Here is a 288,358-nt window from a genome sequence, read left to right as displayed (position 1 = left end):
GAGCATGTGGAGAGACTTTCGTCCATCTAGCACAAAGGGAACTGTCTGCAGGAGAAACATTTACCCTGGATTCTCACTCTCTTTCCTAGTGCCGGTCTGAAGTTCTTGCAGTTATCACTGTAAACCCGTGTAGGAGCTAGTACCTCCCCATAGATATGTATGTATTGGGGCTAGCAACAGAAAAGAAACTTTGTGTTGCCAACTAGCTAGGTGATGGACGGATTTCACACACACTAATCTCTCAGAACTAAGGAAGTGGGGAGACTTTCGTTCATCTAGCACAAAGGAACGGGTTGCAGGAGAAACTTTTACTCTGTTTCTCAGTCTTTTTCCAGTGCCGGTTTAAAGTTCCTGCAGTTTTCACTGTAAAACAGAGTTGGAGATAGTACCTCCCCATATATATGTATGGAGTGGAGTTTGCAACTGAACAGAAACTTTGTGTTCCCAACAAGCTAGGTGAAGGACAGCTTTCACACATAATTATATCTCAGAAATGAGGATGTGGAGAGACGTTCGTTCATCTAGCACAAAGGGAACGGGCTGCAGGAGAAAGTTTTAATCTGGTTTATCAATCTGTTTTCTAGCGCCGGTTTGAAGTTCCTGCAGTTTTCACTGTAAAACCGAGTTGTTGCTAGTACCTCCCCATACATAATAATGAATTGGAGTTTGCAACGTAACAGAAATTTTGTGTTTCCTACAAGCTAAGTGAAGGACGGCTTTCACACACACTAATCTCTCAGAACTGAGAATGTGGAGAGACTTTCGTTCATCTAGCACAAAGGGAACGGTTTGCAGGAGAAACTTTTACTCTGGTTTCCCAGTCTGTTTCCTAGTGCCGGTTTGAAGTTCCTGCAGTTTTCACTGTAAAACCGAGTTGGAGCTAGTATCTCCCCATACTTATGTATGGATTGGAGTTTGCAACTGAAAAGAAACTTTCTGTTCCCAACAAGCTAGTTGAAGGACTGCTTTCACACACACAAATCTCTCACAACTGAGCTTGTGGAGAGACTTTCGTTCATCTAGCACAAAGGGAACGGGTTGCAGGGGAAAATTTTTCTCTGATTTCCCAGTCTGTTTCCTAGTATCGGTTTGAAGTTCCTGCAGTTTTCACTGTAAAACTGAGTTGGAGCTTGTACCTCAAAATACATATGTATGGAGTGGGGTTTGCAAATGAAAACAAACTTTGTGTTCCCATCAATCTAGGTGAAGAACGGTTTTCACAAACTCTTATCACTGAGAAATGAGCATGTGAAGAGACGTTCCTTCATCTAGCCCAAAGGGAACTGGCTGCAAGAAAAACTTTTACTCTGGATTCTCAGTCTGTTTCCTAGTATCGGTTTGAAGTTCCTGCAGTTTTCACTCTAAAACCGAGTTGGAGCTTGTACCTCAACATACATATGTATGGAGTGGGGTTTGCAACTGAAAAGAATCTTTGTGTTCCCAACAAGCTAGGTGAAGAACGGCTTTCACAGACTCATCACTCAGAACTGAGCATGTGGAGAGACGTTCGTTCATCTAGCCCAAAGGGAACTGGCTGCAGGAGAAACTTTTACTCTGGATTCCCAGTCTGTTTCCTAGTGCCTGTTTGAAGTTCCTGCAGTTTTCACTGTAAAACCGAGTTGGAGCTTGTACCACCCCATAGATATGCATGGAGAGGTGTTTGCAAATGAAAAGAAACTTGTGTTCCGAACAAGCTAGGTGAAGGACGCCTTTCACACATACTTATCTCTCAGAACTGAGCATGTGGAGAGACTTTCTTTCATCTAGCACAAATGGAACCGAATGCAGTAGAAACATTTACTCTGGATTCTTAGTTTGTTTCCCAGTGCCGGTTTGAGGTTCCTGCAGTTTTCACTGTAAAACCGAGTTGGAGCTTTTACCTCCCATTAGATATGTATGAAGAGGAGTTTGCAAATGAAAAGAAACTTTGTGTTCCCAACAAGCTAGGTGAAGAACGGCTTTCACACAGTCTTATTACTCAGAACTGAGCATGTGGAGAGACGTTCGTTCATCCAGCAAAAAAGGAACGGTTTGCAGGAGAAATTTTACTCTTGTTTCTCAGTCTATTCCCTATGGCGTTTTGAAGTTCCTGCTGTTTTCACGGTAGAACAGAGTTGGAAATAGTACCTCCCCATACATATGTATGGATTGGAGTTTGCATCAAAAAGAAACATTGTATTCCCAACAAGCTAGGTGGAGGACGGCTTTCACACCCAATTATCTCTCAGAACTGAGCATGTGGAGAGAAGTTCGTTCATCTATCACAAAGGGAACGGGTTGAATGGGAAACTTTTACTCGGATTTCTCAGTCTATCTCCTAGTGTCTGTTGGAAATTCCTGCAGATTTCACTGTAAAATGGAGTTGGAGCTTGTACATGCCCATAGATAGGTATGGAGTGGAGTTTGCAACTGAAAAGAACTTTTGTGTTCCCAACAAGCTAATTGAAGGACGGCTTTCACACACACTTATCTCTCAGAACTGAGCATGTGGAGTGAAGTTCTTTCATCTAGCACAAATGGAAACGATTGCAGTAGAAACTTTTACTCTGGATTCTCACTCTGTTTCCAAGTGCCGGTTTGAAGATCCTGCAGATTTCACTGTAAAATCGAGTTGGGGCTAGTACTACCCCATAGATATGTATGGAGTGTAATTTGCAACTGAAAAGAAACTTTGTGTTCCCAACAAGCTAGGAGAAGGACGGCTTTCACACACACTTATCTCTCAGAACTGAGCATGCGGTGAGACGTTCGTTCATCTAGCACAAACGGAAAGGGTTGCAGGGAAAGTTTTACTCTGGTTGCTCAGTCTGTTTCTTAGTGCCGGTTTTAAGTTCATGCAGTTTTCACTGTAAATCCGAGTTGCAGCTAGTACATCCCCATATATATGTATGCAGTGGAGTTGGCAACTGAAAAGAAACTTTGTGTTCCCAACAAGCTAGCTGAAGGACGGTTTTCACACACACTTATCTCTCAGAACTGAGCATGTGGAGAGGCGTTCGTTCATCTAGCAGAAAAAGAACGGTTTGCAGGAGAAACTTTTACTCTTGTTTCTCAGTCTCTTCCTTATGCCGTTTTGAAGTTCCTGCAGTTTTCACTGTAGAACAGAGTTGGAGCTTGTATCTCCCCTTACATATGTATTGATTGGAGTTTGCATCAAAAAGAAACTTTGTATTCCCAACAAGCTAGCTGAAGGACGGCTTTCACACACAATTATCTCTAGAACTGAGCATGTGGAGAGACGTTCGTTCATCTAGCACAAAGGGAACGGGTTGAATGGGAATCTTTTACTCTGGTTTCTCAGCCTGTTTCCTAGTGCTGTTTGAAGTTCCTGCAGTTTTCACTGTAAAACCGAGTTGGAGCTAGTACTTCCCCATATATATGAATGGAGTGGAGTTTGCATCAGAAAAGAAACTTTGTGTTCCCAACAAGCTAGATGAAGAACGGCTTTCACACACACTTATCTCTCAGAACTGAGCATGTGGAGAGACATTCGTTCATGAAGCACAAAGGAACGGCTTGCAGGAGAAATAGTTACTCTGGTTTCTCAGTCTGTTTCCTAGTGCCAGTTTGAAGTTCCTGCAGTTATCACTGTAAACACGAGTAGGAGATATTAACTCCCCTAATATATGTATGGATTGCAGTTTGCATATGAACAGAAACTTTGTGTTCCCAACAAGCTATGTAAAGGACAGTTTACAAACATAAATTTGTCTCAGATATGAGGATGTGGAGAGACGTTCGTTCATCTAGCACAAATGGAACAGATTGCAGGAGAAACTATTACTCTGGTTTCTCAGTCTGTTTCCTAGTGCCGGTATGAACTTCCTGCAGTTTTCACTGTAAAACCGAGTTGGAGCTAGTACCTCCCCATATATTTGTATGGAGTGAAGTTTCCAACTAAAAAGAAACTTTGTGTTCCGAACAAGGTATGTGAAGGACGGCTTTCACAGAAATTATTCTCTCAAAACTGAGCATGTTGAGAGACGTTCGTTCATATAGCACAAATGTTACTGGTTGCAGGAAAAACCTTTACTCTGGTTTCTAAGTCTGTTTCCTAGTGCCGGTTTGAATTTCCTGCAGTTTTCAATGTAAAACTGAGTTGGAGCTGGAACTTCCCCATAGATATGTATGGAGTGGAGTTTGCAACTGAAAAGAAACTTTGTGTTCCCAACAAGCTAGGAGAAAGACGGCTTTCACACACACTTATCTCTCAGAACTGAGCATGTGGAGAGACGTTCGTTCATCCAGCACAAATGGAACGTGTTGCATGGGAAACTTTTACTCTGGTTACTCAGTCTGTTTCCTAGTGCCGGTTTTTAAGATCCTGCAGATTTCACTGTAAAACCGAGTTGGAGCTAGTACTTCCCCATAGATATGTATGGACTGTAGTTTGCAACTGAGAAGAAACTTTTTGTTCCCAACAATCTAGGATTAGGACGGCTTTCACACACACTTATCTCTAGAACTGAGCATGTGGATAGACGTTCGTTCATCTAGCACAAATGTAAGTGTTTGCAGAAGAAACTTTCACACTGTATTCGGAATCTCTTTCCTAGGGCCCGTTTAAAGTTAGTGCAATTTTCTCTGTAAAGCCGAGTTGCAGCTACTACATCCCCTTATGTATGTATGGATTGTAATTTGCAACTTAAAAGTAACTTTGTGTTCCCAATAAGATATTTGAAGGTCGACTTTCACACACACTTATCTCTCAGAACTGAGCATGTGGAGAGACGATCGTTCATCTAGCACACAGGGAAAGGGTTGCAGGGAAACTTTTACTCTGGTTGCTCAGTCTGTTTCTTAGTGCCGGTTTTAAGTTCCTGCAGTTTTCACTGTAAACACGAGTTGCAGCTAGTACATCCCCATATATATGTATGCAGTGGAGTTGGCAACTGAAAAGAAACTTTGTGTTCCCAACAAGCTAGCTGAAGGACGGTTTTCACACACACTTATCTCTCAGAACTGAGCATGTGGAGAGGCGTTCGTTCATCTAGCACAAAAGGAACGGTTTGCAGGAGAAACTTTTACTCTTGTTTCTCAGTCTCTTCCCTATGCCGTTTTGAAGTGCCTCCAGTTTTCACTGTAGAACAGAGTTGGAGCTTGTACCTCCCCATACATATGTATTGATTGGAGTTTGCATCAAAAAGAAACTTTGTATTCCCAACAAGCTAGCTGAAGGACGGCTTTCACACACAATTATCTCTCAGAACTGAGCATGTGGAGAGACGTTCGTTCATCTAGCACAAAGGGAACGGGTTGAATGGGAATCATTTACTCTGGTTTCTCAGCCTGTTTCCTAGTGCTGTTTGAAGTTCCTGCAGTTTTCACTGTAAAACCGAGTTGGAGCTAGTACTTCCCCATATATATGAATGGAGTGGAGTTTGCATCAGAAAAGAAACTTTGTGTTCCCAACAAGCTAGATGAAGGACGGCTTTCACACACACTTATCTCTCAGAACTGAGCATGTGGATAGACATTCGTTCATGAAGCACAAAGGAACGGCTTGCAGGAGAAACTGTTACTCTGGTTTCTCAGTCTGTTTCCTAGTGCCAGTTTGAAGTTCCTGCACTTATCACTGTAAACACGAGTAGGAGCTATTAACTCCCCTAATATATGTGTGGATTGGAGTTTGCATCTGAACAGAAACTTTGTGTTCCCAACAAGCTAGGTAAAGAACAGTTTTCAAACATAAATTTGTCTCAGATCTGAGGATGTGGAGAGACGTTCGTTCATCTAGCACAAATGGAACCGATTGCAGGAGAAACTATTACTCTGGTTTCTCAGTCTGTTTCCTAGTGCCGGTATGAACTTCCTGCAGTTTTCACTGTAAAACCGAGTTGGAGCTAGTACCTCCCCATATATTTGTATGGAGTGAAGTTTCCAACTAAAAAGAAACTTTGTGTTCCGAACAAGATATGTGAAGGACGGCTTTCACAGAAATTATTCTCTCAAAACTGAGCATGTTGAGAGACGTTCGTTCATATAGCACAAATGTTACTGGTTGCAGGAAAAACCTTTACTCTGGTTTCTAAGTCTGTTTCCTAGTGCCGGTTTGAATTTCCTGCAGTTTTCAATGTAAAACTGAGTTGGAGCTGGAACTTCCCCATAGATATGTATGGAGTGGAGTTTGCAACTGAAAAGAAACTTTGTGTTCCCAACAATCTAGTATTAGGACGGCTTTCACACACACTTATCTCTAGAACTGAGCATGTGGATAGACGTTCGTTCATCTAGCACAAAGGAACGGGTTGTAGTGAAACTTTTACTCTGGTTTCTCAGTCTGTTTCCTAGTGCCGGTTTGAATTTCCTGCAGTTTTCACGATAAACGTGAGTTGGAGCTATTACCTCCCATATATATGTATGGATTGGAGTTTGCAACTGAAAAGAAACTTTGTGTTCCCAACAAGATAGGTGAATGACGGCTTTCACACACTCTTATCTTTCACAGCTGAGCATGTGGAGAGACATTCGTTCATCTAGCAAAAGGGAACGGGTTGCAGGGTAAACATTTACTCTGGTTTCTCAGTCTGTTTCCTTGTGCCGGTTTGAAGTCCCTACAATTTTCACTGTAAAACCGAGTTGGAGCTAGTACTTCCATATAGATATGTATGGAGTGAAGTTTGAAACTAAAAAGAAACTTTGTGTTCCCAGCAAGCTAGGAGAAGGACGGCTTTCACACACTTATCTCTCAGAACTGAGCATGTGGAGAGCCGTTCGTTCATTTAGCAGAAAGGGAACGATTTGCAGGGGAAACTTTTACTCTGGTTTCCCAGTCTGATTCCTAGTGCCGGTTTGAAGTTCCTGCAGTTTTCACTGTAAAACAGAGTTGGAGCTTGTACCTCCCCATACATATGTATGAAGTGGTGTTTGCAACTTAAAGGAAACTATGTGTTCCCACGATCTAAGTTAAGGACGGATTTCACACACACTTATCTCTCAGAACTGATCCTGTGGAGAGAAGTTCGTTCATCTAGCACAAATGGAACCGATTGCAGGAGAATCTATTACTCTGGTTTCTCAGTCAGTTTCCTAGTGGCGTTTTGAATTTCCTGCAGTTTTCACTGAAAATCGGATTTATAGCTAGTACTTCCCCACAGATATGTATGGATTGGAGTTTGCAACTGAAAAGAAACTTTGTGTTCCCTACAAGCTGGTGAAGTACGGATTTCACACACTCTTATCACTCAGAACTGAGTATGTGGAGAGACGTTTGTTCATCTAGCACAAAGGGAACTAGCTGCAGGAGAAACTTTTACTCTGGATTCTCAGTCTCTTTCCTAGTGCTGGTCTGAAGATCCGGCAGTTATCAATGTAAACCCGTGTAGGAGCTAGTACCTCCCCATAGATATGTATGTATTGGGGTTAGCAACAGAAAAGAAACTTTGTGTTCCCAACTAGTGAGGTGATGGACGGATTTCACACACACTAATCTCTCAGAACTAAGGAAGTGGGGAGACGTTCGTTCATCTAGCACAAAGGAACGGGTTGCAGGAAAAACTTTTACTCTGTTTCTCAGTCTTTTTCCAGTGCCGGTTTAAAGTTCCTGCAGTTTTCACTGTAAACCGAGTTGGAGCTAGTTCCTCCCCATATATATGTATGGAGTGGAGTTTACAACTGAACAGAAACTTTGTGTTCCCAACAAGCTAGGTGAAGGACAGTTTTCACACATAATTATATCTCAGAAATGAGGATGTGGAGAGACGTTCGTTCATCTAGCACAAAGGGATAGGGTTACAGTGAAAGATTTACTCTGGTTTCTCAGTCTGTTTCTTAGTGCCGGTTTTAAGTTCCTGAAGTTTTCACTGTAAACGCGAGTTGCAGATAGTATATCCCCATATATATGTATGGAGTGGAGTTGGCAACTGAAAAAAAACTTTGTGTTCCCAACAAGCTAGCTGAAGTACGGATTTCACACACACTTACCTCTCAGACCTGAGCATGTGGAGAGGCGTTCGTTCATCTAGCACAAATGGAATGGTTTGCAGGAGAAACTTTTACCCTTGTTTCTCAGTCTCTTCCCTATGCCGATTTGAAGTTCCTGCAGTTTTCACAGTAAACCAGAGTTGGTGCTAGTACCTCCCCATATATATGTATGGATTGGAGTTTGCATCTGAACAGATACTATGTGTTCCCAACAAGCTAGGTGAAGGAAAGCTTTCACACACCCTAATATCTCAGACCTGAGCATGTGGAGAGACGTTCTTTCATCTAGCACAAATGAACTGGTTGCAGGAGTAACTTTTTCTCTGGTTTCTCAGTCTGTTTCCTAGTATCGGTTTCAATTTCCTGCAATTTACACTGTTAACCCGAGTTTCAGCTAGTACCTCCCCATATATATATTTATGGATTGGAGTTTGCAACTTAACAGAAGCTTTTTGTTCCCAACAAGCTAGGTGAAACACGGCTTTCAGACACACTAATCTCTCAGAACTGCGCATGTGGAGAGACGTTCGTTCATCCAGCACAAAGGGAATGTGTTGCATGAGAAACTTTTACTCTGGTTTCTCAGTCTGTTTCCTAGTGTCGGTTAAATTTCCTGCAGTTTTCACTATAAAACCGAGCTGGAGCTTGTAGCACCCCATAGATATGTATGGAGAGGAGTTTGCATCTGTAAAGAAACTTTGTGTTCCCAAAAAGCTGGGTGAAGAACGGCTTTCACACACAATTATCTCTGAGAACTGGGTATGTGTATTGACGTTCGTTCATCTAGCACAAAGGGAACGGGTTGCAGGTGAAAATTTTACCCTTGATCCCAGTCTGTTTCCTTGTGCCGTTTTGATGTTCCTGCAGTTTTCACTGTAAAACCGAGTTGGAGCTAGTACATCCCCATAGAAATTTATGGAGTGTATTATGCAACTGAAAAGAAACTTTGTGTTCCCATCAAGCTAGGAGAAGGACGGCTTTCACACACACTTATCTCTCAGAGCTGAGCATGTGGAGAGACGTTCGTTCATCTACCACAAAGGGAAATTGTTGCAGGGAAAGTTTTACTCTGGTTTCTCAGTCTGTTTCTTAGTGCCGGTATTAAGTTCCTGAAGTTTTCACTGTAAAACGGAGTTGCAGCTTGTACATCCCCATATATATATATGGACTGGAGTTGGTAACTGAAAAGAAACTTTGTGTTCCCAACAAGCTAACTGAAAGACGGCTTTCACACACACTTATCTCTCAGAACTGAGCATGTGGAGAGACGTTCGTTCATCTAGCACAAAGGGGACGGTTTGAAGGAGAAACTTTTAATCTGATTTCTCAGTATTTTTTATTGTGCAGGTTTGAAGTTCCTGCAGTTTTCAGTGTGAAACCGAGTTGTAGCTAGTACCTCCCCATAGATATTTATGGGGTGTAGTTTGCAACTGAAATGAAACTTTTTGTTCCCATCAAGCTTGTGATGGACGGCTTTCACACACACTAATCTCTCAGAACTGAGGATGTGGAGAGACGTTCGTTAATCTAGCACAAAGGAACGGGTTGCAAGAGAAACTTTTACTCTGGATTCCCAGTCTGTTTCCTAGTGTCGGTTTCAATTTCCTGCAATTTACACTGTAAACACGAGTTAAAGCTAGTACCTCCCCATATATATGTATGGATTGGAGTTTGCAACTGAACAGAAACTTTGTGTTCCCATCAAGCTAGGGGAAGGACGGCTTTCACACACATATATCTCTCAGAATTGAGCATGTGGAGGGAAGTTCGTTCATCTAGCACAAACGTTACTGGTTACAGGAGAAACTTTTACTCTGGTTTCTAAGTCTGTTTCCTAGGGCCGGTTTGAAGTTCCTGAAGTTTTCTCTATAAAACCGAGTTGGAGTTAGTACCAACCCATTCATATGTATGGAGTTGAGTTTGCATCAGAACAGAAACTTTGTGCTCCCAACAAGCTAGGTGAAGGACGGCTTTCAGAAACAATAATCTCTCAGAATAGAGCATGTGGAGAGACGTTCGTTCATTAAGCACAAATGGAAAGGATTGAAGGAGAAACTTTTACTCTGGATTCTAAGTTTGTTTCCTAGTGTCGGTTAATTTTCCTGCTGTTTTGACTGTAAAACCGAGTTGGAGCTAGTAGCTCTCCATAAATATGTATGGAGTGGAGTTTGCAACTGAACAGAAACTTTGTGTTCCCAAAAACCTGGGTGAAGAACGGATTTCACACACAATTATCTCTGAGAACTGAGTGTGTGTATTGACGTTCGTTCATCTAGCACAAAGGGAACAGGTTGCAGGAGAAACTTTTACTCTGGTTTTACCGTCTGTTTCCTATGCCGGTTTGAAGATCCTCCAGTTTTCACTGTAAAACCGAGTTGGAGCTGGAACTTCCCCATAGATATATATGGAGTGGAGTTTGCAACTGACAAGTAACTTTGTGTTCCTAAAAAGATAGTTGAAGGACGGCTTTCACACATACTTATCTCTCAGAACTAAGCATGTGGAGAGACGTTCGTTCATCTAGCACAAACGGAAAGAGTTGCAGGGAAAGTTTTACTCTGGTTTCTTAGTCTGTTTCCTTGTGCCGGTATGAATTTCCGGCAGAATTCACTGCAAAAAGGAGTTGGAGCTAGTACATTCCCATAGATAGGTATGGAGTAGAGTTTGCAACTGAAAAGAAACTTTGTGTTCCCAACAAGCTAGTTGAAGGACGGCTTTAAAACACACTTATCTCTCAGAACTGAGCATCTGGAGAGACGTTCGTTCATCTAGCACAAAGGGAATGGGTTGCAGGAGAAACTTTTACTCTTGTTTCCCAGTCTGTTTCCTAGAGCCGGTTTGAAGTTCCTGTAGGTTTCACTGTAAAACCGTGTTGGAGCTAGAACCTCCCCATATATATATATGGTGTGATGTTTGCACCTGAAAGGAAACTTTGTGTTCCCAGTAAGCTTGGTGATGGACGGCATTCACACACACTAATCTCTCACTACTGAGGATGTGGAGAGACGTTCGTTCATCTAGCACTAAGGAATGTTTTGCAGGGGAAACTTTACTCTGGTTTTTCAGTCTGATTCCTTGTGACGGTTTGAAGTTCCTGCAGATTTCACTGTAAAAAAGAGTTGGAGCTAGTACCACACCATAAATATGTATGGAGTGGAATTTGCAACTGAAAACAAACTTTGTGTTCCCAACAAGCTTGTTGAAGGACGGTTTTCACACACAATTATCTCACAGAACTCAGCATGTGGAGAAACGTTCGTTCACCTAGTACAAAGGAACGGGTTGCAGGAGAAACTTTTACTCTGGTTTCTCAGTCTGTTTCCTAGTGCCGGTTTGAAGTTCCTGCAGTTTTCACTGTAAAACCGAGTTGGAGCTAGTACCTCCACATACATAATAATGGATTGGAGTTTGCATCCTAACAGAAACATTGTGTTTCCTACAAGCTAGGTGAAGGACGGCTTTCACACACACTAATCTCTCAGAACTGAGCATGTGGAGAGACTTTCGTTCATCTACAACAAAGGGAACTTGTTGCAGGAGAAACTTTTACTCTACTTTCACAGTCTGTTTCCTAGTGCCGGTTTGAAGTTCCTGCAGTTTTCACTGTAAAACCGAGTTGGAGCTAGTACCTACCCATACTTGTGTATGGATTGGAGTTTGCATCTGAAAAGAAACTTTGTGTTCCCAACAAGTTAGGAGAAGGATGGCTTAGACACAGAATTACCTCCCAGAACAGAGCATGTGGAGAGACGTTCGTTCATCAAGCACAAAGGGATAGGGTTACAGAGAAAGATTTACTCTGGTTTCTCAGTCTGTTTCTTAGTGCCGGTTATAAGTTCCTGAAGTTTTCACTGTAAAGCCGAGTTGCAGATAGTACATCCCCATATATATGTATGGAGTGGAGTTGGCAACTGAAAAAAATCTTTGTGTTCCCAACAAGCTAGCTGAAGTACGGCTTTCACACACACTTACCTCTCAGACCTGAGCATGTGGAGAGGCGTTCTTTCATCTAGCACAAATGGAACGGTTTGCAGGAGAAACTTTTACCCTTGTTTCTCAGTCTCTTCCCTATGCCGTTTTGAAGTTCCTGCAGTTTTCACAGTAAACCCGAGTTGGTGCTAGTACCTCCCCATATATATGTATGGATTGGAATTTGCATCTGAACAGATATTATGTGTTCCCAACAAGCAAGGTGAAGGAAAGCTTTCACACACCCTAATATCTCAGACCTGAGCATGTGGAGAGACGTTCTTTCATCTAGCAAAAATGGAACCGATTGCAGGAGAAATTTTTACTCTGGATTCTCAGTTTGTTTCCCAGAGCCGGTTTGAAGTTCCTGCAGTTTTCACTGTAAAACCGAGTTGGAGCTAGTACCTACCCATAGATATATATGGAGTGGAGTTTGCAACTGGAAAGAAACTTTGTGTTCCCAACAAGCTAGGTGAAGAACGGATTTCACACACACTTATCTCTCTGAACTGAGCATGTGGGGAGACGTTCGTTCACTTAGCACAAAAGGAACGGGTTGCAGGAGAGACTTTTACTTTGGTATCCCAGATTGTTTCCTAGTGCCGGTATGAATATCCTGCACTTTTCACTGTAAAACCGAGTTGGAGCTATTACCTCCCCATACATATGTATGGAGTGGAATTTGTAACTTAAAAGAAACTTGTGTTCCCAACATGCTAGGTGAAGTACGGATTTCACACACAATTATCTCTGAACTGAGAATGTGGAGAGACGTTCGTTCATCTAGCACAAAGGGAACGGGTTGCAGGAGAAATTTTACTCTGGTTTCTCAGTCTGTTTCCTAGTGCCGGTTTGAAGATCCTGCAGTTTTCACTTTAAAATCGAGTTGGAGCTAGTACCTCCCCATATATGTGCATGGAGTGGAATTTCCAACTGAAAGAAACTTTCTGTTCCTAACAAGCTAGTTGAAGGACGGCTTTCACCCAAACTAAATTCTCAGAACTGAGCATGTGCAGAGACGTTCGTTCATCTAGCACAAAGGGAACAGATTGCAAGAGAAACTTTTATTCTGGTTTCCCAGTCTGTTTCCTAGGGCCGGTTTGAAGTTCCTGTAGTTTTCTCTATAAAACCGAGTTGGAGCTAGTACCTCCCCATACATATATATGGGGTGGAATTTGCATCTGAACAGAAACTTTTTGCTCCCAACAAGCTAGGTGAAGGACGGCTTTCACACACACTAATCTCTCAGAACTGAGCATGTGGAGAGATGTTCGTTCATCAAGCACAAATGGAAAGGATTGCAGGAGAATCTATTACTCTGGATTCTAAGTCTGTTTCCTAGTATCGGTTAAATTTCCTGCAGTTTTCACTGTAAAACCGAGTTGGATCTAGTAGCTCCCCATAGATATGTATGGATTGCGGTTTGCAACTGAAAAGAATCTTTGTTTTACCAACAAGCTAGGTGAATGACGGCTTTCACACACACTTATCTCTGAGAACTGAGTATGTGTATTGACATTCGTTCATCTAGCACAAAGGGAACGGGTTGCAGGTTAAAATTTTACTCTTGTTTCTCAGTCTGTTTCCTAGTGCCGGTTTTAAGTTCCTGCAGTTTTCACTGTAAAACCGAGTTGGAGCTAGTTCCTACCCATATATATGTATGGAGTGGAGTTTGCAACTGAAAAGTAAGTTTGTGTTAACAACATGCTATTGGATGGACGGCTTTCACACACACTAATTTCTCAAAACTGAGCATGTGGAGGGACGTTCGTTCATCTAGCACAAAGGAACGGGTTGCAGGAGGAACTTTTACTCTGGATTCCCAGTCTGTGTCCTAGGGCCGGGTTGAAGTTCCTGAAGTTTACTCTATAAAACCGAGTTGGAGATAGTAGCTCCCCATACATATGTATGGAGTGGAGTTTGCATCTGTAAAGAAACTTTGTGTTCCCAAAAAGCTGGGTGAAGAACGGCTTTCACACACATTAATCTCTCAGAACTGAGCATGTGGAGAGACTTTTGTTCATCAAGAACAAATGGAAAGGATTGCAGGAGAAGCTTTTACTCTGGATTCTAAGTCTGTTTCCTAGTGTCGGTTAAATTTCCTGCAGTTTTCACTATAAAACCGAGCTGGAGCTTGTAGCACCCCATAGATATGTATGGAGAGGAGTTTGCATCTGTAAAGAAACTTTGTGTTCCCAAAAAGCTGGGTGAAGAACGGCTTTCACACACAATTATCTCTGAGAACTGGGTATGTGTATTGACGTTCGTTCATCTAGCACAAAGGGAACGGGTTGCAGGTGAAAATTTTACCCTTGATCCCAGTCTGTTTCCTTGTGCCGTTTTGATGTTCCTGCAGTTTTCACTGTAAAACCGTGTTGGAGCTAGTAACTCCCCATACATATACATGGAGTGGAGTTTGCAACTTAAAACAAATTTGTGTTCCCAACAAGCTATGTGAACGACGAATTCCACACAGACATCTCTCATAACTTAGCATGTGGGGAGACGTTCGTTCATCTAGCACAAAAGGAACGGTTTGCAGAAGAAACTTTTACTCTGGTTTCTCAGCCTGTTTCCTAGAGTCGGTTTCAATTACCTGCAATTTACACGGTAAACCTGAGTTGCAGCTAATACCCCCCATATATATGTATGGATTGGAGTTTGCAACTGAACAGAAACTTTGTGTTCCGAACAAGCTATGTGAAGGATGGCGTTCACACAAACTAATCTCTCAGAAATGAGCATGTGGAGAGACGTTCGTTTATCTAGCACAAAGTGAACGGGTTGCAGGTGAAACTTTCACTCTGGTTTCTCAGTCTTTTACTAGTGCCGGTTTGAAGTTCCTGCAGTTTTCACTGTAAAGCCGTGTTGGAGCTAGTACCTCCCCATAGATATGTATAGAGTGGAGTTTGCAACTGAAAAGAAACTTTGTGTTCCCAAAAAGCTAGGTGAAGGACGGCTTTCAGACACACTAATCTCTCGGAACTGAGCATGTGGAGAAAGTTTCGTTCAACTAGCATAAATGAAACGGATTGAAGGAGAAAGTTTTACTCTGGATTCTCAGTCTGTTTCCTAGTTTCGGTTTCAATTTCCTGCAATTTACACTGTAACAACGAGTTGAAGCTAGTACCTCCCCATATATATGTATGGATTGGAGTTTGCAACGGGACAGAAACTTTGTGCTCCCAACAAGCTAGGTGAAGGACGGCTTTCACACACACTTATCAATCAGAACTGAACATGTGGAGAGACGTTCTTTCATCTAGGCCAAATGTTACTGGTTTCAGGAGAAACTTTTACTCTGGTTTCTCAGTCTGTTTCCTAGTGCCGGTTTGAAGTTCCTGCAGTTTTCCCTGTAAACCCGATTGGCAGCTAGTATATCCCCATAGATATGTATGGAGTGGAGGTGCAACTGAAAAGAAACTTTGGTTTCCCTACAAGCTAGTTGAAGGACGGCTTTCACACACACTTAACTATAATAACTGTGCATTTGGAGAGACTTTCGTTTATCTAGCACAAAGGGAATGGTTTGCAGGAGAATCTTTTACTCTGGTTTCACAGTCTGTTTCCTATGCCGGGTTGAAGTTCCTGCAGTTTTCACTGTAAACCCGAGATGGAGCTAGTAACACCCCTATATATATGTATGCATTGGAGTTTGCATCTGAAGCGAAACTTTGTGTTACCAACAATCTATGTGAAGGACGGCTTTCACACAAATTTATTCCTCAGAACTGAGCATGAAGAGAGACGTTTGTTCATCTAGCACAAAGGGGACGGGTTGAAGGAGAAAAGTTTACTCTGATTTTTCAGTCTGTTTTCTACTGCCGGTATGAAGTTCTTGCAGTTTTCACAGTAAAACCGAGTTGGAGCTAGTACCTCCCCATATATTTTATGGAGTGCAGTTTGCAACTGAAAAGAAACTTTGTGTTCCAAAGAAGCTAGGTGAAGGTAGGCTTTCACACAGATTTATCTCTCAGAAATGAGCATGTGGAGAATGGTTCGTTCATCTAGCACAAAGGGAACGGGTTGAGGGAGAAACTTTTACTCTGGTTTCTCAGTCTGTTTCCTACTGGCGATTGGAATTTCCTGCAGTTTTCTCTGAAAAAACGATTTATAGCTAGTCCTTCCCCACAGAAATGTATGGAGTGGAGTTTGCAACTAAAAAGAAACTTTGTGTTCCCAGCAAGCTAGGTGAAGAACGGCTTTCACACACTCTTATCACTCAGAACTGAGCATGTGGAGAGACGATCGTTCATCTAGCTCAAATGGAACTGGCTTCAGGAGAATCTATTACTCTGGATTCTGAGTCTGTTTCCTAGTGCCGGTTTGAAGTTCCTGCAGTTTTCACTGTAAAACCGAGTTGGAGCTTGTACCACCCCATAGATATGTACGGAGAGGAGTTTGCAAATAAAAGAAACTTTGTGTTCCCAACAAGCTAGGAGAAGGACGGCTTAGACACAGAATTATCTCTCAGAACTGAGCATGTGGAGAGTCTTTCGTTCATCAAGCACAAAGGAAAAGTGTTGCATGTGAAACTTTTACTCTGGTTTCTCAGTCTGTTTCCTAGTGCTGTTTGAAGTTCCAGCAGTTTTCACTGTAAAATCGACTTGGAGCTAGTACCTCCCCATACATATGTATGGATTGGAGTTTGCAACCTAATAGAAACTTTGTGATTCGTACAAGCTAGGTGAAGGACGGCTTTCACACACACTTGTCTCTCAGAACTGAGCATGTGGATAGACGTTCGTTCATCTAGCACAAAGGAAGGGTTGCAGTAGAAACTGTTTCTCTGGTTTTTCAGTCTGTATCCTAGTGCCAGTTTGAAGATCCTGCATTTATCACTGTAAACCTGAGTAGGATCTAGTAATACCCCTAATATATGAATGGATAGGAGTTTGCATCTGAACAGAAATTTTGTGTTCCCAACAAGATAGGTGAAGGACAGATTTCACACATAAATTTGTCTCAGAACTGAGGATGTGGAGAGACGTTCGTTCATCTGGCACAAAATGAAGGGGTTGCAGGAGAAACTTTTACTCTGGTTTCTCAGTCTTTTTCCTAGTGTCGGTTTCAATTTCCTGCAATTTACACTGTAAACCCGAGTTGCAACTAGTACCACCCCATATATATGTATGTATTGGTGTTTGCAACTGCATAGACACTTTGTGTTCCCAACAAGCTAGGTGAAGGACGGCTTTAACACACAATTAACTCTCAGAACTTAGCATGTGGAGACACGTTCGTTAATCTAGCACAAAGGGAACCAATTGAAGTGGAAACTTTTACTCTGGTTTCTCAGTCTATCTCCTAGTGCCGGGTTGAATTTCCTGCAGTTTCCACTGTAAAACCGAGTTGGAGCTACTACCACCCATAGATATATATGGATTGGATTTTGCAACAGAAAAGAAACTTTGTGTTCCCAACAAGCTAGTTGAAGGACGGCTTTCAGACACACTTATCTTAAGAACTCGGCATGTGGATAGACGTTCGTTAAATTAGCACAAATTTACGGGTTGCAGGAGAAACTTTTACTCTTGTTTCTCATTCTGTTTCCTAGCGGCGTTTTGAATTTCCTGCAGTTTTCACTGAAAGACGGATTTACAGCTAGTACTTCCCCACAGATATGTATGGAGTGGAGTTTGCAACTGAAAAGAAACTTTGTGTTACCAACAAGCTAGGTGAAGTACGGCTTTCACACACTTTTATCACTCAGAAATGAGCATGTGGAGAGACGTTCGTTCATCTACCACAAAGGGAACTGCCTGCAGGAGAAACTTTTACTCTGGATTCTCAGTCTGTTTCCTAGTGCCGGATTGAAGTTCCTGCAGTTTTCACTGTAAAAAAGAGTTGGACCTTGTACCTACCCCATAGATATGTATGGAGAGGGGTTTGCAAATGAACAGAAACTTTATGTTCCCAACAAGCTAGGTGAAGGACGGCTTTCACACACACTTATCTCTCAGAACTGAGCATGTGGATAGACGTTCATTCTACTAGCAAAAAGGGAAGGGGTGGCAAGGGAAACTTTTACTCAGGTTTCTCAGTCTGTTTCCTATTGCCGGTTTGAAGCTCCTGCAGTTTTCACTGTAAAACCGAGTTGGAGCTAGTACCTCCCCATATATATGTATGGATTGGAGTTTGCATCTGAACAGAAACTATGTGTTCCTAACAAGCTAGGTGAAGGACGGCTTTCACACACAATTATCTCTCAGAACTGAGCATGTGGAGAGACGTTCATTCATCTAGCACAAAGGAACATGTTGCAGGAGAAACTTTTACTCTACTTTCTCAGACTGTTTCCTAGTGCCGGTTTGAAAATCATGCATTTTTCACTGTAAACCGAGATGGAGCTCGTTCATCCCCAAAGATATGTTGGAGTGGATTTTCAACTGAATAGAAACTTGGTGTTCCCAACCAGCTAGGTAAAGGGGAGCTTTCACACATAAATATGTCTCAGAATTGAGGAAGTGGAGAGACGTTCGTTCATCTAGCACAAATGTAACGGGTTGCAGGAGAAACATTTACTCTGGTTTCTCAGTCTGTTTCCTAGCTCCGGATTGAAATTCCTGCAATTTTCACTGTAAAACCGAGTTGGAGCTAGTACCTCCCCATACATATGTATGGATTGGAGCTTGCAACATAACAGAAACTTTGTGTTTCGTACAAGCTAGGTGAAGGACGGCTTTCACACACACTTATCTCTCAGAACTGAGCATGTGGAGAGACTTTCGTACATCTAGCACAAAGGGAACGGGTTGCATGAGAAACTTTTACTCTGGTTTCTCAGTCTGTTTCCCAGTACCGGATTGAAGTTCTTGCAGTTTTCACTGTACACCCGAGTTGGAGCTCGTACATCCCCATATATATGTACGATTGGAGTTTCCACTGAACAGAAACTTTGTGTTCTCAACAAGCTAGGTGAAGGACGGCTTTCACACACACTTATCTCTCAGAACTGAGCATGTGGGGAGACGTTCGTTCATCTAGCACAAAGGGAACGGATTGCAGGAGAAACTATTACTCTGGATTCTCAGTCTGTTTACTAGTGCCGGATTGAAGTTCCTGCTGTTTTCACTGTATTCACGACATGGAGCTAGTAACTCCCCTATATATACGTATGGATTGGAGTTCGCAACTGAACAGAAACTTTGTGTTCCTAACAAGCTAGGTGAAGGACGGCTTTCACACAGAATTATCTCTCAGACATGAGCATGTGGAAAGACGTTCGTTCATCTAGCAGAAAGGAACTTGTTGCAGGAGAAACTTTTACTCTACTTTCTCAGTCTGTTTCCTAATGCCGGTATGAAGTTCCTGCATTTTTCACTGTAAACACGAGGTGGAGCTCGTACATCCCCAAAGATATGTTGGAGTGGAATTTCAACTGAACAGAAACTTTGTGTTCCCAACAAGCTAGGTGAAGGACGGCTTTCACACACTCTTATCTCTCAGAACTTAGCATGTGGAGAGACGTTTGTTCATCTAGCACAAAAGGAACGGGTTGCAGGAGAAACATTTACTCTGGTTTCTCAGTCTGTTTCCTAGTGCCGGTTTGAAGTTCCTGCAATTTTCATGGTAAACGTGAGTTCGAGCTAGTACCTCCCAATAGATATGTATGGAGTGGTGTTTGTAACTGAAAATAAACTTTGTGTTCCCAGCAAGCTAGTTGAAGGACGGCTTTCACACACAATTATCAGTCAGAACTGAGAATGTGGAGAGACTTTCGTTCATCTAGCACAAAGGGAACTGTCTGCAGGAGAAACATTTACCCTGGATTCTCACTCTCTTTCCTAGTGCCGGTCTGAATTTCCTGCAGTTATCACTGTAAACCCGTGTAGGAGTTAGTACCTCCCCATAGATATGTATGTATTGGGGCTAGCAACAGAAAAGAAACTTTGTGTTGCCAACTAGCTAGGTGATGGACGGATTTCACACACACTAATCTCTCAGAACTAAGGAAGTGGGGAGACTTTCGTTCATCTAGCACAAAGGAACGGGTTGCAGGAGAAACTTTTACTCTGTTTCTCAGTCTTTTTCCAGTGCCGGTTTAAAGTTCCTGCAGTTTTCACTGTAAAACCGAGTTGGAGCTAGTTCCTCCCCATATATATGTATGGAGTGGAGTTTGCAACTGAACAGAAACTTTGTGTTCCCAACAAGCTAGGTGAAGGACAGCTTTCACACATAATTATATCTCAGAAATGAGGATGTGGAGAGACGTTCGTTCATCTAGCACAAAGGGAACGGGTTGCAGGAGAAAGTTTTAATCTGGTTTTTCAGTCTGTTTCCTAGCGCCGGTTTGAAGTTCCTGCAGTTTTCACTGTAAAACCGAGTTGGAGCTAGTACCTCCCCATACATAATAATGGATTGGATTTTGCAACGTAACAGAAATTTTGTGTTTCCTACAAGCTAAGTGAAGGACGGCTTTCACACACACTAATCTCTCAGAACTGAGAATGTGGAGAGACATTCGTTCATCTAGCAAAAAGGGAACGGTTGCAGGAGAAACTTTTACTCTGGTTTCCCAGTCTGTTTCCTAGTGCCGGTTTGAAGTTCCTGCAGTTTTTACTGTAAAACCGAGTTGGAGCTAGTATCTCCCCATACTTATGTATGGATTGGAGTTTCCAACTGAAAAGAAACTTTCTGTTCCCAACAAGCTAGTAGAAGGACGGCTTTCACACACACAAATCTCTCACAACTGAGCATGTGGAGAGACTTTCGTTCATCTAGCACAAAGGGAACGGGTTGCAGGGGAAAATTTTTCTCTGGTTTCCCAGTCTGTTTCCTAGTGCCGGTTTGAATTTCCTGCAGTTTTCACTGTAAAACTGAGTTGGAGCTTGTACCTCAACATACATATGTATGGAGTGGGTTTTGCAAATGAAAACAAACTTTGTGTTCCCATCAATCTAGGTGAAGAACGGCTTTCACACACTCTTATCACTCAGAACTGAGCATGTGAAGAGACGTTCCTTCATCTAGCCCAAAGGGAACTGGCTGCAAGAAAAATTTTACTCTGGATTCTCAGTCTGTTTCCTAGTGCCGGTTTGAAGTTCCTGCAGTTTTCACTCTAAAACCGAGTTGGAGCTTGTACCTCAACATACATATGTATGGAGTGGGGTTTGCAACTGAAAAGAATCTTTGTGTTCCCAACAAGCTAGGTGAAGAACGGCTTTCACAGACTCATCACTCAGAACTGAGCATGTGGAGAGACGTTCGTTCATCTAGCCCAAATGGAACTGGCTGCAGGAGAAACTTTTACTCTGGATTCTCAGTCTGTTTCCTAGTGCCGGTTTGAAGTTCCTGCAGTTTTCATGGTAAACGTGAGTTGGAGCTAGTACCTCCCAATAGATATGTATGGAGTGGTGTTTGTAACTGAAAATAAACTTTGTGTTCCCAGCAAGCTAGTTGAAGGACGGCTTTCACACACAATTATCAGTCAGAACTGAGAATGTGGAGAGACTTTCGTTCATCTAGCACAAAGGGAACTGTCTGCAGGAGAAACATTTACCCTGGATTCTCAGTCTCTTTCCTAGTGCCGGTCTGAATTTCCTGCAGTTATCACTGTAAACCCGTGTAGGAGTTAGTACCTCCCCATAGATATGTATGTATTGGGGCTAGCAACAGAAAAGAAACTTTGTGTTGCCAACTAGCTAGGTGATGGACGGATTTCACACACACTAATCTCTCAGAACTAAGGAAGTGGGGAGACTTTCGTTCATCTAGCACAAAGGAACGGGTTGCAGGAGAAACTTTTACTCTGTTTCTCAGTCTTTTTCCAGTGCCGGTTTAAAGTTCCTGCAGTTTTCACTGTAAAACCGAGTTGGAGCTAGTTCCTCCCCATATATATGTATGGAGTGGAGTTTGCAACTGAACAGAAACTTTGTGTTCCCAACAAGCTAGGTGAAGGACAGCTTTCACACATAATTATATCTCAGAAATGAGGATGTGGAGAGACGTTCGTTCATCTAGCACAAAGGGAACGGGTTGCAGGAGAAAGTTTAATCTGGTTTTTCAGTCTGTTTCCTAGCGCCGGTTTGAAGTTCCTGCAGTTTTCACTGTAAAACCGAGTTGGAGCTAGTACCTCCCCATACATAATAATGGATTGGAGTTTGCAACGTAACAGAAATTTTGTGTTTCCTACAAGCTAAGTGAAGGACGGCTTTCACACACACTAATCTCTCAGAACTGAGAATGTGGAGAGACATTCGTTCATCTAGCAAAAAGGGAACGGTTGCAGGAGAAACTTTTACTCTGGTTTCCCAGTCTGTTTCCTAGTGCCGGTTTGAAGTTCCTGCAGTTTTTACTGTAAAACCGAGTTGGAGCTAGTATCTCCCCATACTTATGTATGGATTGGAGTTTCCAACTGAAAAGAAACTTTCTGTTCCCAACAAGCTAGTAGAAGGACGGCTTTCACACACACAAATCTCTCACAACTGAGCATGTGGAGAGACTTTCGTTCATCTAGCACAAAGGGAACGGGTTGCAGGGGAAAATTTTTCTCTGGTTTCCCAGTCTGTTTCCTAGTGCCGGTTTGAATTTCCTGCAGTTTTCACTGTAAAACTGAGTTGGAGCTTGTACCTCAACATACATATGTATGGAGTGGGTTTTGCAAATGAAAACAAACTTTGTGTTCCCATCAATCTAGGTGAAGAACGGCTTTCACACACTCTTATCACTCAGAACTGAGCATGTGAAGAGACGTTCCTTCATCTAGCCCAAAGGGAACTGGCTGCAAGAAAAATTTTACTCTGGATTCTCAGTCTGTTTCCTAGTGCCGGTTTGAAGTTCCTGCAGTTTTCACTCTAAAACCGAGTTGGAGCTTGTACCTCAACATACATATGTATGGAGTGGGGTTTGCAACTGAAAAGAATCTTTGTGTTCCCAACAAGCTAGGTGAAGAACGGCTTTCACAGACTCATCACTCAGAACTGAGCATGTGGAGAGACGTTCGTTCATCTAGCCCAAATGGAACTGGCTGCAGGAGAAACTTTTACTCTGGATTCTCAGTCTGTTTCCTAGTGCCGGTTTGAAGTTCCTGCAGTTTTCATGGTAAACGTGAGTTGGAGCTAGTACCTCCCAATAGATATGTATGGAGTGGTGTTTGTAACTGAAAATAAACTTTGTGTTCCCAGCAAGCTAGTTGAAGGACGGCTTTCACACACAATTATCAGTCAGAACTGAGAATGTGGAGAGACTTTCGTTCATCTAGCACAAAGGGAACTGTCTGCAGGAGAAACATTTACCCTGGATTCTCACTCTCTTTCCTAGTGCCGGTCTGAATTTCCTGCAGTTATCACTGTAAACCCGTGTAGGAGTTAGTACCTCCCCATAGATATGTATGTATTGGGGCTAGCAACAGAAAAGAAACTTTGTGTTGCCAACTAGCTAGGTGATGGACGGATTTCACACACACTAATCTCTCAGAACTAAGGAAGTGGGGAGACTTTCTTTCATTTAGCACAAAGGAACGGGTTGCAGGAAAAACTTTTACTCTGTTTCTCAGTCTTTTTCCAGTGCCGGTTTAAAGTTCCTGCAGTTTTCACTGTAAAACCGAGTTGGAGATAGTACCACCCCATACATAATAATGGATTGGAGTTTGCAACGAACAGAAACTTTGTGTTCCCAATAAGCTAGGTGAAGGACAGCTTTCACACATAATTATATCTCAGAAATGAGGATGTGGAGAGACGTTCGTTCATCTAGCACAAAGGGAACGGGTTGCAGGAGAAAGTTTTAATCTGGTTTTTCAGTCTGTTTCCTAGCGCCGGTTTGAAGTTCCTGCAGTTTTCACTGTAAAACCGAGTTGGAGCTAGTACCTCCCCATACATAATAATGGATTGGAGTTTGCAACGTAACAGAAATTTTGTGTTTCCTACAAGCTAAGTGAAGGACGGCTTTCACACACACTAATCTCTCAGAACTGAGAATGTGGAGAGACATTCGTTCATCTAGCACAAAGGGAACGGTTGCAGGAGAAACTTTTACTCTGGTTTCCCAGTCTGTTTCCTAGTGCCGGTTTGAAGTTCCTGCAGTTTTTACTGTAAAACCGAGTTGGAGCTACTATCTACCCATACTTATGTATGGATTGGAGTTTCCAACTGAAAAGAAACTTTCTGTTCCCAACAAGCTAGTTGAAGGACGGCTTTCACACACACAAATCTCTCACAACTGAGCATGTGGAGAGACTTTCGTTCATCTAGCACAAAGGGAACGGGTTGCAGGGGAAAATTTTTCTCTGGTTTCCCAGTCTGTTTCCTAGTGCCGGTTTGAATTTCCTGCAGATTTCACTGTAAAACTGAGTTGGAGCTTGTACCTCAACATACATATGTATGGAATGGGTTTTGCAAATGAAAACAAACTTTGTGTTCCCATCAATCTAGGTGAAGAACGGCTTTCACACACTCTTATCACTCAGAACTGAGCATGTGAAGAGACGTTCCTTCATCTAGCCCAAAGGGAACTGGCTGCAAGAAAAATTTTTACTCTGGATTCTCAGTCTGTTTCCTAGTGCCGGTTTGAAGTTCTTGCAGTTTTCACTCTAAAACCGAGTTGGAGCTTGTACCTCAACATACATATGTATGGAGTGGGGTTTGCAACTGAAAAGAATCTTTGTGTTCCCAACAAGCTAGGTGAAGAACGGCTTTCACAGACTCATCACTCAGAACTGAGCATGTGGAGAGACGTTCGTTCATCTAGCCCAAATGGAACTGGCTGCAGGAGAAACTTTTACTCTGGATTCTCAGTCTGTTTCCTAGTGCCGGTTTGAAGTTCCGGCAGTTTTCACTGTAAAACCGAGTTGGAGCTTGTACCACCCCATAGATATGCATGGAGAGGTGTTTGCAAATGAAAAGAAACTTGTGTTCCGAACAGGCTAGGTGAAGGACGCCTTTCACACATACTTATCTCTCAGTACTGAGCATGTGGAGAGACTTTCTTTCATCTAGCACAAATGGAACTGAATGCAGTAGAAACATTTACTCTGGATTCTTAGTTTGTTTCCCAGTGCCGGTTTGAAGTTCCTGCAGTTTTCACTGTAAAACCGAGTTGGAGCTTTTACCTCCCAGTAGATATGTATGAAGAGGAGTTTGCAAATGAAAAGAAACTTTGTGTTCCCAACAAGCTAGGTGAAGAACGGCTTTCACACAGTCTTATCACTCAGAACTGAGCATGTGGAGAGACGTTCGTTCATCCAGCAAAAAAGGAACGGTTTGCAGGAGAAATTTTACTCTTGTTTCTCAGTCTATTCCCTATGGCGTTTTGAAGTTCCTGCTGTTTTCACGGTAGAACAGAGTTGGAAATAGTACCTCCCCATACATATGTATGGATTGGAGTTTGCATCAAAAAGAAACATTGTATTCCCAACAAGCTAGGTGGAGGACGGCTTTCACACCCAATTATCTCTCAGATCTGAGCATGTGGAGAGAAGTTCGTTCATCTATCACAAAGGGAACGGGTTGAATGGGAAACTTTTACTCGGATTTCTCAGTCTATCTCCTAGTGTCTTTTGGAAATGAATGCAGATTTCACTGTAAAATGGAGTTGGAGCTTGTACATGCCTATAGATAGGTATGGAGTGGAGTTTGCAACTGAAAAGAACTTTTGTGTTCCCAACAAGCTAGTTGAAGGACGGCTTTCACACACACTTATCTCTCAGAACTGAGCATGTGGAGTGACGTTCTTTCATCTAGCACAAATGGAACCGATTGCAGTAGAAACTTTTACTCTGGATTCTCACTCTGTTTCCAAGTGCCGGTTTGAAGATCCTGCAGATTTCACTGTAAAATCGAGTTGGAGCTAGTACTTACCCATAGATATGTATGGAGTGTAATTTGCAACTGAAAAGAAACTTTGTGTTCCCAACAAGCTAGGAGAAGGACGGCTTTCACACACACTTATCTCTCAGAACTGAGCATGTGGTGAGACGTTCGTTCATCTAGCACAAACGGAAAGGGTTGCAGGGAAAGTTTTACTCTGGTTGCTCAGTCTGTTTCTTAGTGCCGGTTTTAAGTTCATGCAGTTTTCACTGTAAACCCGAGTTGCAGCTAGTACATCCCCATATATATGTATGCAGTGGAGTTGGCAACTGAAAAGAAACTTTGTATTCCCAACAAGCTAGCTGAAGGACGGCTTTCACACACAATTATCTCTCAGAACTGAGCATGTGGAGAGACTTTCGTTCATCTAGCACAAAGGGAACGGGTTGAATGGGAATCTTTTACTCTGGTTTCTCAGCCTGTTTCCTAGTGCTGTTTGAAGTTCCTGCAGTTTTCACTGTAAAACCGAGTTGGAGCTAGTACTTCCCCATATATATGAATGGAGTGGAGTTTGCATCAGAAATGAAACTTTGTGTTCCCAACAAGCTAGATGAAGAACGGCTTTCACACACACTTATCTCTCAGAACTGAGCATGTGGATAGACATTCGTTCATGAAACACAAAGGAACGGCTTGCAGGAGAAATTGTTACTCTGGTTTCTCAGTCTGTTTCCTAGTGCCAGTTTGAAGTTCCTGCAGTTATCACTGTAAACACGAGTAGGAGCTATTAACTCCCCTAATATATGTATGGATTGGAGTTTGCATCTGAACAGAAACTTTGTGTTCCCAACAAACTATGTAAAGGACAGTTTACAAACATAAATTTGTCTCAGATCTGAGGATGTGGAGAGACGTTCGTTCATCTAGCACAAATGTTATTGGTTGCAGGAGAAACATTTACTCTGGATTCTCAGTCTGTTTCCTAGTGCCGGTTTGAAGTTCCTGAAGTTTTCACTGTAAAACCGTGTTGGAGCTAGAACCTCCCCATATATATGTATGGAGAGGTGTTTGCAATTGAAAGGAAACTTTCTGTTCCCAACAAGCTTAGTGATTGACGGCTTTCACACACACTAATCTCTCAGAACTGAGCATGTGGAGAGACGTTCGTTCATCCAGCACAAATGGAACGTGTTGCATGGGAAACTTTTACTCTGGTTACTCAGTCTGTTTCCTAGTGCCGGTTTTGAAGATCCTGCAGATTTCACTGTAAAACCGAGTTGGAGCTAGTACTTCCCCATAGATATGTATGGAGTGTAGTTTGCAACTGAGAAGAAACTTTTTGTTCCCAACAATCTAGGATTAGGACGGCTTTCACACACACTTATCTCTAGAACTGAGCATGTGGATAGACGTTCGTTCATCTAGCACAAAGGAACGGGTTGTAGGAGAAACTTTTACTCTGGTTTCTCAGTCTGTTTCCTAGTGCCGGTTTGAAGTTCCTGCAGTTTTCACGGTAAACGTGAGTTGGAGCTATTACCTCCCATATATATGTATGGATTGGAGTTTGCAACTGAAAAGAAACTTTGTGTTCCCAACAAGCTAGGTGAATGACGGCTTTCACACACTCTTATCTTTCACAGCTGAGCATGTGGAGAGACATTCGTTCATCTAGCAAAAGGGAACGGGTTGCAGGGTAAACATTTACTCTGGTTTCTCAGTCTGTTTCCTTGTGCCGGTTTGAAGTCCCTACAATTTTCACTGTAAAACCGAGTTGGAGCTAGTACTTCCCCATAGATATGTATGGAGTGAAGTTTGCAACTGAAAAGAAAATTTGTGTTCCCAACAAGCTATGAGAAGGACGGCTTTCACACACACTTATCTCTCAAAACTGATCCTGTGGAGATAATTTCGTTCATTAGTACAAAAAGAACGAATTTCATTAGAAACATTTACTGTGGTTTCTGGGTCTGTTTCCTAGTGCTGGTTTGTATTTTCTGCAGTATTTTATGAAAAACAGTTTCTGAGCTTGTATACCCCTATACATTTATGTGGTGTTGCCTTCAACTGAAAAGAATCTTTGCGGTCCCAACAGGGTAGCTGAAGGACGGCATTCACACACATTTATCTCTCTGAAATGAGCATATGGAGAGCCGTTCGTTCATCAGGCATAAATGGAAGGGTTTGCATGAGAAACTTTTACTCTGGTTTCTCAGTCTGTTTCCTAGTCCCGGTTTGAAGTTCCTGCAGTTTTCTCTGTAAAACCGAGTTGAAGCTAGTACCGACCCATATATATGTATGGAGTGTAGTTTGCAACGGAAAAGAAACTGTGTGTTCCCAACAAGCTAGGAGAAGTACGGCATTCACACACAATTATCTCTGAGAACTGAGCATTTGGAGAGACGTACGTTCATCTAGCACAAAGGGAAAGGTTTGCAGGAGAAACTTTTACTCTGGTTTCTCAGTCTGTTTCCTAGTGCCGGTTTGAAGTTCCTGCAGTTTGCACTGTAAACAGAGTTGGAGCTAGTACCTCCCTCCCCATATATATGTATGGAGTGGAGTTTGCAAGTGAAAAGAAACTTTGTGTTACCAACAAGCTAGGTGAAGGACGGCATTCACACACACTTATCTCTCACAACTGAGCATGTGGAGAGACGTTCGTTCATCTAGCACAAAGGGAACGGGTTGAAGGAAAAACTTTTACTCTGGTTTCTCAGTCTGTTTCCTACTGCTGGTTTGAAGTTCCTGCAGTTGCACTGTAAAACAGAGTTGGAGCTAATACCTCCCCATATAATGTATGGAGTGGAGTTTGCAAGTGAAAAGAAACTTTGTGTTCCCAACAAGCTAGGTGAAGGACGGCTTTCACACACACTTACCTCTCAGAACTGAGCATGTGGAGAGACGTTCGTTCATGTAGCACAAAGGGAACGGGTGGCAGGAGAAACTTTTACTCTGGTTTCTCAGTCTGTTTCCCAGTGCCGGTTTGAAGTTCCTGCATTTTGCACTGTAATAACCGAGTTGGAGATAGTACCTCCCAATATATAGGTATGGAGTGGAGTTTGCAAGTGAAAAGAAACTTTGTGTTCCCAACAAGCTAGGTGAAGGACGGCTTTCACACACACTTATCTCTCAGAACTGAGCATGTGGAGAGACGTTCGTTCATCTAGCATAAAGGGAACGGGTTGCAGGAGAAACTTTTACTCTGGTTTCTCAGTCTGTTTCCTAGTGCCGGTTTGAAGTTACTGCAGTTTGCACTGTAAAACCGAGTTGGAGCTAGTACCTCCCCATATATATGTATAGAGTGGAGTTTGCAAGTGAAAAGAAACTTTGTGTTCCCAACAAGCTAGGTGAAGGACGGCTTTCACACACACTTCTCTCTCAGAAATGAGCATGTGGAGAGACGTTCGTTCATCTAGCACAAAGGGAACGGGTTGCAGGAGAAACTTTTACTCTGCTTTCTCAGTCTGTTTCCTAGTGCCGGTTTGAAGTTCCTTCAGTTTGCACTGTAAATAGAGTTGGAGCTAGTACCTACCTCCCCATATATATGTATGGAGTGGAGTTTGCAAGTGAAAAGAAACTTTGTGTTCCCAACAAGCTAGGTGAAGGACGGATTTCACACACACTTATCTCTCAGAACAGAGCATGTGGAGAGACGTTCGTTCATCTAGCACAAAGGGAACGGGTTGAAGGATAAACTTTTACTCTGGTTTCTCAGTCTGTTTCCTACTGCTGGTTTGAAGTTCCTGCAGTTTGCACTGTAAAACCGAGTTGGAGCTAGTACCTCCCCATATAAATGTATGGATTGGAGTTTGCAAGTGAAAAGAAACTTTGTGTTCCCAAAAAGCTAGGTGAAGGACGGCTTTCACACACAATTATCTCTCAGAAATGAGCATGTGGAGAGACGTTCGTTCATCTACCACAAAGGGAACGGGTTGCAGGAGAAACTTTTACTCTGGTTTCTCAGTCTGTTTCCTAGTGCCGGTTTGAAGTTCCTGCAGTTTGCACTGTAAAACCGAGTTGGAGCTAGTACCTTCCTTTTTATATGTAGGGAGTGGAGTTTGCAAGTGAAAAGAAACTTTGTGTTCCCAACAAGCTAGGTGAAGGACGTCTTTCACACACACTTACCTCTCAGAACTGAGCATGTGGAGAGAAGTTCGTTCATCTAGCACAAAGGGAACGGGTGGCAGGAGAAACTTTTACTCTTGTTTCTCAGTCTCTTCCTTATGCCGTTTTGAAGTTCCTGCAGTTTTCACTGTAGAACAGATTTGGAGCTTGTATCTCCCCATACATATGTATTGATTGGGGTTTGCATCAGAAAGAAACTTTGTATTCCCAACAAGCTATCTGAAGGACGGCTTTCACACACAATTATCTCTCAGAACTGAGCATGTGGAGGGACGTTCGTTCATCTAGCACAAAGGGAACGGGTTGAATGGGAATCTTTTACTCTGGTTTCTCAGCCTGTTTCCTAGTGCTGTTTGAAGTTCCTGCAGTTTTCACTGTAAAACCGAGTTGGAGCTAGTACTTCCCCATATATATGAATGGAGTGGAGTTTGCATCAGAAATGAAACTTTGTGTTCCCAACAAGCTAGATGAAGAACGGCTTTCACACACACTTATCTCTCAGAACTGAGCATGTGGATAGACATTCGTTCATGAAGCACAAAGGAACGGCTTGCAGGAGAAATTGTTACTCTGGTTTCTCAGTCTGTTCCCTAGTGCCAGTTTGAAGTTCCTGCAGTTATCACTGTAAACACGAGTAGGAGCTATTAACTCCCCTAATATATGTATGGATTGGAGTTTGCATCTGAACAGAAACTTTGTGTTCCCAACAAGCTATGTAAAGGACAGTTTACAAACATAAATTTGTCTCAGATCTGAGGATGTGGAGAGACGTTCGTTCATCTAGCACAAATGGAACCGATTGCAGGAGAAACTATTACTCTGGTTTCTCAGTCTGTTTCCTAGTGCCGGTATGAAATTCCTGCAGTTTTCACTGAAAACCGAGTTGGTGCTATTACCTCCACATATATTTGTATGGAGTGAAGTTTCCAACTAAAAAGTAACTTTGTGTTCCGAACAAGATATGTGAAGGACGGCTTTCACAGAAATTATTCTCTCAAAACTGAGCATGTTGAGAGACGTTCGTTCATCTAGCACAAATGTTATTGGTTGCAGGAGAAACTTTTACTCTGGATTCTCAGTCTGTTTCCTAGTGCCGGTTTGAAGTTCCTGAAGTTTTCACTGTAAAACCGTGTTGGAGCTAGAACCTCCCCATATATATGTATGGAGAGGTGTTTGCAATTGAAAGGAAACTTTCTGTTCCCAACAAGCTTAGTGATTGACGGCTTTCACACACACTAATCTCTCAGAACTGAACATGTGGAGAGACGTTCGTTCATCCAGCACAAATGGAACGTGTTGCATGGGAAACTTTTACTCTGGTTAGTCAGTTGTTTCCTAGTGCCGGTTTTGAAGATCCTGCAGATTTCACTATAAAACCGAGTTGGAGCTAGTACTTCCCCATAGATATGTATGGAGTGTAGTTTGCAACTGAGAAGAAACTTTTTGTTCCCAACAATCTAGGATTAGGACGGCTTTCACACACACTTATCTCTAGAACTGAGCATGTGGATAGACGTTCGTTCATCTAGCACAAAGTAACGGGTTGTAGGAGAAACTTTTACTCTGGTTTCTCAGTCTGTTTCCTAGTGCCGGTTTGAAGTTCCTGCAGTTTTCACGGTAAACGTGAGTTGGAGCTATTACCTCCCATATATATGTATGGATTGGAGTTTGCAACTGAAAAGAAACTTTGTGTTCCCAACAAGCTAGGTGAATGACGGCTTTCACACACTCTTATCTTTCACAGCTGAGCATGTGGAGAGACATTCGTTCATCTAGCAAAAGGGAACGGGTTGCAGGGTAAACATTTACTCTGGTTTCTCAGTCTGTTTCCTTGTGCCGGTTTGAAGTCCCTACAATTTTCACTGTAAAACCGAGTTGGAGCTAGTACTTCCCCATAGATATGTATGGAGTGAAGTTTGAAACTAAAAAGAAACTTTGTGTTCCCAGCAAGCTAGGAGAAGGACGGCTTTCACACACACTTATCTCTCAGAACTCAGCATGTGGAGAGACGTTCGTTCATCTAGCACAAAGGGAAAGGGTTGCAGGGAAAATTTTACTCTGGTTTCTCAGTCTGTTTCTTAGTGCCGTTTTTAAGTTCATGCAGTTTTCGCTGTAAAACCGAGTTGCAGCTAGTACATCCCCATATATATGTATCGAGTGGAGTTTGCAACTGAAAAGAAAATTTGTGTTCCCAACAAGCTATGAGAAGGACGGCTTTCACACACACTTATCTCTCAAAACTGATCCTGTGGAGATACTTTCGTTCATCTAGTACAAAAAGAACGAATTTCATTAGAAACATTTACTGTGGTTTCTGGGTCTGTTTCCTAGTGCTGGTTTGTATTTTCTGCAGTATTTTATGAAAAACAGTTTCTGAGCTTGTATACCCCTATACATTTATGTGGTGTTGCCTTCAACTGAAAAGAAACTTTGCGGTCCCAACAGGGTAGCTGAAGGACGGCTTTCACACACATTTATCTCTCTGAAATGAGCATATGGAGAGCCGTTCGTTCATCAGGCATAAATGGAAGGGCTTGCATGAGAAACTTTTACTCTGGTTTCTCAGTCTGTTTCCTAGTCCCGGTTTGAAGTTCCTGCAGTTTTCTCTGTAAAACCGAGTTGAAGCTAGTACCGACCCATATATATGTATGGAGTGTAGTTTGCAACGGAAAAGAAACTGTGTGTTCCCAACAAGCTAGGAGAAGTACGGCTTTCACACACAATTATCTCTGAGAACTGAGCATTTGGAGAGACGTACGTTCATCTAGCACAAAGGGAAAGGTTTGCAGGAGAAACTTTTACTCTGGTTTCTCAGTCTGTTTCCTAGTGCCGGTTTGAAGTTCCTGCAGTTTGCACTGTAAACAGAGTTGGAGCTAGTACCTCCCTCCCCATATATATGTATGGAGTGGAGTTTGCAAGTGAAAAGAAACTTTGTGTTCCCAACAAGCTAGGTGAAGGACGGCTTTCACACACACTTATCTCTCAGAACAGAGCATGTGGAGAGACGTTCGTTCATCTAGCACAAAGGGAACGGGTTGAAGGAAAAACTTTTACTCTGGTTTCTCAGTCTGTTTCCTACTGCTGGTTTGAAGTTCCTGCAGTTTGCACTGTAAAACAGAGTTGGAGCTAGTACCTCCCCATATAAATGTATGGATTTGAGTTTGCAAGTGAAAAGAAACTTTGTGTTCCCAACAAGCTAGGTGAAGGACGGCTTTCACACACACTTACCTCTCAGAACTGAGCATGTGGAGAGACGTTCGTTCATGTAGCACAAAGGGAACGGGTGACAGGAGAAACTTTTACTCTGGTTTCTCAGTCTGTTTCCCAGTGCCGGTTTGAAGTTCCTGCATTTTGCACTGTAAAAACCGAGTTGGAGATAGTACCTCCCAATATATAGGTATGGAGTGGAGTTTGCAAGTGAAAAGAAACTTTGTGTTCCCAACAAGCTAGGTGAAGGACGGCTTTCACACACAGTTATCTCTCAGAACAGAGCATGTGGAGAGACGTTCGTTCATCTAGCACAAAGGGAACGGGTTGAAGGAAAAACTTTTACTCTGGTTTCTCAGTCTGTTTCCTAGTGCCGGTTTGAAGTTCCTGCAGTTTTTACTGTAAAACCGAGTTGGAGCTAGTACTTCCCCATATATATGTAGGGAGTGGAGTTTGCAAGTGAAAAGAAACTTTGTGTTCCCAACAAGCTAGGTGAAGGACGTCTTTCACACACACTTACCTCTCAGAACTGAGCATGTGGAGAGAAGTTCGTTCATCTAGCACAAAGGGAACGGGTGGCAGGAGAAACTTTTACTCTTTTTTCTCAGTCTCTTCCTTATGCCGTTTTGAAGTTCCTGCAGTTTTCACTGTAGAACAGAGTTGGAGCTTGTATCTCCCCATACATATGTATTGATTGGGGTTTGCATCAGAAAGAAACTTTGTATTCCCAACAAGCTATCTGAAGGACGGCTTTCACACACAATTATCTCTCAGAACTGAGCATGTGGAGGGACGTTCGTTCATCTAGCACAAAGGGAACGGGTTGAATGGGAATCTTTTACTCTGGTTTCTCAGCCTGTTTCCTAGTGCTGTTTGAAGTTCCTGCAGTTTTCACTGTAAAACCGAGTTGGAGCTAGTACTTCCCCATATATATGAATGGAGTGGAGTTTGCATCAGAAATGAAACTTTGTGTTCCCAACAAGCTAGATGAAGAACGGCTTTCACACACACTTATCTCTCAGAACTGAGCATGTGGATAGACATTCGTTTTTGAAGCACAAAGGAACGGCTTGCAGGAGAAATTGTTACTCTGGTTTCTCAGTCTGTTCCCTAGTGCCAGTTTGAAGTTCCTGCAGTTATCACTGTAAACACGAGTAGGAGCTATTAACTCCCCTAATATATGTATGGATTGGAGTTTGCATCTGAACAGAATCTTTGTGTTCCCAACAAGCTATGTAAAGGACAGTTTACAAACATAAATTTGTCTCAGATCTGAGGATGTGGAGAGACGTTCGTTCATCTAGCACAAATGGAACCGATTGCAGGAGAAACTATTACTCTGGTTTCTCAGTCTGTTTCCTAGTGCCGGTATGAAATTCCTGCAGTTTTCACTGAAAACCTAGTTGGTGCTATTACCTCCACATATATTTGTATGGAGTGAAGTTTCCAACTAAAAAGTAACTTTGTGTTCCGAACAAGATATGTGAAGGACGGCTTTCACAGAAATTATTCTCTCAAAACTGAGCATGTTGAGAGACGTTCGTTCATCTAGCACAAATGTTATTGGTTGCAGGAGAAACATTTACTCTGGATTCTCAGTCTGTTTCCTAGTGCCGGTTTGAAGTTCCTGAAGTTTTCACTGTAAAACCGTGTTGGAGCTAGAACCTCCCAATATATATGTATGGAGAGGTGTTTGCAATTGAAAGGAAACTTTCTGTTCCCAACAAGCTTAGTGATTGACGGCTTTCACACACACTAACCTCTCAGAACTGAACATGTGGAGAGACGTTCGTTCATCCAGCACAAATGGAACGTGTTGCATGGGAAACTTTTACTCTGGTTAGTCAGTCTGTTTCCTAGTGCCGGTTTTGAAGATCCTGCAGATTTCACTATAAAACCGAGTTGGAGCTAGTACTTCCCCATAGATATGTATGGAGTGTAGTTTGCAACTGAAAAGAAACTTTTTGTTCCCAACAATCTAGGATTAGGACGGCTTTCACACACACATATCTCTAGAACTGAGCATGTGGATAGACGTTCGTTCATCTAGCACAAAGTAACGGGTTGTAGGAGAAACTTTTACTCTGGTTTCTCAGTCTGTTTCCTAGTGCCGGTTTGAAGTTCCTGCAGTTTTCACGGTAAACGTGAGTTGGAGCTATTACCTCCCATATATATGTATGGATTGGAGTTTGCAACTGAAAAGAAACTTTGTGTTCCCAACAAGCTAGGTGAATGACGGCTTTCACACACTCTTATCTTTCACAGCTGAGCATGTGGAGAGACATTCGTTCATCTAGCAAAAGGGAACGGGTTGCAGGGTAAACATTTACTCTGGTTTCTCAGTCTGTTTCCTTGTGCCGGTTTGAAGTCCCTACAATTTTCACTGTAAAACCGAGTTGGAGCTAGTACTTCCCCATAGATATGTATGGAGTGAAGTTTGAAACTAAAAAGAAACTTTGTGTTCCCAGCAAGCTAGGAGAAGGACGGCTTTCACACACACTTATCTCTCAGAACTCAGCATGTGGAGAGACGTTCGTTCATCTAGCACAAAGGGAAAGGGTTGCAGGGAAAATTTTACTCTGGTTTCTCAGTCTGTTTCTTAGTGCCGTTTTTAAGTTCATGCAGTTTTCGCTGTAAAACCGAGTTGCAGCTAGTACATCCCCATATATATGTATCGAGTGGAGTTTGCAACTGAAAAGAAAATTTGTGTTCCCAACAAGCTATGAGAAGGACGGCTTTCACACACACTTATCTCTCAAAACTGATCCTGTGGAGATACTTTCGTTCATCTAGTACAAAAAGAACGAATTTCATTAGAAACATTTACTGTGGTTTCTGGGTCTGTTTCCTAGTGCTGGTTTGTATTTTCTGCAGTATTTTATGAAAAACAGTTTCTGAGCTTGTATACCCCTATACATTTATGTGGTGTTGCCTTCAACTGAAAAGAATCTTTGCGGTCCCAACAGGGTAGCTGAAGGACGGCTTTCACACACATTTATCTCTCTGAAATGAGCATATGGAGAGCCGTTCGTTCATCAGGCATAAATGGAAGGGCTTGCATGAGAAACTTTTACTCTGGTTTCTCAGTCTGTTTCCTAGTCCCGGTTTGAAGTTCCTGCAGTTTTCTCTGTAAAACCGAGTTGAAGCTAGTACCGACCCATATATATGTATGGAGTGTAGTTTGCAACGGAAAAGAAACTGTGTGTTCCCAACAAGCTAGGAGAAGTACGGCTTTCACACACAATTATCCATGAGAACTGAGCATTTGGAGAGACGTACGTTCATCTAGCACAAAGGGAAAGGTTTGCAGGAGAAACTTTTACTCTGGTTTCTCAGTCTGTTTCCTAGTGCCGGTTTGAAGTTCCTGCAGTTTGCACTGTAAACAGAGTTGGAGCTAGTACCTCCCTCCCCATATATATGTATGGAGTGGAGTTTGCAAGTGAAAAGAAACTTTGTGTTCCCAACAAGCTAGGTGAAGGACGGCTTTCACACACACTTATCTCTCAGAACAGAGCATGTGGAGAGACGTTCGTTCATCTAGCACAAAGGGAACGGGTTGAAGGAAAAACTTTTACTCTGGTTTCTCAGTCTGTTTCCTACTGCTGGTTTGAAGTTCCTGCAGTTTGCACTGTAAAACAGAGTTGGAGCTAGTACCTCCCCATATAAATGTATGGATTGGAGTTTGCAAGTGAAAAGAAACTTTGTGTTCCCAACAAGCTAGGTGAAGGACGGCTTTCACACACACTTACCTCTCAGAACTGAGCATGTGGAGAGACGTTCGTTCATGTAGCACAAAGGGAACGGGTGACAGGAGAAACTTTTACTCTGGTTTCTCAGTCTGTTTCCCAGTGCCGGTTTGAAGTTCCTGCATTTTGCACTGTAAAAACCGAGTTGGAGATAGTACCTCCCAATATATAGGTATGGAGTGGAGTTTGCAAGTGAAAAGAAACTTTGTGTTCCCAACAAGCTAGGTGAAGGACGGCTTTCACACACACTTATCTCTCAGAACTGAGCATGTGGAAAGAAGTTCGTTCATCCAGCACAAATGGAACGTGTTGCATGGGAAACTTTTACTCTGGTTACTCAGTCTGTTTCCTAGTGCCGGTTTTGAAGATCCTGCAGATTTCACTGTAAAACCGAGTTGGAGCTAGTACTTCCCCATAGATATATATGGAGTGTAGTTTGCAACTGAGAAGAAACTTTTTGTTCCCAACAATCTAGGATTAGGACGGCTTTCACACACACTTATCTCTAGAACTGAGCATGTGGATAGACGTTCGTTCATCTAGCACAAAGGAACGTGTTGTAGGAGAAACTTTTACTCTGGTTTCTCAGTCTGTTTCCTAGTGCCGGTTTGAAGTTCCTGCAGTTTTCACGGTAAACGTGAGTTGGAGCTATTACCTCCCATATATATGTATGGATTGGAGTTTGCAACTGAAAAGAAACTTTGTGTTCCCAACAAGCTAGGTGAAGGACGGCTTTCACACACACTTCTGTCTCAGAACTGAGCATGTGGAGAGACGTTCTTTCATCTAGCATAAAGGGAACGGGTTGCAGGAGAAACTTTTACTCTGGTTTCTCAGTCTGTTTCCTAGTGCCGTTTTGAAGTTCCTGCAGTTTGCACTGTAAAACCGAGTTGGAGCTAGTACCTCCCCACATATATGTATGGATTGGAGTTTGCAAGTGAAAAGAAACTTTGTGTTCCCAACAAGCTAGGTGAAGGACGGCTTTCACACACACTTCTGTCTCAGAACTGAGCATGTGGAGAGACGTTCGTTCATCTAGCACAAAGGGAACGTGTTGCAAGAGAAACTTTTACTCTGGTTTCTCAGACTGTTTCCTAGTGCCGGTTTGATGTTCCTGCAGTTTTCACTGTAAAACCGAGTTGGAGCTAGTAACTCCCCATATATACGTAGGGAGTGGAGTTTGCAAGTGAAAAGAAACTTTGTGTTCCCAAAAAACTAAGTGAAGGACGGCTTTCACACACACTTATCTCTCAGAACTGAGCATGTGGAGAGACGTTCGTTCATCTAGCACAAAGGGTACGGGTTGCAGGAGATACTTTTACTCTGGTTTCTCAGTCTGTTTCCTAGTGCCGGTTTGAAGTTCCTGCAGTTTTCACTGTAAAACCGAGTTGGAGCTAGTACCTCCCAATATATATGTATGGAGTGGAGTTGGCAACTGAAAATAAACTTTGTGTTCCCAACAAGCTAGGTGAAGGACGGCTTTCACACACACTTCTCTCTCAGAAATGAGCATGTGGAGAGACGTTCGTTCATCTAGCACAAAGGGAACGGGTTACAGGAGAAACTTTTACTCTGGTTTCTCAGTCTGTTTCCTAGTGCCGGTTTGAAGTTCCTGCAGTTTGCACTGTAAACAGAGTTGGAGCTAGTATCTCCCTCCCAATATATATGTATGGAGTGGAGTTTGCAAGTGAAAAGAAACTTTGTGTTCCCAACAAGCTATGTGAAGGACGGCTTTCACACACACTTATCTCTCAGAACAGAGCATGTGGAGAGACGTTCGTTCATCTAGCACAAAGGGAACGGGTTACAGGAGAAACTTTTACTCTGGTTTCTCAGTCTGTTTCCTACTGCTGGTTTGAAGTTCCTGCAGTTTGCACTGTAAAACCGAGTTGGAGCTAGTACCTCCCCATATAAATGTATGGAGTGGAGTTTGCAAGTGAAAAGAAACTTTGTGTTCCCAACAAGCTAGGTGAAGGATGGCTTTCACACACACTTATCTCTCAGAACAGAGCATGTGGAGAGACGTTCGTTCATCTACCACAAAGGGAACGGGTTGCAGGAGAAACTTTTACTCTGGTTTCTCAGTCTGTTTCCTAGTGCCGGTTTGAAGTTCCTGCAGTTTGCACTGTAAAACCGAGTTGGAGCTAGTACCTTCCCTTTTATATGTATGGAGTGGAGTTTGCAACTGAAAAGAAACTTTGTGTTCCCAAAAAGCTAGGTGAAGGACGGCTTTCACACACACTTATCTCTCCGAACTGAGCATGTGGAGAGACGTTCGTTCATCCAGCACAAATGGAACGTGTTGCATGGGAAACTTTTACTCTGGTTACTCAGTCTGTTTCCTAGTGCCGGTTTTGAAGATCCTGCAGATTTCACTGTAAAACCGAGTTGGAGCTAGTACTTCCCCATAGATATGTATGGAGTGTAGTTTGCAACTGAGAAGAAACTTTTTGTTCCCAACAATCTAGGATTAGGACGGCTTTCACACACACTTATCTCTAGAACTGAGCATGTGGATAGACGTTCGTTCATCTAGCACAAAGGAACGGGTTGTAGGAGAAACTTTTACTCTGGTTTCTCAGTCTGTTTCCTAGTGCCGGTTTGAAGTTCCTGCAGTTTTCACGGTAAACGTGAGTTGGAGCTATTACCTCCCATATATATGTATGGATTGGAGTTTGCAACTGAAAAGAAACTTTGTGTTCCCAACAAGCTAGGTGAAGGACGGCTTTCACACACACTTCTGTCTCAGAACTGAGCATGTGGAGAGACGTTCGTTCATCTAGCATAAAGGGAACGGGTTGCAGGAGAAACTTTTACTCTGGTTTCTCAGTCTGTTTCCTAGTGCTGGTTTGAAGTTCCTGCAGTTTGCACTGTAAAACCGAGTTGGAGCTAGTACCTCCCCACATATATGTATGGAGTGGAGTTTGCAAGTGAAAAGAAACTTTGTGTTCCCAACAAGCTAGGTGAAGGACGGCTTTCACACACACTTCTGTCTCAGAACTGAGCATGTGGAGAGACGTTCGTTCATCTAGCACAAAGGGAACGGGTTGCAAGAGAAACTTTTACTCTGGTTTCTCAGACTGTTTTCTAGTGCCGGTTTGATGTTCCTGCAGTTTTCACTGTAAAACCGAGTTGGAGCTAGTAACTCCCCATATATACGTAGGGAGTGGAGTTTGCAAGTGAAAAGAAACTTTGTGTTCCCAACAAGCTAAGTGAAGGACGGCTTTCACACACACTTATCTCTCAGAACTGAGCATGTGGAGAGACGTTCGTTCATCTAGCACAAAGGGTACGGGTTGCAGGAGATACTTTTACTCTGGTTTCTCAGTCTCTTTCCTAGTGCCGGTTTGAAGTTCCTGCAGTTTTCACTGTAAAACCGAGTTGGAGCTAGTACCTCCCCATATATATGTATGGAGTGGAGTTGGCAACTGAAAATAAACTTTGTGTTCCCAACAAGCTAGGTGAAGGACGGCTTTCACACACACTTCTCTCTCAGAAATGAGCATGTGGAGAGACGTTCGTTCATCTAGCACAAAGGGAACGGGTTGCAGGAGAAACTTTTACTCTGGTTTCTCAGTCTGTTTCCTAGTGCCGGTTTGAAGTTCCTGCAGTTTGCACTGTAAACAGAGTTGGAGCTAGTATCTCCCTCCCAATATATATGTATGGAGTGGAGTTTGCAAGTGAAAAGAAACTTTGTGTTCCCAACAAGCTATGTGAAGGACGGCTTTCACACACACTTATCTCTCAGAACAGAGCATGTGGAGAGACGTTCGTTCATCTAGCACAAAGGGAACGGGTTACAGGAGAAACTTTTACTCTGGTTTCTCAGTCTGTTTCCTACTGCTGGTTTGAAGTTCCTGCAGTTTGCACTGTAAAACCGAGTTGGAGCTAGTACCTCCCCATATAAATGTATGGAGTGGAGTTTGCAAGTGAAAAGAAACTTTGTGTTCCCAACAAGCTAGGTGAAGGATGGCTTTCACACACACTTATCTCTCAGAACAGAGCATGTGGAGAGACGTTCGTTCATCTACCACAAAGGGAACGGGTTGCAGGAGAAACTTTTACTCTGGTTTCTCAGTCTGTTTCCTAGTGCCGGTTTGAAGTTCCTGCAGTTTGCACTGTAAAACCGAGTTGGAGCTAGTACCTTCCATTTTATATGTATGGAGTGGAGTTTGCAACTGAAAAGAAACTTTGTGTTCCCAAAAAGCTAGGTGAAGGACGGCTTTCACACACACTTATCTCTCCGAACTGAGCATGTGGAGAGACGATCGTTCATCCAGCAAAAAAGGGAACGGGTTGCAGGGGAAACATTTACTCTGGTTTCTCAGTCTGTTTCCTAGTGCCGGTTTGAAGTTCCTGCAGTTTTTACTGTAAAATCGAGTTGGAGTTAGTACCTCCCCATATATATGTAGGGAGTGGAGTTTGCAAGTGAAAAGAAACTTTGTGTTCCCAACAAGCTAGGTGAAGGACGTCTTTCACACACACTTACCTCTCAGAACTGAGCATGTGGAGAGAAGTTCGTTCATCTAGCACAAAGGGTACGGGTTGCAGGAGATACTTTTACTCTGGTTTCTCAGTCTGTTTCCTAGTGCCGGTTTGAAGTTCCTGCAATTTTCACTGTAAAACCGAGTTGGAGCTAGTACCTCCCCATATATATGTATGGAGTGGAGTTGGCAACTGAAAATAAACTTTGTGTTCCCAACAAGCTAGGTGAAGGACGGCTTTCACACACACTTCTCTCTCAGAAATGAGCATGTGGAGAGACGTTCGTTCATCTAGCACAAAGGGAACGGGTTGCAGGAGAAACTTTTACTCTGGTTTCTCAGTCTGTTTCCTAGTGCCGGTTTGAAGTTACTGCAGTTTGCACTGTAAACAGAGTTGGAGCTAGTATCTCCCTCCCAATATATATGTATGGAGTGGAGTTTGCAAGTGAAAAGAAACTTTGTGTTCCCAACAAGCTATGTGAAGGACGGCTTTCACACACACTTATCTCTCAGAACAGAGCATGTGGAGAGACGTTCGTTCATCTAGCACAAAGGGAACGGTTTACAGGAGAAACTTTTACTCTGGTTTCTCAGTCTGTTTCCTACTGCTGGTTTGAAGTTCCTGCAGTTTGCCCTGTAAAACCGAGTTGGAGCTAGTACCTCCCCATATAAATGTATGGAGTGGAGTTTGCAAGTGAAAAGAAACTTTGTGTTCCCAACAAGCTAGGTGAAGGATGGCTTTCACACACACTTATCTCTCAGAACAGAGCATGTGGAGAGACGTTCGTTCATCTACCACAAAGGGAACGGGTTGTAGGAGAAACTTTTACTCTGGTTTCTCAGTCTGTTTCCTAGTGCCGGTTTGAAGTTCCTGCAGTTTGCACTGTAAAACCGAGTTGGAGCTAGTACCTTCCCTTTTATATGTATGGAGTGGAGTTTGCAACTGAAAAGAAACTTTGTGTTCCCAAAAAGCTAGGTGAAGGACGGCTTTCACACACACTTATCTCTCCGAACTGAGCATGTGGAGAGACGTTCGTTCATCCAGCACAAATGGAACGTGTTGCATTGGAAACTTTTACTCTGGTTACTCAGTCTGTTTCCTAGTGCCGGTTTTGAAGATCCTGCAGATTTCACTGTAAAACCGAGTTGGAGCTATTACTCCCCCATAGATATGTATGGAGTGTAGTTTGCAACTGAGAAGAAACTTTTTGTTCCCAACAATCTAGGATTAGGACGGCTTTCACACACACTTATCTCTAGAACTGAGCATGTGGATAGACGTTCGTTCATCTAGCACAAAGGAACGGGTTGTAGGAGAAACTTTTACTCTGGTTTCTCAGTCTGTTTCCTAGTGCCGGTTTAAAGTTCCTGCAGTTTTCACGGTAAACGTGAGTTGGAGCTATTACCTCCCATATATATGTATGGATTGGAGTTTGCAACTGAAAAGAAACTTTGTGTTACCAACAAGCTAGGTGAAGGACGGCTTTCACACACACTTCTGTCTCAGAACTGAGCATGTGGAGAGACGTTCGTTCATCTAGCATAAAGGGAACGTGTTGCAGGAGAAACTTTTACTCTGGTTTCTCAGTCTGTTCCCTAGTGCCGGTTTGAAGTTCCTTCAGTTTGCACTGTAAAACCGAGTTGGAGCTAGTACCTCCCCACATATATGTATGGAGTGGAGTTTGCAAGTGAAAAGAAACTTTGTGTTCCCAACAAGCTAGGTGAAGGACGGCTTTCACACACACTTCTGTCTCAGAACTGAGCATGTGGAGAGACGTTCATTCATCTAGCACAAAGGGAACGGGTTGCAAGAGAAACTTTTACTCTGGTTTCTCAGACTGTTTCCTAGTGCCGGTTTGATGTTCCTGCAGTTTTCACTGTAAAACCGAGTTGGAGCTAGTAACTCCCCATATATACGTAGGGAGTGGAGTTTGCAAGTGAAAAGAAACTTTGTGTTCCCAACAAGCTAAGTGAAGGACGGCTTTCACACACACTTATCTCTCAGAACTGAGCATGTGGAGAGACGTTCGTTCATCTAGCACAAAGGGTACGGGTTGCAGGAGATACTTTTACTCTGGTTTCTCAGTCTGTTTCCTAGTGCCGGTTTGAAGTTCCTGCAGTTTTCACTGTAAAACCGAGTTGGAGCTAGTACCTCCCCATATATATGTATGGAGTGGAGTTGGCAACTGAAAATAAACTTTGTGTTCCCAACAAGCTAGGTGAAGGACGGCTTTCACACACACTTCTCTCTCAGAAATGAGCATGTGGAGAGACGTTCGTTCATCTAGCACAAAGGGAACGGGTTGCAGGAGAAACTTTTACTCTGGTTTCTCAGTCTGTTTCCTAGTGCCGGTTTGAAGTTCCTGCAGTTTGCACTGTAAACAGAGTTGGAGCTAGTATCTCCCTCCCAATATATATGTATGGAGTGGAGTTTGCAAGTGAAAAGAAACTTTGTGTTCCCAACAAGCTATGTGAAGGACGGCTTTCACACACACTTATCTCTCAGAACTGAGCATGTGGAGAGACGTTCATTCATCTAGCACAAAGGGAACGGGTTGCAAGAGAAACTTTTACTCTTGTTTCTCAGACTGTTTCCTAGTGCCGGTTTGATGTTCCTGCAGTTTTCACTGTAAAACCGAGTTGGAGCTAGTAACTCCCCATATATACGTAGGGAGTGGAGTTTGCAAGTGAAAAGAAACTTTGTGTTCCCAACAAGCTAAGTGAAGGACGGCTTTCACACACACTTATCTCTCAGAACTGAGCATGTGGAGAGACGTTCGTTCATCTAGCACAAAGGGTACGGGTTGCAGGAGATACTTTTACTCTGGTTTCTCAGTCTGTTTCCTAGTGCCGGTTTGAAGTTCCTGCAGTTTTCACTGTAAAACCGAGTTGGAGCTAGTACCTCCCCATATATATGTATGGAGTGGAGTTGGCAACTGAAAATAAACTTTGTGTTCCCAACAAGCTAGGTGAAGGACGGCTTTCACACACACTTCTCTCTCAGAAATGAGCATGTGGAGAGACGTTCGTTCATCTAGCACAAAGGGAACGGGTTGCAGGAGAAACTTTTACTCTGGTTTCTCAGTCTGTTTCCTAGTGCCGGTTTGAAGTTCCTGCAGTTTGCACTGTAAACAGAGTTGGAGCTAGTATCTCCCTCCCAATATATATGTATGGAGTGGAGTTTGCAAGTGAAAAGAAACTTTGTGTTCCCAACAAGCTATGTGAAGGACGGCTTTCACACACACTTATCTCTCAGAACAGAGCATGTGGAGAGACGTTCGTTCATTTAGCACAAAGGGAACGGGTTACAGGAGAAACTTTTACTCTGGTTTCTCAGTCTGTTTCCTACTGCTGGTTTGAAGTTCCTGCAGTTTGCACTGTAAAACCGAGTTGGAGCTAGTACCTCCCCATATAAATGTATGGAGTGGAGTTTGCAAGTGAAAATAAACTTTGTGTTCCCAACAAGCTAGGTGAAGGATGGCTTTCACACACACTTATCTCTCAGAACAGAGCATGTGGAGAGACGTTCGTTCATCTACCACAAAGGGAACGGGTTGCAGGAGAAACTTTTACTCTGGTTTCTCAGTCTGTTTCCTAGTGCCGGTTTGAAGTTCCTGCAGTTTGCACTGTAAAACCGAGTTGGAGCTAGTACCTTCCCTTTTATATGTATGGAGTGGAGTTTGCAACTGAAAAGAAACTTTGTGTTCCCAAAAAGCTAGGTGAAAGACGGCTTTCACGCACACTTATCTCTCCGAACTGAGCATGTGGAGAGACGTTCGTTCATCCAGCAAAAAAGGGAACGGGTTGCAGGGGAAACATTTACTCTGGTTTCTCAGTCTGTTTCCTAGTGCCGGTTTGAAGTTCCTGCAGTTTTTACTGTAAAACCGAGTTGGAGCTAGTACCTCCCCATATATATGTAGGGAGTGGAGTTTGCAAGTGAAAAGAAACTTTGTGTTCCCAACAAGCTAGGTGAAGGACGTCTTTCACACACACTTACCTCTCAGAACTGAGCATGTGGAGAGAAGTTCGTTCATCTAGCACAAAGGGAACGGGTGGCAGGAGAAACTTTTACTCTGGTTTCTCAGTCTGTTTCCCAGTGCCGGTTTCAAGTTCCTGCATTTTGCACTGTAAAAACCGACTTGGAGATAGTACCTCCCCATATATAGGTATGGAGTGGAGTTTGCAAGTGAAAAGAAACTTTGTGTTCCCAACAAGCTAGGTGAAGGACGGCTTTCACACACACATATCTCTCAGAACTGAGCATGTGGAGAGACGTTCATTCATCTAGCACAAAGGGAACGGGTTGCAAGAGAAACTTTTACTCTGGTTTCTCAGACTGTTTCCTAGTGCCGGTTTGATGTTCCTGCAGTTTTCACTGTAAAACCGAGTTGGAGCTAGTAACTCCCCATATATACGTAGGGAGTGGAGTTTGCAAGTGAAAAGAAACTTTGTGTTCCCAACAAGCTAAGTGAAGGACGGCTTTCACACACACTTATCTCTCAGAACTGAGCATGTGGAGAGACGTTCGTTCATCTAGCACAAATGGTACGGGTTGCAGGAGATACTTTTACTCTGGTTTCTCAGTCTGTTTCCTAGTGCCGGTTTGAAGTTCCTGCAGTTTTCACTGTAAAACCGAGTTGGAGCTAGTACCTCCCCATATATATGTATGGAGTGGAGTTGGCAACTGAAAATAAACTTTGTGTTCCCAACAAGCTAGGTGAAGGACGGCTTTCACACACACTTCTCTCTCAGAAATGAGCATGTGGAGAGACGTTCGTTCATCTAGCACAAAGGGAACGGGTTGCAGGAGAAACTTTTACTCTGGTTTCTCAGTCTGTTTCCTAGTGCCGGTTTGAAGTTCCTGCAGTTTGCACTGTAAACAGAGTTGGAGCTAGTATCTCCCTCCCAATATATATGTATGGAGTGGAGTTTGCAAGTGAAAAGAAACTTTGTGTTCCCAACAAGCTATGTGAAGGACGGCTTTCACACACACTTATCTCTCAGAACAGAGCATGTGGAGTGACGTTCGTTCATCTAGCACAAAGGGAACGGGTTACAGGAGAAACTTTTACTCTGGTTTCTCAGTCTGTTTCCTACTGCTGGTTTGAAGTTCCTGCAGTTTGCACTGTAAAACCGAGTTGGAGCTAGTACCTACCCATATAAATGTATGGAGTGGAGTTTGCAAGTGAAAAGAAACTTTGTGTTCCCAACAAGCTAGGTGAAGGATGGCTTTCACACACACTTATCTCTCAGAACAGAGCATGTGGAGAGACGTTCGTTCATCTACCACAAAGGGAACGGGTTGCAGGAGAAACATTTACTCTGGTTTCTCAGTCTGTTTCCTAGTGCCGGTTTGAAGTTCCTGCAGTTTGCACTGTAAAACCGAGTTGGAGCTAGTACCTCCCCATATATATGTATGGAGTGGAGTTTGCAACTGAAAAGAAACTTTGTGTTCCCAAAAAGCTAGGTGAAGGACGGCTTTCACACACACTTATCTCTCCGAACTGAGCATGTGGAGAGACGTTCGTTCATCCAGCAAAAAAGGGAACGGGTTGCAGGGGAAACATTTACTCTGGTTTCTCAGTCTGTTTCCTAGTGCCGGTTTGAAGTTCCTGCAGTTTTTACTGTAAAACCGAGTTGGAGCTAGTACCTCCCCATATATATGTAGGGAGTGGAGTTTGCAAGTGAAAAGAAACTTTGTGTTCCCAACAAGCTAGGTGAAGGACGTCTTTCACACACACTTACCTCTCAGAACTGAGCATGTGGAGAGAAGTTCGTTCATCTAGCACAAAGGGAACGGGTGGCAGGAGAAACTTTTACTCTGGTTTCTCAGTCTGTTTCCCAGTGCCGGTTTGAAGTCCCTGCATTTTGCACTGTAAAAACCGAGTTGGAGATAGTACCTCCCCATATATAGGTATGGAGTGGAGTTTGCAAGTGAAAAGAAACTTTGTGTTCCCAACAAGCTAGGTGAAGGACGGCTTTCACACACACATATCTCTCAGAACTGAGCATGTGGAGAGACGTTCGGTCATCTAGCACAAAGGGAACGGGTTGAAGGAAAAACTTTTACTCTGGTTTCTCAGTCTGTTTCCTACTGCTGGTTTGAAGTTCCTGCAGTTTGCACTGTAAAACCGAGTTGGAGCTAGTACCTCCCCATATAAATGTATGGAGTGGAGTTTGCAAGTGAAAAGAAACTTTGTTTTCCCAACAAGCTAGGTGAAGGACGGCTTTCACACACACTTATCTCTCAGAAATGAGCATGTGGAGAGACGTTCGTTCATCTAGCACAAATGGAACGGGTGACAGGAGAAACTTTTACTCTGGTTTCTCAGTCTGTTTCCTAGTGCCGGTTTGAAGTTCCTGCAATTTGCACTGTAAAACCGAGTTGGAGCTAGTACCTCCCATATATATGTATCGAGTGGAGTTTGCAAGTGAAAAGAAACTTTGTGTTCCCAACAAGCTAGGTGAATGACGGCTTTCACACACACTTATCTCTCAGAACTGAGCATGTGGAGAGAAGTTCGTTCATCTAGCACAAATGGAACGGGTGACAGGAGAAACTTTTACTCTGGTTTCTCAGTATGTTTCCCAAGCCGGTTTGAATTTCCTGCATTTTGCACTGTAAAAACCGATTTGGAGTTAGTACCTCCACATATGTAGGTATGGAGTGGAGTTTGCAAGTGAAAAGAAACTTTGTGTTCCCAACAAGCTAGGTGAAGGACGGCTTTCACACACACTTATCTCTCAGAACTGAGCATGTGGAGAGACGTTCGTTAATCTAGCACAAAGGGAACGGGTTGCAGGAGAAACTTTTACTCTGGTTTCTCAGTCTGTTTCCTAGTGCCGGTTTGAAGTTCCTGCAGTTTGCACTGTAAACAGAGTTGGAGCTAGTACCTCCCTCCCCATATATATTTATGGAGTGGAGTTTGCAAGTGAAAAGAAACTTTGTGTTCCCAACAAGCTAGGTGAAGTACGGCTTTCACACACAATTATCTCTCAGAACAGAGCATGTGGAGAGACGTTCGTTCATCTAGCACAAAGGGAACGGGTTGAAGGAAAAACTTTTACTATGGTTTCTCAGTCTGTTTCCTACTGCTGGTTTGAAGTTCTTGCAGTTTTCACTGTAAAACCGAGTTGGAGCTAGTACTTCCCCATATATATGAATGGAGTGGAGTTTGCATCAGAAAAGAAACTTTGTGTTCCCAACAAGCTAGATGAAGAACGGCTTTCACACACACTTATCTCTCAGAACTGAGCATGTGGATAGACATTCGTTCATGAAGCACAAAGGAACGGCTTGCAGGAGAAATTGTTACTCTGGTTTCTCAGTCTGTTACCTAGTGCCAGTTTGAAGTTTCTGCAGTTATCACTGTTAACACGAGTAGGAGCTATTAACCCCCCTAATATATGTATGGATTGGAGTTTGCATCTGAACAGAAACTTTGTGTTCCCAACAAGCTAGGAGAAGGACGGCTTTCACACACACTTATCTCTCAGAACTCAGCATGTAGAGACGTTCGTTCATCTAGCACAAAGGGAAAGGGTTGCAAGGAAAATTTTACTCTGGTTTCTCAGTCTGTTTCTTAGTGCCGTTTTTAAGTTCATGCAGTTTTCTCTGTAAAACCGAGTTGCAGCTTGTACATCCCCATATATATGTATGGAGTGGAGTTTGCAACTGAATAGAAAATTTGTGTTCCCAACAAGCTATGAGAAGGACGGCTTTCACACACACTTATCTCTCAAAACTGATCCTGTGGAGATACTTTCGTTCATCTAGTACAAAAAGGACGAATTTCATTAGAAACATTTACTGTGGTTTCTGGGTCTGTTTCCTAGTGCTGGTTTGTATTTTCTGCAGTATTTTATGAAAAACAGTTTCTGAGCTTGTATACCCCTATACATTTATGTGGTGTTGCCTTCAACTGAAAAGAATCTTTGCGGTCCCAACAGGGTAGCTGAAGGACGGCTTTCACACACATTTATCTCTCTGAAATGAGCATATGGAGAGCCGTTCGTTCATCAGGCATAAATGGAAGGGCTTGCATGAGAAACTTTTATTCTGGTTTCTCAGTCTGTTTCCTAGTCCCGGTTTGAAGTTCCTGCAGTTTTCTCTGTAAACCCGAGTTGAAGCTAGTACCGACCCATATATATGTATGGAGTGTAGTTTGCAACGGAAAAGAAACTGTGTGTTCCCAACAAGCTAGGTGAAGTACGGCTTTCACACACAATTATCTCTGAGAACTGAGCATTTGGAGAGACGTTCGTTCATCTAGCACAAAGGGAAAGGTTTGCAGGAGAAACTTTTTCTCTGGTTTCTCAGTCTGTTTCCTAGTGCCGGTTTGAAGTTCCTGTAGTTTTCACTGTGAATACGAGTTGGAGCTAGTACCACCCCATATATATGTATGGAGTGTAGTTTGCAAATGAGAAGAAACTTTCTGTTCCCAACTTGCTAGTTGAAGGACGGCTTACACAAACAATTATAACTCAGAACTGAGCTTCTGGAGAGACGTTCGTTCATCTAGCACAAAGGGAACGTTTTGCAGGAGAAACTTTTACTCTGGTTCTCTGTCTGTCTGCTAGTGCCCGTTTGAAGGTCCTGCAGTTTTCACTATAAAACCGAGTTGGAGCTAATACCACCCCATATATGTATGGATTGTACCTTGCAAATGAAAAGAAATATTGTGTTCCCAACAACCTATGTGAAGGACGGCATTCACACACAATTTTCCCTCAGAAAAGAGCAAGTGGAGAGACGTTCTTTCATCTAGCACAAAGGAAACAGGTTGCAGGATAATCATTTACTTTTGTTTCTCAGTCTGTTTCCTAGGGCCAGTTTGAAGTACCTGCAAATTTCACTATAAATCGAGTTGGATCTACTACATACCCTTATGTATGTAAGGATTTTAGTTGCAACTTAAAAGAAACTTTGTGTTCCCAACATGCTAGGTGAAGGATGGCTTTCACACACACACTTATCTCTTAGAACTGAGCATGTGGAGAGACGTTCGTTCATCTAGCACAAAGGGAACGGGTTGCAAGAGAAACTTTTACTCTGGTTTCTCAGACTGTTTCCTAGTGCCGGTTTGATGTTCCTGCAGTTTTCACTGTAAAACCGAGTTGGAGCTAGTAACTCCCCATATATACGTAGGGAGTGGAGTTTGCAAGTGAAAAGAAACTTTGTGTTCCCAACAAGCTAAGTGAAGGACGGCTTTCACACACACTTATCTCTCAGAACTGAGCATGTGGAGAGACGTTCGTTCATCTAGCACAAAGGGTACGGGTTGCAGGAGATACTTTTACTCTGGTTTCTCAGTCTGTTTCCTAGTGCCGGTTTGAAGTTCCTGCAGTTTTCACTGTAAAACCGAGTTGGAGCTAGTACCTCCCCATATATATGTATGGAGTGGAGTTGGCAACTGAAAATAAACTTTGTGTTCCCAACAAGCTAGGTGAAGGACGGCTTTCACACACACTTCTCTCTCAGAAATGAGCATGTGGAGAGACGTTCGTTCATCTAGCACAAAGGGAACGGGTTGCAGGAGAAACTTTTACTCTGGTTTCTCAGTCTGTTTCCTAGTGCCGGTTTGAAGTTCCTGCAGTTTGCACTGTAAACAGAGTTGGAGCTAGTATCTCCCTCCCAATATATATGTATGGAGTGGAGTTTGCAAGTGAAAAGAAACTTTGTGTTCCCAACAAGCTATGTTAAGGACGGCTTTCACACACACTTATCTCTCAGAACAGAGCATGTGGAGAGACGTTCGTTCATCTAGCACAAAGGGAACGGGTTACAGGAGAAACTTTTACTCTGGTTTCTCAGTCTGTTTCCTACTGCTGGTTTGAAGTTCCTGCAGTTTGCACTGTAAAACCGAGTTGGAGCTAGTACCTCCCCATATAAATGTATGGAGTGGAGTTTGCAAGTGAAAAGAAACTTTGTGTTCCCAACAAGCTAGGTGAAGGATGGCTTTCACACACACTTATCTCTCAGAACAGAGCATGTGGAGAGACGTTCGTTCATCTACCACAAAGGGAACGGGTTGCAGGAGAAACTTTTACTCTGGTTTCTCAGTCTGTTTCCTAGTGCCGGTTTGAAGTTCCTGCAGTTTGCACTGTAAAACCGAGTTGGAGCTAGTACCTTCCCTTTTATATGTATGGAGTGGAGTTTGCAACTGAAAAGAAACTTTGTGTTCCCAAAAAGCTAGGTGAAGGACGGCTTTCACACACACTTATCTCTCCGAACTGAGCATGTGGAGAGACGTTCGTTCATCCAGCACAAATGGAACGTTGACAGGAGAAACTTTTACTCTGGTTTCTCAGTATGTTTCCCAAGCCGGTTTGAATTTCCTGCATTTTGCACTGTAAAAACCGATTTGGAGTTAGTACCTCCACATATATAGGTATGGAGTGGAGTTTGCAAGTGAAAAGAAACTTTGTGTTCCCAACAAGCTAGGTGAAGGACGGCTTTCACACACACTTATCTCTCAGAACTGAGCATGTGGAGAGACGTTCGTTAATCTAGCATAAAGGGAACGGGTTGCAGGTGAAACTTTTACTCTGGTTTCTCAGTCTGTTTCCTAGTGCCGGTTTGAAGTTCCTGCAGTTTGCACTGTAAAACCGAGTTGGAGCTAGTACCTCCCCACATATATGTATGGAGTGGAGTTTGCAAGTGAAAAGAAACTTTGTGTTCCCAACAAGCTAGGTGAAGGACGGCTTTCACACACACTTCTGTCTCAAAACTGAGCATGTGGAGAGACGTTCGTTCATCTAGCACAAAGGGAACGGATTGCAGGAGAAACTTTTACTCTGTTTTCTCAGTCTGTTTCCTAGTGCCGGTTTGAAGTTCCTGCAGTTTTCACTGTAAAACCGTGTTGGAGCTAGTACCTCCCCATATATATGTATGGAGTGGAGTTTGCAAGTGAAAAGAAACTATGTGTTCCCAACAAGCTAAGTGAAGGACGGCTTTCACACACACTTATCTCTCAGAACTGAGCATGTGGAGAGACGTTCGTTCATCTAGCACAAAGGGAACGGGTTGCAGGAGAAACTTTTACTCTGGTTTCTCAGTCTGTTTCCTAGTGCCGGTTTGAAGTTCCTGCAGTTTGCACTGTAAACAGAGTTGGAGCTAGTACCTCCCTCCCCATATATATGTATGGAGTGGAGTTTGCAAGTGAAAAGAAACTTTGTGTTCCCAACAAGCTAGGTGAAGTACGGCTTTCACACACAATTATCTCTCAGAACAGAGCATGTGGAGAGACGTTCGTTCATCTAGCACAAAGGGAACGGGTTGAAGGAAAAACTTTTACTATGGTTTCTCAGTCTGTTTCCTACTGCTGGTTTGAAGTTCTTGCAGTTTTCACTGTAAAACCGAGTTGGAGCTAGTACTTCCCCATATATATGAATGGAGTGGAGTTTGCATCAGAAAAGAAACTTTGTGTTCCCAACAAGCTAGATGAAGAACGGCTTTCACACACACTTATCTCTCAGAACTGAGCATGTGGATAGACATTCGTTCATGAAGCACAAAGGAACGGCTTGCAGGAGAAATTGTTACTCTGGTTTCTCAGTCTGTTACCTAGTGCCAGTTTGAAGTTTCTGCAGTTATCACTGTTAACACGAGTAGGAGCTATTAACCCCCCTAATATATGTATGGATTGGAGTTTGCATCTGAACAGAAACTTTGTGTTCCCAACAAGCTAGGAGAAGGACGGCTTTCACACACACTTATCTCTCAGAACTCAGCATGTAGAGACGTTCGTTCATCTAGCACAAAGGGAAAGGGTTGCAAGGAAAATTTTACTCTGGTTTCTCAGTCTGTTTCTTAGTGCCGTTTTTAAGTTCATGCAGTTTTCGCTGTAAAACCGAGTTGCAGCTTGTACATCCCCATATATATGTATGGAGTGGAGTTTGCAACTGAATGGAAAATTTGTGTTCCCAACAAGCTATGAGAAGGACGGCTTTCACACACACTTATCTCTCAAAACTGATCCTGTGGAGATACTTTCGTTCATCTAGTACAAAAAGAACGAATTTCATTAGAAACATTTACTGTGGTTTCTGGGTCTGTTTCCTAGTGCTGGTTTGTATTTTCTGCAGTATTTTATGAAAAACAGTTTCTGAGCTTGTATACCCCTATACATTTATGTGGTGTTGCCTTCAACTGAAAAGAATCTTTGCGGTCCCAACAGGGTAGCTGAAGGACGGCTTTCACACACATTTATCTCTCTGAAATGAGCATATGGAGAGCCGTTCGTTCATCAGGCATAAATGGAAGGGCTTGCATGAGAAACTTTTATTCTGGTTTCTCAGTCTGTTTCCTAGTCCCGGTTTGAAGTTCCTGCAGTTTTCTCTGTAAAACCGAGTTGAAGCTAGTACCGACCCATATATATGTATGGAGTGTAGTTTGCAACGGAAAAGAAACTGTGTGTTCCCAACAAGCTAGGTGAAGTACGGCTGTCACACACAATTATCTCTGAGAACTGAGCATTTGGAGAGACGTTCGTTCATCTAGCACAAAGGGAAAGGTTTGCAGGAGAAACTTTTTCTCTGGTTTCTCAGTCTGTTTCCTAGTGCCGGTTTGAAGTTCCTGTAGTTTTCACTGTGAATACGAGTTGGAGCTAGTACCACCCCATATATATGTATGGAGTGTAGTTTGCAAATGAGAAGAAACTTTCTGTTCCCAACTTGCTAGTTGAAGGACGGCTTACACAAACACTTATAACTCAGAACTGAGCTTCTGGAGAGACGTTCGTTCATCTAGCACAAAGGGAACGTTTTGCAGGAGAAACTTTTACTCTGGTTCTCTGTCTGTCTGCTAGTGCCCGTTTGAAGGTCCTGCAGTTTTCACTATAAAACCGAGTTGGAGCTAATACCACCCCATATATGTATGGATTGTACCTTGCAAATGAAAAGAAATATTGTGTTCCCAACAACCTATGTGAAGGACGGCATTCACACACAATTTTCCCTCAGAAAAGAGCAAGTGGAGAGACGTTCTTTCATCTAGCACAAAGGAAACAGGTTGCAGGATAATCATTTACTTTTGTTTCTCAGTCTGTTTCCTAGGGCCAGTTTGAAGTACCTGCAATTTTCACTATAAATCGAGTTGGAGCTACTACATACCCTTATGTATGTAAGGATTTTAGTTGCAACTTAAAAGAAACTTTGTGTTCCCAACATGCTAGGTGAAGGATGGCTTTCACACACACTTATCTCTTAGACTTGAGCATGTGGGGAGACGTTCTTTCATCTAGCAAAAATGTAACTGTTTGCAGGAGAAAATTTTGTTCTGGTTTCTCAGTCTGCATCCTAGTGCAAGTTTGAAGTTTCTGTATTTTTCACTTTAAAACCGATTTTCATCTGCAACTACACTTCTGTATTTATGGATTGTAGTTTTCAACAGAAAAGAAATTATGTGTTCTGAACAGCTAGGTGAAGGACGGCTTTCAAACAAAATTAATCTCAGAAATGAGCATGTGGGGAGACGTTCTTTCATCTAGCAATAAGGTAACGGTTTGAAGGAGAAACTTTTACTCTAGATTCACAGTCTGTTTCCTAGTGCCGGTATGATGTTCCAGCATTTTTCACTGTAAAACCGAGTTGGAGGTAGTACATCCCCATACATACGTATGTAGTGTAGTTTGCAACTGGAAAGAAACTTTGTGTTCCCAACAAGCTAGATGAAGGACGGCTTTCACACACACTTATCTCTCAGAACTCAGCATGTGGAGAGACGTTCGTTCATCTAGCACAAATGTAAGTGTTTGCAGAAGAAACTTTCACACTGTATTCGGAATCTCTTTCCTAGGGCCCGTTTAAAGTTAGTGCAATTTTCTCTGTAAAGCCGAGTTGCAGCTACTACATCCCCTTATGTATGTATGGATTGTAATTTGCAACTTAAAAGTAACTTTGTGTTCCCAATAAGATATTTGAAGGTCGACTTTCACACACACTTATCTCTCAGAACTGAGCATGTGGAGAGACGATCGTTCATCTAGCACACAGGGAAAGGGTTGCAGGGAAACTTTTACTCTGGTTGCTCAGTCTGTTTCTTAGTGCCGGTTTGAAGTTCCTGCAGTTTTCACTGTAAACACGAGTTGCAGCTAGTACATCCCCATATATATGTATGCAGTGGAGTTGGCAACTGAAAAGAAACTTTGTGTTCCCAACAAGCTAGCTGAAGGACGGTTTTCACACACACATATCTCTCAGAACTGAGCATGTGGAGAGGCGTTCGTTCATCTAGCACAAAAGGAACGGTTTGCAGGAGAAACTTTTACTCTTGTTTCTCAGTCTCTTCCCTATGCCGTTTTGAAGTTCCTGCAGTTTTCACTGTAGAACAGAGTTGGAGCTTGTACCTCCCCATACATATGTATTGATTGGAGTTTGCATCAAAAAGAAACTTTGTATTCCCAACAAGCTAGCTGAAGGACGGCTTTCACACACAATTATCTCTCAGAACTGAGCATGTGGAGAGACGTTCGTTCATCTAGCACAAAGGGAACGGGTTGAAAGGGAATCATTTATTCTGGTTTCTCAGCCTGTTTCCTAGTGCTGTTTGAAGTTCCTGCAGTTTTCACTGTAAAACCGAGTTGGAGCTAGTACTACCCCATATATATGAATGGAGTGGAGTTTGCATCAGAAAAGAAACTTTGTGTTCCCAACAAGCTAGATGAAGGACGGCTTTCACACACACTTATCTCTCAGAACTGAGCATGTGGATAGACATTCGTTCATGAAGCACAAAGGAACGGCTTGCAGGAGAAACTGTTACTCTGGTTTCTCAGTCTGTTTCCTAGTGCCAGTTTGAAGTTCCTGCACTTATCCCTGTAAACACGAGTAGGAGCTATTAACTCCCCTAATATATGTGTGGATTGGAGTTTGCATCTGAACAGAAACTTTGTGTTCCCAACAAGCTAGGTAAAGAACAGTTTTCAAACATAAATTTGTCTCAGATCTGAGGATGTGGAGAGACGTTCGTTCATCTAGCACAAATGGAACCGATTGCAGGAGAAACTATTACTCTGGTTTCTCAGTCTGTTTCCTAGTGCCGGTATGAACTTCCTGCAGTTTTCACTGTAAAACCGAGTTGGAGCTAGTACCTCCCCATATATTTGTATGGAGTGAAGTTTCCAACTAAAAAGAAACTTTGTGTTCCGAACAAGATATGTGAAGGACGGCTTTCACAGAAATTATTCTCTCAAAACTGAGCATGTTGAGAGACGTTCGTTCATATAGCACAAATGTTACTGGTTGCAGGAAAAACCTTTACTCTGGTTTCTAAGTCTGTTTCCTAGTGCCGGTTTGAATTTCCTGCAGTTTTCAATGTAAAACTGAGTTGGAGCTGGAACTTCCCCATAGATATGTATGGAGTGGAGTTTGCAACTGAAAAGAAACTTTGTGTTCCCAACAAGCTAGGAGAAAGACGGCTTTCACACACACTTATCTCTCAGAACTGAGCATGTGGAGAGCCGTTCGTTCATTTAGCACAAAGGGAACGATTTGCAGGGGAAACTTTTACTCTGGTTTCCCAGTCTGATTCCTAGTGCCGGTTTGAAGTTCCTGCAGTTTTCACTGTAAAACAGAGTTGGAGCTTGTACCTCCCCATACATATGTATGAAGTGGTGTTTGCAACTTAAAGGAAACTATGTGTTCCCACGATCTATGTGAAGGACGGATTTCACACACACTTATCTCTCAGAACTGATCCTGTGGATAGAAGTTCGTTCATCTAGCACAAATGGAACCGATTGCAGGAGAAACTATTACTCTGGTTTCTCAGTCAGTTTCCTAGTGGCGTTTTGAATTTCCTGCAGTTTTCACTGAAAATCGGATTTATAGCTAGTACTTCCCCACAGATATGTATGGAGTGGGGTTTGCAACTGAAAAGAAACTTTGTGTTCCCTACAAGCTAGGTGAAGTATGGATTTCACACACTCTTATCACTCAGAACTGAGTATGTGGAGAGACGTTCGTTCATCTAGCACAAAGGGAACTGGCTGCAGGAGAAACTTTTACTCTGGATTCTCAGTCTCTTTCCTAGTGCCGGTCTGAAGATCCTGCAGTTATCAATGTAAACCCGTGTAGGAGCTAGTACCTCCCCATAGATATGTATGTATTGGGGTTAGCAACAGAAAAGAAACTTTGTGTTCCCAACTAGCGAGGTGATGGACGGATTTCACACACACTAATCTCTCAGAACTAAGGAAGTGGGGAGACGTTCGTTCATCTAGCACAAAGGAACGGGTTGCAGGAAAAACTTTTACTCTGTTTCTCAGTCTTTTTCCAGTGCCGGTTTAAAGTTCCTGCAGTTTTCACTGTAAACCGAGTTGGAACTAGTTCCTCCCCATATATATGTATGGAGTGGAGTTTACAACTGAACAGAAACTTTGTGTTCCCAACAAGCTAGGTGAAGGACAGCTTTCACACATAATTATATCTCAGAAATGAGGATGTGGAGAGACGTTCGTTCATCTAGCACAAAGGGATAGGGTTACAGGGAAAGATTTACTCTGGTTTCTCAGTCTGTTTCTTAGTGCCGGTTTTAAATTCCTGAAGTTTTCACTGTAAACCCGAGTTGCAGATAGTACATCCCCATATATATGTATGGAGTGGAGTTGGCAACTGAAAAAAAACTTTGTGTCCCCAACAAGCTAGCTGAACTACGGCTTTCACACACACTTACCTCTCAGACCTGAGCATGTGGAGAGGCGTTCGTTCATCTAGCACAAATGGAATGGTTTGCAGGAGAAACTTTTACCCTTGTTTCTCAGTCTCTTTCCTATGCCGTTTTGAAGTTCCTGCAGTTTTCACAGTAAAACCGAGTTGGTGCTAGTACCTCCCCATATATATGTATGGATTGGAGTTTGCATCTGAACAGATACTATGTGTTCCCAACAAGCTAGGTGAAGGAAAGCTTTTACACACCCTAATATCTCAGACCTGAGTATGTGGAGAGACGTTCTTTCATCTAGTACAAATGAACTGGTTGCAGGAGTAACTTTTTCTCTGGTTTCTCAGTCTGTTTCCTAGTATCGGTTTCAATTTCCTGCTATTTTCACAGTAAAACCGAGTTGCAGCTAGTACCTCCCCATATATATATTTATGGATTGGAGTTTGCAACTTAACAGAAGATTTTTGTTCCCAACAAGCTAGGTGAAACACGGCTTTCAGACACACTAATCTCTCAGAACTGAGCATGTGGAGAGACGTTCGTTCATCTAGCTCAAAGGGAACGGATTGCAGGAGAAACTATTACTCTGGATTCTCTGTCTGTTTCCTAGTGCCGCTTTGAAGTTCATGCAGTTTTCACTGTAAAACCGAATTGGAGCTAGTACCTCCCCATAGATATGTATGGATTGGAGTTTGCTAGTGAACAGAAACTTTGAGTTCCCAACAAGCTAGGTGAAGGACGGCTTTCACACACACTTATCTCTCAGAACTGAGCATGTGGAGAGACGTTCGTTCATCTAGCACAAAGGGAACGGGTTGCAGGAGAAACTTTTACACTGGTTTCTCAGTCTGTTTCCTATGCCGCTTTTGAAATTCCTGCAGTTTTCACTCTAGAAACGAGTTGGAGTGAGTACCTCCCCATACATATGTAAGGGGTGGAGTCTGCATCAGAAAAGAAACTTTGTGTTCCCAACAAGATAGGTCAAGGAAGGCTTTCACTCACACTTATCTCTCAGTACTGAGCATGTGGATAGACGTTCGTTCATCTAGCACAAAGAAACGTGTTGCAGGAAAAACTGTTACTCTGGTTTCTCAGTCTGTTTCCTAGTGCCGGTTTGAAGTTCACGCAGTTTTCACTGTAAACCCGAGTAGGAGCTAGTAACTCCGCTATATATTTGTATGGAGTTGGGTTTGAAACTGAACAGAATCTTTGTGTTCAAAACAAGCTAGGTGAAGCACGGCTTTCAGACACACTAATCTCTCAGAACTGAGCATGTGGAGAGACGTTCGTTCATCTAGCAAAAAGGGAACGGATTGCAGGAGAAACTTTTACTCTGGATTCTCTGTCTGTTTCCTGGTGCCGATTCGAAGTTCCTACAGTTTACACTGTAAAACCGAGTTGGAGCTAGTACCTTCCCATAGATATGTATGGATTGGAGTTTGTTACTGAACAGAAACTTTCAGTTCCCAAGAAGCTAGTTCAAGGACGGCTTTCATACACAATAATCTCTCAGAAATGTGCATGTGAAGAGACCTTCAATCATTTAGCACAATGGGAAAGGGTTGCAGGAGAAACTTTTACTCTGGATCTCAGTCTCTTTCCTAGAGCCGGTATGAAGATCCTCCAGATTTCACTGTAAAACCGAGTTGGAGATAGTACTACCCCATAGAAATTTATGGAGTGTAGTATGCAACTGAAAAGAAACTTTGTGTTCCCAACAAGCTAGTTGAAGGACGGCTTTCATAAACACTTATCTCTCAGAACTGCGCATGTGGAGAGACGTTCGTTCATCCAGCACAAAGGGAATGTGTTGCATGAGAAACTTTTACTCTGGTTTCTCAGTCTGTTTCCTAGTGCCGGTTTGAATATCCTGCAGATTTCACTGTAAAACCGAGTTGGAGCTAGTACATCCCCATAGAAATTTATGGAGTGTAGTATGCAACTGAAAAGAAACTTTGTGTTCCCATCAAGCTAGGAGAAGGACGGCTTTCACACACACTTATCACTCAGAGCTGAGCATGTGGAGAGACGTTCGTTCATCTACCACAAAGGGAAATTGTTGCAGGGAAAGTTTTACTCTGGTTTCTCAGTCTGTTTCTTAGTGCCGGTATTAAGTTCCTGAAGTTTTCACTGTAAAACGGAGTTGCAGCTTGTACATCCCCATATATATATATGGAGTGGAGTTGGCAACTGAAAAGAAACTTTGTGTTCCCAACAAGCTAACTGAAAGACGGCTTTCACACACACTTATCTCTCAGAACTGAGCATGTGGAGAAACGTTCGTTCATCTAGCACAAAGGGAAAGGGTTTTAGGAGAAACTTTTAATCTGATTTCTCAGTATTTTTCCTTGTGCAGGTTTGAAGTTCCTGCAGTTTTCAGTGTGAAACCGAGTTGTAGCTAGTACCTCCCCATAGATATTTATGGGGTGTAGTTTGCAACTGAAACGAAACTTTTTGTTCCCATCAAGCTTGTGATGGACGGTTTTCACACACACTAATCTCTCAGAACTGAGGATGTGGAGAGACGTTCGTTAATCTAGCACAAAGGAACGGGTTGCAAGAGAAACTTTTACTCTGGATTCCCAGTCTGTTTCCTAGTGTCGGTTTCAATTTCCTGCAATTTACACTGTAAACACGAGTTAAAGTTAGTACCTCCCCATATATATGTATGGATTGGAGTTTGCAACTGAACAGAAACTTTGTGTTCCCATTAAGCTAGGGGAAGGACGGCTTTCACACACATATATCTCTCAGAATTGAGCATGTGGAGGGAAGTTCGTTCATCTAGCACAAACGTTACTGGTTACAGGAGAAACTTTTACTCTGGTTTCTAAGTCTGTTTTCTAGGGCCGGTTTGAAGTTCCTGAAGTTTTCTCTATAAAACCGAGTTGGAGTTAGTACCAACCCATTCATATGTATGGAGTTGAGTTTGCATCAGAACAGAAACTTTGTGCTCCCAACAAGCTAGGTGAAGGACGGCTTTCAGAAACAATAATCTCTCAGAATAGAGCATGTGGAGAGACGTTCGTTCATTAAGCACAAATGGAAAGGATTGAAGGAGAAACTTTTACTCTGGATTCTAAGTTTGTTTCCTAGTGTCGGTTAATTTTCCTGCTGTTTTGACTGTAAAACCGAGTTGGAGCTAGTAGCTCTCCATAGATATGTATGGAGTGGAGTTTGCAACAGAACAGAAACTTTGTGTTCCCAAAAACCTGGGTGAAGAACGGCTTTCACACACAATTATCTCTGAGAACTGAGTGTGTGTATTGACGTTCGTTCATCTAGCACAAAGGGAACAGGTTGCAGGAGAAACTTTTACTCTGGTTTTACCGTCTGTTTCCTATGCCGGTTTGAAGATCCTGCAGTTTTCACTGTAAAACCGAGTTGGAGCTGGAACTTCCCCATAGATATATATGGAGTGGAGTTTGCAACTGACAAGTAACTTTGTGTTCCTAAAAAGATAGTTGAAGGACGGCTTTCACACACACTTATCTCTCAGAACTAAGCATGTGGAGAGACGTTCGTTCATCTAGCACAAAGGGAAAGAGTAGCAGGGAAAGTTTTACTCTGGTTTCTTAGTCTGTTTCCTTGTGCCGGTATGAATTTCCGGCAGAATTCACTGTAAAAAGGAGTTGGAGCTAGTACATTCCCATAGATAGGTATGGAGTAGAGTTTGTAACTGAAAAGAAACTTTGTGTTCCCAACAAGCTAGTTGAAGGACGGCTTTAAAACACACTTATCTCTCAGAACTGAGCATCTGGAGAGACGTTCGTTCATCTAGCACAAAAGGAACTGGTTGCAGGGGAAACTTTTACTCTTGTTTCCCAGTCTGTTTCCTAGAGCCGGTTTGAAGTTCCTGTAGGTTTCACTGTAAAACCGTGTTGGAGCTAGAACCTCCCCATATATATATATGGTGTGATGTTTGCACCTGAAAGGAAACTTTGTGTTCCCAATAAGCTTGGTGATGGACGGCATTCACACACACTAATCTCTCACTACTGAGGATGTGGAGAGACGTTCGTTCATCTAGCACTAAGGAATGTTTTGCAGGGGAAACTTTACTCTGGTTTTTCAGTCTGATTCCTTGTGACGGTTTGAAGTTCCTGCAGATTTCACTGTAAAAACGAGTTGGAGCTAGTACCACACCATAAATATGTATGGAGTGGAATTTGCAACTGAAAACAAACTTTGTGTTCCCAACAAGCTTGTTGAAGGACGGCTTTCACACACAATTATCTCTCAGAACTCAGCATGTGGAGAAACGTTCGTTCACCTAGTACAAAGGAACGGGTTGCAGGAGAAACTTTTACTCTGGTTTCTCAGTCTGTTTCCTAGTGCCGGTTTGAAGTTCCTGCAGTTTTCACTGTAAAACCGAGTTGGAGCTAGTACCTCCACATACATAATAATGGATTGGAGTTTGCAACCTAACAGAAACTTTGTGTTTCCTACAAGCTAGGTGAAGGACGGCTTTCACACACACTAATCTCTCAGAACTGAGCATGTGGAGAGACTTTCGTTCATCTACAACAAAGGGAACTTGTTGCAGGAGAAACTTTTACTCTACTTTCACAGTCTGTTTCCTAGTGCCGGTTTGAAGTTCCTGCAGATTTCACTGTAAAAACGAGTTGGAGCTAGTACCACACCATAAATATGTATGGAGTGGAATTTGCAACTGAAAACAAACTTTGTGTTCCCAACAAGCTTGTTGAAGGACGGCTTTCACACACAATTATCTCTCAGAACTCAGCATGTGGAGAAACGTTCGTTCACCTAGTACAAAGGAACGGGTTGCAGGAGAAACTTTTACTCTGGTTTCTCAGTCTGTTTCCTAGTGCCGGTTTGAAGTTCCTGCAGTTTTCACTGTAAAACCGAGTTGGAGCTAGTACCTCCACATACATAATAATGGATTGGAGTTTGCAACCTAACAGAAACTTTGTGTTTCCTACAAGCTAGGTGAAGGACGGCTTTCACACACACTAATCTCTCAGAACTGAGCATGTGGAGAGACTTTCGTTCATCTACAACAAAGGGAACTTGTTGCAGGAGAAACTTTTACTCTACTTTCACAGTCTGTTTCCTAGTGCCGGTTTGAAGTTCCTGCAGTTTTCACTGTAAAACCGAGTTGGAGCTAGTACCTCCCCATACTTGTGTATGGATTGGAGTTTGCAACTGAAAAGAAACTTTGTGTTCCCAACAAGTTAGGAGAAGGATGGCTTAGACACAGAATTATCTCTCAGAACTGAGCATGTGGAGAGACGTTCGTTCATCAAGCACAAAGGGATAGGGTTACAGGGAAAGATTTACTCTGGTTTCTCAGTCTGTTTCTTAGTGCCGGTTATAAGTTCCTGAAGTTTTCACTGTAAACCCGAGTTGCAGATAGTACATCCCCATATATATGTATGGAGTGGAGTTGGCAACTGAAAAAAAAACTTTGTGTACCCAACAAGCTAGCTGAAGTACGGCTTTCACACACACTTACCTCTCAGACCTGAGCATGTGGAGAGACGTTCGTTCATCTAGCACAAATGGAACGGTTTGCAGGAGAAACTTTTACCCTTGTTTCTCAGTCTCTTCCCTATGCCGTTTTGAAGTTCCTGCAGTTTTCACAGTAAACCCGAGTTGGTGCTAGTACCTCCCCATATATATGTATGGATTGGAATTTGCATCTGAACAGATACTATGTGTTCCCAACAAGCAAGGTGAAGGAAAGCTTTCACACACCCTAATATCTCAGACCTGAGCATGTGGAGAGACGTTCTTTCATCTAGCAAAATTGGAACCGATTGCAGGAGAAATTTTTACTCTGGATTCTCAGTTTGTTTCCCAGAGCCGGTTTGAAGTTCCTGCAGTTTTCACTGTAAAACCGAGTTGGAGCTAGTACCTACCCATAGATATATATGGAGTGGAGTTTGCAACTGGAAAGAAACTTTGTGTTCCCAACAAGCTAGGTGAAGAACGGATTTCACACACACTTATCTCTCTGAACTGAGCATGTTGGGAGACGTTCGTTCACTTAGCACAAAAGGAACGGGTTGCAGGAGAGACTTTTACTTTGGTATCCCAGTTTGTTTCCTAGTGCCGGTATGAATATCCTGCACTTTTCACTGTAAAACCGAGTTGGAGCTTGTTCCTACCCATATATATGTATGGAGTGGAGTTTGCAACTGAAAAGTAAGTTTGTGTTAACAACATGCTATTGGATGGACGGCTTTCACACACACTAATTTCTCAAAACTGAGCATGTAGAGGGACGTTCATTCATCTAGCACAAAGGAACGGGTTGCAGGAGGAACTTTTACTCTGGATTCCCAGTCTGTGTCCTAGGGCCGGTTTGAAGTTCCTGAAGTTTACTCTATAAAACCGAGTTGGAGATAGTAGCTCCCCATACCTATGTATGGAGTGGAGTTTGCATCTGAACAGAAACTTTGTGCTCCCAACAAGCTTGGTGAAGGACGGCTTTCACACACATTAATCTCTCAGAACTGAGCATGTGGAGAGACTTTTGTTCATCAAGAACAAATGGAAAGGATTGCAGGAGAAGCTTTTACTCTGGATTCTAAGTCTGTTTCCTAGTGTCGGTTAAATTTCCTGCAGTTTTCACTATAAAACCGAGCTGGAGCTGGTAGCACCCCATAGATATGTATGGAGTGGAGTTTGCAAGTATAAAGAAACTTTGTGTTCCCAAAAAGCTGGGTGAAGAACGGCTTTCACACACTATTATCTCTGAGAACTGGGTATGTGTATTGACGTTCGTTCATCTAGCACAAAGGGAACGGGTTGCAGGTGAAAATTTTACCCTTGATCCCAGTCTGTTTCCTTGTGCCGTTTTGATGTTCCTGCAGTTTTCACTGTAAAACCGTGTTGGAGCTAGTAACTCCCCATACATATACATGGAGTGGAGTTTGCAACTTAAAAGAAATTTGTGTTCCCAACAAGCTATGTGAAGGACGAATTCCACACAGACATCTCTCATAACTTAGCATGTGGGGAGACGTTCGTTCATCTAGCACAAAAGGAACGGTTTGCAGAAGAAACTTTTACTCTGGTTTCTCAGCCTGTTTCCTAGAGTCGGTTTCAATTACCTGCAATTTACACGGTAAACCTGAGTTGCAGCTAATACCCCCCATATATATGTATGGATTGGAGTTTGCAACTGAACAGAAATTTTGTGTTCCGAACAAGCTATGTGAAGGATGGCGTTCACACAAACTAATCTCTCAGAAATGAGCATGTGGAGAGACGTTCGTTTATCTAGCACAAAGTGAACGGGTTGCAGGTGAAACTTTCACTCTGGTTTCTCAGTCTTTTACTAGTGCCGGTTTGAAGTTCCTGCAGTTTTCACTGTAAAACCGTGTTGGAGCTAGTACCTCCCCATAGATATGTATACAGTGGAGTTTGCAACTGAAAAGAAACTTTGTGTTCCCAAAAAGCTAGGTGAAGGACGGCTTTCAGACACACTAATCTCTCGGAACTGAGCATGTGGAGAAAGTTTCGTTCATCTAGCACAAATGAAACGGATTGAAGGAGAAAGTTTTACTCTGGATTCTCAGTCTGTTTCCTAGTTTCGGTTTCAATTTCCTGCAATTTACACTGTAACCCCGAGTTGAAGCTAGTACCTCCCCATATATATGTATGGATTGGAGTTTGCAACGGGACAGAAACTTTGTGCTCCCAACAAGCTAGGTGAAGGACGGCTTTCACACACACTTTTCAATCAGAACTGAACATGTGGAGAGACGTTCTTTCATCAAGCACAAATGTTACTGGTTTCAGGAGAAACTTTTACTCTGGTTTCTCAGTCTGTTTCCAAGTGCCTGTTTGAAGTTCCTGCAGTTTTCCCTGTAAACCCGATTTGCAGCTAGTATATCCCCATAGATATGTATGGAGTGGAGGTGCAACTGAAAAGAAACTTTGGTTTCCCTACAAGCTAGTTGAAGGACGGCTTTCACACACACTTAACTATAATAACTGTGCATTTGGAGAGACTTTCGTTCATCTAGCACAAAGGGAATGGTTTGCAGGAGAATCTTTTACTCTGGTTTCACAGTCTGTTTCCTATGCCGGGTTGAAGTTCCTGCAGTTTTCACTGTAAACCCGAGATGGAGCTAGTAACACCCCTATATATATGTATGCATTGGAGTTTGCATCTGAAGCGAAACTTTGTGTTCCCAACAATCTATGTGAAGGACGGCTTTCACACAAATTTATTTCTCAGAACTGAGCATGAAGAGAGACGTTTGTTCATCTAGCACAAAGGGGACGGGTTGAAGGAGAAAAGTTTACTCTGATTTTTCAGTCTGTTTTCTACTGCCGGTATGAAGTTCCTGCAGTTTTCACAGTAAAACCGAGTTGGAGCTAGTACCTCCCCATATATTTTATGGAGTGCAGTTTGCAACTGAAAAGAAACTTTGTGTTCCCAAGAAGCTAGGTGAAGGTAGGCTTTCACACAGATTTATCTCTCAGAAATGAGCATGTGGAGAATGGTTCGTTCATCTATCAAAAATTAAACGGATTGCAGGAGAAACTTTTACTCTGGTTTCCCAGTCTGTTTCCTACAGTCGGTTAAAGTTCCTGCACATTTCACTGTAAAACCGAGTTGGAGATAGTACCTACCCAGAGATATGTATGGAGTGGGGTTTGCAACTGAACAGAAAATTTGTGTTCCCAACAAGCTAGGTGAAGGACGGCTTTCACACACACTTATCTCTCAGAACTGAGCATGTGGAGAGACCTTCGTTCATCTAGCACAAAGGGAACGGGTTGCAGGAGAAACTTTTACTCTGGTTTCTCAGTCTGTTTCCTAGTGCCGGTTTGAAGTTCCTGCAGTTTTCACTGTAAAACCGAGTTGGAGCTAGTACTTACCCATATATATGTATGGATTGGAGTTTGCATCTGAACAGAAACTATGTGTTCCCAACAAGCTAGGTGAAGGAAAGCTTTCACACACCCTAATATCTCAGAACTGAGCATGTGGAGAGACGTTTTTTCATCTAGCACAAATGGAACCGATTGCAGGAGAAATATTTACTCTGAATTCTCAGTTTGTTTCCCTGAGCCGGTTTGAAGTTCCTGCAGTTTTCACTGTAAAACCGAGTTGGAGCTAGTACCTCCCCATATATATGTATGGATTGGAGTTTGCATCTGAACAGAAACTATGTGTTCCTAACAAGCTAGGTGAAGGACGGCTTTCACACACAATTATCTCTCAGAACTGAGCATGTGGAGAGACGTTCGTTCATCTAGCACATCGGGAACGGATTGCAGGAGAAACTATTACTCTGGATTCTCAGTCTGTTTCCTAGTGCCGGATTGAAATTCGTGCTGTTTTCACTGTAAACACGAGATGGAGCTAGTAACTCCCCTATATATACGTATGGATTGGAGTTCGCAACTGAACAGAAACTTTGTGTTCCTAACAAGCTAGGTGAAGGACGGCTTTCACACACAATTATCTCTCAAAACTGAGCATGTGGAGAGACGTTCATTCATCTAGCACAAAGGAACTTGTTGCAGGAGAAACTTTTACTCTACTTTCTCAGTCTTTTTCCTAATGCCGGTATGAAGTTCCTGCATTTTTCACTTTAAACCCGAGGTGGAGCTCGTACATCCCCAAAGATATGTTGGAGTGGAGTTTCAACTGAACAGAAACTTTGTGTTCCCAACCAGCTAGGTGAAGGGGAGCTTTCACACATAATTATGTCTCAGAATTGAGGATGTGGAGAGACGTTCGTTCATCTAGCACAAAGGGAACGGATTGCAGGAGAAACTATTTCTCTGGTTTCTCAGTCTGTTTCCTAGTGGCGTTTGAATTTCCTGCAGTTTACACTTTAAAACCGATTTATAGCTAGTACTTCCCCACAGATATGTATGGAGTGGAATTTGCAACTGAAAAGAAACTTTGTGTTCCCAAGAAGCTAGGTGAAGTACGGATTTCACACGCTCTTATCACTCAGAACTGAGTATGTTGAAAGACGTTCGTTCATCTAGCACAAAGGGAACTGGCTGCAGAAGAAACTTTTACTCTGGATTCTCAGTCTGTTTCCTACTGCCGGTCTGAAATTCCTGCAGGTTTCACTGTAAAACCGAGTTGGAGCTTGTACCACCCCATAGATATTTATGGACTGGAGTTTGCAAATGAAAAGAAACTTTGTGTTCCCAACAAGCTAGGTGAAGGACGCCTTTCACACACACTTATCTCTCAGAACTTAGCATGTAGAGAGACGTTCGTTCATTTAGCAAAAAGGGAAGGGGTTGCAAGAGCAAATTTTACTCTGGTTTCTCAGTCTATCTCCTAGGGCCGGTTTGAATTTCCTGCAGATTTCACTGTAAAACGGAGTTGGAGCTAGTACATCCCCATAGATAGGTATGGAGTGGTGTTTGCAACTAAAAAGAAACTTTGTGTTCCCAACAAGCTAGTTGAAGGACGGCTTTCACACACACTTATCTCTCAGAACTGAGCATGTGGGGAGACGTTCGATCACCTAGCCCAAAAGGAACTGGTTGCAGGGGAAACATTTACTCTTGTTTCCCAGTGTGTTTCCTAGTGCCGGTTTGAACTTAGTGAAGTTTTCACTGTAAAACCGTGTTGGAGCTACAACCTCCCCATATATATATATGGAGTAGTGTTTGCAACTGAAAGGAAATTTTGTGTTCCCAACACGTTTGGTGATGGACGGCTTTCACACACACTAATCTCTCAGAACTGAGAATTTTGAGAGATGTTCGTTCATCTAGCACTAAGGAAAGTTTTGCAGGAGGAACTATTAATCTGGTTTCTCACTCTGTTTCCTAGTGCCGGTTTGAAGTTCTTGCAGTTTTCACTAAAAAACCGTGTTAGAGCTACTACCACCCATAGATATATATGGATTGGAGTTTGCAACTGAAAAGAAACTTTGTGTTCCCAACAAGCTAGGTGAAGGACGGCTATCAGACACACTTATCTCTCAGAACTGAGCATGTGGAGAGACGTTCGTTCATCTAGCACAAAGTGAACGGCTTGCAGGAGAAACAATTACTCTCGTTTCTCAGTCTGTTTCCTAGTGCCGTTTTGAAGTTCCTGCAGTTTTCACTGTAAAACCGAGTTGGAGCTAGTACCTCCACATACATAATAATGGATTGAAGTTTGCAACCTAACAGAAACTTTGTGTTTCCTACAAGCTATGTGAAGGACGGCATTCACACACACAAATCTCTCAGAACTGAGCATGTGGAGAGACTTTCGTTCATCTAGCACAAAGGGAAGGGGTGGCAGGGAAACTTTTACTCTGGTTTCCCAGTCTGTTTCCTAGTGCCGGTTTGAATTTCCTACAGTTTTCACTGTAAAACCGAGTTGGAGCTTGTACCTCAACATACATATGTATGGAGTGGGGATTGCAACTGAAAAAAAACTTTGTGTTCCCACGATCTATGTGAAGGACGGCTTTCAAACACACTTATCTCTCAGAACTGATCCTGTGGAGACAAGTTCGTTCATCTAGCACAAATGGAACGGGTTGAAGGAGAAACTTTTACTCTGGTTTCTCAGTCTGTTTCCTACTGGCGATTGGAATTTCCTGCAGTTTTCTCTGAAAAAACGATTTATAGCTAGTCCTTCCCCAAAGAAATGTATGGAGTGGAGTTTGCAACTAAAAAGAAACTTTGTGTTCCCAGCAAGCTAGGTGAAGAACGGCTTTCACACACTCTTATCACTCAGAACTGAGCATGTGGAGAGACTTTCGTTCATCTAGCACAAATGGAACTGGCTTCAGGAGAATCTTTTACTCTGGATTATGAGTCTGTTTCCTAGTGCCGGTTTAAAGTTCCTGCAGTTTTCACTGTAAAACCGAGTTGGAGCTTGTACCACCCCATAGATATGTACGGAGAGGAGTTTGCAAATAAAAGAAACTTTGTGTTCCCAACAAGCTAGGAGAAGGACGGCTTAGACACAGAATTATCTCTCAGAACTGAGCATGTGGAGAGTCTTTTGTTCATCAAGCACAAAGGAAAAGTGTTGCATGTGAAACTTTTACTCTGGTTTCTCAGTCTGTTTCCTAGTCCCGGTTTGAAGTTCCTGCAGTTTTCTCTGTAAAACCGAGTTGAAGCTAGTACCGACCCATATATATGTATGGAGTGTAGTTTGCAACGGAAAAGAAACTGTGTGTTCCCAACATGCTAGGTGAAGGATGGCTTTCACACACACTTATCTCTTAGACTTGAGCATGTGGGGAGACGTTCTTTCATCTAGCACAAGTGTAACTGTTTGCAGGAGAAAATTTTGTTCTGGTTTCTCAGTCTGCATTCTAGTGCAAGTTTGAAGGTTCTGTATTTTTCACTTTAAAACCGATTTTCATCTGCAACTACACTTCTGTATTTATGGATTGTAGTTTTCAACAGAAAAGAAATTATGTGTTCTGAACAGCTAGGTGAAGGACGGCTTTCAAACAAAATTAATCTCAGAAATGAGCATGTGGGGAGACGTTCTTTCATCTAGCAATAAGGTAACGGTTTGAAGGAGAAACTTTTACTCTAGATTCACAGTCTGTTTCCTAGTGCCGGTAGGATGTTCCAGCATTTTTCACTGTAAAACCGAGTTGGAGGTAGTACATCCCCATACATAAGTATGTAGTGTAGTTTGCAACTGGAAAGAAACTTTGTGTTCCCAACAAGCTAGATGAAGGACGGCTTTCACACACACTTATCTCTCAGAACTCAGCATGTGGAGAGACGTTCTTTCATCTAGCACAAATGTAAGTGTTTGCAGAAGAAACTTTCACACTGTATTCGGAATCTCTTTCCTAGTGCCCGTTTAAAGTTAGTGCAATTTTCTCTGTAAAGCCGAGTTGCAGCTACTACATCCCCTTATGTATGTATGGATTGTAATTTGCAACTTAAAAGTAACTTTGTGTTCCCAATAAGATATTTCAAGGACGACTTTCACACACACTTATCTCTCAGAACTGAGCATGTGGAGAGACGATCGTTCATCTAGCACACAGGGAAAGGGTTGCAGGGAAACTTTTACTCTGGTTGCTCAGTCTGTTTCTTAGTGCCGGTTTTAAGTTCCTGCAGTTTTCACTGTAAACACGAGTTGCAGCTAGTACATCCCCATATATATGTATGCAGTGGAGTTGGCAACTGAAAAGAAACTTTGTGTTCCCAACAAGCTAGATGAAGGACGGCTTTCACACACACTTATCTCTCAGAACTGAGCATGTGGATAGACATTCGTTCATGAAGCACAAAGGAATGGGTTGCAGGAGAAACTGATACTCTGGTTTCTCAGTCTGTTTCCTATTGCCAGTTTGAAGTTCCTGCAGTTATCACTGTAAACACGAGTAGGAGCTATTAACTCCCCTAATATATGTATGGATTGGAGTTTGCATCTGAACAGAAACTTTGTGTTCCCAACAAGCTAGGTAAAGGACAGTTTTCAAACATAAATTTGTCTCAGATCTGAGGATGTGGAGAGACGTTCGTTCATCTAGCACAAATGGAACCGATTGCATGAGAAACTATTACTCTGGTTTTTCAGTCTGTTTCCTAGTGCCGGTATGAACTTCCTGCAGTTTTCACTGTAAAACCGAGTTTGAGCTAGTACCTCCCCATATATTTGTATGGAGTGAAGTTTCCAACTAAAAAGAAACTTTGTGTTCCGAACAAGATATGTGAAGGACGGCTTTCACAGAAATTATTCTCTCAAAACTGAGCATGTTGAGAGACGTTTGTTCATCTAGAACAAATGTTACTGGTTGCAGGAGAAACCTTTACTCTGCTTTCCCAGTCTGTTTCCTAGTGCCGGTTTGAATTTCCTGCAGTTTTCACTGTAAAACTGAGTTGTAGCTTGTACATCAACATACATATGTATGGAATGGGGTTTGCAACTGAAAAGAATCTTTGAGTTCCCAACAATCTAGGTGAAGACCGGCTTTCAAACACTCTTATCACTCAGAACTGAGCATGTGGAGAGACGTTCGTTCATCTATCCCAAAGGGAACTGGCTGAAGGAAAAACTTTTACTCTGGATTCTCAGTCTGTTTCCTAGTATCGGTTTGAAGTTCCTGCAGTTTTCACTCTAAAACCGAGTTGGAGTTTGTACCTCAACATACATATGTATGGAGTGGGGTTTGCAACTGAAAAGAAACTTTGTGTTCCCAACAAGCTAGGTGAAGAACGGCTTTCACAGACTCTTATCACTCAGAACTGAGCATGTGGAGAGACGTTCGTTCATCTAGCCCAAAAGGAACTGGCTGCAGGAGAAACTTTTTCTCTGGATTCTCAGTCTTTTTCCTAGTGCCGGTTTGAAGTTCCTGCAGTTTTCACTGTAAAACCGAGTTGGAGCTTGTACCACCCCATAGATATGTATGGAGAGGAGTTTGCAAGTGAAAAGAAACTTTGTGTTCCCAACAAGCTAGGTTAAGGACGCCTTTCACACACACTTATCTCTCAGAACTGAGCATGTGGAGAGACGTTCTTTCATCTAGCACAAATGGAACCGAATGCAGTAGCAACATTTACTCTGGATTCTTAGTTTGTTTCTCAGTGCCGATTTGAAGTTCCTGCAGTTTTCACTGTAAAACCGAGTTGGAGCTTTTACCACCGCATAGATATGTATGGAGAGGAGTTTGCAAATGAAAAGAAACTTTGTGTTCCCAACAAGCTAGGTGAAGAACGGCTTTCACACACTCTTATCACTCAGAACTGAGCATGTGGAGAGACGTTCGTTCATCTATCCCAAAGGGAACTGGCTGCAGGAAAAACTTTTACTCTGGATTCTCAGTCTGTTTCCTAGTATCGGTTTGAAGTTCCTGCAGTTTTCACTCTAAAACCGAGTTGGAGCTTGTACCTCAACATACATATGTATGGAGTGGGGTTTGCAACTGAAAAGAAACTTTGTGTTCCCAACAAGCTAGGTGAAGAACGGCTTTCACAGACTCTTATCACTCAGAACTGAGCATGTGGAGAGACGTTCGTTCATCTAGCCCAAAGGGAACTGGCTGCAGGAGAAACTTTTACTCTGGATTCCCAGTCTGTTTCCTAGTGCCTGTTTGAAGTTTCTGCAGTTTTCACTGTAAAACCGAGTTGGAGCTTGTACCACCCCATAGATATTTATGGAGAGGAGTTTGCAAGTGAAAAGAAACTTTGTGTTCCCAACAAGCTAGGTTAAGGACGCCTTTCACACACACTTATCTCTCAGAACTGAGCATGTGGAGAGACGTTCGTTCATCTAGCACAAAGGGAACGGGTTGCAGGAGAAACTTTTACACTGGTTTCTCAGTCTGTTTCCTATGCCGCTTTTGAAATTCCTGCAGTTTTCACTCTAGAAACGAGTTGGAGTGAGTACCTCCCCATACATATGTAAGGGGTGGAGTCTGCATCAGAAAAGAAACTTTGTGTTCCCAACAAGATAAGTCAAGGAAGGCTTTCACTCACACTTATCTCTCAGTACTGAGCATGTGGATAGACGTTCGTTCATCTAGCACAATGAAACGTGTTGCAGGAAAAACTGTTACTCTGGTTTCTCAGTCTGTTTCCTAGTGCCGGTTTGAAATTCACGCAGTTTTCACTGTAAACCCGAGTTGGAGCTAGTAACTCCGCTATATATTTGTATGGAGTTGGGTTTGAAACTGAACAGAAACTTTGTGTTCCCAACAAGCTAGGTGAAGGACTGCTTTCACACCCATTTATCACTCAGAACTGAGCATGTAGAGAGACGTTCGTTCATCTAGCACAAAGTTAACGGTTTGCAGGGGAAACTTTTACTCTGGTTTCTCAGTCTGTTTCCTAGTGTCGGTTTCAATTTCCTGCAATTTACACTGGTAACCCGAGTTGCAGCTAGTACCCCCCATATATATATATATATGGATTGGAGTTTGCAACTGAACAGAATCTTTGTGTTCAAAACAAGCTAGGTGAAGCACGGCTTTCAGACACACTAATCTCTCAGAACTGAGCATGTGGAGAGACGTTCGTTCATCTAGCAAAAAGGGAACGGATTGCAGGAGAAACTTTTACTCTGGATTCTCTGTCTGTTTCCTGGTGCCGATTCGAAGTTCCTACAGTTTACACTGTAAAACCGAGTTGGAGCTAGTACCTTCCCATAGATATGTATGGATTGGAGTTTGTTACTGAACAGAAACTTTGAGTTCCCAAGAAGCTAGTTGAAGGACGGCTTTCATACACAATAATCTCTCAGAAATGAGCATGTGGAGAGACCTTCAATCATTTAGCACAATGGGAACGGGTTGCAGGAGAAACTTTTACTCTGGATCTCAGTCTCTTTCCTAGAGCCGGTATGAAGATCCTCCAGATTTCACTGTAAAACCGAGTTGGAGATAGTACTACCCCATAGAAATTTATGGAGTGTAGTATGCAACTGAAAAGAAACTTTGTGTTCCCAACAAGCTAGTTGAAGGACGGCTTTCATAAACACTTATCTCTCAGAAATGAGCATGTGGAGACAAGTTCGTTCATCTAGCACAAATGGAACGGGTTGAAGGAGAAACTTTTACTCTGGTTTCTCAGTCTGTTTCCTACTGGCGATTGGAATTTCCTGCAGTTTTCTCTGAAAAAACGATTTATAGCTAGTCCTTCCCCAAAGAAATGTATGGAGTGGAGTTTGCAACTAAAAAGAAACTTTGTGTTCCCAGCAAGCTAGGTGAAGAACGGCTTTCACACACTCTTATCACTCAGAACTGAGCATGTGGAGAGACTTTCGTTCATCTAGCACAAATGGAACTGGCTTCAGGAGAATCTTTTACTCTGGATTATGAGTCTGTTTCCTAGTGCCGGTTTAAAGTTCCTGCAGTTTTCACTGTAAAACCGAGTTGGAGCTTGTACCACCCCATAGATATGTACGGAGAGGAGTTTGCAAATAAAAGAAACTTTGTGTTCCCAACAAGCTAGGAGAAGGACGGCTTAGACACAGAATTATCTCTCAGAACTGAGCATGTGGAGAGTCTTTTGTTCATCAAGCACAAAGGAAAAGTGTTGCATGTGAAACTTTTACTCTGGTTTCTCAGTCTGTTTCCTAGTGCTGTTTGAAGTTCCAGCAGTTTTCACTGTAAAATCGACTTGGAGCTAGTACCTCCCCATACATATGTATGGATTGGAGTTTGCAACCTAATAGAAACTTTGTGATTCGTACAAGCTAGGTGAAGGACGGCTTTCACACACACTTGTCTCTCAGAACTGAGCATGTGGATAGACGTTCGTTCATCTAGCACAAAGGAAAGGGTTGCAGTAGAAACTGTTACTCTGCTTTTTCAGTCTGTATCCTAGTGCCAGTTTTAAGATCCTGCATTTATCACTGTAAACCTGAGTAGGATCTAGTAATACCCCTAATATATGAATGGATAGGAGTTTGCATCTGAACAGAAATTTTGTGTTCCCAACAAGCTAGCTGAAGGACAGATTTCACACATAAATTTGTCTCAGAACTGAGGATGTGGAGAGACGTTCGTTCATCTAGCACAAAATGAAGGGGTTGCAGGAGAAACTTTTACTCTGGTTTCTCAGTCTTTTTCCTAGTGTCGGTTTCAATTTCCTGCAATTTACACTGTAAACCCGAGTTGCAGCTAGTACCACCCCATATATATGTATGTATTGGTGTTTGCAACTGCATAGAAACTTTGTGTTCCCAACAAGCTAGGTGAAGGATGGCTTTCACACACATATAACTCTCAGAACTTAGCATGTGGAGACACGTTCGTTAATCTAGCACAAAGGGAACCAATTGAAGTGGAAACTTTTACTCTGGTTTCTCAGTCTATCTCCTAGTGCCGGTTTGAATTTCCTGCATTTTCCACTGTAAAACCGAGTTGGAGCTACTACCACCCATAGATATATATGGATTGGATTTTGCAACAGAAAAGAAACTTTGTGTTCCCAACCAGCTAGTTGAAGGACGGCTTTCAGACACACTTATCTTAAGAACTCGGCATGTGGATAGACGTTCGTTAAATTAGCACAAAATTACGGGTTGCAGGAGAAACTTTTACTCTTGTTTCTCATTCTGTTTCCAAGTGGCGTTTTGAATTTCCTGCAGTTTTCACTGAAAGACAGATTTACAGCTGGTACTTCCCCACAGATATGTATGGAGTGGAGTTTGCACGTGAAAAGAAACTTTGTGTTCCCAACAAGCTAGGTGAAGGACGGCTTTCACACACACATATCTCTCAGAACTGAGCATGTGGAGAGACGTTCGTTCATCTAGCAGAAGGGGAACGGGTTGCAGGAGAAACTTTTACTCTGGTTTCTCAGTCTGCATTCTAGTGCAAGTTTGAAGGTTCTGTATTTTTCACTTTAAAACCGATTTTCATCTGCAACTACACTTCTGTATTTATGGATTGTAGTTTTCAACAGAAAAGAAATTATGTGTTCTGAACAGCTAGGTGAAGGACGGCTTTCAAACAAAATTAATCTCAGAAATGAGCATGTGGGGAGACGTTCTTTCATCTAGCAATAAGGTAACGGTTTGAAGGAGAAACTTTTACTCTAGATTCACAGTCTGTTTCCTAGTGCCGGTAGGATGTTCCAGCATTTTTCACTGTAAAATCGAGTTGGAGGTAGTACATCCCCATACATAAGTATGTAGTGTAGTTTGCAACTGGAAAGAAACTTTGTGTTCCCAACAAGCTAGATGAAGGACGGCTTTCACACACACTTATCTCTCAGAACTCAGCATGTGGAGAGACGTTCTTTCATCTAGCACAAATGTAAGTGTTTGCAGAAGAAACTTTCACACTGTATTCGGAATCTCTTTCCTAGTGCCCGTTTAAAGTTAGTGCAATTTTCTCTGTAAAGCCGAGTTGCAGCTACTACATCCCCTTATGTATGTATGGATTGTAATTTGCAACTTAAAAGTAACTTTGTGTTCCCAATAAGATATTTCAAGGACGACTTTCACACACACTTATCTCTCAGAACTGAGCATGTGGAGAGACGATCGTTCATCTAGCACACAGGGAAAGGGTTGCAGGGAAACTTTTACTCTGGTTGCTCAGTCTGTTTCTTAGTGCCGGTTTTAAGTTCCTGCAGTTTTCACTGTAAACACGAGTTGCAGCTAGTACATCCCCATATATATGTATGCAGTGGAGTTGGCAACTGAAAAGAAACTTTGTGTTCCCAACAAGCTAGATGAAGGACGGCTTTCACACACACTTATCTCTCAGAACTGAGCATGTGGATAGACATTCGTTCATGAAGCACAAAGGAATGGGTTGCAGGAGAAACTGATACTCTGGTTTCTCAGTCTGTTTCCTATTGCCAGTTTGAAGTTCCTGCAGTTATCACTGTAAACACGAGTAGGAGCTATTAACTCCCCTAATATATGTATGGATTGGAGTTTGCATCTGAACAGAAACTTTGTGTTCCCAACAAGCTAGGTAAAGGACAGTTTTCAAACATAAATTTGTCTCAGATCTGAGGATGTGGAGAGACGTTCGTTCATCTAGCACAAATGGAACCGATTGCATGAGAAACTATTACTCTGGTTTTTCAGTCTGTTTCCTAGTGCCGGTATGAACTTCCTGCAGTTTTCACTGTAAAACCGAGTTTGAGCTAGTACCTCCCCATATATTTGTATGGAGTGAAGTTTCCAACTAAAAAGAAACTTTGTGTTCCGAACAAGATATGTGAAGGACGGCTTTCACAGAAATTATTCTCTCAAAACTGAGCATGTTGAGAGACGTTTGTTCATCTAGAACAAATGTTACTGGTTGCAGGAGAAACCTTTACTCTGCTTTCCCAGTCTGTTTCCTAGTGCCGGTTTGAATTTCCTGCAGTTTTCACTGTAAAACTGAGTTGGAGCTTGTACATCAACATACATATGTATGGAATGGGGTTTGCAACTGAAAAGAATCTTTGAGTTCCCAACAATCTAGGTGAAGACCGGCTTTCACACACTCTTATCACTCAGAACTGAGCATGTGGAGAGACGTTCGTTCATCTATCCCAAAGGGAACTGGCTGCAGGAAAAACTTTTACTCTGGATTCTCAGTCTGTTTCCTAGTATCGGTTTGAAGTTCCTGCAGTTTTCACTCTAAAACCGAGTTGGAGTTTGTACCTCAACATACATATGTATGGAGTGGGGTTTGCAACTGAAAAGAAACTTTGTGTTCCCAACAAGCTAGGTGAAGAACGGCTTTCACAGACTCTTATCACTCAGAACTGAGCATGTGGAGAGACGTTCGTTCATCTAGCCCAAAAGGAACTGGCTGCAGGAGAAACTTTTTCTCTGGATTCTCAGTCTTTTTCCTAGTGCCGGTTTGAAGTTCCTGCAGTTTTCACTGTAAAACCGAGTTGGAGCTTGTACCACCCCATAGATATGTATGGAGAGGAGTTTGCAAGTGAAAAGAAACTTTGTGTTCCCAACAAGCTAGGTTAAGGACGCCTTTCACACACACTTATCTCTCAGAACTGAGCATGTGGAGAGACGTTCTTTCATCTAGCACAAATGGAACCGAATGCAGTAGAAACATTTACTCTGGATTCTTAGTTTGTTTCTCAGTGCCGATTTGAAGTTCCTGCAGTTTTCACTGTAAAACCGAGTTGGAGCTTTTACCACCGCATAGATATGTATGGAGAGGAGTTTGCAAATGAAAAGAAACTTTGTGTTCCCAACAAGCTAGGTGAAGAACGGCTTTCACACACTCTTATCACTCAGAACTGAGCATGTGGAGAGACGTTCGTTCATCTATCCCAAAGGGAACTGGCTGCAGGAAAAACTTTTACTCTGGATTCTCAGTCTGTTTCCTAGTATCGGTTTGAAGTTCCTGCAGTTTTCACTCTAAAACCGAGTTGGAGCTTGTACCTCAACATACATATGTATGGAGTGGGGTTTGCAACTGAAAAGAAACTTTGTGTTCCCAACAAGCTAGGTGAAGAACGGCTTTCACAGACTCTTATCACTCAGAACTGAGCATGTGGAGAGACGTTCGTTCATCTAGCCCAAAGGGAACTGGCTGCAGGAGAAACTTTTACTCTGGATTCCCAGTCTGTTTCCTAGTGCCGGTTTGAAGTTCCTGCAGTTTTCACTGTAAAACCGAGTTGGAGCTTGTACCACCCCATAGATATTTATGGAGAGGAGTTTGCAAGTGAAAAGAAACTTTGTGTTCCCAACAAGCTAGGTTAAGGACGCCTTTCACACACACTTATCTCTCAGAACTGAGCATGTGGAGAGACGTTCGTTCATCTAGCACAAAGGGAACGGGTTGCAGGAGAAACTTTTACACTGGTTTCTCAGTCTGTTTCCTATGCCGCTTTTGAAATTCCTGCAGTTTTCACTCTAGAAACGAGTTGGAGTGAGTACCTCCCCATACATATGTAAGGGGTGGAGTCTGCATCAGAAAAGAAACTTTGTGTTCCCAACAAGATAAGTCAAGGAAGGCTTTCACTCACACTTATCTCTCAGTACTGAGCATGTGGATAGACGTTCGTTCATCTAGCACAATGAAACGTGTTGCAGGAAAAACTGTTACTCTGGTTTCTCAGTCTGTTTCCTAGTGCCGGTTTGAAGTTCACGCAGTTTTCACTGTAAACCCGAGTTGGAGCTAGTAACTCCGCTATATATTTGTATGGAGTTGGGTTTGAAACTGAACAGAAACTTTGTGTTCCCAACAAGCTAGGTGAAGGACTGCTTTCACACCCATTTATCACTCAGAACTGAGCATGTAGAGAGACGTTCGTTCATCTAGCACAAAGTTAACGGTTTGCAGGGGAAACTTTTACTCTGGTTTCTCAGTCTGTTTCCTAGTGTCGGTTTCAATTTCCTGCAATTTACACTGGTAACCCGAGTTGCAGCTAGTACCCCCCATATATATATATATATGGATTGGAGTTTGCAACTGAACAGAATCTTTGTGTTCAAAACAAGCTAGGTGAAGCACGGCTTTCAGACACACTAATCTCTCAGAACTGAGCATGTGGAGAGACGTTCGTTCATCTAGCAAAAAGGGAACGGATTGCAGGAGAAACTTTTACTCTGGATTCTCTGTCTGTTTCCTGGTGCCGATTCGAAGTTCCTACAGTTTACACTGTAAAACCGAGTTGGAGCTAGTACCTTCCCATAGATATGTATGGATTGGAGTTTGTTACTGAACAGAAACTTTCAGTTCCCAAGAAGCTAGTTGAAGGACGGCTTTCATACACAATAATCTCTCAGAAATGAGCATGTGGAGAGACCTTCAATCATTTAGCACAATGGGAACGGGTTGCAGGAGAAACTTTTACTCTGGATCTCAGTCTCTTTCCTAGAGCCGGTATGAAGATCCTCCAGATTTCACTGTAAAACCGAGTTGGAGATAGTACTACCCCATAGAAATTTATGGAGTGTAGTATGCAACTGAAAAGAAACTTTGTGTTCCCAACAAGCTAGTTGAAGGACGGCTTTCATAAACACTTATCTCTCAGAAATGAGCATGTGGAGAGACGTTCGTTCATCCAGCACAAAGGGAATGTGTTGCATGAGAAACTTTTACTCTGGTTTCTCAGTCTGTTTCCTAGTGCCGGTTTGAATATCCTGCAGATTTCACTGTAAAACCGAGTTGGAGCTAGTACATCCCCATAGAAATTTATGGAGTGTAGTATGCAACTGAAAAGAAACTTTGTGTTCCCATCAAGCTAGGAGAAGGACGGCTTTCACACACACTTATCACTCAGAGCTGAGCATGTGGAGAGACGTTCGTTCATCTACCACAAAGGGAAATTGTTGCAGGGAAAGTTTTACTCTGGTTTCTCAGTCTGTTTCTTAGTGCCGGTATTAAGTTCCTGAAGTTTTCACTGTAAAACGGAGTTGCAGCTTGTACATCCCCATATATATATATGGAGTGGAGTTGGCAACTGAAAAGAAACTTTGTGTTCCCAACAAGCTAACTGAAAGACGGCTTTCACACACACTTATCTCTCAGAACTGAGCATGTGGAGAAACGTTCGTTCATCTAGCACAAAGGGAACGGGTTTTAGGAGAAACTTTTAATCTGATTTCTAGTATTTTTCCTTGTGCAGGTTTGAAGTTCCTGCAGTTTTCAGTGTGAAACCGAGTTGTAGCTAGTACCTCCCCATAGATATTTATGGGGTGTAGTTTGCAACTGAAACGAAACTTTTTGTTCCCATCAAGCTTGTGATGGACGGTTTTCACACACACTAATCTCTCAGAACTGAGGATGTGGAGAGACGTTCGTTAATCTAGCACAAAGGAACGGGTTGCAAGAGAAACTTTTACTCTGGATTCCCAGTCTGTTTCCTAGTGTCGGTTTCAATTTCCTGCAATTTACACTGTAAACACGAGTTAAAGTTAGTACCTCCCCATATATATGTATGGATTGGAGTTTGCAACTGAACAGAAACTTTGTGTTCCCATCAAGCTAAGGGAAGGACGGCTTTCACACACATATATCTCTCAGAATTGAGCATGTGGAGGGAAGTTCGTTCATCTAGCACAAACGTTACTGGTTACAGGAGAAACTTTTACTCTGGTTTCTAAGTCTGTTTCCTAGGGCCGGTTTGAAGTTCCTGAAGTTTTCTCTATAAAACCGAGTTGGAGTTAGTACCAACCCATTCATATGTATGGAGTTGAGTTTGCATCAGAACAGAAACTTTGTGCTCCCAACAAGCTAGGTGAAGGACGGCTTTCAGAAACAATAATCTCTCAGAATAGAGCATGTGGAGAGACGTTCGTTCATTAAGCACAAATGGAAAGGATTGAAGGAGAAACTTTTACTCTGGATTCTAAGTTTGTTTCCTAGTGTCGGTTAATTTTCCTGCTGTTTTGACTGTAAAACCGAGTTGGAGCTAGTAGCTCTCCATAGATATGTATGGAGTGGAGTTTGCAACAGAACAGAAACTTTGTGTTCCCAAAAACCTGGGTGAAGAACGGCTTTCACACACAATTATCTCTGAGAACTGAGTGTGTGTATTGACGTTCGTTCATCTAGCACAAAGGGAACAGGTTGCAGGAGAAACTTTTACTCTGGTTTTACCGTCTGTTTCCTATGCCGGTTTGAAGATCCTGCAGTTTTCACTGTAAAACCGAGTTGGAGCTGGAACTTCCCCATAGATATATATGGAGTGGAGTTTGCAACTGACAAGTAACTTTGTGTTCCTAAAAAGATAGTTGAAGGACGGCTTTCACACACACTTATCTCTCAGAACTAAGCATGTGGAGAGACGTTCGTTCATCTAGCACAAAGGGAAAGAGTTGCAGGGAAAGTTTTACTCTGGTTTCTTAGTCTGTTTCCTTGTGCCGGTATGAATTTCCGGCAGAATTCACTGTAAAAAGGAGTTGGAGCTAGTACATTCCCATAGATAGGTATGGAGTAGAGTTTGCAACTGAAAAGAAACTTTGTGTTCCCAACAAGCTAGTTGAAGGACGGCTTTAAAACACACTTATCTCTCAGAACTGAGCATCTGGAGAGACGTTCGTTCATCTAGCACAAAAGGAACTGGTTGCAGGGGAAACTTTTACTCTTGTTTCCCAGTCTGTTTCCTAGAGCCGGTTTGAAGTTCCTGTAGGTTTCACTGTAAAACCGTGTTGGAGCTAGAACCTCCCCATATATATATATGGTGTGATGTTTGCGCCTGAAAGGAAACTTTGTGTTCCCAATAAGCTTGGTGATGGACGGCATTCACACACACTAATCTCTCACTACTGAGGATGTGGAGAGACGTTCGTTCATCTAGCACTAAGGAATGTTTTGCAGGGGAAACTTTACTCTGGTTTTTCAGTCTGATTCCTTGTGACGGTTTGAAGTTCCTGCAGATTTCACTGTAAAAACGAGTTGGAGCTAGTACCACACCATAAATAAGTATGGAGTGGAATTTGCAACTGAAAACAAACTTTGTGTTCCCAACAAGCTTGTTGAAGGACGGCTTTCACACACAATTATCTCTCAGAACTCAGCATGTGGAGAAACGTTCGTTCACCTAGTACAAAGGAACGGGTTGCAGGAGAAACTTTTACTCTGGTTTCTCAGTCTCTTTCCTAGTGCCGGTTTGAAGTTCCTGCAGTTTTCACTGTAAAACCGATTTGGAGCTAGTACCTACACATACATAATAATGGATTGGAGTTTGCAATCTAAAAGAAACTTTGTGTTTCCTACAAGCTATGTGAAGGACGGCTTTCACACACAATAATCTCTCAGAACTGAGCATGTGGAGAGACTTTCGTTCATCTACAACAAAGGGAACTTGTTGCAGGAGAAACTTTTACTCTACTTTCACAGTCTGTTTCCTAGTGCCGGTTTGAAGTTCGTGCAGTTTTCACTGTAAAACCGAGTTGGAGCTAGTACCTCCCCATACTTGTGTATGGATTGGAGTTTGCAACTGAAAAGAAACTTTGTGTTCCCAACAAGTTAGGAGAAGGATGGCTTAGACACAGAATTATCTCTCAGAACTGAGCATGTGGAGAGACGTTCGTTCATCAAGCACAAAGGGATAGGGTTACAGGGAAAGATTTACTCTGGTTTCTCAGTCTGATTCTTAGTGCCGGTTATAAGTTCCTGAAGTTTTCACTGTAAACCCGAGTTGCAGATAGTACATCCCCATATATATGTATGGAGTGGAGTTGGCAACTGAAAAAAAACTTTGTGTTCCCAACAAGCTAGCTGAAGTACGGCTTTCACACACACTTACCTCTCAGACCTGAGCATGTGGAGAGGCGTTCGTTCATCTAGCACAAATGGAACGGTTTGCAGGAGAAACTTTTACCCTTGTTTCTCAGTCTCTTCCCTATGCCGTTTTGAAGTTCCTGCAGTTTTCACAGTAAACCCGAGTTGGTGCTAGTACCTCTCCATATATATGTATGGATTGGAATTTGCATCTGAACAGATACTATGTGTTCCCAACAAGCAAGGTGAAGGAAAGCTTTCACACACCCTAATATCTCAGACCTGAGCATGTGGAGAGACGTTCTTTCATCTAGCAAAAATGGAACCGATTGCAGGAGAAATTTTTACTCTGGATTCTCAGTTTGTTTCCCAGAGCCGGTTTGAAGTTCCTGCAGTTTTCACTGTAAAACCGAGTTGGAGCTAGTACCTACCCATAGATATATATGGAGTGGAGTTTGCAACTGGAAAGAAACTTTGTGTTCCCAACAAGCTAGGTGAAGAACGGATTTCACACACACTTATCTCTCTGAACTGAGCATGTTGGGAGACGTTCGTTCACTTAGCACAAAAGGAACGGGTTGCAGGAGAGACTTTTACTTTGGTATCCCAGTTTGTTTCCTAGTGCCGGTATGAATATCCTGCACTTTTCACTGTAAAACCGAGTTGGAGCTATTACCTCCCCATACATATGTATGGAGTGGAGTTTGTAACTTAAAAGAAACTTGTGTTCCCAACATGCTAGATGAAGTACGGATTTCACACACAATTATCTCTGAACTGAGAATGTGGAGAGACGTTCGTTCATCTAGCACAAAGGGAACGGGTTGCAGGAGAAATTTTACTCTGGTTTCTCAGTCTGTTTCCTAGTGCCGGTTTGAAGATCCTGCAGTTTTCACTTTAAAACCGAGTTGGGGCTAGTACCTCCCCATATATTTGTATGGAGTGGAATTTCCAACTGAAAGAAACTTTGTGTTCCTAACAAGCTAGTTGAAGGACGGCTTTCACCCAAACTAAATTCTCAGAACTGAGCATGTGCAGAGACGTTCGTTCATCTAGCACAAAGGGAACAGATTGCAAGAGAAACTTTTATTCTGGTTTCCCAGTCTGTTTCCTAGGGCCGGTTTGAAGTTCCTGTAGTTTTCTCTATAAAACCGAGTTGGAGCTAGTACCTCCCCATACATATATATGGGGTGGAATTTGCATCTGAACAGAAACTTTTTGCTCCCAACAAGCTAGGTGAAGGACGGCTTTCACACACACTAATCTCTCAGAACTGAGCATGTGGAGAGATGTTCGTTCATCAAGCACAAATGGAAAGGATTGCAGGAGAATCTATTACTCTGGATTCTAAGTCTGTTTCCTAGTGTCGGTTAAATTTCCTGCAGTTTTCACTGTAAAACCGAGTTGGATCTAGTAGCTCCCCATAGATATGTATGGATTGCGGTTTGCAACTGAAAAGAATCTTTGTTTTACCAACAAGCTAGGTGAATGACGGCTTTCACACACACTTATCTCTGAGAACTGAGTATGTGTATTGACGTTCGTTCATCTAGCACAAAGGGAACGGGTTGCAGGTTAAAATTTTACTCTTGTTTCTCAGTCTGTTTCCTAGTGCCGGTTTTAAGTTCCTGCAGTTTTCACTGTAAAACCGAGTTGGAGCTTGTTCCTACCCATATATATGTATGGAGTGGAGTTTGCAACTGAAAAGTAAGTTTGTGTTAACAACATGCTATTGGATGGACGGCTTTCACACACACTAATTTCTCAAAACTGAGCATGTAGAGGGACGTTCGTTCATCTAGCACAAAGGAACGGGTTGCAGGAGGAACTTTTACTCTGGATTCCCAGTCTGTGTCCTAGGGCCGGTTTGAAGTTCCTGAAGTTTACTCTATAAAACCGAGTTGGAGAGAGTAGCTCCCCATACATATGTATGGAGTGGAGTTTGCATCTGAACAGAAACTTTGTGCTCCCAACAAGCTTGGTGAAGGACGGCTTTCACACACATTAATCTCTCAGAACTGAGCATGTGGAGAGACTTTTGTTCATCAAGAACAAATGGAAAGGATTGCAGGAGAAGCTTTTACTCTGGATTCTAAGTCTGTTTCCTAGCGTCGGTTAAATTTCCTGCAGTTTTCACTATAAAACCGAGCTGGAGCTGGTAGCACCCCATAGATATGTATGGAGTGGAGTTTGCAAGTGAAAAGAAACTTTGTGTTCCCAAAAAGCTGGGTGAAGAACGGCTTTCACACACTATTATCTCTGAGAACTGGGTATGTGTATTGACGTTCGTTCATCTAGCACAAAGGGAACGGGTTGCAGGTGAAAATTTTACCCTTGATCTCAGTCTGTTTCCTTGTGCCGTTTTGATGTTCCTGCAGTTTTCACTGTAAAACCGTGTTGGAGCTAGTAACTCCCCATACATATACATGGAGTGGAGTTTGCAACTTAAAAGAAATTTGTGTTCCCAACAAGCTATGTGAAGGACGAATTCCACACAGACATCTCTCATAACTTAGCATGTGGGGAGACGTTCGTTCATCTAGCACAAAAGGAACGGTTTGCAGAAGAAACTTTTACTCTGGTTTCTCAGCCTGTTTCCTAGAGTCGGTTTCAATTACCTGCAATTTACACGGTAAACCTGAGTTGCAGCTAATACCCCCCATATATATGTATGGATTGGAGTTTGCAACTGAACAGAAACTTTGTGTTCCGAACAAGCTATGTGAAGGATGGTGTTCACACAAACTAATCTCTCAGAAATGAGCATGTGGAGAGACTTTCGTTTATCTAGCACAAAGTGAACGGGTTGCAGGTGAAACTTTCACTCTGGTTTCTCAGTCTTTTACTAGTGCCGGTTTGAAGTTCCTGCAGTTTTCACTGTAAAACCGTGTTGGAGCTAGTACCTCCCCATAGATATGTATAGAGTGGAGTTTGCAACTGAAAAGAAACTTTGTGTTCCCAAAAAGCTAGGTGAAGGACGGCTTTCAGACACACTAATCTCTCGGAACTGAGCATGTGGAGAAAGTTTCGTTCATCTAGCACAAATGAAACGGATTGAAGGAGAAAGTTTTACTCTGGATTCTCAGTCTGTTTCCTAGTTTCGGTTTCAATTTCCTGCAATTTACACTGTAACCCCGAGTTGAAGCTAGTACCTCCCCATATATAGGTATGGATTGGAGTTTGCAACGGGACAGAAACTTTGTGCTCCCAACAAGCTAGGTGAAGGACGGCTTTCACACACACTTTTCAATCAGAACTGAACATGTGGAGAGACGTTCTTTCATCAAGCACAAATGTTACTGGTTTCAGGAGAAACTTTTACTCTGGTTTCTCAGTCTGTTTCCTAGTGCCGGTTTGAAGTTCCTGCAGTTTTCCCTGTAAACCCGATTTGCAGCTAGTATATCCCCATAGATATGTATGGAGTGGAGGTGCAACTGAAAAGAAACTTTGGTTTCCCTACAAGCTAGTTGAAGGACGGCTTTCACACACACTTAACTATAATAACTGTGCATTTGGAGAGACTTTCGTTCATCTAGCACAAAGGGAATGGTTTGCAGGAGAATCTTTTACTCTGGTTTCACAGTCTGTTTCCTATGCCGGGTTGAAGTTCCTGCAGTTTTCACTGTAAACCCGAGATGGAGCTAGTAACACCCCTATATATATGTATGCATTGGAGTTTGCATCTGAAGCGAAACTTTGTGTTCCCAACAATCTATGTGAAGGACGGCTTTCACACAAATTTATTTCTCAGAACTGGGCATGAAGAGAGACGTTTGTTCATCTAGCACAAAGGGGACGGTTTGAAGGAGAAAAGTTTACTCTGATTTTTCAGTCTGTTTTCTACTGCCGGTATGAAGTTCCTGCAGTTTTCACAGTAAAACCGAGTTGGAGCTAGTACCTCCCCATATATTTTATGGAGTGCAGTTTGCAACTGAAAAGAAACTTTGTGTTCCCAAGAAGCTAGGTGAAGGTAGGCTTTCACACAGATTTATCTCTCAGAAATGAGCATGTGGAGAATGGTTCGTTCATCTAGCAAAAATTAAACGGATTGCAGGAGAAACTTTTACTCTGGTTTCCCAGTCTGTTTCCTAGAGTCGGTTAAAGTTCCTGCACATTTCACTGTAAAACCGAGTTGGAGATATTACCTCCCCAGAGATATGTATGGAGTGGGGTTTGCAACTGAACAGAAAATTTGTGTTCCCAACAAGCTAGGTGAAGGACGGCTTTCACACACACTTATCTCTCAGAACTGAGCATGTGGAGAGTCGTTCGTTCATCTAGCACAAAGGGAACGGGTTGCAGGAGAAACTTTTACTCTGGTTTCTCAGTCTGTTTCCTATTGCCGGTTTAAATTTCCTGCAGTTTTCACTGTAAAACCGAGTTGGAGCTAGTACTTACCCATATATATGTATGGATTGGAGTTTGCATCTGAACAGAAACTATGTGTTCCCAACAAGCTAGGTGAAGGAAAGCTTTCACACACCCTAATATCTCAGACCTGAGCATGTGGAGAGACGTTTTTTCATCTAGCACAAATGGAACCGATTGCAGGAGAAATTTTTACTCTGAATTCTCAGTTTGTTTCCCTGAGCCGGTTTGAAGTTCCTGCAGTTTTCACTGTAAAACCGAGTTGGAGCTAGTACCTCCCCATATATATGTATGGATTGGAGTTTGCATCTGAACAGAAACTATGTGTTAATAACAAGCTAGGTGAAGGACGGCTTTCACACACAATTATCTCTCAGAACTGAGCATGTGGAGAGACTTTCGTTCATCTAGCACGAAGGGAACGGATTGCAGGAGAAACTATTACTCTGGATTCTCAGTCTGTTTCCTAGTGCCGGATTGAAGTTCCTGCTGTTTTCACTGTAAACACGAGATGGAGCTAGAAACTCCCCTATATATACGTATGGATTGGAGTTCGCAACTGAACAGAAATTTTGTGTTCCTAACAAGTTAGGTGAAGGACGGCTTTCACACAGAATTAACTCTCAGACATGAGCATGTGGAGAGACGTTCGTTCATCTAGCACAAAGGAACTTGTTGCAGGAGAAACTTTTACTCTACTTTCTCAGTCTGTTTCCTAATGCCGGTATGAAGTTCCTGCATTTTTCACTGTAAACCTGAGGTGGAGCTCGTACATCCCCAAAGATATGTTGGAGTGGAGTTTCAACTGAACAGAATCTTTGTGTTCCCAACCAGCTAGGTGAAGGGGAGCTTTCACACATAATTATGTCTCAGAATTGAGGATGTGGAGAGACGTTCGTTCATCTAGCACAAAGGGAACGGATTGCAGGAGAAACTATTACTCTGGTTTCTCAGTCTGTTTCCTAGTGGCGTTTGAATTTCCTGCAGTTTACACTGTAAAACCGATTTATAGCTAGTACTTCCCCACAGATATGTATGGAGTGGAATTTGCAACTGAAAAGAAACTTTGTGTTCCCAAGAAGCTAGGTGAAGTACGGATTTCACACGCTCTTATCACTCAGAACTGAGTATGTTGAAAGACGTTCGTTCATCTAGCACAAAGGGAACTGGCTGCAGAAGAAACTTTTACTCTGGATTCTCAGTCTGTTTCCTACTGCCGGTCTGAAATTCCTGCAGGTTTCACTGTAAAACCGAGTTGGAGCTTGTACCACCCCATAGATATGTATGGACTGGAGTTTGCAAATGAAAAGAAACTTTGTGTTCCCAACAAGCTAGGTGAAGGACGCCTTTCACACACACTTATCTCTCAGAACTTAGCATGTAGAGAGACGTTCGTTCATTTAGCAAAAAGGGAAGGGGTTGCAAGAGCAAATTTTACTCTGGTTTCTCAGTCTATCTCCTAGGGCCGGTTTGAATTTCCTGCAGATTTCACTGTAAAACGGAGTTGGAGCTAGTACATCCCCATAGATAGGTATGGAGTGGTGTTTGCAACTAAAAAGAAACTTTGTGTTCCCAACAAGCTAGTTGAAGGACGGCTTTCACACACACTTATCTCTCAGAACTGAGCATGTGGGGAGACGTTCGATCACCTAGCCCAAAAGGAACTGGTTGCAGGGGAAACATTTACTCTTGTTTCCCAGTGTGTTTCCTAGTGCCGGTTTGAACTTAGTGAAGTTTTCACTGTAAAACCGTGTTGGAGCTACAACCTCCCCATATATATATATGGAGTAGTGTTTGCAACTGAAAGGAAATTTTGTGTTCCCAACACGTTTGGTGATGGACGGCTTTCAAACACACTAATCTCTCAGGACTGAGAATTTGGAGAGATGTTCGTTCATATAGCACTAAGGAAAGTTTTGCAGGAGGAACTATTAATCTGGTATCTCAGTCTGTTTCCTAGTGCCGGTTAGAAGTTCTTGCAGTTTTCACTAAAAAACCGTGTTGGAGCTACCACCACCCATAGATATATATGGATTGGAGTTTGCAACTGAAAAGAAACTTTGTGTTCCCAACAAGCTAGGTGAAGGACGGCTATCAGACACACTTATCTCTCAGAACTGAGCATGTGGAGAGACGTTCGTTCATCTAGCACAAAGTGAACGGCTTGCAGGAGAAACTATTACTCTGGTTTCTCAGTCTGTTTCCTAGTGCCGTTTTGAATTTCCTGCAGTTTTCTCTGAAAAAACGATTTATAGCTAGTCCTTCCCCACAGAAATGTATGGAGTGGAGTTTGCAACTAAAAAGAAACTTTGTGTTCCCAGCAAGCTAGGTGAAGAACGGCTTTCACACACTCTAATCACTCAGAACTGAGCATGTGGAGAGACGTTCGTTCATCTAGCACAAATGGAACTGGCTTCAGGAGAATCTTTTACTCTCGATTCTGAGTCTGTTTCCTAGTGCCGGTTTGAAGTTCCTGCAGTTTTCAGTGTAAAATCGGGTTGGAGCTCGTACCTCCCCATATATATGTATGGAATGGAGTTTGCAACAGAAAAGAAACTTTGTGTTCCCAACAAGCTAGGAGAAGGACGGCTTTGACACAGAATTATCTCTCAGAACTGAGCATGTGGAGAGTCTTTCGTTCATCAAGCACAAAGGAAAAGTGTTGCATGTGAAACTTTTACTCTGGTTTCTCAGTCTGTTTCCTAGTGCTGTTTGAAGTTCCAGCAGTTTTCACTGTAAAATCGACTTGGAGCTAGTACCTCCCCATACATATGTATGGATTGGAGTTTGCAACCTAATAGAAACTTTGTGATTCGTACAAGCTAGGTGAAGGACGGCTTTCACACACACTTGTCTCTCAGAACTGAGCATGTGGATAGACGTTCGTTCATCTAGCACAAAGGCAAGGGTTGCAGTAGAAACTGTTACTCTGGTTTTTCAGTCTGTATCCTAGTGCCAGTTTGAAGATCCTGCATTTATCACTGTAAACCTGAGTAGGATCTAGTAATACCGCTAATATATGAATGGATAGGAGTTTGCATCTGAACAGAAATTTTGTGTTCCCAACAAGCTAGGTGAAGGACAGATTTCACACATAAATTTATCTCAGAACTGAGGATGTGGAGAAACGTTCGTTCATCTAGCACAAAATGAAGGGGTTGCAGGAGAAACTTTTACTCTGGTTTCTCAGTCTTTTTCCTAGTGTCGGTTTCAATTTCCTGCAATTTACACTGTAAACCCGAGTTGCAGCTAGTACCACCCCATATATATGTATGTATTGGTGTTTGCAACTGCATAGACACTTTGTGTTCCCAACAAGCTAGGTGAAGGACGGCTTTAACACACAATTAACTCTCAGAACTTAGCATGTGGAGACACGTTCGTTAATCTAGCACAAAGGGAACCAATTGAAGTGGAAACTTTTACTCTGGTTTCTCAGTCTATCTCCTAGTGCCGGTTTGAATTTCCTGCATTTTCCACTGTAAAACCGAGTTGGAGCTACTATCACCCATAGATATATATGGAATGGATTTTGCAACAGAAAAGAAACTTTCTGTTCCCAACTAGCTAGGTGATAGACGGATTTCACACACACTAATCTCTCAGAACTAAGGAAGTGAGGAGACGTTCGTTCATCTAGCACAAAGGAACGGGTTGCAGGAGAAAATTTTACTTTGTTTCTCAGTCTTCTTCCAGTGCCGTTTAAAGTTCCTGCAGTTTTCACTGTAAAACCGAGTTGGAGCTAGTTCCTCCCCATATATATGTAAGGAGTGGAGTTTGCAACTGAACAGAAACTTTGTGTTCCCAACAAGCTAGGTGAAGGACAGCTTTCACACATAATTATATCTCAGAACTGAGGATGTGGAGAGACGTTCGTTCATCTAGCACAAAGGGAATGGTTTGCAGGAGAAAGTTTTAATCTGGTTTCTCAGTCTGTTTCCTAGTGCCGGTTTGAAGTTCCTGCAGTTTTCATGGTAAACGTGAGTTGGAGCTAGTACGTCCCCATAGATATTTATGGAGTGGTGTTTGTAACTGAAAATAAACTTTGTGTTCCCAACAAGCTAGGTGAAGGACGGCTTTCACACACAATTATCACTCAGAACTGACCATGTGGAGAGACTTTCGTTCATCTAGCACCAAGGGAACTGTCTGCAAGAGAAACATTTACTCTGGATTCTCAGTCTCTTTCCTAGTGCCGGTCTGAATTTCCTGCAGTTATCACTGTAAACCCGTGTAGGAGCTAGTACCTCCCCATAGATATGTATGTATTGGGGTTAGCAACAGAAAAGAAACAATGCGTTCCCAACTAGCTAGGTGATGGACGGATTTCACACACACTAATCTCTCAGAACTAAGGAAGTGGGGAGACGTTCGTTAACCTAGCACAAAGGAACGGGTTGCAGGAGAAACTTTTACTCTCTTTCTCAGTCTTTTTCTAGTGCCGGTTTAATGTTCCTGCAGTTTTCACTGTAAAACCGAGTTGGAGCTAGTTCCTCCCCATATATATGTATGGAGTGGAGTTTGCAACTGAACAGAAACTTTGTGTTCCCAACAAGCTAGGTGAAGGACAGCTTTCACACATAATTATATCTCAGAACTGAGGATGTGGAGAGACGTTCGTTCATCTAGCCCAAAGGGAACTGGCTGCAGGGGAAACTTTTACTCTGGATTCTGAGTCTGTTTCCTAGTGCCGGTTTGAAGTTCCTGCAGTTTTCACTGTAAATCCGAGTTGGAGCTTGTACCAACCCATAGATATGTGTGGAGAGGAGTTTGCAAAAGAAAAGAAGCTTTGTGTTCCCAACAAGCTAGGTGAAGGACGCCTTTCACACACACATATCTCTCAGAACTGAGCATGTGGAGAGACGTTCTTTCATCTAGCACAAATGGAACCGAATGCAGTAGAAACATTTACTCTGGATTCTTAGATTGTTTCCCAGTGCCAGTTTGAAGTTCCTGCAGTTTTCACTGTGAAATCGAGTTGGACCTAGTACCTCACCATACATATGTATGGAGTGGAGTTTGCAACTGAAAAGAACCTTTGTGTTCCCAACAAGCTAGTTGAAGGACAGCTTCACACACACTTATATCTCAGAACTTAGCATATGGAGAGACGTTCGTTCATCCAGCAAAAAGGGAACGTGTTGCATGACAAATTTTTACTCTGGTTTCTCAGTCTGTTTCCTAGTGCTGGTTTGTAGATCCTGCATATTTCACTATAAAACCGAGTAGGAGCTAGTACTTCCCGATAGATATGTATGGAGTGTAGTTTGCAACTGAAAAGAAACTTTGTGTTCCCAACAAGCTAGGAGAAGGACGGCTTTCACACAGAATTATCTCTCAGAAATGAGCATGTGGAGAGACGAACGTTCATCTAGCAGAAAGGGAAAGGGTTGCAGGGAAAGTTTTACCCTTGTTTCTCAGTCTGTTTCTTAATGCCGTTTTTAAGTTCATGCTGTTTTCATTGTAAAACTGAGTTGCAGCTAGTACATCCCCATATATATGTATGGAGTGCAGTTGGCAACTGAAAAGAACTTTTCTGTTCCCAACAAGTTAGCTGAAGGACTGCTTTCACACACACTTATTTCTCAGAACTGAGCATGTGGAGAGACGTTCGTTCATCCAGCAAAAATGGAACGTGTTGCATGGGAAACTTTTTCTCTGGTTACTCTGTCTGTTTCCTAGTGCCGCTGTGAAGATCCTGCAGATTTCACTATAAACACGAGTTGGAGCTAGTACCTCCCCATATATTTGTATGGAGTGAAGTTTCCAACTAAAAAGAAACTTTGTGTTCCGAACAAGCTATGTGAAGGACGGCTTTCACACAAACTAATCTCTCAAAACTGAGCATGTGCAGAAACGTTCGTTCATTTAGCACAAAGGTTACTGGTTGCAGGAAAAAACTTTACTCTGGTTTCTAAGTCTGTTTCCTAGTGCCGGTTTGAAGTTCCTGCAGTTTTCAATTTAAACCGAGTTGGAGCTGGAACTTCCCCATAGATATGTACGGAGAGGAGTTTGTAACTGAAAAGAAACATCGTGTTCCCAACAAGCTAGGTGAAGGACGGCTTTCACACACACTTATCTCTCAGAACTGATCCAATGGAGAGACGTTCGTTCATCTAGCACAAAGGAACTTGTTGCAGGAGAAACTTTTACTCTACTTTCTCAGTCTGTTTCCTAATGCCGGTATGAAGTTCCTGCATTTTTCACTGTAAACCCGAGATGCAGCTCCTACATCCCCAAAGATATGTTGGAGTGGAATTTCAACTGAACAGAAACTTTGTGTTCCCAATAAGCTAGGTGAAGGACGGCTTTCACACACTCTTATCTCTCAGAACTTAGCATGTGGAGAGACGTACGTTCATCTAGCACAAAAGGAACGGGTTGCAGGAGAAACATTTACTCTGGTTTCTCAGTCTGTTTCCTAGTGCCGGTTTGAAGTTCCTGCAGTTTTCATGGTAAACGTGAGTTGGAGCTAGAACCTCCCAATAGATATGTATGGAGTGGTGTTTGTAACTGAAAATAAACTTTGTGTTCCCAACAAGCTAGTTGAAGGACGGCTTTCACACACAATTATCACTCAGAACTGAGCATGTGGAGAGACTTTCGTTCATCTAGCACAAAGGGAACTGTCTGCAGGAGAAACATTTACCCTGGATTCTCAGTCTCTTTCCTAGTGCCGGTCTGAAGTTCCTGCAGTTATCACTGTAAACCAGTGTAGGAGCTAGTACCTCCCCATAGATATGTATGTATTGAGGTTAGCAACAGAAAAGAAACTTTGTGTTGCCAACTAGCTAGGTGAAGGACAGCTTTCACACATAATTATATCTCAGAAATGAGGATGTGGAGAGACGTTCGTTCATCTAGCACAAAGGGAACGGGTTGCAGGAGAAAGATTTAATCTGGTTTTTCAGTCTGTTTCCTAGCGCCGGTTTGAAGTTCCTGCAGTTTTCACTGTAAAACCGAGTTGGAGCTACTACCACCCATAGATATATAAGGATTGGAGTTTGCAATTGAAAAGAAACTTTGTGTTCCCAACAAGCTAGTTGAAGGACGGCTTTCACACACACAAATCTCTCACAACTGAGCATGTGGAGAGACTTTCGTTCATCTAGAACAAAGGGAACGGGTTGCAGGGGAAAACTTTTCTCTGGTTTCCCAGTCTGTTTCCTAGTGCCGGTTTGAATTTCCTGCAGTTTTCACCGTAAAATTGAGTTGGAGCTTGTACCTCAACATACATATGTATGGAGTGGGGTTTGCAAATGAAAAGAATCTTTGTGTTCCCAACAAGCTAGGTGAAGAACGGCTTTCACAGACTCTTATCATTCAGAACTGAGCATGTGGAGAGACATTCGTTCATCTAGGAAAAGGGAATGGGTTGCAGGGTAAACATTTACTCTGGTTTCTCAGTCTGTTTCCTTGTGCCGGTTTGAAATCCCTACAATTTTCACTGTAAAACCGAGTTGGAGCTAGTACTTCCCCATAGATATGTATGGATTGGAGTTTGTTACTGAACAGAAACTTTGAGTTCCCAAGAAGCTAGTTGAAGGACGGCTTTCATACACAATAATCTCTCAGAAATGAGCATGTGGAGAGACCTTCAATCATTTAGCACAATGGGAACGGGTTGCAGGAGAAACTTTTACTCTGGATCTCAGTCTCTTTCCTAGAGCCGGTATGAAGCTCCTCCAGATTTCACTGTAAAACCAAGTTGGAGATAGTACTACCCCATAGAAATTTATGGAGTGTAGTATGCAACTGAAAAGAAACTTTGTGTTCCCAACAAGCTAGTTGAAGGACGGCTTTCATAAACACTTATCTCTCAGAACTGCGCATGTGGAGAGAAGTTCGTTCATCCAGCACAAAGGGAATGTGTTGCATGAGAAACTTTTACTCTGGTTTCTCAGTCTGTTTCCTAGTGCCGGTTTGAATATCCTGCAGATTTCACTGTAAAACCGAGTTGGAGCTAGTACATCCCCATAGAAATTTATGGAGTGTAGTATGCAACTGAAAAGAAACTTTGTGTTCCCATCAAGCTAGGAGAAGGACGGCTTTCACACACACTTATCACTCAGAGCTGAGCATGTGGAGAGACGTTCGTTCATCTACCACAAAGGGAAATTGTTGCAGGGAAAGTTTTACTCTGGTTTCTCAGTCTGTTTCTTAGTGCCGGTATTAAGTTCCTGAAGTTTTCACTGTAAAACGGAGTTGCAGCTTGTACATCCCCATATATATATATGGAGTGGAGTTGGCAACTGAAAAGAAACTTTGTGTTCCCAACAAGCTAACTGAAAGACGGCTTTCACACACACTTATCTCTCAGAACTGAGCATGTGGAGAGACGTTCGTTCATCCAGCACAAAGGGAACGGGTTTTAGGAGAAACTTTTAATCTGATTTCTCAGTATTTTTCCTTGTGCAGGTTTGAAGTTCCTGCAGTTTTCAGTGTGAAACCGAGTTGTAGCTAGTACCTCCCCATAGATATTTATGGGGTGTAGTTTGCAACTGAAACGAAACTTTTTGTTCCCATCAAGCTTGTGATGGACGGTTTTCACACACACTAATCTCTCAGAACTGAGGATCTTCGAGAGACGTTCGTTAATCTAGCACAAAGGAACGGGTTGCAAGAGAAACTTTTACTCTGGATTCCCAGTCTGTTTCCTAGTGTCGGTTTCAATTTCCTGCAATTTACACTGTAAACACGAGTTAAAGTTAGTACCTACCCATATATATGTATGGAGTGGTGTTTGCAAATGAAAAGAAACTTTGTGTTCCCATCAATCTATGTGAAGAACGGCTTTCACACACTCTTATCACTCAGAACTGAGCATGTGAAGAGACGTTCGTTCATCTAGCCCAAAGGGAACTGGCTGCAGGAAAAACTTTTACTCTGGATTCTCAGTCTGTTTCCTAGTATCGGTTTGAAGTTCCTGCAGTTTTCACTCTAAAACCGAGTTGGAGCTTGTACCTCAACATACATATGTATGGAGTGGGGTTTGCAACTGAAAAGAATCTTTGTGTTCCCAACAAGCTAGGTGAAGAACGGCTTTCACAGACTCTTATCATTCAGAACTGAGCATGTGGAGAGACATTCGTTCATCTAGCAAAAGGGAACGGGTTGCAGGGTAAACATTTACTCTGGTTTCTCAGTCTGTTTCCTTGTGCCGGTTTGAAGTCCCTACAATTTTCACTGTAAAACCGAGTTGGAGCTAGTACTTCCCCATAGATATGTATGGAGTGAAGTTTGAAACTAAAAAGAAACTTTGTGTTCCCAGCAAGCTAGGAGAAGGACGGCTTTCACACACACTTATCTCTCAGAACTCAGCATGTGGAGAGACGTTCGTTCATCTAGCACAAAGGGAAAGGGTTGCAGGGAAAATTTTACTCTGGTTTCTCAGTCTGTTTCTTAGTGCCGTTTTTAAGTTCATGCAGTTTTCGCTGTAAAACCGAGTTGCAGCTAGTACATCCCCATATATATGTATGGAGTGGAGTTTGCAACTGAAAAGAAAATTTGTGTTCCCAACAAGCTATGAGAAGGACGGCTTTCACACACACTTATCTCTCAAAACTGATCCTGTGGAGATACTTTCGTTCATCTAGTACAAAAAGAACGAATTTCATTAGAAACATTTACTGTGGTTTCTGGGTCTGTTTCCTAGTGCTGGTTTGTATTTTCTGCAGTATTTTATGAAAAACAGTTTCTGAGCTTGTATACCCCTATACATTTATGTGGTGTTGCCTTCAACTGAAAAGAATCTTTGCGGTCCCAACAGGGTAGCTGAAGGACGGCTTTCACACACATTTATCTCTCTGAAATGAGCATATGGAGAGCCGTTCGTTCATCAGGCATAAATGGAAGGGCTTGCATGAGAAACTTTTACTCTGGTTTCTCAGTCTGTTTCCTAGTCCCGGTTTGAAGTTCCTGCAGTTTTCCCTGTAAAACCGAGTTGAAGCTAGTACCGACCCATATATATGTATGGAGTGTAGTTTGCAACGGAAAAGAAACTGTGTGTTCCCAACAAGCTAGGTGAAGTACGGCTTTCACACACAATTATCTCTGAGAACTGAGCATTTGGAGAGACGTTCGTTCATCTAGCACAAAGGGAAAGGTTTGCAGGAGAAACTTTTTCTCTGGTTTCTCAGTCTGTTTCCTAGTGCCGGTTTGAAGATACTGCAGTTTTCACTGTAAAACCGAGTTGGAGCTGGAACTTCCCCATAGATATATATGGAGTGGTGTTTGCAACTGACAAGTAACTTTGTGTTCCTAAAAAGATAGTTGAAGGACGGCTTTCACACACACTTATCTCTCAGAACTAAGCATGTGGAGAGACGTTCGTTCATCTAGCACAAAGGGAACGTTTTGCAGGAGAAACTATTACTCTGGTTTCTCAGTCTGTTTCCTAGTGGCGTTTGAATTTCCTGCAGTTTACACTGTAAAACAGATTTATAGCTAGTACTTCCCCACAGATATGTATGGAGTGGAATTTGCAACTGAAAAGAAACTTTGTGTTCCCAAGAAGCTAGGTGAAGTACGGATTTCACACGCTCTTATCACTCAGAACTGAGTATGTTGAAAGACGTTCGTTCATCTAGCACAAAGGGAACTGGCTGCAGAAGAAACTTTTACTCTGGATTCTCAGTCTGTTTCCTACTGCCGGTCTGAAATTCCTGCAGGTTTCACTGTAAAACCGAGTTGGAGCTTGTACCACCCCATAGATATGTATGGACTGGAGTTTGCAAATGAAAAGAAACTTTGCGTTCCCAACAAGCTAGGTGAAGGACGCCTTTCACACACACTTATCTCTCAGAACTTAGCATGTAGAGAGACGTTCGTTCATTTAGCAAAAAGGGAAGGGGTTGCAAGAGCAAATTTTACTCTGGTTTCTCAGTCTATCTCCTAGGGCCGGTTTGAATTTCCTGCAGATTTCACTGTAAAACGGAGTTGGAGCTAGTACATCCCCATAGATAGGTATGGAGTGGTGTTTGCAACTAAAAAGAAACTTTGTGTTCCCAACAAGCTAGTTGAAGGACGGCTTTCACACACACTTATCTCTCAGAACTGAGCATGTGGGGAGACGTTCGATCACCTAGCCCAAAAGGAACTGGTTGCATGGGAAACATTTACTCTTGTTTCCCAGTGTGTTTCCTACTGCCGGTTTGAACTTAGTGAAGTTTTCACTGTAAAACCGTGTTGGAGCTACAACCTCCCCATATATATATATGGAGTAGTGTTTGCAACTGAAAGGAAATTTTGTGTTCCCAACACGTTTGGTGATGGACGGCTTTCACACACACTAATCTCTCAGAACTGAGAATTTGGAGAGATGTTCGTTCATCTAGCACTAAGGAAAGTTTTGCAGGAGGAACTATTAATCTGGATTCTCAGTCTGTTTCCTAGTGCCGGTTTGAAGTTCTTGCAGTTTTCACTAAAAAACCGTGTTAGAGCTACAACCACCCATAGATATATATGGATTGGAGTTTGCAACTGAAAAGAAACTTTGTGTTCCCAACAAGCTAGGTGAAGGACGGCTATCAGACACACTTATCTCTCAGAACTGAGCATGTGGAGAGACGTTCGTTCATCTAGCACAAAGTGAACGGCTTGCAGGAGAAACTATTACTCTGGTTTCTCAGTCTGTTTCCTAGTGCCGTTTTGAAGTTCCTGCAGTTTTCACTGTAAAACCGAGTTGGAGCTAGTACCTCCACATACATAATAATGGATTGAAGTTTGCAACCTAACAGAAACTTTGTGTTTCCTACAAGCTATGTGAAGGACGGCTTTCACACACACAAATCTCTCAGAACTGAGCATGTGGAGAGACTTTCGTTCATCTAGCACAAAGGGAAGGGGTGGCAGGGAAACTTTTACTCTGGTTTCCCAGTCTGTTTCCTAGTGCCGGTTTGAATTTCCTACAGTTTTCACTGTAAAACCGAGTTGGAGCTTGTACCACAACATACATATGTATGGAGTGGGGTTTGCAACTGAAAAGAAACTTTGTGTTCCCACGATCTATGTGAAGGACGGCTTTCAAACACACTTATCTCTCAGAACTGATCCTGTGGAGAGAAGTTCGTTCATCTAGCACAAAGGGAACGGGTTGAAGGAGAAACTTTTACTCTGGTTTCTCAGTCTGTTTCCTACTGGCGATTGGAATTTCCTGCAGTTTTCTCTGAAAAAACGATTTATAGCTAGTCCTTCCCCACAGAAATGTATGGAGTGGAGTTTGCAACTAAAAAGAAACTTTGTGTTCCCAGCAAGCTAGGTGAAGAACGGCTTTCACACACTCTTATCACTCAGAACTGAGCATGTGGAGAGACGTTCGTTCATCTAGCACAAATGGAACTGGCTTCAGGAGAATCTTTTACTCTGGATACTGAGTCTGTTTCCTAGTGCCGGTTTGATGTTCCTGCCGTTTTCACTGTAAAACCGAGTTGGAGCTTGTACCACCCCATAGATATGTACGGAGAGGAGTTTGCAAATAAAAGAAACTTTGTGTTCCCAACAAGCTAGGAGAAGGACGGCTTAGACACAGAATTATCTCTCAGAACTGAGCATGTGGAGAGTCTTTCGTTCATCAAGCACAAAGGAAAAGTGTTGCATGTGAAACTTTTACTCTGGTTTCTCAGTCTGTTTCCTAGTGCTGTTTGAAGTTCCAGCAGTTTTCACTGTAAAATCGACTTGGAGCTAGTACCTCCCCATACATATGTATGGATTGGAGTTTGCAACCTAATAGAAACTTTGTGATTCGTACAAGCTTGGTGAAGGACGGCTTTCACACACACTTGTCTCTCAGAACTGAGCATGTGGATAGACGTTCGTTCATCTAGCACAAAGGAAAGGGTTGCAGTAGAAACTGTTACTCTGGTTTTTCAGTCTGTATCCTAGTGCCAGTTTGAAGATCCTGCATTTATCACTGTAAACCTGAGTAGGATCTAGTAATACCCCTAATATATGAATGGATAGGAGTTTGCATCTGAACAGAAATTTTGTGTTCCCAACAAGCTAGGTGAAGGACAGATTTCACACATAAATTTATCTCAGAACTGAGGATGTGGAGAGACGTTCGTTCATCTAGCACAAAATGAAGGGGTTGCAGGAGAAACTTTTACTCTGGTTTCTCAGTCTTTTTCCTAGTGTCGGTTTCAATTTCCTGCAATTTACACTGTAAACCCGAGTTGCAGCTAGTACCACCCCATATATATGTATGTATTGGTGTGTGCAACTGCATAGAAACTTTGTGTTCCCAACAAGCTAGGTGTAGGACGGCTTTAACACACAATTAAATCTCAGAACTTAGCATGTGGAGACACGTTCGTTAATCTAGCACAAAGGGAACCAATTGAAGTGGAAACTTTTACTCTGGTTTCTCAGTCTATCTCCTAGTGCCGGTTTGAATTTCCTGCATTTTCCACTGTAAAACCGAGTTGGAGCTACTACCACCCATAGATATATATGGATTGGATTTTGCAACAGAAAAGAAACTTTGTGTTCCCAACAAGCTAGTTGAAGGACGGCTTTCAGACACACTTATCTTAAGAACTCGGCATGTGGATAGACGTTCGTTAAATTAGCACAAAATTACGGGTTGCAGGAGAAACTTTTACTCTTGTTTCTCATTCTGTTTCCTAGTGGCGTTTTGAATTTCCTGCAGTTTTCACTGAAAGACAGATTTACAGCTAGTACTTCCCCACAGATATGTATGGAGTGGAGTTTGCAACTGAAAAGAAACTTTGTGTTACCAACAAGCTAGGTGAAGTACGGCTTTCACACACTTTTATCACTCAGAAATGAGCATGTTGAGAGACGTTCGTTCATCTACCACAAAGGGAACTGCCTGCAGGAGAAACTTTTACTCTGGATTCTCAGTCTGTTTCCTAGTGCCGGATTGAAGTTCCTGCAGTTTTCACTGTAAAACAGAGTTGGACCTTGTACCTACCCCAAAGATATGTATGGAGAGGAGTTTGCAAATGAAAAGAACCTTTAAGTTCCCAACAAGCTAGGTGAAGGACACCTTTCACACACACTTATCTCTCAGAACTGAGCATGTGGATAGACGTTCGTTCATCTAGCAAAAAGGGAAGGGGTTGCAAGGGAAACTTTTACACAGGTTTCTCAGTCTGTTTCCTATTGCCGGTTAGAAGTTCCTGCAGTTTTCACTGTAAAACCGAGTTGGAGCTAGTACATCCCCATATATATGTATGGATTGGAGTTTGCAACTGAACAGAATCTTTGTGTTCCCAACAAGCTAGGTGAAGGACAGCTTTCACACATAATTATATCTCAGAACTGAGGATGTGGAGAGACGTTCGTTCATCTAGCACAAAGGGAACGGGTTGCAGGAGAAAGTTTTAATCTGGTTTCTCAGTCTGTTTCCTAGTGCCGGTTTGAAGTTCCTGCAGTTTTCACTGTAAAACCGAGTTGGAGCTACTACCACCCATAGATATATATGGATTGGAATTTGCAATTGAAAAGAAATTTTGTGTTCCCAACAAGCTAGCTGAAGGACGACTTTCACACACTCTTATCACTCAGAACTGAGCATGTGGAGAGACGTTTGTTCATCTAGCCCAAAGGGAACTGGCTGCAGGAGAAACTGTTACTCTGGATTCTCAGTCTGTTTCCTAGTGTCGGTTTGAAGTTCCTGCAGTTTTCACTCTAAATCCGAGTCGGAGCTTGTACCTCAACATACATACGTATGGAGTGGGGTTTGCAACTGTAAAGAACCTTTGTGTTCCCAACAAGCTAGGTGAAGAACGGCTTTCACACACTATTATCACTGAGAACTGAGCATGTGGAGAGACGTTCGTTCATCTAGCCCAAATGGAACTGGCTGCAGAGGAAAGTTTTACTCTGGATTCTGAGTCTGTTTCCTAGTGCCGGTTTGAAGTTCCTGCAGTTTTCACTGTAAATCCGAGTTGGAGCTTGTACCAAACCATAGATATGTGTGGAGAGGAGTTTGCAAAAGAAAAGAAGCTTTGTGTTCCCAACAAGCTAGGTGAAGGCGCCTTTCACACACACATATCTCTCAGAACTGAGCATGTGGAGAGACGTTCTTTCATCTAGCACAAATGGAACCGAATGCAGTAGAAACATTTACTCTGGATTCTTAGATTGTTTCCCAGTGCCGGTTTGAAGTTCCTGCAGTTTTCACTATAAAATCGAGTTGGACCTAGTACCTCACCATACATATGTATGGAGTGGAGTTTGGAACTGAAAAGAACCTTTGTGTTCCCTACAAGCTAGTTGAAGGACAGCTTCACACACACTTATCTCTCAGAACTGAGCATATGGAGAGACGTTCGTTCATCCAGCAAAAAGGGAACGTGTTGCATGACAAATTTTTACTCTGGTTTCTCAGTCTGTTTCCTAGTGCCGGTTTGTAGATCCTGCATATTTCACTATAAAACCGAGTAGGAGCTAGTACTTCCCGATAGATATGTATGGAGTGTAGTTTGCAACTGAAAAGAAACTTTGTGTTCCCAACAAGCTAGGAGAAGGACGGCTTTCACACAGAATTATCTCTCAGAAATGAGCATGTGGAGAGACGAACGTTCATCTAGCACAAAGGGAAAGGGTTGCAGGGAAAGTTTTACTCTTGTTTCTCAGTCTGTTTCTTAATGCCGTTTTTAAGTTCATGCTGTTTTCATTGTAAAACTGAGTTGCAGCTAGTACATCCCCATATATATGTATGGAGTGCAGTTGGCAACTGAAAAGAACTTTTCTGTTCCCAACAAGTTAGCTGAAGGACGGCTTTCACACACACTTATTTCTCAGAACTGAGCATGTGGAGAGACGTTCGTTCATCCAGCAAAAAGGGAACGTGTTGCATGGGAAACTTTTTCTCTGGTTACTCTGTCTGTTTCCTAGTGCCGCTGTGAAGATCCTGCAGATTTCACTATAAACACGAGTTGGAGCTAGTACCTCCCCATATATTTGTATGGAGTGAAGTTTCCAACTAAAAAGAAACTTTGTGTTCCGAACAAGCTATGTGAAGGACGGCTTTCACACAAACTAATCTCTCAAAACTGAGCATGTGCAGAGACGTTCGTTCATCTAGCACAAAGGTTACTGGTTGCAGGAAAAAACTTTATTCTGGTTTCTAAGTCTGTTTCCTAGTGCCGGTTTGAAGTTCCTGCAGTTTTCAATTTAAACCGAGTTGGAGCTGGAACTTCCCCATAGATATGTACGGAGAGGAGTTTGTAACTGAAAAGAAACATCGTGTTCCCAACAAGCTAGGTGAAGGACGGCTTTCACACACACTTATCTCTCAGAACTGATCCAATGGAGAGACGTTCGTTCATCTAGCACAAAGGAACTTGTTGCAGGAGAAACTTTTACTCTACTTTCTCAGTCTGTTTCCTAATGCCGGTATGAAGTTCCTGCATTTTTCACTGTAAACCCGAGATGCAGCTCCTGCATCCCCAAAGATATGTTGGAGTGGAATTTCAACTGAACAGAAACTTTGTGTTCCCAATAAGCTAGGTGAAGGACGGCTTTCACACACTCTTATCTCTCAGAACTTAGCATGTATAGAGACGTACGTTCATCTAGCACAAAAGGAACGGTTTGCAGGAGAAACATTTACTCTGGTTTCTCAGTCTGTTTCCTAGTGCCGGTTTGAAGTTCCTGCAGTTTTCATGGTAAACGTGAGTTGGAGCTAGTACCTCCCAATAGATATGTATGGAGTGGTGTTTGTAACTGAAAATAAACTTTGTGTTCCCAACAAGCTAGTTGAAGGACGGCTTTCACACACAATTATCACTCAGAACTGAGCATGTTGAGAGACTTTCGTTCATCTAGCACAAAGGGAACTGTCTGCAGGAGAAACATTTACCCTGGATTCTCAGTCTCTTTCCTAGTGCCGGTCTGAAGTTCCTGCAGTTATCACTGTAAACCAGTGTAGGAGCTAGTACCTCCCCATAGATATGTATGTATTGGGGTTAGCAACAGAAAAGAAACTTTGTGTTGCCAACTAGCTAGGTGATGGACGGATTTCACACACACTAATCTCTCAGAACTAAGGAAGTGGGGAGACTTTCGTTCATCTAGCACAAAGGAACGGGTTGCAGGAGAAACTTTTACTTTGTTTCTCAGTCTTTTTCCAGTGCCGGTTTAAAGTTCCTGCAGTTTTCACTGTAAAACCGAGTTGGAGCTAGTACCTCCCCATATATATGTATGGAGTGGAGTTTGCAACTGAACAGAAACTTTGTGTTCCCAACAAGCTAGGTGAAGGACAGCTTTCACACATAATTATATCTCAGAAATGAGGATGTGGAGAGACGTTCGTTCATCTAGCAAGAAGGGAACGGGTTGCAGGAGAAAGTTTTAATCTGGTTTCTCAGTCTGTTTCCTAGTGCCGGTTTGAAGTTCCTGCAGTTTTCACTGTAAAACCGAGTTGGAGCTACTACCACCCATAGATATATATGGATTGGAGTTTGCAATTGAAAAGAAACTTTGTGTTCCCAACAAGCTAGTTGAAGGACGGCTTTCACACACACAAATCTCTCACAACTGAGCATGTGGAGAGACTTTCGTTCATCTAGAACAAAGGGAACGGGTTGCAGGGGAAAACTTTTCTCTGGTTTCCCAGTCTGTTTCCTAGTGCCGGTTTGAATTTCCTGCAGTTTTCACCGTAAAACTGAGTTGGAGCTTGTACCTCAACATACATATGTATGGAGTGGGGTTTGCAAATGAAAAGAAACTTTGTGTTCCCATCAATCTATGTGAAGAACGGCTTTCACACACTCTTATCACTCAGAACTGAGCATGTGAAGAGACGTTCGTTCATCTAGCCCAAAGGGAACTGGCTGCAGGAAAAACTTTTACTCTGGATTCTCAGTCTGTTTCCTAGTATCGGTTTGAAGTTCCTGCAGTTTTCACTCTAAAACCGAGTTGGAGCTTGTACCTCAACATACATATGTATGGAGTGGGGTTTGCAACTGAAAAGAATCTTTGTGTTCCCAACAAGCTAGGTGAAGAACGGCTTTCACAGACTCTTATCATTCAGAACTGAGCATGTGGAGAGACATTCGTTCATCTAGCAAAAGGGAACGGGTTGCAGGGTAAACATTTACTCTGGTTTCTCAGTCTGTTTCCTTGTGCCGGTTTGAAGTCCCTACAATTTTCACTGTAAAACCGAGTTGGAGCTAGTACTTCCCCATAGATATGTATGGAGTGAAGTTTGAAACTAAAAAGAAACTTTGTGTTCCCAGCAAGCTAGGAGAAGGACGGCTTTCACACACACTTATCTCTCAGAACTCAGCATGTGGAGAGACGTTCGTTCATCTAGCACAAAGGGAAAGGGTTGCAGGGAAAATTTTACTCTGGTTTCTCAGTCTGTTTCTTAGTGCCGTTTTTAAGTTCATGCAGTTTTCGCTGTAAAACCGAGTTGCAGCTAGTACATCCCCATATATATGTATGGAGTGGAGTTTGCAACTGAAAAGAAAATTTGTGTTCCCAACAAGCTATGAGAAGGACGGCTTTCACACACACTTATCTCTCAAAACTGATCCTGTGGAGATACTTTCGTTCATCTAGTACAAAAAGAACGAATTTCATTAGAAACATTTACTGTGGTTTCTGGGTCTGTTTCCTAGTGCTGGTTTGTATTTTCTGCAGTATTTTATGAAAAACAGTTTCTGAGCTTGTATACCCCTATACATTTATGTGGTGTTGCCTTCAACTGAAAAGAATCTTTGCGGTCCCAACAGGGTAGCTGAAGGACGGCTTTCACACACATTTATCTCTCTGAAATGAGCATATGGAGAGCCGTTCGTTCATCAGGCATAAATGGAAGGGCTTGCATGAGAAACTTTTACTCTGGTTTCTCAGTCGGTTTCCTAGTCCCGGTTTGAAGTTCCTGCAGTTTTCTCTGTAAAACCGAGTTGAAGCTAGTACCGACCCATATATATGTATGGAGTGTAGTTTGCAACGGAAAAGAAACTGTGTGTTCCCAACAAGCTAGGTGAAGTACGGCTTTCACACACAATTATCTCTGAGAACTGAGCATTTGGAGAGACGTTCGTTCATCTAGCACAAAGGGAAAGGTTTGCAGGAGAAACTTTTTCTCTGGTTTCTCAGTCTGTTTCCTAGTGCCGGTTTGAAGTTCCTGTAGTTTTCACTGTGAATACGAGTTGGAGCTAGTACCACCCCATATATATGTATGGAGTGTAGTTTGCAAATGAGAAGAAACTTTCTGTTCCCAACTTGCTAGTTGAAGGACGGCTTACACAAACACTTATAACTAAGAACTGAGCTTCTGGAGAGACGTTCGTTCATCTAGCACAAAGGGAACGTTTTGCAGGAGAAACTTTTACTCTGGTTCTCTGTCTGTCTGCTAGTGCCCGTTTGAAGTTCCTGCAGTTTTCACTATAAAACCGAGTTGGAGCTAATACCACCCCATATATGTATGGATTGTACCTTGCAAATGAAAAGAAATATTGTGTTCCCAACAACCTATGTGAAGGACGGCATTCACACACAATTTTCCCTCAGAAAAGAGCAAGTGGAGAGACGTTCTTTCATCTAGCACAAAGGAAACAGGTTGCAGGATAATCATTTACTTTTGTTTCTCAGTCTGTTTCCTAGGGCCAGTTTGAAGTACCTGCAATTTTCACTATAAATCGAGTTGGAGCTACTACATACCCTTATGTATGTAAGGATTTTAGTTGCAACTTAAAAGAAACTTTGTGTTCCCAACATGCTAGGTGAAGGATGGCTTTCACACACACTTATCTCTTAGACTTGAGCATGTGGGGAGACGTTCTTTCATCTAGCACAAATGTAACTGTTTGCAGGAGAAAATTTTGTTCTGGTTTCTCAGTCTGCATTCTAGTGCAAGTTTGAAGGTTCTGTATTTTTCACTTTAAAACCGATTTTCATCTGCAACTACACTTCTGTATTTATGGATTGTAGTTTTCAACAGAAAAGAAATTATGTGTTCTGAACAGCTAGGTGAAGGACGGCTTTCAAACAAAATTAATCTCAGAAATGAGCATGTGGGGAGACGTTCTTTCATCTAGCAATAAGGTAACGGTTTGAAGGAGAAACTTTTACTCTAGATTCACAGTCTGTTTCCTAGTGCCGGTATGATGTTCCAGCATTTTTCACTGTAAAACCGAGTTGGAGGTAGTACATCCCCATACATACGTATGTAGTGTAGTTTGCAACTGGAAAGAAACTTTGTGTTCCCAACAAGCTAGATGAAGGACGGCTTTCACACACACTTATCTCTCAGAACTCAGCATGTGGAGAGACGTTCTTTCATCTAGCACAAATGTAAGTGTTTGCAGAAGAAACTTTCACAATGTATTCGGAATCTCTTTCCTAGTGCCCGTTTAAAGTTAGTGCAATTTTCTCTGTAAAGCCGAGTTGCAGCTACTACATCCCCTTATGTATGTATGGATTGTAATTTGCAACTTAAAAGTAACTTTGTGTTCCCAATAAGATATTTCAAGGACGACTTTCACACACACTTATCTCTCAGAACTGAGCATGTGGAGAGACGATCGTTCATCTAGCACACAGGGAAAGGGTTGCAGGGAAACTTTTACTCTGGTTGCTCAGTCTGTTTCTTAGTGCCGGTTTTAAGTTCCTGCAGTTTTCACTGTAAACACGAGTTGCAGCTAGTACATCCCCATATATATGTATGCAGTGGAGTTGGCAACTGAAAAGAAACTTTGTGTTCCCAACAAGCTAGCTGAAGGACGGTTTTCACACACACTTATCTCTCAGAACTGAGCATGTGGAGAGGCGTTCGTTCATCTAGCACAAAAGGAACGGTTTGCAGGAGAAACTTTTACTCTTGTTTCTCAGTCTCTTCCCTATGCCGTTTTGAAGTGCCTCCAGTTTTCACTGTAGAACAGAGTTGGAGCTTGTACCTCCCCATACATATGTATTGATTGGAGTTTGCATCAAAAAGAAACTTTGTATTCCCAACAAGCTAGCTGAAGGACGGCTTTCACACACAATTATCTCTCAGAACTGAGCATGTGGAGAGACGTTCGTTCATCTAGCACAAAGGGAACGGGTTGAATGGGAATCTTTTACTCTGGTTTCTCAGCCTGTTTCCTAGTGCTGTTTGAAGTTCCTGCAGTTTTCACTGTAAAACCGAGTTGGAGCTAGTACTTCCCCATATATATGAATGGAGTGGAGTTTGCATCAGAAAAGAAACTTTGTGTTCCCAACAAGCTAGATGAAGGACGGCTTTCACACACACTTATCTCTCAGAACTAAGCATGTGGATAGACATTCGTTCATGAAGCACAAAGGAATGGGTTGCAGGAGAAACTGATACTCTGGTTTCTCAGTCTGTTTCCTATTGCCAGTTTGAAGTTCCTGCAGTTATCACTGTAAACACGAGTAGGAGCTATTAACACCCCTAATATATGTATGGATTGGAGTTTGCATCTGAACAGAAACTTTGTGTTCCCAACAAGCTAGGTAAAGGACAGTTTTCAAACATAAATTTGTCTCAGATCTGAGGATGTGGAGAGACTTTCGTTAATCTAGCACAAATGGAACCGATTGCATGAGAAACTATTACTCTGGTTTCTCAGTCTGTTTCCTAGTGCCGGTATGAACTTCCTGCAGTTTTCACTGTAAAACCGAGTTGGAGCTAGTACCTCCCCATATATTTGTATGGAGTGAAGTTTCCAACTAAAAAGAAACTTTGTGTTCCGAACAAGATATGTGAAGGACGGCTTTCACAGAAATTATTCTCTCAAAACTGAGCATGTTGAGAGACGTTTGTTCATCTAGAACAAATGTTACTGGTTGCAGGAGAAACCTTTACTCTGGTTTCTAAGTCTGTTTCCTAGTGCCGGTTTGAATTTCCTGCAGTTTTCAATGTAAAACCGAGTTGGAGCTGGAACTTCCCCATAGATATGTATGGAGTGGAGTTTGCAACTGAAAAGAAACTTTGTGTTCCAAACAAGCTAGGAGAAAGACGGCTTTCACACACACTTATCTCTCAGAACTGAGCATGTGGAGAGCCGTTCGTTCATTTAGCACAAAGGGAACGATTTGCAGGGGAAACTTTTACTCTGGTTTCCCAGTCTGATTCCTAGTGCCGGTTTGAAGTTCCTGCAGTTTTCACTGTAAAACAGAGTTGGAGCTTGTACCTCCCCATACATATGTATGAAGTGGTGTTTGCAACTTAAAGGAAACTATGTGTTCCCACGATCTATGTGAAGGACGGATTTCACACACACACTTATCTCTCAGAACTGATCCTGTGGAGAGACGTTCGTTCATCTAGCACAAATGGAACCGATTGCAGGAGAAACTATTACTCTGGTTTCTCAGTCTGTTTCCTAGTGCCGGTCTGAAGATCCTGCATTTATCAATGTAAACCCGTGTAGGAGCTAGTACCTCCCCATAGATATGTATGTATTGGGGTTAGCAACAGAAAAGAAACTTTGTGTTCCCAACTAGCGAGGTGATGGACGGATTTCACACACACTAATCTCTCAGAACTAAGGAAGTGGGGAGACGTTCGTTCATCTACCACAAAGGAACGGGTTGAAGGAAAAAATTTACTCTGTTTCTCAGTCTTTTTCCAGTGCCGGTTTAAAGTTCCTGCAGTTTTCACTGTAAACCGAGTTGGAGCTAGTTCCTCCCCATATATATGTATGGAGTGGAGTTTGCAACTGAACAGAAACTTTGTGTTCCCAACAAGCTAGGTGAAGTACAGCTTTCACACATAATTATATCTCAGAAATGAGGATGTGGAGAGACGTTCGTTCATCTAGCAAGAAGGGAACGGGTTGCAGGAGAAAGTTTTAATCTGGTTTTTCAGTCTGTTTCCTAGTGCCGGTTTGAAGTTCCTGCAGTTTTCACTGTAAAACCGAGTTGGAGCTAGTACCTCCCCATACATAATAATGGATTGGAGTTTGCAACGAACAGAAACTTTGTGTTTCCTACAAGCTAGGTGAAGGACGGCTTTCACACACACTAATCCCTCAGAACTGAGAATGTGGAGAAACTTTCGTTCATTTAGCACAAAGGGAACGGTTTGCAGGAGAAACTTTTACTCTGGTTTCCCAGTCTGTTTCCTAGTGCCGGTTTGAAGTTCCTGCAGTTTTCACTGTAAAACATAGTTGGAGCTAGTATATCCCCATACTTATGTATGGATTGGAGTTTGCAACTGAAAAGAAACTTTCTGTTCCCAACAAGCTAGTTGAAGGACGGCTTACACACACACAAATCTCTCACAACTGAGCATGTGGAGAGACTTTCGTTCATCTAGCACAAAGGAACTTGTTGCAGGAGAAACTTTTACTCTACTTTCTCAGTCTGTTTCCTAATGCCGGTATGAAGTTCCTGCATTTTTCACTGTAAACCCGAGATGCAGCTCCTGCATCCCCAAAGATATGTTGGAGTGGAATTTCAACTGAACAGAAACTTTGTGTTCCCAATAAGCTAGGTGAAGGACGGCTTTCACACACTCTTATCTCTCAGAACTTAGCATGTATAGAGACGTACGTTCATCTAGCACAAAAGGAACGGGTTGCAGGAGAAACATTTACTCTGGTTTCTCAGTCTGTTTCCTAGTGCCGGTTTGAAGTTCCTGCAGTTTTCATGGTAAACGTGAGTTGGAGCTAGTACCTCCCAATAGATATGTATGGAGTGGTGTTTGTAAATGAAAATAAACTTTGTGTTCCCAACAAGCTAGTTGAAGGACGGCTTTCACACACAATTATCACTAAGAACTGAGCATGTTGAGAGACTTTCATTCATCTAGCACAAAGGGAACTGTCTGCAGGAGAAACATTTACCCTGGATTCTCAGTCTCTTTCCTAGTGCCGGTCTGAAGTTCCTGCAGTTATCACTGTAAACCAGTGTAGGAGCTAGTACCTCCCCATAGATATGTATGTATTGGGGTTAGCAACAGAAAAGAAACTTTGTGTTGCCAACTAGCTAGGTGATGGACGGATTTCACACACACTAATCTCTCAGAACTAAGGAAGTGGGGAGACTTTCGTTCATCTAGCACAAAGGAACGGGTTGCAGGAGAAACTTTTACTTTGTTTCTCAGTCTTTTTCCAGTGCCGGTTTAAAGTTCCTGCAGTTTTCACTGTAAAACCGAGTTGGAGCTAGTACCTCCCCATATATATGTATGGAGTGGAGTTTGCAACTGAACAGAAACTTTGTGTTCCCAACAAGCTAGGTGAAGGACAGCTTTCACACATAATTATATCTCAGAAATGAGGATGTGGAGAGACGTTCGTTCATCTAGCAAGAAGGGAACGGGTTGCAGGAGAAAGTTTTAATCTGGTTTCTCAGTCTGTTTCCTAGTGCCGGTTTGAAGTTCCTGCAGTTTTCACTGTAAAACCGAGTTGGAGCTACTACCACCCATAGATATATATGGATTGGAGTTTGCAATTGAAAAGAAACTTTGTGTTCCCAACAAGCTAGTTGAAGGACGGCTTTCACACACACAAATCTCTCACAACTGAGCATGTGGAGAGACTTTCGTTCATCTAGAACAAAGGGAACGGGTTGCAGGGGAAAACTTTTCTCTGGTTTCCCAGTCTGTTTCCTAGTGCCGGTTTGAATTTCCTGCAGTTTTCACCGTAAAACTGAGTTGGAGCTTGTACCTCAACATACATATGTATGGAGTGGGGTTTGCAAATGAAAAGAAACTTTGTGTTCCCATCAATCTATGTGAAGAACGGCTTTCACACACTCTTATCACTCAGAACTGAGCATGTGAAGAGACGTTCGTTCATCTAGCCCAAAGGGAACTGGCTGCAGGAAAAACTTTTACTCTGGATTCTCAGTCTGTTTCCTAGTATCGGTTTGAAGTTCCTGCAGTTTTCACTCTAAAACCGAGTTGGAGCTTGTACCTCAACATACATATGTATGGAGTGGGGTTTGCAACTGAAAAGAATCTTTGTGTTCCCAACAAGCTAGGTGAAGAACGGCTTTCACAGACTCTTATCATTCAGAACTGAGCATGTGGAGAGACATTCGTTCATCTAGCAAAAGGGAACGGGTTGCAGGGTAAACATTTACTCTGGTTTCTCAGTCTGTTTCCTTGTGCCGGTTTGAAGTCCCTACAATTTTCACTGTAAAACCGAGTTGGAGCTAGTACTTCCCCATAGATATGTATGGAGTGAAGTTTGAAACTAAAAAGAAACTTTGTGTTCCCAGCAAGCTAGGAGAAGGACGGCTTTCACACACACTTATCTCTCAGAACTCAGCATGTGGAGAGACGTTCGTTCATCTAGCACAAAGGGAAAGGGTTGCAGGGAAAATTTTACTCTGGTTTCTCAGTCTGTTTCTTAGTGCCGTTTTTAAGTTCATGCAGTTTTCGCTGTAAAACCGAGTTGCAGCTAGTACATCCCCATATATATGTATGGAGTGGAGTTTGCAACTGAAAAGAAAATTTGTGTTCCCAACAAGCTATGAGAAGGACGGCTTTCACACACACTTATCTCTCAAAACTGATCCTGTGGAGATACTTTCGTTCATCTAGTACAAAAAGAACGAATTTCATTAGAAACATTTACTGTGGTTTCTGGGTCTGTTTCCTAGTGCTGGTTTGTATTTTCTGCAGTATTTTATGAAAAACAGTTTCTGAGCTTGTATACCCCTATACATTTATGTGGTGTTGCCTTCAACTGAAAAGAATCTTTGCGGTCCCAACAGGGTAGCTGAAGGACGGCTTTCACACACATTTATCTCTCTGAAATGAGCATATGGAGAGCCGTTCGTTCATCAGGCATAAATGGAAGGGCTTGCATGAGAAACTTTTACTCTGGTTTCTCAGTCGGTTTCCTAGTCCCGGTTTGAAGTTCCTGCAGTTTTCTCTGTAAAACCGAGTTGAAGCTAGTACCGACCCATATATATGTATGGAGTGTAGTTTGCAACGGAAAAGAAACTGTGTGTTCCCAACAAGCTAGGTGAAGTACGGCTTTCACACACAATTATCTCTGAGAACTGAGCATTTGGAGAGACGTTCGTTCATCTAGCACAAAGGGAAAGGTTTGCAGGAGAAACTTTTTCTCTGGTTTCTCAGTCTGTTTCCTAGTGCCGGTTTGAAGTTCCTGTAGTTTTCACTGTGAATACGAGTTGGAGCTAGTACCACCCCATATATATGTATGGAGTGTAGTTTGCAAATGAGAAGAAACTTTCTGTTCCCAACTTGCTAGTTGAAGGACGGCTTACACAAACACTTATAACTAAGAACTGAGCTTCTGGAGAGACGTTCGTTCATCTAGCACAAAGGGAACGTTTTGCAGGAGAAACTTTTACTCTGGTTCTCTGTCTGTCTGCTAGTGCCCGTTTGAAGTTCCTGCAGTTTTCACTATAAAACCAAGTTGGAGCTAATACCACCCCATATATGTATGGATTGTACCTTGCAAATGAAAAGAAATATTGTGTTCCCAACAACCTATGTGAAGGACGGCATTCACACACAATTTTCCCTCAGAAAAGAGCAAGTGGAGAGACGTTCTTTCATCTAGCACAAAGGAAACAGGTTGCAGGATAATCATTTACTTTTGTTTCTCAGTCTGTTTCCTAGGGCCAGTTTGAAGTACCTGCAATTTTCACTATAAATCGAGTTGGAACTACTACATACCCTTATGTATGTAAGGATTTTAGTTGCAACTTAAAAGAAACTTTGTGTTCCCAACATGCTAGGTGAAGGATGGCTTTCACACACACTTATCTCTTAGACTTGAGCATGTGGGGAGACGATCTTTCATCTAGCACAAATGTAACTGTTTGCAGGAGAAAATTTTGTTCTGGTTTCTCAGTCTGCATTCTAGTGCAAGTTTGAAGGTTCTGTATTTTTCACTTTAAAACCGATTTTCATCTGCAACTACACTTCTGTATTTATGGATTGTAGTTTTCAACAGAAAAGAAATTATGTGTTCTGAACAGCTAGGTGAAGGACGGCTTTCAAACAAAATTATTCTCAGAAATGAGCATGTGGGGAGACGTTCTTTCATCTAGCAATAAGGTAACGGTTTGAAGGAGAAACTTTTACTCTAGATTCACAGTCTGTTTCCTAGTGCCGGTATGATGTTCCAGCATTTTTCACTGTAAAACCGAGTTGGAGGTAGTACATCCCCATACATACGTATGTAGTGTAGTTTGCAACTGGAAAGAAACTTTGTGTTCCCAACAAGCTAGATGAAGGACGGCTTTCACACACACTTATCTCTCAGAACTCAGCATGTGGAGAGACGTTCTTTCATCTAGCACAAATGTAAGTGTTTGCAGAAGAAACTTTCACACTGTATTCGGAATCTCTTTCCTAGTGCCCGTTTAAAGTTAGTGCAATTTTCTCTGTAAAGCCGAGTTGCAGCTACTACATCCCCTTATGTATGTATGGATTGTAATTTGCAACTTAAAAGTAACTTTGTGTTCCCAATAAGATATTTCAAGGACGACTTTCACACACACTTATCTCTCAGAACTGAGCATGTGGAGAGACGATCGTTCATCTAGCACACAGGGAAAGGGTTGCAGGGAAACTTTTACTCTGGTTGCTCAGTCTGTTTCTTAGTGCCGGTTTTAAGTTCCTGCAGTTTTCACTGTAAACACGAGTTGCAGCTAGTACATCCCCATATATATGTATGCAGTGGAGTTGGCAACTGAAAAGAAACTTTGTGTTCCCAACAAGCTAGCTGAAGGACGGTTTTCACACACACTTATCTCTCAGAACTGAGCATGTGGAGAGGCGTTCGTTCATCTAGCACAAAAGGAACGGTTTGCAGGAGAAACTTTTACTCTTGTTTCTCAGTCTCTTCCCTATGCCGTTTTGAAGTGCCTCCAGTTTTCACTGTAGAACAGAGTTGGAGCTTGTACCTCCCCATACATATGTATTGATTGGAGTTTGCATCAAAAAGAAACTTTGTATTCCCAACAAGCTAGCTGAAGGACGGCTTTCACACACAATTATCTCTCAGAACTGAGCATGTGGAGAGACGTTCGTTCATCTAGCACAAAGGGAACGGGTTGAATGGGAATCTTTTACTCTGGTTTCTCAGCCTGTTTCCTAGTGCTGTTTGAAGTTCCTGCAGTTTTCACTGTAAAACCGAGTTGGAGCTAGTACTTCCCCATATATATGAATGGAGTGGAGTTTGCATCAGAAAAGAAACTTTGTGTTCCCAACAAGCTAGATGAAGGACGGCTTTCACACACACTTATCTCTCAGAACTAAGCATGTGGATAGACATTCGTTCATGAAGCACAAAGGAATGGGTTGCAGGAGAAACTGATACTCTGGTTTCTCAGTCTGTTTCCTATTGCCAGTTTGAAGTTCCTGCAGTTATCACTGTAAACACGAGTAGGAGCTATTAACACCCCTAATATATGTATGGATTGGAGTTTGCATCTGAACAGAAACTTTGTGTTCCCAACAAGCTAGGTAAAGGACAGTTTTCAAACATAAATTTGTCTCAGATCTGAGGATGTGGAGAGACTTTCGTTCATCTAGCACAAATGGAACCGATTGCATGAGAAACTATTACTCTGGTTTCTCAGTCTGTTTCCTAGTGCCGGTATGAACTTCCTGCAGTTTTCACTGTAAAACCGAGTTGGAGCTAGTACCTCCCCATATATTTGTATGGAGTGAAGTTTCCAACTAAAAAGAAACTTTGTGTTCCGAACAAGATATGTGAAGGACGGCTTTCACAGAAATTATTCTCTCAAAACTGAGCATGTGGAGAGCCGTTCGTTCATTTAGCACAAAGGGAACGATTTGCAGGGGAAACTTTTACTCTGGTTTCCCAGTCTGATTCCTAGTGCCGGTTTGAAGTTCCTGCAGTTTTCACTGTAAAACAGAGTTGGAGCTTGTACCTCCCCATACATATGTATGAAGTGGTGTTTGCAACTTAAAGGAAACTATGTGTTCCCACGATCTATGTGAAGAACGGATTTCACACACACACTTATCTCTCAGAACTGATCCTGTGGAGAGACGTTCGTTCATCTAGCACAAATGGAACCGATTGCAGGAGAAACTATTACTCTGGTTTCTCAGTCTGTTTCCTAGTGCCGGTCTGAAGATCCTGCAGTTATCAATGTAAACCCGTGTAGGAGCTAGTACCTCCCCATAGATATGTATGTATTGGGGTTAGCAACAGAAAAGAAACTTTGTGTTCCCAACTAGCGAGATGATGGACGGATTTCACACACACTAATCTCTCAGAACTAAGGAAGTGGGGAGACGTTCGTTCATCTAGCACAAAGGAACGGGTTGAAGGAAAAAATTTACTCTGTTTCTCAGTCTTTTTCCAGTGCCGGTTTAAAGTTCCTGCAGTTTTCACTGTAAACCGAGTTGGAGCTAGTTCCTCCCCATATATATGTATGGAGTGGAGTTTGCAACTGAACAGAAACTTTGTGTTCCCAACAAGCTAGGTGAAGGACAGCTTTCACACATAATTATATCTCAGAAATGAGGATGTGGAGAGACGTTCGTTCATCTAGCAAGAAGGGAACGGGTTGCAGGAGAAAGTTTTAATCTGGTTTTTCAGTCTGTTTCCTAGTGCCGGTTTGAAGTTCCTGCAGTTTTCACTGTAAAACCGAGTTGGAGCTAGTACCTCCCCATACATAATAATGGATTGGAGTTTGCAACGAACAGAAACTTTGTGTTTCCTACAAGCTAGGTGAAGGACGGCTTTCACACACACTAATCCCTCAGAACTGAGAATGTGGAGAAACTTTCGTTCATTTAGCACAAAGGGAACGGTTTGCAGGAGAAACTTTTACTCTGGTTTCCCAGTCTGTTTCCTAGTGCCGGTTTGAAGTTCCTGCAGTTTTCACTGTAAAACATAGTTGGAGCTAGTATATCCCCATACTTATGTATGGATTGGAGTTTGCAACTGAAAAGAAACTTTCTGTTCCCAACAAGCTAGTTGAAGGACGGCTTACACACACACAAATCTCTCACAACTGAGCATGTGGAGAGACTTTCGTTCATCTAGCACAAAGGAACTTGTTGCAGGAGAAACTTTTACTCTACTTTCTCAGTCTGTTTCCTAATGCCGGTATGAAGTTCCTGCATTTTTCACTGTAAACCCGAGATGCAGCTCCTGCATCCCCAAAGATATGTTGGAGTGGAATTTCAACTGAACAGAAACTTTGTGTTCCCAATAAGCTAGGTGAAGGACGGCTTTCACACACTCTTATCTCTCAGAATTTAGCATGTATAGAGACGTACGTTCATCTAGCACAAAAGGAACGGGTTGCAGGAGAAACATTTACTCTGGTTTCTCAGTCTGTTTCCTAGTGCCGGTTTGAAGTTCCTGCAGTTTTCATGGTAAACGTGAGTTGGAGCTAGTACCTCCCAATAGATATGTATGGAGTGGTGTTTGTAACTGAAAATAAACTTTGTGTTCCCAACAAGCTAGTTGAAGGACGGCTTTCACACACAATTATCACTCAGAACTGAGCATGTGGAGAGACTTTCGTTCATCTAGCACAAAGGGAACTGTCTGCAGGAGAAACATTTACCCTGGATTCTCAGTCTCTTTCCTAGTGCCGGTCTGAAGTTCCTGCAGTTATCACTGTAAACCAGTGTAGGAGCTAGTACCTCCCCATAGATATGTATGTATTGGGGTTAGCAACAGAAAAGAAACTTTGTGTTGCCAACTAGCTAGGTGATGGACGGATTTCACACACACTAATCTCTCAGAACTAAGGAAGTGGGGAGACTTTCGTTCATCTAGCACAAAGGAACGGGTTGCAGGAGAAACTTTTACTTTGTTTCTCAGTCTTTTTCCAGTGCCGGTTTAAAGTTCCTGCAGTTTTCACTGTAAAACCGAGTTGGAGCTAGTACCTCCCCATATATATGTATGGAGTGGAGTTTGCAACTGAACAGAAACTTTGTGTTCCCAACAAGCTAGGTGAAGGACAGCTTTCACACATAATTATATCTCAGAAATGAGGATGTGGAGAGACGTTCGTTCATCTAGCACAAAGGGAACGGGTTGCAGGAGAAAGTTTTAATCTGGTTTTTCAGTCTGTTTCCTAGCGCCGGTTTGAAGTTCCTGCAGTTTTCACTGTAAAACCGAGTTGGAGCTACTACCACCCATAGATATATATGGATTGGAGTTTGCAATTGAAAAGAAACTTTGTGTTCCCAACAAGCTAGTTGAAGGACGGCTTTCACACACACAAATCTCTCACAACTGAGCATGTGGAGAGACTTTCGTTCATCTAGAACAAAGGGAACGGGTTGCAGGGGAAAACTTTTCTCTGGTTTCCCAGTCTGTTTCCTAGTGCCGGTTTGAATTTCCTGCAGTTTTCACCGTAAAACTGAGTTGGAGCTTGTACCTCAACATACATATGTATGGAGTGGGGTTTGCAAATGAAAAGAAACTTTGTGTTCCCATCAATCTATGTGAAGAACGGCTTTCACACACTCTTATCACTCAGAACTGAGCATGTGAAGAGACGTTCGTTCATCTAGCCCAAAGGGAACTGGCTGCAGTAAAAACTTTTACTCTGGATTCTCAGTCTGTTTCCTAGTATCGGTTTGAAGTTCCTGCAGTTTTCACTCTAAAACCGAGTTGGAGCTTGTACCTCAACATACATATGTATGGAGTGGGGTTTGCAACTGAAAAGAATCTTTGTGTTCCCAACAAGCTAGGTGAAGAACGGCTTTCACAGACTCTTATCATTCAGAACTGAGCATGTGGAGAGACATTCGTTCATCTAGCAAAAGGGAACGGGTTGCAGGGTAAACATTTACTCTGGTTTCTCAGTCTGTTTCCTTGTGCCGGTTTGAAGTCCCTACAATTTTCACTGTAAAACCGAGTTGGAGCTAGTACTTCCCCATAGATATGTATGGAGTGAAGTTTGAAACTAAAAAGAAACTTTGTGTTCCCAGCAAGCTAGGAGAAGGACGGCTTTCACACACACTTATCTCTCAGAACTCAGCATGTGGAGAGACGTTCGTTCATCTAGCACAAAGGGAAAGGGTTGCAGGGAAAATTTTACTCTGGTTTCTCAGTCTGTTTCTTAGTGCCGTTTTTAAGTTCATGCAGTTTTCGCTGTAAAACCGAGTTGCAGCTAGTACATCCCCATATATATGTATGGAGTGGAGTTTGCAACTGAAAAGAAAATTTGTGTTCCCAACAAGCTATGAGAAGGACGGCTTTCACACACACTTATCTCTCAAAACTGATCCTGTGGAGATACTTTCGTTCATCTAGTACAAAAAGAACGAATTTCATTAGAAACATTTACTGTGGTTTCTGGGTCTGTTTCCTAGTGCTGGTTTGTATTTTCTGCAGTATTTTATGAAAAACAGTTTCTGAGCTTGTATACCCCTATACATTTATGTGGTGTTGCCTTCAACTGAAAAGAATCTTTGCGGTCCCAACAGGGTAGCTGAAGGACGGCTTTCACACACATTTATCTCTCTGAAATGAGCATATGGAGAGCTGTTCGTTCATCAGGCATAAATGGAAGGGCTTGCATGAGAAACTTTTACTCTGGTTTCTCAGTCGGTTTCCTAGTCCCGGTTTGAAGTTCCTGCAGTTTTCTCTGTAAAACCGAGTTGAAGCTAGTACCGACCCATATATATGTATGGAGTGTAGTTTGCAACGGAAAAGAAACTGTGTGTTCCCAACAAGCTAGGTGAAGTACGGCTTTCACACACAATTATCTCTGAGAACTGAGCATTTGGAGAGACGTTCGTTCATCTAGCACAAAGGGAAAGGTTTGCAGGAGAAACTTTTTCTCTGGTTTCTCAGTCTGTTTCCTAGTGCCGGTTTGAAGTTCCTGTAGTTTTCACTGTGAATACGAGTTGGAGCTAGTACCACCCCATATATATGTATGGAGTGTAGTTTGCAAATGAGAAGAAACTTTCTGTTCCCAACTTGCTAGTTGAAGGACGGCTTACACAAACACTTATAACTAAGAACTGAGCTTCTGGAGAGACGTTCGTTCATCTAGCACAAAGGGAACGTTTTGCAGGAGAAACTTTTACTCTGGTTCTCTGTCTGTCTGCTAGTGCCCGTTTGAAGTTCCTGCAGTTTTCACTATAAAACCGAGTTGGAGCTAATACCACCCCATATATGTATGGATTGTACCTTGCAAATGAAAAGAAATATTGTGTTCCCAACAACCTATGTGAAGGACGGCATTCACACACAATTTTCCCTCAGAAAAGAGCAAGTGGAGAGACGTTCTTTCATCTAGCACAAAGGAAACAGGTTGCAGGATAATCATTTACTTTTGTTTCTCAGTCTGTTTCCTAGGGCCAGTTTGAAGTACCTGCAATTTTCACTATAAATCGAGTTGGAGCTACTACATACCCTTATGTATGTAAGGATTTTAGTTGCAACTTAAAAGAAACTTTGTGTTCCCAACATGCTAGGTGAAGGATGGCTTTCACACACACTTATCTCTTAGACTTGAGCATGTGGGGAGACGTTCTTTCATCTAGCACAAATGTAACTGTTTGCAGGAGAAAATTTTGTTCTGGTTTCTCAGTCTGCATTCTAGTGCAAGTTTGAAGGTTCTGTATTTTTCACTTTAAAACCGATTTTCATCTGCAACTACACTTCTGTATTTATGGATTGTAGTTTTCAACAGAAAAGAAATTATGTGTTCTGAACAGCTAGGTGAAGGACGGCTTTCAAACAAAATTAATCTCAGAAATGAGCATGTGGGGAGACGTTCTTTCATCTAGCAATAAGGTAACGGTTTGAAGGAGAAACTTTTACTCTAGATTCACAGTCTGTTTCCTAGTGCCGGTATGATGTTCCAGCATTTTTCACTGTAAAACCGAGTTGGAGGTAGTACATCCCCATACATACGTATGTAGTGTAGTTTGCAACTGGAAAGAAACTTTGTGTTCCCAACAAGCTAGATGAAGGACGGCTTTCACACACACTTATCTCTCAGAACTCAGCATGTGGAGAGACGTTCTTTCATCTAGCACAAATGTAAGTGTTTGCAGAAGAAACTTTCACACTGTATTCGGAATCTCTTTCCTAGTGCCCGTTTAAAGTTAGTGCAATTTTCTCTGTAAAGCCGAGTTGCAGCTACTACATCCCCTTATGTATGTATGGATTGTAATTTGCAACTTAAAAGTAACTTTGTGTTCCCAATAAGATATTTCAAGGACGACTTTCACACACACTTATCTCTCAGAACTGAGCATGTGGAGAGACGATCGTTCATCTAGCACACAGGGAAAGGGTTGCAGGGAAACTTTTACTCTGGTTGCTCAGTCTGTTTCTTAGTGCCGGTTTTAAGTTCCTGCAGTTTTCACTGTAAACACGAGTTGCAGCTAGTACATCCCCATATATATGTATGCAGTGGAGTTGGCAACTGAAAAGAAACTTTGTGTTCCCAACAAGCTAGCTGAAGGACGGTTTTCACACACACTTATCTCTCAGAACTGAGCATGTGGAGAGGCGTTCGTTCATCTAGCACAAAAGGAACGGTTTGCAGGAGAAACTTTTACTCTTGTTTCTCAGTCTCTTCCCTATGCCGTTTTGAAGTGCCTCCAGTTTTCACTGTAGAACAGAGTTGGAGCTTGTACCTCCCCATACATATGTATTGATTGGAGTTTGCATCAAAAAGAAACTTTGTATTCCCAACAAGCTAGCTGAAGGACGGCTTTCACACACAATTATCTCTCAGAACTGAGCATGTGGAGAGACGTTCGTTCATCTAGCACAAAGGGAACGGGTTGAATGGGAATCTTTTACTCTGGTTTCTCAGCCTGTTTCCTAGTGCTGTTTGAAGTTCCTGCAGTTTTCACTGTAAAACCGAGTTGGAGCTAGTACTTCCCCATATATATGAATGGAGTGGAGTTTGCATCAGAAAAGAAACTTTGTGTTCCCAACAAGCTAGATGAAGGACGGCTTTCACACACACTTATCTCTCAGAACTGAGCATGTGGATAGACATTCGTTCATGAAGCACAAAGGAATGGGTTGCAGGAGAAACTGATACTCTGGTTTCTCAGTCTGTTTCCTATTGCCAGTTTGAAGTTCCTGCAGTTATCACTGTAAACACGAGTAGGAGCTATTAACACCCCTAATATATGTATGGATTGGAGTTTGCATCTGAACAGAAACTTTGTGTTCCCAACAAGCTAGGTAAAGGACAGTTTTCAAACATAAATTTGTCTCAGATCTGAGGATGTGGAGAGACGTTCGTTCATCTAGCACAAATGGAACCGATTGCATGAGAAACTATTACTCTGGTTTCTCAGTCTGTTTCCTAGTGCCTGTATGAACTTCCTGCAGTTTTCACTGTAAAACCGAGTTGGAGCTAGTACCTCCCCATATATTTGTATGGAGTGAAGTTTCCAACTAAAAAGAAACTTTGTGTTCCGAACAAGATATGTGAAGGACGGCTTTCACAGAAATTATTCTCTCAAAACTGAGCATGTTGAGAGACGTTTGTTCATCTAGAACAAATGTTACTGGTTGCAGGAGAAACCTTTACTCTGGTTTCTAAGTCTGTTTCCTAGTGCCGGTTTGAATTTCCTGCAGTTTTCAATGTAAAACCGAGTTGGAGCTGGAACTTCCCCATAGATATGTATGGAGTGGAGTTTGCAACTGAAAAGAAACTTTGTGTTCCCAACAAGCTAGGAGAAAGACGGCTTTCACACACACTTATCTCTCAGAACTGAGCATGTGGAGAGCCGTTCGTTCATTTAGCACAAAGGGAACGATTTGCAGGGGAAACTTTTACTCTGGTTTCCCAGTCTGATTCCTAGTGCCGGTTTGAAGTTCCTGCAGTTTTCACTGTAAAACAGAGTTGGAGCTTGTACCTCCCCATACATATGTATGAAGTGGTGTTTGCAAATTAAAGGAAACTATGTGTTCCCACGATCTATGTGAAGGACGGATTTCACACACACACTTATCTCTCAGAACTGATCCTGTGGAGAGACGTTCGTTCATCTAGCACAAATGGAACCGATTGCAGGAGAAACTATTACTCTGGTTTCTCAGTCTGTTTCCTAGTGGCGTTTTGAATTTCCTGCAGTTTTCACTGAAAATCGGATTTATAGCTAGTACTTCCCCACAGATATGTATGGAGTGGGGTTTGCAACTGAAAAGAAATTTTGTGTTCCCTACAAGCTATGTGAAGTACGGATTTCACACACTCTTATCACTCAGAACTGAGTATGTGGAGAGACGTTCGTTCATCTAGCACAAAGGGAACTGGCTGCAGGAGAAACTTTTACTCTGGATTCTCAGTCTCTTTCCTAGTGCCGGTCTGAAGATCCTGCAGTTATCAATGTAAACCCGTGTAGGAGCTAGTACCTCCCCATAGATATGTATGTATTGGGGTTAGCAACAGAAAAGAAACTTTGTGTTCCCAACTAGCGAGGTGATGGACGGATTTCACACACACTAATCTCTCAGAACTAAGGAAGTGGGGAGACGTTCGTTCATCTAGCACAAAGGAACGGGTTGAAGGAAAAAATTTACTCTGTTTCTCAGTCTTTTTCCAGTGCCGGTTTAAAGTTCCTGCAGTTTTCACTGTAAACCGAGTTGGAGCTAGTTCCTCCCCATATATATGTATGGAGTGGAGTTTGCAACTGAACAGAAACTTTGTGTTCCCAACAAGCTAGGTGAAGTACAGCTTTCACACATAATTATATCTCAGAAATGAGGATGTGGAGAGACGTTCGTTCATCTAGCAAGAAGGGAACGGGTTGCAGGAGAAAGTTTTAATCTGGTTTTTCAGTCTGTTTCCTAGTGCCGGTTTGAAGTTCCTGCAGTTTTCACTGTAAAACCGAGTTGGAGCTAGTACCTCCCCATACATAATAATGGATTGGAGTTTGCAACGAACAGAAACTTTGTGTTTCCTACAAGCTAGGTGAAGGACGGCTTTCACACACACTAATCCCTCAGAACTGAGAATGTGGAGAAACTTTCGTTCATTTAGCACAAAGGGAACGGTTTGCAGGAGAAACTTTTACTCTGGTTTCCCAGTCTGTTTCCTAGTGCCGGTTTGAAGTTCCTGCAGTTTTCACTGTAAAACATAGTTGGAGCTAGTATATCCCCATACTTATGTATGGATTGGAGTTTGCAACTGAAAAGAAACTTTCTGTTCCCAACAAGCTAGTTGAAGGACGGCTTACACACACACAAATCTCTCACAACTGAGCATGTGGAGAGACTTTCGTTCATCTAGCACAAAGGAACTTGTTGCAGGAGAAACTTTTACTCTACTTTCTCAGTCTGTTTCCTAATGCCGGTATGAAGTTCCTGCATTTTTCACTGTAAACCCGAGATGCAGCTCCTGCATCCCCAAAGATATGTTGGAGTGGAATTTCAACTGAACAGAAACTTTGTGTTCCCAATAAGCTAGGTGAAGGACGGCTTTCACACACTCTTATCTCTCAGAACTTAGCATGTATAGAGACGTACGTTCATCTAGCACAAAAGGAACGGGTTGCAGGAGAAACATTTACTCTGGTTTCTCAGTCTGTTTCCTAGTGCCGGTTTGAAGTTCCTGCAGTTTTCATGGTAAACGTGAGTTGGAGCTAGTACCTCCCAATAGATATGTATGGAGTGGTGTTTGTAACTTAAAATAAACTTTGTGTTCCCAACAAGCTAGTTGAAGGACGGCTTTCACACACAATTATCACTAAGAACTGAGCATGTTGAGAGACTTTCATTCATCTAGCACAAAGGGAACTGTCTGCAGGAGAAACATTTACCCTAGATTCTCAGTCTCTTTCCTAGTGCCGGTCTGAAGTTCCTGCAGTTATCACTGTAAACCAGTGTAGGAGCTAGTACCTCCCCATAGATATGTATGTATTGGGGTTAGCAACAGAAAAGAAACTTTGTGTTGCCAACTAGCTAGGTGATGGACGGATTTCACACACACTAATCTCTCAGAACTAAGGAAGTGGGGAGACTTTCGTTCATCTAGCACAAAGGAACGGGTTGCAGGAGAAACTTTTACTTTGTTTCTCAGTCTTTTTCCAGTGCCGGTTTAAAGTTCCTGCAGTTTTCACTGTAAAACCGAGTTGGAGCTAGTACCTCCCCATATATATGTATGGAGTGGAGTTTGCAACTGAACAGAAACTTTGTGTTCCCAACAAGCTAGGTGAAGGACAGCTTTCACACATAATTATATCTCAGAAATGAGGATGTGGAGAGACGTTCGTTCATCTAGCAAGAAGGGAACGGGTTGCAGGAGAAAGTTTTAATCTGGTTTCTCAGTCTGTTTCCTAGTGCCGGTTTGAAGTTCCTGCAGTTTTCACTGTAAAACCGAGTTGGAGCTACTACCACCCATAGATATATATGGATTGGAGTTTGCAATTGAAAAGAAACTTTGTGTTCCCAACAAGCTAGTTGAAGGACGGCTTTCACACACACAAATCTCTCACAACTGAGCATGTGGAGAGACTTTCGTTCATCTAGAACAAAGGGAACGGGTTGCAGGGGAAAACTTTTCTCTGGTTTCCCAGTCTGTTTCCTAGTGCCGGTTTGAATTTCCTGCAGTTTTCACCGTAAAACTGAGTTGGAGCTTGTACCTCAACATACATATGTATGGAGTGGGGTTTGCAAATGAAAAGAAACTTTGTGTTCCCATCAATCTATGTGAAGAACGGCTTTCACACACTCTTATCACTCAGAACTGAGCATGTGAAGAGACGTTCGTTCATCTAGCCCAAAGGGAACTGGCTGCAGGAAAAACTTTTACTCTGGATTCTCAGTCTGTTTCCTAGTATCGGTTTGAAGTTCCTGCAGTTTTCACTCTAAAACCGAGTTGGAGCTTGTACCTCAACATACATATGTATGGAGTGGGGTTTGCAACTGAAAAGAATCTTTGTGTTCCCAACAAGCTAGGTGAAGAACGGCTTTCACAGACTCTTATCATTCAGAACTGAGCATGTGGAGAGACATTCGTTCATCTAGCAAAAGGGAACGGGTTGCAGGGTAAACATTTACTCTGGTTTCTCAGTCTGTTTCCTTGTGCCGGTTTGAAGTCCCTACAATTTTCACTGTAAAACCGAGTTGGAGCTAGTACTTCCCCATAGATATGTATGGAGTGAAGTTTGAAACTAAAAAGAAACTTTGTGTTCCCAGCAAGCTAGGAGAAGGACGGCTTTCACACACACTTATCTCTCAGAACTCAGCATGTGGAGAGACGTTCGTTCATCTAGCACAAAGGGAAAGGGTTGCAGGGAAAATTTTACTCTGGTTTCTCAGTCTGTTTCTTAGTGCCGTTTTTAAGTTCATGCAGTTTTCGCTGTAAAACCGAGTTGCAGCTAGTACATCCCCATATATATGTATGGAGTGGAGTTTGCAACTGAAAAGAAAATTTGTGTTCCCAACAAGCTATGAGAAGGACGGCTTTCACACACACTTATCTCTCAAAACTGATCCTGTGGAGATACTTTCGTTCATCTAGTACAAAAAGAACGAATTTCATTAGAAACATTTACTGTGGTTTCTGGGTCTGTTTCCTAGTGCTGGTTTGTATTTTCTGCAGTATTTTATGAAAAACAGTTTCTGAGCTTGTATACCCCTATACATTTATGTGGTGTTGCCTTCAACTGAAAAGAATCTTTGCGGTCCCAACAGGGTAGCTGAAGGACGGCTTTCACACACATTTATCTCTCTGAAATGAGCATATGGAGAGCCGTTCGTTCATCAGGCATAAATGGAAGGGCTTGCATGAGAAACTTTTACTCTGGTTTCTCAGTCGGTTTCCTAGTCCCGGTTTGAAGTTCCTGCAGTTTTCTCTGTAAAACCGAGTTGAAGCTAGTACCGACCCATATATATGTATGGAGTGTAGTTTGCAACGGAAAAGAAACTGTGTGTTCCCAACAAGCTAGGTGAAGTACGGCTTTCACACACAATTATCTCTGAGAACTGAGCATTTGGAGAGACGTTCGTTCATCTAGCACAAAGGGAAAGGTTTGCAGGAGAAACTTTTTCTCTGGTTTCTCAGTCTGTTTCCTAGTGCCGGTTTGAAGTTCCTGTAGTTTTCACTGTGAATACGAGTTGGAGCTAGTACCACCCCATATATATGTATGGAGTGTAGTTTGCAAATGAGAAGAAACTTTCTGTTCCCAACTTGCTAGTTGAAGGACGGCTTACACAAACACTTATAACTAAGAACTGAGCTTCTGGAGAGACGTTCGTTCATCTAGCACAAAGGGAACGTTTTGCAGGAGAAACTTTTACTCTGGTTCTCTGTCTGTCTGCTAGTGCCCGTTTGAAGTTCCTGCAGTTTTCACTATAAAACCAAGTTGGAGCTAATACCACCCCATATATGTATGGATTGTACCTTGCAAATGAAAAGAAATATTGTGTTCCCAACAACCTATGTGAAGGACGGCATTCACACACAATTTTCCCTCAGAAAAGAGCAAGTGGAGAGACGTTCTTTCATCTAGCACAAAGGAAACAGGTTGCAGGATAATCATTTACTTTTGTTTCTCAGTCTGTTTCCTAGGGCCAGTTTGAAGTACCTGCAATTTTCACTATAAATCGAGTTGGAGCTACTACATACCCTTATGTATGTAAGGATTTTAGTTGCAACTTAAAAGAAACTTTGTGTTCCCAACATGCTAGGTGAAGGATGGCTTTCACACACACTTATCTCTTAGACTTGAGCATGTGGGGAGACGTTCTTTCATCTAGCACAAATGTAACTGTTTGCAGGAGAAAATTTTGTTCTGGTTTCTCAGTCTGCATTCTAGTGCAAGTTTGAAGGTTCTGTATTTTTCACTTTAAAACCGATTTTCATCTGCAACTACACTTCTGTATTTATGGATTGTAGTTTTCAACAGAAAAGAAATTATGTGTTCTGAACAGCTAGGTGAAGGACGGCTTTCAAACAAAATTAATCTCAGAAATGAGCATGTGGGGAGACGTTCTTTCATCTAGCAATAAGGTAACGGTTTGAAGGAGAAACTTTTACTCTAGATTCACAGTCTGTTTCCTAGTGCCGGTATGATGTTCCAGCATTTTTCACTGTAAAACCGAGTTGGAGGTAGTACATCCCCATACATACGTATGTAGTGTAGTTTGCAACTGGAAAGAAACTTTGTGTTCCCAACAAGCTAGATGAAGGACGGCTTTCACACACACTTATCTCTCAGAACTCAGCATGTGGAGAGACGTTCTTTCATCTAGCACAAATGTAAGTGTTTGCAGAAGAAACTTTCACACTGTATTCGGAATCTCTTTCCTAGTGCCCGTTTAAAGTTAGTGCAATTTTCTCTGTAAAGCCGAGTTGCAGCTACTACATCCCCTTATGTATGTATGGATTGTAATTTGCAACTTAAAAGTAACTTTGTGTTCCCAATAAGATATTTCAAGGACGACTTTCACACACACTTATCTCTCAGAACTGAGCATGTGGAGAGACGATCGTTCATCTAGCACACAGGGAAAGGGTTGCAGGGAAACTTTTACTCTGGTTGCTCAGTCTGTTTCTTAGTGCCGGTTTTAAGTTCCTGCAGTTTTCACTGTAAACACGAGTTGCAGCTAGTACATCCCCATATATATGTATGCAGTGGAGTTGGCAACTGAAAAGAAACTTTGTGTTCCCAACAAGCTAGCTGAAGGACGGTTTTCACACACACTTATCTCTCAGAACTGAGCATGTGGAGAGGCGTTCGTTCATCTAGCACAAAAGGAACGGTTTGCAGGAGAAACTTTTACTCTTGTTTCTCAGTCTCTTCCCTATGCCGTTTTGAAGTGCCTCCAGTTTTCACTGTAGAACAGAGTTGGAGCTTGTACCTCCCCATACATATGTATTGATTGGAGTTTGCATCAAAAAGAAACTTTGTATTCCCAACAAGCTAGCTGAAGGACGGCTTTCACACACAATTATCTCTCAGAACTGAGCATGTGGAGAGACGTTCGTTCATCTAGCACAAAGGGAACGGGTTGAATGGGAATCTTTTACTCTGGTTTCTCAGCCTGTTTCCTAGTGCTGTTTGAAGTTCCTGCAGTTTTCACTGTAAAACCGAGTTGGAGCTAGTACTTCCCCATATATATGAATGGAGTGGAGTTTGCATCAGAAAAGAAACTTTGTGTTCCCAACAAGCTAGATGAAGGACGGCTTTCACACACACTTATCTCTCAGAACTAAGCATGTGGATAGACATTCGTTCATGAAGCACAAAGGAATGGGTTGCAGGAGAAACTGATACTCTGGTTTCTCAGTCTGTTTCCTATTGCCAGTTTGAAGTCCCTGCAGTTATCACTGTAAACACGAGTAGGAGCTATTAACACCCCTAATATATGTATGGATTGGAGTTTGCATCTGAACAGAAACTTTGTGTTCCCAACAAGCTAGGTAAAGGACAGTTTTCAAACATAAATTTGTCTCAGATCTGAGGATGTGGAGAGACTTTCGTTCATCTAGCACAAATGGAACCGATTGCATGAGAAACTATTACTCTGGTTTCTCAGTCTGTTTCCTAGTGCCGGTATGAACTTCCTGCAGTTTTCACTGTAAAACCGAGTTGGAGCTAGTACCTCCCCATATATTTGTATGGAGTGAAGTTTCCAACTAAAAAGAAACTTTGTGTTCCGAACAAGATATGTGAAGGACGGCTTTCACAGAAATTATTCTCTCAAAACTGAGCATGTGGAGAGCCGTTCGTTCATTTAGCACAAAGGGAACGATTTGCAGGGGAAACTTTTACTCTGGTTTCCCAGTCTGATTCCTAGTGCCGGTTTGAAGTTCCTGCAGTTTTCACTGTAAAACAGAGTTGGAGCTTGTACCTCCCCATACATATGTATGAAGTGGTGTTTGCAACTTAAAGGAAACTATGTGTTCCCACGATCTATGTGAAGAACGGATTTCACACACACACTTATCTCTCAGAACTGATCCTGTGGAGAGACGTTCGTTCATCTAGCACAAATGGAACCGATTGCAGGAGAAACTATTACTCTGGTTTCTCAGTCTGTTTCCTAGTGCCGGTCTGAAGATCCTGCAGTTATCAATGTAAACCCGTGTAGGAACTAGTACCTCCCCATAGATATGTATGTATTGGGGTTAGCAACAGAAAAGAAACTTTGTGTTCCCAACTAGCGAGATGATGGACGGATTTCACACACACTAATCTCTCAGAACTAAGGAAGTGGGGAGACGTTCGTTCATCTAGCACAAAGGAACGGGTTGAAGGAAAAAATTTACTCTGTTTCTCAGTCTTTTTCCAGTGCCGGTTTAAAGTTCCTGCAGTTTTCACTGTAAACCGAGTTGGAGCTAGTTCCTCCCCATATATATGTATGGAGTGGAGTTTGCAACTGAACAGAAACTTTGTGTTCCCAACAAGCTAGGTGAAGGACAGCTTTCACACATAATTATATCTCAGAAATGAGGATGTGGAGAGACGTTCGTTCATCTAGCAAGAAGGGAACGGGTTGCAGGAGAAAGTTTTAATCTGGTTTTTCAGTCTGTTTCCTAGTGCCGGTTTGAAGTTCCTGCAGTTTTCACTGTAAAACCGAGTTGGAGCTAGTACCTCCCCATACATAATAATGGATTGGAGTTTGCAACGAACAGAAACTTTGTGTTTCCTACAAGCTAGGTGAAGGACGGCTTTCACACACACTAATCCCTCAGAACTGAGAATGTGGAGAAACTTTCGTTCATTTAGCACAAAGGGAACGGTTTGCAGGAGAAACTTTTACTCTGGTTTCCCAGTCTGTTTCCTAGTGCCGGTTTGAAGTTCCTGCAGTTTTCACTGTAAAACATAGTTGGAGCTAGTATATCCCCATACTTATGTATGGATTGGAGTTTGCAACTGAAAAGAAACTTTCTGTTCCCAACAAGCTAGTTGAAGGACGGCTTACACACACACAAATCTCTCACAACTGAGCATGTGGAGAGACTTTCGTTCATCTAGCACAAAGGAACTTGTTGCAGGAGAAACTTTTACTCTACTTTCTCAGTCTGTTTCCTAATGCCGGTATGAAGTTCCTGCATTTTTCACTGTAAACCCGAGATGCAGCTCCTGCATCCCCAAAGATATGTTGGAGTGGAATTTCAACTGAACAGAAACTTTGTGTTCCCAATAAGCTAGGTGAAGGACGGCTTTCACACACTCTTATCTCTCAGAATTTAGCATGTATAGAGACGTACGTTCATCTAGCACAAAAGGAACGGGTTGCAGGAGAAACATTTACTCTGGTTTCTCAGTCTGTTTCCTAGTGCCGGTTTGAAGTTCCTGCAGTTTTCATGGTAAACGTGAGTTGGAGCTAGTACCTCCCAATAGATATGTATGGAGTGGTGTTTGTAACTGAAAATAAACTTTGTGTTCCCAACAAGCTAGTTGAAGGACGGCTTTCACACACAATTATCACTCAGAACTGAGCATGTGGAGAGACTTTCGTTCATCTAGCACAAAGGGAACTGTCTGCAGGAGAAACATTTACCCTGGATTCTCAGTCTCTTTCCTAGTGCCGGTCTGAAGTTCCTGCAGTTATCACTGTAAACCAGTGTAGGAGCTAGTACCTCCCCATAGATATGTATGTATTGGGGTTAGCAACAGAAAAGAAACTTTGTGTTGCCAACTAGCTAGGTGATGGACGGATTTCACACACACTAATCTCTCAGAACTAAGGAAGTGGGGAGACTTTCGTTCATCTAGCACAAAGGAACGGGTTGCAGGAGAAACTTTTACTTTGTTTCTCAGTCTTTTTCCAGTGCCGGTTTAAAGTTCCTGCAGTTTTCACTGTAAAACCGAGTTGGAGCTAGTACCTCCCCATATATATGTATGGAGTGGAGTTTGCAACTGAACAGAAACTTTGTGTTCCCAACAAGCTAGGTGAAGGACAGCTTTCACACATAATTATATCTCAGAAATGAGGATGTGGAGAGACGTTCGTTCATCTAGCACAAAGGGAACGGGTTGCAGGAGAAAGTTTTAATCTGGTTTTTCAGTCTGTTTCCTAGCGCCGGTTTGAAGTTCCTGCAGTTTTCACTGTAAAACCGAGTTGGAGCTACTACCACCCATAGATATATATGGATTGGAGTTTGCAATTGAAAAGAAACTTTGTGTTCCCAACAAGCTAGTTGAAGGACGGCTTTCACACACACAAATCTCTCACAACTGAGCATGTGGAGAGACTTTCGTTCATCTAGAACAAAGGGAACGGGTTGCAGGGGAAAACTTTTCTCTGGTTTCCCAGTCTGTTTCCTAGTGCCGGTTTGAATTTCCTGCAGTTTTCACCGTAAAACTGAGTTGGAGCTTGTACCTCAACATACATATGTATGGAGTGGGGTTTGCAAATGAAAAGAAACTTTGTGTTCCCATCAATCTATGTGAAGAACGGCTTTCACACACTCTTATCACTCAGAACTGAGCATGTGAAGAGACGTTCGTTCATCTAGCCCAAAGGGAACTGGCTGCAGGAAAAACTTTTACTCTGGATTCTCAGTCTGTTTCCTAGTATCGGTTTGAAGTTCCTGCAGTTTTCACTCTAAAACCGAGTTGGAGCTTGTACCTCAACATACATATGTATGGAGTGGGGTTTGCAACTGAAAAGAATCTTTGTGTTCCCAACAAGCTAGGTGAAGAACGGCTTTCACAGACTCTTATCATTCAGAACTGAGCATGTGGAGAGACATTCGTTCATCTAGCAAAAGGGAACGGGTTGCAGGGTAAACATTTACTCTGGTTTCTCAGTCTGTTTCCTTGTGCCGGTTTGAAGTCCCTACAATTTTCACTGTAAAACCGAGTTGGAGCTAGTACTTCCCCATAGATATGTATGGAGTGAAGTTTGAAACTAAAAAGAAACTTTGTGTTCCCAGCAAGCTAGGAGAAGGACGGCTTTCACACACACTTATCTCTCAGAACTCAGCATGTGGAGAGACGTTCGTTCATCTAGCACAAAGGGAAAGGGTTGCAGGGAAAATTTTACTCTGGTTTCTCAGTCTGTTTCTTAGTGCCGTTTTTAAGTTCATGCAGTTTTCGCTGTAAAACCGAGTTGCAGCTAGTACATCCCCATATATATGTATGGAGTGGAGTTTGCAACTGAAAAGAAAATTTGTGTTCCCAACAAGCTATGAGAAGGACGGCTTTCACACACACTTATCTCTCAAAACTGATCCTGTGGAGATACTTTCGTTCATCTAGTACAAAAAGAACGAATTTCATTAGAAACATTTACTGTGGTTTCTGGGTCTGTTTCCTAGTGCTGGTTTGTATTTTCTGCAGTATTTTATGAAAAACAGTTTCTGAGCTTGTATACCCCTATACATTTATGTGGTGTTGCCTTCAACTGAAAAGAATCTTTGCGGTCCCAACAGGGTAGCTGAAGGACGGCTTTCACACACATTTATCTCTCTGAAATGAGCATATGGAGAGCCGTTCGTTCATCAGGCATAAATGGAAGGGCTTGCATGAGAAACTTTTACTCTGGTTTCTCAGTCGGTTTCCTAGTCCCGGTTTGAAGTTCCTGCAGTTTTCTCTGTAAAACCGAGTTGAAGCTAGTACCGACCCATATATATGTATGGAGTGTAGTTTGCAACGGAAAAGAAACTGTGTGTTCCCAACAAGCTAGGTGAAGTACGGCTTTCACACACAATTATCTCTGAGAACTGAGCATTTGGAGAGACGTTCGTTCATCTAGCACAAAGGGAAAGGTTTGCAGGAGAAACTTTTTCTCTGGTTTCTCAGTCTGTTTCCTAGTGCCGGTTTGAAGTTCCTGTAGTTTTCACTGTGAATACGAGTTGGAGCTAGTACCACCCCATATATATGTATGGAGTGTAGTTTGCAAATGAGAAGAAACTTTCTGTTCCCAACTTGCTAGTTGAAGGACGGCTTACACAAACACTTATAACTAAGAACTGAGCTTCTGGAGAGACGTTCGTTCATCTAGCACAAAGGGAACGTTTTGCAGGAGAAACTTTTACTCTGGTTCTCTGTCTGTCTGCTAGTGCCCGTTTGAAGTTCCTGCAGTTTTCACTATAAAACCGAGTTGGAGCTAATACCACCCCATATATGTATGGATTGTACCTTGCAAATGAAAAGAAATATTGTGTTCCCAACAACCTATGTGAAGGACGGCATTCACACACAATTTTCCCTCAGAAAAGAGCAAGTGGAGAGACGTTCTTTCATCTAGCACAAAGGAAACAGGTTGCAGGATAATCATTTACTTTTGTTTCTCAGTCTGTTTCCTAGGGCCAGTTTGAAGTACCTGCAATTTTCACTATAAATCGAGTTGGAGCTACTACATACCCTTATGTATGTAAGGATTTTAGTTGCAACTTAAAAGAAACTTTGTGTTCCCAACATGCTAGGTGAAGGATGGCTTTCACACACACTTATCTCTTAGACTTGAGCATGTGGGGAGACGTTCTTTCATCTAGCACAAATGTAACTGTTTGCAGGAGAAAATTTTGTTCTGGTTTCTCAGTCTGCATTCTAGTGCAAGTTTGAAGGTTCTGTATTTTTCACTTTAAAACCGATTTTCATCTGCAACTACACTTCTGTATTTATGGATTGTAGTTTTCAACAGAAAAGAAATTATGTGTTCTGAACAGCTAGGTGAAGGACGGCTTTCAAACAAAATTAATCTCAGAAATGAGCATGTGGGGAGACGTTCTTTCATCTAGCAATAAGGTAACGGTTTGAAGGAGAAACTTTTACTCTAGATTCACAGTCTGTTTCCTAGTGCCGGTATGATGTTCCAGCATTTTTCACTGTAAAACCGAGTTGGAGGTAGTACATCCCCATACATACGTATGTAGTGTAGTTTGCAACTGGAAAGAAACTTTGTGTTCCCAACAAGCTAGATGAAGGACGGCTTTCACACACACTTATCTCTCAGAACTCAGCATGTGGAGAGACGTTCTTTCATCTAGCACAAATGTAAGTGTTTGCAGAAGAAACTTTCACACTGTATTCGGAATCTCTTTCCTAGTGCCCGTTTAAAGTTAGTGCAATTTTCTCTGTAAAGCCGAGTTGCAGCTACTACATCCCCTTATGTATGTATGGATTGTAATTTGCAACTTAAAAGTAACTTTGTGTTCCCAATAAGATATTTCAAGGACGACTTTCACACACATTTATCTCTCAGAACTGAGCATGTGGAGAGACGATCGTTCATCTAGCACACAGGGAAAGGGTTGCAGGGAAACTTTTACTCTGGTTGCTCAGTCTGTTTCTTAGTGCCGGTTTTAAGTTCCTGCAGTTTTCACTGTAAACACGAGTTGCAGCTAGTACATCCCCATATATATGTATGCAGTGGAGTTGGCAACTGAAAAGAAACTTTGTGTTCCCAACAAGCTAGCTGAAGGACGGTTTTCACACACACTTATCTCTCAGAACTGAGCATGTGGAGAGGCGTTCGTTCATCTAGCACAAAAGGAACGGTTTGCAGGAGAAACTTTTACTCTTGTTTCTCAGTCTCTTCCCTATGCCGTTTTGAAGTGCCTCCAGTTTTCACTGTAGAACAGAGTTGGAGCTTGTACCTCCCCATACATATGTATTGATTGGAGTTTGCATCAAAAAGAAACTTTGTATTCCCAACAAGCTAGCTGAAGGACGGCTTTCACACACAATTATCTCTCAGAACTGAGCATGTGGAGAGACGTTCGTTCATCTAGCACAAAGGGAACGGGTTGAATGGGAATCTTTTACTCTGGTTTCTCAGCCTGTTTCCTAGTGCTGTTTGAAGTTCCTGCAGTTTTCACTGTAAAACCGAGTTGGAGCTAGTACTTCCCCATATATATGAATGGAGTGGAGTTTGCATCAGAAAAGAAACTTTGTGTTCCCAACAAGCTAGATGAAGGACGGCTTTCACACACACTTATCTCTCAGAACTGAGCATGTGGATAGACATTCGTTCATGAAGCACAAAGGAATGGGTTGCAGGAGAAACTGATACTCTGGTTTCTCAGTCTGTTTCCTATTGCCAGTTTGAAGTTCCTGCAGTTATCACTGTAAACACGAGTAGGAGCTATTAACACCCCTAATATATGTATGGATTGGAGTTTGCATCTGAACAGAAACTTTGTGTTCCCAACAAGCTAGGTAAAGGACAGTTTTCAAACATAAATTTGTCTCAGATCTGAGGATGTGGAGAGACGTTCGTTCATCTAGCACAAATGGAACCGATTGCATGAGAAACTATTACTCTGGTTTCTCAGTCTGTTTCCTAGTGCCGGTATGAACTTCCTGCAGTTTTCACTGTAAAACCGAGTTGGAGCTAGTACCTCCCCATATATTTGTATGGAGTGAAGTTTCCAACTAAAAAGAAACTTTGTGTTCCGAACAAGATATGTGAAGGACGGCTTTCACAGAAATTATTCTCTCAAAACTGAGCATGTTGAGAGACGTTTGTTCATCTAGAACAAATGTTACTGGTTGCAGGAGAAACCTTTACTCTGGTTTCTAAGTCTGTTTCCTAGTGCCGGTTTGAATTTCCTGCAGTTTTCAATGTAAAACCGAGTTGGAGCTGGAACTTCCCCATAGATATGTATGGAGTGGAGTTTGCAACTGAAAAGAAACTTTGTGTTCCCAACAAGCTAGGAGAAAGACGGCTTTCACACACACTTATCTCTCAGAACTGAGCATGTGGAGAGCCGTTCGTTCATTTAGCACAAAGGGAACGATTTGCAGGGGAAACTTTTACTCTGGTTTCCCAGTCTGATTCCTAGTGCCGGTTTGAAGTTCCTGCAGTTTTCACTGTAAAACAGAGTTGGAGCTTGTACCTCCCCATACATATGTATGAAGTGGTGTTTGCAAATTAAAGGAAACTATGTGTTCCCACGATCTATGTGAAGGACGGATTTCACACACACACTTATCTCTCAGAACTGATCCTGTGGAGAGACGTTCGTTCATCTAGCACAAATGGAACCGATTGCAGGAGAAACTATTACTCTGGTTTCTCAGTCTGTTTCCTAGTGGCGTTTTGAATTTCCTGCAGTTTTCACTGAAAATCGGATTTATAGCTAGTACTTCCCCACAGATATGTATGGAGTGGGGTTTGCAACTGAAAAGAAACTTTGTGTTCCCTACAAGCTATGTGAAGTACGGATTTCACACACTCTTATCACTCAGAACTGAGTATGTGGAGAGACGTTCGTTCATCTAGCACAAAGGGAACTGGCTGCAGGAGAAACTTTTACTCTGGATTCTCAGTCTCTTTCCTAGTGCCGGTCTGAAGATCCTGCAGTTATCAATGTAAACCCGTGTAGGAGCTAGTACCTCCCCATAGATATGTATGTATTGGGGTTAGCAACAGAAAAGAAACTTTGTGTTCACAACTAGCGAGGTGATGGACGGATTTCACACACACTAATCTCTCAGAACTAAGGAAGTGGGGAGACGTTCGTTCATCTAGCACAAAGGAACGGGTTGAAGGAAAAAATTTACTCTGTTTCTCAGTCTTTTTCCAGTGCCGGTTTAAAGTTCCTGCAGTTTTCACTGTAAACCGAGTTGGAGCTAGTCCCTCCCCATACATATGTATGGAGTGGAGTTTGCAACTGAACAGAAACTTTGTGCTCCCAACAAGCTAGGTGAAGTACAGCTTTCACACATAATTATATCTCAGAAATGAGGATGTGGAGAGACGTTCGTTCATCTAGCAAGAAGGGAACGGGTTGCAGGAGAAAGTTTTAATCTGGATTTTCATTCTGTTTCCTAGTGCCGGTTTGAAGTTCCTGCAGTTTTCACTGTAAAACCGAGTTGGAGCTAGTACCTCCCCATACATAATAATGGATAGGAGTTTGCAACGAACAGAAACTTTGTGTTTCCTACAAGCTAGGTGAAGGACGGCTTTCACACACACTAATCCCTCAGAACTGAGAATGTGGAGAAACTTTCGTTCATTTAGCACAAAGGGAACGGTTTGCAGGAGAAACTTTTACTCTGGTTTCCCAGTCTGTTTCCTAGTGCCGGTTTGAAGTTCCTGCAGTTTTCACTGTAAAACCTAGTTGGAGCTAGTATATCCCCATATTTATGTATGGATTGGAGTTTGCAACTGAAAAGAAACTTTCTGTTCCCAACAAGCTAGTTGAAGGACGGCTTACACACACACAAATCTCTCACAACTGAGCATGTGGAGAGACTTTCGTTCATCTAGCACAAAGGGAACGGGTTGCAGGGGAAACTTTTACTCTGGTTTCCCAGTCTGTTTCCTAGTGCCGGTTTGAATTTCCTGCAGTTTTCACTGTAAAACCGAGTTGGAGCTTGTACATCAACATACATATGTATGGAATGGGGTTTGCAACTGAAAAGAATCTTTGAGTTCCCAATAAGCTAGGTGAAGGACGGCTTTCACACACTCTTATCTCTCAGAACTTAGCATGTATAGAGACGTACGTTCATCTAGCACAAAAGGAACGGGTTGCAGGAGAAACATTTACTCTGGATTCTCAGTCTGTTTCCTAGTGCCGGTTTGAAGTTCCTGCAGTTTTCTTGGTAAACGTGAGTTGGAGCTAGTACCTCCCAATAGATATGTATGGAGTGGTGTTTGTACCTGAAAATAAACTTTGTGTTCCCAACAAGCAAGTTGAAGGACGGCTTTCACACACAATTATCACTCAGAACTGAGCATGTGGAGAGACTTTCGTTCATCTAGCACAAAGGGAACTGTCTGCAGGAGAAACATTTACCCTGGATTCTCAGTCTCTTTCCTAGTGCCGGTCTGAAGTTCCTGCAGTTATCACTGTAAACCAGTGTAGGAGCTAGTACCTCCCCATAGATATGTATGTATTGGGGTTAGCAACAGAAAAGAAACTTTGTGTTGCCAACTAGCTAGGTGATGGACGGATTTCACACACACTAATCTCTCAGAACTAAGGAAGTGGGGAGACTTTCGTTCATCTAGCACAAAGGAACGGGTTGCAGGAGAAACTTTTACTTTGTTTCTCAGTCTTTTTCCAGTGCCGGTTTAAAGTTCCTGCAGTTTTCACTGTAAAACCGAGTTGGAGCTAGTACCTCCCCATATATATGTATGGAGTGGAGTTTGCAACTGAACAGAAACTTTGCGTTCCCAACAAGCTAGGTGAAGGACAGCTTTCACACATAATTATATCTCAGAAATGAGGATGTGGAGAGACGTTCGTTCATCTAGCACAAAGGGAACGGTTTGCAGGAGAAAGTTTTAATCTGGTTTTTCAGTCTGTTTCCTAGTGCCGGTTTGAAGTTCCTGCAGTTTTCACTGTAAAACCGAGTTGGAGCTACTACCACCCATAGATATATATGGATTGGAGTTTGCAATTGAAAAGAAACTTTGTGTTCCCAACAAGCTAGTTGAAGGACGGCTTTCACACACACAAATCTCTCACAACTGAGCATGTGGAGAGACTTTCGTTCATCTAGAACAAAGGGAACGGGTTGCAGGGGAAAACTTTTCTCTGGTTTCCCAGTCTGTTTCCTAGTGCCGGTTTGAATTTCCTGCAGTTTTCACCGTAAAACTGAGTTGGAGCTTGTACCTCAACATACATATGTATGGAGTGGGGTTTGCAAATGAAAAGAAACTTTGTGTTCCCATCAATCTATGTGAAGAACGGCTTTCACACACTCTTATCACTCAGAACTGAGCATGTGAAGAGACGTTCGTTCATCTAGCCCAAAGGGAACTGGCTGCAGGAAAAACTTTTACTCTGGATTCTCAGTCTGTTTCCTAGTATCGGTTTGAAGTTCCTGCAGTTTTCACTCTAAAACCGAGTTGGAGCTTGTACCTCAACATACATATGTATGGAGTGGGGTTTGCAACTGAAAAGAATCTTTGTGTTCCCAACAAGCTAGGTGAAGAACGGCTTTCACAAACTCTTATCATTCAGAACTGAGCATGTGGAGAGACATTCGTTCATCTAGCAAAAGGGAACGGGTTGCAGGGTAAACATTTACTCTGGTTTCTCAGTCTGTCTCCTTGTGCCGGTTTGAAGTCCCTACAATTTTCACTGTAAAACCGAGTTGGAGCTAGTTCTTCCCCATAGATATGTATGGAGTGAAGTTTGAAACTAAAAAGAAACTTTGTGTTCCCAGCAAGCTAGGAGAAGGACGGCTTTCACACACACTTATCTCTCAGAACTCAGCATGTGGAGAGACGTTCGTTCATCTAGCACAAAGGGAAAGGGTTGCAGGGAAAATTTTACTCTGGTTTCTCAGTCTGTTTCTTAGTGCCGTTTTTAAGTTCATGCAGTTTTCGCTGTAAAACCGAGTTGCAGCTAGTACATCCCCATATATATGTATGGAGTGGAGTTTGCAACTGAAAAGAAAATTTGTGTTCCCAACAAGCTATGAGAAGGACGGCTTTCACACACACTTATCTCTCAAAACTGATCCTGTGGAGATACTTTCGTTCATCTAGTACAAAAAGAACGAATTTCATTAGAAACATTTACTGTGGTTTCTGGGTCTGTTTCCTAGTGCTGGTTTGTATTTTCTGCAGTATTTTATGAAAAACAGTTTCTGAGCTTGTATACCCCTATACATTTATGTGGTGTTGCCTTCAACTGAAAAGAATCTTTGCGGTCCCAACAGGGTAGCTGAAGGACGGCTTTCACACACATATATCTCTCTGAAATGAGCATATGGAGAGCCGTTCGTTCATCAGGCATAAATGGAAGGGCTTGCATGAGAAAATTTTACTCTGGTTTCTCAGTCTGTTTCCTAGTCCCGGTTTGAAGTTCCTGCAGTTTTCTCTGTAAAACCGAGTTGAAGCTAGTACCGACCCATATATATGTATGGAGTGTAATTTGCAACGGAAAAGAAACTGTGTGTTCCCAACAAGCTAGGTGAAGTACGGCTTTCACACACAATTATCTCTGAGAACTGAGCATTTGGAGAGACGTTCGTTCATCTAGCACAAAGGGAAAGGTTTGCAGGAGAAACTTTTTCTCTGGTTTCTCAGTCTGTTTCCTAGTGCCGGTTTGAAGTTCCTGTAGTTTTCACTGTGAATACGAGTTGGAGCTAGTACCACCCCATATATATGTATGGAGTGTAGTTTGCAAATGAGAAGAAACTTTCTGTTCCCAACTTGCTAGTTGAAGGACGGCTTACACAAACACTTATAACTCAGAACTGAGCTTCTGGAGAGACGTTCGTTCATCTAGCACAAAGGGAACGTTTTGCAGGAGAAACTTTTACTCTGGTTCTCTGTCTGTCTGCTAGTGCCCGTTTGAAGTTCCTGCAGTTTTCACTATAAAACCGAGTTGGAGCTAATACCACCCCATATATGTATGGATTGTACCTTGCAAATGAAAAGAAATATTGTGTTCCCAACAACCTATGTGAAGGACGGCATTCACACACAATTTTCCCTCAGAAAAGAGCAAGTGGAGAGACGTTCTTTCATCTAGCACAAAGGAAACAGGTTGCAGGATAATCATTTACTTTTGTTTCTCAGTCTGTTTCCTAGGGCCAGTTTGAAGTACCTGCAATTTTCACTATAAATCGAGTTGGAGCTACTACATACCCTTATGTATGTAAGGATTTTAGTTGCAACTTAAAAGAAACTTTGTGTTCCCAACATGCTAGGTGAAGGATGGCTTTCACACACACTTATCTCTTAGACTTGAGCATGTGGGGAGACGTTCTTTCATCTAGCACAAGTGTAACTGTTTGCAGGAGAAAATTTTGTTCTGGTTTCTCAGTCTGCATTCTAGTGCAAGTTTGAAGGTTCTGTATTTTTCACTTTAAAACCGATTTTCATCTGCAACTACACTTCTGTATTTATGGATTGTAGTTTTCAACAGAAAAGAAATTATGTGTTCTGAACAGCTAGGTGAAGGACGGCTTTCAAACAAAATTAATCTCAGAAATGAGCATGTGGGGAGACGTTCTTTCATCTAACACAAATGTAAGTGTTTGCAGAAGAAACTTTCACAATGTATTCAGAATCTCTTTCCTAGTGCCCGTTTAAAGTTAGTGCAATTTTCTCTGTAAAGTCGAGTTGCAGCTACTACATCCCCTTATGTATGTATGGATTGTAATTTGCAACTTAAAAGTAACTTTGTGTTCCCAATAAGATATTTGAAGGACGACATTCACACACACTTATCTCTCAGAACTGAGCATGTGGAGAGACGATCGTTCATCTAGCACACAGGGAAAGGGTTGCAGGGAAACTTTTACTCTGGTTGCTCAGTCTGTTTCTTAGTGCCGGTTTTAAGTTCCTGCAGTTTTCACTGTAAACACGAGTTGCAGCTAGTACATCCCCATATATATGTATGCAGTGGAGTTGGCAACTGAAAAGAAACTTTGTGTTCCCAACAAGCTAGCTGAAGGACGGTTTTCACACACACTTATCTCTCAGAACTGAGCATGTGGAGAGGCGTTCGTTCATCTAGCACAAAAGGAACGGTTTGCAGGAGAAACTTTTACTCTTGTTTCTCAGTCTCTTCCCTATGCCGTTTTGAAGTGCCTCCAGTTTTCACTGTAGAACAGAGTTGGAGCTTGTACCTCCCCATACATATGTATTGATTGGAGTTTGCATCAAAAAGAAACTTTGTATTCCCAACAAGCTAGCTGAAGGACGGCTTTCACACACAATTATCTCTCAGATCTGAGCATGTGGAGAGACGTTCGTTCATCTAGCACAAAGGGAACGGGTTGAATGGGAATCTTTTACTCTGGTTTCTCAGCCTGTTTCCTAGTGCTGTTTGAAGTTCCTGCAGTTTTCACTGTAAAACCGAGTTGGAGCTAGTACTTCCCCATATATATGAATGGAGTGGAGTTTGCATCAGAAAAGAAACTTTGTGTTCCCAACAAGCTAGATGAAGGACGGCTTTCACACACACTTATCTCTCAGAACTGAGCATGTGGATAGACATTCGTTCATGAAGCACAAAGGAATGGGTTGCAGGAGAAACTGATACTCTGGTTTCTCAGTCTGTTTCCTATTGCCAGTTTGAAGTTCCTGCAGTTATCACTGTAAACACGAGTAGGAGCTATTAACACTCCTAATATATGTATGGATTGGAGTTTGCATCTGAACAGAAACTTTGTGTTCCCAACAAGCTAGGTAAAGGACAGTTTTCAAACATAAATTTGTCTCAGATCTGAGGATGTGGAGAGACGTTCGTTCATCTAGCACAAATGGAACCGATTGCATGAGAAACTATTACTCTGGTTTCTCAGTCTGTTTCCTAGTGCCGGTATGAACTTCCTGCAGTTTTCACTGTAAAACCGAGTTGGAGCTAGTACCTCCCCATATATTTGTATGGAGTGAAGTTTCCAACTAAAAAGAAACTTTGTGTTCCGAACAAGATATGTGAAGGACGGCTTTCACAGAAATTATTCTCTCAAAACTGAGCATGTTGAGAGACGTTTGTTCATCTAGAACAAATGTTACTGGTTGCAGGAGAAACCTTTACTCTGGTTTCTAAGTCTGTTTCCTAGTGCCGGTTTGAATTTCCTGCAGTTTTCAATGTAAAACCGAGTTGGAGCTGGAACTTCCCCATAGATATGTATGGAGTGGAGTTTGCAACTGAAAAGAAACTTTGTGTTCCCAACAAGCTAGGAGAAAGACGGCTTTCACACACACTTATCTCTCAGAACTGAGCATGTGGAGAGCCGTTCGTTCATTTAGCACAAAGGGAACGATTTGCAGGGGAAACTTTTACTCTGGTTTCCCAGTCTGATTCCTAGTGCCGGTTTGAAGTTCCTGCAGTTTTCACTGTAAAACAGAGTTGGAGCTTGTACCTCCCCATACATATGTATGAAGTGGTGTTTGCAACTTAAAGGAAACTATGTGTTCCCACGATCTATGTGAAGGACGGATTTCACACACACACTTATCTCTCAGAACTGATCCTGTGGAGAGACGTTCGTTCATCTAGCACAAATGGAACCGATTGCAGGAGAAACTATTACTCTGGTTTCTCAGTCTGTTTCCTAGTGGCGTTTTGAATTTCCTGCAGTTTTCACTGAAAATCGGATTTATAGCTAGTACTTCCCCACAGATATGTATGGAGTGGGGTTTGCAACTGAAAAGAAACTTTGTGTTCCCTACAAGCTAGGTGAAGTACGGATTTCACACACTCTTATCACTCAGATCTGAGTATGTGGAGAGACGTTCGTTCATCTAGAACAAAGGGAACTGGCTGCAGGAGAATCTTTTACTCTGGATTCTCAGTCTCTTTCCTAGTGCCGGTCTGAAGATCCTGCAGTTATCAATGTAAACCCGTGTAGGAGCTAGTACCTCCCCATAGATATGTATGTATTGGGGTTAGCAACAGAAAAGAAACTTTGTGTTCCCAACTAGCGAGGTGATGGACGGATTTCACACACACTAATCTCTCAGAACTAAGGAAGTGGGGAGACGTTCGTTCATCTAGCACAAAGGAACGGGTTGAAGGAAAAAATTTACTCTGTTTCTCAGTCTTTTTCCAGTGCCGGTTTAAAGTTCCTGCAGTTTTCACTGTAAAACGAGTTGGAGCTAGTTCCTCCCCATATATTTGTATGGAGTGGAGTTTGCAACTGAACAGAAACTTTGTGTTCCCAACAAGCTAGGTGAAGTACAGCTTTCACACATAATTATATCTCAGAAATGAGGATGTGGAGAGACGTTCGTTCATCTAGCAAGAAGGGAACGGGTTGCAGGAGAAAGTTTTAATCTGGATTTTCAGTCTGTTTCCTAGTGCCGGTTTGAAGTTCCTGCAGTTTTCACTGTAAAACCGAGTTGGAGCTAGTACCTCCCCATACATAATAATGGATAGGAGTTTGCAACGAACAGAAACTTTGTGTTTCCTACAAGCTAGGTGAAGGACGGCTTTCACACACACTAATCCCTCAGAACTGAGAATGTGGAGAAACTTTCGTTCATTTAGCACAAAGGGAACGGTTTGCAGGAGAAACTTTTACTCTGGTTTCCCAGTCTGTTTCCTAGTGCCGGTTTGAAGTTCCTGCAGTTTTCACTGTAAAACCTAGTTGGAGCTAGTATATCCCCATATTTATGTATGGATTGGAGTTTGCAACTGAAAAGAAACTTTCTGTTCCCAACAAGCTAGTTGAAGGACGGCTTACACACACACAAATCTCTCACAACTGAGCATGTGGAGAGACTTTCGTTCATCTAGCACAAAGGGAACGGGTTGCAGGGGAAACTTTTACTCTGGTTTCCCAGTCTGTTTCCTAGTGCCGGTTTGAATTTCCTGCAGTTTTCACTGTAAAACCGAGTTGGAGCTTGTACCAACCCATAGATATGTATGGAGAGGAGTTTGCAAGTGAAAAGAAACTTGGTGTTCCCAACAAGCTAGGTTAAGGACGCCTTTCACACACACTTATCTCTCAGAACTGAGCATGTGGAGAGACGTTCTTTCATCTAGCACAAATGGAACCGAATGCAGTAGAAACATTTACTCTGGATTCTTAGTTTGTTTCTCAGTGCCGATTTGAAGTTCCTGCAGTTTTCACTGTAAAACCGAGTTGGAGCTTTTACCACCCCATAGATATGTATGGAGAGGAGTTTGCAAATGAAAAGAAACTTTGTGTTCCCAACAAGCTAGGTGAAGAACGGCTTTCACACACTCTTATCACTCAGAACTGAGCATGTGGAGAGACGTTCGTTCATCTATCCCAAAGGGAACTGGCTGCAGGAAAAACTTTTACTCTGGATTCTCAGTCTGTTTCCTAGTATCGGTTTGAAGTTCCTGCAGTTTTCACTCTAAAACCGAGTTGGAGCTTGTACCTCATAATACATATGTATGGAGTGGGGTTTGCAACTGAAAAGAAACTTTGTGTTCCCAACAAGCTAGGTGAAGAACGGCTTTCACAGACTCTTATCACTCAGAACTGAGCATGTGGAGAGACGTTCGTTCATCTAGCCCAAAGGGAACTGGCTGCAGGAGAAACTTTTACTCTGGATTCTCAGTCTGTTTCCTAGTGCCGGTTTGAAGTTCCTGCAGTTTTCACTGTAAAACCGAGTTGGAGCTTGTACCACCCCATAGATATGTATGGAGAGGTGTTTGCAAGTAAAAAGAAACTTTTTGTTCCCAACAAGCTAGGTTAAGGACGCTTTTCACACACACTTATCTCTCAGAACTGAGCATGTGGAGAGACGTTCTTTCATCTAGCACAAATGGATCCGAATGCAGTAGAAACATTTACTCTGGATTCTTAGTTTGTTTCTCAGTGCCGATTTGATGTTCCTGCAGTTTTCACTGTAAACACGAGTTGGAGCTTTTACCACCTCATAGATATGTATGGAGAGGAGTTTGCAAATGAAAAGAAACTTTGTGTTCCCAACAAGCTAGGTGAAGAACGGCTTTCACACACTCTTATCACTCAGAACTGAGCATGTGGAGAGACGTTCGTTCATCCAGCAAAAAAGGAACGGTTTGCAGGAGAAATTTTACTCTTGTTTCTCAGTCTCTTCCCTATGCCGTTTTGAAGTTCCTGCTGTTTTCACTGTAGAACAGAGTTGGAAATAGTACCTCCCCATACATATGTATGGATTGGAGTTTGCATCAAAAAGAAACTTTGTATTCCCAACAAGCTAGGTGAAGGACGGCTTTCACACACAATTATCTCTCAGAACTGAGCATGTGGAGAGAAGTTCGTTCATCTATCTCAAAGGGAACTGGTTGAATGGGAAACTTTTACTCGGGTTTCTCAGTCTATCTCCTAGTGTGGGTTTGAATTTCCTGCAGATTTCACTGTAAAATGGAGTTGGAGCTTGTACATGCCCATAGATAGGTATGGAGTGGAGTTTGCAACTGAAAAGAACTTTTGTGTTCCCAACAAGCTAGTTGAAGGACGGCTTTCACACACACATATCTCTCAGAACTGAGCATGTGGAGAGACGTTCTTTCATCTAGCACAAATGGAACCGATTGCAGTAGAAACTTTTACTCTGTATTCTCACTCTGTTTCCAAGTGCCGGTATGAAGATCCTGCAGATTTCACTGTAAAACCGTGTTGGAGCTAGTACTTCCCCATAGATTTGTATGCAGTGTAATTTGCAACTGAAAAGAATCTTTGTGTTCCCAACAAGCTAGGAGAAGGACGGCTTTCACACACATTTATCTCTCAGAACTGAGCATGTGGAGAGACGTTCGTTCATCTAGCACAAAGTGAAAGTGTTGCAGGGAAACTTTTACTCTGGTTTCTCAGTCTGTTTCTTAGTGCCGGTTTTAAGTTCCTGCAGTTTTCGCTGTAAACACGAGTTGCAGCTAGTACATCCCCATATATATGTATGCAGTGGAGTTGGCAACTGAAAAGAAACTTTGTGTTTCCAACAAGCTAGCTGAAGGACGGCTTCCACACACAATTATCTCTCAGAACTGAGCATGTGGAGAGACGTTCGTTCATCTAGCACAAAGGGAACGGGTTGAATTGGAATCTTTTACTCTGGTTTCTCAGCCTGTTTCCTAGTGCTGTTTGAAGTTCCTGCAGTTTTCACTGTAAAACCGAGTTGGAGCTAGTACTTCCCCATATATATGAATGGAGTAGAGTTTGCATCAGAAAAGAAACTTTGTGTTCCCAACAAGCTAGATGAAGGACGGCTTTCACACACACTTATCTCTCAGAACTGAGCATGTGGATAGACATTCGTTCATGAAGCACAAAGGAATGGGTTGCAGGAGAAACTTTTACTCTGGTTTCTCAGTCTGTTTCCTAGTGGCGTTTTGAATTTACTGCAGTTTTCACTGAAAATCGGATTTATAGCTAGTACTTCCCCACAGATATGTATGGAGTGGAGTTTGCAAATGAGAAGAAACTTTCTATTCCCAACAAGCTAGTTGAAGGAAGGCTTTCACACACGCTAATCTCTCAGAACTGAGCATGTGGAGAGCCGTTCGTTCATGTAGCCAAAAGCGAACTGGTTGATGGAGAAACTTTTACTCTGGTTTCTCAGTTTGTTTCCTAGTGTCGGTTTCAATTTCCATCAGTTCACACTGTAAACCCGAGTTGCAGCTAGTACCTCCCCACAGATATGTATGGAGTGGAATTTGCAACTGAAAAGAAACTTTGTGTTCCCAACAAGCTAGGTGAAGTCCGGATTTCACACACTCTTATCACTCAGAACTGAGTATGTTGAAAGACGTTCGTTCATCTAGCACAAAGGGAACTGGCTGCAGGAGAAACTTTTACTCTGGATTCTCAGTCTGTTTCCTACTGCCGTTTTGAAATTCCTGCAGGTTTCACTGTAAAACCGAGTTGGAGCTTGTACCCCCCCATAGATATGTATGGACTGGAGTTTGCAAATGAAAAGAAACTTTGTGTTCCCAACAAGCTAGGTGAAGGACGCCTTTCACACACACTTATCTCTCAGAACTTAGCATGTAGAGAGACGTTCGTTCATTTAGCAAAAAGGGAAGGGGTTGCAAGAGAAAATTTTACTCTGGTTTCTCAGTCTATCTCCTAGGGCCGGTTTGAATTTCCTGCAGATTTCAGTGTAAAACGGAGTTGGAGCTAGTACATCCCCATAGATAGGTATGGAGTGGTGTTTGCAACTAAAAAGAAACTTTGTGTTCCCAACAAGCTAGTTGAAAGACGGCTTTCACACACACTTATTTCTCAGAACTGAGCATGTGGGGAGACGTTCGATCACCTAGCCCAAAAGGAACCGGTTGCAGGGGAAACTTTTACTCTTGTTTCCCAGTCTGTTTCCTAGTGCCGGTTTGAACTTAGTGATGTTTTCACTGTAAAACATTGTTGGAGCTACAACCTCCCATATATATATATATGGAGTAGTGTTTGCAACTGAAAGGAAATTTTGTGTTCCCAACACGTTTGGTGATGGACGGCTTTCACACACACTAATCTCTCAGAACTGAGAATTTGGAGAGATGTTCGTTCATCTAGCACTAAGGAAAGTTTTGCAGGAGGAACTATTAATCTGGTTTCTCAGTCTGTTTCCTAGTGCCGGTTTGAAGTTCTTGCAGTTTTCACTAAAAAACCGTGTTGGAGCTACTACCACCCATAGATATATATGGATTGGAGTTTGCAACTGAAAAGAAACTTTGTGTTCCCAACAAGCTAGGTGAAGGACGGCTATCAGACACACTTATCTCTCAGAACTGAGCATGTGGAGAGACGTTCGTTCCTCTAGCACAAAGTGAACGGCTTGCAGGAGAAACTATTACTCTGGTTTCTCAGTCTGTTTCCTAGTGCCGTTTTGAAGTTCCTGCAGTTTTCACTGTAAAACCGAGTTGGAGCTAGTACCTCCACATACATAATAATGGATTGGAGTTTGCAACCTAACAGAAACTTTGTGTTTCCTACAAGCTAGGTGAAGGACGGCTTTCACACACACAAATCTCTCAGAACTGAGCATGTGGAGAGACTTTCGTTCATCTAGCACAAAGGGAAGGGGTGGCAGGGAAACTTTTACTCTGGTTTCCCAGTCTGTTTCCTAGTGACGGTTTGAATTTCCTACAGTTTTCACTGTAAAACCGAGTTGGAGCTTGTACCTCAACATACATATGTATGGAGTGGGGTTTGCAACTGAAAAGAAACTTTGTGTTCCCACGATCTATGTGAAGGACGGCTTTCAAACACACTTATCTCTCAGAACTGATCCTGTGGAGAGAAGTTCGTTCATCTAGCACAAAGGGAACGGGTTGAAGGAGAAACTTTTACTCTGGTTTCTCAGTCTGTTTCCTAGTGGCGATTTGAATTTCCTGCAGTTTTCTCTGAAAAAACGATTTATAGCTAGTCCTTCCCCACAGAAATGTATGGAGTGGAGTTTGCAACTAAAAAGAATCTTTGTGTTCCCAGCAAGCTAGGTGAAGAACGGCTTTCACACACTCTTATCACTCAGAACTGAGCATGTGGAGAGACGTTCGTTCATCTAGCACAAAAGGAACTGGTTGCAGGGGAAACTTTTACTCTTGTTTCCCAGTCTGTTTCCTAGAGCCGGTTTGAAGTTCCTGTAGGTTTCACTGTAAAACCGTGTTGGAGCTAGAACCTCCCCATATATATATATGGTGTGATGTTTGCACCTGAAAGGAAACTTTGTGTTCCCAATAAGCTTGGTGATGGACGGCATTCACACACACTAATCTCTCAGTACTGAGGATGTGGAGAGACGTTCGTTCATCAAGCACTAAGGAATGTTTTGCAGAGGAAACTTTACTCTGGTTTTTCAGTCTGATTCCTTGTGACGGTTTGAAGTTCCTGCAGATTTCACTGTAAAAACGAGTTGGAGCTAGTACCACACCATACATATGTATGGAGTGGTGTTTGCAACTGAAAACAAACTTTGTGTTCCCAACAAGCTTTTTGAAGGACGGCTTTCACACACAATTATCTCTCAGAACTCAGCATGTGGAGAAACGTTCGTTCACCTAGTACAAAGGAACGGGTTGCAGGAGAAACTTTTACTCTGGTTTCTCAGTCTGTTTCCTAGTGCCGGTTTGAAGTTCCTGCATTTTTCACTGTAAAACCGAGTTGGAGCTAGTACCTACCCATAGATATATATGGAGTGGAGTTTGCAACTGGAAAGAAACTTTGTGTTCCCAACAAGCTAGGTGAAGAACGGATTTCACACACACTTATCTCTCTGAACTGAGCATGTGGGGAGACGTTCGTTCACTTAGCACAAAAGGAACGGGTTGCAGGAGAGACTTTTACTTTGGTTTCCCAGTTTGTTTCCTAGTGCCGGTATGAATATCCTGCACTTTTCACTGTAAACCCGAGTTGGAGCTATTAACTAACCTATATATATGTATGGAGTGGAGTCTGCAACTGATCAGAAACTTTGTGTTCCCAAGAAGCTAGGTGAAGGACGGCTTTCACACATATTTATCTCTCAGAACAGAGCATGTAGAGAGACGTTCGTTCATCTAGCACAAAGGAACGGGTTGCAGGAGGAACTTTTACTCTGGATTCCCAGTCTGTGTCCTAGGGCCGGTTTGAAGTTCCTGAAGTTTACTCTATAAAACCGAGTTGGAGATAATATCTCCCCATACATATGTATGGAGTGGAGTTTGCATCTGAACAGAAACTTTGTGCTCCCAACAAGCTTGGTGAAGGACGGCTTTCACACACATTTATCTCTCAGAACTGAGCATGTGGAGAGACTTTTGTTCATCAAGAACAAATGGAAAGGATTGCAGGAGAAGCTTTTACTCTGGATTCTAAGACTGTTTCCTAGTGTCGGTTAAATTTCCTTCAGTTTTCACTATAAAACCGAGCTGGAGCTGGTAGCACCGCATAGATATGTATGGAGTGGAGTTTGCATCTGTAAAGAAACTTTGTGTTCCCAAAAAGCTGGGTGAAGAACGGCTTTCACACACAATTATCTCTGAGAACTGGTTATGTGTATTGACGTTCGTTCATCTAGCACAAAGGGAACGGGTTGCAGGTGAAAATTTTACCCTTCTTTCCCAGTCTGTTTCCTTGTGCCGTTTTGATGTTCCTGCAGTTTTCACTGTAAAACCGTGTTGGAGCTAGTAACTCCCCATACATATACATGGAGTGGAGTTTGAAACTTAAAAGAAATTTGTGTTCCCAACAAGCTATGTGAAGGACGAATTCCACACAGACATCTCTCATTACTTAGCATGTGGGGAGACGTTCGTTCATCTAGCAGAAAAGGAACGGTTTGCAGAAGAAACTTTTACTCTGGTTTCTCAGCCTGTTTCCTAGTGGCGTTTGAATTTCCTGCAGTTTACACTGTAAAACCGATTTATAGCTAGTACTTCCCCACAGATATGTATGGAGTGGAATTTGCAACTGAAAAGAAACTTTGTGTTCCCAAGAAGCTAGGTGAAGTACGGATTTCACACACTCTTATCACTCAGAATTGAGTATGTTGAAAGACGTTCGTTCATCTAGCACAAAGGGAACGGGCTGCAGGAGAAACTTTTACTCTGGATTCTCAGTCTGTTTCCTACTGCCGGTTTGAAATTCCTGCAGGTTTCACTGTAAAACCGAGTTGGAGCTTGTACCACCCCATAGATATGTATGGACTGGAGTTTGCAAATGAAAAGAAACATTGTGTTCCCAACAAGCTAGGTGAAGGACGCCTTTCACACACACTTATCTCTCAGAACTTAGCATGTAGAGAGACGTTCGTTCATCTAGCAAAAAGGGAAGGGGTTGCAAGAGAAAATTTTACTCTGGTTTCAGTCTTTCTCCTAGGGCCGGTTTGAATTTCCTGCAGATTTCAGTGTAAAACGGAGTTGGAGCTAGTACATCCCCATAGATAGGTATGGAGTGGTGTTTGCAACTAAAAAGAAACTTTGTGTTCCCAACAAGCTAGTTGAAGGACGGCTTTCACACACACTTATCTCTCAGAACTGAGCATGTGGGGAGACGTTCGATCACCTAGCCCAAAAGGAACTTGTTGCAGGGGAAATTTTACTCTTGTTTCCTAGAGCCGGTTTGAAGTTCCTTCAGTTTTCACTGTAAAACCGTGTTGGAGCTACAACCTCCCCATATATATATATGGAGTAGTGTTTGCAACTGAAAGGAAATTTTGTGTTCCCAACACGTTTGGTGATGGACGGCTTTCACACACACTAATCTCTCAGAACTGAGAATTTGGAGAGATGTTCGTTCATCTAGCACTAAGGAAAGTTTTGCAGGAGGAACTATTAATCTGGTTTCTCAGTCTGTTTCCTAGTGCCGGTTTGAAGTTCTTGCAGTTTTCACTAAAAAACCGTGTTGGAGCTACCACAACCCATAGATATATATAGATTGGAGTTTGCAGCTGAAAAGAAACTTTGTGTTCCCAACAAGCTAGGTGAAGGACGGCTATCAGACACACTTATCTCTCAGAACTGAGCATGTGGAGAGACGTTCGTTCCTCTAGCACAAAGTGAACGGCTTGCAGGAGAAACTATTACTCTGGTTTCTCAGTCTGTTTCCTAGTGCCGTTTTGAAGTTCCTGCAGTTTTCACTGTAAAACCGAGTTGGAGCTACTACCTCCACATACATAATAATGGATTGGAGTTTGCAACCTAACAGAAACTTTGTGTTTCCTACAAGCTAGGTGAAGGACGGCTTTCACACACACAAATCTCTCAGAACTGAGCATGTGGAGAGACTTTCGTTCATCTAGCACAAAGGGAAGGGGTGGCAGGGAAACTTTTACTCTGGTTTCCCAGTCTGTTTCCTAGTGACGGTTTGAATTTCCTACAGTTTTCACTGTAAAACCGAGTTGGAGCTTGTACCTCAACATACATATGTATGGAGTGGGGTTTGCAACTGAAAAGAAACTTTGTGTTCCCACGATCTATGTGAAGGACGGCTTTCAAACACACTTATCTCTCAGAACTGATCCTGTGGAGAGAAGTTCGTTCATCTAGCACAAAGGGAACGGGTTGAAGGAGAAACTTTTACTCTGGTTTCTCAGTCTGTTTCCTAGTGGCGATTTGAATTTCCTGCAGTTTTCTCTGAAAAAACGATTTATAGCTAGTCCTTCCCCACAGAAATGTATGGAGTGGAGTTTGCAACTAAAAAGAATCTTTGTGTTCCCAGCAAGCTAGGTGAAGAACGGCTTTCACACACTCTTATCACTCAGAACTGAGCATGTGGAGAGACGTTCGTTCATCTAGCACAAAAGGAACTGGTTGCAGGGGAAACTTTTACTCTTGTTTCCCAGTCTGTTTCCTAGAGCCGGTTTGAAGTTCCTGTAGGTTTCACTGTAAAACCGTGTTGGAGCTAGAACCTCCCCATATATATATATGGTGTGATGTTTGCACCTGAAAGGAAACTTTGTGTTCCCAATAAGCTTGGTGATGGACGGCATTCACACACACTAATCTCTCAGTACTGAGGATGTGGAGAGACGTTCGTTCATCAAGCACTAAGGAATGTTTTGCAGAGGAAACTTTACTCTGGTTTTTCAGTCTGATTCCTTGTGACGGTTTGAAGTTCCTGCAGATTTCACTGTAAAAACGAGTTGGAGCTAGTACCACACCATACATATGTATGGAGTGGTGTTTGCAACTGAAAACAAACTTTGTGTTCCCAACAAGCTTTTTGAAGGACGGCTTTCACACACAATTATCTCTCAGAACTCAGCATGTGGAGAAACGTTCGTTCACCTAGTACAAAGGAACGGGTTGCAGGAGAAACTTTTACTCTGGTTTCTCAGTCTGTTTCCTAGTGCCGGTTTGAAGTTCCTGCATTTTTCACTGTAAAACCGAGTTGGAGCTAGTACCTACCCATAGATATATATGGAGTGGAGTTTGCAACTGGAAAGAAACTTTGTGTTCCCAACAAGCTAGGTGAAGAACGGATTTCACACACACTTATCTCTCTGAACTGAGCATGTGGGGAGACGTTCGTTCACTTAGCACAAAAGGAACGGGTTGCAGGAGAGACTTTTACTTTGGTTTCCCAGTTTGTTTCCTAGTGCCGGTATGAATATCCTGCACTTTTCACTGTAAACCCGAGTTGGAGCTATTAACTAACCTATATATATGTATGGAGTGGAGTCTGCAACTGATCAGAAACTTTGTGTTCCCAAGAAGCTAGGTGAAGGACGGCTTTCACACATATTTATCTCTCAGAACAGAGCATGTAGAGAGACGTTCGTTCATCTAGCACAAAGGAACGGGTTGCAGGAGGAACTTTTACTCTGGATTCCCAGTCTGTGTCCTAGGGCCGGTTTGAAGTTCCTGAAGTTTACTCTATAAAACCGAGTTGGAGATAATATCTCCCCATACATATGTATGGAGTGGAGTTTGCATCTGAACAGAAACTTTGTGCTCCCAACAAGCTTGGTGAAGGACGGCTTTCACACACATTTATCTCTCAGAACTGAGCATGTGGAGAGACTTTTGTTCATCAAGAACAAATGGAAAGGATTGCAGGAGAAGCTTTTACTCTGGATTCTAAGACTGTTTCCTAGTGTCGGTTAAATTTCCTGCAGTTTTCACTATAAAACCGAGCTGGAGCTGGTAGCACCGCATAGATATGTATGGAGTGGAGTTTGCATCTGTAAAGAAACTTTGTGTTCCCAAAAAGCTGGGTGAAGAATGGCTTTCACACACAATTATCTCTGAGAACTGGTTATGTGTATTGACGTTCGTTCATCTAGCACAAAGGGAACGGGTTGCAGGTGAAAATTTTACCCTTCTTTCCCAGTCTGTTTCCTTGTGCCGTTTTGATGTTCCTGCAGTTTTCACTGTAAAACCGTGTTGGAGCTAGTAACTCCCCATACATATACATGGAGTGGAGTTTGAAACTTAAAAGAAATTTGTGTTCCCAACAAGCTATGTGAAGGACGAATTCCACACAGACATCTCTCATTACTTAGCATGTGGGGAGACGTTCGTTCATCTAGCAGAAAAGGAACGGTTTGCAGAAGAAACTTTTACTCTGGTTTCTCAGCCTGTTTCCTAGTGGCGTTTGAATTTCCTGCAGGTTACACTGTAAAACGGATTTATAGCTAGTACTTCCCCACAGATATGTATGGAGTGGAATTTGCAACTGAAAAGAAACTTTGTGTTCCCAAGAAGCTAGGTGAAGTACGGATTTCACACACTCTTATCACTCAGAATTGAGTATGTTGAAAGACGTTCGTTCATCTAGCACAAAGGGAACGGGCTGCAGGAGAAACTTTTACTCTGGATTCTCAGTCTGTTTCCTACTGCCGGTTTGAAATTCCTGCAGGTTTCACTGTAAAACCGAGTTGGAGCTTGTACCACCCCATAGATATGTATGGACTGGAGTTTGCAAATGAAAAGAAACATTGTGTTCCCAACAAGCTAGGTGAAGGACGCCTTTCACACACACTTATCTCTCAGAACTTAGCATGTAGAGAGACGTTCGTTCATCTAGCAAAAAGGGAAGGGTTTGCAAGAGAAAATTTTACTCTGGTTTCAGTCTTTCTCCTAGGGCCGGTTTGAATTTCCTGCAGATTTCAGTGTAAAACGGAGTTGGAGCTAGTACATCCCCATAGATAGGTATGGAGTGGTGTTTGCAACTAAAAAGAAACTTTGTGTTCCCAACAAGCTAGTTGAAGGACGGCTTTCACACACACTTATCTCTCAGAACTGAGCATGTGGGGAGACGTTCGATCACCTAGCCCAAAAGGAACTTGTTGCAGGGGAAATTTTACTCTTGTTTCCTAGAGCCGGTTTGAAGTTCCTTCAGTTTTCACTGTAAAACCGTGTTGGAGCTACAACCTCCCCATATATATATATGGAGTAGTGTTTGCAACTGAAAGGAAATTTTGTGTTCCCAACACGTTTGGTGATGGACGGCTTTCACACACACTAATCTCTCAGAACTGAGAATTTGGAGAGATGTTCGTTCATCTAGCACTAAGGAAAGTTTTGCAGGAGGAACTATTAATCTGGTTTCTCAGTCTGTTTCCTAGTGCTGGTTTGACGTTCTTGCAGATTTCACTAAAAAACCGTGTTGGAGCTACCACAACTCATAGATATATATGGATTGGAGTTTGCAGCTGAAAAGAAACTTTGTGTTCCCAACAAGCTAGGTGAAGGACGGCTATCAGACACACTTATCTCTCAGAACTGAGCATGTGGAGAGACGTTCGTTCCTCTAGCACAAAGTGAACGGCTTGCAGGAGAAACGATTACTCTGGTTTCTCAGTCTGTTTCCTAGTGCCGTTTTGAAGTTCCTGCAGTTTTCACTGTAAAACCGAGTTGGAGCTAGTACCTCCACATACATAATAATGGATTGGAGTTTGCAACCTAACAGAAACTTTGTGTTTCCTACAAGCTAGGTGAAGGACGGCTTTCACACACACAAATCTCTCAGAACTGAGCATGTGGAGAGACTTTCGTTCATCTAGCACAAAGGGAAGTGGTGGCAGGGAAACTTTTACTCTGGTTTCCCAGTCTGTTTCCTAGTGACGGTTTGAATTTCCTACAGTTTTCACTGTAAAACCGAGTTGGAGCTTGTACCTCAACATACATATGTATGGAGTGGGGTTTGCAACTGAAAAGAAACTTTGTGTTCCCACGATCTATGTGAAGGACGGCTTTCAAACACACTTATCTCTCAGAACTGATCCTGTGGAGAGAAGTTCGTTCATCTAGCACAAAGGGAACGGGTTGAAGGAGAAACTTTTACTCTGGTTTCTCAGTCTGTTTCCTAGTGGCGATTTGAATTTCCTGCAGTTTTCCCTGAAAAAACGATTTATAGCTAGTCCTTCCCCACAGAAATGTATGGAGTGGAGTTTGCAACTAAAAAGAATCTTTGTGTTCCCAGCAAGCTAGGTGAAGAACGGCTTTCACACACTCTTATCACTCAGAACTGAGCATGTGGAGAGACGTTCGTTCATCTAGCACAAAAGGAACTGGTTGCAGGGGAAACTTTTACTCTTGTTTCCCAGTCTGTTTCCTAGAGCCGGTTTGAAGTTCCTGTAGGTTTCACTGTAAAACCGTGTTGGAGCTAGAACCTCCCCATATATATATATGGTGTGATGTTTGCACCTGAAAGGAAACTTTGTGTTCCCAATAAGCTTGGTGATGGACGGCATTCACACACACTAATCTCTCAGTACTGAGGATGTGGAGAGACGTTCGTTCATCAAGCACTAAGGAATGTTTTGCAGAGGAAACTTTACTCTGGTTTTTCAGTCTGATTCCTTGTGACGGTTTGAAGTTCCTGCAGATTTCACTGTAAAAACGAGTTGGAGCTAGTACCACACCATACATATGTATGGAGTGGTGTTTGCAACTGAAAACAAACTTTGTGTTCCCAACAAGCTTTTTGAAGGACGGCTTTCACACACAATTATCTCTCAGAACTCAGCATGTGGAGAAACGTTCGTTCACCTAGTACAAAGGAACGGGTTGCAGGAGAAACTTTTACTCTGGTTTCTCAGTCTGTTTCCTAGTGCCGGTTTGAAGTTCCTGCATTTTTCACTGTAAAACCGAGTTGGAGCTAGTACCTACCCATAGATATATATGGAGTGGAGTTTGCAACTGGAAAGAAACTTTGTGTTCCCAACAAGCTAGGTGAAGAACGGATTTCACACACACTTATCTCTCTGAACTGAGCATGTGGGGAGACGTTCGTTCACTTAGCACAAAAGGAACGGGTTGCAGGAGAGACTTTTACTTTGGTTTCCCAGTTTGTTTCCTAGTGCCGGTATGAATATCCTGCACTTTTCACTGTAAACCCGAGTTGGAGCTATTAACTAACCTATATATATGTATGGAGTGGAGTCTGCAACTGATCAGAAACTTTGTGTTCCCAAGAAGCTAGGTGAAGGACGGCTTTCACACATATTTATCTCTCAGAACAGAGCATGTAGAGAGACGTTCGTTCATCTAGCACAAAGGAACGGGTTGCAGGAGGAACTTTTACTCTGGATTCCCAGTCTGTGTCCTAGGGCCGGTTTGAAGTTCCTGAAGTTTACTCTATAAAACCGAGTTGGAGATAGTAGCTCCCCATACATATGTATGGAGTGGAGTTTGCATCTGAACAGAAACTTTGTGTTCCCAAAAAGCTAGGTGAAGGACGGCTTTCAGACACACTAATCTCTCGGAACTGAGCATGTGGAGAAAGTTTCGTTCATCTAGCACAAATGAAACGGATTGAAGGAGAAAGTTTTACTCTGGATTCTCAGTCTGTTTCCTAGTTTCGGTTTCAATTTCCTGCAATTTACACTGTAACCCCGAGTTGAAGCTAGTACCTCCCCATATATATGTATGGATTGGAGTTTGCAACGGGACAGAAACTTTGTGCTCCCAGCAAGCTAGGTGAAGGACGGCTTTCACACACACTTATCTCTCAGAACTGAACATGTGGAGAGACGTTCTTTCATCTAGCACAAATGTTACTGGTTTCTGGAGAAACTTTTACTCTGGTTTCTCAGTCTGTTTCCTAGTGCCGGTTTGAAGTTCCTGCAGTTTTCCCTGTAAACCCGATTTGCAGCTAGTATATCCCCATAGATATGTATGGAGTGGAGGTGCAACTGAAAAGAAACTTTGGTTTCCCTACAAGCTAGTTGAAGGACGGCTTTCACACACACTTATCTATAATAACTGTGCATTTGGAGAGACTTTCGTTCATCTAGCACAAAGGGAATGGTTTGCAGGAGAATCTTTTACTCTGGTTTCACAGTCTGTTTCCTATGCCGGGTTGAAGTTCCTGCAGTTTTCACTGAAAAACCGAGTTGGAGCTAGTACCTCCCCATATATATATATGGAGTGGAGTTTGCAACTGAACAGAAAATTTGTGTTCCCAACAAGCTGGGTGAAGGACGGCTTTCACACACACTAATCTCTCAGAATTGAGCATGTGGAGAGACTTTCATTCATCTAGCACAAAGGGAACGGTTTGCATGAGAAACTTTTACTCTGGATTCCCAGTCTGTTTCCTAGTTTCGGTTTCAATTTCCTGCAATTTACACTGTAAACCCGAGTTAAATCTAGTAACTCCCCATATATATGTATGGATTGGAGTTTGCAACGGAACAGAAACTTTGGGCTCCCAACAACCTAGGTGAATTACGGCTTTCACACACACACATCTCTCAGAACTGAACATGTGGAGAGACGTTCTTTCATCTAGCACAAATGTTACTGGTTGCAGGAGAAACTTTTACTCTGGTTTCTCAGTCTGTTTCCTAGTGCCGTTTTGATGTTCTTGCAGTTTTCCCTGTAAACCCGATTTGCAGCTAGTACATCCCCATATATATGTACGGAGCGGTGTTTGCAACTAAAAAGAAACTTTGTGTTCCCAACAAGCTAGTTGAAGGACGGCTTTCACAGACACTAATCTCTCAGAACTGAGAATTTGGAGAGATGTTCGTTCATCTAGCACTAAGGAAACTTTTGCAGGAGTAACTATTAATCTGGTTTCTCAGTCTGTTTCCTAGTGCCGGTTTGAAGTTCTTGCAGTTTTCACTAAAAATCCGTGTTGGAGCTACTACCACCCATAGATATATATGGATTGGAGTTTGCAACTGAAAAGAAACTTTGTGTTCCCAACAAGCTAGGTGAAGGACGGCTATCAGACACACTTATCTCTCAGATCTGAGCATGTGGAGAGACGTTCGTTCATCTAGCACAAAGTGAACGGCTTGCAGGAGAAACTATTACTCTGGTTTCTCAGTCTGTTTCCTAGTGCCGTTTTGAAGTTCCTGCAGTTTTCACTGTAAAACCGAGTTGGAGCTAGTACCTCCACATACATAATAATGGATTGGAGTATGCAACCTAACAGAAACTTTGTGTTTCCTACAAGCTAGGTGAAGGACGGCTTTCACACACATAAATCTCTCAGAACTGAGCATGTGGAGAGAGTTTCGTTCATCTAGCACAAAGGGAAGGGGTGGCAGGGAAACTTTTACTCTGGTTTCCCAGTCTGTTTCCTAGTGCCGGTTTGAATTTCCTACAGTTTTCACTGTAAAATCGAGTTGGAGCTTGTACCTCAACATACATATGTATGGAGTGGGGTTTGCAACTGAAAAGAAACTTTGTGTTCCCACGATCTATGTGAAGGACGGCTTTCAAACACACTTATCTCTAAGAACTGATCCTGTGGAGAGAAGTTCGTTCATCTAGCACAAAGGGAACGGGTTGAAGGAGAAACTTTTGCTCTGGTTTCTCAGTCTGTTTCCTAATGTCGGTTTCATTTTCCTGCAGTTTTCTCTGAAAAAACGATTTATAGCTACTCCTTCCCCACAGAAATGTATGGAGTGGAGTTTGCACATAAAAAGAAACTTTGTGTTCCCAACAAGCTAGGTGAAGAACGGCTTTCACACACTCTTATCACTCAGAACTGAGCATGTGGAGAGACGTTCGTTCATCTAGCACAAATGGAACTGGCTGCAGGAGAATCTTTTACTCTGGATTCTGAGACTGTTTCCCTGTGCCGGTTTGAAGTTCCTGCAGTTTTCACTGTAAAACCGAGTTGGAGCTTATACCACCCCATAGATATGTACGGATAGGAGTTTGCAAATAAAAGAAACTTTGTGTTCCCAACAAGCTAGGAGAAGGGTGGCTTAGACACAGAATTATCTCTCAGAACTGAGCATGTGGAGAGACTTTCGTTCATCAAGCACAAAGGAAAAGTGTTGCATGTGAAACTTTTACTCTGGTTTTTTCAGTCTGTTTCCTAGTGCTGTTTGAAGTTCCAGCAGTTTTCACTGTACAATCGACTTGGAGCTAGTACCTCCCCATATATATGTATGTAGTGGAGTTTGCATCAGAAAAGAAACTTTGTGTTCCCAACAAGCTAGATGAAGGACGGCTTTCACCCACACTTGTCTCTCAGAACTGAGCATGTGGATAGACGTTCGTTCATCTAGCACAAAGAACGGGTTGCAGTAGAAACGGTTACTCTGGTTTTTCAGTCTGTTTCCTAGTGCCAGTTTTAAGTTCCTGCATTTATCACTGTAAACCTGAGTAGGATCTAATAATACTCCTAATATATGTATGGATAGGAGTTTGCATCTGAACAGAAATTTTGTGTTCCCAACAAGCTAGGTGAAGGACAGTTTTCACACATAAATTTGTCTCAGAACTGAGGATGTGGAGAGACGTTCGTTCATCTAGCACAAAATGAAGGGGTTGCAGGAGAAACTTTTACTCTGGTTTCTCAGTCTTTTTCCTAGTGTCGGTTTCAATTTCCTGCAATTTACACTGTAAACCCGAGTTGCAGCTAGTACCACCCCATATATATGTATGTATTGGTGTTTGCAACTGAACAGAAACTTTGTGTTCCCAACAAGCTAGGTGAAGGACGGCTTTAACACACACTTATCTCTCAGAACTGAGCATGTGGAGAGCCGTTCGTTCATCTAGCCCAAAGGGAATTGGCTGCAGGCGAAAATTTTACTCTGGTTTCCCAGTCTGATTCCTAGTACCGGTTTGAAGTTCCTGCAGTTTTCACTGTAAAACCGAGTTGGAGCTTGAACCACCCCATGCATATGTATGGAGTGGAGTTTGCAACTTAAAAGAAACTATGTGTTCCCACGATCAATGTGTCGGACAGCTTTCACAAACACTTATATCTCAGAACTGATACTATGGATAGACGTTCGTTCATCTAGCACAAAGCGAACTGGTTGAAGGAGAAACTTTTACTCTGGTTTCTCAGTCTGTTTCCTAGTGTTGGTTTCAATTTCCTTCAGTTTACACTGTAAACCTGAGTTGCATCTAGTACCTCCCCATATATATGTATGGATTGGAGTTTGCAACTGAAAAGAATCTTTGTGTTCCCAACAAGCTAGGTGAAGGACGGCTTTCACACACACTTACCTTAAGAACTCGGCATGTGGATAGACGTTCGTTAAATTAGCACAAAATTACGGGTTGCAGGAGAAATTTTACTCTGGTTTCTCATTCTGTTTCTTAGTGGCGTTTTGAATTTCCTGCAGTTTTCACTGAAAAACTTATTTACAGCTAGTACTTCCCCACAGATATGTATGGAGTGGAGTTTGCAACTGAAAAGAAACTTTGTGTTACCAACAAGCTAGGTGAAGAACGGCTTTCACACACTTATATCACTCAGAACTGAGCATGTGGAGAGACGTTCGTTCATCTAGCACAAAGGGTACTGCCTGCAGGAAAAACTTTTACTCTACTTTCTCAGTCTGTTTCCTAATGCCGGTATGAAGTTCCTGCATTTTTCACTGTAAACCCGAGGTGGAGCTCGTACAACCCCAAAGATATGTTGGAGTGGAATTTCAACTGAACAGAAACTTTCTGTTCCCAATAAGCTAGGTGAAGGACGACTTTCACACACACTTATCTTAAGAACTGAGCATGTGGAGAGACTTTCGTTCAATTAGCACAAATGTTACGGGTTGCAAGAGAAACAATTACTCTGGTTTCTCAGTCTGTTTCCTAGTGGCGTTTGAATTTCCTGCAGTTTACACTGTAAAACCAATTTATAGCTAGTACTTCCCCAAAGATATGTATGGAGTGGAATTTGCAACTGAAAAGAAACTTTGTGTTCCCAAGAAGCTAGGTGAAGGACGGATTTCACACACTCTTATCACTCAGAACTGAGTATGTTGAAAGACGTTCGTTCATCTAGCACAAAGGGAACTGGCTGCAGGAGAAAATTTTACTTTGGATTCTCAGTCTGTTTCCTACTGCCGGTTTGAAATTCCTGCAGGTTTCATTGTAAAACCGATATGGAGCTTGTACCACCCCATAGATATGTATGGAGTGGAGTTTGCAAATGAAAAGAAACTTTGTGTTCCCAACAAGCTAGTTGAAGGACGGCTTTCACACACACTTATCTCTCAGAACTGAGCATGTGGGGAGACGTTCGTTCATCTAGACCAAAAGGAACTGGTTGCAGGGGAAACTTTTACTCTTGTTTCCCAGTGTGTTTCCTAGTGCCGGTTTGAACTTAGTGAAGTTTTCACTGTAAAACCGTGTTGGAGCTACAACCTCCCCATATATATATATGGAGTAGTGTTTGCAACTGAAAGGAAATTTTGTGTTCCCAACACGTTTGGTTATGGACGGCTTTCACACACTAATCTCTCAGAACTGAGAATTTGGAGAGATGTTCGTTCATCTAGCACTAAGGAAAGTTTTCCTGGAGGAACTATTAATCTGGTTTCTCAGTCTGTTTCCTAGTGCCGGTTTGAAGTTCTTGCAGTTTTCACTAAAAAACCGTGTTGGAGCTACTACCACCCATAGATATATATGGATTGGATTTTGCAACTGAAAAGAAACTTTGTGTTCCCAACAAGCTAGGTGAAGGACGGCTATTAGACCCACTTATCTATTAGATCTGAGCATGTGGAGAGACGTTCGTTCATCTAGCACAAAGTGAACGGCTTGCAGGAGAAACTATTACTCTGGTTTCTCAGTCTGTTTCCTAGTGACGTTTTGAAGTTCCTGCAGTTTTCACTGTAAAACCGAGTTGGAGCTAGTACCTCCACATACATAATAATGGATTGGAGTATGCAACCTAACAGAAACTTTGTGTTTCCTACAATCTAGGTGAAGGACGGCTTTCACACACACAAATCTCTCAGAACTGAGCATGTGGAGAGACTTTCGTTCATCTAGCACAATGGGAAGGGGTGGCAGGGAAAATTTTACTCTGGTCTCCCAGTCTGTTTCCTAGTGCCGGTTTGAATTTCCTACAGTTTTCACTGTAAAACCGAGTTGGAGCTTGTACCTCAACATACTTATGTATGGAGTGGGGTTTGCAACTGAAAAGAAACTTTGTGTTCCCACGATCTATGTGAAGGACGGCTTTCAAACACACTTATCTCTCAGAACTGATCCTGTGGAGAGAAGTTCGTTCATCTAGCACAAAGGGAAAGGGTTGAAGGAGAAACTTTTACTCTGGTTTCTCAGTCTGTTTCCTAGTGGCGATTTGAATTTCCTGCAGTTTTCTCTGAAAAAACGATTTATAGCTAGTCCTTCCCCACAGAAATGTATGGAGTGGAGTTTGCAACTAAAAAGAAACTTTGTGTTCCCAGCAAGCTAGGTGAAGAACGGCTTTCACACACTCTTATCACTCAGAACTGAGCATGTGGAGACACGTTCGTTCATCTAGCACAAAGGGAACCAATTGAAGTGGAAACTTTTACTCTGGTTTCTCAGTCTATCTCCTAGTGCCGGTTTGAATTTCCTGCAGTTTCCACTGTAAAACCGAGTTGGAGCTACTACCACCCATAGATATATATGGATTGGATTTTGCAACAGAAAAGAAACTTTGTGTTCCCAACAAGCTAGTTGAAGGACGGCTTCGACACACGCTAATCTCTCAGAACTGAGCATGTGGAGAGCCGTTCGTTCATCTTGCACAAAGGGAACGGTTTGCAGGAGAAACTTTTACTCTGGTTTCCCAGTATGATTCCTAGTTCCGGTTTGAAGTTCCTGCAGTTTTCACTGTAAAACCGAGTTAGAGCTTGAACCACCCCATGCATATATATGGAGTGGAGTTTGCAACTTAAAAGAAACTATGTGTTCCCACGATCAATGTGTCGGACAGCTTTCACAAACACTTATATCTCAGAACTGATACTATGGATAGACGTTCGTTCATCTAGCACAAAGGGAACTGGTTGAAGGAGAAACTTTTACTCTGGTTTCTCAGTCTATTTCCTAGTGTCGGTTTCAATTTCCTTCACTTTACACTGTAAAACCGAGTTGCAGCTAGTACCTCCCCATAAATATGTATGGATTGGAGTTTGCAACTGAAAAGAATCTTTGTGTTCCCAACAAGCTAGGTGAAGGACGGCTTTCACACACACTTATCTTAAGAACTCGGCATGTGGAGAGACGTTCGTTCATCTAGCACAAATGGAACCGGATGCAGTAGAAATATTTACTCTGGATTCTTAGTTTGTTTCCCAGTGCCGGTTTGAAGTTCCTGCAGTTTTCACTGTAAAACCGAGTTGGAGCTTTTACCACCCAGTAGATATGTATGAAGAGGAGTTTGCAAATGAAAAGAAACTTTGTGTTCCCAACAAGCTAGGTGAAGAACGGCTTTCACACAGTCTTATCACTCAGAACTGAGCATGTGGAGAGACGTTCGTTCATCCAGCAAAAAAGGAACGGTTTGCAGGAGAAAATTTACTCTTGTTTCTCAGTCTATTCCCTATGCCGTTTTGAAGTTCCTGCTGTTTTCACGGTAGAACAGAGTTGGAAATAGTACCTCCCCATACATATGTATTGATTGGAGTTTGCATCAAAAAGAAACTTTGTATTCCCAACAAGTTAGGTGAAGGACGGCTTTCACACACAATTATCTCTCAGAACTGAGCATGTGGAGAGAAGTTCGTTCATCTATCACAAAGGGAACGGATTGAATGGGAAACTTTTACTCGCGTTTCTCAGTCTATCTCTTAGTGTCGGTTTGAATTTCTTGCAGATTTCACTGTAAAATGGAGTTGGAGCTTGTACATGCCCATAGATATTTATGGAGTAGAGTTTGCAACTGAAAAGAACTTTTGTGTTCCCAACAAGCTAGTTGAAGGACGGCTTTCACACACACTTATCTCTCAGAACTGAGCATGTGGAGAGACGTTCTTTCATCTAGCACAAATGGAACCGATTGCAGTAGAAACTTTTACTCTGGATTCTCACTCTGTTTCCAAGTGCCGGTTTGAAGATCCTGCAGATTTCACTGTAAAACCGAGTTGGAGCTAGTACTTCCCCATAGATATGTATGGAGAGTAATTTGCAACTAAAAAGAAACTTTGTGTTCCCAACAAGCTAGGAGAAGGACGGCTTTCACACAGAATTATCCCTCAGACATGAGCATGTGGAGAGACGTTCGTTCATCTAGCACAAAGGAACTTGTTGCAGGAGAAACTTTTACTCTACTTTCTCAGTCTGCTTCCTAATGCCGGTATGAAGTTCCTACATTTTTCACTGTAAACCCGAGGTGGAGCACGTACATTCCCAAAGATATGTTGGAGTGGAATTTCAACTGAACAGAAACTTTCTGTTCCCAATAAGCTAGGTGAAGGACGGCTTTCACACACACATATCTCTCAGAACTGAGCATGTGGAGAGACGTTCTTTCATCTAGCACAAAGGGAACGGGTTGCAGGAGAAACATTTACTCTGGTTTCTCAGTCTGTTTCCTAGTGCCGGTTTGAAGTTCCTGCAGTTTTCATGGTAAACGTGAGTTGGTGCTAGTACCTCCCCATAGATATGTATGGAGTGGTGTTTGTAACTGAAAATAAACTTTGTGTTCCCAACAAGCTAGGGGAAGGACGGCTTTCACACACAATTATCACTCAGAACTGAGCATGTGGAGAGACTTTCGTTCATCTAGCACAAAGGGAACTGTCTGCAGGAGAAACATTTACTCTGGATTCTCAGTCTCTTTCCTAGTGCCGGTCTGAAGTTCCTGCAGTTATCACTGTAAACCCGTGTAGGAGCTAGTACTTCCCAATACATATGAATGTATTGGGGTTAGCAACAGAAAAGAAACTTTGTGTTCCCAACTAGCTAGGGGATGGACGGATTTCACACACACTAATCTCTCAGAACTAAGGAAGTGGGGAGACGTTCGTTCAACTAGCACAAAGGAACGGGTTGCAGGAGAAAATTTTACTCTGTTTCTCAGTCTTTTTCCAGTGCCGGTTTAAAGTTCCTGCAGTTTTCACCGTAAAACCGAGTTGGAGCTAGTTCCTCCCCATATATATGTATGGACTGGAGTTTGCAACTGAACAGAAACTTTGTGTTCCCAACAAGCAAGGTGAAGGACAGCTTTCACACATAATTATATCTCAGAACTGAGGATGTGGAGAGAGGTTCGTTCATCTAGCACAAAGGGAACGGTTTGCAGGAGAAAGTTTTAATCTGGTTTCTCAGTCTGTTTCCTAGTGCCGGTTTGAAGTTCCTGCAGTTTTCATGGTAAACGTGAGTTGGAGCTAGTACCTCCCCATAGATATTTATGGAGTGGTATTTGTAACTGAAAATAAACTTTGTGTTCCCAACAAGCTAGGTGAAGGACGGCTTTCACACACAATTATCACTCAGAACTGAGCATGTGGAGAGACTTTCGTTCATCTAGCACAAAGGGAACGGTTTGCAGGAGAAACATTTACTCTGGTTTCCCAGTCTGTTTCCTAGTGCCGCTTTGAATTTCCTGCAGTTTTCACTGTAAAACCGAGTTGGAGCTAGTACCTCCCCATACTTATGTATGGATTGGAGTTTGAAACTGAAAAGAAACTTTGTGTTCCCAACAAGCTAGGTGAAGGACGGCTAACACACACACTTATCTCTCAGAACTGAGCATGTGGAGAGACGTTCGTTCATCTAGCACAAATTGAACGAGTTGCAGGAGAAACTATTACTCTGGTTTGTCAGTCTGTTTCCTAGTGCCGGTTTGAAGTTCCTGCAGTTTTCACTGTAAAACCGAGTTGGAGCTACTACCACCCATAGATATATATGGATTGGAATTTGCAATTGAAAAGAAACTTTGTGTTCCCAACAAGCTAGCTGAAGGACGGCTTTCACACACTCTTATCACTCAGAACTGAGCATGTGGAGAGACGTTTGTTCATCTAGCCCAAAGGGAACTGGCTGCAGGAGAAACTTTTACTCTGGATTCTCAGTCTGTTTCCTAGTGTCGGTTTGAAGTTCCTGCAGTTTTCACTCTAAAACCGAGTTGGAGCTTGTACCTCAACATACATACGTATGGAGTGGGGTTTGCAACTGAAAAAAATCTTTGTGTTCCCAACAAGCTAGGTGAAGAACGGCTTTCACACACTCTTATCACTGAGAACTGAGCATGTGGAGAGACGTTCGTTCATCTAGCCCAAAGGGAACTGGATGCAGGGGAAACTTTTTCTCTGGATTCTGAGTCTGTTTCCTAGCGCCGGTTTGAAATTCCTGCAGTTTTCACTGTAAAACCGACTTGGAGCTTGTAACAACCCATAGATATGTGTGGATTGGAGTTTGCAAATGAAAACAAACTTTGTTTTCCCAACAAGATAGGTGAAGGACGCCTTTCACACACACTTAACTCTCAGAACTGAGCATGTGGAGAGACGTTCTTTCATCTAGCACAAATGGAACCGAATGCAGTAGAAACATTTACTCTGGATTCTTAGATTGTTTCCCAGTGCCGGTTTGAATTTCCTGCAGTTTTCACTGTAAAATCGAGTTGGACCTAGTAACTCACCATACATATGTATGGAGTGGAGTTTGCAACTGAAAAGAACCTTTGTGTTCCCAACAAGCTAGTTGAAGGACGGCTTCACACACACTTATCTCTCAGAACTGAGCATTTGGAGAGACTTTCGTTCATCCAGCAAAAAGGGAACGTGTTGCATGAGAAATTTTTACTCTGGTTTCTCAGTCTCTTTCCTAGTGCCGGTTTGTAGATCCTGCATATTTCACTATAAAACCGAGTAGGAGCTAGTACTTCCCCATAGATATGTATGGAGTGTAGTTTGCAACTGAAAAGAAACTTTGTGTTCCCAAAAAGCTAGGAGAAGTACGGCTTTCACACAGAATTATCTCTCAGAAATGAGCATGTGGAGAGACGAACGTTCATCTAGCACAAAGGTTACTGGTTGCAGGAAAAAACCTTTACTCTGGTTTCTAAGTCTGTTTCCTAGTACCGGTTTGAAGTTCCTGCAGTTTTCAATTTAAACCGAGTTGGAGCTGGAACTTCCCCATAGATATGTACGGAGTGAAGTTTGCAACTGAAAAGAAACATCGTATTCCCAACAAGCTAGATGAAGGACGGCTTTCACACACACTTATCTCTCAGAACTGATCCAATGGAGAGACGTTCGTTCATCTAGCACAAAGGAACTTCTTGCAGGAGAAACTTTTACTCTACTTTCTCAGTCTGTTTCCTAATGCCGGTATGAAGTTCCTGCATTTTTCACTGTAAACCCGAGATGCAGTGCCTACATCCCCAAAGATAAGTTGGAGTGGAGTTTCAACTGAACAGAAACTTTGTGTTCCCAATAAGCTAGATGAAGGACGGCTTTCACACACACTTATCTCTCAGATCTTAGCATGTGGAGAGACGTTCGTTCATCTAGCACAAAGGGAACTGGTTGCAGGAGAAACATTTACTCTGGTTTCTCAGTCTGTTTCCTAGTGCCGGTTTGAAGTTCCTGCAGTTTTCATGGTAAACGTGAGTTGGAGCTAGAACCTCCCAATAGATATGTATGGAGTGGTGTTTGTAACTGAAAATAAACTTTGTGTTCCCAACAAGCTAGTTGAAGGACGGCTTTCACACACAATTATCACTCAGAACTGAGCATGTGGAGAGATTTTCGTTCATCTAGCACAAAGGGAACTGTCTACAGGAGAAACATTTACCCTGGATTCTCAGTCTCTTTCCTAGTGCCGGTCTGAAGTTCCCGCAGTTATCACTGTAAACCCGTGTAGGAGCTAGTACCTCCCTGTAGATATGTATGTATTGGGGTTAGCAACAGAAAAGAAATTTTGTGTTGCCAACTAGCTAGGTGATGGACGGATTTCACACACACTAATCTCTCAGAACTAAGGAAGTGGGGAGACTTTCGTTCATCTAGCACAAAGGAACGGGATGCAGGAGAAACTTTTACTCTGTTTCTCAGTCTTTTTCCAGTGCCGGTTTAAAGTTCCTGCAGTTTTCACTGTAAAACCGAGTTGGAGCTAGTTCCTCCCCATATATATGTATGGAGTGGAGTTTGCAACTGAACAGAAACTTTGTGTTCCCAACAAGCTAGGTGAAGGACAGCTTTCACACATAAATATATCTCAGAAATGAGGATGTGGAGAGACGTTCGTTCATCTAGCACAAAGGGAACGGGTTGCAGGAGAAAGTTTTAATCTGGTTTTTCAGTCTGTTTCCTAGCGCCGGTTTGAAGTTCCTGCAGTTTTCACTGTAAAAGCGAGTTGGAGCTAGTACCTCCCCATACACAATAATGGATTGGAGTTTGCAACGTAACACAAATTTTGTGTTTCCTACAAGCTAGTTGAAGGACTGCTTTCACACAACTAATCTCTCAGAACTGAGAATGTGGAGAGACTTTCGTTCATCTAGCACAAAGGGAACGGTTTGCAGGAGAAACTTTTACTCTGGTTTCCCAGTCTGTTTCCTAGTGCCGGTTTGAAGTTCCTGCAGTTTTCGCTGTAAAACCGACTTGGAGCTACTACCACCCATAGATATATATGGATTGGAGTTTGCAATTGAAAAGAAACTTTGTGTTCCCAACAAGCTAGTTGAAGGACGGCTTTCACACACACAAATCTCTCACAACAGAGCATGTGGATAGACATTCGTTCATGAAGCACAAAGGAACGGCTTGCAGGAGAAACTGTTACTCTGGTTTCTCAGTCTGTTTCCAAGTGCCAGTTTGAAGTTCCGCAGTTATCACTGTAAACACGAGTAGGAGCTATTAAATCCCCTAATATATGTATGGATTGGAGTTTGCATCTGAACAGAAACTTTGTGTTCCCAACAAGCTAGGTAAAGGACAGTTTTCAAACATAAATTTGTCTCAGATCTGAGGATGTGGAAAGACTTTCGTTCATCTAGCACAAATGGAAATGATTGCAGGAGAAACTATTACTCTGGTTTCTCAGTCTGTTTCCTAGTGCCGGTATGAACTTCCTGCAGTTTTCACTGTAAAACCGAGTTGGAGCTACTACCACCCATAGATATATATGGATTGGAGTTTGCAATTGAAAAGAAACTTTGTGTTCCCAACAAGCTAGTTGAAGGACGGCTTTCACACACACAAATCTCTCACAACTGAGCATGTGGAGTGACTTTCATTCATCTAGCACAAATGGAACCGGATGCAGTAGAAATATTTACTCTGGATTCTTAGTTTGTTTCCCAGTGCCGGTTTGAAGTTCATGCAGTTTTCACTGTAAAACCGAGTTGGAGCTTTTACCACCGAGTAGATATGTATGAAGAGAAGTTTGCAAATGAAAAGAAACTTTGTGTTCCCAACAAGCTAGGAGAAGGACGGCTTTCACACACACTTATCTCTCAGAACTGAGCATGTGGTGAGACGTTCGTTCATCTAGCACAAAGGGAAAGGGTTGCAGGGAAAGTTTTACTCTGGTGTCTCAGTCTGTTTCTTAGTGCCGGTTTTAAGTTCATGCAGTTTTCACTGTAAACCCGAGTTGCAGCTAGTACATCCCCATATATATGTATGCAGTGGAGTTGGCAACTGAAAAGAAACTTTGTGTTCCCAACAAGCTAGCTGAAGGACGGTTTTCACACACACTTATCTCTCAGAACTGAGCATGTGGAGAGGCGTTCGTTCATCTAGCACAAAAGGAACGGTTTGCAGGAGAAACTTTTACTCTTGTTTCTCAGTCTCTTCCCTATGCCGTTTTTAAGTTCCAGCAGTTTTCACTGTAGAACAGAGTTGGAGCTTGTATCTCCCCATACATATGTATAGATTGGAGTTTGCATCAAAAAGAAACTTTGTATTCCCAACAAGCTAGCTGAAGGACGGCTTTCACACACAATTATCTCTCAGAACTGAGCATGTGGAGAGACGTTCGTTCATCTAGCACAAAGGGAACGGGTTGAATGGGAATCTTTTACTCTGGTTTCTCAGCCTGTTTCCTAGTGCTGTTTGAAGTTCCTGCAGTTTTCACTGTAAAACCGAGTTGGAGCTAGTACTTCCCCATATATATGAATGGAGTGGAGTTTGCATCAGAAAACAAACTTTGTGTTCCCAACAAGCTAGATGAAGAACGGCTTTCACACAAACTTATCTCTCAAAACTGAGCATGTGGATAGACATTCGTTCATGAAGCACAAAGGAACGGCTTGCAGGAGAAACTGTTACTCTGGTTTCTCAGTCTGTTTCCAAGTGCCAGTTTGAAGTTCCGCAGTTATCACTGTAAACACGAGTAGGAGCTATTAAATCCCCTAATATATGTATGGATTGGAGTTTGCATCTGAACAGAAACTTTGTGTTCCCAACAAGCTAGGTAAAGGACAGTTTTCAAACATAAATTTGTCTCAGATCTGAGGATGTGGAAAGACTTTCGTTCATCTAGCACAAATGGAAATGATTGCAGGAGAAACTATTACTCTGGTTTCTCAGTCTGTTTCCTAGTGCCGGTATGAACTTCCTGCAGTTTTCACTGTAAAACCGAGTTGGAGCTAGTACCACCCCATATATTTGTATGGAGTGAAGTTTCCAACTAAAAAGAAACTTTCTGTTCCGAACAAGATATGTGAAGGACGGCTTTCACAGAAATTATTCTCTCAAAACTGAGCATGTTGAGAGACGTTCGTTCATCTAGCACAAATGTTATTGGTTGCAGGAGATACCTTTACTCTGGATTCTCAGTCTTTTTCCTAGTGCCGGTTTGAAGTTCCTGCAGTTTTCACTGTAAAACCGAGTTGGAGCTTCTACCTCCCCATACATATGTATGAAGTGGTGTTTGCAACTTAAAAGAAACTATGTGTTCCCACGATCTATGTGAAGGACGGATTTCACACACACTTATCTCTCAGAACTGGTCCTGTGGAGAGACGTTCGTTCATCTAGCACAAAGGGAACTGGCTGCATGAGAAACTTTTACTATGGTTTCTCAGTCTGTTTCCTAGTGTCGGTTTCAATTTCCTTCAGTTTACACTGTAAACCCGAGTTGCAACTAGTACCTCCCCATATATATGTATGTATTGTAGTTTGCAACTGAAAAGAATCTTGGTGTTCCCAACAAGCTAGGTGAAGGACGGCTTTCACACACACTTATCTTAAGAACTGGGCATGTGGATAAACGTTCTTTCAATTAGCACAAAAGTTACGGGTTGCTGGAGAAACTTTTACTCTGGTTTCTCAGTCTGTTTCCTAGTGGCGTTTTGAATTTCCTGCAGTTTTCACTGAAAATCGGATTTATAGCTAGTACTTCCCCACAGATATGTATGGAGTGGAGTTTGCAACTGAAAGGAAACTTTGTGTTCCCTACAAGCTAGGTGAAGTACGGATTTCACACACTCTTATCACTCAGAACTGAGTATGTGGAGAGACGTTCGTTCATCTAGCACAAAGGGAACTGGCTGCAGGAGAAACTTTTACTCTGGATTCTCAGTCTGTTTCCTAGTGCCGGTTTGAAGTTCCTGAAGTTTTCACTGTAAAACCGTGTTGGAGCTAGAACCTCCCCATATATATGTATGGAGAGGTGTTTGCAATTGAAAGGAAACTTTCTGTTCCCAACAAGCTTAGTGATGGACGGCTTTCACACACACTAATCTCTCAGAACTGAGCATGTGGAGAGACGTTCGTTCATCCAGCACAAATGGAACGTGTTGCATGGGAAACTTTTACTCTGGTTACTCAGTCTGTTTCCTAGTGCCGGTTTTGAAGGTCCTGCAGATTTCACTGTAAAACCGAGTTGGAGCTAGTACTTCCCCATACATATGTATGGAGTGTAGTTTGCAAATGAGAAGAAACTTTTTGTTCCCAACAAGCTAGGATTAGGACGGCTTTCACACACAATTATCTCTAGAACTGAGCATGTGGAGAGACGTTCGTTCATCTAATACAAAGGGAAAGGGTTGCAGGGAAAATTTTACTCTGGTTTCTCAGTCTGTTTCTTAGTGCCGTTTTTAAGTTCATGCAGTTTTCGCTGTAAAACCGAGTTGCAGCTAGTACATCCCCATATATATGTATGGAGTGGAGTTTGCAACTGAAAAGAAAATTTGTGTTCCCAACAAGCTATGAGAAGGACGGCTTTCACACACACTTATCTCTCAAAACTGATCCTGTGGAGATACTTTCGTTCATCTAGTACAAAAAGAACGAATTTCATTAGAAACATTTACTGTGGTTTCTGGGTCTGTTTCCTAGTGCTGGTTTGTATTTTCTGCAGTATTTTATGAAAAACACTTTCTGAGCTTGTATACCCCTATACATTTATGTGGTGTTGCCTTCAACTGAAAAGAATCTTTGCGGTCCCAACAGGGTACCTGAAGGACGGCTTTCACAGACATTTATCCCTCTGAAATGAGCATATGGAGAGCCGTTCGTTCATCAGGCATAAATGGAAGGGCTTGCATGAGAAACTTTTACTCTGGTTTCTCAGTCTGTTTCCTAGTCCCGGTTTGAAGTTCCTGCAGTTTTCTCTGTAAAACCGAGTTGAAGCTAGTACCGACCCATATATATGTATGGAGTATAGTTTGCAACGGAAAAGAAACTGTGTGTTCCCAACAAGCTAGGTGAAGTACGGCTTTCACACACAATTATCTCTGAGAACTGAGCATTTGGAGAGACGTTCGTTCATCTAGCACAAAGGGAAAGGTTTGCAGGAGAAACTTTTCCTCTGGTTTCTCAGTCTGTTTCCTAGTGCCGGTTTGAAGTTCCTGTAGTTTTCACTGTGAATACGAGTTGGAGCTAGTACCACCCCATATATATGTATGGAGTGTAGTTTGCAAATGAGAAGAAACTTTCTGTTCCCAACTTGCTAGTTGAAGGACGGCTTACACAAACACTTATAACTCAGAACTGAGCTTCTGGAGAGACGTTCGTTCATCTAGCACAAAGGGAACGTTTTGCAGGAGAAACTTTTACTCTGGTTCTCTGTCTGTCTGCTAGTGCCCGTTTGAAGTTCCTGCAGTTTTCACTATAAAACCGAGTTGGAGCTAATACCACCCCATATATGTATGGATTGTACCTTGCAAATGAAAAGAAATATTGTGTTCCCAACAACCTATGTGAAGGACGGCATTCACACACAATTTTCCCTCAGAAAAGAGCAAGTGGAGAGACGTTCTTTCATCTAGCACAAAGGAAACAGGTTGCAGGATAATCATTTACTTTTGTTTCTCAGTCTGTTTCCTAGGGCCAGTTTGAAGTACCTGCAATTTTCACTATAAATCGAGTTGGAGCTACTACATACCCTTATGTATGTAAGGATTTTAGTTGCAACTTAAAAGAAACTTTGTGTTCCCAACATGCTAGGTGAAGGATGGCTTTCACACACACTTATCTCTTAGACTTGAGCATGTGGGGAGACGTTCTTTCATCTAGCACAAATGTAACTGTTTGCAGGAGAAAATTTTGTTCTGGTTTCTCAGTCTGCATCCTAGTGCAAGTTTGAAGTTTCTGTATTTTTCACTTTAAAACCGATTTTCATCTGCAACTACACTTCTGTATTTATGGATTGTAGATTTCAACAGAAAAGAAATTATGTGTTCTGAACAGCTAGGTGAAGGACGGCTTTCACACAAAATTAATCTCAGAAATGAGCATGTGGGGAGACGTTCTTTCATCTAGCAATAAGGTAACGGTTTGAAGGAGAAACTTTTACTCTAGATTCACAGTCTGTTTCCTAGTGCCGGTATGATGTTCCAGCATTTTTCACTGTAAAACCGAGTTGGAGGTAGTACATCCCCATACATACGTATGTAGTTTAGTTTGCAACTGGAAAGAAACTTTGTGTTCCCAACAAGCTAGCTGAAGGGCGGCTTTCAGACACTCTTATCTGTCACAACTAAGCATGTAGAGATACGTTCGTTCATCTAGCACAAATGTAAGTGTTTGCAGAAGAAACTTTCACACTGTATTCGGAATCTCTTTCCTAGTGCCCGTTTAAAGTTAGTGCAATTTTCTCTGTAAAGCCGAGTTGCAGCTACTACATCCCCTTATGTATGTATGGATTGTAATTTGCAACTTAAAAGTAACTTTGTGTTCCCAATAAGATATTTGAAGGACGACTTTCACACACACTTATCTCTCAGAACTGAGCATGTGGAGAGACGATCGTTCATCTAGCACAAAGGGAAAGGGTTGCAGGGAAACTTTTACTCTGGTTGCTCAGTCTGTTTCTTAGTGCCGGTTTTAAGTTCCTGCAGTTTTCACTGTAAACCCGAGTTGCAGCTAGTACATCCCCATATATATGTATGTAGTGGAGTTGGCAACTGAAAAGAAACTTTGTGTTCCCAACAAGCTAGCTGAAGGACGGTTTTCACACACACTTATCTCTCAGAACTGAGCATGTGGAGAGGCGTTCGTTCATCTAGCACAAAAGGAACGGTTTGCAGGAGAAACTTTTACTCTTGTTTCTCAGTCTCTTCCCTATGCCGTTTTGAAGTTCCTGCAGTTTTCACTGTAGAACAGAGTTGCAGCTTGTATCTCCCCATACATATGTATTGATTGGAGTTTGCATCAAAAAGAAACTTTGTATTCCCAACAAGCTAGCTGAAGGACGGCTTTCACACACAATTATCTCTCAGAACTGAGCATGTGGAGAGACGTTCGTTCATCTAGCACAAAGGGAACGGGTTGAATGGGAATCTTTTACTCTGGTTTCTCAGCCTGTTTCCTAGTGCTGTTTGAAGTTCCTGCAGTTTTCACTGTAAAACCGAGTTGGAGCTAGTACTTCCCCATATAAATGAATGGAGTGGAGTTTGCATCAGAAAAGAAACTTTGTGTTCCCAACAAGCTAGATGAAGAACGGCTTTAACACACACTTATCTCTCAGAACTGAGCATGTGGATAGACATTCGTTCATGAAGCACAAAGGAACGGCTTGCAGGAGAAACTGTTACTCTGGTTTCTCAGTCTGTTTCCTAGTGCCAGTTTGAAGTTCCTGCAGTTATCACTGTAAACACGAGTAGGAGCTATTAACTCCCCTAATATATGTATGGATTGGAGTTTGCATCTGAACAGAAACTTTGTGTTCCCAACAAGCTAGGTAAAGGACAGTTTTCAAACATAAATTTGTCTCAGATCTGAGGATGTGGAGAGACGTTCGTTCATCTAGCACAAAGGGAACGATTTGCAGGGGAAACTTTTACTCTGGTTTCCCAGTGTGATTCCTAGTGCCGGTTTGAAGTTCCTGCAGTTTTCACTGTAAAACCGAGTTGGAGCTTGTACCTCCCCATACATATGTATGAAGTGGTGTTTGCAACTTAAAAGAAACTATGTGTTCCCACGATCTATGTGAAGGACGGATTTCACACACACTTATCTCTCAGAACTGATCCTGTGGAGAGACGTTCGTTCATCTAGCACAAAGGGAACTGGTTGCATGAGAAACTTTTACTCTGGTTTCTCAGTCTGTTTCCTAGTGCCGGTATGAACTTCCTGCAGTTTTCACTGTAAAACCGAGTTGGAGCTAGTACCTCCCCATATATTTGTATGGAGTGAAGTTTCCAACTAAAAAGAAACTTTGTGTTCCGAACAAGATATGTGAAGGACGGCTTTCACAGAAATTATTCTCTCAAAACTGAGCAAGTTGAGAGATGTTCGTTCATCTAGCACAAATGTTATTGGTTGCAGGAGAAACCTTTACTCTGGTTTCTAAGTCTGTTTCCTAGTGCCTGTTTGAATTTCCTGCAGTTTTCAATGTAAAACCGAGTTGGAGCTGGATCTTCCCCATAGATATGTATGGAGAGGAGTTTGCAACTGAAAAGAAACTTTGTGTTCCCAACAAGCTAGGAGAAAGACGGCTTTCACACACACGTACCTCTCAGAACTGAGCATGTGGAGAGCCGTTCGTTCATCTAGCACAAAGGGAACGATTTGCAGGGGAAACTTTTACTCTGGTTTCCCAGTCTGATTCCTAGTGCCGGTTTGAAGTTCCTGCAGTTTTCACTGTAAAATCGAGTTGGAGCTTGTACCTCCCCATACATATGTATGAAGTGGTGTTTGCAACTTAAAAGAAACTATGTGTTCCCACGATCTATGTGAAGGATGGATTTCACACACACTTATCTCTCAGAACTTATCCTGTGGAGAGACGTTCGTTCATCTAGCACAAAGGGAACTGGCTGCATGAGAAACTTTTACTATGGTTTCTCAGTCTGTTTCCTAGTGTCGGTTTCAATTTCCTTCAGTTTACACTGTAAACCCGAGTTGCAACTAGTACCTCCCCATATATATGTATGTATTGTAGTTTGCAACTGAAAAGAATCTTGGTGTTCCCAACAAGCTAGGTGAAGGACGGCTTTCACACACACTTATCTTAAGAACTGGGCATGTGGATAAACGTTCTTTCAATTAGCACAAAAGTTACGGGTTGCAGGAGAAACTTTTACTCTGGTTTCTCAGTCTGTTTCCTAGTGGCGTTTTGAATTTCCTGCAGTTTTCACTGAAAATCGGATTTATAGCTAGTACTTCCCCACAGATATGTATGGAGTGGAGTTTGCAACTGAAAGGAAACTTTGTGTTCCCTACAAGCTAGGTGAAGTACGGATTTCACACACTCTTATCACTCAGAACTGAGTATGTGGAGAGACGTTCGTTCATCTAGCACAAAGGGAACTGGCTGCAGGAGAAACTTTTACTCTGGATTCTCAGTCTGTTTCCTAGTGCCGGTTTGAAGTTCCTGAAGTTTTCACTGTAAAACCGTGTTGGAGCTAGAACCTCCCCATATATATGTATGGAGAGGTGTTTGCAATTGAAAGGAAACTTTCTGTTCCCAACAAGCTTAGTGATGGACGGCTTTCACACACACTAATCTCTCAGAACTGAGCATGTGGAGAGACGTTCGTTCATCCAGCACAAATGGAACGTGTTGCATGGGAAACTTTTACTCTGGTTACTCAGTCTGTTTCCTAGTGCCGGTTTTGAAGATCCTGCAGATTTCACTGTAAAACCGAGTTGGAGCTAGTACTTCCCCATACATATGTATGGAGTGTAGTTTGCAAATGAGAAGAAACTTTTTGTTCCCAACAAGCTAGGATTAGGACGGCTTTCACACACACTTATCTCTCAAAACTGATCCTGTGGAGATACTTTCGTTCATCTAGTACAAATAGAACGAATTTCATTAGAAACATTTACTGTGGTTTCTGGGTCTGTTTCCTAGTGCTGGTTTGTATTTTCTGCAGTATTTATGAAAAACTGTTTCTGAGCTTGTATACCCCTATACATTTATGTGGTGTTGCCTTCAACTGAAAAGAATCTTTGCGGTCCCAACAGGGTAGCTGAAGGACGGCTTTCACACACATTTATCTCTCTGAAATGAGCATATGGAGAGCCGTTCGTTCATCAGGCATAAATGGAAGGGCTTGCATGAGAAACTTTTACTCTGGTTTCTCAGTCTGTTTCCTAGTCCCGGTTTGAAGTTCCTGCAGTTTTCTCTGTAAAACCGAGTTGAAGCTAGTACCGACCCATATATATGTATGGAGTGTAGTTTGCAAATGAGAAGAAACTTTCTGTTCCCAACTTGCTAGTTGAAGGACGGCTTACACAAACACTTATAACTCAGAACTGAGCTTCTGGAGAGACGTTCGTTCATCTAGCACAAAGGGAACGTTTTGCAGGAGAAACTTTTACTCTGGTTCTCTGTCTGTCTGCTAGTGCCCGTTTGAAGTTCCTGCAGTTTTCACTATAAAACCGAGTTGGAGCTAATACCACCCCATATATGTATGGATTGTACCTTGCAAATGAAAAGAAATATTGTGTTCCCAACAACCTATGTGAAGGACGGCATTCACACACAATTTTCCCTCAGAAAAGAGCAAGTGGAGAGACGTTCTTTCATCTAGCACAAAGGAAACAGGTTGCAGGATAATCATTTACTTTTGTTTCTCAGTCTGTTTCCTAGGGCCAGTTTGAAGTACCTGCAATTTTCACTATAAATCGAGTTGGAGCTACTACATACCCTTATGTATGTAAGGATTTTAGTTGCAACTTAAAAGAAACTTGTGTTCCCAACATGCTAGGTGAAGGATGGCTTTCACACACACTTATCTCTTAGACTTGAGCATGTGGGGAGACGTTCTTTCATCTAGCACAAATGTAACTGTTTGCAGGAGAAAATTTTGTTCTGGTTTCTCAGTCTGCATTCTAGTGCAAGTTTGAAGGTTCTGTATTTTTCACTTTAAAACCGATTTTCATCTGCAACTACACTTCTGTATTTATGGATTGTAGTTTTCAACAGAAAAGAAATTATGTGTTCTGAACAGCTAGGTGAAGGACGGCTTTCAAACAAAATTAATCTCAGAAATGTGCATGTGGGGAGACGTTCTTTCATCTAGCAATAAGGTAACGGTTTGAAGGAGAAACTTTTACTCTAGATTCACAGTCTGTTTCCTAGTGCCGGTATGATGTTCCAGCATTTTTCACTGTAAAACCGAGTTGGAGGTAGTACATCCCCATACATACGTATGTAGTGTAGTTTGCAACTGGAAAGAAACTTTGTGTTCCCAACAAGCTAGATGAAGGACGGCTTTCACACACACTTATCTCTCAGAACTCAGCATGTGGAGAGACGTTCTTTCATCTAGCACAAATGTAAGTGTATGCAGAAGAAACTTTCACACTGTATTCGGAATCTCTTTCCTAGTGCCCGTTTAAAGTTAGTGCAATTTTCTCTGTAAAGCCGAGTTGCAGCTACTACATCCCCTTATGTATGTATGGATTGTAATTTGCAACTTAAAAGTAACTTTGTGTTCCCAATAAGATATTTGAAGGACGACTTTCACACACACTTATCTCTCAGAACTGAGCATGTGGAGAGACGATCGTTCATCTAGCACACAGGGAAAGGGTTGCAGGGAAACTTTTACTCTGGTTGCTCAGTCTGTTTCTTAGTGCCGGTTTTAAGTTCCTGCAGTTTTCACTGTAAACACGAGTTGCAGCTAGTACATCCCCATATATATGTATGCAGTGGAGTTGGCAACTGAAAAGAAACTTTGTGTTCCCAACAAGCTAGCTGAAGGACGGTTTTCACACACACTTATCTCTCAGAACTGAGCATGTGGAGAGGCGTTCGTTCATCTAGCACAAAAGGAACGGTTTGCAGGAGAAACTTTTACTCTTGTTTCTCAGGCTCTTCCCTATGCTGTTTTGAAGTGCCTCCAGTTTTCACTGTAGAACAGAGTTGGAGCTTGTACCTCCCCATACATATGTATTGATTGGAGTTTGCATCAAAAAGAAACTTTGTATTCCCAACAAGCTAGCTGAAGGACGGCTTTCACACACAATTATCTCTCAGAACTGAGCATGTGGAGAGACGTTCGTTCATCTAGCACAAAGGGAACGGGTTGAATGGGAATCTTTTACTCTGGTTTCTCAGCCTGTTTCCTAGTGCTGTTTGAAGTTCCTGCAGTTTTCACTGTAAAACCGAGTTGGAGCTAGTACTTCCCCATATATATGAATGGAGTGGAGTTTGCATCAGAAAAGAAACTTTGTGTTCCCAACAAGCTAGATGAAGGACGGCTTTCACACACACTTATCTCTCAGAACTGAGCATGTGGATAGACATTCGTTCATGAAGCACAAAGGAATGGGTTGCAGGAGACACTGATACTCTGGTTTCTCAGTCTGTTTCCTATTGCCAGTTTGAAGTTCCTGCAGTTATCACTGTAAACACGAGTAGGAGCTATTAACACCCCTAATATATGTATGGATTGGAGTTTGCATCTGAACAGAATCTTTGTGTTCCCAACAAGCTAGGTAAAGGACAGTTTTCAAACATAAATTTGTCTCAGATCTGAGGATGTGGAGAGACGTTTGTTCATCTAGCACAAATGGAACCGATTGCATGAGAAACTATTACTCTGGTTTCTCAGTCTGTTTCCTAGTGCCCGTATGAACTTAATGCAGTTTTCACTGTAAAACCGAGTTGGAGCTAGTACCTCCCCATATATTTGTATGGAGTGAAGTTTCCAACTAAAAAGAAACTTTGTGTTCCGAACAAGATATGTGAAGGACGGCTTTCACAGAAATTATTCTCTCAAAACTGAGCATGTTGAGAGACGTTTGTTCATCTAGAACAAATGTTACTGGTTGCAGGAGAAACCTTTACTCTGGTTTCTAAGTCTGTTTCCTAGTGCCGGTTTGAATTTCCTGCAGTTTTCAATGTAAAACCGAGTTGGAGCTGGAACTTCCCCATAGATATGTATGGAGTGGAGTTTGCAACTGAAAAGAAACTTTGTGTTCCCAACAAGCTAGGAGAAAGACGGCTTTCACACACACTTATCTCTCAGAACTGAGCATGTGGAGAGCCGTTCGTTCATTTAGCACAAAGGGAACGATTTGCAGGGGAAACTTTTACTCTGGTTTCCCAGTCTGATTCCTAGTGCCGGTTTGAAGTTCCTGCAGTTTTCACTGTAAAACAGAGTTGGAGCTTGTACCTCCCCATACATATGTATGAAGTGGTGTTTGCAACTTAAAGGAAACTATGTGTTCCCACGATCTATGTGAAGGACGGATTTCACACACACACTTATCTCTCAGAACTGATCCTGTGGAGAGACGTTCGTTCATCTAGCACAAATGGAACCGATTGCAGGAGAAACTATTACTCTGGTTTCTCAGTCTGTTTCCTAGTGGCGTTTTGAATTTCCTGCAGTTTTCACTGAAAATCGGATTTATAGCTAGTACTTCCCCACAGATATGTATGGAGTGGGGTTTGCAACTGAAAAGAAACTTTGTGTTCCCTACAAGCTAGGTGAAGTACGGATTTCACACACTCTTATCACTCAGAACTGAGTATGTGGAGAGACGTTCGTTCATCTAGCACAAAGGGAACTGGCTGCAGGAGAAACTTTTACTCTGGATTCTCAGTCTCTTTCCTAGTGCCGGTCTGAAGATCCTGCAGTTATCAATGTAAACCCGTGTAGGAGCTAGTACCTCCCCATAGATATGTATGTATTGGGGTTAGCAACAGAAAAGAAACTTTGTGTTCCCAACTAGCGAGGTGATGGACGGATTTCACACACACTAATCTCTCAGAACTAAGGAAGTGGGGAGACGTTCGTTCATCTAGCACAAAGGAACGGGTTGAAGGAAAAAATTTACTCTGTTTCTCAGTCTTTTTCCAATGCCGGTTTAAAGTTCCTGCAGTTTTCACTGTAAACCGAGTTGGAGCTAGTTCCTCCCCATATATATGTATGGAGTGGAGTTTGCAACTGAACAGAAACTTTGTGTTCCCAACAAGCTAGGTGAAGTACAGCTTTCACACATAATTATATCTCAGAAATGAGGATGTGGAGAGACGTTCGTTCATCTAGCAAGAAGGGAACGGGTTGCAGGAGAAAGTTTTAATCTGGTTTTTCAGTCTGTTTCCTAGTGCCGGTTTGAAGTTCCTGCAGTTTTCACTGTAAAACCGAGTTGGAGCTAGTACCTCCCCATACATAATAATGGATTGGAGTTTGCAACGAACAGAAACTTTGTGTTTCCTACAAGCTAGGTGAAGGACGGCTTTCACACACACTAATCCCTCAGAACTGAGAATGTGGAGAAACTTTCGTTCATTTAGCACAAAGGGAACGGTTTGCAGGAGAAACTTTTACTCTGGTTTCCCAGTCTGTTTCCTAGTGCCGGTTTGAAGTTCCCGCAGTTTTCACTGTAAAACACAGTTGGAGCTAGTATATCCCCATACTTATGTATGGATTGGAGTTTGCAACTGAAAAGAAACTTTCTGTTCCCAACAAGCTAGTTGAAGGACGGCTTACACACACACAAATCTCTCACAACTGAGCATGTGGAGAGACTTTTGTTCATCTAGCACAAAGGAACTTGTTGCAGGAGAAACTTTTACTCTACTTTCTCAGTCTATTTCCTAATGCCGGTATGAAGTTCCTGCATTTTTCACTGTAAACCCGAGATGCAGCTCCTACATCCCCAAAGATATGTTGGAGTGGAATTTCAACTGAACAGAAACTTTGTGTTCCCAATAAGCTAGGTGAAGGACGGCTTTCACACACTCTTATCTCTCAGAACTTAGCATGTATAGAGACGTACGTTCATCTAGCACAAAAGGAACGGGTTGCAGGAGAAACATTTACTCTGGTTTCTCAGTCTGTTTCCTAGTGCCGGTTTGAAGTTCCTGCAGTTTTCATGGTAAACGTGAGTTGGAGCTAGTACCTCCCAATAGATATGTATGGAGTGGTGTTTGTAACTGAAAATAAACTTTGTGTTCCCAGCAAGCTAGTTGAAGGACGGCTTTCACACACAATTATCACTCAGAACTGAGCATGTGGAGAGACTTTCGTTCATCTAGCACAAAGGGAACTGTCTGCAGGAGAAACATTTACCCTGGATTCTCAGTCTCTTTCCTAGTGCCGGTCTGAAGTTCCTGCAGTTATCACTGTAAACCAGTGTAGGAGCTAGTACCTCCCCATAGATATGTATGTATTGGGGTTAGCAACAGAAAAGAAACTTTGTGTTGCCAACTAGCTAGGTGATGGACGGATTTCACACACACTAATCTCTCAGAACTAAGGAAGTGGGGAGACATTCGTTCATCTAGCACAAAGGAACGGGTTGCAGGAGAAACTTTTACTTTGTTTCTCAGTCTTTTTCCAGTGCCGGTTTAAAGTTCCTGCAGTTTTCACTGTAAAACCGAGTTGGAGCTAGTACCTCCCCATATATATGTATGGAGTGGAGTTTGCAACTGAACAGAAACTTTGTGTTCCCAACAAGCTAGGTGAAGGACAGCTTTCACACATAATTATATCTCAGAAATGAGGATGTGGAGAGACGTTCGTTCATCTAGCACAAAGGGAACGGGTTGCAGGAGAAAGTTTTAATCTGGTTTTTCAGTCTGTTTCCTAGCGCCGGTTTGAAGTTCCTGCAGTTTTCACTGTAAAACCGAGTTGGAGCTACTACCACCCATAGATATATATGGATTGGAGTTTGCAATTGAAAAGAAATTTTGTGTTCCCAACAAGCTAGTTGAAGGACGGCTTTCACACACACAAATCTCTCACAACTGAGCATGTGGAGAGACTTTCGTTCATCTAGAACAAAGGGAACGGGTTGCAGGGGAAAACTTTTCTCTGGTTTCCCAGTCTGTTTCCTAGTGCCGGTTTGAATTTCCTGCAGTTTTCACCGTAAAACTGAGTTGGAGCTTGTACCTCAACATACATATGTATGGAGTGGGGTTTGCAAATGAAAAGAAACTTTGTGTTCCCATCAATCTATGTGAAGAACGGCTTTCACACACTCTTATCACTCAGAACTGAGCATGTGAAGAGACGTTCGTTCATCTAGCCCAAAGGGAACCGATTGCAGGAGAAACTATTACTCTGGTTTCTCAGTCTGTTTCCTAGTGCCGGTATGAACTTCCTGCAGTTTTCACTGTAAAACCGAGTTGGAGCTAGTACCTCCCCATATATTTGTATGGAGTGAAGTTTCCAACTAAAAAGAAACTATCTGTTCCGAACAAGATATGTGAAGGACGGCTTTCACAGAAATTATTCTCTCAAAACTGAGCATGTTGAGAGACGTTCGTTCATCTAGCACAAATGTTATTGGTTGCAGGAGATACCTTTACTCTGGATTCTCAGTCTGTTTCCTAGTGCCGGTTTGAAGTTCCTGAATTTTTCACTGTAAAACCGTGTTGTAGCTAGAACCTTCCCATATATATGTATGGAGAGGTGTTTGCAATTGAAAGGAAACTTTCTGTTCCCAACAAGCTTAGTGATGGACGGCTTTCACACACACTAATCTCTCAGAACTGAGCATGTGGAGAGACGTTCGTTCATCCAGCACAAATGGAACGTGTTGCATGGGAAACTTTTACTCTGGTTACTCAGTCTGTTTCCTAGTGCCGGTTTTGAAGATCCTGCAGATTTCACTGTAAAACCGAGTTGGAGCTAGTACTTCCCCATACATATGTATGGAGTGTAGTTTGCAAATGAGAAGAAACTTTTTGTTCCCAACAAGCTAGGATTAGGACGGCTTTCACACACAATTATCTCTAGAACTGAGCATGTGGAGAGACGTTCGTTCATCTAGCACAAAGGGAAAGCGTTGCAGGGAAAATTTTACTCTGGTTTCTCAGTCTGTTTCTTAGTGCCGTTTTTAAGTTCATGCAGTTTTCGCTGTAAAACCGAGTTGCAGCTAGTACATCCCCATATATATGTATGGAGTGGAGTTTGCAACTGAAAAGAAAATTTGTGTTCCCAACAAGCTATGAGAAGGACGGCTTTCACACACACTTATCTCTCAAAACTGATCCTGTGGAGATACTTTCGTTCATCTAGTACAAAAAGAACGAATTTCATTAGAAACATTTACTGTGGTTTCTGGGTCTGTTTCCTAGTGCTGGTTTGTATTTTCTGCAGTATTTTATGAAAAACAGTTTCTGAGCTTGTATACCCCTATACATTTATGTGGTGTTGCCTTCAACTGAAAAGAATCTTTGCGGTCCCAACAGGGTAGCTGAAGGACGGCTTTCACACACATTTATCTCTCTGAAATGAGCATATGGAGAGCCGTTCGTTCATCAGGCATAAATGGAAGGGCTTGCATGAGAAACTTTTACTCTGGTTTCTCAGTCTGTTTCCTAGTCCCGGTTTGAAGTTCCTGCAGTTTTCTCTGTAAAACCGAGTTGAAGCTAGTACCGACCCATATATATGTATGGAGTGTAGTTTGCAACGGAAAAGAAACTGTGTGTTCCCAACAAGCTAGGTGAAGTACGGCTTTCACACACAATTATCTCTGAGAACTGAGCATTTGGAGAGACGTTCGTTCATCTAGCACAAAGGGAAAGGTTTGCAGGAGAAACTTTTTCTCTGGTTTCTCAGTCTGTTTCCTAGTGCCGGTTTGAAGTTCCTGTAGTTTTCACTGTGAATACGAGTTGGAGCTAGTACCACCCCATATATATGTATGGAGTGTAGTTTGCAAATGAGAAGAAACTTTCTGTTCCCAACTTGCTAGTTGAAGGACGGCTTACACAGACACTTATAACTCAGAACTGAGCTTCTGGAGAGACGTTCGTTCATCTAGCACAAAGGGAACGTTTTGCAGGAGAAACTTTTACTCTGGTTCTCTGTCTGTCTGCTAGTGCCCGTTTGAAGTTCCTGCAGTTTTCACTATAAAACCGAGTTGGAGCTAATACCACCCCATATATGTATGGATTGTACCTTGCAAATGAAAAGAAATATTGTGTTCCCAACAACCTATGTGAAGGACGGCATTCACACACAATTTTCCCTCAGAAAAGAGCAAGTGGAGAGACGTTCTTTCATCTAGCACAAAGGAAACAGGTTGCAGGATAATCATTTACTTTTGTTTCTCAGTCTGTTTCCTAGGGCCAGTTTGAAGTACCTGCAATTTTCACTATAAATCGAGTTGGAGCTACTACATACCCTTATGTATGTAAGGATTTTAGTTGCAACTTAAAAGAAACTTTGTGTTCCCAACATGCTAGGTGAAGGATGGCTTTCACACACACTTATCTCTTAGACTTGAGCATGTGGGGAGACGTTCTTTCATCTAGCACAAATGTAACTGTTTGCAGGAGAAAATTTTGTTCTGGTTTCTCAGTCTGCATTCTAGTGCAAGTTTGAAGGTTCTGTATTTTTCACTTTAAAACCGATTTTCATCTGCAACTACACTTCTGTATTTATGGATTGTAGTTTTCAACAGAAAAGAAATTATGTGTTCTGAACAGCTAGGTGAAGGACGGCTTTCAAACAAAATTAATCTCAGAAATGAGCATGTGGGGAGACGTTCTTTCATCTAGCAATAAGGTAACGGTTTGAAGGAGAAACTTTTACTCTAGATTCACAGTCTGTTTCCTAGTGCCGGTATGATGTTCCAGCATTTTTCACTGTAAAACCAAGTTGGAGGTAGTACATCCCCATACATACGTATGTAGTGTAGTTTGCAACTGGAAAGAAACTTTGTGTTCCCAACAAGCTAGATGAAGGACGGCTTTCACACACACTTATCTCTCAGAACTCAGCATGTGGAGAGACGTTCTTTCATCTAGCACAAATGTAAGTGTTTGCAGAAGAAACTTTCACACTGTATTCGGAATCTCTTTCCTAGTGCCCGTTTAAAGTTAGTGCAATTTTCTCTGTAAAGCCGAGTTGCAGCTACTACATCCCCTTATGTATGTATGGATTGTAATTTGCAACTTAAAAGTAACTTTGTGTTCCCAATAAGATATTTCAAGGACGACTTTCACACACACTTATCTCTCAGAACTGAGCATGTGGAGAGACGATCGTTCATCTAGCACACAGGGAAAGGGTTGCAGGGAAACTTTTACTCTGGTTGCTCAGTCTGTTTCTTAGTGCCGGTTTTAAGTTCCTGCAGTTTTCACTGTAAACACGAGTTGCAGCTAGTACATCCCCATATATATGTATGCAGTGGAGTTGGCAACTGAAAAGAAACTTTGTGTTCCCAACAAGCTAGCTGAAGGACGGTTTTCACACACACTTATCTCTCAGAACTGAGCATGTGGAGAGGCGTTCGTTCATCTAGCACAAAAGGAACGGTTTGCAGGAGAAAATTTTACTCTTGTTTCTCAGTCTCTTCCCTATGCCGTTTTGAAGTGCCTCCAGTTTTCACTGTAGAACAGAGTTGGAGCTTGTACCTCCCCATACATATGTATTGATTGGAGTTTGCATCAAAAAGAAACTTTGTATTCCCAACAAGCTAGCTGAAGGACGGCTTTCACACACAATTATCTCTCAGAACTGAGCATGTGGAGAGACGTTCGTTCATCTAGCACAAAGGGAACGGGTTGAATGGGAATCTTTTACTCTGGTTTCTCAGCCTGTTTCCTAGTGCTGTTTGAAGTTCCTGCAGTTTTCACTGTAAAACCGAGTTGGAGCTAGTACTTCCCCATATATATGAATGGAGTGGAGTTTGCATCAGAAAACAAACTTTGTGTTCCCAACAAGCTAGATGAAGGACGGCTTTCACACACACTTATCTCTCAAAACTGAGCATGTGGATAGACATTCGTTCATGAAGCACAAAGGAATGGGTTGCAGGAGAAACTGATACTCTGGTTTCTCAGTCTGTTTCCTATTGCCAGTTTGAAGTTCCTGCAGTTATCACTGTAAACACGAGTAGGAGCTATTAACACCCCTAATATATGTATGGATTGGAGTTTGCATCTGAACAGAAACTTTGTGTTCCCAACAAGCTAGGTAAAGGACAGTTTTCAAACATAAATTTGTCTCAGATCTGAGGATGTGGAGAGACGTTCGTTCATCTAGCACAAATGGAACCGATTGCATGAGAAACTATTACTCTGGTTTCTCAGTCTGTTTCCTAGTGCCGGTATGAACTTCCTGCAGTTTTCACTGTAAAACCGAGTTGGAGCTAGTACCTCCCCATATATTTGTATGGAGTGAAGTTTCCAACTAAAAAGAAACTTTGTGTTCCGAACAAGATATGTGAAGGACGGCTTTCACAGAAATTATTCTCTCAAAACTGAGCATGTTGAGAGACGTTTGTTCATCTAGAACAAATGTTACTGGTTGCAGGAGAAACCTTTACTCTGGTTTCTAAGTCTGTTTCCTAGTGCCGGTTTGAATTTCCTGCAGTTTTCACTGTAAACCGAGTTGGAGCTAGTTCCTCCCCATATATATGTATGGAGTGGAGTTTGCAACTGAACAGAAACTTTGTGTTCCCAACAAGCTAGGTGAAGTACAGCTTTCACACATAATTATATCTCAGAAATGAGGATGTGGAGAGACGTTCGTTCATCTAGCAAGAAGGGAACGGGTTGCAGGAGAAAGTTTTAATCTGGTTTTTCAGTCTGTTTCCTAGTGCCGGTTTGAAGTTCCTGCAGTTTTCACTGTAAAACCGAGTTGGAGCTAGTACCTCCCCATACATAATAATGGATAGGAGTTTGCAACGAACAGAAACTTTGTGTTTCCTACAAGCTAGGTGAAGGACGGCTTTCACACACACTAATCCCTCAGAACTGAGAATGTGGAGAAACTTTCGTTCATTTAGCACAAAGGGAACGGTTTGCAGGAGAAACTTTTACTCTGTTTTCCCAGTCTGTTTCCTAGTGCCGGTTTGAAGTTCCTGCAGTTTTCACTGTAAAACCTAGTTGGAGCTAGTATATCCCCATACTTATGTATGGATTGGAGTTTGCAACTGAAAAGAAACTTTCTGTTCCCAACAAGCTAGTTGAAGGACGGCTTACACACACACAAATCTCTCACAACTGAGCATGTGGAGAGACTTTCGTTCATCTAGCACAAAGGGAACGGGTTGCAGGGGAAACTTTTACTCTGTTTTCCCAGTCTGTTTCCTAGTGCCGGTTTGAATTTCCTGCAGTTTTCACTGTAAAACTGAGTTGGAGCTTGTACATTAACATACATATGTATGGAATGGGGTTTGCAACTGAAAAGAATCTTTGAGTTCCCAACAATCTAGGTGAAGAACGGCTTTCACACACTCTTATCACTCAGAACTGAGCATGTGGAGAGACGTTCGTTCATCTATCCCAAAGGGAACTGGCTGCAGGAAAAACTTTTACTCTGGATTCTCAGTCTGTTTCCTAGTATCGGTTTGAAGTTCCTGCAGTTTTCACTCTAAAACCGAGTTGGAGCTTGTACCTCAACATACATATGTATGGAGTGGGGTTTGCAACTGAAAAGAAACTTTGTGTTCCCAACAAGCTAGGTGAAGAACGGCTTTCACAGACTCTTATCACTCAGAACTCAGCATGTGGAGAGAAGTTCGTTCATCTAGCCCAAAGGGAACTGGCTGCAGGAGAAACTTTTACTCTGGATTCTCAGTCTGTTTCCTAGTGCCGGTTTGAAGTTCCTGCAGTTTTCACTGTAAAACCGAGTTGGAGCTTGTACCACCCCATAGATATGTATGGAGAGGAGTTTGCAAGTGAAAAGAAACTTTGTGTTCCCAACAAGCTAGGTTAAGGACGCCTTTCACACACACTTATCTCTCAGAACTGAGCATGTGGAGAGACGTTCTTTCATCTAGCACAAATGGAACCGAATGCAGTAGAAACATTTACTCTGGATTCTTAGTTTGTTTCTCAGTGCCGATTTGAAGTTCCTCCAGTTTTCACTGTAAAACCGAGTTGGAGCTTTTACCACCCCATAGATATGTATGGAGAGGAGATGGCAAATGAAAAGAAACTTTGTGTTCCCAACAAGCTAGGTGAAGAACGGCTTTCACACACTCTTATCACTCAGAACTGAGCATGTGGAGAGACGTTCGTTCATCTATCCCAAAGGGAACTGGCTGCAGGAAAAACTTTTTCTCTGGATTCTCAGTCTGTTTCCTAGTATCGGTTTGAAGTTCCTGCAGTTTTCACTCTAAAACCGAGTTGGAGCTTGTACCTCAACATACATATGTATGGAGTGGGGTTTGCAACTGAAAAGAAACTTTGTGTTCCCAACAAGCTAGGTGAAGAACGGCTTTCACAGACTCTTATCACTCAGAACTGAGCATGTGGAGAGACATTCGTTCATCTAGCCCAAAGGGAACTGGCTGCAGGAGAAACTTTTACTCTGGATTCTCAGTCTGTTTCCTAGTGCCGGTTTGAAGTTCCTGCAGTTTTCACTGTAAAACCGAGTTGGAGCTTGTACCACCCCATAGATATGTATGGAAAGGAGTTTGCAAGTGAAAAGAAACTTTGTGTTCCCAACAAGCTAGGTTAAGGACGCTTTTCACACACACTTATCTCTCAGAACTGAGCATGTGGAGAGACGTTCTTTCATCTAGCACAAATGGATCCGAATGCAGTAGAAACATTTACTCTGGATTCTTAGTTTGTTTCTCAGTGCCGATTTGAAGTTCCTGCAGTTTTCACTGAAAACACGAGTTGCAGCTTTTACCACCCCATAGATATGTATGGAGAGGAGTTTGCAAATGAAAAGAAACTTTGTGTTCCCAACAAGCTAGGTGAAGAACGGCTTTCACACACTCTTATCACTCAGAACTGAGCATGTGGAGAGACGTTCGTTCATCCAGCAAAAAAGGAACGGTTTGCAGGAGAAATTTTACTCTTGTTTCTCAGTCTCTTCCCTATGCCGTTTTGAAGTTCCTGCTGTTTTCACTGTAGAACAGAGTTGGAAATAGTACCTCCCCATACATATGTATGGATTGGAGTTTGCATCAAAAAGAAACTTTGTATTCCCAACAAGCTAGGTGAAGGACGGCTTTCACACACAATTATCTCTCAAAACTGAGCATGTGGAGAGAAGTTCGTTCATCTATCTCAAAGGGAACTGGTTGAATGGGAAACTTTTACTCGGGTTTCTCAGTCTATCTCCTAGTGTGGGTTTGAATTTCCTGCAGATTTCACTGTAAAATGGAGTTGGAGCTTGTACATGCCCATAGATAGGTATGGAGTGGAGTTTGCAACTGAAAAGAACTTTTGTGTTCCCAACAAGCTAGTTGAAGGACGGCTTTCACACACACATATCTCTCAGAACTGAGCATGTGGAGAGACGTTCTTTCATCTAGCACAAATGGAACCGATTGCAGTAGAAACTTTTACTCTGGATTCTCACTCTGTTTCCAAGTGCCGGTATGAAGATCCTGCAGATTTCACTGTAAAACCATGTTGGAGCTAGTACTTCCCCATAGATTTGTATGGAGTGTAATTTGCAACTGAAAAGAAACTTTGTGTTCCCAACAAGCTAGGAGAAGGACGGTTTTCACACACACTTATCTCTCAGAACTTAGCATGTGGAGAGGCGTTCGTTCATCTAGCACAAAGGGAAAGTGTTGCAGGGGAAACTTTTACTCTTGTTTCTCAGTCTCTTCCCTATGCCGTTTTGAAGTTCCTGCAGTTTTCACTGTAGAAGAGAGTTGGAGCTTGTACCTCCCCATACATATGTTTTGATTGGAGTTTGCATCAAAAAGAAACTTTGTATTCCCAACAAGCTAGCTGAAGGACGGCTTTCACACACAATTATCTCTCAGAACTGAGCATGTGGAGAGACGTTCGTTCATCTAGCACAAAGGGAACGGGTTGAATTGGAATCTTTTACTCTGGTTTCTCAGCCTGTTTCCTAGTGCTGTTTTAAGTTCCTGCAGTTTTCACTGTAAAACCGAGTTGGAGCTAGTACTTCCCCATATATATGAATGGAGTGGAGTTTGCATCAGAAAAGAAACTTTGTGTTCCCAACAAGCTAGATGAAGGACGGCTTTCACACACACTTATCTCTCAGAACTGAGCATGTGGATAGACATTCGTTCATGAAGCACAAAGGAATGGGTTGCAGGAGAAACTTTTACTCTGGTTTCTCAGTCTGTTTCCTAGTGGCGTTTTAATTTACTGCAGTTTTCACTGAAAATCGGATTTATAGCTAGTACTTCCCCACAGATATGTATGGAGTGGTGTTTGCAAATGATAAGAAACTTTCTGTTCCCAACAAGCTAGTTGAAGGAAGGCTTTCACACACGCTAATCTCTCAGAACTGAGCATGTGGAGAGCCGTTCGTTCATCTAGCCAAAAGCGAACTGGTGGAAGGAGAAACTTTTACTCTGGTTTCTCAGTCTGTTTCCTAGTGTCGGTTTCAATTTCCATCAGTTCACACTGTAAACCCGAGTTGCAGCTAGTACCTCCCCACAAATATGTATGGAGTGGAATTTGCAACTGAAAAGAAACTTTGTGTTCCCAACAAGCTAGGTGAAGTCCGGATTTCACACACTCTTATCACTCAGAACTGAGTATGTTGTAAGACGTTCGTTCATCTAGCACAAAGGGAACTGGCTGCAGGAGAAACTTTTACTCTGGATTCTCAGTCTGTTTCCTACTGCCGTTTTGAAATTCCTGCAGGTTTCACTGTAAAACCGAGTTGGAGCTTGTACCACCCCATAGATATGTATGGACTGGAGTTTGCAAATGAAAAGAAACTTTGTGTTCCCAACAAGCTAGGTGAAGGACGCCTTTCACACACACTTATCTCTCAGAACTTAGCATGTAGAGAGACTTTCGTTCATTTAGCAAAAAGGGAAGGGGTTGAAAGAGAAAATTTTACTCTGGTTTCTCAGTCTATCTCCTAGGGCCGGTTTGAATTTCCTGCAGATTTCACTCTAAAACGGAGTTGGAGCTAGTACATCCCCATAGATAGGTATGGAGTGGTGTTTGCAACTAAAAAGAAACTTTGTGTTCCCAACAAGCTAGTTGAAGGACGGCTTTCACACACACTTATCTCTCAGAACTGAGCATGTGGGGAGACGTTCGATCACCTAGCCCAAAAGGAACCGGTTGCAGGGGAAACTTTTACTCTTGTTTCCCAGTCTGTTTCCTAGTGCCGGTTTGAACTTAGTGATGTTTTCACTGTAAAACATTGTTGGAGCTACAACCTCCCCATATATATATATATGGAGTAGTGTTTGCAACTGAAAGGAAATTTTGTGTTCCCAACACGTTTGGTGATGGACGGCTTTCACACACACTAATCTCTCAGAACTGAGAATTTGGAGAGGTGTTCGTTCATCTAGCACTAAGGAAAGTTTTGCAGGAGGAACTATTAATCTGGTTTCTCAGTCTGTTTCCTAGTGCCGGTTTGAAGTTCTTGCAGTTTTCACTAAAAAACCGTGTTGGAGCTACTACCACCCATAGATATATATGGATTGGAGTTTGCAACTGAAAAGAAACTTTGTGTTCCCAACAAGCTAGGTGAAGGACGGCTATCAGACACACTTATCTCTCAGAACTGAGCATGTGGAGAGACGTTCGTTCCTCTAGCACAAAGTGAACGGCTTGCAGGAGAAACTATTACTCTGGTTTCTCAGTCTGTTTCCTAGTGCCGTTTTGAAGTTCCTGCAGTTTTCACTGTAAAACCGAGTTGGAGCTAGTACCTCCACATACATAATAATGGATTGGAGTTTGCAAACTAACAGAAACTTTGTGTTTCCTACAAGCTAGGTGAAGGACGGCTTTCACACACACAAATCTCTCAGAACTGAGCATGTGGAGAGACTTTCGTTCATCTAGCACAAAGGGAAGGGGTGGCAGGGAAACTTTTACTCTGGTTTCCCAGTCTGTTTCCTAGTGACGGTTTGAATTTCCTACAGTTTTCACTGTAAAACCGAGTTGGAGCTTGTACCTCAACATACATATGTATGGAGTGGGGTTTGCAACTGAAAAGAAACTTTGTGTTCCCACGATCTATGTGAAGGACGGCTTTCAAACACACTTATCTCTCAGAACTGATCCTGTGGAGAGAAGTTCGTTCATCTAGCACAAAGGGAACGGGTTGAAGGAGAAACTTTTACTCTGGTTTCTCAGTCTGTTTCCTAGTGGCGATTTGAATTTCCTGCAGTTTTCTCTGAAAAAAACGATTTATAGCTAGTCCTTCCCCACAGAAATGTATGGAGTGGAGTTTGCAACTAAAAAGAATCTTTGTGTTCCCAGCAAGCTAGGTGAAGAACGGCTTTCACACACTCTTATCACTCAGAACTGAGCATGTGGAGAGACGTTCGTTCATCTAGCACAAAAGGAACTGGTTGCAGGGGAAACTTTTACTCTTGTTTCCCAGTCTGTTTCCTAGAGCCGGTTTGAAGTTCCTGTAGGTTTCACTGTAAAACCGTGTTGGAGCTAGAACCTCCCCATATATATATATGGTGTGATGTTTGCACCTGAAAGGAAACTTTGTGTTCCCAATAAGCTTGGTGATGGACGGCATTCACACACACTAATCTCTCAGTACTGAGGATGTGGAGAGACGTTCGTTCATCAAGCACTAAGGAATGTTTTGCAGAGGAAACTTTACTCTGGTTTTTCAGTCTGATTCCTTGTGACGGTTTGAAGTTCCTGCAGATTTCACTGTAAAAACGAGTTGGAGCTAGTACCACACCATACATATGTATGGAGTGGTGTTTGCAACTGAAAACAAACTTTGTGTTCCCAACAAGCTTTTTGAAGGACGGCTTTCACACACAATTATCTCTCAGAACTCAGCATGTGGAGAAACGTTCGTTCACCTAGTACAAAGGAACGGGTTGCAGGAGAAACTTTTACTCTGGTTTCTCAGTCTGTTTCCTAGTGCCGGTTTGAAGTTCCTGCATTTTTCACTGTAAAACCGAGTTGGAGCTAGTACCTACCCATAGATATATATGGAGTGGAGTTTGCAACTGGAAAGAAACTTTGTGTTCCCAACAAGCTAGGTGAAGAACGGATTTCACACACACTTATCTCTCTGAACTGAGCATGTGGGGAGACGTTCGTTCACTTAGCACAAAAGGAACGGGTTGCAGGAGAGACTTTTACTTTGGTTTCCCAGTTTGTTTCCTAGTGCCGGTATGAATATCCTGCACTTTTCACTGTAAACCCGAGTTGGAGCTATTAACTAACCTATATATATGTATGGAGTGGAGTCTGCAACTGATCAGAAACTTTGTGTTCCCAAGAAGCTAGGTGAAGGACGGCTTTCACACATATTTATCTCTCAGAACAGAGCATGTAGAGAGACGTTCGTTCATCTAGCACAAAGGAACGGGTTGCAGGAGGAACTTTTACTCTGGATTCCCAGTCTGTGTCCTAGGGCCGGTTTGAAGTTCCTGAAGTTTACTCTATAAAACCGAGTTGGAGATAGTAGCTCCCCATACATATGTATGGAGTGGAGTTTGCATCTGAACAGAAACTTTGTGCTCCCAACAAGCTTGGTGAAGGACGGCTTTCACACACATTTATCTCTCAGAACTGAGCATGTGGAGAGACTTTTGTTCATCAAGAACAAATGGAAAGGATTGCAGGAGAAGCTTTTACTCTGGATTCTAAGACTGTTTCCTAGTGTCGGTTAAATTTCCTGCAGTTTTCACTATAAAACCGAGCTGGAGCTGGTAGCACCGCATAGATATGTATGGAGTGGAGTTTGCATCTGTAAAGAAACTTTGTGTTCCCAAAAAGCTGGGTGAAGAACGGCTTTCACACACAATTATCTCTGAGAACTGGTTATGTGTATTGACGTTCGTTCATCTAGCACAAAGGGAACGGGTTGCAGGTGAAAATTTTACCCTTCTTTCCCAGTCTGTTTCCTTGTGCCGTTTTGATGTTCCTGCAGTTTTCACTGTAAAACCGTGTTGGAGCTAGTAACTCCCCATACATATACATAGAGTGGAGTTTGCAACTTAAAAGAAATTTGTGTTCCCAACAAGCTATGTGAAGGACGAATTCCACACAGACATCTCTCATAACTTAGCATGTGGGGAGACATTCGTTCATCTAGCACAAAAGGAACGGTTTGCAGAAGAAACTTTTACTCTGGTTTCTCAGCCTGTTTCCTAGTGGCGTTTGAATTTCCTGCAGTTTACACTGTAAAACCGATTTATAGCTAGTATTTCCCCACAGATATGTATGGAGTGGAATTTGCAACTGAAAAGAAACTTTGTGTTCCCAAGAAGCTAGGTGAAGTACGGATTTCACACACTCTTATCACTCAGAATTGAGTATGTTGAAAGACGTTCGTTCATCTAGCACAAAGGGAACTGGCTGCAGGAGAAACTTTTACTCTGGATTCTCAGTCTGTTTCCTACTGCCGGTTTGAAATTCCTGCAGGTTTCACTGTAAAACCGAGTTGGAGCTTGTACCACCCCATAGATATGTATGGACTGGAGTTTGCAAATGAAAAGAAACTTTGTGTTCCCAACAAGCTAGGTGAAGGACGCCTTTCACACACACTTATCTCTCAGAATTTAGCATGTAGAGAGACGTTCGTTCATCTAGCAAAAAGGGAAGGGGTTGCAAGAGAAAATTTTACTCTGGTTTCAGTCTTTCTCCTAGGGCCGGTTTGAATTTCCTGCAGATTTCAGTGTAAAACGGAGTTGGAGCTAGTACATCCCCATAGATAGGTATGGAGTGGTGTTTGCAACTAAAAAGAAACTTTGTGTTCCCAACAAGCTAGTTGAAGGACGGCTTTCACACACACTTATCTCTCAGAACTGAGCATGTGGGGAGACGTTCGATCACCTAGCCCAAAAGGAACTTGTTGCAGGGGAAATTTTACTCTTGTTTCCTAGAGCCGGTTTGAAGTTCCTTCAGTTTTCACTGTAAAACCGTGTTGGAGCTACAACCTCCCCATATATATATATGGAGTAGTGTTTGCAACTGAAAGGAAATTTTGTGTTCCCAACACGTTTGGTGATGGACGGCTTTCACACACACTAATCTCTCAGAACTGAGTATTTGGAGAGATGTTCGTTCATCTAGCACTAAGGAAAGTTTTGCAGGAGGAACTATTAATCTGGTTTCTCAGTCTGTTTCCTAGTGCCGGTTTGAAGTTCGCAGTTTTCACTAAAAAACCGTGTTGGAGCTACCACAACCCATAGATATATATGGATTGGAGTTTGCAACTGAAAAGAAACTTTGTGTTCCCAACAAGCTAGGTGAAGGACGGCTATCAGACACACTTATCTCTCAGAACTGAGCATGTGGAGAGACGTTCGTTCCTCTAGCACAAAGTGAACGGCTTGCAGGAGAAACTATTACTCTGGTTTCTCAGTCTGTTTCCTAGTGCCGTTTTGAAGTTCCTGCAGTTTTCACTGTAAAACCGTGTTGGAGCTAGTACCTCCACATACATAATAATGGATTGGAGTTTGCAACCTAACAGAAACTTTGTGTTTCCTACAAGCTAGGTGAAGGACGGCTTTCACACACACAAATCTCTCAGAACTGAGCATGTGGAGAGACTTTCGTTCATCTAGCACAAAGGGAAGGGGTGGCAGGGAAACTTTTACTCTGGTTTCCCAGTCTGTTTCCTAGTGACGGTTTGAATTTCCTACAGTTTTCACTGTAAAACCGAGTTGGAGCTTGTACCTCAACATACATATGTATGGAGTGGGGTTTGCAACTGAAAAGAAACTTTGTGTTCCCACGATCTATGTGAAGGACGGCTTTCAAACACACTTATCTCTCAGAACTGATCCTGTGGAGAGAAGTTCGTTCATCTAGCACAAAGGGAACGGGTTGAAGGAGAAACTTTTACTCTGGTTTCTCAGTCTGTTTCCTAGTGGCGATTTGAATTTCCTGCAGTTTTCTCTGAAAAAACGATTTATAGCTAGTCCTTCCCCACAGAAATGTATGGAGTGGAGTTTGCAACTAAAAAGAATCTTTGTGTTCCCAGCAAGCTAGGTGAAGAACGGCTTTCACACACTCTTATCACTCAGAACTGAGCATGTGGAGAGACGTTCGTTCATCTAGCACAAAAGGAACTGGTTGCAGGGGAAACTTTTACTCTTGTTTCCCAGTCTGTTTCCTAGAGCCGGTTTGAAGTTCCTGTAGGTTTCACTGTAAAACCGTGTTGGAGCTAGAACCTCCCCATATATATATATGGTGTGATGTTTGCACCTGAAAGGAAACTTTGTGTTCCCAATAAGCTTGGTGATGGACGGCATTCACACACACTAATCTCTCAGTACTGAGGATGTGGAGAGACGTTCGTTCATCAAGCACTAAGGAATGTTTTGCAGAGGAAACTTTACTCTGGTTTTTCAGTCTGATTCCTTGTGACGGTTTGAAGTTCCTGCAGATTTCACTGTAAAAACGAGTTGGAGCTAGTACCACACCATACATATGTATGGAGTGGTGTTTGCAACTGAAAACAAACTTTGTGTTCCCAACAAGCTTTTTGAAGGACGGCTTTCACACACAATTATCTCTCAGAACTCAGCATGTGGAGAAACGTTCGTTCACCTAGTACAAAGGAACGGGTTGCAGGAGAAACTTTTACTCTGGTTTCTCAGTCTGTTTCCTAGTGCCGGTTTGAAGTTCCTGCATTTTTCACTGTAAAACCGAGTTGGAGCTAGTACCTACCCATAGATATATATGGAGTGGAGTTTGCAACTGGAAAGAAACTTTGTGTTCCCAACAAGCTAGGTGAAGAACGGATTTCACACACACTTATCTCTCTGAACTGAGCATGTGGGGAGACGTTCGTTCACTTAGCACAAAAGGAACGGGTTGCAGGAGAGACTTTTACTTTGGTTTCCCAGTTTGTTTCCTAGTGCCGGTATGAATATCCTGCACTTTTCACTGTAAACCCGAGTTGGAGCTATTAACTAACCTATATATATGTATGGAGTGGAGTCTGCAACTGATCAGAAACTTTGTGTTCCCAAGAAGCTAGGTGAAGGACGGCTTTCACACATATTTATCTGTCAGAACAGAGCATGTAGAGAGACGTTCGTTCATCTAGCACAAAGGAACGGGTTGCAGGAGGAACTTTTACTCTGGATTCCCAGTCTGTGTCCTAGGGCCGGTTTGAAGTTCCTGAAGTTTACTCTATAAAACCGAGTTGGAGATAGTAGCTCCCCATACATATGTATGGAGTGGAGTTTGCATCTGAACAGAAACTTTGTGCTCCCAACAAGCTTGGTGAAGGACGGCTTTCACACACATTTATCTCTCAGAACTGAGCATGTGGAGAGACTTTTGTTCATCAAGAACAAATGGAAAGGATTGCAGGAGAAGCTTTTACTCTGGATTCTAAGACTGTTTCCTAGTGTCGGTTAAATTTCCTGCAGTTTTCACTATAAAACCGAGCTGGAGCTGGTAGCACCGCATAGATATGTATGGAGTGGAGTTTGCATCTGTAAAGAAACTTTGTGTTCCCAAAAAGCTGGGTGAAGAACGGCTTTCACACACAATTATCTCTGAGAACTGGTTATGTGTATTGACGTTCGTTCATCTAGCACAAAGGGAACGGGTTGCAGGTGAAAATTTTACCCTTCTTTCCCAGTCTGTTTCCTTGTGCCGTTTTGATGTTCCTGCAGTTTTCACTGTAAAACCGTGTTGGAGCTAGTAACTCCCCATACATATAAATGGAGTGGAGTTTGCAACTTAAAAGAAATTTGTGTTCCCAACAAGCTATGTGAAGGACGAATTCCACACAGACATCTCTCATAACTTAGCATGTGGGGAGACATTCGTTCATCTAGCACAAAAGGAACGGTTTGCAGAAGAAACTTTTACTCTGGTTTCTCAGCCTGTTTCCTAGAGTCGGTTTCAATTACCTGCAATTTACACGGTAAACCTGAGTTGCAACTAATACCCCCCATATATATGTATGGATTGGAGTTTGCAACTGAACAGAAACTTTGTGTTCCGAACAATCTATGTGAAGGACGGCTTTCACACAAATTTATTTCTCAGAAATGAGCATGAAGAGAGACGTTTGTTCATCTAGCACAAAGGGGACGGGTTGAAGGAGAAAATTTTACTCTGATTTCTCAGTCTGTTTTCTACTGCCGGTATGAAGTTCCTGCAGTTTTCACAGTAAAACCGAGTTGGAGCTATTACCTCCCCATATATTTTATGGAGTGCAGTTTGCAACTGAAAAGAAACTTTGTGTTCCATAGAAGCTAGGTGAAGGTAGGCTTTCAAACAGATTTATCTCTCAGAAATGAGCTTGTGGAGAATGTTTCGTTCATCTAGCAAAAATTAAACGGATTGCAGGAGAAACTTTTACTCTGGTTTCCCAGTCTGTTTCCTAGAGTCGGTTAAAGATCCTGCACATTTCACTGTAAAACCGAGTTGGAGATAGTACCTCCCCAGAGATATGTATGGAGTGGGGTTTGCAACTGAACAGAAAATTTGTGTTCCCAACAAGCTAGGTGAAGTACGGCTTTCACACACACTATTCTCTCAGAACTGAGCATGTGGAGAGACTTTCATTCATCTAGCACAAAGGGAACGGGTTACAGGAGAAACTTTTACTCTGGATTCCCAGTCTGTTTTCTAGTGTCGGTTAAAGTTCCTGCAGTTTTCACTGAAAAACCGAGTTGGAGCTAGTACCTCCCCATATATATATATGGAGTGGAGTTTGCAACTGAACAGAAAATTTGTGTTCCCAACAAGCTGGGTGAAGGACGGCTTTCACACACACTAATCTCTCAGAATTGAGCATGTGGAGAGACTTTCATTCATCTAGCACAAAGGGAACGGTTTGCATGAGAAACTTTTACTCTGGATTCCCAGTCTGTTTCCTAGTTTCGGTTTCAATTTCCTGCAATTTACACTGTAAACCCGAGTTAAATCTAGTAACTCCCCATATATATATATGGATTGGAGTTTGCAACGGAACAGAAACTTTGGGCTCCCAACAACCTAGGTGAATTACGGCTTTCACACACACACATCTCTCAGAACTGAACATGTGGAGAGACGTTCTTTCATCTAGCACAAATGTTACTGGTTGCAGGAGAAACTTTTACTCTGGTTTCTCAGTCTGTTTCCTAGTGCCGTTTTGATGTTCTTGCAGTTTTCCCTGTAAACCCGATTTGCAGCTAGTACATCCCCATATATATGTACGGAGTGGTGTTTGCAACTAAAAAGAAACTTTGTGTTCCCAACAAGCTAGTTGAAGGACGGCTTTCACAGACACTAATCTCTCAGAACTGAGAATTTGGAGAGATGTTCGTTCATCTAGCACTAAGGAAACTTTTGCAGGAGTAACTATTAATCTGGTTTCTCAGTCTGTTTCCTAGTGCCGGTTTGAAGTTCTTGCAGTTTTCACTAAAAATCCGTGTTGGAGCTAATACCACCCATAGATATATATGGATTGGAGTTTGCAACTGAAAAGAAACTTTGTGTTCCCAACAAGCTAGGTGAAGGACGGCTATCAGACACACTTATCTCTCAGATCTGAGCATGTGGAGAGACGTTCGTTCATCTAGCACAAAGTGAACGACTTGCAGGAGAAACTATTACTCTGGTTTCTCAGTCTGTTTCCTAGTGCCGTTTTGAAGTTCCTGCAGTTTTCACTGTAAAACCGAGTTGGAGCTAGTACCTCCACATACATAATAATGGATTGGAGTTTGCAACCTAACAGAAACTTTGTGTTTCCTACAAGCTAGGTGAAGGACGGCTTTCACACACACAAATCTCTCAGAACTGAGCATGTGGAGAGAGTTTCGTTCATCTAGCACAAAGGGAAGGGGTGGCAGGGAAACTTTTACTCTGGTTTCCCAGTCTGTTTCCTAGTGCCGGTTTGAATTTCCTACAGTTTTCACTGTAAAATCGAGTTGGAGCTTGTACCTCAACATACATATGTATGGAGTGGGGTTTGCAACTGAAAAGAAATTTTTGTGTTCCCACGATCTATGTGAAGGACGGCTTTCAAACACACTTATCTCTAAGAACTGATCCTGTGGAGAAAAGTTCGTTCATCTAGCACAAAGGGAACGGGTTGAAGGAGAAACTTTTGCTCTGGTTTCTCAGTCTGTTTCCTAATGTCGGTTTCATTTTCCTGCAGTTTTCTCTGAAAAAACGATTTATAGCTACTCCTTCCCCACAGAAATGTATGGAGTGGAGTTTGCACATAAAAAGAAACTTTGTGTTCCCAACAAGCTAGGTGAAGAACGGCTTTCACACACTCTTATCACTCAGAACTGAGCATGTGGAGAGACGTTCGTTCATCTAGCACAAATGGAACTGGCTGCAGGAGAATCTTTTACTCTGGATTCTGAGACTGTTTCCTAGTGCCGGTTTGAAGTTCCTGCAGTTTTCACTGTAAAACCGAGTTGGAGCTTGTACCACCCCATAGATATGTACGGATAGGAATTTGCAAATAAAAGAAACTTTGTGTTCCCAACAAGCTAGGAGAAGGGCGGCTTAGACACAGAATTATCTCTCAGAACTGAGCATGAGGAGAGACTTTCGTTCATCAAGCACAAAGGAAAAGTGTTGCATGTGAAACTTTTACTCTGGTTTCTCAGTCTTTTCCTAGTGCTGTTTGAAGTTCCAGCAGTTTTCACTGTAAAATCGACTTGGAGCTAGTACCTCCCCATATATATGTATGTAGTGGAGTTTGCATCAGAAAAGAAACTTTGTGTTCCCAACAAGCTAGATGAAGGACGGCTTTCACCCACACTTGTCTCTCAGAACTGAGCATGTGGATAGACGTTCGTTCATCTAGCACAAAGAACGGGTTGCAGTAGAAACGGTTACTCTGGTTTTTCAGTCTGTTCCCTAGTGCCAGTTTTAAGTTCCTGCATTTATCACTGTAAACCTGAGTAGGATCTAGTAACACTCCTAATATATGTATAGATAGGAGTTTGCATCTGAACAGAAATTTTGTGTTCCCAACAAGCTAGGTGAAGGACAGTTTTCACACATAAATTTGTCTCAGAACTGAGGATGTGGAGAGACGTTCGTTCATCTAGCACAAAATGAAGGGGTTGCAGGAGAAACTTTTACTCTGGTTTCTCAGTCTTTTTCCTAGTGTCGGTTTCAATTTCCTGCAATTTACACTGTAAACCCGAGTTGCAGCTAGTACCACCCCATATATATGTATGTATTGGTGTTCGCAACTGAACAGAAACTTTGTGTTCCCAACAAGCTAGGTGAAGGACGGCTTTAACACACACTTATCTCTCAGAACTGAGCATGTGGAGAGCCGTTCGTTCATCTAGCCCAAAGGGAACTGGCTGCAGGCGAAAATTTTACTCTGGTTTCCCAGTCTGATTCCTAGTACCGGTTTGAAGTTCCTGCAGTTTTCACTGTAAAACCGAGTTGGAGCTTGAACCACCCCATGCATATGTATGGAGTGGAGTTTGCAACTTAAAAGAAACTATGTGTTCCCACGATCAATGTGACGGACAGCTTTCACAAACACTTATATCTCAGAACTGATACTGTGGATAGACGTTCGTTCATCTAGCACAAAGCGAACTGTTTGAAGGAGAAACTTTTACTCTGGTTTCTCAGTCTGTTTCCTAGTGTTGGTTTCAATTTCCTTCAGTTTACACTGTAAACCTGAGTTGCATCTAGTACCTCCCCATATATATGTATGGATTGGAGTTTGCAACTGAAAAGAATCTTTGTGTTCCCAACAAGCTAGGTGAAGGACGGCTTTCACACACACTTACCTTAAGAACTCGGCATGTGGATAGACGTTCGTTAAATTAGCACAAAATTACGGGTTGCAGGAGAAATTTTACTCTGGTTTCTCATTCTGTTTCTTAGTGGCGTTTTGAATTTCCTGCAGTTTTCACTGAAAAACGTATTTACAGCTAGTACTTCCCCACAGATATGTATGGAGTGGAGTTTGCAACTGAAAAGAAACTTTGTGTTACCAACAAGCTAGGTGAAGAACGGCTTTCACACACTTATATCACTCAGAACTGAGCATGTGGAGAGACGTTCGTTCATCTAGCACAAAGGGTACTGCCTGCAGGAAAAACTTTTACTCTACTTTCTCAGTCTGTTTCCTAATGCCGGTATGAAGTTCCTGCATTTTTCACTGTAAACCCGAGGTGGAGCTCGTACAACCCCAAAGATATGTTGGAGTGGAATTTCAACTGAACAGAAACTTTCTGTTCCCAATAAGCTAGGTGAAGGACGACTTTCACACACACTTATCTTAAGAACTGAGCATGTGGAGAGACTTTCGTTCAATTAGCACAAATGTTACGGGTTGCAAGAGAAACTATTACTCTGGTTTCTCAGTCTGTTTCCTAGTGGCGTTTGAATTTCCTGCAGTTTACACTGTAAAACCGATTTATAGCTAGTACTTCCCCAAAGATATGTATGGAGTGGAATTTGCAACTGAAAAGAAACTTTGTGTTCCCAAGAAGCTAGGTGAAGGACGGATTTCACACACTCTTATCACTCAGAACTGAGTATGTTGAAAGACGTTCGTTCATCTAGCACAAAGGGAACTGGCTGCAGGAGAAACTTTTACTCTGGATTCTCAGTCTGTTTCCTACTGCCGGTTTGAAATTCCTGCAGGTTTCATTGTAAAACCGATTTGGAGCTTGTACCACCCCATAGATATGTATGGAGTGGAGTTTGCAAATGAAAAGAAACTTTGTGTTCCCAACAAGCTAGTTGAAGGACGGCTTTCACACACACTTATCTCTCAGAACTGAGCATGTGGGGAGACGTTCGTTCATCTAGACCAAAAGGAACTGGTTGCAGGGGAAACTTTTACTCTTGTTTCCCAGTGTGTTTCCTAGTGCCGGTTTGAACTTAGTGAAGTTTTCACTGTAAAACCGTGTTGGAGCTACAACCTCCCCATATATATATATGGAGTAGTGTTTGCAAATGAAAGGAAATTTTGTGTTCCCAACACGTTTGGTTATGGACGGCTTTCACACACTAATCTCTCAGAACTGAGAATTTGGAGAGATGTTCGTTCATCTAGCACTAAGGAAAGTTTTCCTGGAGGAACTATTAATCTGGTTTCTCAGTCTGTTTCCTAGTGCCGGTTTGAAGTTCTTGCAGTTTTCACTAAAAAACCGTGTTGGAGCTACTACCACCCATAGATATATATGGATTGGATTTTGCAACTGAAAAGACACTTTGTGTTCCCAACAAGCTAGGTGAAGGACGGCTATCAGACACACTTATCTCTCAGATCTGAGCATGTGGAGAGACGTTCGTTCATCTAGCACAAAGGGAACGGGTTGAAGGAGAAACTTTTACTCTGGTTTCTCAGTCTGTTTCCTAGTGGCGATTTGAATTTCCTGCAGTTTTCACTGAAAAAACGATTTATAGCTAGTCCTTCCCCACAGAAATGTATGGAGTGGAGTTTGCAACTAAAAAGAAACTTTGTGTTCCCAGCAAGCTAGGTGAAGGACGGCTTTCACACACTCTTATCACTCAGAACTGAGCATGTGGAGACACGTTCGTTCATCTAGCACAAAGGGAACCAATTGAAGTGGAAACTTTTACTCTGGTTTCTCAGTCTATCTCCTAGTGCCGGTTTGAATTTCCTGCAGTTTCCACTGTAAAACCGATTTGGAGCTACTACCACCCATAGATATATATGGATTGGATTTTGCAACAGAAAAGAAACTTTGTGTTCCCAACAAGCTAGTTGAAGGACGGCTTCGACACACGCTAATCTCTCAGAACTGAGCATGTGGAGAGCCGTTCGTTCATCTTGCACAAAGGGAACGGTTTGCAGGAGAAACTTTTACTCTGGTTTCCCAGTATGATTCCTAGTTCCGGTTTGAAGTTCCTGCAGTTTTCACTGTAAAACCGAGTTAGAGCTTGAACCACCCCATGCATATATATGGAGTGGAGTTTGCAACTTTAAAGAAACTATGTGTTCCCACGATCAATGTGTCGGACAGCTGTCACAAACACTTATATCTCAGAACTGATACTATGGATAGACGTTCGTTCATCTAGCACAAAGGGAACTGGTTGAAGGAGAAACTTTTACTCTGGTTTCTCAGTCTGTTTCCTAGTGTCGGTTTCAATTTCCTTCACTTTACACTGTAAAACCGAGTTGCAGCTAGTTCCTCCCCATAAATATGTATGGATTGGAGTTTGCAACTGAAAAGAATCTTTGTGTTCCCAACAAGCTAGGTGAAGGACGGCTTTCACACACACTTATCTTAAGAACTCGGCATGTGGAGAGACGTTCGTTCATCTAGCACAAATGGAACCGGATGCAGTAGAAATATTTACTCTGGATTCTTAGTTTGTTTCCCAGTGCCGGTTTGAAGTTCCTGCAGTTTTCACTGTAAAACCGAGTTGGAGCTTTTACCACCCAGTAGATATGTATGAAGAGGAGTTTGCAAATGAAAAGAAACTTTGTGTTCCCAACAAGCTAGGTGAAGAACGGCTTTCACACAGTCTTATCACTCAGAACTGAGCATGTGGAGAGACGTTCGTTCATCCAGCAAAAAGGGAACGGTTTGCAGGAGAAAATTTACTCTTGTTTCTCAGTCTATTCCCTATGCCGTTTTGAAGTTCCTGCTGTTTTCACGGTAGAACAGAGTTGGAAATAGTACCTCCCCATACATATGTATTGATTGGAGTTTGCATCAAAAAGAAACTTTGTATTCCCAACAAGTTAGGTGAAGGACGGCTTTCACACACAATTATCTCTCAGAACTGAGCATGTGGAGAGAAGTTCGTTCATCTATCACAAAGGGAACGGGTTGAATGGGAAACTTTTACTCGCGTTTCTCAGTCTATCTCTTAGTGTCGGTTTGAATTTCCTGCAGATTTCACTGTAAAATGGAGTTGGAGCTTGTACATGCCCATAGATAGTTATGGAGTAGAGTTTGCAACTGAAAAGAACTTTTGTGTTCCCAACAAGCTAGTTGAAGGACGGCTTTCACACACACTTATCTCTCAGAACTGAGCATGTGGAGAGACGTTCTTTCATCTAGCACAAATGGAACCGATTGCAGTAGAAACTTTTACTCTGGATTCTCACTCTGTTTCCAAGTGCCGGTTTGAAGATCCTGCAGATTTCACTGTAAAACCGATTTGGAGCTAGTACTTCCCCATAGATATGTATGGAGTGTAATTTGCAACTAAAAAGAAACTATGTGTTCCCAACAAGCTAGGAGAAGCACGGCTTTCACACAGAATTATCCCTCAGACATGAGCATGTGGAGAGACGTTCGTTCATCTAGCACAAAGGAACTTGTTGCAGGAGAAACTTTTACTCTACTTTCTCAGTCTGCTTCCTAATGCCGGTATGAAGTTCCTACATTTTTCACTGTAAACCTGAGGTGGAGCACGTACATTCCCAAAGATATGTTGGAGTGGAATTTCAACTGAACAGAAACTTTCTGTTCCCAATAAGCTAGGTGAAGGACGGCTTTCACACACACTTATCTCTCAGAACTGAGCATGTGGAGAGACGTTCGTTCATCTAGCACAAAGGGAACGGGTTGCAGGAGAAACATTTACTCTGGTTTCTCAGTCTGTTTCCTAGTGCCAGTTTGAAGTTCCTGCAGTTTTCATGGTAAACGTGAGTTGGTGCTAGTACCTCCCCATAGATATGTATGGAGTGGTGTTTGTAACTGAAAATAAACTTTGTGTTCCCAACAAGCTAGGGGAAGGACGGCTTTCACACACAATTATCACTCAGAACTGAGCATGTGGAGAGACTTTCGTTCATCTAGCACAAAGAGAACTGTCTGCAGGAGAAACATTTACTCTGGATTCTCAGTCTCTTTCCTAGTGCCGGTCTGAAGTTCCTGCAGTTATCACTTTAAACCCGTGTAGGAGCTAGTACTTCCCAATACATATGTATGTATTGGGGTTAGCAACAGAAAAGAAACTTTGTGTTCCCAACTAGCTAGGGGATGGACGGATTTCACACACACTAATCTCTCAGAACTAAGGAAGTGGGGAGACGTTCGTTCAACTAGCACAAAGGAACGGGTTGCAGGAGAAAATTTTACTCTGTTTCTCTGTCTTTTTCCAGTGCCGGTTTAAAGTTCCTGCAGTTTTCACTGTAAAACCGAGTTGGAGCTAGTTCCTCCCCATATATATGTATGGAGTGGAGTTTGCAACTGAACAGAAACTTTGTGTTCCCAACAAGCTAGGTGAAGGACAGCTTTCACACATAATTATATCTCAGAACTGAGGATGTGGAGAGACGTTCGTTCATCTAGCACAAAGGGAACGGTTTGCAGGAGAAAGTTTTAATCTGGTTTCTCAGTCTGTTTCCTAGTGCCGGTTTGAAGTTCCTGCAGTTTTCATGGTAAACGTGAGTTGGAGCTAGTACCTCCCCATAGATATTTATGGAGTGGTGTTTGTAACTGAAAATAAACTTTGTGTTCCCAACAAGCTAGGTGAAGGACGGCTTTCACACACAATTATCACTCAGAACTGAGCATGTGGAGAGACTTTTGTTCATCTAGCACAAAGGGAACGGTTTGCAGGAGAAACATTTACTCTGGTTTCCCAGTCCGTTTCCTAGTGCCGCTTTGAATTTCCTGCAGTTTTCACTGTAAAACCGAGTTGGAGCTAGTACCTCCCCATACTTATGTATGGATTGGATTTTGCAACTGAAAAGAAACTTTGTGTTCCCAACAAGCTAGGTGAAGGACGGCTATCACACACACTTATCTCTCAGAACTGAGCATGTGGAGAGACGTTCGTTCATCTAGCACAAATTGAACGAGTTGCAGGAGAAACTATTACTCTGGTTTGTCAGTCTGTTTCCTAGTGCCTGTTTGAAGTTCCTGCAGTTTTCACTCTAAAACCGAGTTGGAGCTTGTACCTCAACATACATACGTATGGAGTGGGGTTTGCAACTGAAAATAATCTTTGTGTTCCCAACAAGCTAGGTGAAGAACGGCTTTCACACACTCTTATCACTGAGAACTGAGCATGTGGAGAGACGTTCGTTCATCTAGCCCAAAGGGAACTGGATGCAGGGGAAACTTTTTCTCTGGATTCTGAGTCTGTTTCCTAGTGCCGGTTTGAAATTCCTGCAGTTTTCACTGTAAAACCGAGTTGGAGCTTGTACCAACCCATAGATATGTGAGGAGAGGAGTTTGCAAATGAAAACAAACTTTGTTTTCCCAACAAGATAGGTGAAGGACGCCTTTCACACACACTTAACTCTCAGAACTGAGCATGTGGAGAGACGTTCTTTCATCTAGCACAAATGGAACCGAATGCAGTAGAAACATTTACTCTGGATTCTTAGATTGTTTCCCAGTGCCGGTTTGAATTTCCTGCAGTTTTCACTGTAAAATCGAGTTGGACCTAGTAACTCACCATACATATGTATGGAGTGGAGTTTGCAACTGAAAAGAACCTTTGTGTTCCCAACAAGCTAGTTGAAGGACGGCTTCACACACACTTATCTCTCAGAACTGGGCATTTGGAGAGACTTTCGTTCATCCAGCAAAAAGGGAACGTGTTGCATGAGAAATTTTTACTCTGGTTTCTCAGTCTCTTTCCTAGTGCCGGTTTGTAGATCCTGCATATTTCACTATAAAATCGAGTAGGAGCTAGTACTTCCCCATAGATATGTATGGAGTGTAGTTTGCAACTGAAAAGAAACTTTGTGTTCCCAACAAGCTAGGAGAAGTACGGCTTTCACACAGAATTATCTCTCAGAAATGAGCATGTGGAGAGACGAACGTTCATCTAGCACAAAGGGAAAGGGTTGCAGGGAAAGTTTTACTCTTGTTTCTCAGTCTGTTTCTTAATGCCGTTTTTAAGTTCATGCTGTTTTCATTGTAAAACTGAGTTGCAGCTAGTACATCCCCATATATATGTATGGAGTGCAGTTGGCAATTGAAAAGAACTTTTCTGTTCCCAACAATTTAGCTGAAGGACTGCTTTCACACACACTTATCTCTCAGAAATGAGCATGTGGAGAGACGTTCGTTCATCCAGCAAAAAGGGAACGTGTTGCATGGGAAACTTTTTCTCTGGTTACTCTGTCTGTTTCCTAGTGCCGCTTTGAAGATCCTGCAGATTTCACTATAAACCCGAGTTGGAGCTAGTACCTACCCATATATTTGTATGGAGTGAAGTTTCCAACTAAAAAGAAACTTTGTGTTCCGAACAAGCTATGTGAAGGACGGATTCACACAAACTAATCTCTCAAAACTGAGCATGTGGAGAGACGTTCGTTCATCTAGCACAAAGGTTACTGGTTGCAGGAAAAAACCTTTACTCTGGTTTCTAAGTCTGTTTCCTAGTACCGGTTTGAAGTTCCTGCAGTTTTCAATTTAAACCGAGTTGGAGCTGGAACTTCCCCATAGATATGTACGGAGTGAAGTTTGCAACTGAAAAGAAACATCGTGTTCCCAACAAGCTAGATGAAGGACGGCTTTCACACACACTTATCTCTCAGAACTGATCCAATGGAGAGACGTTCGTTCATCTAGCACAAAGGAACTTCTTGCAGGAGAAACTTTTACTCTACTTTCTCAGTCTGTTTCCTAATGCCGGTATGAAGTTCCTGCATTTTTCACTGTAAACCCGAGATGCAGCGCCTACATCCCCAAAGATAAGTTGGAGTGGAGTTTCAACTGAACAGAAACTTTGTGTTCCCAATAAGCTAGATGAAGGACGGCTTTCACACACACTTATCTCTCAGATCTTAGCATGTGGAGAGACGTTCGTTCATCTAGCACAAAGGGAACTGGTTGCAGGAGAAACATTTACTCTGGTTTCTCAGTCTGTTTCCTAGTGCCGGTTTGAAGTTCCTGCAGTTTTCATGGTAAACGTGAGTTGGAGCTAGTACCTCCCAATAGATATGTATGGAGTGGTGTTTGTAACTGAAAATAAACTTTGTGTTCCCAACAAGCTAGTTGAAGGACGGCTTTCACACACAATTATCAATCAGAACTGAGCATGTGGAGAGATTTTCGTTCATCTAGCACAAAGGGAACTGTCTACAGGAGAAACATTTACCCTGGATTCTCAGTCTCTTTCCTACTGCCGGTCTGAAGTTCCCGCAGTTATCACTGTAAACCCGTGTAGGAGCTAGTACTTCCCTGTAGATATGTATGTATTGGGGTTAGCAACAGAAAAGAAATTTTGTGTTGCCAATTAGCTAGGTGATGGACGGATTTCACACACACTAATCTCTCAGAACTAAGGAAGTGGGGAGACTTTCGTTCATCTAGCACAAAGGAACGGGATGCAGGAGAAACTTTTACTCTGTTTCCCAGTCTTTTTCCACTGCCGGTTTAAAGTTCCTGCAGTTTTCACTGTAAAACCGAGTTGGAGCTAGTTCCTCCCCATATATATGTATGGAGTGGAGTTTGCAACTGAACAGAAACTTTGTGTTCCCAACAAGCTAGGTGAAGGACAGCTTTCACACATAATTATATCTCAGAAATGAGGATGTGGAGAGACGTTCGTTCATCTAGCACAAAGGGAACGGGTTGCAGGAGAAAGTTTTAATCTGGTTTTTCAGTCTGTTTCCTAGCGCCGGTTTGAAGTTCCTGCAGTTTTCACTGTAAAAGCGAGTTGGAGCTAGTACCTCCCCATACATAATAATGGATTGGATTTTGCAACGTAACAGAAATTTTGTGTTTCCTACAAGCTAGTTGAAGGACGGCTTTCACACAACTAATCTCTCAGAACTGAGAATGTGGAGAGACTTTCGTTCATCTAGCACAAAGGGAACGGTTTGCAGGAGAAACTTTTACTCTGGTTTCCCAGTCTGTTTCCTAGTGCCGGTTTGAAGTTCCTGCAGTTTTCGCTGTAAAACCGAGTTGGAGCTACTACCACCCATAGATATATATGGATTGGAGTTTGCAATTGAAAAGAAACTTTGTGTTCCCAACAAGCTAGTTGAAGGACGGCTTTCACACACACAAATCTCTCACAACTGAGCATGTGGAGTGACTTTCGTTCATCTAGCACAAATGGAAACGGATGCAGTAGAAATATTTACTCTGGATTCTTAGTTTGTTTCCCAGTGCCGGTTTGAAGTTCCTGCAGTTTTCACTGTAAAACCGAGTTGGAGCTTTTACCACCCAGTAGATATGTATGAAGAGGAGTTTGCAAATGAAAAGAAACTTTGTGTTCCCAACAAGTTAGGTGAAGGACGGCTTTCACACACAATTATCTCTCAGAACTGAGCATGTGGAGAGACGTTCGTTCATCCAGCAAAAAAGGAACGGTTTGCAGGAGAAAATTTACTCTTGTTTCTCAGTCTATTCCCTATGCCGTTTTGAAGTTCCTGCTGTTTTCACGGTAGAACAGAGTTGGAAATAGTACCTCCCCATACATATGTATTGATTGGAGTTTGCATCAAAAAGAAACTTTGTATTCCCAACAAGTTAGGTGAAGGACGGCTTTCACACACAATTATCTCTCAGAACTGAGCATGTGGAGAGAAGTTCGTTCATCTATCACAAAGGGAACGGGTTGAATGGGAAACTTTTACTCGCGTTTCTCAGTCTATCTCTTAGTGTCGGTTTGAATTTCCTGCAGATTTCACTGTAAAATGGAGTTGGAGCTTGTACATGCCCATAGATAGTTATGGAGTAGAGTTTGCAACTGAAAAGAACTTTTGTGTTCCCAACAAGCTAGTTGAAGGACGGCTTTCACACACACTTATCTCTCAGAACTGAGCATGTGGAGAGACGTTCTTTCATCTAGCACAAATGGAACCGATTGCAGTAGAAACTTTTACTCTGGATTCTCACTCTGTTTCCAAGTGCCGGTTTGAAGATCCTGCAGATTTCACTGTAAAACCGAGTTGGAGCTCGTACTTCCCCATTGATATGTATGGAGTGTAATTTGCAACTGAAAAGAAACTTTGTGTTCCCAACAAGCTAGGAGAAGGACGGCTTTCACACACACTTATCTCTCAGAACTGAGCATGTGGTGAGACGTTCGTTCATCTAGCACAAAGGGAAAGGGTTGCAGGGAAAGTTTTACTCTGGTGTCTCAGTCTGTTTCTTAGTGCCGGTTTTAAGTTCATGCAGTTTTCACTGTAAACCCGAGTTGCAGCTAGTACATCCCCATATATATGTATGCAGTGGAGTTGGCAACTGAAAAGAAACTTTGTGTTCCCAACAAGCTAGCTGAAGGACGGTTTTCACACACACTTATCTCTCAGAACTGAGCATGTGGAGAGGCGTTCGTTCATCTAGCACAAAAGGAACGGTTTGCAGGAGAAACTTTTACTCTTGTTTCTCAGTCTCTTCCTAATGCCGTTTTGAAGTTCCTGCAGTTTTCACTGTAGAACAGAGTTGGAGCTTGTATCTCCCCATACATATGTATTGATTGGAGTTTGCATCAAAAAGAAACTTTGTATTCCCTACAAGCTAGCTGAAGGACGGCTTTCACACACAATTATCTCTCAGAACTGAGCATGTGGAGAGACGTTCGTTCATCTAGCACAAAGGGAACGGGTTGAATGGGAATCTTTTACTCTGGTTTCTCAGCCTGTTTCCTAGTGCTGTTTGAAGTTCCTGCAGTTTTCACTTTAAAACCGATTTGGAGCTAGTACTTCCCCATATATATGAATGGAGTGGAGTATGCATCAGAAAACAAACTTTGTGTTCCCAACAAGCTAGATGAAGAACGGCTTTCACACACACTTATCTCTCAGAACTGAGCATGTGGATAGACATTCGTTCATGAAGCACAAAGGAACGGCTTGCAGGAGAAACTGTTACTCTGGTTTCTCAGTCTGTTTCCAAGTGCCAGTTTGAAGTTCCGCAGTTATCACTGTAAACACGAGTAGGAGCTATTAAATCCCCTAATATATGTATGGATTGGAGTTTGCATCTGAACAGAAACTTTGTGTTCCCAACAAGCTAGGTAAAGGACAGTTTTCAAACATAAATTTGTCTCAGATCTGAGGATGTGGAAAGACTTTCGTTCATCTAGCACAAATGGAACCGATTACAGGAGAAACTATTACTCTGGTTTCTCAGTCTGTTTCCTAGTGCCGGTATGAACTTCCTGCAGTTTTCACTGTAAAACCGAGTTGGAGCTAGTACCTCCCCATATATTTGTATGGAGTGAATTTTCCAACTAAAAAGAAACTTTCTGTTCCGAACAAGATATGTAAAGGAAGGCTTTCACAGAAATTATTCTCTCAAAACTGAGCATGTTGAGAGACGTTCGTTCATCTAGCACAAATGTTATTGGTTGCAGGAGATACCTTTACTCTGGATTCTCAGTCTGTTTCCTAGTGCCGGTTTGAAGTTCCTGAATTTTTCACTGTAAAACCGTGTTGTAGCTAGAACCTCCCCATATATATGTATGGAGAGGTGTTTGCAATTGAAAGGAAACTTTCTGTTCCCAACAAGCTTAGTGATGGACGGCTTTCACACACACTAATCTCTCAGAACTGAGCATGTGGAGAGACGTTCGTTCATCCAGCACAAATGGAACGTGTTGCATGGGAAACTTTTACTCTGGTTACTCAGTCTGTTTCCTAGTGCCGGTTTTGAAGATCCTGCAGATTTCACTGTAAAACCGAGTTGGAGCTAGTACTTCCCCATATATATGTATGGAGTGTAGTTTGCAAATGAGAAGAAACTTTTTGTTCCCAACAAGCTAGGATTAGGACGGCTTTCACACACAATTATCTCTAGAACTGAGCGTGTGGAGAGACGTTCGTTCATCTAGCACAAAGGGAAAGGGTTGCAGGGAAAATTTTACTCTGGTTTCTCAGTCTGTTTCTTAGTGCCGTTTTTAAGTTCATGCAGTTTTCGCTGTAAAACCGAGTTGCAGCTAGTACATCCCCATATATATGTATGGAGTGGAGTTTGCAACTGAAAAGAAAATTTGTGTTCCCAACAAGCTATGAGAAGGACGGCTTTCACACACACTTATCTCTCAAAACTGATCCTGTGGAGATACTTTCGTTCATCTAGTACAAAAAGAACGAATTTCATTAGAAACATTTACTGTGGTTTCTGGGTCTGTTTCCTAGTGCTGGTTTGTATTTTCTGCAGTATTTATGAAAAACAGTTTCTGAGCTTGTATACCCCTATACATTTATGTGGTGTTGCCTTCAACTGAAAAGAATCTTTGCGGTCCCAACAGGGTAGCTGAAGGACGGCTTTCACACACATTTATCTCTCTGAAATGAGCATATGGAGAGCCGTTCGTTCATCAGGCATAAATGGAAGGGCTTGCATGAGAAACTTTTACTCTGGTTTCTCAGTCTGTTTCCTAGTCCCGGTTTGAAGTTCCTGCAGTTTTCTCTGTAAAACCGAGTTGAAGCTAGTACCGACCCATATATATGTATGGAGTGTAGTTTGCAACGGAAAAGAAACTGTGTGTTCCCAACAAGCTAGGTGAAGTACGGCTTTCACACACAATTATCTCTGAGAACTGAGCATTTGGAGAGACGTTCGTTCATCTAGCACAAAGGGAAAGGTTTGCAGGAGAAACGTTTTCTCTGGTTTCTCAGTCTGTTTCCTAGTGCCGGTTTGAAGTTCCTGTAGTTTTCACTGTGAATACGAGTTGGAGCTAGTACCACCCCATATATATGTATGGAGTGTAGTTTGCAAATGAGAAGAAACTTTCTGTTCCCAACTTGCTAGTTGAAGGACGGCTTACACAAACACTTATAACTCAGAACTGAGCTTCTGGAGAGACGTTCGTTCATCTAGCACAAAGGGAACGTTTTGCAGGAGAAACTTTTACTCTGGTTCTCTGTCTGTCTGCTAGTGCCCGTTTGAAGTTCCTGCAGTTTTCACTATAAAACCGAGTTGGAGCTAATACCACCCCATATATGTATGGATTGTACCTTGCAAATGAAAAGAAATATTGTGTTCCCAACAACCTATGTGAAGGACGGCATTCACACACAATTTTCCCTCAGAAAAGAGCAAGTGGAGAGACGTTCTTTCATCTAGCACAAAGGAAACAGGTTGCAGGATAATCATTTACTTTTGTTTCTCAGTCTGTTTCCTAGGGCCAGTTTGAAGTACCTGCAATTTTCACTATAAATCGAGTTGGAGCTACTACATACCCTTATGTATGTAAGGATTTTAGTTGCAACTTAAAAGAAACTTTGTGTTCCCAACATGCTAGGTGAAGGATGGCTTTCACACACACTTATCTCTTAGACTTGAGCATGTGGGGAGACGTTCTTTCATCTAGCACAAATGTAACTGTTTGCAGGAGAAAATTTTGTTCTGGTTTCTCAGTCTGCATTCTAGTGCAAGTTTGAAGGTTCTGTATTTTTCACTTTAAAACCGATTTTCATCTGCAACTACACTTCTGTATTTATGGATTGTAGTTTTCAACAGAAAAGAAATTATGTGTTCTGAACAGCTAGGTGAAGGACGGCTTTCAAACAAAATTAATCTCAGAAATGAGCATGTGGGGAGACGTTCTTTCATCTAGCAATAAGGTAACGGTTTGAAGGAGAAACTTTTACTCTAGATTCACAGTCTGTTTCCTAGTGCCGGTATGATGTTCCAGAATTTTTCACTGTAAAACCGAGTTGGAGGTAGTACATCCCCATACATACGTATGTAGTGTAGTTTGCAACTGGAAAGAAACTTTGTGTTCCCAACAAGCAATATCAAGGACGACTTTCACACACACTTATCTCTCAGAACTGAGCATGTGGAGAGACGATCGTTCATCTAGCACACAGGGAAAGGGTTGCAGGGAAACTTTTACTCTGGTTGCTCAGTCTGTTTCTTAGTGCCGGTTTTAAGTTCCTGCAGTTTTCACTGTAAACACGAGTTGCAGCTAGTACATCCCCATATATATGTATGCAGTGGAGTTGGCAACTGAAAAGAAACTTTGTGTTCCCAACAAGCTAGCTGAAGGACGGTTTTCACACACACTTATCTCTCAGAACTGAGCATGTGGAGAGGCGTTCGTTCATCTAGCACAAAAGGAACGGTTTGCAGGAGAAACTTTTACCCTTGTTTCTCAGTCTCTTCCCTATGCCGTTTTGAATTGCCTCCAGTTTTCACTGTAGAACAGAGTTGGAGCTTGTACCTCCCCATACATATGTATTGATTGGAGTTTGCATCAAAAAGAAACTTTGTATTCCCAACAAGCTAGGTGAAGGACGGCTTTCACACACAATTATCTCTCAGATCTGAGCATGTGGAGAGACGTTCGTTCATCTAGCACAAAGGGAACGGGTTGAATGGGAATCTTTTACTCTGGTTTCTCAGCCTGTTTCCTAGTGCTGTTTGAAGTTCCTGCAGTTTTCACTGTAAAACCGAGTTGGAGCTAGTACTTCCCCATATATATGAATGGAGTGGAGTTTGCATCAGAAAACAAACTTTGTGTTCCCAACAAGCTAGATGAAGGACGGCTTTCACACACACTTATCTCTCAAAACTGAGCATGTGGATAGACATTCGTTCATGAATCACAAAGGAATGGGTTGCAGGAGAAACTGATACTCTGGTTTCTCAGTCTGTTTCCTATTGCCAGTTTGAAGTTCCTGCAGTTATCACTGTAAACACGAGTAGGAGCTATTAACACCCCTAATATATGTATGGATTGGAGTTTGCATCTGAACAGAAACTTTGTGTTCCCAACAAGCTAGGTAAAGGACAGTTTTCAAACATAAATTTGTCTCAGATATGAGGATGTGGAGAGACGTTCGTTCATCTAGCACAAATGGAACCGATTGCATGAGAAACTATTACTCTGGTTTCTCAGTCTGTTTCCTAGTGCCGGTATGAACTTCCTGCAGTTTTCACTGTAAAACCGAGTTGGAGCTAGTACCTCCCCATATATTTGTATGGAGTGAAGTTTCCAACTAAAAAGAAACTTTGTGTTCCGAACAAGATATGTGAAGGACGACTTTCACAGAAATTATTCTCTCAAAACTGAGCATGTTGAGAGACGTTTGTTCATCTAGAACAAATGTTACTGGTTGCAGGAGAAACCTTTACTCTGGTTTCTAAGTCTGTTTCCTAGTGCCGGTTTGAATTTCCTGCAGTTTTCAATGTAAAACCGAGTTGGAGCTGGAACTTCCCCATAGATATGTATGGAGTGGAGTTTGCAACTGAAAAGAAAATTTTTGTTCCAAACAAGCTAGGATTAGGACGGCTTTCACACACACTTATCTCTCAAAACTGATCCTGTGGAGATACTTTCGTTCATCTAGTACAAAAAGAACGAATTTCATTAGAAACATTTACTGTGGTTTCTGGGTCCGTTTCCTAGTGCTGGTTTGTATTTTCTGCAGTATTTATGAAAAATAGTTTCTGAGCTTGTATACCCCTATACATTTATGTGGTGTTGCCTTCAACTGAAAAGAATCTTTGCGGTCCCAACAGGGTAGCTGAAGGACGGCTTTCACACACATTTATCTCTCTGAAATGAGCATATGGAGAGCCGTTCGTTCATCAGGCATAAATGGAAGGGCTTGCATGAGAAACTTTTACTCTGGTTTCTCAGTCTGTTTCCTAGTCCCGGTTTGAAGTTCCTGCAGTTTTCTCTGTAAAACCGAGTTGAAGCTAGTACCGACCCATATATATGTATGGAGTGTAGTTTGCAACGGAAAAGAAACTGTGTGTTCCCAACAAGCTAGGTGAAGTACGGCTTTCACACACAATTATCTCTGAGAACTGAGCATTTGGAGAGACGTTCGTTCATCTAGCACAAAGGGAAAGGTTTGCAGGAGAAACTTTTTCTCTGGTTTCTCAGTCTGTTTCCTAGTGCCGGTTTGAAGTTCCTGTAGTTTTCACTGTGAATACGAGTTGGAGCTAGTACCACCCCATATATATGTATGGAGTGTAGTTTGCAAATGAGAAGAAACTTTCTGTTCCCAACTTGCTAGTTGAAGGACGGCTTACACAAACACTTATAACTCAGAACTGAGCTTCTGGAGAGACGTTCGTTCATCTAGCACAAAGGGAACGTTTTGCAGGAGAAACTTTTACTCTGGTTCTCTGTCTGTCTGCTAGTGCCCGTTTGAAGTTCCTGCAGTTTTCACTATAAAACCGAGTTGGAGCTAATACCACCCCATATATGTATGGATTGTACCTTGCAAATGAAAAGAAATATTGTGTTCCCAACAACCTATGTGAAGGACGGCATTCACACACAATTTTCCCTCAGAAAAGAGCAAGTGGAGAGACGTTCTTTCATCTAGCACAAAGGAAACAGGTTGCAGGATAGTCATTTACTTTTGTTTCTCAGTCTGTTTCCTAGGGCCAGTTTGAAGTACCTGCAATTTTCACTATAAATCGAGTTGGAGCTACTACATACCCTTATGTATGTAAGGATTTTAGTTGCAACTTAAAAGAAACTTGTGTTCCCAACATGCTAGGTGAAGGATGGCTTTCACACACACTTATCTCTTAGACTTGAGCATGTGGGGAGACGTTCTTTCATCTAGCACAAATGTAAATGTTTGCAGGAGAAAATTTTGTTCTGGTTTCTCAGTCTGCATCCTAGTGCAAGTTTGAAGTTTCTGTATTTTTCACTTTAAAACTGATTTTCATCTGCAACTACACTTCTGTATTTATGGTTTGTAGATTTCAACAGAAAAGAAATTATGTGTTCTGAACAGCTAGGTGAAGGACGGCTTTCACACAAAATTAATCTCAGAAATGAGCATGTGGGGAGACGTTCTTTCATCTAGCAATAAGGTAACGGTTTGAAGGAGAAACTTTTACTCTAGATTCACAGTCTGTTTCCTAGTGCCGGTATGATGTTCCAGCATTTTTCACTGTAAAACCGAGTTGGAGGTAGTACATCCCCATACATACTTATGTAGTGTAGTTTGCAACTGGAAAGAAACTTTGTGTTCCCAACAAGCTAGCTGAAGGGCGGCTTTCAGACACTCTTATCTGTCACAACTAAGCATGTAGAGATACGTTCGTTCATCTAGCACAAATGTAAGTGTTTGCAGAAGAAACTTTCACACTGTATTCGGAATCTCTTTCCGAGTGCCCGTTTAAAGTTAGTGCAATTTTCTCTGTAAAGCCGAGTTGCAGCTACTACATCCCCTTATGTATGTATGGATTGTAATTTGCAACTTAAAAGTAACTTTGTGTTCCCAATAAGATATTTGAAGGACGACTTTCACACACACTTATCTCTCAGAACTGAGCATGTGGAGAGACGATCGTTCATCTAGCACAAAGGGAAAGGGTTGCAGGGAAACTTTTACTCTGGTTGCTCAGTCTGTTTCTTAGTGCCGGTTTTAAGTTCCTGCAGTTTTCACTGTAAACCCGAGTTGCAGCTAGTACATCCCCATATATATGTATGCAGTGGAGTTGGCAACTGAAAAGAAATTTTTGTGTTCCCAACAAGCTAGCTGAAGGACGGTTTTCACACACACTTATCTCTCAGAACTGAGCATGTGGAGAGGCGTTCGTTCATCTAGCACAAAAGGAACGGTTTGCAGGAGAAATTTTACACTTGTTTCTCAGTCTCTTCCCTATGCCGTTTTGAAGTTCCTGCAGTTTTCACTGTAGAACAGAGTTGGAGCTTGTATCTCCCCATACATATGTATTGATTGGAGTTTGCATCAAAAAGAAACTTTGTATTCCCAACAAGCTAGCTGAAGGACGGCTTTCACACACACTTATCTCTCAGAACTGAGCATGTGGATAGACATTCGTTCATGAAGCACAAAGGAACGGATTGCAGGAGAAACTGTTACTCTGGTTTCTCAGCCTGTTTCCTAGTGCTGTTTGAAGTTCCTGCAGTTTTCACTGTAAAACCGAGTTGGAGCTAGTACTTCCCCATATATATGAATGGAGTGGAGTTTGCATCAGAAAAGAAACTTTGTGTTCCCAACAAGCTAGATGAAGAACGGCTTTCACACACACTTATCTCTCAGAACTGAGCATGTGGATAGACATTCGTTCATGAAGCACAAAGGAACGGATTGCAGGAGAAACTGTTACTCTGGTTTCTCAGTCTGTTTCCTAGTGCCAGTTTGAAGTTCCTGCAGTTATCACTGTAAACACGAGTAGGAGCTATTAACTCCCCTAATATATGTATGGATTGGAGTTTGCATCTGAACAGAAACTTTGTGTTCCCAACAAGCTAGGTAAAGGACAGTTTTCAAACATAAATTTGTCTCAGATCTGAGGATGTGGAGAGACGTTCGTTCATCTAGCACAAAGGGAACTGGTTGCATGAGAAACTTTTACTCTGGTTTCTCAGTCTGTTTCCTAGTGTCGGTTTCAATTTCCTTCAGTTTACACTGTAAACCCGAGTTGCAACTAGTACCTCCCCATATATATGTATGGATTGGAGTTTGCAACTGAAAAGAATCTTTGTGTTCCCAACAAGCTAGGTGAAGGACGGCTTTCACACACACTTATCTTAAGAACTGGGCATGTGGATAAACGTTCTTTCAATTAGCACAAAAGTTACGGGTTGCAGGAGAAACTTTTACTCTGGTTTCTCAGTCTGTTTCCTAGTGGCGTTTTGAATTTCCTGCAGTTTTCACTGAAAATTGGATTTATAGCTAGTACTTCCCCACAGATATGTATGGAGTGGAGTTTGCAACTGAAAGGAAACTTTGTGTTCCCTACAAGCTAGGTGAAGTACGGATTTCACACACTCTTATCACTCAGAACTGAGTATATGGAGAGACGTTCGTTCATCTAGCACAAAGGGAACTGGCTGCAGGAGAAACTTTTACTCTGGATTCTCAGTCTGTTTCCTAGTGCCGGTTTGAAGTTCCTGAAGTTTTCACTGTAAAACCGTGTTGGAGCTAGAACTTCCCCATATATATGTATGGAGAGGTGTTTGCAATTGAAAGGAAACTTTCTGTTCCCAACAAGCTTAGTGATGGACGGCTTTCACACACACTAATCTCTCAGAACTGAGCATGTGGAGAGACGTTCGTTAATCCAGCACAAATGGAACGTGTTGCATGGGAAACTTTTACTCTGGTTACTCAGTCTGTTTCCTAGTGCCGGTTTTGAAGATCCTGCAGATTTCACTGTAAAACCGAGTTGGAGCTAGTACTTCCCCATAGATATGTATGGAGTGTAGTTTGCAACTGAAAAGAAACTTTTTGTTCCAAACAAGCTAGGATTAGGACGGCTTTCACACACACTTATCTCTCAAAACTGATCCTGTGGAGATACTTTCGTTCATCTAGTACAAAAAGAACGAATTTCATTAGAAACATTTACTGTGGTTTCTGGGTCTGTTTCCTAGTGCTGGTTTGTATTTTCTGCAGTATTTATGAAAAACAGTTTCTGAGCTTGTATACCCCTATACATTTATGTGGTGTTGCCTTCAACTGAAAAGAATCTTTGCGGTCCCAACAGGGTAGCTGAAGGACGGCTTTCACACACATTTATCTCTCTGAAATGAGCATATGGAGAGCCGTTCGTTCATCAGGCATAAATGGAAGGGCTTGCATGAGAAACTTTTACTCTGGTTTCTCAGTCTGTTTCCTAGTCCCGGTTTGAAGTTCCTGCAGTTTTCTCTGTAAAACCGAGTTGAAGCTAGTACCGACCCATATATATGTATGGAGTGTAGTTTGCAACGGAAAAGAAACTGTGTGTTCCCAACAAGCTAGGTGAAGTACGGCTTTCACACACAATTATCTCTGAGAACTGAGCATTTGGAGAGACGTTCGTTCATCTAGCACAAAGGGAAAGGTTTGCAGGAGAAACTTTTTCTCTGGTTTCTCAGTCTGTTTCCTAGTGCCGGTTTGAAGTTCCTGTAGTTTTCACTGTGAATACGAGTTGGAGCTAGTACCACCCCATATATATGTATGGAGTGTAGTTTGCAAATGAGAAGAAACTTTCTGTTCCCAACTTGCTAGTTGAAGGACGGCTTACACAAACACTTATAACTCAGAACTGAGCTTCTGGAGAGACGTTCGTTCATCTAGCACAAAGGGAACGTTTTGCAGGAGAAACTTTTACTCTGGTTCTCTGTCTGTCTGCTAGTGCCCGTTTGAAGTTCCTGCAGTTTTCACTATAAAACCGAGTTGGAGCTAATACCACCCCATATATGTATGGATTGTACCTTGCAAATGAAAAGAAATATTGTGTTCCCAACAACCTATGTGAAGGACGGCATTCACACACAATTTTCCCTCAGAAAAGAGCAAGTGGAGAGACGTTCTTTCATCTAGCACAAAGGAAACAGGTTGCAGGATAGTCATTTACTTTTGTTTCTCAGTCTGTTTCCTAGGGCCAGTTTGAAGTACCTGCAATTTTCACTATAAATCGAGTTGGAGCTACTACATACCCTTATGTATGTAAGGATTTTAGTTGCAACTTAAAAGAAACTTGTGTTCCCAACATGCTAGGTGAAGGATGGCTTTCACACACACTTATCTCTTAGACTTGAGCATGTGGGGAGACGTTCTTTCATCTAGCACAAATGTAAATGTTTGCAGGAGAAAATTTTGTTCTGGTTTCTCAGTCTGCATCCTAGTGCAAGTTTGAAGTTTCTGTATTTTTCACTTTAAAACCGATTTTCATCTGCAACTACACTTCTGTATTTATGGATTGTAGATTTCAACAGAAAAGAAATTATGTGTTCTGAACAGCTAGGTGAAGGACGGCTTTCACACAAAATTAATCTCAGAAATGAGCATGTGGGGAGACGTTCTTTCATCTAGCAATAAGGTAACGGTTTGAAGGAGAAACTTTTACTCTAGATTCACAGTCTGTTTCCTAGTGCCGGTATGATGTTCCAGCATTTTTCACTGTAAAACCGAGTTGGAGGTAGTACATCCCCATACATACGTATGTAGTGTAGTTTGCAACTGGAAAGAAACTTTGTGTTCCCAACAAGCTAGCTGAAGGGCGGCTTTCAGACACTCTTATCTGTCACAACTAAGCATGTAGAGATACGTTCGTTCATCTAGCACAAATGTAAGTGTTTGCAGAAGAAACTTTCACACTGTATTCGGAATCTCTTTCCGAGTGCCCGTTTAAAGTTAGTGCAATTTTCTCTGTAAAGCCGAGTTGCAGCTACTACATCCCCTTATGTATGTATGGATTGTAATTTGCAACTTAAAAGTAACTTTGTGTTCCCAATAAGATATTTGAAGGACGACTTTCACACACACTTATCTCTCAGAACTGAGCATGTGGAGAGACGATCGTTCATCTAGCACAAAGGGAAAGGGTTGCAGGGAAACTTTTACTCTGGTTGCTCAGTCTGTTTCTTAGTGCCGGTTTTAAGTTCCTGCAGTTTTCACTGTAAACCCGAGTTGCAGCTAGTACATCCCCATATATATGTATGCAGTGGAGTTGGCAACTGAAAAGAAACTTTGTGTTCCCAACAAGCTAGCTGAAGGACGGTTTTCACACACACTTATCTCTCAGAACTGAGCATGTGGAGAGGCGTTCGTTCATCTAGCACAAAAGGAACGGTTTGCAGGAGAAACTTTTACTCTTGTTTCTCAGTCTCTTCCCTATGCCGTTTTGAAGTTCCTGCAGTTTTCACTGTAGAACAGAGTTGGAGCTTGTATCTCCCCATACATATGTATTGATTGGAGTTTGCATCAAAAAGAAACTTTGTATTCCCAACAAGCTAGCTGAAGGACGGCTTTCACACACAATTATCTCTCAGAACTGAGCATGTGGAGAGACGTTCGTTCATCTAGCACAAAGGGAACGGGTTGAATGGGAATCTTTTACTCTGGTTTCTCAGCCTGTTTCCTAGTGCTGTTTGAAGTTCCTGCAGTTTTCACTGTAAAACCGAGTTGGAGCTAGTACTTCCCCATATATATGAATGGAGTGGAGTTTGCATCAGAAAAGAAACTTTGTGTTCCCAACAAGCTAGATGAAGAACGGCTTTCACACACACTTATCTCTCAGAACTGAGCATGTGGATAGACATTCGTTCATGAAGCACAAAGGAACGGCTTGCAGGAGAAACTGTTACTCTGGTTTCTCAGTCTGTTTCCTAGTGCCAGTTTGAAGTTCCTGCAGTTATCACTGTAAACACGAGTAGGAGCTATTAACTCCCCTAATATATGTATGGATTGGAGTTTGCATCTGAACAGAAACTTTGTGTTCCCAACAAGCTAGGTAAAGGACAGTTTTCAAACATAAATTTGTCTCAGATCTGAGGATGTGGAGAGACGTTCGTTCATCTAGCACAAAGGGAACGATTTGCAGGGGAAACTTTTACTCTGGTTTCCCAGTGTGATTCCTAGTGCCGGTTTGAAGTTCCTGCAGTTTTCACTGTAAAACCGAGTTGGAGCTTGTACCTCCCCATACATATGTATGAAGTGGTGTTTGCAACTTAAAAGAAACTATGTGTTCCCACGATCTATGTGAAGGACGGATTTCACACACACTTATCTCTCAGAACTGATCCTGTGGAGAGACGTTCGTTCATCTAGCACAAAGGGAACTGGTTGCATGAGAAACTTTTACTCTGGTTTCTCAGTCTGTTTCCTAGTGTCGGTTTCAATTTCCTTCAGTTTACACTGTAAACCCGAGTTGCAACTAGTACCTCCCCATATATATGTATGGATTGGAGTTTGCAACTGAAAAGAATCTTTGTGTTCCCAACAAGCTAGGTGAAGGACGGCTTTCACACACACTTATCTTAAGAACTGGGCATGTGGATAAACGTTCTTTCAATTAGCACAAAAGTTACGGGTTGCAGGAGAAACTTTTACTCTGGTTTCTCAGTCTGTTTCCTAGTGGCGTTTTGAATTTCCTGCAGTTTTCACTGAAAATCGGATTTATAGCTAGTACTTCCCCACAGATATGTATGGAGTGGAGTTTGCAACTGAAAGGAAACTTTGTGTTCCCTACAAGCTAGGTGAAGTACGGATTTCACACACTCTTATCACTCAGAACTGAGTATGTGGAGAGACGTTCGTTCATCTAGCACAAAGGGAACTGGCTGCAGGAGAAACTTTTACTCTGGATTCTCAGTCTGTTTCCTAGTGCCGGTTTGAAGTTCCTGCAGTTTTCACTGTAAAACCGAGTTGGAGCTAGTACTTCCCCATATATATGAATGGAGTGGAGTTTGCATCAGAAAAGAAACTTTGTGTTCCCAACAAGCTAGATGAAGAACGGCTTTCACACACACTTATCTCTCAGAACTGAGCATGTGGATAGACATTCGTTCATGAAGCACAAAGGAACGGCTTGCAGGAGAAACTGTTACTCTGGTTTCTCAGTCTGTTTCCTAGTGCCAGTTTGAAGTTCCTGCAGTTATCACTGTAAACACGAGTAGGAGCTATTAACTCCCCTAATATATGTATGGATTGGAGTTTGCATCTGAACAGAAATTTTGTGTTCCCAACAAGCTAGGTAAAGGACAGTTTTCAAACATAAATTTGTCTCAGATCTGAGGATGTGGAGAGACGTTCGTTCATCTAGCACAAATGGAACCGATTGCAGGAGAAACTATTACTCTGGTTTCTCAGTCTGTTTCCTAGTGCCGGTATGAACTTCCTGCAGTTTTCACTGTAAACCCGAGTTGCAACTAGTACCTCCCCATATATATGTATGGATTGGAGTTTGCAACTGAAAAGAATCTTTGTGTTCCCAACAAGCTAGGTGAAGGACGGCTTTCACACACACTTATCTTAAGAACTGGGCATGTGGATAAACGTTCTTTCAATTAGCACAAAAGTTACGGGTTGCAGGAGAAACTTTTACTCTGGTTTCTCCGTCTGTTTCCTAGTGGCGTTTTGAATTTCCTGCAGTTTTCACTGAAAATCGGATTTATAGCTAGTACTTCCCCACAGATATGTATGGAGTGGAGTTTGCAACTGAAAGGAAACTTTGTGTTCCCTACAAGCTAGGTGAAGTACGGATTTCACACACTCTTATCACTCAGAACTGAGTATGTGGAGAGACGTTCGTTCATCTAGCACAAAGGGAACTGGCTGCAGGAGAAACTTTTACTCTGGATTCTCAGTCTGTTTCCTAGTGCCGGTTTGAAGTTCCTGAAGTTTTCACTGTAAAACCGTGTTGGAGCTAGAACCTCCCCATATATATGTATGGAGAGGTGTTTGCAATTGAAAGGAAACTTTCTGTTCCCAACAAGCTTAGTGATGGACGGCTTTCACACACACTAATCTCTCAGAACTGAGCATGTGGAGAGACGTTCGTTAATCCAGCACAAATGGAACGTGTTGCATGGGAAACTTTTACTCTGGTTACTCAGTCTGTTTCCTAGTGCCGGTTTTGAAGATCCTGCAGATTTCACTGTAAAACCGAGTTGGAGCTAGTACTTCCCCATAGATATGTATGGAGTGTAGTTTGCAACTGAAAAGAAACTTTTTGTTCCAAACAAGCTAGGATTAGGACGGCTTTCACACACACTTATCTCTCAAAACTGATCCTGTGGAGATACTTTCGTTCATCTAGTACAAAAAGAACGAATTTCATTAGAAACATTTACTGTGGTTTCTGGGTCTGTTTCCTAGTGCTGGTTTGTATTTTCTGCAGTATTTATGAAAAACAGTTTCTGAGCTTGTATACCCCTATACATTTATGTGGTGTTGCCTTCAACTGAAAAGAATCTTTGCGGTCCCAACAGGGTAGCTGAAGGACGGCTTTCACACACATTTATCTCTCTGAAATGAGCATATGGAGAGCCGTTCGTTCATCAGGCATAAATGGAAGGGCTTGCATGAGAAACTTTTACTCTGGTTTCTCAGTCTGTTTCCTAGTCCCGGTTTGAAGTTCCTGCAGTTTTCTCTGTAAAACCGAGTTGAAGCTAGTACCGACCCATATATATGTATGGAGTGTAGTTTGCAACGGAAAAGAAACTGTGTGTTCCCAACAAGCTAGGTGAAGTACGGCTTTCACACACAATTATCTCTGAGAACTGAGCATTTGGAGAGACGTTCGTTCATCTAGCACAAAGGGAAAGGTTTGCAGGAGAAACTTTTTCTCTGGTTTCTCAGTCTGTTTCCTAGTGCCGGTTTGAAGTTCCTGTAGTTTTCACTGTGAATACGAGTTGGAGCTAGTACCACCCCATATATATGTATGGAGTGTAGTTTGCAAATGAGAAGAAACTTTCTGTTCCCAACTTGCTAGTTGAAGGACGGCTTACACAAACACTTATAACTCAGAACTGAGCTTCTGGAGAGACGTTCGTTCATCTAGCACAAAGGGAACGTTTTGCAGGAGAAACTTTTACTCTGGTTCTCTGTCTGTCTGCTAGTGCCCGTTTGAAGTTCCTGCAGTTTTCACTATAAAACCGAGTTGGAGCTAATACCACCCCATATATGTATGGATTGTACCTTGCAAATGAAAAGAAATATTGTGTTCCCAACAACCTATGTGAAGGACGGCATTCACACACAATTTTCCCTCAGAAAAGAGCAAGTGGAGAGACGTTCTTTCATCTAGCACAAAGGAAACAGGTTGCAGGATAATCATTTACTTTTGTTTCTCAGTCTGTTTCCTAGGGCCAGTTTGAAGTACCTGCAATTTTCACTATAAATCGAGTTGGAGCTACTACATACCCTTATGTATGTAAGGATTTTAGTTGCAACTTAAAAGAAACTTGTGTTCCCAACATGCTAGGTGAAGGATGGCTTTCACACACACTTATCTCTTAGACTTGAGCATGTGGGGAGACGTTCTTTCATCTAGCACAAATGTAAATGTTTGCAGGAGAAAATTTTGTTCTGGTTTCTCAGTCTGCATCCTAGTGCAAGTTTGAAGTTTCTGTATTTTTCACTTTAAAACCGATTTTCATCTGCAACTACACTTCTGTATTTATGGATTGTAGATTTCAACAGAAAAGAAATTATGTGTTCTGAACAGCTAGGTGAAGGACGGCTTTCACACAAAATTAATCTCAGAAATGAGCATGTGGGGAGACGTTCTTTCATCTAGCAATAAGGTAACGGTTTGAAGGAGAAACTTTTACTCTAGATTCACAGTCTGTTTCCTAGTGCCGGTATGATGTTCCAGCATTTTTCACTGTAAAACCGAGTTGGAGGTAGTACATCCCCATACATACGTATGTAGTGTAGTTTGCAACTGGAAAGAAACTTTGTGTTCCCAACAAGCTAGCTGAAGGGCGGCTTTCAGACACTCTTATCTGTCACAACTAAGCATGTAGAGATACGTTCGTTCATCTAGCACAAATGTAAGTGTTTGCAGAAGAAACTTTCACACTGTATTCGGAATCTCTTTCCGAGTGCCCGTTTAAAGTTAGTGCAATTTTCTCTGTAAAGCCGAGTTGCAGCTACTACATCCCCTTATGTATGTATGGATTGTAATTTGCAACTTAAAAGTAACTTTGTGTTCCCAATAAGATATTTGAAGGACGACTTTCACACACACTTATCTCTCAGAACTGAGCATGTGGAGAGACGATCGTTCATCTAGCACAAAGGGAAAGGGTTGCAGGGAAACTTTTACTCTGGTTGCTCAGTCTGTTTCTTAGTGCCGGTTTTAAGTTCCTGCAGTTTTCACTGTAAACCCGAGTTGCAGCTAGTACATCCCCATATATATGTATGCAGTGGAGTTGGCAACTGAAAAGAAACTTTGTGTTCCCAACAAGCTAGCTGAAGGACGGTTTTCACACACACTTATCTCTCAGAACTGAGCATGTGGAGAGGCGTTCGTTCATCTAGCACAAAAGGAACGGTTTGCAGGAGAAACTTTTACTCTTGTTTCTCAGTCTCTTCCCTATGCCGTTTTGAAGTTCCTGCAGTTTTCACTGTAGAACAGAGTTGGAGCTTGTATCTCCCCATACATATGTATTGATTGGAGTTTGCATCAAAAAGAAACTTTGTATTCCCAACAAGCTAGCTGAAGGACGGCTTTCACACACAATTATCTCTCAGAACTGAGCATGTGGAGAGACGTTCGTTCATCTAGCACAAAGGGAACGGGTTGAATGGGAATCTTTTACTCTGGTTTCTCAGCCTGTTTCCTAGTGCTGTTTGAAGTTCCTGCAGTTTTCACTGTAAAACCGAGTTGGAGCTAGTACTTCCCCATATATATGAATGGAGTGGAGTTTGCATCAGAAAAGAAACTTTGTGTTCCCAACAAGCTAGATGAAGAACGGCTTTCACACACACTTATCTCTCAGAACTGAGCATGTGGATAGACATTCGTTCATGAAGCACAAAGGAACGGCTTGCAGGAGAAACTGTTACTCTGGTTTCTCAGTCTGTTTCCTAGTGCCAGTTTGAAGTTCCTGCAGTTATCACTGTAAACACGAGTAGGAGCTATTAACTCCCCTAATATATGTATGGATTGGAGTTTGCATCTGAACAGAAACTTTGTGTTCCCAACAAGCTAGGTAAAGGACAGTTTTCAAACATAAATTTGTCTCAGATCTGAGGATGTGGAGAGACGTTCGTTCATCTAGCACAAAGGGAACGATTTGCAGGGGAAACTTTTACTCTGGTTTCCCAGTGTGATTCCTAGTGCCGGTTTGAAGTTCCTGCAGTTTTCACTGTAAAACCGAGTTGGAGCTTGTACCTCCCCATACATATGTATGAAGTGGTGTTTGCAACTTAAAAGAAACTATGTGTTCCCACGATCTATGTGAAGGACGGATTTCACACACACTTATCTCTCAGAACTGATCCTGTGGAGAGACGTTCGTTCATCTAGCACAAAGGGAACTGGTTGCATGAGAAACTTTTACTCTGGTTTCTCAGTCTGTTTCCTAGTGTCGGTTTCAATTTCCTTCAGTTTACACTGTAAACCCGAGTTGCAACTAGTACCTCCCCATATATATGTATGGATTGGAGTTTGCAACTGAAAAGAATCTTTGTGTTCCCAACAAGCTAGGTGAAGGACGGCTTTCACACACACTTATCTTAAGAACTGGGCATGTGGATAAACGTTCTTTCAATTAGCACAAAAGTTACGGGTTGCAGGAGAAACTTTTACTCTGGTTTCTCAGTCTGTTTCCTAGTGGCGTTTTGAATTTCCTGCAGTTTTCACTGAAAATCGGATTTATAGCTAGTACTTCCCCACAGATATGTATGGAGTGGAGTTTGCAACTGAAAGGAAACTTTGTGTTCCCTACAAGCTAGGTGAAGTACGGATTTCACACACTCTTATCACTCAGAACTGAGTATGTGGAGAGACGTTCGTTCATCTAGCACAAAGGGAACTGGCTGCAGGAGAAACTTTTACTCTGGATTCTCAGTCTGTTTCCTAGTGCCGGTTTGAAGTTCCTGCAGTTTTCACTGTAAAACCGAGTTGGAGCTAGTACTTCCCCATATATATGAATGGAGTGGAGTTTGCATCAGAAAAGAAACTTTGTGTTCCCAACAAGCTAGATGAAGAACGGCTTTCACACACACTTATCTCTCAGAACTGAGCATGTGGATAGACATTCGTTCATGAAGCACAAAGGAACGGCTTGCAGGAGAAACTGTTACTCTGGTTTCTCAGTCTGTTTCCTAGTGCCAGTTTGAAGTTCCTGCAGTTATCACTGTAAACACGAGTAGGAGCTATTAACTCCCCTAATATATGTATGGATTGGAGTTTGCATCTGAACAGAAATTTTGTGTTCCCAACAAGCTAGGTAAAGGACAGTTTTCAAACATAAATTTGTCTCAGATCTGAGGATGTGGAGAGACGTTCGTTCATCTAGCACAAATGGAACCGATTGCAGGAGAAACTATTACTCTGGTTTCTCAGTCTGTTTCCTAGTGCCGGTATGAACTTCCTGCAGTTTTCACTGTAAACCCGAGTTGCAACTAGTACCTCCCCATATATATGTATGGATTGGAGTTTGCAACTGAAAAGAATCTTTGTGTTCCCAACAAGCTAGGTGAAGGACGGCTTTCACACACACTTATCTTAAGAACTGGGCATGTGGATAAACGTTCTTTCAATTAGCACAAAAGTTACGGGTTGCAGGAGAAACTTTTACTCTGGTTTCTCCGTCTGTTTCCTAGTGGCGTTTTGAATTTCCTGCAGTTTTCACTGAAAATCGGATTTATAGCTAGTACTTCCCCACAGATATGTATGGAGTGGAGTTTGCAACTGAAAGGAAACTTTGTGTTCCCTACAAGCTAGGTGAAGTACGGATTTCACACACTCTTATCACTCAGAACTGAGTATGTGGAGAGACGTTCGTTCATCTAGCACAAAGGGAACTGGCTGCAGGAGAAACTTTTACTCTGGATTCTCAGTCTGTTTCCTAGTGCCGGTTTGAAGTTCCTGAAGTTTTCACTGTAAAACCGTGTTGGAGCTAGAACCTCCCCATATATATGTATGGAGAGGTGTTTGCAATTGAAAGGAAACTTTCTGTTCCCAACAAGCTTAGTGATGGACGGCTTTCACACACACTAATCTCTCAGAACTGAGCATGTGGAGAGACGTTCGTTAATCCAGCACAAATGGAACGTGTTGCATGGGAAACTTTTACTCTGGTTACTCAGTCTGTTTCCTAGTGCCGGTTTTGAAGATCCTGCAGATTTCACTGTAAAACCGAGTTGGAGCTAGTACTTCCCCATAGATATGTATGGAGTGTAGTTTGCAACTGAAAAGAAACTTTTTGTTCCAAACAAGCTAGGATTAGGACGGCTTTCACACACACTTATCTCTCAAAACTGATCCTGTGGAGATACTTTCGTTCATCTAGTACAAAAAGAACGAATTTCATTAGAAACATTTACTGTGGTTTCTGGGTCTGTTTCCTAGTGCTGGTTTGTATTTTCTGCAGTATTTATGAAAAACAGTTTCTGAGCTTGTATACCCCTATACATTTATGTGGTGTTGCCTTCAACTGAAAAGAATCTTTGCGGTCCCAACAGGGTAGCTGAAGGACGGCTTTCACACACATTTATCTCTCTGAAATGAGCATATGGAGAGCCGTTCGTTCATCAGGCATAAATGGAAGGGCTTGCATGAGAAACTTTTACTCTGGTTTCTCAGTCTGTTTCCTAGTCCCGGTTTGAAGTTCCTGCAGTTTTCTCTGTAAAACCGAGTTGAAGCTAGTACCGACCCATATATATGTATGGAGTGTAGTTTGCAACGGAAAAGAAACTGTGTGTTCCCAACAAGCTAGGTGAAGTACGGCTTTCACACACAATTATCTCTGAGAACTGAGCATTTGGAGAGACGTTCGTTCATCTAGCACAAAGGGAAAGGTTTGCAGGAGAAACTTTTTCTCTGGTTTCTCAGTCTGTTTCCTAGTGCCGGTTTGAAGTTCCTGTAGTTTTCACTGTGAATACGAGTTGGAGCTAGTACCACCCCATATATATGTATGGAGTGTAGTTTGCAAATGAGAAGAAACTTTCTGTTCCCAACTTGCTAGTTGAAGGACGGCTTACACAAACACTTATAACTCAGAACTGAGCTTCTGGAGAGACGTTCGTTCATCTAGCACAAAGGGAACGTTTTGCAGGAGAAACTTTTACTCTGGTTCTCTGTCTGTCTGCTAGTGCCCGTTTGAAGTTCCTGCAGTTTTCACTATAAAACCGAGTTGGAGCTAATACCACCCCATATATGTATGGATTGTACCTTGCAAATGAAAAGAAATATTGTGTTCCCAACAACCTATGTGAAGGACGGCATTCACACACAATTTTCCCTCAGAAAAGAGCAAGTGGAGAGACGTTCTTTCATCTAGCACAAAGGAAACAGGTTGCAGGATAATCATTTACTTTTGTTTCTCAGTCTGTTTCCTAGGGCCAGTTTGAAGTACCTGCAATTTTCACTATAAATCGAGTTGGAGCTACTACATACCCTTATGTATGTAAGGATTTTAGTTGCAACTTAAAAGAAACTTGTGTTCCCAACATGCTAGGTGAAGGATGGCTTTCACACACACTTATCTCTTAGACTTGAGCATGTGGGGAGACGTTCTTTCATCTAGCACAAATGTAAATGTTTGCAGGAGAAAATTTTGTTCTGGTTTCTCAGTCTGCATCCTAGTGCAAGTTTGAAGTTTCTGTATTTTTCACTTTAAAACCGATTTTCATCTGCAACTACACTTCTGTATTTATGGATTGTAGATTTCAACAGAAAAGAAATTATGTGTTCTGAACAGCTAGGTGAAGGACGGCTTTCACACAAAATTAATCTCAGAAATGAGCATGTGGGGAGACGTTCTTTCATCTAGCAATAAGGTAACGGTTTGAAGGAGAAACTTTTACTCTAGATTCACAGTCTGTTTCCTAGTGCCGGTATGATGTTCCAGCATTTTTCACTGTAAAACCGAGTTGGAGGTAGTACATCCCCATACATACGTATGTAGTGTAGTTTGCAACTGGAAAGAAACTTTGTGTTCCCAACAAGCTAGCTGAAGGGCGGCTTTCAGACACTCTTATCTGTCACAACTAAGCATGTAGAGATACGTTCGTTCATCTAGCACAAATGTAAGTGTTTGCAGAAGAAACTTTCACACTGTATTCGGAATCTCTTTCCGAGTGCCCGTTTAAAGTTAGTGCAATTTTCTCTGTAAAGCCGAGTTGCAGCTACTACATCCCCTTATGTATGTATGGATTGTAATTTGCAACTTAAAAGTAACTTTGTGTTCCCAATAAGATATTTGAAGGACGACTTTCACACACACTTATCTCTCAGAACTGAGCATGTGGAGAGACGATCGTTCATCTAGCACAAAGGGAAAGGGTTGCAGGGAAACTTTTACTCTGGTTGCTCAGTCTGTTTCTTAGTGCCGGTTTTAAGTTCCTGCAGTTTTCACTGTAAACCCGAGTTGCAGCTAGTACATCCCCATATATATGTATGCAGTGGAGTTGGCAACTGAAAAGAAACTTTGTGTTCCCAACAAGCTAGCTGAAGGACGGTTTTCACACACACTTATCTCTCAGAACTGAGCATGTGGAGAGGCGTTCGTTCATCTGGCACAAAAGGAACGGTTTGCAGGAGAAACTTTTACTCTTGTTTCTCAGTCTCTTCCCTATGCCGTTTTGAAGTTCCTGCAGTTTTCACTGTAGAACAGAGTTGGAGCTTGTATCTCCCCATACATATGTATTGATTGGAGTTTGCATCAAAAAGAAACTTTGTATTCCCAACAAGCTAGCTGAAGGACGGCTTTCACACACAATTATCTCTCAGAACTGAGCATGTGGAGAGACGTTCGTTCATCTAGCACAAAGGGAACGGGTTGAATGGGAATCTTTTACTCTGGTTTCTCAGCCTGTTTCCTAGTGCTGTTTGAAGTTCCTGCAGTTTTCACTGTAAAACCGAGTTGGAGCTAGTACTTCCCCATATATATGAATGGAGTGGAGTTTGCATCAGAAAACAAACTTTGTGTTCCCAACAAGCTAGATGAAGAACGGCTTTCACACACACTTATCTCTCAGAACTGAGCATGTGGATAGACATTCGTTCATGAAGCACAAAGGAACGGCTTGCAGGAGAAACTCTTACTCTGGTTTCTCAGTCTGTTTCCTATTGCCAGTTTGAAGTTCCTGCAGTTATCACTGTAAACACGAGTAGGAGCTATTAACTCCCCTAATATATGTATGGATTGGAGTTTGCATCTGAACAGAAACTTTGTGTTCCCAACAAGCTAGGTAAAGGACAGTTTTCAAACATAAATTTGTCTCAGATCTGAGGATGTGGAGAGACGTTCGTTCATCTAGCACAAAGGGAATGGGTTGAATGGGAATCTTTTACTCTTGTTTCTCAGCCTGTTTCCTAGTGCTGTTTGAAGTTCCTGCAGTTTTCACTGTAAAACCGATTTGGAGCTAGTAGTTCCCCATATATATGAATGGAGTGGAGTTTGCATCAGAAAACAAACTTTGTGTTCCCAACAAGCTAGATGAAGGACGGCTTTCACACACACTTATCTCTCAGAACTGAGCATGTGGATAGACATTCGTTCATGAAGCACAAAGGAACGGCTTGCAGGAGAAACTGTTACTCTGGTTTCTCAGTCTGTTTCCAAGTGCCAGTTTGAAGTTCCGCAGTTATCACTGTAAACACGAATAGGAGCTATTAAATCCCCTAATATATGTATGGATTGGAGTTTGCATCTGAACAGAAACTTAGTGTTCCCAACAAGCTAGGTAAAGGACAGTTTTCAAACATAAATTTGTCTCAGAACTGAGGATGTGGAAAGACTTTCGTTCATCTAGCACAAATGGAACCGATTGCAGGAGAAACTATTACTCTGGTTTCTCAGTCTGTTTCCTAGTGCCGGTATGAACTTCCTGCAGTTTTCACTGTAAAACCGAGTTGGAGCTAGTACCTCCCCATATATTTGTATGGAGTGAAGTTTCCAACTAAAAAGAAACTTTCTGTTCCGAACAAGATATGTGAAGGACGGCTTTCACAGAAATTATTCTCTCAAAACTGAGCATGTTGAGAGACGTTCGTTCATCTAGCACAAATGTTATTGGTTGCAGGAGATACCTTTACTCTGGATTCTCAGTCTGTTTCCTAGTGCCGGTTTGAAGTTCCTGAATTTTTCACTGTAAAACCGTGTTGTAGCTAGAACCTCCCCATATATATGTATGGAGAGGTGTTTGCAATTGAAAGGAAACTTTCTGTTCCCAACAAGCTTAGTGATGGACGGCTTTCACACACACTAATCTCTCAGAACTGAGCATGTGGAGAGACGTTCGTTCATCCAGCACAAATGGAACGTGTTGCATGGGAAACTTTTAATCTGGTTACTCAGTCTGTTTCCTAGTGCCGGTTTTGAAGATCCTGCAGATTTCACTGTAAAACCGAGTTGGAGCTAGTACTTCCCCATACATATGTATGGAGTGTAGTTTGCAAATGAGAAGAAACTTTTTGTTCCCAACAAGCTAGGATTAGGACGGCTTTCACACACAATTATCTCTAGAACTGAGCATGTGGAGAGACGTTCGTTCATCTAGTACAAAGGGAAAGGGTTGCAGGGAAAATTTTACTCTGGTTTCTCAGTCTGTTTCTTAGTGCCGTTTTTAAGTTCATGCAGTTTTCGCTGTAAAACCGAGTTGCAGCTAGTACATCCCCATATATATGTATGGAGTGGAGTTTGCAACTGAAAAGAAAATTTGTGTTCCCAACAAGCTATGAGAAGGACGGCTTTCACACACACTTATCTCTCAAAACTGATCCTGTGGAGATACTTTCGTTCATCTAGTACAAAAAGAACGAATTTCATTAGAAACATTTACTGTGGTTTCTGGGTCTGTTTCCTAGTGCTGGTTTGTATTTTCTGCAGTATTTATGAAAAACAGTTTCTGAGCTTGTATACCCCTATACATTTATGTGGTGTTGCCTTCAACTGAAAAGAATCTTTGCGGTCCCAACAGGGTAGCTGAAGGACGGCTTTCACACACATTTATCTCTCTGAAATGAGCATATGGAGAGCCGTTCGTTCATCAGGCATAAATGGAAGGGCTTGCATGAGAAACTTTTACTCTGGTTTCTCAGTCTGTTTCCTAGTCCCGGTTTGAAGTTCCTGCAGTTTTCTCTGTAAAACCGAGTTGAAGCTAGTACCGACCCATATATATGTATGGAGTGTAGTTTGCAACGGAAAAGAAACTGTGTGTTCCCAACAAGCTAGGTGAAGTACGGCTTTCACACACAATTATCTCTGAGAACTGAGCATTTGGAGAGACGTTCGTTCATCTAGCACAAAGGGAAAGGTTTGCAGGAGAAACTTTTTCTCTGGTTTCTCAGTCTGTTTCCTAGTGCCGGTTTGAAGTTCCTGTAGTTTTCACTGTGAATACGAGTTGGAGCTAGTACCACCCCATATATATGTATGGAGTGTAGTTTGCAAATGAGAAGAAACTTTCTGTTCCCAACTTGCTAGTTGAAGGACGGCTTACACAAACACTTATAACTCAGAACTGAGCTTCTGGAGAGACGTTCGTTCATCTAGCACAAAGGGAACGTTTTGCAGGAGAAACTTTTACTCTGGTTCTCTGTCTGTCTGCTAGTGCCCGTTTGAAGTTCCTGCAGTTTTCACTATAAAACCGAGTTGGAGCTAATACCACCCCATATATGTATGGATTGTACCTTGCAAATGAAAAGAAATATTGTGTTCCCAACAACCTATGTGAAGGACGGCATTCACACACAATTTTCCCTCAGAAAAGAGCAAGTGGAGAGACGTTCTTTCATCTAGCACAAAGGAAACAGGTTGCAGGATAATCATTTACTTTTGTTTCTCAGTCTGTTTCCTAGGGCCAGTTTGAAGTACCTGCAATTTTCACTATAAATCGAGTTGGAGCTACTACATACCCTTATGTATGTAAGGATTTTAGTTGCAACTTAAAAGAAACTTTGTGTTTCCAACATGCTAGGTGAAGGATGGCTTTCACACACACTTATCTCTTAGACTTGAGCATGTGGGGAGACGTTCTTTCATCTAGCACAAATGTAACTGTTTGCAGGAGAAAATTTTGTTCTGGTTTCTCAGTCTGCATTCTAGTGCAAGTTTGAAGGTTCTGTATTTTTCACTTTAAAACCGATTTTCATCTGCAACTACACTTCTGTATTTATGGATTGTAGTTTTCAACAGAAAAGAAATTATTTGTTCTGAACAGCTAGGTGAAGGACGGCTTTCAAACAAAATTAATCTCAGAAATGAGCATGTGGGGAGACGTTCTTTCATCTAGCAATAAGGTAACGGTTTGAAGGAGAAACTTTTACTCTAGATTCACAGTCTGTTTCCTAGTGCCGGTATGATGTTCCAGCATTTTTCACTGTAAAACCGAGTTGGAGGTAGTACATCCCCATACATACTTATGTAGTGTAGTTTGCAACTGGAAAGAAACTTTGTGTTCCCAACAAGCTAGATGAAGGACGGCTTTCACACACACTTATCTCTCAGAACTCAGCATGTGGAGAGACGTTCTTTCATCTAGCACAAATGTAAGTGTTTGCAGAAGAAACTTTCACACTGTATTCGGAATCTCTTTCCTAGTGCCCGTTTAAAGTTAGTGCAATTTTCTCTGTAAAGCCGAGTTGCAGCTACTACATCCCCTTATGTATGTATGGATTGTAATTTGCAACTTAAAAGTAACTTTGTGTTCCCAATAAGATATTTGAAGGACGACTTTCACACACACTTATCTCTCAGAACTGAGCATGTGGAGAGACGATCGTTCATCTAGCACACAGGGAAAGGGTTGCAGGGAAACTTTTACTCTGGTTGCTCAGTCTGTTTCTTAGTGCCGGTTTTAAGTTCCTGCAGTTTTCACTGTAAACACGAGTTGCAGCTAGTACATCCCCATATATATGTATGCAGTGGAGTTGGCAACTGAAAAGAAACTTTGTGTTCCCAACAAGCTAGCTGAAGGACGGTTTTCACACACACTTATCTCTCAGAACTGAGCATGTGGAGAGGCGTTCGTTCATCTAGCACAAAAGGAACGGTTTGCAGGAGAAAATTTTACTCTTGTTTCTCAGTCTCTTCCCTATGCCGTTTTGAAGTGCCTCCAGTTTTCACTGTAGAACAGAGTTGGAGCTTGTACCTCCCCATACATATGTATTGATTGGAGTTTGCATCAAAAAGAAACTTTGTATTCCCAACAAGCTAGCTGAAGGACGGCTTTCACACACAATTATCTCTCAGAACTGAGCATGTGGAGAGACGTTCGTTCATCTAGCACAAAGGGAATGGGTTGAATGGGAATCTTTTACTCTGGTTTCTCAGCCTGTTTCCTAGTGCTGTTTGAAGTTCCTGCAGTTTTCACTGTAAAACCGAGTTGGAGCTAGTACTTCCCCATATATATGAATGGAGTGGAGTTTGCATCAGAAAACAAACTTTGTGTTCCCAACAAGCTAGATGAAGGACGGCTTTCACACACACTTATCTCTCAAAACTGAGCATGTGGATAGACATTCGTTCATGAAGCACAAAGGAATGGGTTGCAGGAGAAACTGATACTCTGGTTTCTCAGTCTGTTTCCTATTGCCAGTTTGAAGTTCCTGCAGTTATCACTGTAAACACGAGTAGGAGCTATTAACACCCCTAATATATGTATGGATTGGAGTTTGCATCTGAACAGAAACTTTGTGTTCCCAACAAGCTAGGTAAAGGACAGTTTTCAAACATAAATTTGTCTCAGATCTGAGGATGTGGAGAGACGTTCGTTCATCTAGCACAAATGGAACCGATTGCAGGAGAAACTATTACTCTGGTTTCTCAGTCTGTTTCCTAGTGCCGGTATGAACTTCCTGCAGTTTTCACTGTAAAACCGAGTTGGAGCTAGTACCTCCCCATATATTTGTATGGAGTGAAGTTTCCAACTAAAAAGAAACTTTGTGTTCCGAACAAGATATGTGAAGGACGGCTTTCATAGAAAATATTCTCTCAAAACTGAGCATGTTGAGAGACGTTTGTTCATCTAGAACAAATGTTACTGGTTGCAGGAGAAACCTTTACTCTGGTTTCTAAGTCTGTTTCCTAGTGCCGGTTTGAATTTCCTGCAGTTTTCAATGTAAAACCGAGTTGGAGCTGGAACTTCCCCATAGATATGTATGGAGTGGAGTTTGCAACTGAAAAGAAACTTTGTGTTCCCAACAAGCTAGGAGAAAGACGGCTTTCACACACACTTATCTCTCAGAACTGAGCATGTGGAGAGCCGTTCGTTCATTTAGCACAAAGGGAACGATTTGCAGGGGAAACTTTTACTCTGGTTTCCCAGTCTGATTCCTAGTGCCGGTTTGAAGTTCCTGCAGTTTTCACTGTAAAACAGAGTTTGAGCTTGTACCTCCCCATACATATGTATGAAGTGGTGTTTGCAACTTAAAGGAAACTATGTGTTCCCACGATCTATGTGAAGGACGGATTTCACACACACACTTATCTCTCAGAACTGATCCTGTGGAGAGACGTTCGTTCATCTATCACAAATGGAACCGATTGCAGGAGAAACTATTACTCTGGTTTCTCAGTCTGTTTCCTAGTGGCGTTTTGAATTTCCTGCAGTTTTCACTGAAAATCGGATTTATAGCTAGTACTTCCCCACAGATATGTATGGATTGGGGTTTGCAACTGAAAAGAAACTTTGTGTTCCCTACAAGCTAGGTGAAGTACGGATTTCACACACTCTTATCAATCAGAACTGAGTATGTGGAGAGACGTTCGTTCATCTAGCACAAAGGGAACTGGCTGCAGGAGAAACGTTTACTCTGGATTCTCAGTCTCTTTCCTAGTGCCGGTCTGAAGATCCTGCAGTTATCAATGTAAACCCGTGTAGGAGCTAGTACCTCCCCATAGATATGTATGTATTGGGGTTAGCAACAGAAAAGAAACTTTGTGTTCCCAACTAGCGAGGTGATGGACGGATTTCACACACACTAATCTCTCAGAACTAAGGAAGTGGGGAGACGTTCGTTCATCTAGCACAAAGGAACGGGTTGAAGGAAAAAATTTACTCTGTTTCTCAGTCTTTTCCAGTGCCGGTATAAAGTTCCTGCAGTTTTCACTGTAAACCGAGTTGGAGCTAGTTCCTCCCCATATATATGTATGGAGTGGAGTTTGCAACTGAACAGAAACTTTGTGTTCCCAACAAGCTAGGTGAAGTACAGCTTTCACACATAATTATATCTCACAAATGAGGATGTGGAGAGACGTTCGTTCATCTAGCAAGAAGGGAACGGGTTGCAGGAGAAAGTTTTAATCTGGTTTTTCAGTCTGTTTCCTAGTGCCGGTTTGAAGTTCCTGCAGTTTTCACTGTAAAACCGAGTTGGAGCTAGTACCTCCCCATACATAATAATGGATAGGAGTTTGCAACGAACAGAAACTTTGTGTTTCCTACAAGCTAGGTGAAGGACGGCTTTCACACACACTAATCCCTCAGAACTGAGAATGTGGAGAAACTTTCGTTCATTTAGCACAAAGGGAACGGTTTGCAGGAGAAACTTTTACTCTGGTTTCCCAGTCTGTTTCCTAGTGCCGGTTTGAAGTTCCTGCAGTTTTCACTGTAAAACCTAGTTGGAGCTAGTATATCCCCATACTTATGTATGGATTGGAGTTTGCAACTGAAAAGAAACTTTCTGTTCCCAACAAGCTAGTTGAAGGACGGCTTACACACACACAAATCTCTCACAACTGAGCATGTGGAGAGACTTTCGTTCATCTAGCACAAAGGGAACGGGTTGCAGGGGAAACTTTTACTCTGGTTTCCCAGTCTGTTTCCTAGTGCCGGTATTAATTTCCTGCAGTTTTCACTGTAAAACTGAGTTGGAGCTTGTACATCAACATACATATGTATGGAATGGGGTTTGCAACTGAAAAGAATCTTTGAGTTCCCAACAATCTAGGTGAAGAACGGCTTTCACACACTCTTATCACTCAGAACTGAGCATGTGGAGAGACGTTCGTTCATCTATCCCAAAGGGAACTGGCTGCAGGAAAAACTTTTACTCCGGATTCTCAGTCTGTTTCCTAGTATCGGTTTGAAGTTCCTGCAGTTTTCACTCTAAAACCGAGTTGGAGCTTGTACCTCAACATACATATGTATGGAGTGGGGTTTGCAACTGAAAAGAAACTTTGTGTTCCCAACAAGCTAGGTGAAGAACGGCTTTCACAGACTCTTATCACTCAGAACTCAGCATGTGGAGAGAAGTTCGTTCATCTAGCCCAAAGGGAACTGGCTGCAGGAGAAACTTTTACTCTGGATTCTCAGTCTGTTTCCTAGTGCCGGTTTGAAGTTCCTGCAGTTTTCACTGTAAAACCGAGTTGGAGCTTGTACCACCCCATAGATATGTATGGAAAGGAGTTTGCAAGTGAAAAGAAACTTTGTGTTCCCAACAAGCTAGGTTAAGGACGCTTTTCACACACACTTATCTCTCAGAACTGAGCATGTGGAGAAACGTTCTTTCATCTAGCACAAATGGATCCGAATGCAGTAGAAACATTTACTCTGGATTCTTAGTTTGTTTCTCAGTGCCGATTTGAAGTTCCTGCAGTTTTCAATGTAAACACGAGTTGGAGCTTTTACCACCCCATAGATATGTATGGAGAGGAGTTTGCAAATGAAAAGAAACTTTGTGTTCCCAACAAGCTAGTTGAAGAACGGCTTTCACACACTCTTATCACTCAGAACTGAGCATGTGGAGAGACGTTCGTTCATCCAGCAAAAAAGGAACGGTTTGCAGGAGAAATTTTACTCTTGTTTCTCAGTCTCTTCCCTATGCCGTTTTGAAGTTCCTGCTGTTTTCACTGTAGAACAGAGTTGGAAATAGTACCTCCCCATACATATGTATGGATTGGAGTTTGCATCAAAAAGAAACTTTGTATTCCCAACAAGCTAGGTGAAGGACGGCTTTCACACACAATTATCTCTCAGAACTGAGCATGTGGAGAGATGTTCGTTCATCTATCTCAAAGGGAACTGGTTGAATGGGAAACTTTTACTCGGGTTTCTCAGTCTATCTCCTAGTGTGGGTTTGAATTTCCTGCAGATTTCACTGTAAAATGGAGTTGGAGCTTGTACATGCCCATAGATAGGTATGGAGTGGAGTTTGCAACTGAAAAGAACTTTTGTGTTCCCAACAAGCTAGGAGAAGGACGGCTTTCACACACACTTATCTCTCAGAACTGAGCATGTGGAGAGACGTTCGTTCATCTAGCACAAAGGGAAAGTGTTGCAGGGAAACTTTTACTCTGGTTTCTCAGTCTGTTTCTTAGTGCCGGTTTTAAGTTCCTGCAGTTTTCGCTGTAAACACGAGTTGCAGCTAGTACATCCCCATATATATGTATGCAGTGGAGTTGGCAACTGAAAAGAAACTTTGTGTTCCCAACAAGCTAGCTGAAGGACGGTTTTCACACACACTTATCTCTCAGAACTGAGCATGTGGAGAGGCGTTCGTTCATCTAGCACAAAAGGTACGGTTTGCAGGGGAAACTTTTACTCTTGTTTCTCAGTCTCTTCCCTATGCCGTTTTGAAGTTCCTGCAGTTTTCACTGTAGAAGAGAGTTGGAGCTTGTACCTCCCCATACATATGTATTGATTGGAGTTTGCATCAAAAAGAAACTTTGTATTCCCAACAAGCTAGCTGAAGGACGGCTTTCACACACAATTATCTCTCAGAACTGAGCATGTGGAGAGACGTTCGTTCATCTAGCACAAAGGGAACGGGTTGAATTGGAATCTTTTACTCTGGTTTCTCAGCCTGTTTCCTAGTGCTGTTTGAAGTTCCTGCAGTTTTCACTGTAAAACCGAGTTGGAGCTAGTACTTCCCCATATATATGAATGGAGTGGAGTTTGCATCAGAAAAGAAACTTTGTGTTCCCAACAAGCTAGATGAAGGACGGCTTTCACACACACTTATCTCTCAGAACTGAGCATGTGGATAGACATTCGTTCATGAAGCACAAAGGAATGGGTTGCAGGAGAAACTTTTACTCTGGTTTCTCAGTCTGTTTCCTAGTGGCGTTTTGAATTTACTGCAGTTTTCACTGAAAATCGGATTTATAGCTAGTACTTCCCCACAGATATGTATGGAGTGGAGTTTGCAAATGAGAAGAAACTTTCTGTTCCCAACAAGCTAGTTGAAGGAAGGCTTTCACACACGCTAATCTCTCAGAACTGAGCATGTGGAGAGCCGTTCGTTCATCTAGCCAAAAGCGAACTGGTTGAAGGAGAAACTTTTACTCTGGTTTCTCAGTCTGTTTCCTAGTGTCGGTTTCAATTTCCATCAGTTCACACTGTAAACCCGAGTTGCAGCTTGTACCTCCCCACAGATATGTATGGAGTGGAATTTGCAACTGAAAAGAGACTTTGTGTTCCCAACAAGCTAGGTGAAGTCCGGATTTCACACACTCTTATCACTCAGAACTGAGTATGTTGAAAGACGTTCGTTCATCTAGCACAAAGGGAACTGGCTGCAGGAGAAACTTTTACTCTGGATTCTCAGTCTGTTTCCTACTGCCGGTTTGAAATTCCTGCAGGTTTCACTGTAAAACCGAGTTGGAGCTTGTACCACCCCATAGATATGTATGGACTGGAGTTTGCAAATGAAAAGAAACTTTGTGTTCCCAACAAGCTAGGTGAAGGACGCCTTTCACACACACTTATCTCTCAGAACTTAGCATGTAGAGAGACGTTCGTTCATTTAGCAAAAAGGGAAGGGGTTGCAAGAGAAAATTTTACTCTGGTTTCTCAGTCTATCTCCTAGGGCCGGTTTGAATTTCCTGCAGATTTCACTCTAAAACGGAGTTGGAGCTAGTACATCCCCATAGATAGGTATGGAGTGGTGTTTGCAAATAAAAAGAAACTTTGTGTTCCCAACAAGCTAGTTGAAGGACGGCTTTCACACACACTTATCTCTCAGAACTGAGCATGTGGGGAGACGTTCGATCACCTAGCCCAAAAGGAACCGGTTGCAGGGGAAACTTTTACTCTTGTTTCCCAGTCTGTTTCCTAGTGCCGGTTTGAACTTAGTGATGTTTTCACTGTAAAACATTGTTGGAGCTACAACCTAACCATATATATATATATGGAGTAGTGTTTGCAACTGAAAGGAAATTTTGTGTTCCCAACACGTTTGGTGATGGACGGCTTTCACACACACTAATCTCTCAGAACTGAGAATTTGGAGAGATGTTCGTTCATCTAGCACTAAGGAAAGTTTTGCAGGAGGAACTATTAATCTGGTTTCTCAGTCTGTTTCCTAGTGCCGGTTTGAAGTTCTTGCAGTTTTCACTAAAAAACCGTGTTGGAGCTACTACCACCCATAGATATATATGGATTGGAGTTTGCAACTGAAAAGAAACTTTGTGTTCCCAACAAGCTAGGTGAAGGACGGCTATCAGACACACTTATCTCTCAGAACTGAGCATGTGGAGAGACGTTCGTTCCTCTAGCACAAAGTGAACGGCTTGCAGGAGAAACTATTACTCTGGTTTCTCAGTCTGTTTCCTAGTGCCGTTTTGAAGTTCCTGCAGTTTTCACTGTAAAACCGAGTTGGAGCTAGTACCTCCACATACATAATAATGGATTGGAGTTTGCAACCTAACAGAAACTTTGTGTTTCCTACAAGCTAGGTGAAGGACGGCTTTCACACACACAAATCTCTCAGAACTGAGCATGTGGAGAGACTTTCGTTCATCTAGCACAAAGGGAAGGGGTGGCAGGGAAACTTTTACTCTGGTTTCCCAGTCTGTTTCCTAGTGACGGTTTGAATTTCCTACAGTTTTCACTGTAAAACCGAGTTGGAGATTGTACCTCAACATACATATGTATGGAGTGGGGTTTGCAACTGAAAAGAAACTTTGTGTTCCCACGATCTATGTGAAGGACGGCTTTCAAACACACTTATCTCTCAGAACTGATCCTGTGGAGAGAAGTTCGTTCATCTAGCACAAAGGGAACGGGTTGAAGGAGAAACTTTTACTCTGGTTTCTCAGTCTGTTTCCTAGTGGCGATTTGAATTTCCTGCAGTTTTCTCTGAAAAAACGATTTATAGCTAGTCCTTCCCCACAGAAATGTATGGAGTGGAGTTTGCAACTAAAAAGAATCTTTGTGTTCCCAGCAAGCTAGGTGAAGAACGGCTTTCACACACTCTTATCACTCAGAACTGAGCATGTGGAGAGACGTTCGTTCATCTAGCACAAAAGGAACTGGTTGCAGGGGAAACTTTTACTCTTGTTTCCCAGTCTGTTTCCTAGAGCCGGTTTGAAGTTCCTGTAGGTTTCACTGTAAAACCGTGTTGGAGCTAGAACCTCCCCATATATATATATGGTGTGATGTTTGCACCTGAAAGGAAACTTTGTGTTCCCAATAAGCTTGGTGATGGACGGCATTCACACACACTAATCTCTCAGTACTGAGGATGTGGAGAGACGTTCGTTCATCAAGCACTAAGGAATGTTTTGCAGAGGAAACTTTACTCTGGTTTTTCAGTCTGATTCCTTGTGACGGTTTGAAGTTCCTGCAGATTTCACTGTAAAAACGAGTTGGAGCTAGTACCACACCATACATATGTATGGAGTGGTGTTTGCAACTGAAAACAAACTTTGTGTTCCCAACAAGCTTTTTGAAGGACGGCTTTCACACACAATTATCTCTCAGAACTCAGCATGTGGAGAAACGTTCGTTCACCTAGTACAAAGGAACGGGTTGCAGGAGAAACTTTTACTCTGGTTTCTCAGTCTGTTTCCTAGTGCCGGTTTGAAGTTCCTGCATTTTTCACTGTAAAACCGAGTTGGAGCTAGTACCTACCCATAGATATATATGGAGTGGAGTTTGCAACTGGAAAGAAACTTTGTGTTCCCAACAAGCTAGGTGAAGAACGGATTTCACACACACTTATCTCTCTGAACTGAGCATGTGGGGAGACGTTCGTTCACTTAGCACAAAAGGAACGGGTTGCAGGAGAGACTTTTACTTTGGTTTCCCAGTTTGTTTCCTAGTGCCGGTATGAATATCCTGCACTTTTCACTGTAAACCCGAGTTGGAGCTATTAACTAACCTATATATATGTATGGAGTGGAGTCTGCAACTGATCAGAAACTTTGTGTTCCCAAGAAGCTAGGTGAAGGACGGCTTTCACACATATTTATCTCTCAGAACAGAGCATGTAGAGAGACGTTCGTTCATCTAGCACAAAGGAACGGGTTGCAGGAGGAACTTTTACTCTGGATTCCCAGTCTGTGTCCTAGGGCCGGTTTGAAGTTCCTGAAGTTTACTCTATAAAACCGAGTTGGAGATAATATCTCCCCATACATATGTATGGAGTGGAGTTTGCATCTGAACAGAAACTTTGTGCTCCCAACAAGCTTGGTGAAGGACGGCTTTCACACACATTTATCTCTCAGAACTGAGCATGTGGAGAGACTTTTGTTCATCAAGAACAAATGGAAAGGATTGCAGGAGAAGCTTTTACTCTGGATTCTAAGACTGTTTCCTAGTGTCGGTTAAATTTCCTGCAGTTTTCACTATAAAACCGAGCTGCAGCTGGTAGCACCACATAGATATGTATGGAGTGGAGTTTGCATCTGTAAAGAAACTTTGTGTTCCCAAAAAGCTGGGTGAAGAACGGCTTTCACACACAATTATCTCTGAGAACTGGTTATGTGTATTGACGTTCGTTCATCTAGCACAAAGGGAACGGGTTGCAGGTGAAAATTTTACCCTTCTTTCCCAGTCTGTTTCCTTGTGCCGTTTTGATGTTCCTGCAGTTTTCACTGTAAAACCGTGTTGGAGCTAGTAACTCCCCATACATATACATGGAGTGGAGTTTGAAACTTAAAAGAAATTTGTGTTCCCAACAAGCTATGTGAAGGACGAATTCCACACAGACATCTCTCATTACTTAGCATGTGGGGAGACGTTCGTTCATCTAGCACAAAAGGAACGGTTTGCAGAAGAAACTTTTACTCTGGTTTCTCAGCCTGTTTCCTAGTGGCGTTTGAATTTCCTGCAGTTTACACTGTAAAACCGATTTATAGCTAGTACTTCCCCACAGATATGTATGGAGTGGAATTTGCAACTGAAAAGAAACTTTGTGTTCCCAAGAAGCTAGGTGAAGAACGGATTTCACACACACTTATCTCTCTGAACTGAGCATGTGGAGAGACGTTCTTTCATCTAGCACAAATGGAACCGATTGCAGTAGAAACTTTTACTCTGGATTCTCACTCTGTTTCCAAGTGCCGGTATGAAGATCCTGCAGATTTCACTGTAAAACCGTGTTGGAGCTAGTACTTCCCCATAGATTTGTATGGAGTGTAATTTGCAACTGAAAAGAAACTTTGTGTTCCCAACAAGCTAGGAGAAGGACGGCTTTCACACACACTTATCTCTCAGAACTGAGCATGTGGAGAGACGTTCGTTCATCTAGCACAAAGGGAAAGTGTTGCAGGGAAACTTTTACTCTGGTTTCTCAGTCTGTTTCTTAGTGCCGGTTTTAAGTTCCTGCAGTTTTCACTGTAAACACGAGTTGCAGCTAGTACATCCCCATATATATGTATGCAGTGGAGTTGGCAACTGAAAAGAAACTTTGTGTTCCCAACAAGCTAGCTGAAGGACGGTTTTCACACACACTTATCTCTCAGAACTGAGCATGTGGAGAGGCGTTCGTTCATCTAGCACAAAAGGTACGGTTTGCAGGGGAAACTTTTACTCTTGTTTCTCAGTCTCTTCCCTATGCCGTTTTGAAGTTCCTGCAGTTTTCACTGTAGAAGAGAGTTGGAGCTTGTACCTCCCCATACATATGTATTGATTGGAGTTTGCATCAAAAAGAAACTTTGTATTCCCAACAAGCTAGCTGAAGGACGGCTTTCACACACAATTATCTCTCAGAACTGAGCATGTGGAGAGACGTTCGTTCATCTAGCACAAAGGGAACGGGTTGAATTGGAATCTTTTACTCTGGTTTCTCAGCCTGTTTCCTAGTGCTGTTTGAAGTTCCTGCAGTTTTCACTGTAAAACCGAGTTGGAGCTAGTACTTCCCCATATATATGAATGGAGTGGAGTTTGCATCAGAAAAGAAACTTTGTGTTCCCAACAAGCTAGATGAAGGACGGCTTTCACACACACTTATCTCTCAGAACTGAGCATGTGGATAGACATTCGTTCATGAAGCACAAAGGAATGGGTTGCAGGAGAAACTTTTACTCTGGTTTCTCAGTCTGTTTCCTAGTGGCGTTTTGAATTTACTGCAGTTTTCACTAAAAATCGGATTTATAGCTAGTACTTCCCCACAGATATGTATGGAGTGGAGTTTGCAAATGAGAAGAAACTTTCTGTTCCCAACAAGCTAGTTGAAGGAAGGCTTTCACACACGCTAATCTCTCAGAACTGAGCATGTGGAGAGCCGTTCGTTCATCTAGCCAAAAGCGAACTGGTTGAAGGAGAAACTTTTACTCTGGTTTCTCAGTCTGTTTCCTAGTGTCGGTTTCAATTTCCATCAGTTCACACTGTAAACCCGAGTTGCAGCTAGTACCTCCCCACAGATATGTATGGAGTGGAATTTGCAACTGAAAAGAAACTTTGTGTTCCCAACAAGCTAGGTGAAGTCCGGATTTCACACACTCTTATCACTCAGAACTGAGTATGTTGAAAGACGTTCGTTCATCTAGCACAAAGGGAACTGGCTGCAGGAGAAACTTTTACTCTGGATTCTCAGTCTGTTTCCTACTGCCGTTTTGAAATTCCTGCAGGTTTCACTGTAAAACCGAGTTGGAGCTTGTACCACCCCATAGATATGTATGGACTGGAGTTTGCAAATGAAAAGAAACTTTGTGTTCCCAACAAGCTAGGTGAAGGACGCCTTTCACACACACTTATCTCTCAGAACTTAGCATGTAGAGAGACGTTCGTTCATTTAGCAAAAACGGAAGGGGTTGCAAGAGAAAATTTTACTCTGGTTTCTCAGTCTATCTCCTAGGGCCGGTTTGAATTTCCTGCAGATTTCACTGTAAAATGGAGTTGGAGCTTGTACATGCCCATAGATAGGTATGGAGTGGAGTTTGCAACTGAAAAGAACTTTTGTGTTCCCAACAAGCTAGTTGAAGGACGGCTTTCACACACACATATCTCTCAGAACTGAGCATGTGGAGAGACGTTCTTTCATCTAGCACAAATGGAACCGATTGCAGTAGAAACTTTTACTCTGGATTCTCACTCTGTTTCCAAGTGCCGGTATGAAGATCCTGCAGATTTCACTGTAAAACCGTGTTGGAGCTAGTACTTCCCCATAGATTTGTATGGAGTGTAATTTGCAACTGAAAAGAAACTTTGTGTTCCCAACAAGCTAGGAGAAGGACGGCTTTCACACACACTTATCTCTCAGAACTGAGCATGTGGAGAGACGTTCGTTCATCTAGCACAAAGGGAAAGTGTTGCAGGGAAACTTTTACTCTGGTTTCTCAGTCTGTTTCTTAGTGCCGGTTTTAAGTTCCTGCAGTTTTCACTGTAAACACGAGTTGCAGCTAGTACATCCCCATATATATGTATGCAGTGGAGTTGGCAACTGAAAAGAAACTTTGTGTTCCCAACAAGCTAGCTGAAGGACGGTTTTCACACACACTTATCTCTCAGAACTGAGCATGTGGAGAGGCGTTCGTTCATCTAGCACAAAAGGTACGGTTTGCAGGGGAAACTTTTACTCTTGTTTCTCAGTCTCTTCCCTATGCCGTTTTGAAGTTCCTGCAGTTTTCACTGTAGAAGAGAGTTGGAGCTTGTACCTCCCCATACATATGTATTGATTGGAGTTTGCATCAAAAAGAAACTTTGTATTCCCAACAAGCTAGCTGAAGGACGGCTTTCACACACAATTATCTCTCAGAACTGAGCATGTGGAGAGACGTTCGTTCATCTAGCACAAAGGGAACAGGTTGAATTGGAATCTTTTACTCTGGTTTCTCAGCCTGTTTCCTAGTGCTGTTTGAAGTTCCTGCAGTTTTCACTGTAAAACCGAGTTGGAGCTAGTACTTCCCCATATATATGAATGGAGTGGAGTTTGCATCAGAAAAGAAACTTTGTGTTCCCAACAAGCTAGATGAAGGACGGCTTTCACACACACTTATCTCTCAGAACTGAGCATGTGGATAGACATTCGTTCATGAAGCACAAAGGAATGGGTTGCAGGAGAAACTTTTACTCTGGTTTCTCAGTCTGTTTCCTAGTGGCGTTTTGAATTTACTGCAGTTTTCACTGAAAATCGGATTTATAGCTAGTACTTCCCCACAGATATGTATGGAGTGGAGTTTGCAAATGAGAAGAAACTTTCTGTTCCCAACAAGCTAGTTGAAGGAAGGCTTTCACACACGCTAATCTCTCAGAACTGAGCATGTGGAGAGCCGTTCGTTCATCTAGCCAAAAGCGAACTGGTTGAAGGAGAAACTTTTACTCTGGTTTCTCAGTCTGTTTCCTAGTGTCGGTTTCAATTTCCATCAGTTCACACTGTAAACCCGAGTTGCAGCTAGTACCTCCCCACAGATATGTATGGAGTGGAATTTGCAACTGAAAAGAAACTTTGTGTTCCCAACAAGCTAGGTGAAGTCCGGATTTCACACACTCTTATCACTCAGAACTGAGTATGTTGAAAGACGTTCGTTCATCTAGCACAAAGGGAACTGGCTGCAGGAGAAACTTTTACTCTGGATTCTCAGTCTGTTTCCTACTGCCGTTTTGAAATTCCTGCAGGTTTCACTGTAAAACCGAGTTGGAGCTTGTACCACCCCATAGATATGTATGGACTGGAGTTTGCAAATGAAAAGAAACTTTGTGTTCCCAACAAGCTAGGTGAAGGACGCCTTTCACACACACTTATCTCTCAGAACTTAGCATGTAGAGAGACTTTCGTTCATTTAGCAAAAAGGGAAGGGGTTGCAAGAGAAAATTTTACTCTGGTTTCTCAGTCTATCTCCTAGGGCCGGTTTGAATTTCCTGCAGATTTCACTCTAAAACGTAGTTGGAGCTAGTACATCCCCATAGATAGGTATGGAGTGGTGTTTGCAAATAAAAAGAAACTTTGTGTTCCCAACAAGCTAGTTGAAGGACGGCTTTCACACACACTTATCTCTCAGAACTGAGCATGTGGGGAGACGTTCGATCACCTAGCCCAAAAGGAACCGGTTGCAGGGGAAACTTTTACTCTTGTTTCCCAGTCTGTTTCCTAGTGCCGGTTTGAACTTAGTGATGTTTTCACTGTAAAACCGTGTTGGAGCTACAACCTCCCCATATATATATATGGAGTAGTGTTTGCAACTGAAAGGAAATTTTGTGTTCCCAACACGTTTGGTGATGGACGGCTTTCACACACACTAATCTCTCAGAACTGAGAATTTGGAGAGATGTTCGTTCATCTAGCACTAAGGAAAGTTTTGCAGGAGGAACTATTAATCTGGTCCCTCAGTCTGTTTCCTAGTGCCGGTTTGAAGTTCTTGCAGTTTTCACTAAAAAACCGTGTTGGAGCTACTACCACCCATAGATATATATGGATTGGAGTTTGCAACTGAAAAGAAACTTTGTGTTCCCAACAAGCTAGGTGAAGGACGGCTATCAGACACACTTATCTCTCAGAACTGAGCATGTGGAGAGACGTTCGTTCCTCTAGCACAAAGTGAACGGCTTGCAGGAGAAACTATTACTCTGGTTTCTCAGTCTGTTTCCTAGTGCCGTTTTGAAGTTCCTGCAGTTTTCACTGTAAAACCGAGTTGGAGCTAGTACCTCCACATACATAATAATGGATTGGAGTTTGCAACCTAACAGAAACTTTGTGTTTCCTACAAGCTAGGTGAAGGACGGCTTTCACACACACAAATCTCTCAGAACTGAGCATGTGGAGAGACTTTCGTTCATCTAGCACAAAGGGAAGGGGTGGCAGGGAAACTTTTACTCTGGTTTCCCAGTCTGTTTCCTAGTGACGGTTTGAATTTCCTACAGTTTTCACTGTAAAACCGAGTTGGAGCTTGTACCTCAACATACATATGTATGGAGTGGGGTTTGCAACTGAAAAGAAACTTTGTGTTCCCACGATCTATGTGAAGGACGGCTTTCAAACACACTTATCTCTCAGAACTGATCCTGTGGAGAGAAGTTCGTTCATCTAGCACAAAGGGAACGGGTTGAAGGAGAAACTTTTACTCTGGTTTCTCAGTCTGTTTCCTAGTGGCGATTTGAATTTCCTGCAGTTTTCTCTGAAAAAACGATTTATAGCTAGTCCTTCCCCACAGAAATGTATGGAGTGGAGTTTGCAACTAAAAAGAATCTTTGTGTTCCCAGCAAGCTAGGTGAAGAACGGCTTTCACACACTCTTATCACTCAGAACTGAGCATGTGGAGAGACGTTCGTTCATCTAGCACAAAAGGAACTGGTTGCAGGGGAAACTTTTACTCTTGTTTCCCAGTCTGTTTCCTAGAGCCGGTTTGAAGTTCCTGTAGGTTTCACTGTAAAACCGTGTTGGAGCTAGAACCTCCCCATATATATATATGGTGTGATGTTTGCACCTGAAAGGAAACTTTGTGTTCCCAATAAGCTTGGTGATGGACGGCATTCACACACACTAATCTCTCAGTACTGAGGATGTGGAGAGACGTTCGTTCATCAAGCACTAAGGAATGTTTTGCAGAGGAAACTTTACTCTGGTTTTTCAGTCTGATTCCTTGTGACGGTTTGAAGTTCCTGCAGATTTCACTGTAAAAACGAGTTGGAGCTAGTACCACACCATACATATGTATGGAGTGGTGTTTGCAACTGAAAACAAACTTTGTGTTCCCAACAAGCTTTTTGAAGGACGGCTTTCACACACAATTATCTCTCAGAACTCAGCATGTGGAGAAACGTTCGTTCACCTAGTACAAAGGAACGGGTTGCAGGAGAAACTTTTACTCTGGTTTCTCAGTCTGTTTCCTAGTGCCGGTTTGAAGTTCCTGCATTTTTCACTGTAAAACCGAGTTGGAGCTAGTACCTACCCATAGATATATATGGAGTGGAGTTTGCAACTGGAAAGAAACTTTGTGTTCCCAACAAGCTAGGTGAAGAACGGATTTCACACACACTTATCTCTCTGAACTGAGCATGTGGGGAGACGTTCGTTCACTTAGCACAAAAGGAACGGGTTGCAGGAGAGACTTTTACTTTGGTTTCCCAGTTTGTTTCCTAGTGCCGGTATGAATATCCTGCACTTTTCACTGTAAACCCGAGTTGGAGCTATTAACTAACCTATATATATGTATGGAGTGGAGTCTGCAACTGATCAGAAACTTTGTGTTCCCAAGAAGCTAGGTGAAGGACGGCTTTCACACATATTTATCTCTCAGAACAGAGCATGTAGAGAGACGTTCGTTCATCTAGCACAAAGGAACGGGTTGCAGGAGGAACTTTTACTCTGGATTCCCAGTCTGTGTCCTAGGGCCGGTTTGAAGTTCCTGAAGTTTACTCTATAAAACCGAGTTGGAGATAGTAGCTCCCCATACATATGTATGGAGTGGAGTTTGCATCTGAACAGAAACTTTGTGCTCCCAACAAGCTTGGTGAAGGACGGCTTTCACACACATTTATCTCTCAGAACTGAGCATGTGGAGAGACTTTTGTTCATCAAGAACAAATGGAAAGGATTGCAGGAGAAGCTTTTACTCTGGATTCTAAGACTGTTTCCTAGTGTCGGTTAAATTTCCTGCAGTTTTCACTATAAAACCGAGCTGGAGCTGGTAGCACCGCATAGATATGTATGGAGTGGAGTTTGCATCTGTAAAGAAACTTTGTGTTCCCAAAAAGCTGGGTGAAGAACGGCTTTCACACACAATTATCTCTGAGAACTGGTTATATGTATTGACGTTCGTTCATCTAGCACAAAGGGAACGGGTTGCAGGTGAAAATTTTACCCTTCTTTCCCAGTCTGTTTCCTTGTGCCGTTTTGATGTTCCTGCAGTTTTCACTGTAAAACCGTGTTGGAGCTAGTAACTCCCCATACATATACATGGAGTGGAGTTTGCAACTTAAAAGAAATTTGTGTTCCCAACAAGCTATGTGAAGGACGAATTCCACACAGACATCTCTCATAACTTAGCATGTGGGGAGACGTTCGTTCATCTAGCACAAAAGGAACGGTTTGCAGAAGAAACTTTTACTCTGGTTTCTCAGCCTGTTTCCTAGAGTCGGTTTCAATTACCTGCAATTTACACGGTAAACCTGAGTTGCAGCTAATACCCCCCATATATATGTATGGATTGGAGTTTGCAACTGAACAGAAACTTTGTGTTCCGAACAAGCTATGTGAAGGATGGCGTTCACACAAACTAATCTCTCAGAAATGAGCATGTGGAGAGACGTTCGTTTATCTAGCACAAAGTGAACGGGTTGCAGGTGAAACTTTCACTCTGGTTTCTCAGTCTTTTACTAGTGCCGGTTTGAAGTTCCTGCAGCTTTCACTGTAAAACCGTGTTGGAGCTAGTACCTCCCCATAGATATGTATAGAGTGGAGTTTGCAACTGAAAAGAAACTTTGTGTTCCCAAAAAGCTAGGTGAAGGACGGCTTTCAGACACACTAATCTCTCGGAACTGAGCATGTGGAGAAAGTTTCGTTCATCTAGCACAAATGAAACGGATTGAAGGAGAAAGTTTTACTCTGGATTCTCAGTCTGTTTCCTAGTTTCGGTTTCAATTTCCTGCAATTTACACTGTAACCCCGAGTTGAAGCTAGTACCTCCCCATATATATGTATGGATTGGAGTTTGCAACGGGACAGAAACTTTGTGCTCCCAACAAGCTAGGTGAAGGACGGCTTTCACACACACTTATCTCTCAGAACTGAACATGTGGAGAGACGTTCTTTCATCTAGCACAAATGTTACTGGTTTCAGGAGAAACTTTTACTCTGGTTTCTCAGTCTGTTTCCTAGTGCCGGTTTGAAGTTCCTGCAGTTTTCCCTGTAAACCCGATTTGCAGCTAGTATATCCCCATAGATATGTATGGAGTGGAGGTGCAACTGAAAAGAAACTTTGGTTTCCCTACAAGCTAGTTGAAGGACGGCTTTCACACACACTTATCTATAATAACTGTGCATTTGGAGAGACTTTCGTTCATCTAGCACAAAGGGAATGGTTTGCAGGAGAATCTTTTACTCTGGTTTCACAGTCTGTTTCCTGTGCCGGGTTGAAGTTCCTGCAGTTTTCACTGTAAACCCGAGATGGAGCTAGTAACAACCCTATATATATGTATGCATTGGAGTTTGCATCTGAAGCGAAACTTTGTGTTCCCAACAATCTATGTGAAGGACGGCTTTCACACAAATTTATTTCTCAGAACTGAGCATGAAGAGAGACGTTTGTTCATCTAGCACAAAGGGGACGGGTTGAAGGAGAAAATTTTACTCTGATTTCTCAGTCTGTTTTCTACTGCCGGTATGAAGTTCCTGCAGTTTTCACAGTAAAACCGAGTTGGAGCTATTACCTCCCCATATATTTTATGGAGTGCAGTTTGCAACTGAAAAGAAAGTTTCTGTTCCATAGAAGCTAGGTGAAGGTAGGCTTTCAAACAGATTTATCTCTCAGAAATGAGCTTGTGGAGAATGTTTCGTTCATCTAGCAAAAATTAAACGGATTGCAGGAGAAACTTTTACTCTGGTTTCCCAGTCTGTTTCCTAGAGTCGGTTAAATATCCTGCACATTTCACTGTAAAACCGAGTTGGAGATAGTACCTCCCCAGAGATATGTATGGAGTGGGGTTTGCAACTGAACAGAAAATTTGTGTTCCCAACAAGCTAGGTGAAGTACGGCTTTCACACACACTATTCTCTCAGAACTGAGCATGTGGAGAGACCTTCATTCATCTAGCACAAAGGGAACGGGTTACAGGAGAAACTTTTACTCTGGATTCCCAGTCTGTTTTCTAGTGTCGGTTAAAGTTCCTGCAGTTTTCACTGAAAAACCGAGTTGGAGCTACTACCTCCCCATATATATATATGGAGTGGAGTTTGCAACTGAACAGAAAATTTGTGTTCCCAACAAGCTGGGTGAAGGACGGCTTTCACACACACTAATCTCTCAGAATTGAGCATGTGGAGAGACTTTCATTCATCTAGCACAAAGGGAACGGTTTGCATGAGAAACTTTTACTCTGGATTCCCAGTCTGTTTCCTACTTTCAGTTTCAATTTCCTGCAATTTACACTGTAAACCCGAGTTAAATCTAGTAACTCCCCATATATATGTATGGATTGGAGTTTGCAACGGAACAGAAACTTTGGGCTCCCAACAACCTAGGTGAATTACGGCTTTCACACACACACATCTCTCAGAACTGAACATGTGGAGAGACGTTCTTTCATCTAGCACAAATGTTACTGGTTGCAGGAGAAACTTTTACTCTGGTTTCTCAGTCTGTTTCCTAGTGCCGTTTTGATGTTCTTGCAGTTTTCCCTGTAAACCCGATTTGCAGCTAGTACATCCCCATATATATGTACGGAGTGGTGTTTGCAACTAAAAAGAAACTTTGTGTTCCCAACAAGCTAGTTGAAGGACGGCTTTCACAGACACTAATCTCTCAGAACTGAGAATTTGGAGAGATGTTCCTTCATCTAGCACTAAGGAAAGTTTTGCAGGAGGAACTATTAATCTGGTTTCTCAGTCTGTTTCCTAGTGCCGGTTTGAAGTTCTTGCATTTTTCACTAAAAATCCGTGTTGGAGCTACTACCACCCATAGATATATATGGATTGGAGTTTGCAACTGAAAAGAAACTTTGTGTTCCCAACAAGCTAGGTGAAGGACGGCTATCAGACACACTTATCTCTCAGATCTGAGCATGTGGAGAGACGTTCGTTCATCTAGCACAAAGTGAACGGCTTGCAGGAGAAACTATTACTCTGGTTTCTCAGTCTGTTTCCTAGTGCCGTTTTGAAGTTCCTGCAGTTTTCACTGTAAAACCGAGTTGGAGCTAGTACCTCCACATACATAATAATGGATTGGAGTTTGCAACCTAACAGAAACTTTGTGTTTCCTACAAGCTAGGTGAAGGACGGCTTTCACACACACAAATCTCTCAGAACTGAGCATGTGGAGAGAGTTTCGTTCATCTAGCACAAAGGGAAGGGGTGGCAGGGAAACTTTTACTCTGGTTTCCCAGTCTGTTTCCTAGTGCCGGTTTGAATTTCCTACAGTTTTCACTGTAAAATCGAGTTGGAGCTTGTACCTCAACATACATATGTATGGAGTGGGGTTTGCAACTGAAAAGAAACTTTGTGTTCCCACGATCTATGTGAAGGACGGCTTTCAAACAGACTTATCTCTAAGAACTGATCCTGTGGAGAGAAGTTCGTTCATCTAGCACAAAGGGAACGGGTTGAAGGAGAAACTTTTGCTCTGGTTTCTCAGTCTGTTTCCTAATGTCGGTTTCATTTTCCTGCAGTTTTCTCTGAAAAAACGATTTATAGCTACTCCATCCCCACAGAAATGTATGGAGTGGAGTTTGCACATAAAAAGAAACTTTGTGTTCCCAACAAGCTAGGTGAAGAACGGCTTTCACACACTCTTATCACTCAGAACTGAGCATGTGGAGAGACGTTCGTTCATCTAGCACAAATGGAACTGGCTGCAGGAGAATCTTTTACTCTGGATTCTGAGACTGTTTCCTAGTGCCGGTTTGAAGTTCCTGCAGTTTTCACTGTAAAACCGAGTTGGAGCTTGTACCACCCCATAGATATGTACGGATAGGAGTATGCAAATAAAAGAAACTTTGTGTTCCCAACAAGCTAGGAGAAGGGCGGCTTAGACACAGAATTATCTCTCAGAACTGAGCATGTGGAGAGACTTTCGTTCATCAAGCACAAAGGAAAAGTGTTGCATGTGAAACTTTTACTCTGGTTTCTCAGTCTGTTTCCTAGTGCTGTTTGAAGTTCCAGCAGTTTTCACTGTAAAATCGACTTGGAGCTAGTACCTCCCCATATATATGTATGTAGTGGAGTTTGCATCAGAAAACAAACTTTGTGTTCCCAACAAGCTAGATGAAGGACGGCTTTCACCCACACTTGTCTCTCAGAACTGAGCATGTGGATAGACGTTCGTTCATCTAGCACAAAGAACGGGTTGCAGTAGAAACGGTTACTCTGGTTTTTCAGTCTGTTTCCTAGTGCCAGTTTTAAGTTCCTGCATTTATCACTGTAAACCTGAGTAGGATCTAGTAATACTCCTAATATATGTATGGATAGGAGTTTGCATCTGAACAGAAATTTTGTGTTCCCAACAAGGTAGGTGAAGGACAGTTTTCACACATAAATTTGTCTCAGAACTGAGGATGTGGAGAGACGTTCGTTCATCTAGCACAAAATGAAGGGGTTGCAGGAGAAACTTTTACTCTGGTTTCTCAGTCTTTTTCCTAGTGTCGGTTTCAATTTCCTGCAATTTACACTGTAAACCCGAGTTGCAGCTAGTACCACCCCATATATATGTATGTATTGGTGTTTGCAACTGAACAGAAACTTTGTGTTCCCAACAAGCTAGGTGAAGGACGGCTTTAACACACACTTATCTCTCAGAACTGAGCATGTGGAGAGCCGTTCGTTCATCTAGCCCAAAGGGAACTGGCTGCAGGCGAAAATTTTACTCTGGTTTCCCAGTCTGATTCCTAGTACCGGTTTGAAGTTCCTGCAGTTTTCACTGTAAAACCGAGTTGGAGCTTGAACCACCCCATGCATATGTATGGAGTGGAGTTTGCAACTTAAAAGAAACTATGTGTTCCCACGATCAATGTGACGGACAGCTTTCACAAACACTTATATCTCAGAACTGATACTGTGGATAGACGTTCGTTCATCTAGCACAAAGCGAACTGGTTGAAGGAGAAACTTTTACTCTGGTTTCTCAGTCTGTTTCCTAGTGTTGGTTTCAATTTCCTTCAGTTTACACTGTAAACCTGAGTTGCATCTAGTACCTCCCCATATATATGTATGGATTGGAGTTTGCAACTGAAAAGAATCTTTGTGTTCCCAACAAGCTAGGTGAAGGATGGCTTTCACACACACTTACCTTAAGAACTCGGCATGTGGATAGACGTTCGTTAAATTAGCACAAAATTACGGGTTGCAGGAGAAATTTTACTCTGGTTTCTCATTCTGTTTCTTAGTGGCGTTTTGAATTTCCTGCAGTTTTCACTGAAAAACGTATTTACAGCTAGTACTTCCCCACAGATATTTATGGAGTGGAGTTTGCAACTGAAAAGAAACTTTGTGTTACCAACAAGCTAGGTGAAGAACGGCTTTCACACACTTTTATCACTCAGAACTGAGCATGTGGAGAGACGTTCGTTCATCTAGCACAAAGGGTACTGCCTGCAGGAAAAACTTTTACTCTACTTTCTCAGTCTGTTTCCTAATGCCGGTATGAAGTTCCTGCATTTTTCACTGTAAACCCGAGGTGGAGCTCGTACAACCCCAAAGATATGTTGGAGTGGAATTTCAACTGAACAGAAACTTTCTGTTCCCAATAAGCTAGGTGAAGGACGACTTTCACACACACTTATCTTAAGAACTGTGCATGTGGAGAGACTTTCGTTCAATTAGCACAAATGTTACGGGTTGCAAGAGAAACTATTACTCTGGTTTCTCAGTCTGTTTCCTAGTGGCGTTTGAATTTCCTGCAGTTTACACTGTAAAACCGATTTATAGCTAGTACTTCCCCAAAGATATGTATGGAGTGGAATTTGCAACTGAAAAGAAACTTTGTGTTCCCAAGAAGCTAGGTGAAGGACGGAATTCACACACTCTTATCACTCAGAACTGAGTATATTGAAAGACGTTCGTTCATCTAGCACAAAGGGAACTGGCTGCAGGAGAAACTTTTACTCTGGATTCTCAGTCTGTTTCCTACTGCCGGTTTGAAATTCCTGCAGGTTTCATTGTAAAACCGATTTGGAGCTTGTACCACCCCATAGATATGTATGGAGTGGAGTTTGCAAATGAAAAGAAACTTTGTGTTCCCAACAAGCTAGTTGAAGGACGGCTTTCACACACACTTATCTCTCAGAACTGAGCATGTGGGGAGACGTTCGTTCATCTAGCCCAAAAGGAACTGGTTGCAGGGGAAACTTTTACTCTTGTTTCCCAGTGTGTTTCCTAGTGCCGGTTTGAACTTAGTGAAGTTTTCACTGTAAAACCGTGTTGGAGCTACAACCTCCCCATATATATATATGGAGCAGTGTTTGCAACTAAAAAGGAACTTTGTGTTCCCAACAAGCTAGTTGAAGGACGGCTTTCACAGACACTAATCTCTCAGAACTGAGAATTTGGAGAGATGTTCGTTCATCTAGCACTAAGGAAAGTTTTGCAGGAGGAACTATTAATCTGGTTTCTCAGTCTGTTTCCTAGTGCCGGTTTGAAGTTCTTGCAGTTTTCACTAAAAATCCGTGTTGGAGCTACTACCACCCATAGATATATATGGATTGGAGTTTGCAACTGAAAAGAAACTTTGTGTTCCCAACAAGCTAGGTGAAGGACGGCTATCAGACACACTTATCTCTCAGATCTGAGCATGTGGAGAGACGTTCGTTCATCTAGCACAAAGTGAACGGCTTGCAGGAGAAACTATTACTCTGGTTTCTCAGTCTGTTTCCTAGTGCCGTTTTGAAGTTCCTGCAGTTTTCACTGTAAAACCGAGTTGGAGCTAGTACCTCCACATACATAATAATGGATTGGAGTTTGCAACCTAACAGAAACTTTGTGTTTCCTACAAGCTAGGTGAAGGACGGCTTTCACACACACAAATCTCTCAGAACTGAGCATGTGGAGAGAGTTTCGTTCATCTAGCACAAAGGGAAGGGGTGGCAGGGAAACTTTTACTCTGGTTTCCCAGTCTGTTTCCTAGTGCCGGTTTGAATTTCCTACAGTTTTCACTGTAAAATCGAGTTGGAGCTTGTACCTCAACATACATATGTATGGAGTGGGGTTTGCAACTGAAAAGAAACTTTGTGTTCCCACGATCTATGTGAAGGACGGCTTTCAAACAGACTTATCTCTAAGAACTGATCCTGTGGAGAGAAGTTCGTTCATCTAGCACAAAGGGAACGGGTTGAAGGAGAAACTTTTTCTCTGGTTTCTCAGTCTGTTTCCTAATGTCGGTTTCATTTTCCTGCAGTTTTCTCTGAAAAAACGATTTATAGCTACTCCATCCCCACAGAAATGTATGGAGTGGAGTTTGCACATAAAAAGAAACTTTGTGTTCCCAACAAGCTAGGTGAAGAACGGCTTTCACACACTCTTATCACTCAGAACTGAGCATGTGGAGAGACGTTCGTTCATCTAGCACAAATGGAACTGGCTGCAGGAGAATCTTTTACTCTGGATTCTGAGACTGTTTCCTAGTGCCGGTTTGAAGTTCCTGCAGTTTTCACTGTAAAACCGAGTTGGAGCTTGTACCACCCCATAGATATGTACGGATAGGAGTATGCAAATAAAAGAAACTTTGTGTTCCCAACAAGCTAGGAGAAGGGCGGCTTAGACACAGAATTATCTCTCAGAACTGAGCATGTGGAGAGACTTTCGTTCATCAAGCACAAAGGAAAAGTGTTGCATGTGAAACTTTTACTCTGGTTTCTCAGTCTGTTTCCTAGTGCTGTTTGAAGTTCCAGCAGTTTTCACTGTAAAATCGACTTGGAGCTAGTACCTCCCCATATATATGTATGTAGTGGAGTTTGCATCAGAAAACAAACTTTGTGTTCCCAACAAGCTAGATGAAGGACGGCTTTCACCCACACTTGTCTCTCAGAACTGAGCATGTGGATAGACGTTCGTTCATCTAGCACAAAGAACGGGTTGCAGTAGAAACGGTTACTCTGGTTTTTCAGTCTGTTTCCTAGTGCCAGTTTTAAGTTCCTGCATTTATCACTGTAAACCTGAGTAGGATCTAGTAATACTCCTAATATATGTATGGATAGGAGTTTGCATCTGAACAGAAATTTTGTGTTCCCAACAAGGTAGGTGAAGGACAGTTTTCACACATAAATTTGTCTCAGAACTGAGGATGTGGAGAGACGTTCGTTCATCTAGCACAAAATGAAGGGGTTGCAGGAGAAACTTTTACTCTGGTTTCTCAGTCTTTTTTTTTGTGTCGGTTTCAATTTCCTGCAATTTACACTGTAAACCCGAGTTGCAGCTAGTACCACCCCATATATATGTATGTATTGGTGTTTGCAACTGAACAGAAACTTTGTGTTCCCAACAAGCTAGGTGAAGGACGGCTTTAACACACACTTATCTCTCAGAACTGAGCATGTGGAGAGCCGTTCGTTCATCTAGCCCAAAGGGAACTGGCTGCAGGCGAAAATTTTACTCTGGTTTCCCAGTCTGATTCCTAGTACCGGTTTGAAGTTCCTGCAGTTTTCACTGTAAAACCGAGTTGGAGCTTGAACCACCCCATGCATATGTATGGAGTGGAGTTTGCAACTTAAAAGAAACTATGTGTTCCCACGATCAATGTGACGGACAGCTTTCACAAACACTTATATCTCAGAACTGATACTGTGGATAGACGTTCGTTCATCTAGCACAAAGCGAACTGGTTGAAGGAGAAACTTTTACTCTGGTTTCTCAGTCTGTTTCCTAGTGTTGGTTTCAATTTCCTTCAGTTTACACTGTAAACCTGAGTTGCATCTAGTACCTCCCCATATATATGTATGGATTGGAGTTTGCAACTGAAAAGAATCTTTGTGTTCCCAACAAGCTAGGTGAAGGACGGCTTTCACACACACTTACCTTAAGAACTCGGCATGTGGATAGACGTTCGTTAAATTAGCACAAAATTACGGGTTGCAGGAGAAATTTTACTCTGGTTTCTCATTCTGTTTCTTAGTGGCGTTTTGAATTTCCTGCAGTTTTCACTGAAAAACGTATTTACAGCTAGTACTTCCCCACAGATATTTATGGAGTGGAGTTTGCAACTGAAAAGAAACTTTGTGTTACCAACAAGCTAGGTGAAGAACGGCTTTCACACACTTTTATCACTCAGAACTGAGCATGTGGAGAGACGTTCGTTCATCTAGCACAAAGGGAACTGGCTGCAGGAGAAACTTTTACTCTGGTTTCTCAGTCTGTTTCCTAGTGTCGGTTTCAATTTCCTTCACTTTACACTGTAAAACCGAGTTGCAGCTAGTACCTCCCCATAAATATGTATGGATTGGAGTTTGCAACTGAAAAGAATCTTTGTGTTCCCAACAAGCTAGGTGAAGTACGGCTTTCACACACACTTATCTTAAGAACTCGGCATGTGGAGAGACGTTCGTTCATCTAGCACAAATGGAACCGGATGCAGTAGAAATATTTACTCTGGATTCTTAGTTTGTTTCCCAGTGCCGGTTTGAAGTTCCTGCAGTTTTCACTGTAAAACCGAGTTGGAGCTTTTACCACCCAGTAGATATGTATGAAGAGGAGTTTGCAAATGAAAAGAAACTTTGTGTTCCCAACAAGCTAGGTGAAGAACGGCTTTCACACAGTCTTATCACTCAGAACTGAGCATGTGGAGAGACGTTCGTTCATCCAGCAAAAAAGGAACGGTTTGCAGGTGAAAATTTACTCTTGTTTCTCAGTCTATTCCCTATGCCGTTTTGAAGTTCCTGCTGTTTTCACGGTAGAACAGAGTTGGAAATAGTACCTCCCCATACATATGTATTGATTGGAGTTTGCATCAAAAAGAAACTTTGTATTCCCAACAAGTTAGGTGAAGGACGGCTTTCACACACAATTATCTCTCAGAACTGAGCATGTGGAGAGAAGTTCGTTCATCTATCACAAAGGGAACGGGTTGAATGGGAAACTTTTACTCGCGTTTCTCAGTCTATCTCTTAGTGTCGGTTTGAATTTCCTGCAGATTTCACTGTAAAATGGAGTTGGAGCTTGTACATGCCCATAGATAGTTATGGAGTAGAGTTTGCAACTGAAAAGAACTTTTGTGTTCCCAACAAGCTAGTTGAAGGACGGCTTTCACACACACTTATCTCTCAGAAATGAGCATGTGGAGAGACGTTCTTTCATCTAGCACAAATGGAACCGATTGCAGTAGAAACTTTTACTCTGGATTCTCACTCTGTTTCCAAGTGCCGGTTTGAAGATCCTGCAGATTTCACTGTAAAACCGAGTTGGAGCTAGTACTTCCCCATAGATATGTATGGAGTGTAATTTGCAACTAAAAAGAAACTTTGTGTTCCCAACAAGCTAGGAGAAGGACGGCTTTCACACAGAATTATCCCTCAGACATGAGCATGTGGAGAGACGTTCGTTCATCTAGCACAAAGGAACTTGTTGCAGGAGAAACTTTTACTCTACTTTTTCAGTCTGCTTCCTAATGCCGGTATGAAGTTCCTACATTTTTCACTGTAAACCCGAGGTGGAGCACGTACATTCCCAAAGATATGTTGGAGTGGAATTTCAACTGAACAGAAACTTTCTGTTCCCAATAAGCTAGGTGAAGGACGGCTTTCACACACACTTATTTCTCAGAACTGAGCATGTGGAGAGACGTTCGTTCATCTAGCACAAAGGGAACGGGTTGCAGGAGAAACATTTACTCTGGTTTCTCAGTCTGTTTCCTAGTGCCGGTTTGAAGTTCCTGCAGTTTTCATGGTAAACGTGAGTTGGTGCTAGTACCTCCCCATAGATATGTATGGAGTGGTGTTTGTAACTGAAAATAAACTTTGTGTTCCCAACAAGCTAGGGGAAGGACGGCTTTCACACACAATTATCACTCAGAACTGAGCATGTGGAGAGACTTTCGTTCATCTAGCACAAAGAGAACTGTCTGCAGGAGAAACATTTACTCTGGATTCTCAGTCTCTTTCCTAGTGCCGGTCTGAAGTTCCTGCAGTTATCACTGTAAACCCGTGTAGGAGCTAGTACTTCCCAATACATATGTATGTATTGGGGTTAGCAACAGAAAAGAAACTTTGTGTTCCCTACTAGCTAGGGGATGGACGGATTTCACACACACTAATCTCTCAGAACTAAGGAAGTGGGGAGACGTTCGTTCAACTAGCACAAAGGAACGGGTTGCAGGAGAAAATTTTACTCTGTTTCTCAGTCTTTTTCCAGTGCCGGTTTAAAGTTCCTGCAGTTTTCACTGTAAAACCGATTTGGAGCTAGTTCCTCCCCATATATATGTATGGAGTGGAGTTTGCAACTGAACAGAAACTTTGTGTTCCCAACAAGCTAGGTGAAGGACAGCTTTCACACATAATTATATCTCAGAACTGAGGATGTGGAGAGACGTTCGTTCATCTAGCACAAAGGGAACGGTTTGCAGGAGAAAGTTTTAATCTGGTTTCTCAGTCTGTTTCCTAGTGCCGGTTTGAAGTTCCTGCAGTTTTCATGGTAAACGTGAGTTGGAGCTAGTACCTCCCCATAGATATTTATGGAGTGGTGTTTGTAACTGAAAATAAACTTTGTGTTCCCAACAAGCTAGGTGAAGGACGGCTTTCACACACAATTATCACTCAGAACTGAGCATGTGGAGAGACTTTCGTTCATCTAGCACAAAGGGAACGGTTTGCAGGAGAAACATTTACTCTGGTTTCCCAGTCTGTTTCCTAGTGCCGCTTTGAATTTCCTGCAGTTTTCACTGTAAAACCGAGTTGGAGCTAGTACCTCCCCATACTTATGTATGGATTGGAGTTTGCAACTGAAAAGAAACTTTGTGTTCCCAACAAGCTAGGTGAAGGACGGCTATCACACACACTTATCTCTCAGAACTGAGCATGTGGAGAGACGTTCGTTCATCTAGCACAAATTGAACGAGTTGCAGGAGAAACTATTACTCTGGTTTGTCAGTCTATTTCCTAGTGCCGCTTTGAAGTTCCTGCATTTTTCACTGTAAAACCGAGTTGGAGCTACTACCACCCATAGATATATATGGATTGGAATTTGCAATTGAAAAGAAACTTTGTGTTCCCAACAAGCTAGCTGAAGGACGGCTTTCACACACTCTTATCACTCAGAACTGAGCATGTGGAGAGACGTTTGTTCATCTAGCCCAAAGGGAACTGGCTGCAGGAGAAACTTTTACTCTGGATTCTCAGTCTGTTTCCTAGTGCCTGTTTGAAGTTCCTGCAGTTTTCACTCTAAAACCGAGTTGGAGCTTGTACCTCAACATACATACGTATGGAGTGGGGTTTGCAACTGAAAAGAATCTTTGTGTTCCCAACAAGCTAGGTGAAGAACGGCTTTCACACACTCTTATCACTGAGAACTGAGCATGTTGAGAGACGTTCGTTCATCTAGCCCAAAGGGAACTGGATGCAGGGGAAACTTTTTCTCTGGATTCTGAGTCTGTTTCCTAGTGCCGGTTTGAAATTCCTGCAGTTTTCACTGTAAAACCGAGTTGGAGCTTGTACCAACCCATAGATATGTGAGGAGAGGAGTTTGCAAATGAAAACAAACTTTGTTTTCCCAACAAGATAGTTGAAGGACGCCTTTCACACACACTTAACTCTCAGAACTGAGCATGTGGAGAGACGTTCTTTCATCTAGCACAAATGGAACCGAATGCAGTAGAAACATTTACTCTGGATTCTTAGATTGTTTCCCAGTGCCGGTTTGAATTTCCTGCAGTTTTCACTGTAAAATCGAGTTGGACCTAGTAACTCACCATACATATGTATAGAGTGGAGTTTGCAACTGAAAAGAACCTTTGTGTTCCCAACAAGCTAGTTGAAGGACGGCTTCACACACACTTATCTCTCAGAACTGAGCATTTGGAGAGACTTTCGTTCATCCAGCAAAAAGGGAACGTGTTGCATGAGAAATTTTTACTCTGGTTTCTCAGTCTCTTTCCTAGTGCCGGTTTGTAGATCCTGCATATTTCACTATAAAACCGAGTAGGAGCTAGTACTTCCCCATAGATATGTATGGAGTGTAGTTTGCAACTGAAAAGAAACTTTGTGTTCCAAACAAGCTAGGAGAAGTACGGCTTTCACACAGAATTATCTCTCAGAAATGAGCATGTGGAGAGACGAACGTTCATCTAGCACAAAGGGAAAGGGTTGCAGGGAAAGTTTTACTCTTGTTTCTCAGTCTGTTTCTTAATGCCGTTTTTAAGTTCATGCTGTTTTCATTGTAAAACTGAGTTGCAGCTAGTACATACCCATATATATGTATGGAGTGCAGTTGGCAACTGAAAAGAACTTTTCTGTTCCCAACAAGTTAGCTGAAGGACTGCTTTCACACACACTTATCTCTCAGAAATGAGCATGTGGAGAGACGTTCGTTCATCCAGCAAAAAGGGAACGTGTTGCATGGGAAACTTTTTCTCTGGTTACTTTGTCTGTTTCCTAGTGCCGCTGTGAAGATCCTGCAGATTTCACTATAAACCCGAGTTGGAGCTAGTACCTACCCATATATTTGTATGGAGTGAAGTTTCCAACTAAAAAGAAACTTTGTGTTCCGAACAAGCTATGTGAAGGACGGATTCACACAAACTAATCTCTCAAAACTGAGCATGTGGAGAGACGTTCGTTCATCTAGCACAAAGGTTACTGGTTGCAGGAAAAAACCTTTACTCTGGTTTCTAAGTCTGTTTCCTAGTACCGGTTTGAATTTCCTGCAGTTTTCAATTTAAACCGAGTTGGAGCTGGAACTTCCCCATAGATATGTACGGAGTGAAGTTTGCAACTGAAAAGAAACATCATGTTCCCAACAAGCTAGATGAAGGACGGCTTTCACACACACTTATCTCTCAGAACTGATCCAATGGAGAGACGTTCGTTCATCTAGCACAAAGGAACTTCTTGCAGGAGAAACTTTTACTCTACTTTCTCAGTCTGTTTCCTAATGCCGGTATGAAGTTCCTGCATTTTTCACTGTAAACCCGAGATGCAGCGCCTACATCCCCAAAGATAAGTTGGAGTGGAGTTTCAACTGAACAGAAACTTTGTGTTCCCAATAAGCTAGATGAAGGACGGCTTTCACACACACTTATCTCTCAGATCTTAGCATGTGGAGAGACGTTCGTTCATCTAGCACAAAGGGAACTGGTTGCAGGAGAAACATTTACTCTGGTTTCTCAGTCTGTTTCCTAGTGCCGGTTTGAAGTTCCTGCAGTTTTCATGGTAAACGTGAGTTGGAGCTAGTACCTCCCAATAGATATGTATGGAGTGGTGTTTGTAACTGAAAATAAACTTTGTGTTCCCAACAAGCTAGTTGAAGGACGGCTTTCACACACAATTATCACTCAGAACTGAGCATGTGGAGAGATTTTCGTTCATCTAGCACAAAGGGAACTGTCTACAGGAGAAACATTTACCCTGGATTCTCAGTCTCTTTCCTACTGCCGGTCTGAAGTTCCCGCAGTTATCACTGTAAACCCGTGTAGGAGCTAGTACCTCCCTGTAGATATGTATGTATTGGGGTTAGCAACAGAAAAGAAATTTTTTGTTGCCAATTAGCTAGGTGATGGACGGATTTCACACACACTAATCTCTCAGAACTAAGGAAGTGGGGAGACTTTCGTTCATCTAGCACAAAGGAACGGGATGCAGGAGAAACTTTACTCTGTTTCCCAGTCTTTTTCCAGTGCCGGTTTAAAGTTCCTGCAGTTTTCACTGTAAAACCGAGTTGGAGCTAGTTCCTCCCCATATATATGTATGGAGTGGAGTTTGCAACTGAACAGAAACTTTGTGTTCCCAACAAGCTAGGTGAAGGACAGCTTTCACACGTAATTATATCTCAGAAATGAGGATGTGGAGAGAAGTTCGTTCATCTAGCACAAAGGGAACGGGTTGCAGGAGAAAGTTTTAATCTGGTTTTTCAGTCTGTTTCCTAGCGCCGGTTTGAAGTTCCTGCAGTTTTCACTGTAAAAGCGAGTTGGAGCTAGTACCTCCCCATACATAATAATGGATTGGAGTTTGCAACGTAACAGAAATTTTGTGTTTCCTACAAGCTAGTTGAAGGACGGCTTTCACACAACTAATCTCTCAGAACTGAGAATGTGGAGAGACTTTCGTTCATCTAGCACAAAGGGAACGGTTTGCAGGAGAAACTTTTACTCTGGTTTCCCAGTCTGTTTCCTAGTGCCGGTTTGAAGTTCCTGCAGTTTTCGCTGTAAAACCGAGTTGGAGCTACTACCACCCATAGATATATATGGATTGGAGTTTGCAATTGAAAAGAAACTTTGTGTTCCCAACAAGCTAGTTGAAGGACGGCTTTCACACACACAAATCTCTCACAACTGAGCATGTGGAGTGACTTTCGTTCATCTAGCACAAATGGAACCGGATGCAGTAGAAATATTTACTCTGGATTCTTAGTTTGTTTCCCAGTGCCGGTTTGAAGTTCCTGCAGTTTTCACTGTAAAACCGAGCTGGAGCTTTTACCACCCAGTAGATATGTATGAAGAGGAGTTTGCAAATGAAAAGAAACTTTGTGTTCCCAACAAGTTAGGTGAAGAACGGCTTTCACACACAATTATCTCTCAGAACTGAGCATGTGGAGAGACGTTCGTTCATCCAGCAAAAAAGGAACGGTTTGCAGGAGAAAATTTACTCTTGTTTCTCAGTCTATTCCCTATGCCGTTTTGAAGTTCCTGCTGTTTTCACGGTAGAACAGAGTTGGAAATAGTACCTCCCCATACATATGTATTGATTGGAGTTTGCATCAAAAAGAAACTTTGTATTCCCAACAAGTTAGGTGAAGGACGGCTTTCACACACAATTGTCTCTCAGAACTGAGCATGTGGAGAGAAGTTCGTTCATCTATCACAAAGGGAACGGGTTGAATGGGAAACTTTTACTCGCGTTTCTCAGTCTATCTCTTAGTGTCGGTTTGAATTTCCTGCAGATTTCACTGTAAAATGGAGTTGGAGCTTGTACATGCCCATAGATAGTTATGGAGTAGAGTTTGCAACTGAAAAGAACTTTTGTGTTCCCAACAAGCTAGTTGAAGGACGGCTTTCACACACACTTATCTCTCAGAACTGAGCATGTGGAGAGACGTTCTTTCATCTAGCACAAATGGAACCGATTGCAGTAGAAACTTTTACTCTGGATTCTCACTCTGTTTCCAAGTGCCGGTTTGAAGATCCTGCAGATTTCACTGTAAAACCGAGTTGGAGCTAGTACTTCCCCATTGATATGTATGGATTGGAGTTTGCATCTGAACAGAAACTTTGTGTTCCCAACAAGCTAGGTAAAGGACAGTTTTCAAACATAAATTTGTCTCAGATCTGAGGATGTGGAAAGACTTTCGTTCATCTAGCACAAATGGAACCGATTGCAGGAGAAACTATTACTCTGGTTTCTCAGTCTGTTTCCTAGTGCCGGTATGAACTTCCTGCAGTTTTCACTGTAAAACCGAGTTGGAGCTAGTACCTCCCCATATATTTGTATGGAGTGAAGTTTCCAACTAAAAAGAAACTTTCTGTTCCGAACAAGATATGTGAAGGACGGCTTTCACAGAAATTATTCTCTCAAAACTGAGCATGTTGAGAGACGTTTGTTCATCTAGAACAAATGTTACTGGTTGCAGGAGAAACCTTTACTCTGGTTTCTAAGTCTGTTTCCTAGTGCCGGTTTGAAGTTCCTGAATTTTTCACTGTAAAACCGTGTTGTAGCTAGAACCTCCCCATATATATGTATGGAGAGGTGTTTGCAATTGAAAGGAAACTTTCTGTTCCCAACAAGCTTAGTGATGGACGGCTTTCACACACACTAATCTCTCAGAACTGAGCATGTGGAGAGACGTTCGTTCATCCAGCACAAATGGAACGTGTTGCATGGGAAACTTTTACTCTGGTTACTCAGTCTGTTTCCTAGTGCCGGTTTTGAAGATCCTGCAGATTTCACTGTAAAACCGAGTTGGAGCTAGTACTTCCCCATACATATGTATGGAGTGTAGTTTGCAAATGAGAAGAAACTTTTTGTTCCCAACAAGCTAGGATTAGGACCGCTTTCACACACAATTATCTCTAGAACTGAGCATGTGGAGAGACGTTCGTTCATCTAGCAAAAAGGGAAAGGGTTGCAGGGAAACTTTTACTCTGGTTTCTCAGTCTGTTTCTTAGTGCCGTTTTTAAGTTCATGCAGTTTTCGCTGTAAAACCGAGTTGCAGCTAGTACATCCCCATATATATGTATGGAGTGGAGTTTGCAACTGAAAAGAAAATTTGTGTTCCCAACAAGCTATGAGAAGGACGGCTTTCACACACACTTATCTCTCAAAACTGATCCTGTGGAGATACTTTCGTTCATCTAGTACAAAAAGAACTAATTTCATTAGAAACATTTACTGTGGTTTCTGGGTCTGTTTCCTAGTGCTGGTTTGTATTTTCTGCAGTATTTTATGAAAAACAGTTTCTGAGCTTGTATACCCCTATACATTTATGTGGTGTTGCCTTCAACTGAAAAGAATCTTTGCGGTCCCAACAGGGTAGCTGAAGGACGGCTTTCACACACATTTATCTCTCTGAAATGAGCATATGGAGAGCCGTTCGTTCATCAGGCATAAATGGAAGGGCTTGCATGAGAAACTTTTACTCTGGTTTCTCAGTCTGTTTCCTAGTCCCGGTTTGAAGTTCCTGCAGTTTTCTCTGTAAAACCGAGTTGAAGCTAGTACCGACCCATATATATGTATGGAGTGTAGTTTGCAACGGAAAAGAAACTGTGTGTTCCCAACAAGCTAGGTGAAGTACGGCTTTCACACACAATTATCTCTGAGAACTGAGCATTTGGAGAGACGTTCGTTCATCTAGCACAAAGGGAAAGGTTTGCAGGAGAAACTTTTTCTCTGGTTTCTCAGTCTGTTTCCTAGTGCCGGTTTGAAGTTCCTGTAGTTTTCACTGTGAATACGAGTTGGAGCTAGTACCACCCCATATATATGTATGGAGTGTAGTTTGCAAATGAGAAGAAACTTTCTGTTCCCAACTTGCTAGTTGAAGGACGGCTTACACAAACACTTATAACTCAGAACTGAGCTTCTGGAGAGACGTTCGTTCATCTAGCACAAAGGGAACGTTTTGCAGGAGAAACTTTTACTCTGGTTCTCTGTCTGTCTGCTAGTGCCCGTTTGAAGTTCCTGCAGTTTTCACTATAAAACCGAGTTGGAGCTAATACCACCCCATATATGTATGGATTGTACCTTGAAAATGAAAAGAAATATTGTGTTCCCAACAACCTATGTGAAGGACGGCATTCACACACAATTTTCCCTCAGAAAAGAGCAAGTGGAGAGACGTTCTTTCATCTAGCACAAAGGAAACAGGTTGCAGGATAATCATTTACTTTTGTTTCTCAGTCTGTTTCCTAGGGCCAGTTTGAAGTACCTGCAATTTTCACTATAAATCGAGTTGGAGCTACTACATACCCTTATGTATGTAAGGATTTTAGTTGCAACTTAAAAGAAACTTTGTGTTCCCAACATGCTAGGTGAAGGATGGCTTTCACACACACTTATCTCTTAGACTTGAGCATGTGGGGAGACGTTCTTTCATCTAGCACAAATGTAACTGTTTACAGGAGAAAATTTTGTTCTGGTTTCTCAGTCTGCATTCTAGTGCAAGTTTGAAGGTTCTGTATTTTTCACTTTAAAACCGATTTTCATCTGCAACTACACTTCTGTATTTATGGATTGTAGTTTTCAACAGAAAAGAAATTATGTGTTCTGAACAGCTAGGTGAAGGACGGCTTTCAAACAAAATTAATCTCAGAAATGAGCATGTGGGGAGACGTTCTTTCATCTAGCAATAAGGTAACGGTTTGAAGGAGAAACTTTTACTCTAGATTCACAGTCTGTTTCCTAGTGCCGGTATGATGTTCCAGCATTTTTCACTGTAAAACCGAGTTGGAGGTAGTACATCCCCATACATACGTATGTAGTGTAGTTTGCAACTGGAAAGAAACTTTGTGTTCCCAACAAGCTAGATGAAGGACGGCTTTCACACACACTTATCTCTCAGAACTCAGCATGTGGAGAGACGTTCTTTCATCTAGCACAAATGTAAGTGTATGCAGAAGAAACTTTCACACTGTATTCGGAATCTCTTTCCTAGTACCCGTTTAAAGTTAGTGCAATTTTCTCTGTAAAGCCGAGTTGCAGCTACTACATCCCCTTATGTATGTATGGATTGTAATTTGCAACTTAAAAGTAACTTTGTGTTCCCAATAAGATATTTGAAGGACGACTTTCACACACACTTATCTCTCAGAACTGAGCATGTGGAGAGACGATCGTTCATCTAGCACACAGGGAAAGGGTTGCAGGGAAACTTTTACTCTGGTTGCTCAGTCTGTTTCTTAGTGCCGGTTTTAAGTTCCTGCAGTTTTCACTGTAAACACGAGTTGCAGCTAGTACATCCCCATATATATGTATGCAGTGGAGTTGGCAACTGAAAAGAAACTTTGTGTTCCCAACAAGCTAGCTGAAGGACGGTTTTCACACACACTTATCTCTCAGAACTGAGCATGTGGAGAGGCGTTCGTTCATCTAGCACAAAAGGAACGGTTTGCAGGAGAAACTTTTACTCTTGTTTCTCAGTCTCTTCCCTATGCCGTTTTGAAGTGCCTCCAGTTTTCACTGTAGAACAGAGTTGGAGCTTGTACCTCCCCATATATATGTATTGATTGGAGTTTGCATCAAAAAGAAACTTTGTATTCCCAACAAGCTAGCTGAAGGACGGCTTTCACACACAATTATCTCTCAGAACTGAGCATGTGGAGAGACGTTCGTTCATCTAGCACAAAGGGAACGGGTTGAATGGGAATCTTTTACTCTGGTTTCTCAGCCTGTTTCCTAGTGCTGTTTGAAGTTCCTGCAGTTTTCACTGTAAAACCGAGTTGGAGCTAGTACTTCCCCATATATATGAATGGAGTGGAGTTTGCATCAGAAAAGAAACTTTGTGTTCCCAACAAGCTAGATGAAGAACGGCTTTCACACACACTTATCTCTCAGAACTGAGCATGTGGATAGACATTCGTTCATGAAGCACAAAGGAATGGGTTGCAGGAGAAACTGATACTCTGGTTTCTCAGTCTGTTTCCTATTGCCAGTTTGAAGTTCCTGCAGTTATCACTGTAAACACGAGTAGGAGCTATTAACACCCCTAATATATGTATGGATTGGAGTTTGCATCTAAACAGAAACTTTGTGTTCCCAACAAGCTAGGTAAAGGACAGTTTTCAAACATAAATTTGTCTCAGATATGAGGATGTGGAGAGACGTTCGTTCATCTAGCACAAAGGGAACCGATTGCATGAGAAACTATTACTCTGGTTTCTCAGTCTGTTTCCTAGTGCCGGTATGAACTTCCTGCAGTTTTCACTGTAAAACCGAGTTGGAACTAGTACCTCCCCATATATTTGTATGGAGTGAAGTTTCCAACTAAAAAGAAACTTTGTGTTCCGAACAAGATATGTGAAGGACGGCTTTCACAGAAATTATTCTCTCAAAACTGAGCATGTTGAGAGACGTTTGTTCATCTAGAACAAATGTTACTGGTTGCAGGAGAAACCTTTACTCTGGTTTCTAAGTCTGTTTCCTAGTGCCGGTTTGAATTTCCTGCAGTTTTCAATGTAAAACAGAGTTGGAGCTGGAACTTCCCCATAGATATGTATGGAGTGGAGTTTGCAACTGAAAAGAAACTTTTTGTTCCAAACAAGCTAGGATTAGGACGGCTTTCACACACACTTATCTCTCAAAACTGATCCTGTGGAGATACTTTCGTTCATCTAGTACAAAAAGAACGAATTTCATTAGAAACATTTACTGTGGTTTCTGGGTCCGTTTCCTAGTGCTGGTTTGTATTTTCTGCAGTATTTATGAAAAACAGTTTCTGAGCTTGTATACCCTATACATTTATGTGGTGTTGCCTTCAACTGAAAAGAATCTTTGCGGTCCCAACAGGGTAGCTGAAGGACGGCTTTCACACACATTTATCTCTCTGAAATGAGCATATGGAGAGCCGTTCGTTCATCAGGCATAAATGGAAGGGCTTGCATGAGAAACTTTTACTCTGGTTTCTCAGTCTGTTTCCTAGTCCCGGTTTGAAGTTCCTGCAGTTTTCTCTGTAAAACCGAGTTGGAGCTAGTACTTCCCCATATATATGAATGGAGTGGAGTTTACATCAGAAAAGAAACTTTGTGTTCCCAACAAGCTAGATGAAGAACGGCTTTCACACACACTTATCTCTCAGAACTGAGCATGTGGATAGACATTCGTTCATGAAGCACAAAGGAACGGCTTGCAGGAGAAACTGTTACTCTGGTTTCTCAGTCTGTTTCCTACTGCCAGTTTGAAGTTCCTGCAGTTATCACTGTAAACACGAGTAGGAGCTATTAACTCCCCTAATATATGTATGGATTGGAGTTTGCATCTGAACAGAAACTTTGTGTTCCCAACAAGCTAGGTAAAGGGCAGTTTTCAAACATAAATTTGTTTCAGATCTGAGGATGTGGAGAGACGTTCGTTCATCTAGCACAAAGGGAACGATTTGCAGGGGAAACTTTTACTCTGGTTTCCCAGTCTGATTCCTAGTGCCGGTTTGAAGTTCCTGCAGTTTTCACTGTAAAACCGAGTTGGAGCTTGTACCTCCCCATACATATGTATGAAGTGGTGTTTGCAACTTAAAAGAAACTATGTGTTCCCACGATCTATGTGAAGGACGGATTTCACACACACTTATCTCTCAGAACTGATCCTGTGGAGAGACGTTCGTTCATCTAGCACAAAGGGAACTGGTTGCATGAGAAACTTTTACTCTGGTTTCTCAGTCTGTTTCCTAGTGTCGGTTTCAATTTCCTTCAGTTTACACTGTAAACCCGAGTTGCAACTAGTACCTCCCCATATATATGTATGGATTGGAGTTTGCAACTGAAAAGAATCTTTGTGTTCCCAACAAGCTAGGTGAAGGACGGCTTTCACACACACTTATCTTAAGAACTGGGCATGTGGATAAACGTTCTTTCAATTAGCACAAAAGTTACGGGTTGCAGGAGAAACTTTTACTCTGGTTTCTCAGTCTGTTTCCTAGTGGCGTTTTGAATTTCCTGCAGTTTTCACTGAAAATCGGATTTATAGCTAGTACTTCCCCACAGATATGTATGGAGTGGAGTTTGCAACTGAAAGGAAACTTTGTGTTCCCTACAAGCTAGGTGAAGTACGGATTTCACACACTCTTATCACTCAGAACTGAGTATGTGGAGAGACGTTCGTTCATCTAGCACAAAGGGAACTGGCTGCAGGAGAAACTTTTACTCTGGATTCTCAGTCTGTTTCCTAGTGCCGGTTTGAAGTTCCTGCAGTTTTCACTGTAAAACCGTGTTGGAGCTAGAACCTCCCCATATATATGTATGGAGAGGTGTTTGCAATTGAAAGGAAACTTTCTGTTCCCAACAAGCTTAGTGATGGACGGCTTTCACACACACTAATCTCTCAGAACTGAGCATGTGGAGAGACGTTCGTTAATCCAGCACAAATGGAACGTGTTGCATGGGAAACTTTTACTCTGGTTACTCAGTCTGTTTCCTAGTGCCGGTTTTGAAGATCCTGCAGATTTCACTGTAAAACCGAGTTGGAGCTAGTACTTCCCCATAGATATGTATGGAGTGTAGTTTGCAACTGAAAAGAAACTTTTTGTTCCAAACAAGCTAGGATTAGGACGGCTTTCACACACACTTATCTCTCAAAACTGATCCTGTGGAGATACTTTCGTTCATCTAGTACAAAAAGAACGAATTTCATTAGAAACATTTACTGTGGTTTCTGGGTCTGTTTCCTAGTGCTGGTTTGTATTTTCTGCAGTATTTATGAAAAACAGTTTCTGAGCTTTTATACCCCTATACATTTATGTGGTGTTGCCTTCAACTGAAAAGAATCTTTGCGGTCCCAACAGGATAGCTGAAGGACGGCTTTCACACACATTTATCTCTCTGAAATGAGCATATGGAGAGCCGTTCGTTCATCAGGCATAAATGGAAGGGCTTGCATGAGAAACTTTTACTCTGGTTTCTCAGTCTGTTTCCTAGTCCCGGTTTGAAGTTCCTGCAGTTTTCTCTGTAAAACCGAGTTGAAGCTAGTACCGACCCATATATATGTATGGAGTGTAGTTTGCAACGGAAAAGAAACTGTGTGTTCCCAACAAGCTAGGTGAAGTACGGCTTTCACACACAATTATCTCTGAGAACTGAGCATTTGGAGAGACGTTCGTTCATCTAGCACAAAGGGAAAGGTTTGCAGGAGAAACTTTTTCTCTGGTTTCTCAGTCTGTTTCCTAGTGCCGGTTTGAAGTTCCTGTAGTTTTCACTGTGAATACGAGTTGGAGCTAGTACCACCCCATATATATGTATGGAGTGTAGTTTGCAAATGAGAAGAAACTTTCTGTTCCCAACTTGCTAGTTGAAGGACGGCTTACACAAACACTTATAACTCAGAACTGAGCTTCTGGAGAGACGTTCGTTCATCTAGCACAAAGGGAACGTTTTGCAGGAGAAACTTTTACTCTGGTTCTCTGTCTGTCTGCTAGTGCCCGTTTGAAGTTCCTGCAGTTTTCACTATAAAACCGAGTTGGAGCTAATACCACCCCATATATGTATGGATTGTACCTTGCAAATGAAAAGAAATATTGTGTTCCCAACAACCTATGTGAAGGACGGCATTCACACACAATTTTCCCTCAGAAAAGAGCAAGTGGAGAGACGTTCTTTCATCTAGCACAAAGGAAACAGGTTGCAGGATAATCATTTACTTTTGTTTCTCAGTCTGTTTCCTAGGGCCAGTTTGAAGTACCTGCAATTTTCACTATAAATCGAGTTGGAGCTACTACATACCCTTATGTATGTAAGGATTTTAGTTGCAACTTAAAAGAAACTTGTGTTCCCAACATGCTAGGTGAAGGATGGCTTTCACACACACTTATCTCTTAGACTTGAGCATGTGGGGAGACGTTCTTTCATCTAGCACAAATGTAAATGTTTGCAGGAGAAAATTTTGTTCTGGTTTCTCAGTCTGCATCCTAGTGCAAGTTTGAAGTTTCTGTATTTTTCACTTTAAAACCGATTTTCATCTGCAACTACACTTCTGTATTTATGGATTGTAGATTTCAACAGAAAAGAAATTATGTGTTCTGAACAGCTAGGTGAAGGACGGCTTTCACACAAAATTAATCTCAGAAATGAGCATGTGGGGAGACGTTCTTTCATCTAGCAATAAGGTAACGGTTTGAAGGAGAAACTTTTACTCTAGATTCACAGTCTGTTTCCTAGTGCCGGTATGATGTTCCAGCATTTTTCACTGTAAAACCGAGTTGGAGGTAGTACATCCCCATACATACGTATGTAGTGTAGTTTGCAACTGGAAAGAAACTTTGTGTTCCCAACAAGCTAGCTGAAGGGTGGCTTTCAGACACTCTTATCTGTCACAACTAAGCATGTAGAGATACGTTCGTTCATCTAGCACAAATGTAAGTGTTTGCAGAAGAAACTTTCACACTGTATTCGGAATCTCTTTCCGAGTGCCCGTTTAAAGTTAGTGCAATTTTCTCTGTAAAGCCGAGTTGCAGCTACTACATCCCCTTATGTATGTATGGATTGTAATTTGCAACTTAAAAGTAACTTTGTGTTCCCAATAAGATATTTGAAGGACGACTTTCACACACACTTATCTCTCAGAACTGAGCATGTGGAGAGACGATCGTTCATCTAGCACAAAGGGAAAGGGTTGCAGGGAAACTTTTACTCTGGTTGCTCAGTCTGTTTCTTAGTGCCGGTTTTAAGTTCCTGCAGTTTTCACTGTAAACCCGAGTTGCAGCTAGTACATCCCCATATATATGTATGCAATGGAGTTGGCAACTGAAAAGAAACTTTGTGTTCCCAACAAGCTAGCTGAAGGACGGTTTTCACACACAATTATCTCTCAGAACTGAGCATGTGGAGAGGCGTTCGTTCATCTAGCACAAAAGGAACGGTTTGCAGGAGAAAATTTTACTCTTGTTTCTCAGTCTCTTCCCTATGCCGTTTTGAAGTGCCTCCAGTTTTCACTGTAGAACAGAGTTGGAGCTTGTATCTCCCCATACATATGTATTGATTGGAGTTTGCATCAAAAAGAAACTTTGTATTCCCAACAAGCTAGCTGAAGGACGGCTTTCACACACAATTATCTCTCAGAACTGAGCATGTGGAGAGACGTTCGTTCATCTAGCACAAAGGGAACGGGTTGAATGGGAATCTTTTACTCTGGTTTCTCAGCCTGTTTCCTAGTGCTGTTTGAAGTTCCTGCAGTTTTCACTGTAAAACCGAGTTGGAGCTAGTACTTCCCCATATATATGAATGGAGTGGAGTTTGCATCAGAAAAGAAACTTTGTGTTCCCAACAAGCTAGATGAAGAACAGCTTTCACACACACTTATCTCTCAGAACTGAGCATGTGGATAGACATTCGTTCATGAAGCACAAAGGAACGGCTTGCAGGAGAAACTGTTACTCTGGTTTCTCAGTCTGTTTCCTAGTGCCAGTTTGAAGTTCCTGCAGTTATCACTGTAAACACGATTAGGAGCTATTAACTCCCCTAATATATGTATGGATTGGAGTTTGCATCTGAACAGAGACTTTGTGTTCCCAACAAGCTAGGTAAAGGACAGTTTTCAAACATAAATTTGTCTCAGATCTGAGGATGTGGAGAGACGTTCGTTCATCTAGCACAAATGGAACCGATTGCAGGAGAAACTATTACTCTGGTTTCTCAGTCTGTTTCCTAGTGCCGGTATGAACTTCCTGCAGTTTTCACTGTAAAACCGAGTTGGAGCTAGTACCTCCCCATATATTTGTATGGAGTGAAGTTTCCAACTAAAAAGAAACTTTGTGTTCCGAACAAGATATGTGAAGGACGGCTTTCACAGAAATTATTCTCTCAAAACTGAGCAAGTTGGGAGACGTTCGTTCATCTAGCACAAATGTTATTGGTTGCAGGAGAAACCTTTACTCTGGTTTCTAAGTCTGTTTCCTAGTGCCGGTTTGAATTTCCTGCAGTTTTCAATGTAAAACCGAGTTGGAGCTGGAACTTCCCCATAGATATGTATAGAGAGGAGTTTGCAACTGAAAAGAAACTTTGTGTTCCCAACAAGCTAGGAGAAAGACGGCTTTCACACACACTTATCTCTCAGAACTGAGCATGTGGAGAGCCGTTCGTTCATCTAGCACAAAGGGAACGATTTGCAGGGGAAACTTTTACTCTGGTTTCCCAGTCTGATTCCTAGTGCCGGTTTGAAGTTCCTGCAGTTTTCACTGTAAAACCGAGTTGGAGCTTGTACCTCCCCATACATATGTATGAAGTGGTGTTTGCAACTTAAAAGAAACTATGTGTTCCCACGATCTATGTGAAGGACGGATTTCACACACACTTATCTCTCAGAACTGATCCTGTGGAGAGACGTTCGTTCATCTAGCACAAAGGGAACTGGTTGCATGAGAAACTTTTACTCTGGTTTCTCAGTCTGTTTCCTAGTGTCGGTTTCAATTTCCTTCAGTTTACACTGTAAACCCGAGTTGCAACTAGTACCTCCCCATATATATGTATGGATTGGAGTTTGCAACTGAAAAGAATCTTTGTGTTCCCAACAAGCTAGGTGAAGGACGGCTTTCACACACACTTATCTTAAGAACTGGGCATGTGGATAAACGTTCTTTCAATTAGCACAAAAGTTACGGGTTGCAGGAGAAACTTTTACTCTGGTTTCTCAGTCTGTTTCCTAGTGGCGTTTTGAATTTCCTGCAGTTTTCACTGAAAATCGGATTTATAGCTAGTACTTCCCCACAGATATGTATGGAGTGGAGTTTGCAACTGAAAGGAAACTTTGTGTTCCCTACAAGCTAGGTGAAGTACGGATTTCACACACTCTTATCACTCAGAACTGAGTATGTGGAGAGACGTTCGTTCATCTAGCACAAAGGGAACTGGCTGCAGGAGAAACTTTTACTCTGGATTCTCAGTCTGTTTCCTAGTGCCGGTTTGAAGTTCCTGCAGTTTTCACTGTAAAACCGTGTTGGAGCTAGAACCTCCCCATATATATGTATGGAGAGGTGTTTGCAATTGAAAGGAAACTTTCTGTTCCCAACAAGCTTAGTGATGGACGGCTTTCACACACACTAATCTCTCAGAACTGAGCATGTGGAGAGACGTTCGTTAATCCAGCACAAATGGAACGTGTTGCATGGGAAACTTTTACTCTGGTTACTCAGTCTGTTTCCTAGTGCCGGTTTTGAAGATCCTGCAGATTTCACTGTAAAACCGAGTTGGAGCTAGTACTTCCCCATAGATATGTATGGAGTGTAGTTTGCAACTGAAAAGAAACTTTTTGTTCCAAACAAGCTAGGATTAGGACGGCTTTCACACACACTTATCTCTCAAAACTGATCCTGTGGAGATACTTTCGTTCATCTAGTACAAAAAGAACGAATTTCATTAGAAACATTTACTGTGGTTTCTGGGTCTGTTTCCTAGTGCTGGTTTGTATTTTCTGCAGTATTTATGAAAAACAGTTTCTGAGCTTGTATACCCCTATACATTTATGTGGTGTTGCCTTCAACTGAAAAGAATCTTTGCGGTCCCAACAGGATAGCTGAAGGACGGCTTTCACACACATTTATCTCTCTGAAATGAGCATATGGAGAGCCGTTCGTTCATCAGGCATAAATGGAAGGGCTTGCATGAGAAACTTTTACTCTGGTTTCTCAGTCTGTTTCCTAGTCCCGGTTTGAAGTTCCTGCAGTTTTCTCTGTAAAACCGAGTTGAAGCTAGTACCGACCCATATATATGTATGGAGTGTAGTTTGCAACGGAAAAGAAACTGTGTGTTCCCAACAAGCTAGGTGAAGTACGGCTTTCACACACAATTATCTCTGAGAACTGAGCATTTGGAGAGACGTTCGTTCATCTAGCACAAAGGGAAAGGTTTGCAGGAGAAACTTTTTCTCTGGTTTCTCAGTCTGTTTCCTAGTGCCGGTTTGAAGTTCCTGTAGTTTTCACTGTGAATACGAGTTGGAGCTAGTACCACCCCATATATATGTATGGAGTGTAGTTTGCAAATGAGAAGAAACTTTCTGTTCCCAACTTGCTAGTTGAAGGACGGCTTACACAAACACTTATAACTCAGAACTGAGCTTCTGGAGAGACGTTCGTTCATCTAGCACAAAGGGAACGTTTTGCAGGAGAAACTTTTACTCTGGTTCTCTGTCTGTCTGCTAGTGCCCGTTTGAAGTTCCTGCAGTTTTCACTATAAAACCGAGTTGGAGCTAATACCACCCCATATATGTATGGATTGTACCTTGAAAATGAAAAGAAATATTGTGTTCCCAACAACCTATGTGAAGGACGGCATTCACACACAATTTTCCCTCAGAAAAGAGCAAGTGGAGAGACGTTCTTTCATCTAGCACAAAGGAAACAGGTTGCAGGATAATCATTTACTTTTGTTTCTCAGTCTGTTTCCTAGGGCCAGTTTGAAGTACCTGCAATTTTCACTATAAATCGAGTTGGAGCTACTACATACCCTTATGTATGTAAGGATTTTAGTTGCAACTTAAAAGAAACTTGTGTTCCCAACATGCTAGGTGAAGGATGGCTTTCACACACACTTATCTCTTAGACTTGAGCATGTGGGGAGACGTTCTTTCATCTAGCACAAATGTAAATGTTTGCAGGAGAAAATTTTGTTCTGGTTTCTCAGTCTGCATCCTAGTGCAAGTTTGAAGTTTCTGTATTTTTCACTTTAAAACCGATTTTCATCTGCAACTACACTTCTGTATTTATGGATTGTAGATTTCAACAGAAAAGAAATTATGTGTTCTGAACAGCTAGGTGAAGGACGGCTTTCACACAAAATTAATCTCAGAAATGAGCATGTGGGGAGACGTTCTTTCATCTAGCAATAAGGTAACGGTTTGAAGGAGAAACTTTTACTCTAGATTCACAGTCTGTTTCCTAGTGCCGGTATGATGTTCCAGCATTTTTCACTGTAAAACCGAGTTGGAGGTAGTACATCCCCATACATACGTATGTAGTGTAGTTTGCAACTGGAAAGAAACTTTGTGTTCCCAACAAGCTAGCTGAAGGGCGGCTTTCAGACACTCTTATCTGTCACAACTAAGCATGTAGAGATACGTTCGTTCATCTAGCACAAATGTAAGTGTTTGCAGAAGAAACTTTCACACTGTATTCGGAATCTCTTTCCGAGTGCCCGTTTAAAGTTAGTGCAATTTTCTCTGTAAAGCCGAGTTGCAGCTACTACATCCCCTTATGTATGTATGGATTGTAATTTGCAACTTAAAAGTAACTTTGTGTTCCCAATAAGATATTTGAAGGACGACTTTCACACACACTTATCTCTCAGAACTGAGCATGTGGAGAGGCGTTCGTTCATCTAGCACAAAAGGAACGGTTTGCAGGAGAAACTTTTACTCTTGTTTCTCAGTCTCTTCCCTATGCCGTTTTGAAGTTCCTGCAGTTTTCACTGTAGAACAGAGTTGGAGCTTGTATCTCCCCATACATATGTATTGATTGGAGTTTGCATCAAAAAGAAACTTTGTATTCCCAACAAGCTAGCTGAAGGACGGCTTTCACACACAATTATCTCTCAGAACTGAGCATGTGGAGAGACGTTCGTTCATCTAGCACAAAGGGAAGGGGTTGAATGGGAATCTTTTACTCTGGTTTCTCAGCCTGTTTCCTAGTGCTGTTTGAAGTTCCTGCAGTTTTCACTGTAAAACCGATTTGGAGCTAGTACTTCCCCATATATATGAATGGAGTGGAGTTTGCATCAGAAAAGAAACTTTGTGTTCCCAACAAGCTAGATGAAGAACAGCTTTCACACACACTTATCTCTCAGAACTGAGCATGTGGATAGACATTCATTCATGAAGCACAAAGGAACGGCTTGCAGGAGAAACTGTTACTCTGGTTTCTCAGTCTGTTTCCTAGTGCCAGTTTGAAGTTCCTGCAGTTATCACTGTAAACACGATTAGGAGCTATTAACTCCCCTAATATATGTATGGATTGGAGTTTGCATCTGAACAGAGACTTTGTGTTCCCAACAAGCTAGGTAAAGGACAGTTTTCAAACATAAATTTGTCTCAGATCTGAGGATGTGGAGAGACGTTCGTTCATCTAGCACAAATGGAACCGATTGCAGGAGAAACTATTACTCTGGTTTCTCAGTCTGTTTCCTAGTGCCGGTATGAACTTCCTGCAGTTTTCACTGTAAAACCGAGTTGGAGCTAGTACCTCCCCATATATTTGTATGGAGTGAAGTTTCCAACTAAAAAGAAACTTTGTGTTCCGAACAAGATATGTGAAGGACGGCTTTCACAGAAATTATTCTCTCAAAACTGAGCAAGTTGAGAGACGTTCGTTCATCTAGCACAAATGTTATTGGTTGCAGGAGAAACCTTTACTCTGGTTTCTAAGTCTGTTTCCTAGTGCCGGTTTGAATTTCCTGCAGTTTTCAATGTAAAACCGAGTTGGAGCTGGAACTTCCCCATAGATATGTATAGAGAGGAGTTTGCAACTGAAAAGAAACTTTGTGTTCCCAACAAGCTAGGAGAAAGACGGCTTTCACACACACTTATCTCTCAGAACTGAGCATGTGGAGAGCCGTTCGTTCATCTAGCACAAAGGGAACGATTTGCAGGGGAAACTTTTACTCTGGTTTCCCAGTCTGATTCCTAGTGCCGGTTTGAAGTTCCTGCAGTTTTCACTGTAAAACCGAGTTGGAGCTTGTACCTCCCCATACATATGTATGAAGTGGTGTTTGCAACTTAAAAGAAACTATGTGTTCCCACGATCTATGTGAAGGACGGATTTCACACACACTTATCTCTCAGAACTGATCCTGTGGAGAGACGTTCGTTCATCTAGCACAAAGGGAACTGGTTGCATGAGAAACTTTTACTCTGGTTTCTCAGTCTGTTTCCTAGTGTTGGTTTCAATTTCCTTCAGTTTACACTGTAAACCCGAGTTGCAACTAGTACCTCCCCATATATATGTATGGATTGGAGTTTGCAACTGAAAAGAATCTTTGTGTTCCCAACAAGCTAGGTGAAGGACGGCTTTCACACACACTTATCTTAAGAACTGGGCATGTGGATAAACGTTCTTTCAATTAGCACAAAAGTTACGGGTTGCAGGAGAAACTTTTACTCTGGTTTCTCAGTCTGTTTCCTAGTGGCGTTTTGAATTTCCTGCAGTTTTCACTGAAAATCGGATTTATAGCTAGTACTTCCCCACAGATATGTATGGAGTGGAGTTTGCAACTGAAAGGAAACTTTGTGTTCCCTACAAGCTAGGTGAAGTACGGATTTCACACACTCTTATCACTCAGAACTGAG

This window comes from Camelus dromedarius, chromosome 6 (assembly GCF_036321535.1).
Source record: "Camelus dromedarius isolate mCamDro1 chromosome 6, mCamDro1.pat, whole genome shotgun sequence".
In the NCBI taxonomy this organism is placed as follows: domain Eukaryota; kingdom Metazoa; phylum Chordata; class Mammalia; order Artiodactyla; family Camelidae; genus Camelus; species Camelus dromedarius.
The sequence above is the reverse complement of the archived record's forward strand: the minus strand, read 5'-3'. Positions refer to the sequence as shown.